Genomic DNA, 288,358 nt, shown 5'->3' on the forward strand with positions numbered 1-288,358 from the left:
GCATAGTTGGTTGAAAGTGGCATCACAGGCAGACAGGGTGGTGAAAAAGGCGTTTAGCATGCTGGCCTTCATCAGTCAGGTCATTGAGTATAGGAGTTGGGACATTATATTGTAGTTGTATAGTCGTTGGTGAGGCCGCACTTGGAGCACGGTGCACAGTTTTGGTCACCCTATTATAGGAAAGATGTGGTTAAACTGGAAAGGTGTAGAAAAGATGTACAAGGATGTTGCCAGGACTAGAGGGCCTGAGTTATAGGGAGAGGTTGTTCAGACTAGGTTGTTTATTCCTTGGAATGTAGGAGAATGAGGGGTGACCTTACAGAAATGTTTAAAATTATGAGAAGCATAGATAAGGTGGTCTTTTCCCCAGGGTAGGGGAGTCCAAAACTAGGGGGCATAGGGTTTAAGGTGAGAGAGGAAAGATTTAAAAGGGACCTGAGGGGCGACTTTTCCATGCAGAGGGTGGTGAGTATATGGAACGAGCTGCCAGAGGAAGTGGGTGAGGCAGGTACAACAGTATCATTTAAGAAGCACCTGGATAAGTACATGGAGGGGCGGGGCTTAGAAGGATGTGGGCCGAACTCAGAAAAATGGCACTTGCTGGGTGGGCACCGTGCACTGTGGTCAACATGAAATAGTTGGGCCGAAGGGCCTGTATCTGTGCTATATTGCTCTATGACTATGACTCTATGAGAGGCACAAACAGGGTAGACAGACAGAGTCTTTTTCCCTGGATAGAAATGTCAAGTACAAGAGGACATGCATTTAAAGTGAGGGGGGTAAGTTTAAAGGAGATGTACAAAACAGGTTTTTTACAGAGAGAGAGATAGATTCCTGGAGTGGGTTGCCGGGGGGAGTAGTGGAAGCAGATACAATGGTGTTTAGAGGCTTTCAGACAGATATGTGAATATGAAAAGAGGATACGAGAAGGATCTTGCAGGCAAGGCGAGGCAAAATCCCAAGAGTTTCTGTATTAAGAGGTGGCTAGGGAGAGAATAGATCCCCTTAAAGATCAGCATGGCCGTCTGTGTGTGGAACCAAAGGAAATCAGGAGATCTTTAATGAATATTCTTCTTCAGTTTTTACTGTGGAGAAATCGATGGAAGCTAAGGAAATGGGGGAAATGAGTGGTGATGTCTTGGAACACATATGAATTAGCAGGGAGGAGGTATTGAAGGCCTTAAAGTGCATTAAGGTGGATAAATCCCAGGGTCTGACCTGGTGCATTCTCAGAACTTGTGGGAAGCTGGAGAAGAAATCATGGAGGCCCTTGCAGAGATTTTTGCTTCTTCTCTGGTCATGTGAGGTTCTGGAGGACTGGAGAGTGGCTAATGTGGTGCCATTGTTTAAAAAGTGTAGCAAAAACAAGCCAGGAAACTACAGGCCAGTGAGTCTGATACCAGTAGTGGGTAAATTGCTGGAGGGGATTCTGAGAGACAGGATCTACCAACATATGGAGAGATGGGGTCTGATTCAGGACAGTCAGCACAGCTTTGTGCATGGGAAGTTGTGTCTGACAAATCTCTTGGAGTGGGCAGCATTCAGAGCAGGCAGCTGAGGGAAAGGGAGCAGAGTGGTTGGGCTTTGGCTCAAGGGGCTTCAGCGCTAAAGGGGCGAGGTGGGTGAGTACCTGGTAGGTAAAGGTAAGGTTTACCTGTTATCTGTTATTGTTATAAATTTTTAAGTAGGATAAAACTAGGTAGGGTAAGAATTAGTTCAGATGGAGGACATGGTGGTGTGCTGCAGCTGCATGATGTGGGAGCTAGTGGACCCTGCTGGGGTGCACGGTGACCACTTCTGCAGTATGTGCTGGAGGCTGATGGAACTTCAGCTCAGAGTCAATGAGCTGGAGTCATAGCTTCAAACATTGCGAAGCATCAGGGAGGGAGAGAGTTATGTAGATACTGTGCATCGGGAGACAGTCACCCCCCCCGCCCTTAGAGCAGGTACTCCTAGGGTCCAGGAAGTAGATAGAAGGGTGACTGTCAGGGGAGAGAAAAAGAAAAAGAAAGAGAACAGGCAGATAGAGCAGAGGACCCCGGAGGCTGTTCCCCTCAATAACAGGTTTTCCGCTTTGGAAGCTGTTGAGGGGGATGACCTGCAGGGATCAAGCAGCAGTAGCCAGGTCTCTGGCACTGGGACTGGTCCTGCTGCTCAGAAGGGAAGGGAGAAGAGGAAGGCAGTAGTGATAGGGAAATCGATAGTCAGGGAAACAGTGACTCACTTCTGTGGAAGTGAGCATGAATCCCGGATGGTATGTTGCCTCCCAGGTGCCAGGATGTCTCTGATCGGGTCCATGGTCCACAGGGAACACAGCCAGAAGTCATGGTTCATGTTGGTACCAACGACATGGGTAGGAAGAAGGATAAGATCCTGAAAAGTGAGTTTAGGGAGCTAGGTGGAAGGCTGAAGAGCAGGACCTCAAGGGTAGCAATCTCAGGATTGCTGCCAGTGCTACGTGATAGTGAAGGTAGGAATAGGAGGAGATGGCAGATGAATGCGTGGCTGAGGAGTTGGTGCAGGAGGGAAGGTTTTAGATTTGTGGATCATTGGGATCTCTTCTGGGGAAGGTGGGACCTGTACAGAGAGGACAGGTTACACCTGAACCCAAGGGGGCCAATATCCTTGCAGGCAGGTTTGCTAGGGTGGTTCGGGAGAGTTTAAACTAGTTTGCAAGGAGGATGGGAACCAGAAGGGTAGGTCAGAGGAAGAAGTGGATGGAGAAAAGTCAGATCTAACATGTAGAGAGGATTTGAGGAAGGAGAAGCAGAGTACAGAGTATAAAAGTAGAAAGGTGGATGGGCTAAAGTGCATTTACTTAAATGCAAGAAGTATCAGGAATAAGGGTGATGAACTGAGAGCTTGGTTAAGTACATGGGACTATGATATTGTGGCTCTTGCAGAGACTTGGCTATCACCAGGTCAGGAATGGGTATTGAATATTCCTGGATTTCAGTGTTTTAAAAGGGATGGCGGGGGGGGGGGGGGAAGAAGAGGAGGAGGGGTGGCGATACTGGTCAGGGACACTATTACAGCTGCAGAAAGGGTGGATAATACAGAAGGATCCTCTCTAGAGTCAGTATGGGTGGAAGTTAGGAACAAGAAAGGAGCAGTTACTATACTGGGAGCATTCTATAGGCCCCCCGGTAGCAGTAGGAATATTGAGGAGCAGATTGGGAGACAGATTTTGGAAAGGTGCAAGAATAACAGGATGGTTATCATGGGAGACTTCAACTTCCCAAATATTGATTGGCACCTGCTTAGTGCTAAAGGTTTAGATGGGGCAGAGTTTGTTAAGTGTGTCCAGGACTGATTCCTGTCACAGTATGTTGACAGGCCGATTAGAGGGAATGCCATATTAGATCTAGTATTAGGTAATGAACAGGGTCAGGTGACAGATCTCTCAGTGGGTGAGCATTTGGGGGACAGTGACCACTGCTCCATAACCTTTAGCATTGTCATGGGCAAGGATAGAAGCAGAGAGGATGGGAAGATATCTAATTGGGGAAAGGTGAATTATGAGGCTATAAGGCTAGAACTTGGGAGTGTAAATTGGGATGACATTTTTGAAGGGAAATGCACTATGGAGATGTGGTCGATGTTCAGGGATCTCTTGCAGGATGTTAGGGATAAAGTTGTCCTGGTGAGGCAGAGAAGGAATGGCAGGGTGAAGGAACCGTGGGTGACAAGAGAGGTGGAACAACTAGTTAGGAGGAAGAAGGCAGCATACATAAGGTGTAGGCAGCAAGGATCAGATAGGGCTCATGAGGAATATAGAGTAGCAAGGAAGGAACTTAAGAAGGGGCTGAGGAGAGCAAGAAGGGGACATGAAAAGGCCTTGGCGAGTAGGGTTAAGGAAAACCCCAAGGCATTTTTCACTTATGTGAAGAGCAGAAGGATGACGAGAGTAAAGGTAGGACCGATTAGGGATAAAGATGGGAGGATGTGCCTGGAAGCTGTGGGTGGGTGAGGTCCTCAATGAATACTTCTCTTTAGTATTCACCAAGGAGAGGGGCCTTGATGACGCTGAGGACAGTGTTGGTAAGGTTAATGTTCTAGAGTATGTAGATATCAAGAGGGAGGATGTGTTGGAGCTGTTAGAAAATATTAGGACAGATAAGTCCCCGGGGCCTGACGGAATATTCCCCAGGCTGCTCCACGAGGTGAGGGAGGAGATTGCTGAGCCATTGGCTAGGATCTTTGAGTCCTCGTTGTCCACGGGAATGGTACCGGAGGATTGGAGGGTGGCAAATGTTGTCCCCTTATTCAAAAAAGGTCGTAGAGATAGTCCAGGAAATTACAGACCTGTGAGCCTTACGTCTGTGGTGGGCAAGCTGTTGGAAAGGATTCTAAGAGATAGGACCTATGATCATTTAGAGAATCATGTACTGATTAGGGACAGCCAGCATGGCTTTGCGAAGGGAAGGTCATGTCTCACAAGCCTGATAAGGTTCTTTGAGGGGGTGACCAGGAAGATTGATGACGGTAGTGCAGTAGATGTGGTCTACATGGATTTTATTAAGGCGTTTGACAAGGTTCCGCATGGTAGGCTTCTTCAGAAGGTCAGAGGGGATGGGATCCAGGGAAGCTTGGCCATGTGGATTCAAAATTGGCTTGCCTGTAGAAAGCAGAGGGTTGTGGTGGAGGGAGTGCATTCAGATTGGAGGGCTGTGACTAGCGGTGTCCCACAAGGATCGGTTCTGGAACCTCTACTTTTCATGATATTTATTAATGACTTGGACGAGGGGGTAGAAGGGTGGGTTGGCAAGTTTGCAGATGACACAAAAGTTGGTGGTGTTGTGGATAGTGTGGAGGACTGTCGAAGCTTGCAGCGGGATATTGACTGGATGCAGAGCTAGGCTGAGAAGTGGCAGATGGAGTTCAATCCGGAGAAATGTGAGGTGGTACACCTTGGAAGGACAAACTCCAAAGCGGAGTATGAGGTTAATGGCAGGATACTGGGTAGTGTGGAGGAGCAGAGGGATCTGGGGGTTCATATCCACAGATCCTTGAAAGTTGCCTCACAGGTGGATAGGGTAGTTAAGAAAGCTTATGGAATGTTAGCTTTCATAAGTCGTGGGATCGAGTTTAAGAGCCGCGAGGTAATGATGCAGCTCTACAAAACTCTGGTTAGACTGCACTTAGATTACTGTGTCCAATTCTGGTCACCTCATTACGGGAAGGATGTGGAGGCGTTGGAAAGGGTGCAGAGGAGATTTACCAGGATGCTGCCTGGATTGGAGAGCTAGGGCTTTACTCTTTGGAGAGAAGGAGGATCAGAGGAGACTTGATAGTGGTATACAAAATATTAAGAGGAATAGATAGACAGCCAGCACCACTTTCCCAGGGCACCAATGCTCAATACAAGAGGGCATGGCTTTAAAGTAATGGGTGGGAAGTTCAAGGGAGATGTCAGAGGAAGGTTTTTCACCCAGAGAGTGGTTGGCGCATGGAATGTGTTGCCTGGGGTGGTGGTGGAGGCTGATACGTTGGTCAAGTTCAACAGATTGTTAGATAAGCATATGGAGGAATTTAAAATAGAGGGATATGTGGGAGGAAGGGGTGAGATAGTCAGGTGTGGTTTAAAGGTCGGCACAACATGGTGGGCCGAAGGGCCTGTATTGTGCTGTATTGTTGTATGGTTCTATGGTTCTTTGAGAAGGAAAACAAGGGGGTAGATGAGGGCAGGGTAGTGGATGTTATCTACATGGACTTTAGCAAGGCCTTTGACATGGTCCCTCATGGTAGGCGATTCTGGAAGGTTAGATCGCATGGGATCCAGGGGGAGATGGTGGATTGGATTCATAATTGGCTCAGTGGTAGGAAGCAGTGGGTGGTGGTCTGGAGTGTTTCTCAGACTGGAGGCCTGTGTCTAGTGGTGTGCCACAGTGGTCGGTGCTGGGAACTTTGTTGTTTGTATTTATATAAACAATTTATATAAATTGCAAACAACAAGTTGCAAACAATTTGGATGTAAATGTACAAGGCACGATTAGTAAGTTTGTGGATCACACTGAATAGCTGGTGGTGTTGTAGATAGTGTAGAAGATTCTGAAAAATTACTGAGAGATCTTTATCAGCTGGGTCTGTGGGCTGAGGATTGATAAATGGTTTTCAATCCAGATAAGTATGAGGTGTTGCATTTTGGTAGATCAAATCAGCGTAGGACTCATACAGTGAAAGGTAGGGTCTTGGGGAGTCTTATGGAACAGAGATCTAGGAGTACAAGTGCATAGTTCACTGAAAGTGGTGTCACAGGTAGACAGGGTGGTGAAGAAGGTGTTTGGCACGCTGGCCTTCATCAGTCAGGGCACTGAGTACAGGAGTTGTGACATATTTGCAGTTATATAAGGCATTGGTGAGGCTGCACTTGGAGTATTGGTATTGGTATTGGTTTATTATTGTCATTTGTACCGAGGTACAGTGAAAAGCTTGTCTTGCATACCGATTGTACAGGTCAATTCATTACACAGTACAGTTACATTGAGTGCATTGAGGTAGTGTCACAGTTACAGAGAAAGTGCAGTGCAATAAGGTGCAAGGTCACAACAAGGTAGATCGTGAAGTCCATCTCATTGTATAAGGGAACCGTTCAATAGTCTTATCACAGTGGGGTAGAAGCTGTCCTTGAGCCTGATGGTACGTGCCCTCCGGCTCCTGTATCTTCTACCCAATGGAAGACGAGAGAAGAGAGAATGTCCTGGGTAGGTGGGGTCTTTGATTATGCTGGCTGCTACACCAAGACAACGAGAGGTAAAGACAGAGTCCAAGGAGGGGAGGCTGGTTTCCGTGATGTGCTCGGCTATGTCCACAGCTCTCTGCAGTTTCTTGCGGTCCTGGGCAGAACAGTTGTTATACCAAGCCGTGATGCATCCAGATAGGATGTTTTCCATGCTGCATTGATAAAAGTTGGTGATAGTCAAAGCGGATATACCGAATTTCTTTAGCCTCCTGAGGAAGTAGAGGTGCTGGTGAGCTTTCTTGGCCGTGGCATCTACGATTTGACCAGGACAGGCTGTTGGTGATTTTCACTCCCAGGAACTTGGAGCTCTCAACCCTCTTGACCTCAGCACCATTGACGTAGACAGGTGCATGTACACTGCCCCCTTTCCTGAAGTCAATGACCAGCTCTTTTCTTTTGCTGACATTGAGGGAAAGGTTATTGTCATGACACCATGCCACTAAGCTCTCTATCTCCTTCCTATACTCCGACTCATCGCTGTTTGAGTAAGGCCTACAACGGTGGTATCATCTGCAAACTTGTAGATGGAGTTAGAGCAGAATCTGGCCACACAGTCGTGAGTGCATAGGGATTAGAGTAGAGAGCTGAGGACACAGCCTTGTAGGGCACCGGTCTTGAGAGAGGGAGGTGTTGAGTCCTAGGAGTTTGGTGACAAGTTTGCTTGGGATTATAGTATTGAAAACAGAGCTGTAGTCAATAAACAATAGTCTAACATAGGTGTCTATGAAATGGACAATTGACGTTTCGGGTCATGACCATTGATCAGGACCAAGAGGATTGGTGAGGGTAGGACAGTGGACGTTGTCCATATGGACCTTAGCAAGGTCTTTGACAAGGTCCCGCACGGCATGCTAGCCTGGAAGGTTCGATCATATGGTGTCCAGGGAGATAGCAGATTGGATTCATGGTACATAGAACACTACAGCACAGTAAAGGCCCTTTGGTCCACAATGTTGTGCCTATATTTTATCCTGCTCTAAGATCTATCTAACCCTTCCCTCCTACATAGCCCCACATTTCTCTATCATTCATGTGCCTATCTAAGAGTCTCCTAAATGTCCATAATGTATCTGCCCCCATAACCTCTGCAGGCAGTGCATTCCACGCATCCACCACTCTCTGTGTAAAAAAATTACCCCTGACATCCCCCTTATACCTTCCTCCAATCACCTTAAAATTATGTCTCCTCGTGTTAGCCATTGTCGCACTGGGAAAAAGTCTCTGACTATCCACTCGATCTATGCCTCTTTTCATCTTGTACACCTCTATCAAATCAGCTCTCCTCCTCCTACTCTCCAAAGAGAAAAGCCCTAGCTCACTCAACCGATCTTCATAAGACATGCTCTCCAATCCAGGCAATATCCTGGTAAATCTTCTCTGCACCCTCTCTAAAGCTTCCACATCCTTCCTCTAAAGAGGTGACCAGAACTGAACACAATACTCCAAGTGTGGTCTGACCAGAGTTCTATAGAGCTGCAACATCACCTCGCGGCTCTTGAACTCAATAACCTGACTAATGAAGGCCAACACTCCATACACCTTCTTAACAACCCTATCGACCTGTGCGACAACCTTGAGGGATCTATGGATGTGGACCCCAAGATCCCTCTCTTACTGCTGAGTCCTGCCATTAACCTTGTATTCTGCCTTCAGATTCAATCTCCCGAAGTGTATCACTTCACACTTATCCGGGTTGAACTCCATCTGCCACTTCTCAGCCCAGATCTGCATTCTATCAATATCCTGTTGTAATCTTCAGTAACCTTCTATACTATCCACAACACCACCAACCTTTGTATCATCAGCAAACTTACTAACCCACCCTTCCACATCCTCTTCACAAACTGCAGGGGTCCCAGAATAGATCTCTGCAGAACACCACTGGTCACCAACCTCCAGGCAGAATACCCTCCATCTACCACCACCCTCTGTCTGCTATGGGTGAGCCAATTCTGAATCCACACAGCCAAGTTTCCCTGGATCCCATGTCTCCTGACTTTCTGAATAAGCCTTCCATGAGGAACCTTATCAAATGCCTTACTAAAATCCACGTACACCACATCCACTGCTCTATCTTCATCAATGTGCTTTGTCACATCCTCAAAGAATTCAATCAGGCTCGTCAGGCACAACCTGCCCCTCACAAAGCCATGCTGACTGTCCCTAATCAGCCTATGCTTCTCCAAATGCTCATAAATCCTGTCTCTAAGAATCTTCTCCAGTAATTTGCCCACCACCAAAGTAAGACTCACTGGTCTGTAATTCCCAGGATTATCCCGACTCCCTTTCTTAAACAAAGGAACAACATTTGCCACCCTGCTATCATCTGGCACTGCTCCTGTGGCCAGTGAGGATACAAAGATCGTCGCCAAAGGTGCAGCAATCTCTTCACTTGCTTCCCATAATAACCTTGGATATATCCCATCCAGCCCTGGTGACTTATGTATCCTAATGTTTTTCAGAAGTTCCAGTACATTCCCTTTCCTCACGTCGACATGCCCTAGCCTGTTGTACACCATCCTCACAAATGTCAAGGTCTGTCTCTGTTGAATACTGAAGCAAAATATTCATTAAGGACCTCCCCTACCTCTTCCGACTCCAGGCACATGTTTCCTCTTTTATCCCTGATTGGTCCTACCCTCACGCTAGTCATCCTTCTATTCTTCACATACGTATAGAATGCCTTGGAGTTTTTATTGATCCTACTCACCAAGGACTTCTCCTGCCCCATTCTAGCTCTCCTAAGCCCATTCTTAAGCTCCCTCCTGGCTACCTTGTAACTCTCCAGAGCCCTGTCTAAATCCCAGGTAAGCTTCTTTCTTCCTCTTGACAAGATATTCTACATCTCGGGTCAACCATGGTTCCTTAACTCTACCATCCTTAACCTGCGTCTGTGGGACAAACCTATCTAGAGCCCCATGCAAGTATTCCTTAAACAACTTCCACATTTCCGCTGTGCACTTCCCCAAGAACATCTGTTCCCAATTTACGCTCCCAAGTTCCTGCCTAATAGCATCGTAATTCCCCCTCCCCCAGTTAAATACTTTCCCATACTGTCTGCTCCTATCCCTCTCCAAGGCTATGGTAAAGGTCAAGGAGTTATGGTCACTATCTCCAAAATGCTCTCCTATCGAGAGATCTGAAACCTGATCAGGCTCATTGCCCAGTACCAGGTCCAGAATGGTCTCTCCTCTCATCGGCCTGTCCACATACTGTGTCAGGAATCCTTCCTGTACACAGCTAACAAACTCCGCCCCATCTATCCCCTTTACACTGAGGTGCCAATCAATATTAGGGAAGTTGAAATCACCCATGACAATAAACCTGCTATTTTTCCACCTCTCCAAAACCTGCTTCCCGGTCTGCTCCTCAGCGTCTCTGCTGCTATTGGGGGCAGGGGTGGGGTGAGGGGGTTCGGTAGAATACTCCCAATAGAGTGATCGCTCCTTTCCTGTTTCTGGCTTCCACCCACACTGACTCAGCAGACAGTTCCTCCAGGACACCCTCCCTCTCTACAGCTGTGACACTGTCCCTGATCAGCAAAGCTGCTCCCCCACCTCTTACCTCCATCCCTGTCCCTTTTGAAACATCTAAACCCTGGAATATCCAGCAGCCATTCCTGCCCTTGTGACAGCCAAGTCTCTGCAATGGCCACAACATCGTAGTTCCACATACTGACCCACGCTCTAAGTTCATCACCCTTCCTCCTGATGCTTCTCGCATCGAAGCAGACACACTTCAGCCCATCCAACTAATTGCAATCTTGCCCTTTTAACTGCCATCCTTCCTCACAGTCTTTCTACAGTGTGCATCTATTTGTACAGTAAATGAACCAAGCTCTGACCTATCACTTGGGTGGCCATTCCCCTGTCAAACTAGTTTAAACTCCCCCTAACAGTTCTAGAAAACTGCAAGAATATTGGTCCTCCTCCAGCTCAGGTGTAAGCTGTCCCTTTTGTACAGGTCGTACCTTCCCCAGAAGAGATCCCAATGATCCACAAATCTGAAACCCTGCCCCCTGCACCAATTTCTCAGCCACGCATTCATCTGCCAAATCATCCTGTTCTTACCCTCACTGGCGCATGGCACAGGCAGCAATCCAGAGATTACTATCCTTGAGGTCCTGCTTTTCAGCTTCCTACCTAACTCCCTATATTCCCTCTTCAGGACCTCACCTCTTCCTACCTATGTCATTGGTACCAATATGTACCACAAGCTCTGGCTGTTCACCCTCTCCCTTCAGAATGCTGTGGAGCTGATCCGAGACATCTCTGACCCTGGCACCTGGGAGGCAACATACCATCCAGGAATCTCTTTCACGTCCGCAGAATCTCCTGTCTGGCCCCCTTACTGTGGAATCCCCTATCACTACTGCCCTCCTCTCCTCCCCCCTTCCCTTCTGCTCCACACAACCAGGCTCAGTGCCAGAGACCTGGTCACTGCAGCTTTCCCCTGGTAGGTCATCCCCCCAACAGTATCCAAAGCTGTATACCTGTTATTGAGGGGAACGGCCACAGGGGTACTCTGCATTACCTGCCTATTCTCCATCCTTCTCCTGATAGTCACCCAGCTACCTGCTTCCTGCAGCTTCGGAATGACTGCCTCCCTGTAGCTCATAGATGTGTTCCTCATTATCCTGTCGGAGCTGAAGGTCATCCAGCTGCAGCTCCAGTTCCCTAACAGTCTGTAAGGAGTTGCAACTGGATGCACCTTGTAGGAAGCAGAGTAGGTAGGAAGCAGAGAGTATGGTTGAAGGTTGTTTCTTGGATTGGAGACCTCTGTCTAGTGGTGTGCAACAGGGGTCGGTGTTGGGACCTTTGTTGTTCGTTACTTAGAGAAACGATTTGGATGTGAACATACAAAGCATGGAAAGTAAGTTTGTGGATGATACTAAAATAGATGGTATCATAGACAGTGAAGAAAGTTATCAAAAATTACAGGGAGATCTTGATCAGCTTGGTAAGTGGGCCAAAGACTAACAAGTAGATTTCAATTTGGGTAAGTGCGAGGTGTTGTATTTTGGGAAGTTAAACCAGGTTAGAACTTTCACAGTGAATGGTCAGGCCGTGGGGAATGTTGTGGAACAGAGGGACCTTGAAGTACAGGTACATAGTCCCTCCCAGAGTGGACCAGAATGGTCCATGAACCTATGAACACTACCTCATTGTTCCTTCTTTTTCCACTATTATTTTTGTAACTTATAGCAATATTATGTTTTTGCATGGTACTGCTGTTGCAAAACAACAAATCTCATGTCATTTAAGTCAGTGATAATAAGTCTGATTCTGATGGATTCTGATTCTGAGTGGCCAAACATGCCTTGTGCAGAGCCTCCACTGATGGAATGCTGCCAATAGTGTCTTTACAATTTCTGCCACCAGCAAAGAGATTCCACCAGCAGACACACCTTCTCCTCTCCTTCCCTTTCAGCATTTTGCAGGGACATTCCCTTCGCAACTCCCTGGTCCACTCTTCCATTCTCACCAACCACACCTCTTACTGCACTCCCTTGCAACTGGAGGTGATGCAACACCTGTCCTTTCACCTCTTCCTCCACACCAGTCAGGACCTAAACAGTCCTTTCAGGTGAAGCAGCAATTCACTTGCACCTCTTCCAATCGAGTGAACCACATTCAGTGATCACAATGTGGTCTCCTCCGCACTGAAGAAACCAAACACAGACTGGCTGACCACTTTGCAGAGCACTAGTGTTCAGCCTGCAGGGGTCACCCTGAGCTTCCTGCTACCTGCCACTTTAATTCTCTGACCCGATACCTATGTCAGGAATAAGAGGATAATGTGGGAAAGGGTAGGACCACTTAAGGATAAAGAAGGGAATCTATGTTTGGATGCAGAGGATGTGGGTGAGGTTCTGAATGAATATTTCTCTTCAGTATTTACCCAGGAAAGGGACATGCGGGATGCAGAAATTGAAAACATGTTCGGGCATTTAGAGGTGAAGGAGGAGGTAGTGTTAGGTCTCCTAAACAGTATTAAGGTGGATAAGTCCCTGGGACCCGATGGGATATACCCCAGGTTACTGAGGGAGGCGAGAGAGGAACTTGCTGGGGCCTTGACCAGTATCTTTGTGTCTGCTTTGACCTCGGATGAGGTCCCGGAGGACTGGCGAGTGGCTAATGTTGTTCCTCTATTTAAGAAAGGAACAAGGAAAATCTGGGGATCTATAGACTGGTGAGTCTCACCTCAGTTGCAGGGAAATTGCTGGAAAAAATTCATAGAGATAGGATATACGAGTATCTGAAATCCAATGGCTTGATTAGGGAAAGCCAGCATGGCTTTGTGTGGGGCAAGTCGTGTCTTACTAACCTGGCTGAGTTTTTGACAGGGTGATGAGAGAGATTGATGAAGGCAGAGCTGTGGATGTCATCTATATGGACTTCAGTAAGGCATTTGACAAGGTCCCACATCATCGGCTAATCAAGAAGGTTCGGATGCATGGGGTCAGTGGAGAATTGGCTGTGTGGATCCAGAACCGGCTTGCCTGTAGAAGACAAAGGGTGGTGGTTGAAGGGACTTATTCAGGCTGGAGGCCTGTGAGTAGTGGTGTTCTGCAGGGATCTGTGCTGGGACTTCTGCTGTTTGTGACGTACATAAATGACCTGGATGAGTATGTTGATGGGTGGGTTAGTAAGTTTGCAGACAGTACTAAGATTGGTGGAGTAGTGAATAGTGTGGAAGACTGGTGACAGATACAGTGTGATGTAGATCAGCTGCAGATGTGGGCAGAGAAATGGCAGATGGAGTTTAACCTGGATAAATGTGAGGTGCTACACCTTGGTAGGACTAATATCAAGAGGCCATACACTCTTAAGGTCAAGGCCCTTAACAGTGTTGAAGAGCAGAGAGACCTTGGGGTGTAAGTCCATGGCTCACTGAAAGTGGCTACACAGGTAGACAGGGTGGTTAAGAATGCTTATGGAATGCTTGCATTTATTAATCGAGGTATTGAGTTTCGGAGTCAAGAGGTTATGATGCATCTCTATAGAACTCTGGTTAGGCCGCATTTAGAGTATTGCATGCAATTCTGGTCACCTCACTACAGGAAGGATGTAGAGGCTTTAGAGAGGGTGCAGAGGAGGTTTACTAGGATGCTGCCTGGATTAGAGGGCATGTGCTATCAGGAGAGGCTGCACAAACTTGGGCTCTTTTCTCTGGAGCAGCGGGGGCTGAGGGGTGATCTGTTGGAGGTGTATAAAATTATGAGGGGCATAGATAGGGTCAACAAACAATATCCTTTTCCCGTTATTGAGTGATCCAATACCAGGGGGCATGCATTTAAGGTGAGAGGGCGTCGGTTCGGAACAGACGTGAGGGGTACATTTTTTACCGAGAGTGGTGGATGCCTGGAATGCATTACCTGATAGGGTGGTGGAGGCAATCTCATTGGGGGCTTTCAAGAACGGCTTGGATGGGCACATGAATGAGAGGAAAATGGAGGGATATGGGCATTCTGTAGGTAGGAGGGAATAGCTATGTTGGCACAACATTGTGGGCCGAAGGGCCTGTTCTGTGCTGTACTGTTCTATGTTCTATGTTCTATTGGTCTATGGCTCTGCACTGAGGCCAAATACAAGCTTGAGGAACAGTACCTCATCTTCCTTCTGTGCATGGTGCAGGCTTCTGGTTTACTATTAAATTCTAGGATTCCATATAACTTGATTTCTCTGCAGGTACCAGTTGTCCATCTATGATATTGGCTCAGTTTGTATGTTTTTTAGCCCTTTTTTTACATTTTTTCCCCCTTTGGGACTGCAGGACATGCACAGTTCTGCACTTCACAACTCCTACCTTCTATTGTCTATGTCGTTTGTCAGTGTTCTCACTCTCTGACTGTTCCCATTCACTCAATTACCAGATAACTTTGTTTACAGCTTATCCCCATGGTCACCCTGGTATTATGAAGACACAAGAGACTGCAGATGCTGAAATCTGGAACAACACACAAGGTGCTGGAGGAACTCAATGCGTCAGGCAGCATCTGTGGGGGGAAATTGGCCGTCGATGTTTCGGGTACAGACACTTCACCAGGACTGGAAAGGTGGGTGAGGGGGGTGATAGGCAGACGAGGGAAGGAGGAGAGTGGGAATGATGTAGGAAGCTGAGAGGTGATGGGTGAACACAGAACATAGAACACTACAGCACAGGACAGGCCCTTCGGTCCACAATGTTGTGCCAACATTTTATCCTGCTCTAAGACCTATCTAACCCTTCCCTCCCACATAGCCCTCCAATTCTCTATCATTCATGGGTCTATCTAAGAGTGTCTCAATTGTCCCTAATGTATCTGCCCCCACAACCTCTGCTGGCTGTGCGTTCCACACACCCACCACTCTCTGTGAAAAACTTACCCCTGACATCCCGCTTGTACCTTCCTCCAATCACATTAAAGTTATATCCCCTTGTGTGAGCCATTGTCGCCCTGGGAAAAAGTCTCTGACTGTCCACTCGATCTATGCCTCATATCATCTTGTGCACCTCTATCAAGTCACCTCTCATCCTCCTTTGCTCCAAAGAGAAAAGCCCCAGCTCACTCAACCTATCCTCATAAGGTGACAAAGGGCTGAAGATGAGAGGAAGGTGGAGCCTGGAAGAAAGGGAGGAAGATGGGGTGGGGAACCAGAGGAAGGAGTGTGTGGGTGATGGACAGATGGAGAGGCTGGGAGAGGGGAAAGAGACAGGGTGATGGGGGCTGGTGGGATCAGGAAAAAAAAGAGGAACAGCACCTCATGTTCTGCCCTGGTCGTCTCCAACCTGATGGCATGAACATCAACTTCTCCAACTTCCAGTAACTACAGCCCTCTGTCCCCTTCATTTTTCGTGATCCCACTCTCCACCTCCCTCACCTCCTATGACCTTCCTCACCTGGATCCACCTATCACCCGCCAGTTCTTGCTCCAGCCCTTCCCCCCACCACTTTATATTGGCTATCTCATCCTTTCTTTCCAGTCCTCATGAAGGGTCTCGACCTGAAACATTGACTGTCCATTTCCTTCCATAGATGCTGCCTGACCCATAGAGTTCCTCCAGCATCTTGTGCGTTGCTGTAGCTTAACAAGGTTTTTATTTTCTCTCCTTCCCTGTTCTTTAGGGTCTTTGACCTGAAATGTTAACTCTGGTTCTCTTCCCACAGATGTGGCCTGACCTGCTGTGTATTTCCAACATCTTTTGATTTTATTTTGTCCTATTCGTGCCTGTCTGTTGAACAATGTATTCACAGGTTTAGTATTTCAAAGGTAGTTAGAAGAAGATGTGAATTTTTGTGGGATGACCTCCAGCCAAGCTCTCCACTATCTGTACTTAAGGTTAAGATCACAGTGATTCTCATCTTCCTGACCAGGAAGGCACCAGAGACTTATTCGTTACTGTATTTCTCTAATTGTCATGAGCCAAGGCTCTCGACTCATGAAGCAAACAATGTGATATAATGAAGTCTCTGCATTTTCTGGCTATATACTGCATCCTACTTCAGACTAATGCAAGCAACCAAATCTCACCTTGAGGAGACCAATGGAGTTCTCCCCTACAACCCTGTCACTCGGTGGCTCTGGTTGTTTTCCCACTCAGCTGGAGATCTTGGCGTGTGATTTCATTGAAGAGAAAGTGGTATATCAGTCACTAAATTTTGAAAGATTTGCTGGATTTCCATGAGCATAGGAAGCTATTGACTGCTCTCATGCCCAAAGAGGTTCCAATTAATAGCATGGATCATTACTTCAAGAGAAAGCGATTCCTTTCCCTAAGAAGTGTCAGCTGGTCTTGGCTTATAAGAAGTTTGTTTTCTGGCAGTTCACTTAGCTTTTTCATCCCAAAGGAACCCACATTATGGGATATTTTAATGGACAGTACAGCCTTCCTGATAGAAAGGTCTGCTGGAACCTGAAGCAACACACAAAAAGTGCTGGAAGAACTCAGCAGGTCAGGCAGCATCCAGGGAGGAAAATAAACAGTTGCCATTTCAGGCTGAGACCCTTCATCAGGTGATGCTGCCTGACCTGCTGAGTTCCTCCAGCACTTTTTGTGTATACCTACCTCTACATCCATGATGCCTCACACCTGCTCACAATCCAATCACACTAACTGAATGTGATACAACAAAAACCATGGAAGTACCAGGAACAAGGACACTCAGCATGGCTTTGTGAGGGGCAGGTCATGCCTCACGAGCCTGATTGAATTCTTTGAGGATGTTACAAAGCACATTGATGAAGGTAGAGCAGTGGATGTGGTGCACATGGATTTTAGTAAGGCGTTTGATAAAGTTCCTCATGGAAGGCTCAACCAGAAGGTTAGGAGGCATGGGATCCAGGGAAACTTTACTGTGTGAATTCAGAATTGGCTCGCCCATAGAAGACAGAGAGTGGTGGTAGATGCAGCCTATTCTGCCTGGAGGTCGGTGACCAGTGATGTTCCACAAGGATCTGTTCTGGGACCCCTGCCCTTTGTGATTTTTATAAATGACTTGGATGAGGATGCAGAAGGGTGGGTTAGTAAGTTTGCTGATGATACAAAGGTTGGTGGTGTTGTGGATAGTATAGAAGGTTGCTGTAGATTACAACAGGACACTGATAGAATGTAGAGCTGGGCTGAGAAATGGCAGATGGAGTTCAATCCGGATAAGTGTGAAGTGATACACTTCGGGAGATTGAATTTGAAGGCAGAATACAAGGTTAATGGCAGGACTCTTAGCAGTGTGGAGGAACAGAGGGATCTTGGGGTCCACGTCCACAGATCCCTCAAGGTTGTCGTGTAGGTCGATAGGGTTGTTAAGAAGGCGTATGGTGTGTTGGCCTTCATTAGTCGGGGTATTGAGTTCAAGGGTCATGAGGTGATGTTGCAGCTGTATAGAACTCTGGTTAGACCACACTTGGAGTATTGTGTTCAGTTCTGGTCGCCTCATTATAGGAAGCTTTGGAGAGGGTGCAGAGGAGGTTTACCAGGATGCTGCCTGGATTGGAGCGCATGTCTCATGAGGATTGGTTGAGTGAGCTAGGGCTTTTCTCTTTGGTGAGAAGGAGGATGAGAGGTGACTTAATAGAGGCGTACTAGATGATAAGGGGCATAGATTGAGTAGACAGTCAGAGACTTTTTCCCAGGGTGAAAGTGGCTACCATGAGGGGGCATAATTTTAAGGTGATTGGAGGAAGATATAAGGGGGATGTCAGGAGTAAGTTTTTACATAGAGAGTGGTGGGTGTGTGGAACGCTTTGCCGGCAGAGGTGGTGGGGGCAGATACATTAGGAACATTTAAGAGACTCTTAGATAGACACATGAATGATAGAGAAATGGGGGGCTGTGTGGGAGGGAAAGGTTAGATGGATCTTAGAGCAGGATAAAATGTCGGCACAGCATTGTGGGCCAAAGGGCCTGTACTGTGCTGTAATGTTCTATGTTCAATGTTCTACCAGGATAGTAGTGGGAGCACCATTGGTCTCCACAAGTTGAGATTCCATTGTTTACATCAATCTGGGGCAGCAAGAGACCTGGCCGTGAGGCAACAAAGTAGCAGGAGCAGTGACAATGAAGGCTACCAGGGGAATGTGCCAGTCCAACATCTTCAGCCTCATCCGCCAGCTAAACAGAGGATGCAGGCATGGTCCACTTGGAATATAAGGAACTCTCTGATAGAGAGACACTTCCCAGCCTGAAAAGTCATGGACCTATTGCTGATGAAGTGACCCTTTCAACACTCCAATAATTACTGCTTGCAGAGTATTAGAATAGTCATGCTGGACAGCCATGCCGAAGACACATAATATTCCTTCATTTTCTTCTTTGCAGGCCCATCTGCTATGACTTTAACGCGCCAATGAATGAATCTCTGATCAAAATACTGAAATAGTGCAGAGACACAAGAGACTACAGATGTTGGAATCTGGAGCAAAGACCAGGCAAGAGGTCTTAACCTGAAATGTCAACTGTCCATTTCCCTCTACAGATGCTGTCTGACCTGCTGAGTTCTTCCAGCAGCTCATTTTTGCTGAAGTAGTGCAACAAAACATCTCTAGATTTCCTGATGAGTTGCACCTCATTTAAGGAGCTTTTATCTCTGAACAAAATACACCTTTTTCAGAGGATTTCCAATTTGCAGATGTAAGCAGTGGTTGAGAACTCAAATGCTTTGGATTGCTCTTCAACATTAGTAGTCACTCTGTGTAAGAGAGCTCCCTCCTGAGTTCTACAATTGAGCTTGCTTCCATAACTACCCCGACAGTATAGTCCAGACCCTAATCACTTGGTGTGTAAAAAAAGTTTACCTTTTGTCACTTTTTACATTCACCTTTAATGTTTTATTAAGGTTCATTGTGATTTCCCTTTTTATGCCTCAATTTATAAATCCCAGGATTTTGTATGTTTTTGTAACCACTTTCTCAACCTGCCTGCCGCTTTCAATGAACTCATAGTTATCGAGCCATACAGCTCAGAAACAGGCCCTTCAGCTCACCATGTCCATGCTGATATCAAATACCCATCTGTTCTAATCCCATTTACCAGCACTTGCACTGCAGGCTTCTTTGCCTTTGGAATTCACTAGATACTTTTTAAATGCCACTACCACCTTCTCAGGGAGTGTTCCACAATGGAACAACCCTCGGGGTGAAATATTTTTCATTCAGACTCCCTCGAAAACTCTTACTCACCTTAAATCTATATCCTCTGGTTTGAGACATATTTACTTTGAGGAAAATGTATTTTTGTATACCCTACCTATTCCCCTCGTAATTTTCTTCACTTCTGTCAGCTGTCCCTCAGCCTCTTCCACTCCAATGAAAACAAACCCAGCTTATCCAGTCTCTCCTCATGACTGGGACACTCCATTCAGGCCACATCCTGGTGAATCTGCTCTGCACCCTCTCCAGAAAAATCATGCCCTTTCTATAGGGAGGCAACCAAAAGTACACACAATATTCCAGATGTGACCTCACCAATGTTTTATAAAGCTGTACCATAACTTCCTGGCTCTTATTTTCTCTGTTCTGGCTTATGAAGGTCAGTGTCCCAGAGGTTTTCTTTACCACCTTATCTATCTGTGCTGCCACCTTCAGGGATCTTTGGACAGGTACACCAAGATCAACAAATGTACAAAACACACCCTGGGACCTGACTCTTCATTATGTCTGTCCAACTTCTATCTGATCTCCCATAATGCATTGTTTTGCACTTATCAAGTTTAATTCCAACTTACCAGCTGATCAATATCTTTCTGTAGCCTAAGACTACCCTCACTATCAACAAGGGAGGACATAGTGCTTGCACACTGTGGTGTAGCAGTTAGCATAACGGTATTACAGCGCCAGCGACCTGGGTTCAATTCTGGCCACTGTAAGGAGTTTGTACGTTCTCCCTGTGTCTGCGTGGGTTTCCTCCGGGTGTTCCGGTCTCCTCCCACATTCCAAAGACGTACGGGTTAGGAAGTTGTGGGCATGCTACGTTGGCGCCGGTAGCGTGGTGACACTTGCGGGCTGCCCCCAGAACACTCTATGCAAAAGGTGCATTTCACTGTGTGTTTCCATGTACATGTGACTAATAAAGATATCTTATCTTAAAGTCTTGCTGTATCTACATAGTAACTTTCAATGATTCATGTACAAAGACATCCAGATCCCTCTGAACATCAATTCACCACCATTTAAAAAAAATTCTGCTTTTTCTACATTTGCAACCAAAGTGGATGATCTCACATTTTTTTCCACATTATATTCCATCTGCCTGTTTTCACTAATTTACTGTCTATATCCCTCAAAGGCTCTCTGTGTCATTCTTACAACACACCCTGCCCCTTGGTTTTGTATCATTACTTAACTCGGATATATTGCACTGCTTCCCTCATTCATATCATTGATATAGATTCAGAACAGCTAAAGCCCTGGCACTGATCTCTGTGCCCCCCCCCCCCCACTACTCTCAACCTGAAAATGACATATTTTTGCTATTCTCTGTTTTCTGTCTGCAAATCACTCAGGTTCATCTATGCCAGAATATTACCCCATTCTCATGTGCTGCTAATTTTGTTTAATAATCTCATGTGACACCTTATCAAAGGCCTTCTAAAAGTTCAAATATGCCACATCCACCAGTTCACCATTATCCTGCTCCAAACAGCCTCAAGGTAGATTTGTTGAACAGGATTTTGTTTTTGAAAATCAAAAAATAAATCAAAACAACTGCAGATGCTGGAAATCTGGAATAAAATGGAAAATAATAGAAACACTCAGTAGGTGAGGCCATATCTGTGGAATGAGAAACTCAGTTAACAGGTTCTGATGAAGGGTCTCTGACCTGAAGCATCAACTGTTTCTCTTTTCACAGATTCTCCCTGACATGCCCAGTATTTCCAGTATTTTCTGATTTTATTTATGATGTTGTATTCTTAAACCATTGTGGCTCTGGCCAATACTACCATTGTTTTCTAAGTGCCCTGTTAGCACTTCCCTAATGATCGATTCCAGCATTCTCCCTACCACTGATGTCGTTAACTGATCAAAAGTTCTCTGTTTTCTCCCTCACTCTTTCTTAAGTAGCATAGTTACACACTACCTCTCTACCTGCAAGCACCATTTGAGAATCTACAGAATGTGGGACAATGACAATCAATGTGTTTACTTCCTCCATAACCACCACTTCCAAACCACTGGGATGTAGTTCTGGGAATGTATCAGCTTTCAGCCCCATTAATTCTTCCAGTATTATTTATTTTAACTAATGCTAACTTCATTCACTCTCAACCTGTTGTTCTCTGATGTTTTCAGGCTTTTTATTTCTTCCTCCTTGAAGTGCCACAAAATATTTGTTTACTTATTCAGTCCTTGTGGGATCTTACTGTTTCATAATTTGAAAAGATACTTCTGAATTATTAAGAATTTAGCTTCAAAAATTGCAGGATTTGAATCTTAATCCAGAAAGTCTGAAAGACTGAGTAAACAATTTAACTAGATATTAGATATTTATTTATTAGTCACATGTACATTGAAACACACAATGATATGTGTCTTATTGCATTACTGAGAATGTGCTGGGGGCAGCCCACAAGTGTCACCACTCTTCCAGCGACAACATAGCATGCCAACAGCTCCTAACCTGTATGTTTTGTTTTCAAGAGTTTTGAAAATTATTCCATGTCTTCTGGAACCATCTCACACTAGCTGATAATGAAACTAAGTTAACTGCTTTGGGATCAGTGATGGATTCTTTAGTAACCAAAGCACTTCAGGCTAAAGATGGGCCACCATTTAATCCCATCCATAGTTGCCTTTGAGGTGTACATATGTTCATTCCTTCTTATCAGTCTTATGTGTTTTTGATGCCATTGGTTACAACACTGTGGTGGTGTGGTCACCATATCAAGTGATCTTTGTGTACTTTCTGACTTATGGACTTAAGGACATCTCTAAAAATGGAACCTGTCTGATACCTGAGGATGCCTGTAAATCAAGTGCTCCAATCCAGGAAACATTCCTATGAATCAGTTCTGCACTGTCTCTAGCTAATCACATCCTTCCTATAGTGTGGTGACCAGAACACAATGCTCCAACCTCAGTAGACTGGTTGGAGCATTGTGTTCAAAGATTTATCTGCCAGCCTAGATGAGTATGTTACCACCGTCATGGACTTTATCAGCAAGTGTGTTGAGGACTGCGCACCAAAGAGGACAATATGAATGCTCCCAAACCAGAAACCATGGATGAACCAGGAGATCCACTCCCTACTGAAATCTAGGACTGAAGCATTCAAATCAGGTGACCCTGACCTTTACAAGAAATCAAGATACGGCCTCTGTAAAGCTATCAGGAATGCCAAGAGGCAATACCAGTCCAAAATCAAGTCCCAGACCAGCCATCAGTTGTGGCAAGGTTTACACGCTATAACAGGCTACAAAACGAAGTCAGGCAGCATCGTCAACAACAGCGCATCCCTTTCCGATGAGCTTAACACATTCTACGCACGTTTTGAACAGAAGGGGATTGGTTTGTCACCACCCACCCCGACAACCTCCAATGCACCTGAACCCACGGTCACCGTTGAGGATGTAAGATCAGTCTTCCGGTGAGTGAACCCATGGAAAGCATCTGACCCAGATGGTGTACCTGACCATGTCCTCAGATCTTTTGCAGATCAGCTGGCGGGGGTATTTGCAGACATTTTTAACCTCTCCCTGCTTCAATCTGAGGTTCCCACCTGTCCATTTCCCACAGTCCAAACATAAATTACCACATTGATCCTTAAAGGGACCTACTATCTCCCTAGTTACCCTTTTGCCCTTAATATACTTATAGAATCTTTTCGGATTCTACTTCACCTTATCTGCCATGATATCTCATGGCCCTTTCTTGCCCTCCTAATATCCTTCTTAAGTGTATTCCTACATCCCTTATTCTCTGCAAGGAATTCATTTGATCCCAGCTGCCTATACCTGACATATGCCTCCTTCTTTTTCCTGACCAGACTCTCAATATTTCTCATCAACTAAGGTTCCTCACTCCTGCCAGCCTTGCCCTTCACTCCATCAGGAACATGTTGGCCCTAAACTCTTCCTATCTCACTTTTTAAAGCCTCTCACTTGCCAGACGTCCTTTTACCTACAAACAGCCTCTCCCAATCAACTTTTGACATATCCTGTCTGATGCCATTGAAATTAGCCTTACATCAAGGTTGGACTTTAACTTGAGGACCATTCCTATCTTTTTCCATACCGTCTTGAAAATATTAGAATTATGGTCTCTGGTCCCATAGTGTTCCCCCACTGATATATTCACCACTTGCCCAGCCTTATTTCCTGAGAGGAGATCGAGTATACCCCCTTCTCTAATAGATCCATCTACATATTGCTTCAGAAAACTTCCATCTTCCACCTCACTATCCTCCGAATTCAATGGATCATCCTTTGCAATTTCTGCCACCTTCAACAAGATTCCACCACCAGTGACATCTTACCCTCCCCTCCATTTTCAGCATTTCAAAGGGACCATTGTCTTCATAACTTACTGGTCTGATCTTTGGTCTTCACCAACTACTCCCCTTCTGATGGCACTTTCACATGCAACCAGAGGAGATTTAACACCTATCCTTTCACCTCTTCCCTTCCAATCATCCAGGAAACCAGATTGTCTTTGCAGGTGAAGCAGCAATTCAATTGCACTTCTTTTGGTGTTCACAATGTGTCTTCTCTGTACCAGAGAAACTAAAAACAGATTGGGTGACCACTTTGCAGAGCACCTACTTTCAGTTTACAGGGGCAGCTTGAGTTTCCTATTGCCTGATACCTAAATTCTCCATACCACTCCCATTTTCAAAGTCAAAGTCAAAGATGAGTTTATTGTCATATGCACCAGTACATACATGCACAGGTGCAATGAAAAACTTAGTTGCAGCACCATCACAGACACATAGCATTATATAAACAGCATTCACAAGAAAACATATATTAGATATAAATTATATACAATTTTTACAAGAGAGAACACAATTAGAACAAAAAAAAACACGGTCCATTTTAGGGCAAAGTGATCAAAGTTTTTTTTTCTTCTTTCTTCTTCTTCCTCCCCCCCCATTTCTCATTTTTTCCCTTTCCTTGGAGCAGACTCAATGGGCCAAATGGCCTGATTCTGCTCCCTTGTCTTGTGATCTTGTGGTCATTGTGTTGTAAAGATTAGGGTTGTGCCGGTTGGTTCAAGAACTGAATGGATGAAGGGAAGTAGCTGTTCTTGAATCTGGTGGTGTGGGACTTCAGGCTTCTGTACCTCCTACCCGATGGTAGCTGCGAGAAGATGGCATGGGCCGGATGTTGGGGATCTTTGATGATGGATGTTGCCTTCTTGATTCAGTGCTTTCTGTAGATAATACCATTGGTGGGGAGGGATGTGCCCGTGATGTATCGGGCAGAGTACACTAGCCTCTGCATCTTCTTACGTTCCTGTGCATTCGAATTGTCATACCAGACCATGATGCAACCAGTCAGGATACTTTCAACAGTACATCTGTAGAAGTTTGTTAAGAGTGTTTGGTGACATGCTGAACCTCCTTAACCTCCTAAGAAAGTAAAGACGCTGGTGCCCCTTCCTTGTGATCTTGATCTATCTGTGTTCTTCTGCACTGTTATAATGAGACGCAACTTAAACTTGAGGAACAGCAGCTCACCTTCTGCCCGGGCATGTTTCAGCCTTCTGGACTCAATATTGAATTCTACCATGGTGTCACAAGAGACTGCAGATGCTTATAATAGAAAAATGAATAGAAGCATGTAATTCCAGCCTGAAAGTCCCACAAACACACAATAAATACTCAGTTTTACTTATTCTGTTATTTCAACATGCAGTGCTTTTAATTATATGCCCTCTTACAGCTGTTCCAATAAACATGGTTTGATTGTAACGTAAAGGAAATAGGATAAAGCAAGATTTGGGTTTAAAGTCAGATTTAATAGGTGAAAATGTCAAATAATTTAAATTTGGTTCAATGACTTGTGAAGAACATCGGACGACCTAGTAATACTTTGCTTACATGGTATTTGTCGAAACAAACGTAAATATTAACTGATTGTTGGCTTGGCTATATATACTCGATATCAATTTTTAAGTGGGCTCAGTATATTTAATTTTTTAATACAATGCTTTACACGCACAAATGTTATTTGCCGATAAAGTTCCTTCAATAATAATTTCCGAGCACTGTATTCCGTTTTATTGGATTTGCAACACAGTTAATTAAGAAGAAACTCATACATCCCATTCCGCCGATAAAACGTAGTATGTTGCTTTAGTCTGTTTTGATATGTCCAGTTTTAACAATTTCTTATTTATATAAGATATATTTATGGATCTAATTATTATTTTCCCGGAAAACTTTGCTCATTACTCTTATTGCAATAATTGCTAAGATACAGTATTACTGAGCCAACATTGATAAAATTTATAAACTTATTTCGTAGAAAGGAAGTTTAAAATTACTCCTCTTTTCAAATGTCATTCCACTTTTCCAATAGACCTCTAATATTTAACCCTAACGAATCATCACAATATAAAGCTGGTAGTTTATCACGAGCTCAGGCATTTTTGTCGTCCAGAGGCAGCATGCTTCGAACGGCTCGCAGCGCCCATTGAGGATGGGACAAGAATAATCTGCAAAGGGGTATTTAAGAATTAAATTGTACGAAGCGTTAAGGCTGTAACACAGTTACTTAAAATTTCTTGTCGCCACGTGCCCAATTTCGGACACTTGCATCTCAGTTCTTGTTTGTTCAGAGCCGTATGGATGGGTTTTATGTTTGGAGAACAGAGAGAGTAAATGATATTGGCGATTGTAGTGTTGACCAACCCCCGGTTCCTGGACAATCTGTCAGCGCCCTTAATGTCCTCAAGTTTCAGAAGTTACTGCTTGAACAGTTCTCCAAATTGCATCAAGTGAAGACGTTCAGAAATAGGTTTCTGGCCCTTTGGGGATATTTTTCTTAAACTTGCTGGTTTGGTTTTTTAATTTCAAAACGAAACCTTATTCATAACAATGTTTTTCTTAAAAAATCACGGGTCAAAACTTTTACATGCATCGTGTGATTTGGTCAATACACTCGGCGGTGTTGGTTTAACGCTGCGGGCTGAGCCAACAATGGGATGCTGCTGTGTATTATGCTAATGAGGGGGCGGGCGCTCCGGGAACCCGCCCCCGCGTCGTCACGTGGGCTGCTCTTCGCGCCACTTTCGGAAAGCCGGCCAGCGCAGTGTGTGTCGAGGGGCGCTGGGTGCGGGGCTGCTCTCCGCCGGCACACTGCTGGCGCCCACTCCGCTCCCGCCGGACCGAGGAAGGTAAGCGCCCGCCGGGGACAGCGATCGCTGCCGCCCGCCCGCCCTGGGCGGAGGGGAGGGGAGCGCCGGGTGGGCAGGGCGCCGGGCCGCCGTGGGCTCAGGCTCGGGCCCGACTCCGTCTCCCGCCCAGCCCGCGTTGTACCAATGCGAAGCGTTCGTGAGGAGAAGGCCACCGCCGCGGCGACGGGGCGGCGCGGACGGCAGGGCGGTACCGCGGCCCAACGCCCCGTCCTGGAGCCCGGCCCGACACCCCAGCCTGTGCCCGGTCTGTCGGCGGAGCGAAGCACATGGCGCGGGCGGAAGGAGCGCTCGCTCCGGGCCTGTGGGGGTAGTGAGGCGCGCGGGCTGGTGCGCATGCGCAGGGCAGCGTGGGTCGCCGGGAGTTGTAGTTCCTGCCGCTGAAGGGTGAGCGGCGGCGGGGCCCGGAGCACGCGGCCGCCCCTCCCCCCGGGCCCGACCCGCGCCTTTTGTCTCGGCATCCGAGCCGTCGGCTGCTGGCGCCTTGCAAAGGGCCACATCGCCTCATAACTTGGCGGCACTCTGAAAGTGCAGCCGTAATGTAAAGGTGAAAGCGCCCTTAGTGAGTTGCCCGAAGTGGCTGATGGCGAGAGGGCGGGATTGTACTTTGTGTGGGGAGTCGGTACCGGGGCCGGACCGTCGGCGGCCGCTTCGGGCTCCAGGCAACGCCTGATACCGCAATAAACAAACGCACCTTACTCGCCTCCTGTAACTTGCTCTGCACCAGATGTGTGGTTTGTAACTCCTGCTCACAATGGTCCCGAGCGGCATTTTGTATTTACACCATTGCATTTCACAATAACTCGTCCAGTTTAAACTCTTGTTTAAGTTGTCAAAATATCTGTTTTAAAAAAACTTTTCTTTCCGGGACCCACATTTCCTGCTCCTTCCCCGATTTCGCGCTCTTTCTTCTGGTTCCTAAGGTAGTAAACTACAGGTCCCAGGGTACTTCCCCTCCCCCTCCGAGCTGTAAGGTGGGGGATGGGAGGAACGCGTGCTCCGCCGCTTTCGAATTCCGAACGGGATCACGCGTCTGCAGAATCTTTCTCTCAAATATCTGCCTGGAGTAAATGCGCCAGTTTTTGGAAATGTCTGTTACCTTGTTACCAAGTTTGGTTTGACCGGTTAGTGGTCTATAGGCTCAATCTCTAATGTAGATCTTCAGATATCGGCATTTCACACAAAAGGGGTATAGAAGATGCGTTAACTGAAAGTAGAGCATTTGGAAACACTGCAATATTGTAGCTGCGGATATTGATGAAGGGTCCTATCAAATAATGCTACCCCATAAAAATCGATGGATCATGTAAACTGCTGTGTCCAGAGTTTAAGGGAGGTAATCCCACTTTAAAGTTAGGAATTACTTAAAAGTTGATGTTTTAGACTGGTGTTGGGTTTTTCTTCAAATAATTTAAGTGTCTTTCATTGAAGTTCAGTGCAAACCTCATCACTAGTGGTTCTGTGATCAGATGGGTATGCTGTTGCTTCAATTGGTGTTTGAAATTTGAAATATTAGTTCTAATTTGGTTAGCTGGGAGAATAAGTCTTTAATTGAATTTGTAATTCCTGGTTTTCACAACCATGCTGAAGCAGGACCTAAAATCTTAATTTAGGTACTGTTGCCAGGTCAAAACCAAAGGAATGGCTAATTATTAAAAGATTTCTGGGCTTTATTTGTTCATTCTTGAAATATCAAGCTGGCATTCATTGTCTGCCCCTGGCTAATATGGCAACTAACTGGTTGATGGGCCACTTAATGCATCTGGAGTCACTTAAGCAGGCCAGTTAAGGGCAACACTCTTCCTTTCAAGAAGCATTTTATTGTTGGTATTATTATCAACTGGTTTGATTTTGGCCATTACTGAAAAGGCTTTTTATTTATAATTAAATTTCATGAACTCCACCTATCTGAAGTATTATTTGAGATTGCTTACTAGTCCAAAAACATTCGCAATAGTCTATACATATCTTTGCCTTGAATTAAGTGTCACTTGAACCCACTTGAGTAGGAAAAGTAAATAGTTGGACATTCAAACTGGATGGGGAAGCAGATGATGTATCATCTACAACTTAGTCAAATCAGAGATGAAGCAATGCAGTTAGGACCAGATCCTTTTAAAATCTCAGGTAATGGCCTGTTGCCTGTAAAGATTGTCATCTCTGATTTAGTATTTAAAGATTTAATTACCAAAACCTATTTGCATCTAATTGTCCTGCAAATTGAATGCTCTTAATATCATTGTATCTATTTTAACATTAATTGGGACTTAATTCTTTTTTATTCATTTCAGCAGGTGTGAATGTATAAGGAGGCCATCAGTTTGAAGATGAGGTGAATAAGCATCATATGCGACGATTAGAACCATGCACTGGATTTAGTCAGAGTTGTGCAAAAGTGCTTACAGTGCAGGTAGCAGGCTACATCTACTGCAGTGCAAGCACTTCTTGCATCACTTTGGCAGTTGTTTGACTGCAGCTAGCCCAGTCCTCCTAACCTCATCCTAATATCACATTGCTGTTACTTGCTTTGCGAGCCATGCATGCATAATGCTAACGTACCCCTTGTGTTAAGGTGCATCTAGTGCAGTTAGTGAAGTAGTTTAGAATCTACTGCCCTAAGTGCTCCTTCTGGCACAAGATTTTACACAGTCAGCTTGGTGATCAGACTTAGCATGTCTTAAAGGATGTAACACTAAACTTTCACTTGACTTCTTCAGAGCACTCTTCTAATTATGTTAATACTGCTTGAATCCTGCATTGCAAGTTATTTGGCAACTGTTAATTTGGTGGATTTAAAATTGAAAGGAACTGAATTTGTTGCTTTGATTCTGCAGTTTGAGCATGTAGTGAGTTTCTATTTTGTATTTGTACGCAATCTGTAAGTTGAAAATGTGCTTGTAATGGTCTGTTATTGCATGATCTTGCTTGTAAAACTATATAGTAGTATTTTTATTCATGGAATTCCAGTGTAATGCTAGCATTATTACTTGGGTGTCTTGCATCCCATAGTATGAATGTTGATGATATTTAGCCTGTGAGGCAACAGAACTTGCACGATTCTGTTGTCAGGGAGTCTGAGTTGGTTTGGTAAAGATCAATGTTTAGACCGCTTTCTAAGATAATTGGATTTTGTTAGAAGGTAGCTGTATATAAAACACTGTTATATTTAAATTTGTAGAAATTGGACAAATTTAAATGATTGAAACATGCTCACATTCTAAGGTTAAAGTCTAAAAACCTCTGTCACGGTGACTACATTTAAAGATGCCAATTTATTTTTTTAAGGTAACGTGCCTTCTACCAAATTTGACAGTTTCCCTCACTGTGCTCTACTTGTTTCAATGATACTCATGCAACTCTCTGCCAGTTTTGCAGTTTTGTACTACAGGAAGAAGTGACCTGTGCAAATCTATGCAAAACTAGTAGGGAATTGCACTGCTGCTTGCTGTTACATTTGGCTGCTGTCTTTCTCTTTATATGCTTGATGGGCAGCCTTGGGTGTTTTCATTAGCACATCTTTTGCCATTTACAGGAATGTGAACTGTCCATGCAGTACCAAAGTGCTCATAGTGCAGGTAGTAGTGTAAGAAATCTACTGTAATATGAGCACTTACAGTCATGCTAGACAAAAACACAAATTGTCTTTTAGAGCAATGGAAATTTTTGATTACTGTTTACAGTTAGTTTTGCAGGTTTGCATCCAGCTGTCAAAATACCAGGTGCTGTGCAAATCCATGCAAAACTGACTGTAGCAGTGATTTCTGGAGAGCTGAATAGTTTTTAACCCAACCAGAAATAACACAGCATATGTCTGAACAATGCAGGCTGGTTTCTGCATGGGTGGGGATTTGTTGCATTACTGGGTATTGTGTCAACAGTATTGCACTTGTCCCGGCCTGTGGAGGAAAAAAGGACTTGACGGCAAATGGACTAATTGATGTCAAATTCACTATCTCTTCAGGAGTCTTGTCTCCTGTCGTCTTGCTGTTGTCGGGTGGATCACGATGCAATTTTGACTTCTTTGCTTTTGTAAAATTGCACGGTATCCATCTGTAATCCGCAAGACATTTGCTTAAGGGGTTAATGTTTAATGAAGATTGTACATGTGACTTTCCAAATAAAAGTTCACTAATTTTTATTAAAGGTGGTGATTAAAGCCATGCAACTATGATGTGCAAAACATTTTACTTGTGAGATTTTAATGTATGGGATTGGCACAACAATTGAAATGGAGTAAACTATTTATTGCAAGTAACAGTGAATTTAAAGATCTAATAATTTGAGCTTCTGCCAGGGATAAGACTTGAGAGGAACAGCAGCCCAGCCTGGACTTCTAGAAGATGGTTCTTTTCTGAAATTGTAGATCACTTAGGATTGTAAATGAAGCTCATTTTCAAATTTTACTAAATAGCTCATTTTGCTCTTGCCAGCATTGCTCGGTCCCAGCTATTTACATGTATGTTAAGTTGATTTCTTGGTTGGGGGGGTGGAAGAAAATATCAAGAAGTTCATTGAGTCCCTGCAGAGCAATATGTTCAGTCATATTTTCTGACTTTTTCCAGGTAACATTGTAAGTTATCCTAAAATTTGAATTGAGTGTGATTTCACCATTTATAGGCACATCACAGCAATTTGTTTCTTAAAAGTCCCCTGCCTCTTCCCACCATTTTCCTCCATTATCCCCATACCACTTGTTTCCCTTAATACCCAAAAAAATCTATCCATCTATTTTTGAATGAACACTGAGCTTTCATTGCCTATCTGAGAGAATTTCAAATACTCACCAAACTTTGTGTGAAGAAACTTTTAAGTCTTAAATTTTTAAATTGTTAACCCCTTATTCTGAGGCTTTGACCTGGTTCTAGACCATTCAATTCAGGAAGTAACCTTTCTGCATCCAGCCTGTGGAGTACTGATAATTGTTTTACTTGAGACCTCATTCTGAATTCCAGAGACTACAGGCCAAGTATATTTGAACTCATTTAGCAAACCTGCCATCCCACAGCTGAATGAATATTCACCTGCACAGTCTATGGCAAATGTATGCTTTCTTGGATAAGGTGATTAAAACTGCACAATTTTCCAGCTGTGGTGTCACCAAGGCCCTATATAATTGCAGTACAACACTTTTAACATGTACTTGCATTGTCATAAGATGCCAATATAACACTTGTATTTCAAATCATTGTTTGTAATGACTTGCATAGAATGATACCCTAGTATGTTTGACCAGCAGCATGACCTAATTTCTGAAGCAACATCAAAAATGCTGGAGGAACTCAGCAGGTCAGGCAGCATCTGCGGAGGGAAGGTGTGACTGGTGGTGGGATATAGATCAATTGGGTAGAGCATTGGCAGATGGAATTTAATCACACAATTATGAGGTGATGCATTTTGGGAAGTCACATAGGGGTAGAACATCTACAGTAAGTGGTACACACTAAGAAGTGTTGCTGAACAAAGGGGCCTTGGGGTACAACTGCATAGTTCCCTTAAAGTGGAAACACAGGTAGATTGGGTGGTGAAGAAGGCATATGGCATGCTTGTCTTCATAGATTGAGACATAGAATATAAGAGTTTGAATGTTATGTTGTAATTTTATTAAACAGGTTAGGCTCTACTGAGTACTGTGTGCAGTTCTGGTAGGCACACTAGGAAGGATGTTGCACTATAGAGAGTGCAGAGGAGATTCACCAGCATGTTGCCTGGATTGCAGGACATTAGTTATGGAGAGGAATTGGATAGGCTGGGCTTGTTTTCCTTGGAGGGAAGGGAGGTTGAGGGGTGACCTGATAAGTATATAAGATTATGGGAGGCATAGATGGGGTAGAATTTTTTTCTCATGGGGTATCGAAAACAAGAGGGCACAGTTTAAAAGGGATTTGAGGGACGTTTTGTTTTAACAGACAAAATAGCTTTTGCTCTGGGGGCAACCCGCAAGTGTCGCCACTCTTCTGGTTGAAATCTGGAGTGAACTGCTAGAGGAAGTGGTGGAGGAATGGGATACAATCACCATGTTTAAGAGACACTGACAGATTATTTAAACCAGCAAGGCATAGAGGGATACAGAACTAATGCAGGCAAATGGGATTAGATGGGTAAGGATGTGGGTCAAAAGGCTCATTTCTGTGCTGTACAAGTATATGCCTGACACTCAGCGGTTTTCTCACCAGAATCAGTGACAACAATGCGTTTCCAGCCCTTTCCCTACAACCTGAGAACCTTATTCCTGGGCTCACTGCAGTAAATGGCCCTTGAGGGCCCTCACATCCTTCATAATTCAAAGACCAAAATACTTGGGTTGTAGCAGATCAGGTGTTAAGGTTCATTATAACTTCCACTTGTGTGTTTCATACCTCCTATTTATGAAACCTGCCTGTATACTATATATAAAAAAACACTTGCTGTCCTGCCACTCTAAAAGATTAATGCACAGATCTGTTCCTGCATTTCTTCTGCAATACTGTAATTCTGCAATTTTATGGATTTGGTAAATTTAAATTTTTAAACTTTTAAAGTTTTATTTACAGTGTGGTAACAGGCCCTTCCCACCCAACGAGTCCATGCTGCCCATTTTAAACCCATATTAACCTACCCGTACGTCTTTGGAATGTGGGAGGAAACTGGAGCACCTGGAGGAGACCCACGCAGACACGGGAGAACGTACAAACTCCTTACAGTGACGGGAATCGAACCCCGATCGCTGGCGCTGTAATAGCATCGCGCTAACCACTACACTACCGTGCCGCTAAATATACCATTGACTTTGGGTATGTGCCTGAGTATCAAGTTGTTCTTATGCACCAAATAGCATACTGCTCTCCATGTGGCGGAGTCTGGTGTAGCAAGATGTGTATAATGCTTTTCTCTTGGGCTTGGAACAGTTCAGCACAGGAAAAGGTCTTCAGCCCACCATGTCTGCACTGACTGTATGCCAATCTAAACTAATCCCATCTGCCTGCTCAAGGCCATTTCATAGAACAGCACAGGAACAGGCCCTTTGGCCCACAATGTTGTGCCAAACTAAGTAAACTGGTAATTAATATCCCTCTGTTCCTTGCCTGTTAATATGTCTGTCTAAATGCCTCTTAAATGACACTATTGATTGAGATTAGCAAAGAGGGGACTTGATTAAACGACATAGGAAGGGGGATGAGGTCCTGAAGAGTGAGTTCAGGGAGCTAGGCAGAAAATTGAGGAACAGGACCTCAAGGATAGCAATCTCGGGATTGCTGCCAGTGCCACGTGATAGTGAAGGCAGGAATAGGAGGAGATGGTGGATAAATGCGTGGCTGAGAAGCTGGTGCAGGAGGGAGGGTTTTAGATTTCTGGATCATTGGGATCTCTTCTCGGGAAGGTGGGACCTGTACAGAGAGGACGGGTTACACCCGAACCAGAAGGGGGCCAATATCCTTGCGGTGAGATTTGCTAGGATGGTTCGGGAGGGTTTAAACTAGATTGTGAGGGGGAAGGGAACCGGAGGAGTAGGTCAGAGGAAGAAGGGGATGGGGAAAAGTTAGATCAAACACGTAGAGAGGCTTTGGGGAAGGAGAAGCAGAATACAGGCTATAAAAGTAGTAAGGTAGATGGACTGAAGTGTGTTTACTTAAATGCAAGAAGTGTCAGGAATAAAGGGGATGAACTGAGGGCTTGGATAAGTATGGGGGACGATGATATTGTGGCTATTACTGAGACGTGGCTGACGTCAGGAGAGGAGTGGATATTGAATATTCCTGGTTTTCGGTGTTTTAAGAGGGATAGGGAAGGGGGGAGAAGAGGAGGAGCGGTGGCGATACTGGTCAGGGACACTGTTATGGCTGTGGAAAGGATGGATATTGTAGAAGGATCATCTCTAGAGTCCGTATGGGTGGAATTAAGGAACAGGAAGGGAGCAGTTACTCTACTAGGAGTATTCTATAGGCCCCCCAGTAGCAGTAGAGATATAGAGGAGCAGATTGGCAGGCAGTGTTTGGAGAGAAGCAAAAATAACAGGGTTGTTATAATGGGAGACTTCAACTTCCCAAATATAGACTGGAATCTGCTTAGTGCCAAAGGTTTAGATGGGACGGAATTTGTTAAATGTGTCCAGGAGGGATTCCTGACGCAGTATGTTGACAGGCCGACTCGAGGGAATGCCATGTTAGATCTAGTTTTAGGAAATGAACCGGGACAGGTGAAGGATCTATTGGTGGGTGAGCATTTGGGGGACAGTGACCATTACTCCATAACCTTTAAAATTGTCATGGACAGGGACAGGTGCAGAGAGGACAAGAGGATTTTTAATTGGGGAAGGGCGAACTATGAGGCTATAAGGAGAGAACTTGGGAGTGTAAATTGGGATGTCCTTTTTGAAGGGAAATGTACTATGGAGATGTGGTCGATGTTCAGGGATCTTATGCAGGATGTTAGGGATAAATATGTCCCGGTGAGGCAGAGAAGGAATGGCAGGGTGAAGGAACCGTGGGTGATGAGAGAGGTGGAACGACTAGTTAGGGAGAAGAAGGTAGCATACATAAGGTATAAGCAGTAAGGTTCAGACAGGGCCCGTGAGGAATATAGAGCAGCGAGGAAGGAGCATAAGAAAGGGCGGAGGAGAGCTAGAAGGGGACATGAAAAGGCGTTGGCTAGTAGGGTTAAGGAAAATCCCAAGGCCTTTTTCAAGTACGTGAAGGGTAGGAGGATGGCTAGGGTAAAGGTAGGTCCGATTAAAGACAAAGGTGGGAGAATGTGCCTGGAGGCGGCGGAAGTGGGAGAAGTTCTCAATGAGTACTTCTCTTCGGTATACACCAGGGAGAGGGGTCTTGATTACGCAGAAGGGAGTGCTGGTAAGGGTAATGTTCTCGAGGTTGCAGATATCAAGAGAGAGGATGTGTTGAAATTGTTAAATAATATTAAGACAGATAAATCTCTGGGGCCTGACGGGATTTTCCCCAGGCTGCTTCGAGAGGCTAGGGAGGAGATTGTTGAACCGCTGGTAAGGATCTTTGAGTCCTCGTTGTCCACGGGGATGATGCCGGAGGATTGGAGAGTTGCGAATGTTGTCCCCTTGTTCAAAAAAGGTAATAAGGATAGGCCAGGGAATTATAGACCGGTGAGTCTCAGGTCTGTGGAGGGTAAGCTGTTAGAAAGGATTCTAAGGGATAGGATTTATGAACACCTAGAGAATCATGGACTGATTAGGGACAGCCAGCATGGCTTTGTGAAGGGAAGATCTTGCCTCACAAGCCTGATAGAGTTCTTTGAGGAGGTGACCAGGAAGATTGATGAGGGCAGTGTGGTGGATGTGGTTTACATGGATTTTAGTAAGGCGTTTGATAAGGTTCCTCATGGTAGGCTTCTTCAGAAGGTCAGAGGCCAAGGGATCCAAGGAAGCTTGGCTGTGTGGATCAGGAATTGGCTTGCATGTAGAAAGCAGAGGGTTGTGGTAGAGGGAGTGCCCTCGGATTGGAGGGCAGTGACTAGTGGTGTCCCGCAGGGATCGGTTCTGGGACCTCTACTTTTTGTGATATTTATAGATGACTTAGATGAGGGGGTGGAGGGCTGGGTTAGTAAGTTTGCGGATGACACTAAGATAGGCGGTGTTGTGGATAGTGTGGAGGGCTGTCAGAGCTTTCAGAGGGATATTGATAGGATGCAGAGCTGGGCTGACAAGTGGCAGATGGAGTTCAATCTGGAGAAGTGTGAGGTGGTACACTTTGGAAGGACAAACTCCAGGGCAGAGTACTGGGTAAATGGCAAGGTACTTGGCAGTGTGGAGGAGTAGAGGGATCTGGGGGTTCATATTCACAGTTCATTGAAAGTTGCCTCACAGGTGGAAAGAGCAGTTAAGAAGGCCAATGGGATGTTGGCTTTCATAAATCGCGGGATTGAGTTTAAGAGCCACGCGGTGATGATGCAGCTTTACAAAACTCTAGTTAGGCCACACTTGGAGTACTGTGTTCAGTTCTGGTTGCCTCATTATAGGAAGGATGTGGAGGCGTTGGAGAGGGTGCAGAGGAGATTTACCAGGATGCTGCCTGGATTAGAGAGTATTGAATATGAGGAGAGGCTCAAGGTGCTCGGGCTTTATTCACTGGAAAGGAGGAGGATGAGAGGGGACATGATAGAGGTATGTAAAATACTGAGAGGAATAGATAGAGTAGACAGTCAGCACCTCCTTCCCAGGGCACCAATGCTCAAGATGAGAGGGCATGGCTTTAAGGTTATGGATGGGAGGTTCAGGGGAGATGTCAGGGGGAGGTTTTTTACCCAGAGAGTGGTTAGTGTGTGGAATGCACTGCCTGGGGTGGTGGTGGAGGCAGATACATTGGACAGGTTCAAGAGCTTGTTTGATAGGCATATGGAGGAATGTGAGATGGAGGGATATGCGGGAGGAAGGGGTTAGGTAGTGTGAGGGTGGTTTGATGGATGGCACAACATGGTGGGCCAAAGGGCCTGTTTTGTGCTGTATGGTTCATGTAGATTGATGAACCAGCAGAGCCTTGGCTGCCATTCCAAATCCACAGACTGACTATTTTTCATGCCACTGTATTTAGGAACAACTTACATTGAATATTTTCATGAAAGCAGAAAATAAGGAGTGTGAGTAGGCCATTTAGTCCTTCGAGCCTGCTCTGTCATTGGGTATGATCATAGAGTCATAGAGCTATGCAGCATGGAAATAGGCCCTTTGGCCCAACTCGTCCATGCTGACCAAGTGCTTAACCAAGTCCCATTTGCCTGTGTTTGACCCATATCCCTCTAAAACTTTCCTATCCATGTACCTGTCTGAATGTCTTAATTGTACCTGCCTCTACCATTTATTGTGTAAGCCCTGCCCTAGTTTGTCTTACCAAAATGTAACACCTTGCATTTATCTGTATTAAACTCTCTGGCATTCCTCGGCCCACTGGCCTAGTTGATCAAGATCCTGTTATAATATTAGATATCCTTTATCACTATCCACTATACCATCAATTTTAGTGCATCCACAAACTTACTAACCATGCCATTGACATTCTTGTCCAAATTGTGAACATGAATGAGGAACAATAGTAGACCCAGAACCAATCCCTGAGGCAAACTGCTCATCACAGCAGCCTTTTGTCACCTCCACTATCACTTTCCAGCCTCGGTCACAATTTCCACTCTCCCTTCCTTTGTCTGCCTATCACCCCTCCTCACCTATCACTTGCTCCACCCTTTCGCTTCACCTTTTAATACTGGCTATCCCCCCTCTATCCTTCAGCCCAGAAGAATGGTCTCAACCGAAACTTTGACTGTCCATTTCCCTCCACAGATGCTGCCTGACCCGCTGAGTTCATCCAACATCTTGTTTTTTGCTCCATTTCCCTGCACATGGTCTATATCCCTCCATTCCCTGCCTGTTCTTGTGTCTGTCTAAATACCTTTTAAATGTTACTATTATGTCTGCTTCTACCACTTCCTTTCGCAGTGTTTCAAGTACCCACCACTTGCCTAGCATGTCTCTTTTAAATTTTAATCTCTCACCTGAACCTTGGGTCCTCTATTATTTGATATTTCCACGCTGGGAAAAAGACTAGTGGTATTGGTTTATCATTGTCACTTGTACCGAGGTATAATGAAAAGCTTGTCTTACAAACTGATCGTACAGGTCAATTCATTACACAGTGCAATTACATTGAGTTAGTACAGAGTGCATTTATGTAGTACGGGTAAAAACAATAACAGTTCAGAGTAAAGTGTCACAGCTACAGAGAAAGTGCAGTGCAATAAGGTGCAAGGTCACAACAAGGTAGATCGTGAGGTCATAGTCCATCTCATTGTATAAGGGAACCGTTCAATAGTCTTATCACAGTGGGGTAGAAGCTGTCCTTAAGTCTGGTGGTATGTGCCCTCAGGCTCCTGTATCCTCTACCCGATGGAAGAAGAGAGAATGTCCCGGGTGGGGTCTTTAATTATGCTTGGCTGCTACACCAAGACAGCAAGAGGTAAAGACAGTCCAAGGAGGGGAGGCTGGTGTCTGTGATGCGCTGGGCTATGTCCACAACTCTCTGCGGCTTCTTGCGGTCTTGGGCAGAGCAGTTGCCATACTAAGCAGTGATACATCCAGATAGGATGCTTTCTATAGTGCATCGGTAAAAGTTGGTGAGAGTCAAAGGGGACAAACCGAATTTCTTTAGCCTCCTGAGGAAGTAGAGGCACTAGTGAGCTTTCTTGGCCGTGGCATCTACGTGATTTGACCAGGACAGGCTGTTGGTGATGTTCACTCCCAGGAACTTGAAGCTGTTATCCCTCTTGACCTCAGCACCATTGATGTAGACAGGTGCATGTACACCGCCCCCTTTCCTGAAGTCAATGACCAGCTCTTTAGTTTTGTTGACATTGAGGGAAAGGTTTCCACTAAGCTCTCTATCTCCTTCCTGTACTCCAACTCATCGCTGTTTGAGATATGGCCTACAACAGTGGTATCATCTGCAAACTCGTAGGTGGAGTTAGAGCAGAATCTGGCCACACAGTCGTGAGTGTACAGGGAGTAGAGTGGAGGGCTGAGGATGCAGGCTTGTGGGGCACCAGTATTGAGAATAATCGCGCAGGAGGTATTACTGCCTATCCTCACTGATTGTGGTCTGTTTGTTAGAAAGTCAAGGATCCAGTTACAGAGGGAGGTGTTGAGTCCTAGGTCTTCATCAATCTATTCCACTATCAATTTCATATATTTCTATCAGGTCACTGATGGTTCCAGAGAAAACATTCCAAGTTTGTCCAACTCTCCTTATAACTAATACACTCCAATCCAGGCAACATTGCCAGTGAATCTCTTCTGCACCCTCTTAAAAGCCTCCACATCCTTCCTATAGTGTGCCGACCAGAACTCCAAATGTGGCCTAATGAAAGATTTTTACAGTTGCAACATGTCTTCCCAACTTTTAAACCTAATGTCCCAACTGATGGAGGCAAGCATGCCATACGCCTTCTTTATCACCCAATCCATTTGTGTTGAATTTTCACGGAGCTATGGACATCAATGTTCCCGGGCATTAAATACTCTATATTTTCCTATTGCATTTGACCTCTCAAAATGCAACACCTCACTCTTGTCCAGGTTAAGCACCAACTGCCATTTCTCCACCCAAATTTTCAGCTAATTTATATCCTACTGTATCTTTTGACAGCCTTCCGCACAATCCACAAATCTACCATTTTTGTGTCACCTGCAAACTTAATAATCAGCCACATACACTTTCATCCAAATCATTGATATACAACAAACAACAAAGGTCCCAGCTCTGATCCTTGCGGAACACCACTGGCCATGGACCTCTTGTCAGAAAAACACCCTCTACTAGTGCCTGTCTTCAAAGTCAAAGTTGAATTTATTGTCATATGCACAAGTACATGTATGCACAGGTGTCATGAAAAACTTACTTGCAGCAGCATCACAGGCACATAGCATTAAAGGCACAACATTCACAAGAAAAACATAAATTATACAAGAAAACAGAGAATAAAGAAACAGAAGTCTATAGGGCAAAGTGGTCTTAGTATTGTTAAACTGAGGTAGTGATTAGGATTGTGCAGGTTGGTTCAAGAACCAAATAATTGAAGGGAAGTAGCTGTTCTTGAATCTGGTGGTGTGGGACATTAGACTTCTGTACCTCCTGCCTGATGGTAGCTGCGAGAAGATGGCATAGCCTGGATGGTGGGGATCTTTAATGATAAATATTCCTCCTTGAGGTACCTGCAGTACCAATGGTGGGGAGGGATATGCCCACGATGTATTGGGTTGAGTCTACTACTCTCTGCAGCTTAAGTTCCTGCACATTCGAATTGCCATACCAGACGATGATGCAACCATCTGTAGAAGTTTGTTAGAGTGTTCGGTGACAAACCGAACCTCCTTAAGCTTCTAAGAAAGTAAAGACGCTGGCGTGCCTTCCTTGTGATTGCATCTATGTGCTGGGCCCAGCATGGGTCATCTGATATGTTAACACACAGGAAGTTAAAGCTGCTGACCCTCTCCAGCTGGCGCATGTTCACCCTCTTTCATCTTCCTGAAATCAGCAATCAGTTCTTTAGTTTTACTGACGCTGAGCGAGAGGTTATTGTTGCAGCAGCACTCAACCAGGTGTCCTCCCTCCTGTATGCTGACTCATCACCACCTGTGAGTAAATCCTGTCTCTAAGAACCCTCAATAATTTCCCTACATTGAGTTCAAACTCACCGGCCTATAATTTCCTGTTTGTCCTTGTTGCCCTTCTTAAACAAAGTATTAATCCTACCTCTTGTCCTAACCTTGGTTTCCAGCACTGTAAGCAAGGATGCTTTTATTCAGACCATGTAACCTGTATAAGCAAAGCCAGCCTCAGTACAACAACTCTCATTAAATTAAACTCCATCTGTTATCCTAATTCGTTCCACTTTTACTCACCACTTACTATTTCAGTGTATATAGAACAATAGAATTTTCTTAATTTTTTAACTGGAAAATCTCTGCTGATAACAGATTTCTATGAAGCAGAGTTTATATGTTCATATGACTTTAAAATGTGCACACAGACAACTTGCTCATCCCCTTTGTTTCTGAAGTGTGCTAATCAGGGACAGGATGGTGAAAAAAAAGTAAAAATAGAAATTATGAAGAAAAACTGTTTGCAAAGAAATGAATATTGAACAAGAGCAGACATGGTAGTGTAGTGGTTAGTGTAACGCTATTACAGTGCCAGCAACCCGGGTTCAGTTCTGGCCGCTGTCTATAAGGAGTTTGTACGTTCTCCCTGTGTCTACTTGGGTTTTCTCTGGGTGCTCTGGTTTCCTCCCACATTCCAAAGAGGTACGGGTTAGGAAGTTGTGGGCATGCTATGTTGGTGCCAGGAGCATGGCAACACTTGCGGGCTGCCCCCAGAATACGCTACGCAAAAGATGCATCTCACTGTGTGTTTTGTTGTACACGTGACCAATAAAGATATCTTAAAATCATGTTTGTAATGTACTATGCTGTTGCTACGAAAAGCTAATTTTCATGGCATTTGGACCCTGTGTATGTATGCCTATGACAATAAACTTGAACTAATAAAGGGAAAGCCTAGAATCGGTAGCATAGTGGTTAGCGCGATGCTATTACAGCGCCAGCGATCAGGGTTCGATTCCTGTCACTGTCTGTAAGGAGTTTGTACATTCTCCCATGTCTGCATGGGTTTCCTCTGGGTGCTCTGGTTTCCACCCACATTACAAAGATGTATGGGTAGGTTAATTTGGGTTTAAAATGGGCGGCACGGACTTGTTGGGCTGGAAGGGCCTGTTACCATGCTGTAAATAAAACATAAAAAAAATACTGCAAATGACATTTTTGTGGTTTTTGACTAAATTACTTTCTGGATTTCAGAGCACATTACCAGTTCATCATGTATTAAATTAAAAGTTTCAGCTTCTGATTGACCCTCTGTATCGCGAACAGAACCTGTATCTGAAATGAAAAGATCATTAGAAGAAGATGACTCCTTAATTTATTTTTAGGGGAAGGCTGTAATCAGGGACCATGCTGAAACAAATACATGAACTCCACTGTGAGGTGTTTGGGCTCTGGCAGCACACTCTGTGACATAAACTGAAAATAAAAAAAAAAGGAGAGGTTCTGGAAATATGAAAACAGAAAATGCTGGGAACACCAGGTTAGTCAGTGTGTGGATAGAGAAACTGAGTTAATATTTTGGGTCCAAGTCCCTTCATCAGAACTGGGACAGTGTCACACAAATGCCAAGCCATGACCATCTCCAGTAAGATAGCATCTGGCCATCAACCCTTCATATTCAATGGCATTACCATCACTGAGTCCTCCACTATTAGCATACTGACCAATAACTGTAGCTACAACAGGAGAGACAGGGATCTTGCAGGAAGTTACGTGCTTCCTGACACCATCTTTCCATCATCTATAAGGTACAAATTGCGACCACGATGAAATATTCTCCATTGCCTGAAAAGAACAGCTCCATCAGTCAAGAAGCTGGACAGCATTGCAGAAATAAGCAGTCTGCTTGATTCACACCCAGTCCACTACCCTGAATGTTCGTTCCATCCATCACAATCATATTGTGGCTGTAGTGTGTACTGTCTTTAAAATGCAATCCAGTAACTTGCCGAGACTACTCTGACTGCACCTCTTAAACCTGTGATGTCCACCAGCAAGGATAAGGGCATCAGCTATGTGGGAACAGCAGCACTTTCAGGTTCCCCTCCAAGTTGCACACCACCCAGACTTGAAATATATTGTTCCTTCATTTTTGTAGGTCCAAATCCTGGAACTTCTTTCACAAGGTGGACTGCAGCAGTGTAAGAAAGTAGCTCAGTACCACCTTCTCAAGGGCAATTATGAGTGGGCAGTGAATGCTGGTCTTGCCAGAAATGCTCACGTCTTGTGAAAGAATCTTAAAAATTACTTATCGAAAAGGTGTGTCATGATTTCCTACAATTGAATTTCTGATCTGAAACATTGTTCCCACACTCTTTATATATTCTACGTTTTAGTTCTTTGCCCACTCACATAACTTGTCAACATATCTTCGAGGTTTCTGTAGCAACACACAGAAAATGCTGGAGGAACTCAGCAGGTCAGGCAGCATCTATGGAGGGAAATAAACAGTCGATGTTTCGGGTGGAGATCCTTTGTTTATTTCCCTCCATAGATGGTGAATTGATGTAGTAAGTTTGCGGATGACACTAAGATTGGAGGTGTAGTGGACAGCGGGGAAGGCTTTCAAAGCTTGCAGAGGGATCTGGACCAAATGGAAAAATGGTCCAGAAAATGGCAGATGGAATTTAATGCAGACAAGTGTGAGGTGTTGCATTTTGGAAGGACAAACCAGGGGAGGACATACACAGTAAATGGTAGGGCACTGAGGAATGCGGAGGAACAAAGGGATCTGGGAGTTCAGATACATAATTCCCTGAAAGTAGAGTCACAGGTAGACAGGGTTGTAAAAAAGGCTTTTGGCATCCTGGCATTTATAAATCAAGGTATTGAGTATAGGAGTTGGAATGTTTTGGTGAGGTTGTATAAGTCATTGGTGAGACCAAATTTGGAATATTGTGTGCAGCTCTGGTCACCGAACTACAGGAAGGCCATCGGTAGGATTGAAAGAGTGCAGAGGAGATTTACTAGAATGTTGCCGGGTCTTCAGGAGTTGAGTTACAGGGAAAGATTGAGCATGTTAGGACTTTGTTCCTTGGAGCGGAGAAGAATGAGGGGAGATATGATAGAGGTTTACAAAATGATGAGGGGCATAGACAGAGTTAATGGAAGTAGGCTTTTTCCACCTAGATTAGGAGAGATAAGTACGAGAGGACATGGCTTTAGGGTGAAAGGGGAAAGGTTTAGGGGGAACATTAGAGGGAACTTCTTCACTCAAAGAGTGGTGGGAGTGTGGAACGGGCTGCCATCTGATGTGGTAAATGCGGGCTCGCTCAACTTTTAAGAGTAAATTGGATAGATACATGGATGAGAGAGGTCTGGAGGGGTATGGGCTGGGGGTAGGTAAATGGGACTAGCAGAATAATGTTTTGGCACAGACTAGAAGGGCCAAATGGCCTGTTTTCTGTGCTGTAGTTTTCTATGGTTCTAAAGATAGAGCTGACAAGCAATATCTTTTTCCCATTATTGAGAGATCCAATACCAAGAGGGCATGCATTTAAGGTGAGAGGGGGTAGGTTCAGAACAGACGTGAGGGGTACATTTTTTACTGAGAGAGTGGTGGATGCCTGGAATGCTTTGCCTGATAGGGTGGTGGAGGCAAAATCACTGGGGGCTTTTAAGAGGACCTTGGATGAGCACATGAATGAGAGGAAAATAGAGGGATATGGGCATTCTGTAGGTAGGAGGGAATAGCTGTGTTGGCACAACATTGTGGGCCGAAGGGCCTGTTATGTGCTGTACTGTTCTATGTTCTACATATCTGTGTATCATGTGAAAACTTGATGTCTTTATGGCATTAGTATAAATTGTAAATAGCTGAGGTCCTTGCACTAATCTGCGGTACCCAATTTATTCTTGGCTTGACAACCTGACAATAACCCATTGTTCCGTATTAATTTCTGTCAGTTAATCAATCCTTTATCTGTGCTAATATATTATCCTCAATTTCTATCATAAGCCCTTAACTTGCAGAGTAACCTTTTATGTGACACTTGATGAATGCCTTTTGTGGTATTGATTTTTTTTTGAAAAGTAGTGGACAAATTGGTGAGACCGAAAACCAGCAATTTGTAAGGACCTGACATCCAGAGTCTTGAAATGGGTGGTTATAGAGATAGTGGATACATAGTTATCTTTTAAAATTCTACAGATTCTGGTCTAGTTGCTGGAGATGGGAGAGTAGGTAATGTGACCACAGTATTTAAGAAAGGGGGGAAGAGGAGGGACCATAAACCGAAAATTACCAACCTGAGAGCCTAATGTTGGTACGAGGGTAAATGCTGGAATCTCTAACAAGGATGTAATAAAAGAACATCTAGAAAAAGTGCAACCTCTATTTGTAAAATGGATGATGGGGGAGCAACCTTTACACTCATCATCAACCAAGGTTATGTGAAATTAATATTTGCCTGATTTGGAGCCATTATTTTCATATATACTGCAGTGTAGACACATACACAGTTTGAACAAATTCCCCTAATATCCACCCAGTCTTTCCTCACAATCATCATTGTTGTAATCCACAGACAAAGGACATCTCTGCAGGAACTCCTTAGGGTAGTGTCCTAGTCCCAACAATCTTCAGCTGCTTCATCAATGACCTTCCTTCAGTTGCATTTCAGAAGTAGGGAAGGTCACTGATGATTGCACAATGTTCAGCACCAATTGCAACTCCTCAGATAATGAAGCAGCCCACAACCAAGTGCATCAAGAATTAGACAATATCCAGGTCTGTGTTGATAAGTGGCAAGTAACATTCACACCACACAAGTGCCAGGCAATGACGATATCCAACAAGAGAAAATCCTGCTGACCATCAATCCCCTGACATTCAATGGCATTACCATCACTGAATCCCTGACTGTCTACATCCTGGTGTCTACTGTTGACCAGAAACTGAACTGGAGTAGCCTTTAACACAATATGGCTACAAGAGCAGGTTAGAGGCAAGGAATACTGTAGAGTAACTCACTTCCTAACTTCCCAAAGCCTGTCCACCATTTACAAGGCTCAAGAAAGGAGTGTGATAGAACACTCTCCACTTGCCTGGATGAGTGCAGCTTCAACAACACTCAAGAAGCTGGACATAGCAGCCAGCTTGATAGGCATCCATCCGCAATCATTCACTCACTCCACCACTGATGCATAGTCACAGCAGTTTGTACCATCTACAGGATGCACTGCAGCAGCTCACCAAGACTCCTTCAAGAGCACCTTCCAAATGTATAACCTGTACCAGCTAGAAGGACAAGGTCAGCAAAAGCAGGGGGAACACCACGATCTGGTTGTCCTCCAGCTATCGCTGTTCCTTCAATGTCACTGGGTCAAAATCCTGGAACTCTCTCCCCAACAGCATTGTGGATATACCCACATCTCAAGGACTGTAGTGGTTCAAGAAGGTGAAGAGGAGGTAACATAGTTGATCGATGAGGGTAGGGCAGTGGATGTTGTCTACATGGATTTTAGTGATACATTTCACAAGGTCCCTCATGGTAGGTTGATCCAGCTGATTAAGATACATGGATCCATGGTGACTTGGTAGTTTGGATTCAGAATTGGCGTACGGCAGAAGGGTGTTATTCTGGCTGGAGGTCTGTGACCAGCAGTGTTTCACAAGGCTGAGTGCTGGGTCCTCTGTTGCTTGTGATATATATAAGTTACCTGGACAAAAATGTAGATGTAGTTGACACAAAGGTTGTTGGTGTTGTGGACAGTGTAGAGGGCTATCAAAGGGTACAGCAGGGTATAGATCAGTTGCAGATATCGGCACAGAAATAGCAGATGGAGTTTAATCTGAGCAAGTGTGAGATGTTGCACTTTGGGAGGTCAAATATAAGGGGAAAGCATAGATAAGATATCTTTATTAGTCACATGTACATCGAAACACACAGGGAAATGCATCTTTTGCATAGAGTGTTCTGAGGGCAGCCCACAAGTGTCGCCACGCTTCCGGCACCAACATAGCATGCCCAGAACTTCCTAACCCATATGGAAGATGGGAGGGCACCAGAGCACCCAAAGGAAACCCACGCAGACATGGGGAGAATGTACAAACTCCTTGCAGACAGTGGCCGGAATTACATAGAAACATAGAAAACCTACAGCACAATACAGACCCTTCAGCCCACAAAGTTGTGCCGAACATGTCCCTACCTTAGAAATTATTAGGCTTACCCATAGCCCTCTATTCTTCTAAGCTCCATGTACTTATCAAAAAGTCTCTTAAAAGACCCTATCATATCCACCACCATTGCCGGCAGCCCATTCCACGCACTCACCACTCTCTGAATAAAAAACTTACCCCTGACATCTGATCTGTACCAACTCCCCAGCACCTTAAACCTGCATCCTCTTGTGGCAACCATTTCAGCCCTGGGAAAAAGCCTCTGACTATCCACATGATAAATGTCTCTTATCATCTTATACACCTCTATCAGGTCACTTCTCATCCTCCGTCGCTCCAAGGAGAAAAGGCCAAGTTCACTCAACCTGTTTTCATAAGGCATGCGCCCCAATCCAGGCAACATCCTTGTAAATCTCTTCTGCACCCTTTCTATGGCTTCCACATCCTTTCTGTAGTGAGGTGACCAGAACTGAGCACAGTACTCCAAATGCTCCAATTGAACTGAGGTTGCTGGTGCTGTAATAGTGTTACGCTAACCGCTATACTACTGTGCATATAGTTAATGGCAGGACCCTTAGCAGGATTTTGAACCGTGATGGTGAAGAAATGGCAATATATTTCTCAATCAGGATAGTATGTGCAGAGGGATCTGGGGGTCCAAGTTCATAGCTCCCTGACAGTGGTCATGCAAGAAGATAGGGTGGTTAAGAAGGAATATGTCATACTTGCCTTCATTGATCGAGGCATAGAGTGTAAGAGTAAGGAAGTCATGTTGCAGCTTTATAAAACTTTGGTTAGGCTGCGCTTGGAGTTTTGTGTGCAATTCTGGTTGCCCCATTACAGGAAAGATGTCAAGGCTCTGAAGAGGGTGCCGAAGAGGTTTGGGATGCTGCTTGGATTAGAGGGTATTTGCCATAAGGAGAGGCTGGATAAACCAGTGTTGTTTTCTCTGGAGTATTGGAGGCTGAGGGGAGACCTGATAGAAGTTTATAAAATTATGAGAGGCATGAATGGAGTAGACAGTCAGGATTATTTTCCCAGGGTAGGGTCATACAGCAAGGAAGAAGGTCCTTTGGGTCAGCTGGTCCATGCCGACCAAGATGCCGAGCTAAACTAGTCCCATTCACCTGCATTTGGCCCATATCCCTCTAAATATCTCCTATCCATGTACCTATCCAAGTGCCATTTGAATGTTGGAAATATACCTGCCTCACCACAGCTGAAAGTGGGAAAGTTTAAAGGAGATGTGTGGGGCAAGTTTTTTGACACAAAGATTTTTTGCACAGAGAGTAGTAGGTGTCTGGAAAGGGCTGCCAAGGGTGGTGTTGGAAGCAGATATAATAACAGTGTTTAAGAAGCTTTTAGACAGACACATGAATATGAAGGAAATGGAGGAATATGGATCATGTATAGGCAGAAGAGTTAATTCAATTTGGCATTGTGTTCAGTACAGACATTGTGGTCTGAAGGGCCTGTTCCTGTGCTATACTGTTCTATGTTCTAAGGCAGCTCACCACCACCTTCTCAAGGACATCTCAGGCTTGGCAATTAAATGCTGACTCAGCCTGCAAAGCCCACATTCCTGGTATTGGTTTATTATTGTCATTTGTACCAAGGTACAGTGAAAAACTTGTCTTGCATGCCGATCGTACTGGTCAATTCATTACACAGTGCAGTTACATTGAGTTAGTACAGAGTGCCTTGAGGTAGTACAGGTAAAACAATAACAGTACAGAGTAAAATATCTCAGCTACAGAGGAAGTGCAGTGCAGGTAGACAATAAGGTGCAAGGTCTCAACAAAGTAGATTGTGAGGTCGGAGTCCATCTCATCATATAAGGGAACCGTTCAACAGTGGGATAGGAGCTGTCCTTGAGCCTGGTGGTATGTGCCCTCAGGGTCCTGTATCTTCTGCCTGATGGGAGAATGGAGAGAAGAGAGAATGACCCAGGTGGGTGGGGTCTTTGATTATGCTGGCTGCTTCACCAAGGCAGCGAGAGGTAAAGAGTCCAAAGAGGGGAAGCTGGTTTCCATGACGCACTGGGCTGTGTCCACAACTCTCTGCAGTTTCATGCGGTCCTGGGCAGAGCAGTTGCCATACCAAGCTGTGATGCATCTATCTGGATGCTTACTTTGGTGCATCGATAAAAGTTGGTGAGTGTCAAAGAGGACATACCGAATTTCCTTAGCCTCCTGAGGAAGTAGAGGCACTGGTGAGCTTTCTTGGCTGTGGCTGTGATTTGACCAGGACAGGCTATTGGTGATGTTCACTCCTAGGAACTTGAAGCTCTCAACCCTCAACCTCAGCACCATTGATGTAGACAGGTGCGAGTACACCACCCCCTTTCCCGAAGTCAATGACCAGCTTTTTTGTTTTGTTGACATTGAGAGAAAGGTTGTTGTCATGACACAATGCTACTAAGCTCTCTATCTCCTTCCTGTACCCCGACTCATTGTTATTTGAGATACGGCCCACTACGGTGGTATCATCTGCAAACTTGTAGATGGAGTTAGAGCAGAATCTGGGCACACAGTCATGAGTGTATAGGGAGCAGGGTAGAGGGCTGAGGGGACAGTCTTGTGGGGCACCAGTGTTGAGATTAATCGTGCTGGAGGTGTTGCTGCCTATCCTCACTGATTGCGGTCTGTTGGTCAGAAAGTCAAGGATCCAGTTGCAGAGGGAGTTGTTGAGTCCCAGGTCTCGGAGTTTGGCAATGAGCTTGCTTGGAATTATAGTGTTGAAGGCGGAGCTGCAGTCAAAAAACAATAGTATAATGTTGGTGTCTTTACTGTCCAGATGCTCCAGAGCTGAGTGTAGGGCCAGGGAGATGGTGTCCACTGTAGACCTGTTTTGGCGATGGAGAATTGCAGTGGGTCAAGGTTGTCTGGGAGGCTGGAGTTGATGTATGCCATGACCAGCCTCTCAAATACTTCATGCTGGTGGATGTCAGAGCCACCGGTCGGTAGTCATTGAGGCATGTTACCTTGTTTTTATTAGCTACTGGGATGATAGTGGTCTTCTTAAAACAGGTGGGAACCTGAGATTGAAGCAGGGAGAGGTTAAATATGTCTGCAAGTACCCCCGCCAGCTGATCAGCACAATATCTGAGCACACGGCCAGGGACACCATCTGGGCCAGATGCTTTCTATGGGTTCACTCTCTGGAAGACTGATCTTACATCCTCGATGGTGACCACGGGTTAAGTTGCATTGGAAACTGTCAGGGTGGGTGGTGACAAACCAATCCCCTTCTGTTCAAAATGTGCATAGAATGCGTTAAGCTCATCAGGAAGGGATACGCTGCTGTTGACAATGCTGCCCGATTTAGTTTTGTAGCCCATTATAGCATGTAAGCCCTGCTGGATTGGAGAGCATGTCTTATGAGGATAGGTTGAGTGAGCTGGGGCTTTTCTCTTTGGGGAGAAGGAGGATGAGAGGTGATTTGGTAGAGATGTACAAGATTATGAGAGGCATAGATATAGAGTGGACAGCCAGCACCTTTTCTCCAGGGCGGCAATGACCAATACCAGAGGACATCCATTTAAGGTGAATGAAAGAAAGTTGTGGGGAGATGTGTCATGTACCAGCAACAAAAGAAACACACCGAGTCATGTATAAGTGTTAAAAACTATTCTATTAATAACTACTTGATAAGAAAAAATAAAGGTAAAAATGTTAGAATGTTAAAAGTAAAAATGTTAGATCTTAAACATTAACCCCAAAAACTAAACTCGAAATGTGTGTGTGTGGCAAATTCCCAAACTCCAAGTCCAGGAATAGTTCTCAAAGTTCAGTTCAGCAGCCGTAAGGTGAAACGTGAACAAAGGCTTCTGCAAAACCACTGTTGACTGAAGAGTAAATGTAGAGAGAAAATAGAGAGTAATTACTAAATCCAAATGTTCCACGATGGAACCCGTACGACACCTCAATCACTGATGATCTCCATTCCTTTGTTCCGAAGTATCTGCCACCCCGAAAGGCATCCGAGACGTGGCCATCCACACAATACCTGTTTCCTCCTACAGGTTAACGACAAAGTGGACTCCACTTGACTATTCCAAAAATCCATACGTGGATTGTAGTGACAGACACAGTTATTGTTTTTCATCCATCGATACAGAGACCAGCAGGCAGGTGTCTCTCTTTCTCTCTCTCTCTCTCTTTGACTAACTACTCCGAAAACGTCATCATGTCCTTATCTCCTGTTGTCATAATCACGCCCCACACACACACACACACACACACACACACACACACACACACACACACTACTGTGCTATGTCTTAAAGGGACATTCACCAATAGTAACCTAATCCGTAACAGATGTCAGAGGTAGGTTTTTTTACACGGAGAGTGGTGGGTGCCTGGAACGCACTGCTGGAGGGTGGCGGTAGAGTCTAATACAATAGAGACTTTTAAATAGCTCTTAGATAGGCACATGGATATAAGAAAAATGGAGGGTTATGGCTGTGTAGGAGGGTAGCATTAGATTGATTGTGGAGTAGGTTTATATAGGTCAGCACAACATCGTGGTCCAAAGGGCCCACACTGTACTGAACTGTTCGATGTTCTAACTGGTTGCCCCTCAGCCTCTGATGTTCCAGAGAAAACAATCCAAGTTTGTCCATCTCTCTTTATGGCTAGTACTCTCCAATCCAGGCAACATCCTGGTGAATCTCTTCTGCAAGCTCTCCAAAGCCTCCACATCCTTCCTATAAGGTGGAGAACTGCACATGGAGTATTGTGTGGTCTAATCAAAGTTTTATACAACTGCAAGATGAACATACAACAGTACCGCACAGGAACAGACAGCAGTGGGATAGAAGTTGTCCTTGAGCCTGCTGGTATGTGCTTTCAAGCTTTTATATCTTCTGCCCAATGGGAGGGGGGAGAAGAGAGAACGTCTGGAGTGGATGAGATCTTTGATGATGTTGGCTACTTTACTGAGGCAGTGTTATGAGAAAGGTTCTTCTGGTATCTTAAAGATAAAGGTATCTGGACACAGTCTTTGTACTTTAAAAGGAGGATTTTATTCACAAAGACCGACACGGGAACAGAATGTGAAGGAACAAATGCACCCTTGCACACTCGCACTAGGGTGATCGCGAAACGTTGGGGGGAGTCGCAACAGGGGTGAAGTGCACACACACACACACTCACACACACACAATGACCTAGTACAAACGATCAGGGAACGAACAAATACGTTGTCTGGACCCCCTGAATCGGGACAAACAACGGCTCTACGCTACTGGGAATCTACTCAGGACGCTTCTAGACCCCTGTGGAAGTGCACCCTCTCACCTGTGGTCTCGACCCCAGCAGCAATCAGAAAAGAGGAAGAGAGCCCACGTGTGCCATCTTTTATAGGGCTGTAGCGGGGTGGAGCCGCTCAGGTGAAACAAGCCAATGATTCAGGGTCGAGAACAAAGGTGGGTTACGAGCCAATCCTCAGGTGTGCTCTTTAATGGGTGGGGCGGAGCCGGACCCTTGATTGACAGTGGTGCAGCTTCCGACCTGATAGGCAATGCTGTCATCTGACCATGGGGGTCAGTAGTGTTGTCACTGTCATCTGACCCCTGGCCTTTCATACTACATTCCACCCCTCAGAAGCTATACCACATGTCAATCATGGGGATAGCTACAACTAAGCTAACAGAAATACACGTCAGTGTGCGGTTCCTAATGGAAGGCAGAAGTGGTTCTAGTAAGTTGGCAGCACAGCACAAAATGCAGACCACTATTACAACTAAAACAAGGGCGGTGGCCCAGTGGATGATAGTTGCCCACCATCCCCCCAGAGACCCAAATGGTCACCAGTTTCCCCATGAGGTGTCATGCTGGAGGAGCTGGTCCCTTGCTTTTTGAATTTTAGTTACTGAGTCCCCAATGTGAGCAGCCAGGTCGGTGATGTTGCTGGATGCATCTGGGATAAAGGTGCAGCCCTCCTTCCCAGACACTGCACAGGTTCCACATTCTGCAGTGAGTAAGTGTCCAGGGCCACCCTATTCTGAAGGGCCATCAGCCTGACGGCAGCCAGCTCTGCTGTCGTCTGGGTCAGGGCATACCTGGTACGCTGCAGTGACATGTTGGTTTTGTCAGCCACTGTCTGGAGTATGCTGGTTATCCGTATGACTTCTCGGGACAGTCGAGCTGTGCCGTACATGGGAAAGGCAATCATCCAGAACATTTCAGCCGCTGTGATGGCTCTTCTGTGCCGGTGGCCGCTGTATGCTGGGTGCTCCCCAAGGTTGTCGAGTGCTTGGATATAGGGCACCACAGACACTGGGAAGCAGCAACCGTACCAGCTCATGGGTAGGCACGGTGCCCGCAGACCCAGTGGGTGCCGTTCAAGGTCCAGGGAGCTCCCAGCTTAGCGGCGCTGCTGACAGTAGTCACTGTGGCCCCTGGGTACCAGTTGGTCTCGCAGTCACTGTAGCGGACTGGAAAGGTGGAAGTGTGGTCGTTTTGGAGTCTGCACCAACATCCTCTCGGCCGATTGGATGGCTGCGGGGTGACTCTGAGGGTAGGGACTCGGGGTGAGGTCAAATTGTAAGAAGGGAAATACCAGCTCCTGAAGCACCCACCCCATCAGGAATCACTGGAAGAAATATTCTGTATTGGAGAGGGGAGTGGTGGGGGACTACTGCCCGGCCCCCCCCCAAACCGATAGACCGAACCCGACAGGTGCAACAAGTCTGTGTAGGCAGTTCATTTGGAGATCATCAAAGGGTATCGCTGTAAGCGGGAGAGCTTCACCGGCGTTTGCTGGGGCTCGGAGGCAGATCCAGCAGTCTGATTGATTGGAAGTGTTGGCGGTCGTACACGACGCGGAGGAAGGTGTTCGTAGGCTCCCCGATGCCGATCATCGCAGTGAGGAGGAGGAGTAGCGCCATCGTCCTGTGGGGGGGGGGAGGGACAAACTCATTCTCAGCGGGTCAGGTTTTGTGTACGAAGGCAGGAGAGGTTAGTTTGACCCGACCCAATGTGTGTCCCCGGGACCGCGCGCAGTGACTTCCCCCTTCTGAGGGGGACCTTGTGGCTGTTGGACCCAGAACCCCCTGGAGTCTTGGGAGGTTCGGGGTCTTGCAAGTCGGATGGTTGTGAGTGGGCCAGATGGCGGGATAATGGGGACCCCCCCTTGGCCAGTGGGCCGTGTGTTGAGCTGATCGACGGCCTGCTGCAGCACGCCCGACCACCCCTGCAGTATGCGGGAGGGTGTCAGTGTACATTTGGTTTCTTTCAGCAGGCCGTTCATTCTTTCTATCAGGCCCGATGCCTGGGGATGGTAGGGGATATGAAACAGCCACAAGATCCCCACCTCCACTGCCCAGTTTTGTACCTTAGCCCCCGCGAAGTGTGAGCCCTGATCGGATTGCACCGCCACCAGGACCCCCGAGTATGTGTCCACCATCGTCAGGGCGTATTGCTTTTTATTGTGATGTGGGAGCGGTCTGATATAGTCTATTTGCCACACGCGACCCGCTGCCGTGGCGAATGTGACCCGGTGGCCCCGCTGGCCAGCCTCATGGTTTTACCTGCTGGCAGGTGGAGCAATTTGCAACAGCGGTTTTGCACTGATCCACCGTAAGTGCAACCCCAAACTGTTCTGCCCAGCGCCGTGTACCATCAGCCCCTAGGTGACCGCTCTTGCGGTGCGCCCATGCAGCTAGGGCACTGAGGTCAGGTTCCTCTGGGGAGAGACAGTAGCGCAGCATCCCTGGGCAGCCTGGTCCACAGCGGCATTATATGTGGCCTGAGTACTCTTGTGGGTATGGGCATCCACGTGGTGGACTGATATCTGTCTCTGGGCGGCTTGGTCCCGGATGTAGCGCCAGTGTTCCTGTCCCCAGAGGGGGTGCCTGTGAATTTCCCACCCTGTCTCGTGCCACCGTGCCATCCACACTGCCATACCGTTGGCCACTGCCCAGGAGTCGGTATCGATGTGGAGTGGCCCGGTGGTGTCCCGTAAAGTGAGTGCTACCGCCGCTAGCTCAGCCAATTGACTGGACCCTCCCGCTCCCGCTTTTGTTAATGTTTTCCCCGTGGCGGGATGAAGTGCCACCGCTTTCCAATGTTATTTCCCATTTTTCCAGTGGCTGGAGCCATCTGAACCAGGTGTGCAGTTTCTGTTCGGGGTCGAGGGAGTTGAAGGGTTGGCCCCAGGATACGGGGGAGGGCCTGATCTCGGGTATGTCCGGGGGTGGGTCCTGGGATTGGGGGGAGGACATAACCTGTTAGTGGAGGCGGCTGACCCCTTCTGGACCGGGTTCTGCCCGGTCCGCGATGTACCACTTCCACTTCACTATCGAGGACCTCTGGGCTCTGCCCTCTTTGTGTGTGGAGTCAGGGGACTTGACCCAACGCATTATGGGCAGGTGGGGGCAAAGGACCACGGGGTCAGTACCGGTTTGGTTCTCGGTTGCGAGGAGCGCCAGGTAGCAGGCCAGCAGCTGGCGCTTGAAGGGGCTGTAGCGGGTGGCGGCCTCAGGCAGTGATTTGGTCCAGAATCCGAGCGGGACTCTGTGCCCCTGGACCTTCTGCCAGAGGCTCCACTCGGCCATCGACTCGCTAGCGGAGACCTGTAACTCGAAGGGGACCCCTTCCTGTCGCAGGGAAAGGGGCAGGGTTTGCTCCACCGCCTGTTTGGCTGCTTCAAAGGCCGCCTGCTGTTCAGGCCCCCACGAGAAAGTGACTTTCTTGCGGGAGATCTTATAAAACGGTCTCAGGAGTATGGTCAGGTGAGGGATGTGTTGCTGCCAGTAGCCAAGGAGGCCCACGAAACTCTGGGTGTCCGTCTTGTTGGTGGGGACAGCAAAATTTAAAATTTTGTTCTTCGTAGTGTCAGGAATTTCTCTTCTCGCTGCGTGCCACTGTATGCCCAGGAACAATACATTCTGGGCTGGACCTTGTACCTTTTCCGTATTAATGGTCCAGCCCCGTTCTCTGAGGGAGGGTATTAACATATCAAGAGCCTCTGAGACAATAGCCTCCGAGGGCCCCTGTAACAATACGTCATCTATGTAATGAGTGACTGACACCCCTGGGGGAAGGTGAATGGCTTGCAGATCTCGGGCTATTAAGCCATGACAGATTGTTGGGCTATGGATGTACCCTTGTGGCAGACGTTTGAATGTATATTGTCTCCCGTCCCAGGTGAGTGCAAATTGGTCCTGGGAGGTGTGGTGGAGGGGGATGGAGAAGGATGCGTTGGCCAAATCCACAACGGCATACCATGGTTTGTCTGGGCGCCCTGCAATATCTTCCACTAAAGTGACAATGTCGGGTACTGCGGACGCGGGGGGGTGGGGGTGGGGGGCAGCCTTGTTTAAGTGTCGGTAGTCTACCGTCATGCGCCACGTCCCGTTATTTTTGCAGACGGGGCTATTAAAAGGGGATGCTGCGGGTCTAATGACTCCCTCCACAGCAGGGCTTGGATGGCCTCTGTGATGTCTCGGTGTTCCCCTGGCACCCTATATTGTCTACTGCAAATGACCTTGGAGCGAGGGAGAACGATGACTGGCTCCCACTTGGCCGCCCCGACTACCACCGTAGCACAGGTGATACCAAAAGCGAACTTGCCCCAGTTGGTGTGCAGGGACTGTCCCTCTAAGATGCTGATACCCAGTATACATTCCGTGGAGTCTGCGATTAAAACAGTCACAGTTCGGGGAGGCTGGTTCCCGATGGTCATACGGACCCTGACTTCCTTGGCGGGCAGAAGGGAACCCCCCAACCCCTCTATCTGCATTTGGGCCCCCTTCCACGCAGCGGGGTTCCCCGGGATGACAGTGTGCTGGGCACCCGTGTAGACGTGCCATCCACCTCTGCACATTCCCCTTTCCCCAGTGTACCACTATGGGTATGTGTGGCCTCAGGTCCCCCGGGCATGGAAGGGTGACGGAACAGACACACTGGGGACCCTGGCCTTCATCCTATGGGAGCGGGGTAGGGGGCTGCCACCCTGTGGGTGAGGATTCCTGCTGGCGGAAGTGGGACATTTCCTGTCACAGCAGGTCTCGGAGCTGAGCCTGGAGGGCAGGGAAAGCTGCTTCGGGTGGGGCAGGTGCGGAGGCAGTACCGGTGTCTGTGGAGGCAGCCCTCGTGGTCTGGCAGTTGGGGGCTCCCCCAGTGTCGGGCTTGGCCCCAGGGTGGTCACAGGGTGTCCCCCGTCCAGGCTTTCCCCCACAGAGCTCTTTCCATCGTGCATAGAGAGCGGGGGTTGGGATCCCATCTATGGTAGCGCGGTCCACCCCTGCGCGCAACAGGTCCAGGTACAGCTGCTTGTGCGACAGGCGAGGGGTGGTGTCCCCAGCCTTCGTCTCTGCCCTGCGGACCTGTGTGACCACCCCTCCCACTGCATGTATCCTACCCCCTCCAGGAGGGTAATGGCTTCCCATACTGTCCTCCCGCTGGCTGGTCCCATGAGGGGCAGGACCACTGGCCTCAGATCGGGGCACACGGTGGCGACCAAGTACCCCACTAGTGCACTGGTCATGATGGTATCTTCTAACAGCCCGAGGTCACCCGTCCCTACGTATATGCCGGTCACTAGTGCCCACTCCCGGATGACCCTGGTGCCCTCACTGACTGTGCCCCACTGTGGTTGCGCATATAAATCCCACTCGAGGAAGGTAGGGTATCGGATTCTCATGGTGGCCACTACCCGATCCCACAGAGTAGCGGTGTCCCCGATCCCTCCCAGTGGCGCCCGCAGACCGTTATTAATGCTCTGTTGGTCCGACAAGCTCCCCAGGGCACTCACCTCCTGGTGGGAGAGGTTCACGTTGGGGGCCCCCTTGTCCCACACGTGGAGCAGCCACACGGCCAGCGATTCGCCCGACCGCTGGCGGTACCAATCCACCAGTTGGGTGAGCTCTTTAACGGAGAAGTCCCGGGTCTCCGTGGTCTCGGAGGGGCTGCGGGCACCTTCCCCTGGGGAGGTCCCATCCTGACTCCCTTCCCTTCTATGGCGGACCTGGGACCGTGTGGTGACGGGTTGAGCCTGGAGGGGCTCAGGCGCATAGGGCGGGGGGGCGGGTATAATGGGGCTCGGGTACTCCCTCCTCATCGGCATCCATCCAAATGTCCCCATCCCCCAGCCATGCGTCCAGCTTGTCACCGCGGTCTGAACGGCGTCCTGCAGCGTGCAACATCGCTGCCGAAGTGTTTCTATCTCCTTTTCCCTCTGTAGACAGGTATCCCGCCACTGGTCAGTAATCTCAACCTGGCGCCTCAAGAGGTATGCCAGGAGCCAGGAAGCACCCCTTTGACTCCCTTTGGCTCTGGGGAACCCCAACTTCTGGAGCAGGGCCACCACGTGGTTCCCCAGTTTCTTACCACGTGGATCTAACTGTTCAGCCCAGTCCACTGGCTTCCCATGGTCTGCCAGCAGACTGGCCAAGCTCCCAAATCCCTCTCTCTCGTCGGTCCAACCTGGGATCCTCTCCTCAGTGCCTACACTTTCTTTCTTCTCCTTGTTCCAGAACATCCTACCCGCGTCTGTGTCCAGTCGATACCCTTAAGACCCTGCTCGCAGCGCCAATTGTTATGAGAAAGGTTCTTTTGGTATCTTTGTAGCCGTACGCGGCGTGTGGCAGAAAAGAAAACTCAGAAACGCGGAGGCTGGACTGGAGCACACTTTACTGACTCAAACAAAGCGCGCGTACTCGCTAAAATAACCGAGAGCCTCTCCAGCGGACGTGATGTGTCGTCCCCGTCGGAAGGCCCGCCCTGCAGTTAGTCTGCGTTGCAGTCCCGCGCATGTGCCCATGGCCGCCAATGGCGGTTCGAGTCCTGCGGGTCCGGGCCACTACGCCACCCCCCCAGAATCGTCCATCGGGGGCATGGGATCCCCAGTCTGTGTGTCCCTCTTGGGTGGCCTGCCCCGCCGGTGTGGTGAGGGCACCTTCATGGGCTGTCTGATGTCCAAATACTCTGGTTTGAGGCGGTCCACTGTGAAGGTCTCCTCGCGGCCACCCACCTCCACAACACACGTAGATCCATTGTGCCGGATCACCTTGAAGGGTCCTTCATATGGCCTCTGCAGAGGGGACTTGTGCATGCCCTTGTGAATGAAAACGTACTCACAGTCCCTGAGATCCCTAGGAACAAAAGTCGGTGTAGTGCCATGTCTGGAGGTTGGAACCGGTGCCAGGCTCCCCACCTTGTCCCGCAGCTTCGTCAGCACTTCCGCCGGCGTCCCTGCTGGACCTTGGGCCTCCGGCACGAACTCGACCAGGACCATCGGGGGGGTGCCGTAAACCAACTCCACCGAGGAGTTGCCCAGGTCCTCCTTGGGGGCCATGTGGATGCCCAGTAGAACCCAGGGAAGTTCATCTGCCCAGCCGGGCCCTCTGAGGCGTGCCATCAGGGCTGACTTGAGGTGCCTGTGGAACCGCTCGACCAAACCGTTGGCCTGTGGGTGGTACGCCGTGGTGTGGTGTAACCGGGTGCCCAGGACCTGTGCCAGTGCTGTCCACAACCCTGACATGAACTGTGCCCCTCTGTCGGAGGTGATGTCCGCTGGGAGTCCGAACCTGGTGATCCAGTTTGCGATGAGCGTCCTGGCGCAGGACTCCATGGATGTGTCCGCTAGCGGCATGGCCTCTGGCCATCTGGTGAACCTGTCGACCACGGTGAAGATATACCTGGTGCCCCGGGAGACGGGCAGGGGGCCGATGATGTCCACGTGGATGTGCTGAAACCTGCCAAGCGTCGGTTGGAACTGTTGGAGGGTAGCCTTCATGTGCCGCTGGACTTTGGCGGTCTGGCAGTGTACGCAGGTCCTGGCCCAGTGTCCGACCTGTTTGCGCAGACCGTGCCAGACGAATTTGTCTGAGACCAATTTGGTGGACGCCTGGATGGACGGGTGGGCCAGGCCATGTAGCGTGTCGAACACCCGCCTCCTCCATGCTGTTGGTACCACGGGCTGAGGTCTGCCAGTCGACGTGTCGCCCAGGAGCCGAACTGCTGTCGGGCCAACGGGGACGTCCTCCAGCCGGAGTCCCGAAACGGCGGTGCGATAGGCTGGGTTCTCGGTGTCCGCTTCTTGTGCCTGTGCCAGTGCCGTGTAGTCGACCCCTGGGGCTGAGGTGGTCACTGAGTGGATGTGGGGACAAGACAGCGTGTCGGTGAGCACGTTGTTCTTCCCCGCGATGTGGCCGATGTCGGTGGTAAACTCAGAGATAAACGAGAGGTGCCTCTGCTGCTGAGCCGACCATTGGTCTGAACCCTTGTCTTTGTCCCCCGTGGGTATCGGCGGTTTTGGTTGTGGGGTCTTGGCCTTAGGCTGCGCGGTCGTGGTTAGGCAGATGGAAGCCGCTCCCCGCTGCTTACTCTGCTACAAAATGTCCGCCCCGGCTGCAAGGCTGCGCGGGTCGCTGAAATCTTCACCTGCGAGGCGGAGGCGAATGTCCTCTGGCAGTTGCTCGAGGAACAGCTGCTCGGAAGCAGGGTTTATGGCCATCCATGAGCGCCAGTATGTTGTCCATCAGCTCAGATGGCTTGCGGTCGCCCAGGCCATCCATGCGCAGGAGCCGCGCGGCTCGTTTGCGGCGGGAGAGTCCGAAAGTGCGAAGGAGGAGTGCCTTGATTTTAATGTACCTGTCCTCTGTAGGTGGATGGTGCAGGAAGTCGATGATCCGGCCTGCCGTGTCCTGGTCGAGCATGCTGACCACGTAGTAGTACTGTGTGGCGTCGGCTGTAATGCCTCTGATGCTGAACTGGGCCTCAGCCTGCTCAAACCAAACATGGGGCTGAGCAGCCCAGAAAGTCGGGAGCTTGAGCGAGACTGCGTTGTGCGAGTTGTTGGGATTCATGTCGCGGGTTCCAGATGCCGTCTGGGAGTGTCGGGGTCACTAAATGTAGCCGTACGCGGCGCGTGGTAGGAAAGAAAACACAGAAACACGGAGGCTGGACTGGAGCACACTTTACTGACTCAAACAAAGTGTACAGGCTCACTAAAGTAACCGAGAGCCTCTCCAGCGGACGTGACGTGCAGTCCCCACCGGAAGGTCTGCCCTGCGGTTAGTCTGCGTTGTGCTCCCGCATGTGCACCTGCAGCCACCGATGGCAGTTCGAGTCCTGCGGGTCCAGGCCGCTACATCTTAAAGATAAAGGTATCTGGACACACAGTCTTTGTACTTTAAAAGGAGGATTTTATTCACAAAGACCGACGCGGGAACAGAATGTGAAGGAACAAATGCACCCTTGCACACTCGCACTAGGGTGATCGCGAAACGTGGGGGGAGTCGCAACAGGGGTGAAGTGCACACATGCTCACTCACACACACACAATGAACTAGTACAAATGATCAAGGAACGAACAAATACGTTGTCTGGACCCCCTGAATTGGGACAACCAACGGCTCTATGCTACTGGGAATCTACTCAGGACGCTCCTCGACCCCTGTGGAAGTGCACCCTCTCACCTGTGGTCTCGACCCCAGCAGCAATCGGAAGAGAGGAAGAGATCCCACGTGTACCATTTGTTATTGGGCTGTAGCAGGGTGGAGCCGCTCAGGTGAAGCAAGCCAATGATTCAGGGTCAAGAACAAAGATAGGTTACGAGCCAATCCTCAGGTCTGCTCTTTAATGGGTGGAGTGAAGCCGGACCCTTGATTGACAGTGGTGCCGCTCCCGACCTGATAGGCAATGCCATCATCCAACCATGGGGGTCAGTAGTGTTGTCACTGTCATCTGACCCCTGGCCTTTCATACTACAGGCAGTGAGGCAGATTGTGCCCCAATTGATGAAAGCGAGTTTGCTGTACGTCTTCTTTACCACCCTATCTACTGGTGTTACCACCTTCAGGGAGCTATGGACTTGTACCACCAGATTCCTCTGTACATCAATGCTCATAAGGGTCCTGCCGTTTACAGTATATTTTCCTCTTGCATTTAAGCTCCCGAAGTGCAACACATTTGTTTGGATTAAACTCCAACTGCCATTTTTCTGCCCAAATTTCCACCCAACTCCCCAATTTTTGTGTCATCTGCAAACTTACAGATCAGATAAGCTTTATTTCATCCAAACCATTAATATATATTACAAACAGAGATCCCAGCACTTATCCTTGCCGTACACCACCAGTCAGAGAAGCACCCTCTACCACTACCTCTTGTCTTCTATGACCAAGCCAATTTTGGATCCAATTTAGAAACTCACTGTGGATTCCATGTAACTTCATTTTATGAACCAGTTTACCATGAGCAGCATTGTCAAATGATGTATTAAAGTCCATGTAGACAACATCAACTGCCCTACCCTCATCAATCCTCTCTGTCACTTCCTCAAAAAACAATCAAATTTCTGAAACAAGACCTCACCCGCACAAAAACATGCTAACTATCCCTAATAAATCTATGCCTTTCCAGATTGAATAAATTCTGTCCATAAGAATCTTCTCCCTAGCACTGATGTAATGCTCACCGGCCTATAATTTCCTGGTTTGTCCCTGCTGCCCTTCTTAAAAATGTAGAACATAGAACAGTACAGCACAGGAGCAGGCCCTTCGATCCACGATGTTGTGCCGAACCAATTAAGCTAATAACACCTAATCCCTTCTGTCTGCACATAGTCCATATCCCTCCATGCTCTGCATATTCATGTGCTTACCTAAGAGCCTCTTAAATGTTTCTATCGTATCTGCCTCCATCACCCACCACCTCTGGCAGTGCATTCCAGGCACCCACCATTTTCTGTGTAAAAAGCTTGCCCCATACATCTCTTTTGAACTTTCTCCCTCTCACCTCAAATGCATGCTCTCTGGTATTAGACATTTTGACCCCAGTAAAACAATTGCAGCTGCCTACTCTATCTATGCCTCTCATAATTTTATAAACTTCGATGAGGTCTCCCCTCATCCTTTGCTGCTCCAGAGAAAACAACCCAAGTTTGTCCAACCTCTCCTCATAGCGGATGCCCTGTAATCCAGGCAGCATCCTGGTAAATCTCTTTTGCACCCTCTCCAAAGCCTTCACATCCTTCCTACAATGGGGCGACCAGATTTGAATGTAATACTCTAGATGTGGCTGAACCAGAGTTTTACAAAGCTGCAACATAACTTCCTGAACTCAGTGCCTTGACTAACAAAGGCAAGCATGCCATGCACCTTCTTTACCACCCTATCAACTTGTGCTGCCACTTTCAGGGAGCTATGGGCTTGGACCCCAAGATGCCTGTATACATCAACACTGCTAAGGGTCCTGCCATAAACTGCATACTTTCCCTCTACATTTGATCTCCCAAAGTGCAACACCTCATTGCCCAGATTAAACTCCATCTGCCATTTTTCTGCCTATGTCTGCAACTGATCTATGCCCCATTGTATCCTTTGGCAATCTTCTACACTATTCACAACACCACCAATCTTTGTGTCATCTGCAAACTTACTAACCCATCCATCCACTTTTTTATCCCAAGTCATTTCTATATATATCACAAGCAGCAGAGGTCCCAGTATGGATCCCTGTGGAATATCACTGGTCAAGGACCTCCAACCAGAGTAAGACCCATTGACCACTACCCTCTGTCTTCCATGTGCAAGCCAATTCTGAATCCAAGTTACTGTGGATCCCATGCATCTTAATTTTCTGGATGAGCCTCCCATGATGCACTTGTCGAATGCGTTACTAAAATCCACACAGACAACATGCACTGCCTTACTCTCGTCAATCATCTTCATCACCTCCTCAAAAGACTTAATCAAGTTGGTAAGACATGACCTGCTGTTGTGCCAAAGTTAAGCAGGATAGTTCGCAGATCTGATAGAAATAAGCCTTGCATACACAATGCTGCACACAACACCCTTTATTGCTAAGTTACAACAAGTGGTACTTATCTCAGAAGTGTGCCTGAGCCTGTTTAACTGCAGCGCCCCGTTCCAATTGGTCCACGGTGTCAGTCGCGACTGAACCTGTGGTGAGCCCAAATCCAAAAGACCTCACCACCGGTGTGCTCACCCTTTTATACCCTGGTCATTTCTCTCCACCCCTACCAGGGTGGATCTTTTGTCCAGGTCGACCCATCACATGACCATTGCCTCGGGCCCTGCAGGCTCATATCTGCAGAGATGATACCTTGGTTACCTAGCACCTAGGTCACCCCTCCCCTGCATGCACACACATTTGATCCCAGCAATTGTTCCTTGTGCTCTCTGGCCGACATTTCAGGATTCTTACTACATTCCACCCCTCGGCCAGAGAGTGCTCACAATCTAAGACATCCCTGTGCATCCCCACATTATACATTATATTACTACAGAAGTCAGTACAACCCCTCAGTTTACTCGTTAACATACATATACAGCGGAGTAATACAAAAGCCAATATTATTACCCCCATTGTCAGACCCCAATGCACCATAGTGGACCACCAATGCCCTATTGTTCCAAAGTATTGTTCCCCAACCTTGTGCATCTTTTCCACTGTCCTTTGAATGTGGCTAGCCAGGTTTGTGATGTAATCAGAGCTGTCAGGAATATAGGTACAGCACTCTTGGCCAGTTAATGCGCATGTACCCCTTTCTCGGCCAGGGTGAAGTCTATGGCCATCCATACTGCAGGGCTACAGTCTGGACAGCCACTAATGTTGCCAACAGCTCAAGGAGGGCTTCCTTAACTTCATTAAAGGCAGTGGACGTCCTGTTTGCAAGAGCTTCTGTGGCTGAGGCCACATTAATCAGCTCTCTGACTGCTGTTGCCACTCCATAGGCAGAGAAGGCTGTCATCCAAAACCTTTCAGCCTTGGTGATAGTCCTTTCAGCTCAGGTCAGGTGGGGGTGCTCCCTCAGGTCCTTCGGTGCTGCATGTGGGGTACTACATCTGCCAGGTAACAGCACCTCTCCAGGGTTTAGGATCTGGCCATGAGGCCCACAGGTCACCTGACATTCCGGGAAGCTAGGGGTATGCCTTCCCTTTGCATACCTTGTAGGTACCAGTGACTGGGGCAGGGGGGTCTGCAGCGGTGCAATGAATACACGAGCTATTACCAATGAAGGTCCCTTTCCCTTCATTATTACTGTAGCAGGTGGCCTCTACTTACTGCTCTCTGTGTACTGCCAGGACCATTTTATTTAAATCCCACGTGGCATTGGAGTGCAGGGGCGATGGGTGGTAGCACCCCTCAAAACAGTGACACCCACAGTCAGTGCGATGGGCACAGGCCCTGGCTGCACTTCTCCCAGTCTTATTGGTGAAGGCTCATATAGACAACTGTTCACTCTCATTCAGGGGTATGGCCCAGAGTGGAATCCCTCATTCGCCATAGTGAGGCACCAATGGACAGATCCAACAGGCGGATGAGTTAAGGAGGCCGGTGTATTCATAACAGACGGAAAGGAAGGAGTTTTGGATCGGAGCCTCGTTGATGTAGGCAGAGGCATCTGAACGGTTGACCACCGTCAGGACTAGAAATACCAGCTTCGTCTCCCCTGTGGATCAATCACATACACTCACTCTATTTTTGTCATACTAGGGAGAAGGTGCTAGGAAAACTAAATGGACTAAAGACTGATAAGTCTCCCGGACCGGATGAGGTGCATCCCTGGGTTCTGAAGGAGGTCGCTTTAGAGATAGCGGAGGCATTGGCGATAATTTTTCAGAAATCGATAGATTCCAGTGTGGTTCCGGAGGACTGGAGGGTCCCAAATGTAGTTCTGTTGTATAAGAAAGGTGGGAGGCAGCATAAAGGAAATTACAGACCTATTAGTCTGACGTCAGTGGTGGGAAAGTTATTGGAATCTATCCTCAAAGATGGGGTTACGGAATACCTAGAGGGGCAAGGCAAGATAGGTCCTAGCCAACATGGTTTTGTGAAGGGAAGATTCTGCCTGACCAAACTATTGGAGTTTTTTGAAGAAATCACAGGTAAGGTGGATAAGGGAGAGGCGGTAGATGTTGTGTATTTAGACTTTCAAAAGGCCTTTGATAAGGTGCCTCACAAGAGACTGATTAATAAGATAAGAGGTCATGGAATTACAGGTAGGATAACAGAATGGGTGGAGCATTGGCTGGTTGACAGGAAGCAAAGAGTGGAAATAAAAGGATCTTGTTCTGGTTGGTTACCGGTTACTAGTGGTGTGTCTCAGGGGTCGGTGTTGGGACCGCTCCTTTTTACCTTGTACATTAACGATTTGGATGATGGAATAAATGGTTTCGTGGCTAAGTTTGCGGATGACACCAAGATAGGGGGAGGAGTAGGGAGTATTGAAGAGATAGGAAGGTTGCAGAGGGACCTAGACAGTTTAGGAGAATGGGCAAGGAAATGGCAGATGAGATTCAATGTAGAGAAATGTGCAGTTGTACACTTTGGAAGCAGAAATAAGCAGGCAGATTATTATCTAGGAGGAGAGAAAATCCAAAGCACGGAAGTACAAAGGGACTTGGGGGTACTCGTGCAGGATACCTTAAAGGTTAACCACCAGGTCAGATTGGTGGTAAAGAAAGCGAATGCTATGTTGGCATTCATTTCGAGAGGTATAGTGTATAAAAGTAAGGAAGTGTCGATGAGGCTCTACGGGGCACTAGTGAGGCCTCATTTGGAATATTGTGCGCAGTTTTGGGCCCCACATCTTAGGAAGGATGTGCTGATGATGGAGAGGGTTCAGAAGAGATTTACGAGGATGATTCCAGGAATGAAAGGGCTTATGTATGAGGAGCGTTTGTCGGCTCTTGGACTGTACTCGCTGGAGTACAGAAGAATGAGAGGGGACCTCATAGCGACATTTAAAATGTTGATAGGAAAGGACAGAGTAGATGTGGCTAGGCTGTTTCCCTTGGTGGGTGAGTCCAGGACCAGAGGGCACAATCTTAGAATTAGAGGGTACAGTTTCAAAACAGAGATGAGGAAAAATTTCTTTAGTCAGAGGGTGGTGAATTTGTGGAACTCCTTGCCACGTACAGCAGTGGAGGCCAGATCAGTGGGGGCGTTCAAGGAGGAGATAGATAGATATCTAAATAGTCAGGATATCAAGGGATATGGGGATAAGGCCGGAAATTGGGATTAGAATAGTTTTTTTTCTTCTTCTTCCCCCATTCCCCATTTCTCATTTCTCATTTCTATTTCCCTTTCCTTGGAGCAGACTCGATGGGCCGAATGGTCGGCTTCTGCTCCCTTATCTTGTGATCTTGTGATCTCTGGGTGTTCAAGCACATTAGCCCCAGTTCCCCCTCTACCGCTACCCATTGTGTGTTACTGGGTCCACAGGCCACCATCTATCCTTTCCCTAGCCCTTTCTGGGCGAAACTAACCTGTACCTTCCCTGAGTCCTCCCCTGGAAAAGTTATCTCATCCCCCTTTGGGTTGTCGGTGATGGCCAGGTGTGGTGACATAGGTGTGCCTCCGTACTTAGAGGGTTGGGCATTTAAATTGTCCACAGCTTGCTGCAACACTCCTAACCACCCCTGCAATATGTAGGTCAGCGTCAGTAGTCCGTCCTTCCTTCCTTCCTTCCTTCCTTCCTCCCTTCCTCCCTCCCACCCACCCACAAGAGGACACAGGTTTAAGGTGCTGGGGAGTAGGTATAGAGGAGATGTCAGGGGTAAGTTTATTTTACTCAGTGGTGAGTGCGTGGAATGGGCTGCCGGCAACCGTGGGGGAGGCGGATACGATAGGGCCTTTCAAGATCCTTTTGGATAGGTACACGGAGCTGAGAAAAATAGAGGGCTATGGGTAAAGCTAGTAATTTCTAAGGTAGGGACATGTTTGGCACAGGTTTGTGGGCCGAAGGGCCTGAATTGTGCTGTAGGTTTTCTGTTTCCTTACAGACTGTGTTAGGGAACTGGAGCTGCAGCTGGACGACCTTCAGCTCCTTCGGGAGAACCAGGAGTTCATAGATAAGAGCTACAGGGAGGCATTCACTCCTAAGCTGCAGGAGGCAGGTAGCTGGGTGACTGTCAGGAGAAGGACGAAGAATAGGCAGGTAGTGCAGAGTTACCCCTGTGGCCATTCCCCTCAATAACACGTAGACCGCTTTGGATACTGTTGGGGGGGTGGGGGTGGAGACCTACCAGGGGAAAGCCACAGTGACCAGGTCTCTGGCACTGAGCCTGGTCACGTGGTGCAGAATGGAAGGGGGGGAGAAGAGGAGAGCGGTAGTGATAGGGGATTCCATAGTGGAACATCGAACACTACAGAACAGTACAGGCCTTCAGCCCACAATGTTGTGCCAACATTTTATCCTGCTCTAAGATCTATCTAACCCTTCCCTTCCACATAGCCCCTTATTTTTCTATCATTCATGTGTCTATCTAAGAGTCTCTTAAATGTTCCAAATGTATGTGCCCCCACAACCTCTGCTGGCAGTGTGTTCCACGCACCCACCACTCTGTGTATATTAAAAAAAAACAAAAAAATTACCCTGACATCCCACTTATACCTTCCTCCAATCACTTTAAAATGATGTCCCCTCATGTTAGCTATTGTCACACTGGGAACAATTCTCTGACTGTCCACTTGATCTATGCCTCTTATCTTGTACACCTCTATAAAGTAACCTCTGATCCTCCTCTCCAAACAGAAAAGTCCCAGCTCACTCAACCTATCCTCATAAGACATGCTCTGCAATCCAGGCAAATCTCCCCTGCACCCTCTCTAAAGCTACCACATCCTTCCTATAAAGAGGTGACCAGAACGGAACACAATGCTCCAAGTGTGGTCTAAGCAGGGTTTTATAGAGCTGCAGCATCACCCTGTGTCTCTTGAACTCAATACCCCAACTAATGAAGGTCAACACTCCAAATGTCTGCTTAACAACCCTATTGATCCGCATGGCAACCTTGAGGGATCTATGGAAGTAGACCCCAAGATCCCTCTGTTCCTCCACACTGCTAAGACCCCTGGCATTAACCTTGTATTAAATCCCTCACTATCATAATGCTATTGACCCTACAACTTCCTGTGATTTGCTCACATACCTCTCCCTCTAATTCCTGCTGACCATTAACGGGCTTGTAGTATAACCCCAATAAAGGGATTGTCCCTCTATTATGCCTAAATTCTACCTCATGGCCTCAATGAACAACCCCTCCAGGCTCTCCTCTCTAAGTACTCCCATTATATTTTCCCTTCATTCATTAATTCCCAAATTCAAGAGATTACTTAGATAGGCATATGGAGGAACTTAAAATAGAGGGATATGTGGGAGGAAGGGGTTACGTTCCCCTTCTTTCACTTCTGTATATTAAGCTGCCGGTCCTGCCCTTCCCTCAACCACATTTGCAATAACATCATTATTCCAAGTGCTGATCCATGCTCTAAATTCTCATGACTTTTCTGTGAGGCTCCTTGCATTAAGGTAAGTGTACTTGAATCTGCCAGTCCTCCTCTGCTCCCGAATCCATCTCTATTTATTCTACTGAATCTGTTTGATTTATCCTCTACATTTTTCTCCCCATGTGCTGCACTGCTATTGTACTTCCCATTAAAATAGTTTAAACTGTCTCGAGTATTGTGAGCAAACCTCCCCGCAAGGATATCGGTCTCCCTCCAGTTTAGATGAAACCTGTCCTTTATGCTCAGGTTTCACCCACCCTACAAGGGCTTCAAGTGCTTAGATCCTGTACTTATCTAAGATCTAAGATCGAAGTACTTGAAGACCTCCCCCCTGCACTAGCTCTTTAGCCATGAGTTAATGTGTCCTATCCTCCTATTGCTAGTATGTGGAAAACAGAGTAATCCTGAGGTTACTCCCATAGAAGTTCTGCTTTTTTTTTCTTTGCTTAAATTTGAGGAAGTTGGGAGTCCATTTATTCAATATTTTCACATGATATAGATTCCCTTATAATAACCTTTCAATTTAGAGGAACAGTGTTGACGGCATAATATTGCTCTGTTTCTATTGAGAAATTTTAGTCCAGTTTTTTTTATTTTTCTGTTTTTTTTAAAAAAAAATTTTCTTTAGCTTAGTTTGGTTTGATATATGGTTTATAATTTTTCTTATTGTTTTGCGGATTTCTTTTCTTTCTTTTATATTTTATAATAAATCTTTTCCTTTCATATTATATTCATTTACAGATCGTTGGATGTACAGATTTTTTTATACTTTATTGTTCTTTATGATTATCCATGTCATGATTGTTCTCCTGATCTCTTTGTATTACATGTATAAACATTAATATATTAATCTGTATTAATTTGAAACTAATAAAAAGATTGAAAAAGAAAAGGAAAGAAGTTCTGCTTTTCAACCTTCTGCCTGACTCCACAAACTCACTTTGCAGAACATTAATGTACAAGTCCATAGTTCCCTTAAGGTGGCAGCACAAATGGTGATTAAGGCATATGGGACGCTGGCCTTCATTAACCAGGGCATTGAATATAGGATCCTGGAGGTCACTGTATAACTTAATGAAACTTTGGTTAGGCCACAGCTGGATTATTGTGTGCAATTCTACTTGCCACACTGCAGGAAGGATGTGATTGCACTGGAGAGGGTGCAGAGGAGATTTAGCAGCATGTTATCTAGGGTAGAACATTCCAGTTATGAGAAGAATCTAGACAGGCTAGGTTTATATTCCTTGGAATAGGGAAGGCTGAGGGGGCACCTGATAGAGGTATACAACATCATGAGGGACCATAGATAAGGTGGATAGTAAGAAACCTTTTTCCAAAGGAAGACACACAAAACCAGAGGATGTACATTTGAGGTGAGGAGTAAGAGGGTCAGAGGGAACCTAAGGAAAAAAATTTTTACCCTGAGGGTGGTTGGAACTTGGAACACACTGACTGAGAAGGTGGTGGAGGCAGGTATTCACAACATTTAAAAAGTATTTGATTGAGAAAAAGAAGTCCAATGGACTAAGTGCTGATAAATGATCATCATGGACGTAGTGGGACGAAGGGCCTGTTGCTGTGCTGTGTGACTCTTTACCACATCAGCTACATTTCTTTCATCAACCCTTTTGATACTTCATCAATTGATGGTTTTGCACAGCAAATCTCATAAGTGCAACAGTGTCAGACTGTGGGGTTTTGTAATTCAGGGGCTTCAGTGAGGAGAGTGATTTATGAGTGGCAATAAGTGGATATTTGTACCCTGCATTAAAACTTCCATTCACTGAAGTAAAAATACAGGTATGCATGGCAGTGGAGGCAGGTGACTGGTGAATATCAATCTGGTGGGTTTTTTCCAACTTCTGACCTCTTTCACATACTTTGGTTGTAGTAACCTATGGAAGGTCCCTCATATAACTAGTACTCTAATTTAAAGTGGGATTCATAAGTGCTGAGTCCAAAGATATAGCAGGAGGACTTGGACCATGGAATGTTGACTTTGCAATATGTGCGAAATCACGGAGACTTCCAGTGTCCCTGTTACTGTGTATAGAAGTGTGTCCAATAACAGCTCCTAACTGACCACATTGTGCAGCTGGAGCTGGGGATGGACTCACGATGGAGCACCAGCTGTGCTGACAACATCGTGGATAGCATATTAGTGAGTAATGGCTGATCAGGCAGAAAGCTGGTTGGCAGCAGGGATAAGCCAAGTAAATGTAGCAGGGAAATACAGTTTATGTGGAATTCACTTAGCCATTTAACAAAGCCCCACACGGAAGACTGGTCCAAAAGTTTAGAACCCATGGGGTCCAAGGCATGTTGGTCAACTGGATCCAAAATTGGCTTATTAATAGGAGACAGAGGATAATGGTGTTGGGTTGGAACAAAGGGTCCTTGGTGAAGGCAGCAGCACAAATAGATAGGGTGGTGAAGAAGCCATATGGGATGCTTGCCTTCATTATTACTTTGCTTCAGTATTCACCAGAGAGAGAAACCTTGAATTTGTGAGGATGGCATACAACAGGCTGATATGCTAGGGCATGTTGACGTGAGGAAGGAGGATATGTTGGAACTTTTGAAAAACATTAGGCTAGATAAGTCACCGGGGCCAGATGGGATATATCCAAGGTTGTTACGGGAAGCTAGGGAAGAGATTGCTGCGCCTTTGGTGACGATCTTTGTGTCCTCACTGGCCACAGGAGTAGTGCCAGATGATTGGAGAGTGGCAAATGTTGCTCTTTTGTTTAAGAAAGGGAGTAGGGATAATCCTGGGAATTACAGACCAGCGAATCTTACTTCAGTGGTGAGCAAATTACTGGAGAAGATTCTCAGAGACAGGATTTATGGGTATTTAGAGAAGCACAGGTTGATTAGGGACTGTCAGCATGGCTTTGTGAGGGGCAAGTCATGCCTCACGAGCCTGATTGAATTCTTTGAGGATGTGACAAAGCACATTGATGAAGGTAGAGCAGTGGATGTGGTGTACATGGATTTTGGTTAGGCATTTGATAAGGTTCCTCATGGAAGGCTTATTCAGAAAGTGTGGAGGCATGGGATCCAGGGAAACTTGGCTGTGTGGATTCAGAATTGGCTTGCCCATAGAGGGTGGTGGTAGATGGAGCGTATTCTGCCTGGAGGTCGGTAACCAGTGGTGTTCCACAGGGATCTATTCTGGGACCCCTGCTCTTTCTGATTTTTATAAATGACTTGGATGAGGATGTGGAAGAGTGGGTTAGTAAGTTTGTTGATGATATAAAGATTGGTGGTGTTGTGGATAGTGTAAAAGGTTGCTGTAGATTACAACAGGATATTGTGTGAAGTGATATACATTGGGAGATTGAATTTGAAGGCAGAATACAAGGTTAATGGCAGGACTCTTAGCAGTGTGGAGGAACAGAGGGATCTTGGGGTCCATGTCCATAGATCGCTCAAGGTTGCCACACAGGTCAATAGGGTTGTTAAGAAGGTGTATGGAGTGTTGGCCTTCATTAGTCAGGGTATTGAGTTCAAGAGCCGTGAGGTGATGTTGCACCTTTATAGGACTCTGGTTAGACCACACTTAGAATATTGTGTTCAGTTCTGGTCACTTCATTATAGGAAGGATAGGAACATAGAAACAGAGAAAAACTACAGCACAATTCAGGCCCTTCAGCCCATAAAGCTGTTCCGAACATGTCCCTACCCTAGAAATTACTAGGCTTACCCATAGCCCTCTATTTTTCTAAGCTCCATGGACCTACCCAAAAGTCTCTTAAAAGACCCTATCGTATCCACCTCCACCACCGTTGCCAGCAGCCCATTTCACGCACTCACCAATCTCTGAGTAAAAAACTTACCCCTGACATCTCCTCTATACCTACTCCCCAGCACCTTAAACCTATGTCCTCTTGTGGGCACCATTTCAGCCCTGGGGAAAAGCCTCTGACTATCTACCCGATCAATACCTCTCATCATCTTACATACCTCATCCTCCAGCGCTCCAAGTGGAAAAGGCCAAGTTCCCTCAACCTGCTTTCATAAGGCATGCTCCGTATTCCAGGCAGCATCCTTGTAAATCTCCTCTGCACACTTTCTATGGCGTCCACATCCTTCCTGTAGTGAGGTGACCAGAACTGAGCACAGTACTCCAAGTGGGGTCTGACCAGGGACCTATATAGCTGTAGCATTACCTCTCGGCTCCTAAATTCAATTCCCCAATTGATGAAGGACACTACACCATAAGCCTTCTTAACCACAGAGTCAACCTGTGCAAGATCCCTCTGATCCACAACACTGCCTAGAGTACTACCATTAATACTATATTTTGCCATTATATTTGACCTACCAAAATGAACCACTTCACACTTATCTGGGTTGAACTGCATCTGCCACTTCTCAGCCCAACTTTGCAACCTATCAATGTCCCGCTATAACCTCTGACAGCCCTCCACAGGATCACAAGACAAGAGAGCAGAAGTAGGCCATTCGGCCCATCGAGTCTGCTCCAAGGAAAAGGGAAAAAAGAAATGAGAAATTGGGGGGGGGGGAGCAGGCGCAAAAAAACCACTCTATTCTAACCCCAATTTCTGGCCTTATCCCCATATCCCTTGATACCCCGACTATTTAGATATCTGTCTATCTCTTCCTTAAACGCCTCCAATGATCTGGCCTCCACTGCTGTACCTGGCAAGGAATTCCACAAATTCACCACCCTCTGGCTAAAGAAATTTCTCCTCATCTCTGTTTTAAACCTGTACCCTCTAATTCTGAGATTGTGCCCTCTGGTCCTGAACTCACCCACCAAGGGAAGCCGCCTAGTCACATCTACTCTGTCCAGTCCTTTCAACATTTTAAATGTCTCTATGAGGTCCCCTCTCATTCTTCTGTACTCCAGTGAGTACAGTCCAAGAGCCGACAAACGCACATCATACGTAAACCCTTTCCTTCCGGGAATCATCATCGTTAATCTCCTCTGAACCCCCTCCAACATCAGCACATCCTTCCTAAGATATGGGGCCCAAAACTGTGCACGGTATTCCAAATGAGGCCTCACTAGTGCCCCATAGAGCCTCATCAACACTTCCTTACTTTTATACACTATACCTCTCGAAATGAATGCCAACATAGCATTCGCTTTCTTTACCACCAATCTGACCTGGTGGTTAACTTTTAAGGTATCCTGCATGAGTACCCCCAAGTCCCTCTGTACTTCTGTACTTTGAATTTTCTCTCCTTCTAGATAATAATCTGCCCAGTTATTTCTGTTTCCAAAGTGTACAACTGCACATTTCTCAACATTGAATCTCATTTGCCATTTCCTTGCCCATTCTCCTAAACTGTCTAGGTCTCTCTGCAACCTTCCTGTCTGCTCAATACTCCCTACTCCTCCACCTATCTTGGTGTCATCCGCAAACTTAGCCACAAAACCATTCACTCCATCATCCAAATTGTTAATGTACAAGATAAAAAGAAGCGGCCCCAACACTGAACCCTGCGGAACACCACCAGTAACCGGTAGCCAACCAGAACAAGATCCTTTTATTCCCACCCTTTGCTTCCTGCCAACCAGCCAATGCTCCACCCATTCTGTTATCCTACCTGTAATTCCATGACCTCTCATCTTATTAATCAGTCTCTTATGCGACACCTTGTCAAAGGCCTTTTGAAAGTCTAAATACACAACATCTACCGCCTCTCCCTTATCCATCCTACCTGAGATTTCCTCAAAAACTCCAATAGTTTGGTCAGGCAGGATCTTCCCTTCACAAAACCATGTTGGCTAGGACCTACCTTGCCTTGCACCTCTAGGTATTCCATAACCCCATCCTTGAGGATCAATTCCAATAACTTTCCCACCACTGACGTCAGACTAATAGGTCTGTAATTTCCTTTATGCTGCCTCCCACCTTTCTTATACAACGGAACTACATTTGCGACCCTCCGGAACCATGCTGGAGTCTATCGATTCCTGGAAAATTATCACCAATGCCTCCGCTATCTCTAAAGCCACCTCCTTCAGAACCCTGGGATGCACCTCATCCGGTCCGGGAGACTTATCAGTCTTTAGCCCATTTAGTTTTCCTCGCACCTTCTCTCTAGTAATCTTAACTGAACTCAGTTCCATTCCGTGAGACCCCTGACTAACCGGTATATTGCTGATGTCCTCCACAGTGAAGACCAATGCAAAATATTCATTTAGTTCTTCTGCCATCTCTTTATCATCCATTATAATCTCTGCCGCACCGTAATCAATTGGTCCTATATCAACCAGTATCTGCCTTTTACTCCTTATATATTTAGAAAAACTTAGTATCCTTTCGAATGTTATCTGCCAACTTCCTTTCATAATTCATCTTTTCTTTCCTAACGACCTTCTTAGTTTCTTTCTGCAGGTTTTTAAAAGTTTCCCAGTCTTCTGTTTTCCCACTAACTTTTGCTTCCTTGTATGCCCTCCCTTTTGCTTTTATTTTAGCCTTCACCTCTCTCGTTATCCACATTTGTGCCTTTTTTCCATTCAAAACCTTTTTTCTTGGAATATATCTATCCTGCATTTTCCTTATTTCTTGTCGAAATTCCTTCCATTTCTGCTCCGCCATCCCTCCAGCTAGTTTACTCTTCCAATCAACTTGGGCCAACTCCTCTCTCATACCACTGTAATTTCCTTTGTTCCACTGAAGTATCGATACACCAGTTATCAGCTTCTCCTTCTCAAACTTGAAACTGAACTCAATCATATTGTGATCACTGGTTCCCAATAGTTCCTTTACCTTTAGTTCCCTAATCACCTCCGGTTCGTTACACAGCACCCAACCCAAAACAGCCGATCCCCTGGTGGGTTCATCAACAAGTTGCTCCAAAAAACCATCCCGTAGACATTCCACAAACTCACTCTCCTGAGTTCTACTGCTTTGCCGGATTTCCCAATCCACCTTCATGTTAAAATCCCCCATAATTATCTTCACATTGTCACTCTGGCATGCTTTTTCTATTTCAAACTGCAACTTATCATCCACTTCCTGACTGCTATTAGGGGGCCTATATATAACTGCTACTATTGTCCTTTTACCCTTGCTATTTCTCAGCTCCACCCATAAGGATTCCACTTCTTCTGACCCAATGTCCTTCCTTTCTATTGATTTTATATCATTACTAACCATCATGGCCACCACCCCCTCTGCCTACCCGCCTATCCTTCCTATACACTGTGTACCCCTGGACATTCATTTCCCAATCACATCCGTCATAAAGCCATGACTCGGTGATTGCCACAATGTCGTATTTATTAATCTGTAGTTGTGCCACTAGGTCATCCACTTTATTCCTAATGCTACGTGCATTTAAATATAGTACATTTAGTCCAGTATCTGCTATTGATTTTGTTGTACCTCAATTGTTCAGCAAATTATCCTGACTTTTCACCTGCCTGTCCTTCTTGCCATCCTCCCTGCACACTATCTTGGACTTGTTTCTATAAACTCCCTCCCTTAACCTAACATCTTGTATCCTAACATCCTGGTTTCCATCCCCCAGCCAGATTAGTTTAAACCCTCCCCAACAGCTGAATTAAACATTCCCGCCAGGATATTGGACCCTTTGGAGTTTAGGTGCAAACCATCCTTAGCGAATAGGTCATGCCTCCCCCAAAAAAGGTCCCAATGATCCAGAAGTCTGAAGCCCTGCCCCTTGCACCAGTCACTCAGCCACACGTTCATCTGCCAGAGCTTTCTATTCTTTCTACCATTGGCACGTGGCACAGGTAGTAATCCTGAAATTACCACCCTTGAGGTCCTACTTCTCAACTTTCTCCCTAACTCCTTGTATTCCTCCTTCAGGACCTCTTCTCTTTTTCTACCTATGTCATTGGTCCGTACATGTACCAAGACTTCTGGCTGCTCACCCTCTCCCCTCAGAATATTCTGGACCCGGTCCATGACATCCTGTACCCTGGCACCAGGGAGGCAACACACCATCCGAGATTCATTGTCGGTTTCACAGAATCTGTTATCCACAACAGCAAAAACTATCCACAACACCCCCAACCTTTGTGTCGTCCGCAAACTTACTAACCCACCCCTCTACTTCCTCATCCAGGTTGTTTATAAAAATCACAAAGAGCAAGGGTCCCAGTACAGATCCCTGAGGTACACCACTGGTCACTGACCTCCACGCAGAATACGACCCTTCAACAACCACTCTTTGCCTTCTGTGGGCCAGCCAGTTCTGGATCCACACTGCAAATGTCCCCTTGGATCCCATGCCTCCTTACTTTCTCAATAAGCCTTGCATGGGGTACCTTATCAAATGCTTTGCTGAAATCCATATACACAATATCTACTACTCTTCCTTCATCGATGTGTTTAGTCACATCCTCAAAAAATTCAATCAGGCTTGTAAGGCAGGACTTGCCCTTGACAAAGCCATGCTGACTATTCCTAATCATATTATACCTCTCCAAATGTTCATAAATCCTGCCTCTCAGGATCTTCTCCATCAGCTTACCAACCACTGAAGTAAGACTTACTGGTCTATAATTCCCTGGGTTATCCCTACTCCCATCCTTGAATAAGGGAACAACATCCGCAACACTCCAATCTTCCGGTACCTCTCCCGTCTCCATCAACGATGCAAAGATCATCATCAGAGGCTCTGCAATCTCCTCCTTCGCCTCCCACAGCAGCCTGGGGTACATCTCATCCGGTCCCGGCGACTTATTGAACTTGATGCTTTCCAAAAGTTTCAGCACCTCCTCTTTCCTAATAACTACCTGCTCAAGCTTTTCAGCCCACTGTAAGTCCCCACTACAATCCCCCAAATCTTTTTCTGTAGTGAATACTGACATAAAGTATTCATTAAGTACCTCGGCTATTTCTTCCGGATCCATACACACTTTCCCACTGCTGCACTTGATAGGCCCTATTCTTTCGCATCTTATCCTCTTGCTCTTCACATACTTGTAGAATGCTGTGGGGTTTTCCTTAATCCTGCCCGCCAAGGCCTTCTCATGGCCACTTCTGGCTCTCCTAATCTCCTTCTTAAGCTCCTTCCTATTAGTCTTATACTCTTCCAGATCTCTAACATTACCTAGCTCTCTGAATTTTTTGTAAGCTTTTCTTTACCTTTTGACTAGATTTATTATGGCCTTTGTACACCACGGTTCCTGTATCCTCTCGTGACTCCCCTGTCTCATTGGAAGATACCTATGCAGAACTCCACGCAAACATCCCCTGAATATTTGCCACATTTCTTCCATACTTTTCCCTGATAACATCTGTTCCCAATTTAATCTTCCAGTTTCCTGCCTGAGAGCCTCATAAATCCCTTTACTCCAAGTAAACGCCTTTCTAGCCTGTCTGTTCCTATCCCTCTCTAGTGCTAACATAAAGGAGATAGAATTATGTTCACCCACTGAGATCTGACACCTGCCCAGGTTCATTTCCCAATACCAAATCAAGCACAGCCTCTCCTCTTGTAGGCCTATCTACATATTGTGTCAAGAATCCTTCCTGAACACACTTAACAAATTCCACCCCATCTAAACCCCTCACTGTCTGGAGATGCCAGTGAATGTTTGGGAAATTAAAATCCCCCATCACAACAACTCTGTTATTCTCCCACCTTTCTAGGATCTGCTTCCCTATCTGCTCCTCAATATCCTTGTTACTATTGGGTGGCCTATAAAAAACACCCAGTAAATTTATTGACCCCTTCCTGTTCCTAACCTCCACCCACAGAGACTCCGTAGACAGTCCCTCCATAACGTCCACCTTTTCCGCAACCGTGACACTATCTCTGATCAACAGTGCCACTCCCCCACCTGTTTTGCCTCCCTCCCTGTCCTTCCTGAAACATCTAAAACCCGGCACTTGAAGCAACCATTCCAATCCCTGAGCCATCTAAGTCTCTGTAATGGCCACCACATCATAGCTCCAAGTATCGATCCAAGCTCTAAGCTCATCTGCCTTGTTCACAATACTCCTTGCATTAAAATAGACACATCTCAAGCCTGTCTGAGCACGTCCCTTCTCTGTCACCTGCCTATCATACCTACTACTAACTTTCTCTATTTGAGAGCTAAGTACCTCTTCCAGAGTCTCTCCAGTTCGGATCCAGCCCCCCAACAATTCTAGTTTAAATTCTCCCCAGTAGCCTTAGCAAACCTCCCCGCCAGGATATTGGTCCCCCTGGGATTCAAATGCAACCCGTCCTCTTTGAACAGGTCATACCTGCCCCAAAAGAAGCTCCAATGATCCAGAAATCTGAATCCCTGCTCCTTACTCCAATCCCTCAGCCACACATTTAACCTCCTCCTCATTCTGTTCCTATACCCACTGTCACTTAGCACAGGCAGTAATCCGGAAATTACTACCTTTGAGGTCCTGCTTCTCAACTTCCTTCTTAATTCTCTATAGTCTTTCTTCAGGACCTCATTCCTTTCCCTACCTATGTCGTTGGTACCAATATGTACCACGACCTCTGGCTGTTCTCCCTCCTCCTTCAGGATATCTTGGACGTGATCTGAAACATCCCGGACCCTGGCACCTGGGAGGCAAACTACCTTCCAAGTTTCTTTCCTGCATCCACAGAATCGCTTGTCTGCCCACCTAACTATAGAGTCCCCTATCACTAGTGCCTCCTCTCTCCTTCCCTACCCTTCTGAGCCACAGGGCCGGACTCATGTGCCAGAGACACTGCCACTGTTGCTTCCCCCAGGTAGGCTGTCTCCCCCAACAGTACTCAAGCAGGAGTACTTATATGGAAGCTTTAGAGAGGGTGCAGAGGAGATTTACCAGGATGTTGCCTGGATTGGAGAGCATGTCTTATGAGGATAGGTTGAGCGAGCTCGGCCTTTTCTCTTTGGAGAGAAGGAGGATGAGAGGTGACTTGATAGAGGTGGACAAGATGATAAGAATCATAGATCGAGTGGACAGTCAGAGACTTTTGGCCAGGGCAACAATGGCTAACACGAGGGGACATCATTTTAAGGTGATTGGAGGAAGGTATGGGAGGATATCAGGGGTAAATTTTTTACATAGAGAGTGGCTGGTGCATTGAACACTCCGCTGGCAGAGGTTGTGGGGGCAGATACATTAGGGACATTTAAGAGACTCTTGGATAGACACATGAATGATAGAAAAATAGGGGGCTTTGTGGGAGGGAAGGGTTAGATAGATCTTAGAGCAGGATAAAATGTTGGCACAACATTGTGGGCCGAAGGGCCTGTACTGTGCTGTAGTGTTCTATGTCTATTAACTGGGGCATAGAATATAACTGCAGGGGCATCTTGCTACAACCTTGTAAAACATTGGTTGGGCCACAGCTGTAATATTGTGTACAGTTCTGGTTACCACACTATTGCAGGGATTGGAGATAGTGGAGCAGAGACTCACCAGGATGTTGCCTGGGATGGAACATTTCAGTTAATAGGATAGATTGGATAGGCTGGGTTTGTCTTCCTTGGAGCAGAGGAGGCTGATTTGAGACCTGATTGAGGTATAGAAAATTATGAGAGGCATGGATAGGCTTCATCAATGGCTGAGGTGTCTGAAACCAGAGGGCATAGGCTTAAGGTGAGGACTGTTTACAGGGTATCTGAGAAAGAATTTTTCACTCAGAGGGTGGATGCAATCTGGAACATGCTGCTTGAGAGGTGGTGGAGGAATGTATTCTCACAACATTTAAGAAGATTCTGAGAGAGCATTTGAATCACGAAGGCACAGTAGGTTATGAACCAAGTGCTAGTAACTGGGATTTGTATAGATGGTTAGCATTGATGTGGTGGGCAGAAGGGCCAGTTTCTGTGCTGTATGACTCTGTGACTCTAATAAACAATATCAAGTTAGTTGGACATGATTTGCCTTTCATAAATCCATGGTAGCTTTCTCTGTTCAAGCCATAGTTGCACAAGTGATTGCTAATCCTGTCTCTAATTATGGTTTACAGAATTTTCCTCACCACTGAGGTTAAGTTGACTGGTTTGTATTAACAGGATATCACAATAACACCAGAAAATACTGAATAACAAGGATATCATCAAATAACAAGGGTCCCAACACTGACCCCTGTGGCACACCAATGGTCACCGGCCTCCTTTCTGAGAAACAGCCTTCAACCACCACCCTCTGCTTCCTATCTCCAAGCCAATTTTGAATCCACCTAACTAGCTCTCCCTGGATTCCTAGGGACCTAACCTTCCAGATCAGCCTACCATGCGGGACCTTGTACAAGGCCTTACTAAAGTCCAAGTAGACAACATCCAGTGCCCTACCCTTATTTACCTTCTTGGTTACCTCTTCAAAAAAACTCTAGAAGGTTTGTCAAGCACGACTTTCCATGTACAAAGCCATGCTGACTCCTCCTAATCAGACTCTATGTTTATCCAAATGTTGGTAGATCCTGTCTCTCAGAATTCCCTCCATAACCCCCATTACTGATGGCAGACTGACCAGCCTGTAGTTCCCTAGCTTGTCCTTGCTACCTTTCTTAAACAACAGAAGAACATTAGCCACCTTCCAGTCTTCCTGAACTTCACCAGTGGCTAATGATGAAGTAAAAATCTCTGCAAGGGCCTTTTCAAATTCTCCTCTAGCCTTCCTCCAAGTCCTTGGATGCACTTAGTCAGGCCCTGGGGATTTATCCACCTTAATGTACTGTAAGGCTGCAAATACCATCTCCCTTGTAGTATGAATGTTCTCCAAAACATCTCCACTTGTTTCCCTTATCTCTTGAGCCACCATGATTTTCTCCTCAGTAAACAACGAGGAGAAATATTTATTAAAAATCCCACCCATCTCCTGTGGCTTGAGACATAGGCGGCCCTGCTAATCTCTAAGGGGACCTATTCTCTCCCCAGCCACCCTTTTACTCTTAATATAGCTCTAGGACCTCTTCTGATTTTCCTTAATGTTACTTGCCAGATCCATCTCATACCTCTCTTTGCCCTCCTGATTTCCCTCTTGTGTATTTTAATCTTTTAGAGTCATCAAGGAATTCACTTGTCCCCGACCTCCGAAACCCAATGTGTGCTTCCTTCTTTTTCTTGACCAGAGCCTCAATATCTCATCAGCCAGGGTTCCCTAAACTTGCCAGGTTTACCCTTCACCCTAACAGGAACATGTACCCGAGACTCTTGATATGACACACAAAGGTCGGTGGTGTTGTGGATAGTGTGGAGGACTGTCGAAGATTGCAGAGGGATATTGATAGGATGCAGAGCTGGGCTGAGAAGTGGCAGATGGAGTTCAATCAAGAGAAGTATGAGGTGGTACGTTTTGGAAGGACAAACTCCAAGGTGGAGTACAAGGTTAATGGCAGGATTCTGGGTAGTGTAGAGGAGCAGAGGGTTCTGGGGGTTCATATCCACAGATCACTGAAAGTTGCCTCGCAGGTGGATAGGGTAGTTAAGAAAGTTTATGGGATGTTAGCTTTCATAAATCGTGGGATTGAGTTTAAGAGCCGCGAGGTAATGATGCAGCTTTACAAACCTCTGGTTAGACCACACTTAGAGTACTGTGTCCAGTTCTGGCCTCTTCATTATAGGAAGGATGTGGAAGCATTGGAAAGGGTGAAGAGGAGATTTACCAGGATGCTGCCTGGTTTGGAGAGTATGGATTATGAGGAGAGACTAAGGGAGCTAGAGAAGGAGGATAAGGGGAGACATGATAGAGGTCTACAAAATATTAAGAGGAATAGAGAGACAGCCAGCACCTCTTTCCCAAGGCACCAATGCTTAATACAAGAGGGCATGGCTTTAAAGTAATGGGTGGGAAGTTTAAGGGAAATGTCAGAGGGAGGTTTTACACCCAGAGAGTGGTTGGGGCATGGAATGCGCTGCCTGGGGTGGTGGTGGAGGTAGGTACGTTGGTCAAATTCAAGAGATTGTTAGATAAGCATATCGAGGAATTTAAAATAGAGGGATATGTGGGAGGAAGGGGTTAGATAGTCTTAGGTGTGGTTTAAAGTTTGGCACAACATGGTGGGCTGAAGGGCCTATATTGTGCTGTACTGTTCTATGGTTTGCCATTCATTCCTTTTCCTTCAAACAGGCTCATCCAAACCTGCTTTGTTCCCCCAAAATTAGCCCTGCTCCAGTTTAGGACCCTAACCTGTGGACCTGTCCTATCCTTTTCCATCAATGTCTTAAAACTAATAGAATTATGGTCACTAGAGCCAAATTGCTCCACTACCTGCCACTTCAGTTACTTGACCTGCCTCGTTCACTAAGAGGAGGTCCAGTATTGCACACTCCTAAGTAGCGTCCTCTGTTTATTGATTCCATAGGTCGTCTAATCGCAAGTGTGTGTCGGCGCTTGGGATGGAGGGGCGATGGCGAGAAGGTGGGACCGAGTCCTGGTGTGTTTATTGGCGGCAACGGTGAGGCCGGCGCGGGTCCCTCCCTGTGAATGGGCCAGTTTATGGGAAGTGCCATTCATTATACAAACTTGCAAGCCCGCCTCCACGGCATCCCTCGACCAATGAACTCCCACGGACCCCCTGATCGACGTCCAGCTTCGACCAATGGCCGTGCGATAAAGTTTGTTCGGGACCGGAACCGTCGCAGAAACTTTTCTGTGTTCGGGCCACACATTCTGCCGCCCTTCGGCACCGCATTGACCGCCCGGCGCCCGCCCCTCCGTTGGCCCGCGGATGCGCTCCCGGCTTCGGCGTAGCGCTCGGAGTTAGTCGCCCTTCAGCCGGCGGGGCTGGTGATGGGCGCGGGTTCAGCGAGCTGAGCTTCGGCCGCGTTCCGCGTGTTCCCGCCGCCCTTTGTGCCCGCGCCCCGCCGTCCGCCCGACCTGCCGTAACCGGCCCGGAGGGAGCGGTCGCCCCTCCTGCCCCGGCCCGAGACCCCCGCCCTCCGCTCCGGCCCCTGCCCGACCCCCCCCCCTCTCCGCCCCCGCCCCGGCCCGACCCCCCCCCCCCCGCTCCGGCCCCCTGGCCCGACCCCCCCCCCCCCCCTGCTCCGGCCCCGGCCCGACCCCCCCCCCCCCCTCTCCGCCCCGGCCCGACCCCCCCCCCCCCCTCCGCTCCGGACCCGGCCCGACCCCCCCCCACCCCCCTCCGCTCCGGACCCGGCCCGACCCCCCCCCCCTCCGCCTCCGGACCCGGCCCGACCCCCCCCCCCCTCCGCTCCGGCCCCGGACCCGGCCCGACCCCCCCCCCCCCCCCCTCCGCTCCGGCCCCGACCCCCCCCCCCCCCCTCCGCTCCGGCCCGGACCCGGCCCGACCCCCCCCCCCCCCCCTCCGCTCCGGCCCCGGCCCGACCCCCCCCCCCCTCCGCTCCGGCCCCGGCCCGACCCCCCCCCCCCCCTCCGCTCCGGCCCCGGCCCGACCCCCCCCCCCCTCCGCTCCGGCCCCGGCCCGACCCCCCCCCCCCCCTCCCTCCGCTCCGGCCCCGGCCCGACCCCCCCCCCCCCCCCCTCCGCTCCGGCCCCGGCCCGACCCCCCCCCCACCCCCTCCGCTCCGGCCCCGGCCCGACCCCCCCCCCCTCCGCTCCGGCCCCGGCCCGAGACCCCCGCTCCGGCCCCGGTATTAGCCCTTGCAGCCCGGCGTCACCATGCTCCCGTTCCCGCTGTTCGCCGTGGCCCTCGCTCTGCTCTGCCACCCCGCTCGGCCTGAGCTCCAGGCTCCGGGCTGCTCCGAGGAGGTGACGGGTAAGTGAGCGGGTAATGGGGGTCGAGGCCGCGTGGGTGCCGAGGGGGCTCAGTAGGATGGGGGGGGGGGGGGGGAAGAGTTGGTTGTGGGCTGGAAGGTTTGGAAGGGGGGAATGGTCGGGGCTGGATTGGAGGGGAGGCCAGGGGTCCCTGGAGAGTGGGGGTGGGATTGGAGGCAATCTGCTGGGAGATGCCACTGTTGCAAGTTGAGTGATTGTTTAACTGTCTGCTTGATCTTTGAGTATATTACGAGGATGTCCCAGGTCGTTCCCCCCACACCCCGCCCCCGCACGGTGTGACCGACAGCTTCCACATTCACCCCACCCTTGCTGGGTATTCCAGCTACAGCTTGATTAATGTTTTCATTTTTCGTTCTGATGGGTGTTTCCCATGTTGGGTGACTAATTGACTGTTGAAGATCTCTTGGTCATTGCACTGGAGCACAGGATTCTTGATTTTTTTTTAGAATACTTGCTGTATTTAATCAACGTTGAAGTTGACTTTACAATTAATGGGAACGTGGAGGTAGTTTGTAATGGATTCAAAGGAACTAAGCTGTGAGAAGTGCGCGTGTGGAGTAAGTTCTGTCTGCTTGATCTTTGAGTATGTACAGTATGTGTGTGCCTTAATCTACATGTGCTTGTATATATCTGTGATTAGAACATAAGAAAGAGAAGTATGATCCAGATATTCAGTCACTCCTTCCTGCTTCAGTTTTGGCACCAAGTTATTACATTAACTCCCATAACACACTATTTCCTTAAAATTGAAAGATAGCGTTACAAAGCATGGAAAGAGGTCCTTTGGCCGAACTCATCCATGCTGACCCAACCTGAGCTGGTCACATTTTCTTGCATTTGGTCCATACCCCTCTAGACGTTCCTATTTGTCTTTTAAAGGTTGTAATTGTACCTGCCTTACCCACTTCCTCTGGCAGCTTGTTACAAATACCCTTTAATCTTTCCTCTCTCACCTTAAACCCATTCCTTTTTGTTTTTGACTCCCCTGCTCTGGGGGAAAAAACTGATCACCCGCCTTATCTGTGCCCCTCATGATTTCATATATCTGTACAAGGCCACTCCTCCGCCCCCCCCCCCCCTTACCTTCTGGCTTATCCACTTTCTTCTATAACTCGAGCATTCCAGTCCCAGTCACATCCCTGTGAATCTTTCCAGTTTAATGTCATCCTTCCTATGCCTAGTGACCACAACTGCACACAATACTCTCTCCAACGTCTTGTACAATTGTAACATGACGTCTCAACTCTTGTAAGCAGTGCCCTGACAGAAGAAGGAAAGCATAGCAAACACTGCCTTCACACCACCCTGCCCACCTGTACTATGTACTTGTACTCCTTGTTCTCTTCTACAACTCTCTCCAGGGCACTGCCATTTGCTGTGCAAGTCCTGCTCTGGTTTTAACTTCACAAAATACAACACTTTGCATTTGTCTGAGTTAAATTCCCTCTGCTCTTCCTTAGCCCACTTTCCCAGTTGGTCTAGATCCTGGTATAATCTTAGACAACCTTCACTGTCCATTATACTACCAATTTTAGTGTCACCTGCAAACTTACGAACTGTGCTATCTACTTTTTCAATCATTAACGTAGATGGCAAACAAGTGGACCCATCACTGGTCCCTGCGGTGTACCACCGGTCACTAGCCTCCAATGTGATCTGTTGGTCTGTGTCTTGATGGTGACTGAGCTTCTGCTTCATTCTAGGGTGGGTAGTGAATTCCAAAGATTCATTAGCCTTCGGATGAAGAAATTTCATCAGATAATTTGACGTAGACTCAACAGGTGGGGAACCCAGTACTGATTCCTGTGGTACTTCATGAGTCAGAAATTCTATTCTCTTTACTTTGCTGTAACTTTTAGTTCTAGACACTCAGGCAAAAAAAAATCTTCCCCAGCATCTGTCCTGTTAAAAGCTATAAGAGTTCAATGACATCTTTCATTCTTTGAACTGAGAGTATACGCTGAATCTATTTCAGCTTTCTGTATGACAAACCTGACATCCTGACAATCAATCTGGTGAACCTTTGCAAAGGACTGGCCAGTCAACCATGTCCATGCTCACCATCAAGTACATACCAATACTAATCTCATTAACCAGCACATAGTCCATAGAGTTCTGTCTTGGCAATTCAAATGCTCATGTAGCTATTAAATGTTGAGAGTGCCTGCTTCTACCATTCACTCGGGCAGATTCCAGCCACCCTCTGGGTGAAAAAGTTCATTCTCTGGTCCCCTCTAATCCTTTTACCCTTTACCTAAAGATGGTTTTGTCCTATCTGTCCTACCTGTGCCCTTCATAATTTTGTGTGTCTCTATTGGGTCCCCCTCAGCCTCCTCTGTTCTGAAGAAAACAAGCTCAGCCTGTCTGGTCCTTTGCCTGGGATAGAACATTTCAGATACAACAATGTGCTGCTGAGTCTCCTCTGCAGCCTCTCCAGTACAATTATATCCTTCCTAAAAATGTACAGTTCTATTTGCCACATATTACTCGAGCTGTATCCTAACCAATGTTTTATAAAGTTGTACTGTGACCTCCCTGCTTTTGTATACCATGTCACAGCTAATGAAGGCAAGCATCCAGTATGCAGCCTTCACCACTTTCTCCTTGTGCCACCAACTTGAAGGATTCTTGGACTTGCATAATAAGGTCCCTCTGTTCCTCAATACTTCAAGGCTTTGACATTCATCGTTTATGTCCTAATCTTATTAGCCACTCCAAAGTGCATCACCTTACACCGATCAAGATTAAATTCTACCTGCTATTTCTCTTCCCATCTTACCAAATGATCAATGTTATCCTGTAACCTATGACCATCTGCAAATCAAAAACACTACCAATTTTTATGTGCTCTACAAACTTGCTACTCATCATACCCTCTACATTCATATCTAAATTGTTAAATGTCTACAACAGACAGTAAGGGTACCTGTTGTACACCAGCCAGGTGGTGTACTGACTCCTATCACCAAGCCAATTTTCAATTCAATTTGCCAATTTTCACTAAATCCCAGGGGCTCTAAACCATTGGACCAGTCACTTTGATGGCATCTTGTCAATGGCCTTATTGAAGTGCATGTAGGCTGCATCAGCTATACTGCCTCATCTATACATTTTTGTTACCTCTTTGAAAAATTCAATCAAATTGGTCTGCCAGGATCTCCCTCTAACAAAACCACACTGATTATCTTTGATTCATTCCTGCCTTTGCAAGTGCAGATTAGTCCTAGCCCTCAGAATTTTCTTTTACAGTACCATCTCTACTACATTAGACTCAGGTCTGTAATTATCTAGCTTATCCTTGCTGCTCTTTTTCAATAAGGGTACCATGGTCATCTAATACCTCATCTGCAGCAAGTGAAAATTTAAAAATCTATAAGGCCTGCAGCAATCTTTGCTAACTGCTGTTGATGGGGGAAATTCTGAGGTTCACCACATATTGGTGAAGAAATTTTTCCTCCTCTCAGTCCTGAATGGTCCTCCCCGTATCCTTAAGCTATGACCCCCCCCCCCCCCCCCCCCATTCTAGACTTCCCCACCACTGGAAACATCCTTCCTGGATATATTTTGGCAAGTCTTGTCAGGATTTTGTTTCACTGAGTCCCCTCCCGTTCTTCTTAAAAACTGGAGAACATAAACCCAGTTGTCTTAATCTCTGCATACGTCAGTGCTGCCATCTTGGGAATTGGTAGTGTTGGATTTGCTACCTTCCAATCTCGAAACTGTTCTTGGAATTTATGAAAGTTTGGAAGATGGAAAAGAATGCTTAGCCATCACCTTCAAATTCTAAAAATGTGTATCATCAGGTTATGGGAGTTTATCGCCTTAATCTTTTTAAAGCTAATTTTCTTCAATGACAATTTCTTTGAGACCCTTATTCACTCTACGCCTCTGTTTCTGGGAAGTTTACTGTGTTGACTTCTATGAAGACACACACAAAATATGTTTAACTTCGCTGCTATTTCTTATTCCCCAATATATTTTTCCTATCTGCAGTATGTAAAGGATGCAAATCAACTTTTGCTAATGTTTCCTTTTTGGAGTCTGTAGAAGCATTTGAAATGTCATTGTTTCTTGCAGGATTTCTTTTGTATTCTACTTTTACCTTTGCTATCTTCCATTCAAACCAATTATTAATTTATAAATCTAGTACATCTTAAAGTAATTAGGTGGGCATTGAACAGTGCGTCTTTGGGGAATTTACCTGTCCTTTGGTGAATTAGATGACCATTAATTGTCCACAGTTTTTCCTACTTCACACGTGGAATGGTGTATGTGAATCTAGCCTATGGAAAGTTGTACATGGGATTTTTTTCAAATTCTGAGAACATTCAGCTAAGAAAATGAAAACCTTCACTTGTAGTCATTACAAATGCTGTAGGTTTGTTTTGAAAACTGAATTGCATTTCTTTTTGGTATTTACCTAGGTAATATTCATGGGCAAATCTGCTTTGCAGTTTCATAAATGCCCGATGAGTTCAAACATGTTTAATCAGCACGTTGTATCTTAACATTCACCAAGAGGACCTTAAGCAAGAAATTGTTTATCTGTTGCTGGCTAAATGAAATGCTGGCAAATGTAATTAGACCCAAGCTATTTTCTCCTTTCTGTTTCATCTTTTTCTGTTGCCTCTTTCTAGGCCTGTTGCTTTTATTTCTTGTTTGAAAGGCTAAATGGGTTACTTTCTCCTCATGAACAAAGAACCTGGCTATTTTGCTTGAGTTCTTGAGGGACCACCAAGGTCTTCATCTTCTGCAGTGTAATTCCACAGTGCTTTCAACAATAACAAAAATGCATGACTGAATAGCAGAAAAATGCAGAATGTTGAGAGCATTGAACTGTCTCTCAACTGCTGTCACAACACAGACCAGCTCTGCTACAGTCTGTACTGAGGCATCCCCACAATATTATAGGGTGGGGGCTCTGGATTGTCTTTTATTTTAGGCGGTCAGCACCTTTTCAGTGCAAGACTAATCTTAGTAATATTTTTCTCGCACTTTCTTTGCTGTTGTGCATTTCCTCTGCTGTTGTATTCTGCTCTTGGTTGGGGAATAGGTGGCCATAACTTGAACATTCAAGTTAATTCTGCCTCCTAATGCTAATTTTGATTGTGTCATCCTATTTGACTTTAAGTGCAGACTGAACTGAAAAACTTAGTTGTGTTTGGCAAATGACTTTCGGTGAAGTTGGTCCACTTTCCCCACCAGATTCTTGTACTCACCACTTCCTGTTGATGACTCTGGTATGGAGATTTCATGTGCTTCTATAAGATCCATGGTGCCCACAAAGTATTGCCTCTGAGTTTTGGACGTGTATCTTTTTGGATAAAAAGTTGCGAGGTGTTACAAAAGTTGCTTTCTGTGCTAAGTGTTACACCTGCCTCTACACCACCTCCCTTGCCACCATCCAGGGCACTAAACAGTCCTTTCAGGTGAGGCAGTCCTTCACGTGTGATTCCATTGGTGTTATTCATTGCATCTGGTGGTCCCAGTGCAGCCTGCTCATCGGTGAGACCCAATGCAGATTGAGGGACTGTTTCGTTGAGCACCTTGGCTCTGTCTGCCGTACCAACTGGGATCTCCTAATGGCCAGCCATCTTAATTCAACTTCCCATTGCCACACTAACATGTCTGTCCATGACCACTTCCGCTGCTGAGTTGAGGCCAGATGCAGATTAGAGGAATAGCACCTTGTATTCTGCTTTAGTCTCCAACCTGACAGCATGAACATTGAATTCTTAAACTAATAGTAGGCGAGGTTTAAAGGTCGGCACAACATGGTGGGCTGAAGGGCCTGTATTGTGCTGTACTGTTCTATGGTAACCATACCCTTTTTTTCTTGCTCCTCCCCACCCCACCCCTTTCTTTGTCTCTCCTGATCCCACTGGCCCCCATCATCTTGCCTCTTTCCTCTCCCTCACCCTCTACAGCTGCCCATCACCTACACCTCCCTCTGGTTCTTATACACCTCCGTCAAATTGCCTCTCACCCTGCATCGCTCCAAAGAGAGAAGCCCTAGCTCACTCAACCTTTCCTCATAAGACATGTTTTCTAATCCAGGCAGAATTCTGGTAAATCTTCTCTGCACCCTCAAAAGCTTCCATATCCTTCCTAGAATGAGGTGACCAGAAATGAACACACTATTCTTAGTGTGGTCTAATCAGAGTTTTATAGAGCTGCAATATTAACTCGCGGCTCTTGAACTCAATTCCCTGACTAATGAAGGCCAGCATACCATACGCTTTAACCACCCTATCAGCTTGCTTGACAACTTTGAAGGATTGATGGATTTGGATCCCAAGATCCCTCTGTTCCTGCACACTGCTCAGAATCCTGCCATTAACCTCATATTTTGCCTTCGTGTTTGTTCTTCCAAAGTGTATCACTTCACCACGTTGAACTCCATCTGCCACTTCTCTGCCCAACTCTGCATCCTGTCTATGTCCTGTTGTAACCTACGACAACCTTCTACACTATCCACAACCTTCGTGTTATCTGTGAACTTACTAACCCTCCACTTCCTCATCCAAGTCACTTAAAAATCACAAAGAGCAGGGCTCCCAGAACAGATCCATGCAGAACACCACTAGTCACCAACCTCCAGGCAGAATATTCTCCATCTACGACCACCCTCTGCCTTCTATGGGCAAGCCAACACTGAATCCATGCAGCCAAGTCTCCGTGGATCCCATGCCTCATGACTTTCTGGATGAGCCTACCATGGGGAACCTTGTCAAAATACATCACATCCACCACTCCACCTTCATGTATTTGTTTTGTCATCTCCTCGAAAAACTCATTAGGTTCATGAGGCATGACTTGTCCCTCACAAAGCCATACTAACTATCCTTAATAAGACTATGCTTCTCCAAATGCTTGTAAATTCTGTCCCTAAGAATCCTCTTCAATAGATGGCCCACCACTGACATAAGACTCACTGGTCTGTAATTCCCAGGCTTGTCCCTGTTGCCTTGTTCAAGAAAGGTAATAACATTAACCATCCTCCAATCCTCTGGTACCACTCCTGTGGTCAGGGAGGATGCAAATAGGTATGGTAGTAGAAATTTGTTGTTAACCAGTAGTGCTTTTTGTTCCAATTTCATATTCTAACATCACAAAGGAGGTGAAGTTACAAATTGCTTCATTTGCTTAGAACTTACATTTTGTTCTCTTATCAAATTGGAGTTGAATCTTTTTATCTGCCTCCAGTTTGCTAGAATAAATAGTGTTTTGCAAGGTTTTGGTGTTTCTTGTGGCACCTCACTGTTGCTAGTTTGTGACACTGTTCTTGAGCCTGCTATAATACACACAAAATGGTATTTCTGGTTAATTGATATCTTCCCTTTGAAGCATTTTGTTTTCCTGAAGAATTTTTGGTTGAATGTTTTCATTGCCTTTTTGATGCGTATGTTGGAGACAGGAAAAATATTCCAACCTGAGAGCCTCAAGCTAAAACCATTGCCTATTTGTTTACCAGCTTCTACAAGCTACTTACTGCTTGCACTCTGCATTTAAAAATGTTGCTAATACTTTGGTTGATTTAGTATTGGATGTGTCACTGGAATGCTAATGGCAATTGAATATGAATCCCAGAAATACATATTCAATTGTGTACAAAACATCTGCATAGTCCTAATAATTTTATTGTTTCAGGTCCAAAGTTTGTTGTGGGTCCACATCCTATATCATTCTGTGTCATCTTGTTTTAGATTTCAGTCCATTTTGGTTGACTGGTTTCTATTACAGTTTACTGAATTTGCTGCACCTTTTGTTGGGGGTGGGTGGAATTTAAGGTATCTAACTTTTAAATTTAGGGATTTATCAGAGAAAATCTTAAGGAATAGCATTTTTTGTCCCTTTTGTAAGCTTTTCTAAGACTAAACACATCGGTGAAGGGAGAGCAGTAGATGCAGTATATATGGATTTCAGCAAGGCATTTGATAAGGTACCCCATGCAAGGCTTATTGAGAAAGTAAGGAGGCATGGGATCCAAGGGGACATTGCAATGTGGATCCAGAACTGGCTGGCCCACAGAAGGCAAAGATAAGATAATATCTCTTTATTAGTCACATGTACATCGAAACACACAGTGAAATAATCTTTTTGTGTAGAGTGTTCTGGGGGCAGCCCGCAACTGTCACCATGCTTCCGGCGCCAACATAGCATGCCCACAACTCGCTAACCCGTACGTCTTTGGAATGTGGAAGGAAACTGGAGGAAACCCACACAGACACGGGGAGAATGTACAAACTCATTAGACATTGGCTGGATTTGAACCCGGGTTGCTGGCACTGTAAAGCATAATGCTAACCACTATGCTACCGTACCTGCCTTAGTTGTTGAAGGGTCGTATTCTGCATGGAGTTAGTGACCAGTGGTGTACCTCAGTGATCTGTTCTGGGACCCTTACTCTTTGTGATTTTTATAAACGACCTGGATGAGGAAGTGGAGGGGTGGGTTAGTAAGTTTGCGGATGACACAAAGGTTGTGTTGTGGATAGTTTGGAGGGCTGTCAGAGGTTATAGCGAGACATAGATAGGATGCAAAGTTGGGTTGAGAGTTGGCAGATGCAGTTCAACCCAGATAAGTGTGAAATGGTTCATTTTGGTAGGTCAAATATGATGGCAGAATGTAGTATTAATGGTAGGACTCTTGGCAGTGTGGAGGATCAGAGGGATCTTGTGGTCCGAGTCCATAGGACGCTCAAAGCGGCGGCGCAGGTTCACTCTGTGGTTAAGAAGGCAAATGGTGTATTGTCCTTCATCAATCGGGGAATTGAAGTTAGGAGCCGGGAGGTATTGTTGCAGCTATACAGGACCCTGGTCAGACCCCACTTGGAGTATTGTGCTCAGTTCTGGTCACCTCACTACAGGAAGGATGTGGAAGCCATAGAAAGGGTGCAGAGGAGATTGGTATTGGTTTATTTTTGTCACTTGTACCGAGGTACGGTGAAAAGCTTGTCTTACAAACTGTACAGGTCAATTCATTACACAGTGCAGTTACATTGAGTTAGTACAGAGTGCATTGAAGTAGTATAGGTAAAAACAACAGTACAGAGTAAAGTGTCACAGCTACAGAGAAAGTGCAGTGCAATAAGGTGCAGGGTCACAACAAGGTAGATCGTGAGGTCATAGTCCATCTTATTGTATAAGGGAACTGTTCAATAGTCTTATCACAGTGGGGTAGAAGCTGTCAAGTCCAGTGGTACATGCCCTCAGGCACCTGTATCTTCTACCCGATGAGGAGAGAAGAGAGAATGTTTTGGGTGGGAGGGGTCTTTGATTATGCTGGCTGCTTCACCAAGACAGCAAGAGGTAAAGACAGTCCAAGGAGGGGAGGCTGGTGTCCGTGATGCGCTGGGCTGTGTCCACAACTCTCTGCGGCTTCTTGCGGTCCTGGGCGGAGCAGTTGCTGTACCAAGCCATGATACATCTAGATAGGATGCTTTCTATGGTGCATTGGTAAAAGTTGGTGAGAGTCAAAGGGGACAAACCAAATTTCCTTAGCCTCCTGAGGAAGTAGAGGTGCTGGTGAGCCGCCTTGGCCGTGGCATCTGGAATGCGGAGCATGCCTTATGAAAGCAGGTTGAGGGAACTCGGCCTTTTCTCCTTGGAGCGACGGAAGATGAGGGGGGACCTGATAGAGGTGAATAACCATAGAACCATACAGCACAAAACAGGCCCTTCGGCCCACCATGTTGTGCCATCCATCAAACCACCCTCACACTATCTAACCCTTTCCTCCCTCACATTCCTCCATGTGCCTATCCAACAAACTCTTGAACCTGTCCAATGTATCTGCCTCCACCACCACCCCAGGCAGTGCATTCCATGTGCCAACCACTCTCTGGGTGAAAAATCTCCCCCTGACATCTCCCTGAACCTTCCACCCACAACCTTAAAGCCATGCCCTCTCGTCTTGAGCATTGGTGCCCTGGGAAGGAGGTGCTGATTGTCTACTCTATCTCTCCCTCTCAATATTTTATATACCTCTATCATGTCTCCTCTCATCCTCCTCCTTTCCAGTGAATAAAGCCCTAGCACCTTAAGCCTCTCCTCATATTCCATATGCTCTAATCCAGGCAGCATCCTGGTAAGTCTCCTCTGCACCCTCTCCAACGCCTCCACATCCTTCCTGTAATGAGGTGACCAGAACTGGACACAGTACTCCAAGTGTGGTCTAACCAGAGTTTTGTAAAGCTGCATCATCACTTCGCGGCTCTTAAACTCAATCCCACGATTTATGAAAGCTAACATAGGCCTCCTTAACTGCTCTATCCACCTATGAGGCAACTTTCAGTGAACTGTGAATATGAACCCCCAGATCCCTCTGCTCCTCTACACTGCCAAGTACCTTGCCATTTACCTTGTACTCTGCCCTGGAGTTTGTCGTTCCAAAGTGTACCACCTCACACTTCTCTGGATTGAACTCCATCTGCCACTTGTCAGCCCAGCTCTGCATCCTATCAATATCCCTCTGTAAGCTCCAACAACCCTCCACACTATCCACAACACCGCCGATCTTAGTGTCGTCTGCAAACTTACTAACCCAGCCCTCCACCCCCTCATCTAAGTCATCTATAAATATCACAAAAAGTAGAGGTCCCAGAACCGATCCCTGTGGGACACCACTAGTCACTGCCCTCTGATCCGAGGGCACTCCCTCCACCACAACCCTCTGCTTTTTACAGGCAAGCCAATTCCTAATCCACACAGCCAAGCTTCCTTCTGACCTTCTGAAGAAGCCTACCATGAGGAACCTTATCAAACTCCTTACTAAAATCCATATAGACCACATCCATCGCACTGCCCTCATCAATCTTCCTGGTCACCTCCTCAAAGAACTCTATCAGGCTTGTGAGACAAGATCTTCCCTTCACAAAGCCATGCTGGTTGTCCCTAATCAGTCCATGATTCTCCAGGTGTTCATTGATCCTATCCCTTAGAATCCTTTCTAACAGCTTACCCACCACAGACGTGAGACTCACTGGTCTGTAATTCCCTGGACTATCCCTACTACCTTTTTTGAACAAGGGGACAACATTTGCCACCCTTCAATCCTCTGGCACCATCCCCGTGGACAACGAGGACTTAAAGATCTTCACCAGCGGTTCAACAATCTCCTCCCTCGCCTCTCGAAGCAGCCTGGGGAATATCCCTTCAGGCCCTGGAGATTTATCTGTCTTGATATTATTTAACAACTTCAACATATCCTCTCTTGATATCTACAACCTCGAGAACATTACCCTTACCAGCACTCCCTTCCATGTCATCAAGACCCCTCTCCTTGGTGAATACTGAAGAGAAGTATTCATTGAGAACTTCTCCCACTTCCGCCGCCTCCAGGCACAATCTCCCACCTTTGTCTTTAATCGGACCTACCTTTTACCCTAGCCATCCTCCTATCCTTCACGTACGTGAAAAAGGCCTTAGTATTTTCCTTAACCCTACTAGCCAACGCCTTTTCATGCCCCCTTCTAGCTCTCCTCAGCCCTTTCTTAAGTTCCTTCCTCACTACTCTACATTCCTCACGGGCCCTGTCTGAACCTTGCTGCTTATACCTTATGTACACTACCTTCTTCTCCCTAACTAGTCGTTCCACCTCTCTCATCACCCACGGTTCCTTCACTCTGCCATTCCTTCTCTGCCTCACTGGGACATATTTGTCCCTAAGATGATGAGAGGTATTGATAGGGTAGATAGAGGCTTTTCCCCAGGGCTGAAATGGTGGCCACAAGAGGACATAGGTTTAAGGTGCTGGGGAGTAGGTATAGAGGAGATGTCAGGGGTAAGTTTTTTCCGCTCAGTGGTAAGTGTGTGGAATGGGCTGCCGGCAACGGTGGTGGAGGTGGATACGATAGGGTTTTTTAAGAGACTTTTGGATAGGTACATGGAGCTGAGAAAAATAGCAGGCTATGGGTAAGCCTAGTAATTTCTAAGGTAGGGACATGTTCGGCACAGCTTTGTGTGTCGAAAGGCCTGAATTGTGCTGTAGGTTTTCTGTTTCTAATAGGATTTGTGTACATTCGGAAAGGTGGGGGATGATGAGGGATAGTTAGCATGGCTTTTTGCAGGGTAAGTCCTGGTCTCACTAATTTGAGTTTTTTGAAGAACTAATTAAGCAGATTGAAGCAAGGGCAGTAAACATTGTCCATAATGGACTTCAGTATAGAAGTTCAGGTGCATGGGATCGAAGGTGAGCTGACTAATTGGATCCAAAATGGGCATGGTAATAGGAAACAAGATGGTGGTGTAAAGATGCTTTACTGATTGCAAGTCTGTGACCAGTGTAACATTGATTTTTGCCTCTAAATTAGTGATCTACCATGGAGGTAAGAACAGTACAGTTGTGAATTCTTTATGTAACTGAAAGCTTTTGCAGTCCTGTATATTTAATAGTACAAGTTTAGTTTGCTGGACTATTCCTTTGTACAATTTTGAAAGCAATATAAGATTGGAATTCAGTGCTTTTTTTTCAATGATTTGTGTTGTGTTAAATCACTTGCTGCAGCTATAAATCTTCAGATTGTTTGTAGGTAGTGCCTTGGTGATAAGATAAGAAGATAAGATATCTTTATTAGTCACATGTACATCGAAACACAGTGAAATGCATCTTTTGCCAAGAATGTTCTGGTGGCAGCCCACAAGTGTCGCCACACTTCCGGCGCCAACGTAGCATGCCCACAACTTCCTAAACTGTATGTCTTTGGAATGTGGGAGGAAACCCACGCAGACACGGGGAGAACGTACAAACTCCTTACAGAGGCCGGAATTGAACCTGGGGGTCTGGCACAAGACTACTGTGGCTTTCTAAATTCACAATGGCCAGTTGGGTTTGAGAACTTCAATTCTATTTATTGGGGAAGTGACCAGTTGGGTTAGAGAAAAAGAATATAAATTTAATGTGGATGACTAGCAGGTGTTTAGTGTTGTCTTTCATGGTTTTTAAGTAGCCAGGGATGTGTAAAAAGACACTACAGTGGCAGAGATCAAAAATATTTTGATGGGCAGGGTTCAGGTAACTGGATAATCTTTGTATTGGAGAGCTGCTGCTTTTAGTTCCATGTGGTGAAGGCGGTCAAAGTAAGGAATTCCTAGATTTTAACATAATAGATAAGATATCTTTATGTCACATGTACATCGAAACACACAGTGAAATACATCTTTTTGCGTAGAGTGTTCTGAGGGCAGCCCGCAAGTGTCGTCACACTTCTGGCACCAACATAGCATGCCCACAACTTCCTAACCCGTACATCTTTGGAATGTGGGAGGAAACCAGAGCACCCAGAGGAAACCCACGCAGACACGGGGAGAACGTACAAACTCCTTACAGACAGCAGCGGGAATTGAACCCAGGTCACTGGTGCTGTAATAGCGTTATGCTAACTGCTACACTACTGAAGAATTAGCAACATATTTCCAAGTGAGGATTTGCTTGACTTTGAAGTAGAGTTTCAGGTTGTACTTCTGTGCATTTGCTGTCCCTGCCTTCTAGGTACTGGAGATTGAAGATCCTTAGTGAGTTGAGGCAGTGCAGTTTTAGTTGGTGTATTTTGCAACCATCAAGTAATGGCAGTAAAGGAAGTGAACGTTAATATGGTCAAAAAGAAATTTAGTGAGGTCAAGGAAGTCTGAGAAGCTTGGGGAGCAAAGTACTAATGATGGTGGTTGACCTGCTTAGTATTACTAGCACCTTTGAAGAGAAAGTGTTAAAATTTCAGGTTGAGGTTGTTGGAATTGGGTGGCACTTGATCATCGATGATATTGAATGTCAGGGGAGGTTAGCTGGGCTATATGGTCTTCCGTCTCTTATGTTCTTGGGATGGTGGATGGGATGCCAGGACAAGAATGTTTTTATCCTGCATGGCTTTTTTCTTGGCTGTAGAAGGAATTGCTTTCACCCTGGCAAGCGAAGGTAAATCTCGGGGACTTCCCACCGACCCTGCCAGAGGTGCAACACCTGCCCCTACACCACCTCCATCCAGGGACCCAAACAGTCCTTTCAGGTGAGACAGAGATTTACCTGCACCTCCCTTAATATCATCTACTGCATTCGGTGCTCCAAGTGTGGCCTCCTCTACATTGGCGAGACCAAACGCAGACTAGGTGACTGTTTTGCAGAACACCTGCACTCTGTCCGTAACTGCGATCTGCATCTCCCCATTGCCAGTCACTTTAATCCCCCTCATGTTGCAGATATGTCGGACCTTGACCACCTCCACTGCCAGGAGAATTCCAAGCGCAAACTGGAGGAATAACACCTAATTTTCTGTCTTAGAACCTTACAGCCTAATGGCACGAACATTGAATTCTCCCATTTTAAGTAGTCCCCTCAACCACCGCCCCCCCCCCCCCCCCAACCATGCCTCTTCTTTCCTTCTCTTTCCTAGCCTTTCTCATTCTACCCTTTTTTCCTCCTTGCCCTTGACCCACCCCCGGTGGATCTGCTGTCCCCTCCTCTCCGCACTTGCCTCTCACTATCTCTTACCTGCATCTACCTATCACCACCTTGTGCCCACCCCGCCTCCCCTCTTTTGTCCACTGCTCTGTTTTTCCCTCCTATATATTGGGCTTCCCCTTTCCTATCTTCAGTCCTGAAGAAGGGTCCTGACCTGAAATGTTGACCGCCTGCTTTTCTCCACGGATGCTGCCTGGCCTGCTGAGTTCCTCTAGCATCATTGTGTTTTTCATCTAGATGTTCCAGCATCTGCAGTCCTTTGTTTCTCAAGCACAAAGACTCACCTCTTGAAAACTCCTGCCTCTCAATTTCAAGTCCTGACTCCCACTCACTGAAAATGAGCACCATCAAATGAACACCGTTGCCTATCACCTCAGAACAAAAATTCTTGCTGTATTTCTAGTCACTGAATTAATTTTTGATCCATGCACTTGACTGTGTAAGTGGTAGGGCAGATCGAAACAAAGTGAACCTGCAAATAATTAAAGACAAATGGGATGTTGGTAATACAAGGGATTCTGCAGATGCTGGAATGCTGGTGAAGGGTCTTGACCCAAAACATTGACTGTTTATTTCCCTCCATAGATGCTGCCTGACCTGTTGAACTCCTCTAGCATTTTGTTGGGATGTTGGTAATTGCAGGAAGGATGGAGTAAAAAGCTTGGGATGTTTTGCTGGTAATTTGCTGGACTTTGATACCATACCTCGTACAGTTTTTGTCTCCAATTTGGGAAGTATATACTTGGATAGAAAGCAGTGAAAGCTCAATGGATTGATTTCTGGGGAATAGCTTTTTGTTGGGAGGAAAATTGCGTAAAGTCGTAAAGAGTTGTACAGCATGGAGGCTGGTCCTTCAGCCTGATATGCCATGCTGACCAAGATGCCTATCTAAGCTAATTTCATTTTCCTGCATTAAGCTGATATCCCTCTATTCCTTTCCCATCCATGTACCTGTTCAAATGCTTTGTAAATTCAGTGATTGTACAGGCCTGGAGGTACAAGGAGGTAGGTCTCGGGACTTGTAGTGTCTTGAGCAGAACCCAAAAAGCGGTACACTTGCCGATTGTTAGTTAAGAATTGGCTAATTGGCAGTAGCCAATAAAAAATCAGGGTCAAGGAGAGTGGCCATTTTGGAGCAGCCATTGTGTGAAGTGGCTCAGAGTGGGACCTTGAGGCGTGAGGAGGCGGAGTAAGTGAGTGGAGGCTAAGGTGGCGTTCTAGTAAGGTCTATTTCTTTCTTCGTTATTGCTCACCTAGAGTGGTGGGAATGGCAGTCAGGGCAGTGGTATGCTCCTCTTACAGGATGTGGGGAGTCCAATGTACCTGATGACTACACCTGCAAGGTGCATCTGGCTGCACCTACAGACCACGTTAGGGAGCTGGAGCTGGTTAAACTCTGGATCATTCAGAAACGGAGCAGATGATAGGTAGGAGTTAGCAGAAGGCAGTCACACCTAGGTTATCAGATGCAGGTAGCTGGGTGGCCGTCAGGATTAGGAAAGGGCATAGGCAGTCAGGGCAGGGTACCCCTGTGGCTGTTCCCCTCAATAACAGGTATATCATATTGGAAACTGTTGGGGGTGGGGGGGAGCAACCTACCAGGGGAAAGCCTCAGTGGCCAGGTCTCTGGCATTGAGTGTGGCTCAGAAGGGAAGGGGAAGAAGAGGAGTGTGGTAGTGATAGGGGATTCATTGGTTAGGGGAACATGAGATTCCCGGATGGTATGTTGCCTCCCGGGGCCAGAGACTTCTCGAATTGAGTCCACAGCATTCTTAAGGGGGAGGGTGAGCAGCCAAAAGTTGTGGTACACATTGGTACCAATGACGTAGATGGGAAAAGGGATAAGGTCCTGAAGAGGGAGTATAGGGAGTTAAGAAGGAAGCCAAAAAGCAGGACCTCAAGGGTGGTAATCTCTGGATTGCTGTCTGTGCCATGTGCCAGTGAGGGTAAGAATAGGAAGATATGGGAGATGAATGTGTGGCTGAAGAGTTGGTGCAGGGGGCAGGGTTTCAGATTTGTGGATCACTGGGATCTCTTCTGGGGAGGGTATGACCTGCCCAAAAGGGATGGGTTACACCTGAATTTGAAGGACCCACGTCCTTGCAGGCAGGTTTGCTAGAGCTGTTGGGGAGGGTTTAAACTAGGTTGGCAGGGGGATGGGAACCAGAGCGTTGGGTCAGATGATGGAGCAGTTGGCGTAAAGGTAGATGCAATGTGCACAGAGACAGTGAAGGATAGGCAGTGGATAGGCATAAATGCAGTCAATTGGATGAGTTGAAATGTGTTTACTTTAATGCAAGAAGTATTAAGAATAAAGGTGATGAACTTAGCATGGATCAGCACGTGGCATTACGATGTTGTGGCCATTACAGAGACTTAACTGTCACAATCCATGGGATTGGCTGCTTGATGTCCTGGGATTTAGATGTTTCAAAACTGATAGGGAGGGGATGGGGTGGCATTGCTAATCAAGGATAGTATCACAGCTGCAGAAAGGGAGGATGTCCTGGAGGGATCATCTACAGAGTCAGTATGGGTGGAAGTCAGAAACGGGAAGGGAGCAAATCGCTATATCTGGAATATTCTATAGAGCTCCCCAATAGCAACTGGGACACTGAGGTCGGCACAACACTGTGGGCTGCAGGGTCTGTACTGTGCTATACAGTTCTATGCCTCTACTAGCTCCTCTGTTTCCTCATTCCATGTACCCATGCCCTCTGTGTGGAAAAATCTGGCCCTCAGATCTCCTTTAAATATTTCCCTTACCTTAAACCTATGTCATCTAGTTTTAGACACTCCTACTCTTGGAAAAAGACCTGACAATCTATGCCCCTCAATTTTATAAACCTCTACGTGGTCACCCTTCACTCTCCGGTGGTCCAGTAAGAACAAACCCAGCCTATCCAATCTCTCCTAACTAAAGGCCTCCATTGCAGGCAACATCCTGGTGAACCTTTTCTGCACTCTTTCTAGTGCTGGCACTTCCTTTCTACAGTGTGGTGACCAGAACTCGCAGAATATTCCAAATGTGGCCTGACCTATGTCTTGTACAGCTGCAACATTACCCAACTCTTGTACTCTATACCTCTATATGAACGCAAGGAAGCTAAATACCTCCTTCACTATCCAATCCACCTGTGTTGTCATTTTCAGGGAGCTATGTCCAAGGTCCCTCTGTCAACACTTCTAAGGTCCCTGCTGTTTACTGCCTGTGCCTGGCTACTATTGGACAACCCAAAACGCATAACCCCTCATTTTTCTGGATTAAATTACGTCTGCCTCTGCTCCACCCAACTTTTCAGCTGATCTTTGTCTCTCTGTATCCTTGGGCAACAAGCCTTTCTATTTACAATTCCACCAATTTTCATGTCAGCAAATTTATCAGACTAGATATTCTCATCCAAGTCATTTATATATGGTAATTAGTTTATTATTGTCACGTGTACTGAGATAGTGGAAAAACTTGTTTTGCATGCCATTCATACAAAGCATTTCAAAACATCAGTACATTGAGGTGGTACAAGGGAAAAACTGTTAGAAGCTGTACTTGAGCCTGGTTGTGTGTGTTTAAGGTTTTGTATCTTCTGTGCGATGGAAAGGGAGAAGAGAGAATGAGGGGTGGGAAGGGTTGTTGATTACGTTGGCTGCCTTCCTGAGGCATTGGGAAGTGTAGACAGTCCATGGAGTGGAGGCTGGTTTTTGTGATGAACTGTATTCATAACTCTCTGCAGTTTCTTGCAGTCTTGTAGAATAGTTGCCATACTAAGCTGTGATGCTTTCTATGGTACATTTATAAAAATCGGTGAGGGTCAATGGGGACATGCTGAATTTCCTTAGCTTTCTGTGGAAATAGAGGTGCTGGTGTGTTTTCTTGACCATAACATCAGTGGTTGGAACAGGACAAGCTGTTGGTGATGTTTACACCTAGGAACTTGAAGCTCTTAACCAGGTGCATTAAAAAGTTTTTTAAAACAGTAACGCACAAATGTCAGAGGAACTCAGCAGGTCAGGCAGCACCTATGGAGGGAAATAAACAGTTGACATTTCAGGTTGAGACCCTTCATCAGGACTGGAAAGGAAGAGGGCAGAAGCCAGAATAAAAAGGTAGGAGGAGGAGCACACGCAGGCAGGTGATGGGTGACTGCAGGTGAGAGGGGGGTAGGTGGGTGGGTAGGGGAGGGAGAATGAAAGGGAATGACATAAAAAGCTGAGAGGTGGTAGGTAGAAGAGGCAAAGAGCTGGTGGAGGAGGAATCTGGGAGGAGAGGACGGTAGTCCATTGTGTGTGTTGCTCGAGATACAAGCATCTGCAGAATCTCTTGTCGTAAAATATGTGGATAGTCCTACTAGACGAGCGTCTGTACTGGATCTTGCATTGGAAGACGATAGCTGTTCCCCCAGTGAAAGGTCAGTCAGGAAAAGGTGATCACAACTCCTCAAGTTCTAAGATTGCAATGAATGAGTATGGACCTGTCAGGAAAGTATTAAATTGGGAGAGGGCAAATTATGAGAGTATTGGGCAGGAGCTAGGGAGAGTTAATTGGGAGCAGCTGTTTTTGGGCAAGCGTGCATCTGACATGGCAGTAGTTTAAAGATCAACTGCACAGAATACAGGACAGCTATCTTCTGGTAGGAAGAAAGGACAAGGATGGCAAGGTAAGGGAACCTTGGATGACAAGAGAGGTCAGAAGAGGCAGAATCCTTATGGGTGGAGCTAAGAAATAGCAGGGGTAAAAGGACAATAGTAGCAGTTATATATAGGCCCCCTAATAGCAGTCAGGAAGTGGATGATAAGTTGCAGTTTGAAATAGAAAAAGCATGCCAGAATGACAATGTGAAGATAATTATGGGGGATTTTAACATGAAGGTGGATTGGGAAATCCGGCAAAGCAGTAGAACTCAGGAGAGTGAGTTTGTGGAATGTCTACGGGATGGTTTTTTGGAGCAACTTGTTGATGAACCCACCAGGGGATCGGCTGTTTTGGGTTGGGTGCTGTGTAACGAACCGGAGGTGATTAGGGAACTAAAGGTAAAGGAGCCTTTGGGAACTAGTGATCACAATATGATTGAGTTCAGTTTCAAATTTGAGAAGGAGAAGCTGATAACTGGTGTATCGATATTTCAGTGGAACAAAGGAAATTACAGTGGCATGAGAGAGGAGTTGGCCCAAGTTGATTGGAAGAGTAAGCTGGCTGGAGGGACAGCGGAGCAGAAATGGAAGGAATTTCGACAAGAAATAAGGCAAATGCAGGATAGATATATTCCAAGAGAAAAAGTTTTGAATAGAAAAAAGGCACAAATGTGGATAACGAGAGAGGTGAAGGCTAACATAAAAGCAAAAGGGAGGGCATACAAGGAAGCAAAAATTAGTGGGAAAACAGAAGACTGGGAAACTTTTTAAAAACCTGCAGAAAGAAACTAAGAAAGTCGTTAGGAAAGAAAAGATGAATTATGAAAGGAAGTTGGCAGATAACATTAGAAAGGATACTAAGTTTTTCTAAATATATAAGGAGTAAAAGACAGACACTGGTTGATATAGGACCAATTGATAACAGTGCGGGAGAGATTATAATGGATGATAGAGATGGCAGAAGAACTAAATGAATATTTTGCATCGGTCTTCACTGTGGAGGACATCAGCAATATACCGGTTAGTCAGGGGTCTCACAGAATGGAACTGAGTTCAGTTAAGATTACTAGAGAGAAGGTGCAAGGAAAACTAAATGGGCTAAAGACTGATAAGTCTCCTGGACCGGATGAGGTGCATCTCCGGGTTCTGAAGGAGGTGGCTTTAGAGATAGCGGAGGCATTGGTGATAATTTTCCAGGAATCGATAGACTCCAGCATGGTTCCGGAGGGTCGCAAATGTAGTTCCGCTGTATAAGAAAGGTGGGAGGCAGCATAAAGGAAATTACAGACCTATTAGTCTGACGTCAGTGGTGGGAAAGTTATTGGAATGGACCCTCAAGGATGGGGTTATGGAATACCTAGAGGTGCAAGGCAAGGTAGGTCCTAGCCAACATGGTTTTGTGAAGGGAAGATCCTGCCTGACCAACCTATTGGAGTTTTTTGAAGAAATCACAGGTAGGTGGATAAGGGAGAGGCAGTAGATGTTGTGTATTTAGACTTTCAAAAGACCTTTGACAAGGTGTGGCATAAGAGACTGATTAATAAGATGAGAGGTCATGGAATTACAGGTAGGATAACAGAATGGGTGGAGCATTGGCTGGTTGGCAGGAAGCAAAGGGTGGGAATAAAAGGATCTTGTTCTGGTTGGCTACCGGTTACTAGTGGTGTTCCGCAGGGTTCAGTGTTGGGGCCGCTTCTTTTTACCTTGTATATTAACGATTTGGATGATGGAGTAAATGGTTTTGTGGCTAAGTTTGTGGATGACACCAAGATAGGTGGAGGAGTAGGGAGTATTGAGGAGACAGGAAGGTTGCAGAGAGACCTGGATAGTTTAGGAGAATGGGCAAGGAAATGGCAGATAAGAATCAATGTTGAGAAATATGCTGTTGTACACTTTGGAAACAGAAATAACTGGGCAGATTATTATCTAGAAGGAGAGAAAATTCAAAGTACAGAAGTACAGAGGGACTTGGGGGTACTCGTGCAGGATACCTTAAAGGTTAACCACCAGGTCGGATCGGTGGTAAAGAAAGCGAATGCTATGTTGGCATTCATTTCAAGAGATATAGTGTATAAAAGTAAGGAAGTGTTGATGAGGCTCTATGGGGCACTAGTGAGGCCTCATTTGGAATACCGTGCACAGTTTTGGGCCCCATATCTTAGGAAAGATGTGCTGATGTTGGAGGGGGTTCAGAGGAGATTAATGAGGATGATTCGCGGAATGAAAGGGCTTACGTATGATGAGCATTTGTCTGCTCTTGGACTGTACTCACTGGAGTACAGAAGAATGAGAGGGGACCTCATAGCGACATTTAAAATGTTGAAAGGACTGGACATAGTAGATGTGGCCAAGCTGTTTCCCTTGGTGGGTGAGTCCAGGACCAGAGGGCACAATCTCAGAATTAGAGGGTACAGGTTTAAAACAGATGAGGAGAAATTTCTTTAGCCAGAGGGTGGTGAATTTGTGGAATTTCTTGCCAGGTACAGCAGTGGAGGCCAGATCATTGGAGGCGTTTAAGGAAGAGATAGACAGATATCTAAATAGTCGGGGTATCAAGGGATGTGGGGATGAGTCCGGAAATTGGGGTTAGAATAGTGTTTTTTTTTGCTGGACCCCCCGATTTCTCATTTTTTTTTCTCTTTTCCTTTTTCCTTGGAGCAGACTCAATGGGCCAAATGGCCGACTTCTGCTCCCTTGTCTTGTGATCTTGTGATTTAGTCAAGGAGAAAAAGGAAGCACAGGCAAGGTTTGGAGCCTCTTAAACGCCTCTAATCTGTTAATCTGCTTCTGTCTCCCCCACCTCCCCTGACAGTGCGTTCCAGGCAGCCATGACTGGGGAGGGGGAGGTGGGGTGGATCTTGCCCTGCCCATCAAAAGATATAGCAGGATGTAGATCAGTTGCAGAAATGGCAAATGGAGTTTAATCTGAGAAAGTGTGAGGTGTTACACTTTGGAAGATCTAATATAAAAGGACAGTGCACAGTTAATGGCAGGACCCTTAACAGTGTTGATGAACAGAGGGATATTGAGGTCCAAGTCTATAGCTCCCTGAAAGTGGCTCCACAAGTTGATATGGTGGTAAAGAAGGCATATGGTGTGCTAGCCTTTTGTTAGTTAAGGCATTGAGTTCGAGTCAGGAAGTTGTATTGCAGCTTTATAAAACTCTGGTGAGGCCACATCTGGAGTATTGCATTCCATTTTGGTTGTCCCATTCTAGGAAGGATGTGGAGCCTTTGGAATGGGTACATAAGAGGTTTACCAGGATGCTGCCTGGATTAGATGGCATATGCTATGAGGAGAGGTTGGATAAACTTGGGTGGTTTTCTCTGGAGTAGTAAAGGTTAAGGGGAGACCTGACAGAAGTCTAAGTTTATGAGAGGCATAGATAGAGTAGTTAGGTGGTATCTTTTTCCCAGGGTTGAAATGTCTAGTATTAGAGGGCATGTATTTCAGGTGAGGGGGGGTAATTTTAAAGGAGATGTGTGAGACAAGTTTTTAAAGTGTAGTAGGTGCCTGGAATTCACTGCCAGGGATGGTGGTGGAGGCAAATGTGATAGAGGCATTTAAGAGGCTCTTTGGCACATGAATGTGTGGAGAATGGAGGGATATGGGCCTTGTAGGCGGAAGGGACAAGTTTGGTTAGGCGTTTAATTAGTTTGGCACAACATTGTGGGCTGGAGGGCTTGTTCCTGTGATGTACTCTTTGATGTTCTATAACCTTTGAACTTCCCCCTCTCATCTTTTGAATACAGTACTCCAGATGTGACCTAACCAGAGTTTTATAAAGCTACAATATAACTTCCTGACTCTTGAACCCAATGCCTCGACTAATGGCAAGCATACCATATGCCGCCTTTACCACCCTATTGACGTGTGGCCACTTTCAAGCAGCTATGGACTTGGTCCCAAGATCCCACTTTACATCAATGCTGTTAAGTGTCTTGCCATTAACTGTGTACTTTCCCTTTACGTTTGATCTCCTAAAGTGCAACACCTTTTACTTGCTAAATTCCATCTGCCATTTCTCTGCTCATTTCTGCAACTGATCTCTATCCCACTGTATTCCTGGCAATCTTCTACACTATCCACAATGGGACCAATCTTTGTCATTTGCAAACTTACTAACCCACCTATCCACGTTTTCCTTCAAGTCGTATCCAAACAGCAGAAGTCCCGGTATGGATCCCTGCAGGACACCACTCGTCACAGACCTCCAGCCAGAATAAGACCCATTGACCACAATGGATCCAATACTTCTTAATCATCTAGATGAGCCAACCATGTGGGCCTTCATCACCTCCTCAAAACACTATCAAGTCAGCAAGACATGACCTGCCTGCACAGAGCTATGGCTTTCCAAATGTCTACCCTAAGAATCCTCTCCAATAGCTTCTCTACCACTGACGTGAGACTAGCCGGTCTATAGTATCCAGGATTATCCCCATTTCTCCTCTTGAACAAAGAATATTAGCTACTCGCCAGTCTGGGACATCACCTGTGGCTAGAGAGGATGTAGATCTTGGTCAAGGCCCTAGCAATCTCATTTTAGAATCAGGTTCATTATCACTGACATATGTCGTAAAATTTGTTGTCTTGTGTAATTTTGTTACCAAAAATTAAATAGTGCCAAAGAGGAATCCTGAGATAGTGTTCATGGGTCTGATGGCGGGGGGAAGAAGCTGTTCCTAAGATGTTGTGTGGGTCATCAGGTTCCTGTACCTCCTCCCCAATGGTAGTAATGAGAAGAGGGCATGTCCCAGATGGTGAGGGTCCTTAGTGATGGATGCTGCCACCTTGAGGCAGCGCCTCTTGAAGATGTCCTCAGTGGTGGGGAGGGTGGTGGAGCTGGCTGAGTCTACAGCCTTCTGCAGCCTCAAGATCCTGTGCATTGGAGCCTCCATATCAGGCTGTGATGCAACTGGTCAGAATGCTCTCCACTGTACACTTGTAGAAATTTGCAAGAGTCTTTGGTGACACATCAAATCTCCTCAAACTGCTAATGAAGTAGAGCAGCTGGCATTCTGCCTTAATGATTGCATCAATGTGTTGGGCCCAGGATAGATCCTCTGAGATGTTGATGCCCAGGAGTTTGAAGCTGCTCACCCTTTCCAACACTGACCACTCAATGAGGACTGGTGTGTGTTCTTCCAGCTTCTCCTTCCTGAAGTCCACAATTAGTTCCTTGGTCTTGCTGACATTGAGTGCAAGGTTGTTGTTGCGACACCACTCAACCAGCCGATCTGTCTCACTTCTGTAAGCTACCTCGTTGCTATCAGCGATTCTGCCAACGACAGTGGTGTCATCAGCGAATTGATGCTCTTGCCTCGCTCAATAACCTGGGGTATATCCCATCAGGCCCTGGGGATTTATCCACCTTAATGTTATTCAAGAGACCCAATGCTGCCACTTTCTTCATCTCAAAATCCCCTGGCGTATTAATCCTCCACGTTCTCCTTCTTGGTGAATACTGATGCAAAGTACTCATTTCTGAGCCTCGTCTTTGAAACTGCTTTTAAACCTTGTGGTTTGTGGTTTGTTCACAGAGGTCATCTGAGGAAGTTATTTCTTTTTGTGTTTTGTGCAGCTTTGAAATATTTTCTGCACCCAGTTGTAAATCAGGATGATATTTCAATCACTTCAACCTCAAAAAAAAAACAGCAACAACTTGGATTTAGCAGCAAGTGTTCCAGGAATATCATCGAGCAAAAACGGGCATTGAATTAAAGACTAGTGTGTTAGGACAGGAACTAAAAGGTTAGTGAGAGGCAAATTTTTAAGAAGTCTTGAAGGAGGAGATGGGTTTGGGTGGGAATTTCAGAGGTTTGCACATGGACTGGTACAATGAGATTGATTTCAAATCAACAGGCAAAAAGCTTGAAGTTAGCACTGGATTTGAAATGTACAAAATGCTTTTTTGACTTTGACTCCAATTTTGTATTTTTCTAATGTCAGTAAATTTATGATAAAATACCTGCAGTGATTTTGTTTACATTGTGTACATTACAGTAAATGCCTACTCTGTTTTAAAGTGCCAGAAAGGACTGTCCTTGGGTACAAGAATGTACCCAAGAATAGCTTTATACTTGGCTTTTGAATTCCTGTTAAGCAGTAACTTGCTGCATTGCAATAAACTACTTAACAAACCTGCATCAGCAGCACCCAACTCCTCAGCCATTAATCAGCAATGAAATATATTACTTTGACGCAGTATTTTCCTTACGGTCTTAAAGGTAAGTGATATCTGTGCTGTCAGAGTGATGGCGACCTCAAAGCAGTAAACATGCTAGGTGCTTCCAGAGCTTAAGGGCTAATTGTTTCTACTGCCAATTGGACTGCATCAATATTCTGAGAAGCTTCTGCTGTGTTGGTCTCAACTGACCGTGACATAACCGAGCTGGACTTCTGATATAATTTTGTCCTTGAATTTGAAACGTTTCTTGTTCTGTTGCATAAAATCTATTATATATACATAAAATCCACTTTCTTTCTTTGGGCAACTGATTAGAAATCTTAAATTGGTGTGAGAAGAAGAACTGGGGAAAAAGTGGGTTGTTAGTGCTTTGGCAATGGGAGTGATTGAGGTAGAGATTTGAATATTAATGGTATTGGAGAAAGAGGCATTGAGGGCTTTGTCAAAGAATGACACAAAGGCAGTAAGGTGACTGGCTGCTTCTGGTGTTTTTTCAAAAATGACTGTTGTGATCGGCTACCGGAGCAGGAAGCAATTTGGAGAGCAAGTCTCAGGCTAATTGGGCAGCAGAAGCCAATGAAAAGATGAGCTCAAGCGGAGCGATCATTGTGTGAGTGTCAGTGAGAGAGTGGGATGTTGAGGCTTTGGCGTGAAGAGGTGGAGTAGGAGAGCGGAGGCTAAGGTAAGGTTCAGGTAAGGTCTCTTACCTCGCACAGTAGTGTAGCGGTTAGCCTAATGCTATTACAGTGCCAGAGACTTGGGTTCAATTCTGACTGCTGTCTGTAAGGAGTTTGTATGTTCTCCCCATGCCTGTGTGGGTTTCCTCTGGGTGTTCCGGTTTCCTCCCACATTCCAAAGACATATGGCTTAGGAAGCCGTGGGCATGCTCTGTTGGCGCTGGAAGCATGGTGACACTTCTGGGCTGCCCCCAGAACACTCCATGCAAAAGATGCATTTCAATGTACATGTAACAAATAAAGAAATCTTATCTATTTTATTGCACCATGTAGAGCACTGGGAATGTCAGGCAGGGCAGTAGTTTGCTCCTCTTGCAGGATGTTGGAAATCAGGGAGACCTCCGGTGTCCCTGATGACTACACCTGCAAGAAGTGCATCCGGCCACAGCTCCTTAACAGACCCAGTTAGGGAACTGAAGTTGGATCATTCGGTAGACTGAGGAGATTATAGACAGGAGTTACACCTTGGCTGCAGGATGCAGGTAGCTGGGTGACTGTCAGGGGAGTGAAAAGGAATAGGCCGTCATTGCAGGGTATTCCTGTGGCTGTTCCCCTCAATAACAAGTATATAATTTTGCATATTGCTTTGAGGGGGGAGAGTGCAGCAGAAGGACCTACCAGGGGAAAGCCACAGAGGCCAGGTCTCTGGCACTGAGTTTGACTGTGGCTCAGAAGGCACGGGGAGAAGAGCAGTGTGGTAGTGATGGGGGATTCATTGGCGAGGGGAACAGGAAATTCTGTGGACAAGAACAGTAGGTCAGAGGTTGGTGCATTTAGTGTACAAGTAGATGCAGAGTGTAGAAAGATTGTGAGGAAGGGATAGGCATTTTAAAAGGCAAAGTTGCAATCACTTGGATGGGCTAAAGTGTGTCTATAATGAGAGAAGTATCAGGAACAAGGCTGATGAATTTAGAGCGTGGGTAAGTAGGTGGAACTATGACGTAGTGGCCATTACAGAGACTTGGCATGCGCAAGGGCAGGAATGGCTGCTGGATATTCGGAGTTTAGATGTTTCAAGAGGGACAGGGATGGAGGTAAGAGGTGGGGTAGTGGCTTTGCTGATCAGGGACAGTGTCACAGCTGTAGAGAGGGAGGATGTCCTGGAGGAACTGTCTGCTGAGTCAGTGTGGGTGGAAGTCAGAAATGGGAAGGGAGCGATCACTCTATTGGGAGTATTCTACAGACCACCCCGCCGCCACCCCCCCCCCCCCTCCAATAGCAGCAGAGATGCTGAGGAGCAGATCAGGAGGCAGATTTTGGAGAGGTGCAAAAATAACAGGGTGGTTGTCATGGATGATTTCAACTTCCTGAATATTGATTGGCACCTCCTTAGTGCAAAGGGGATAGATGGGACGGAGTTTGTTAGGTGTATCCAGGAAGGATTCCTGACACAGTATGTGGACAGGCTGACTAGAGGAGAGGCCATACTGGACCTGGTACTGGGCAATGAGCCTGATCAGGTTTCAGATCTCTCAGTGGGAGAGCATTTTGGAGATAGCGACCATAACTCCTTGACCTTTACCATAGCCTTGGAGAGGGATAGGTGCAGATGATATGGTAAAGTATATAACTGGGGGGGGATGGAGGTGGGAATTATGATGCTATTAGGCAGGAACTTGGGAGCAGATGTTCTCGAGGAAGTTGTTCAAGGAATATTTGCATGGGGTTCTGGATAGGTTTGTCCCATTAAGGCAAGTTAAGGAGGGTAGAGTAATGGAACCATGGTTGATGAGATGTAGAATATCTTGTCAAGAGGAAGAAAGCTTACCTGAGGTTTGGAAAGCATGGATCAGACAGGGCTCCGGAGAGTTGCAAGGTAGCCTGGAGGGAGCTTAAGAATGGACTTGGGAGAGCTAGAAGGGAGCATGAGAAGTCCTTGGTGAGTAGGATCAAGGAAAACCCCAAGGCGTTCTACACGTATGTGAAGAATAGGAGGATGACTAGAGTGAGGGTAGGACCGATCAGGGATAAGAGGAAACGTACCTGGAGTTCAAAGAGGAAGGGGAGGTCCTCAATGAATACTTTGCTTCAGTATTCACCAGAGAGAGAGACCTTGACGTTTGTGAGGATGGTGTATGACAGGCTGGTCACGCTGGGGCATGTTGATGTGAGGAAAGAGGATGTGCTGGAACGTTTGGAAAAACATTAGGATAGATAAGTCACCGGGGCCGAACGGGAGATATCCAAGGTTATTACGGGGAGCAAGGGAAGAGATTGCTGCACGTTTGGTGATCATCTTTGTGTCCTCACTGGCCACAGGAGTAGTGCCAGATGATTGGAGGGTGGCAAATGTTTTTCCTTTGTTTAAGAAAGGGAGTAGGGATAACCCTGGGAATTATAGACCAGTGAGTCTTACTTCAGTGGTGGGCAAATTACTGAAGATTCTTAGAGACAGGATTTATGGGCATTTAGAGAAGCATAGGCTGATTAGGGACAGTCAGCATGCCTTTGTGAGGGGCAGGTTGTGTCTCACAAGCCTGATTGAATTGTTTGAGGTTGTGACAAAGCACATTGATGAAGGTAGAGCAGTGGATGTTGTGTACATGGATTTTAGTAAGGTGATTGATAAGGTTCCTCATGGAAGGCTTATTCACAAAGTCAGGAGGCATGGTATCCAGGGAAACATGGCTGCATGGATTCAGAATTGGCTCGCCCATAGAAGACAGGGTTGTGGTAGATGGAGAGTATTCTGCTTGGAGGTTGGTGACCAGTGATGTTCTGCAGGGATCTGTTCTGGGACCCCTGCTCTTTCTGAATTTTATAAATGACTTGGATGAGGATGTGAAAGGGTGGGTTAGTAAGTTTGCTGATGATACAAAGGTTGGTGGTGTTGTGGATAGTGTTGAAGGTTGCTGTAGATTACAACAGGATATTGATAGAATGCATACCTGGGCTGAGAAGTGGCAGATGGCGTTCAACCCAGATAAGTGAGAAATGATATACTGGGCGATGAAATTTGAAGGCAGAATACAAGGTTAGTGGCAGGACTCTCAGCAATGTGGAGGAACGGGGATCTTGGGGTCCACGTCCGTAGATCCCTCAAGGTTGCCGTGCAGGTCAATAGGGCTGTTAAGAAGGTGTATGGTGAGTTGGCCTTCATTAGTTGGGGTATTGAGTTCTCGAGCTACGAGGTGGTGATGCAGCTCTATAGAACTCTGGTTAGATCACAGTTGGAGTGTTTTGTTCAGTTCTGGTCACTTCATTAGAGGAAGGATGTGGAAGCTTTAGAGAGGGTGCAGAGGAGATTTACCAGGATGCTGCCTGGATTGGAGAGCATGCCTTATGAGGATAGGTTGAGTGAACTAGGGCTTTTCTCTTTGGAGAGAAGGAGGATGAGAGGTGACTTGATAGAGGTGTACAAGATAAGAGGCATAGATCGAGTGGTCAGTCAGAGACTTTTCCCAGGGTGACATTGGCTAACACTAGCAGACATAATTTTAGGGTGATTGGAGGAAGGTGTAAGGGGGATCTCAGAGGTAAGTTTTTTTTACATTGGTGGGTGGTGGAACGCACTGCCAGCAGAGGTTGTGGGGGCAGATACATTAGGGACATTTGAGAGACACATGAATGACAGGGAAAATAGGGGGCTATGTGGGAGGAAAGGGTTAGATAAATCTTAGAGCAGGATAAAATGTTGGCACAACATTGTGGGCCGAAGGGCCTGAACTGTGCTGTAACGTTCTATGTTCACTCAACCTATCCTCATAAGACATGCTCTCCAATCCAGGCAGCATCCTGGTAAATCTCCTCTGCACCCTCTCTAAAGCTTCCACATCCTTTAAAGAGCCGACCAGAACTTCAATCTTCCAAAGTGTATCACTTCACACATCCGGGTTGAACTCCATCTGCCACTTCTCAGCCCAGGTCCGCATCCTAACATAGAACAATACAGCACAGAACAGGCCCTTCAGTCTACAATGTTGTGTCGACATAGCTTTAGTCGTGTTGTGCCAACATGTCCTGTTGTAATCTACAGCAACCTTCTACACTATCCACAACACCACCACACTTTGTGTCATCTGCAAACTTACCAACCCACCCTTCTATATCCTCATCCAAGTCGTTTTTATAAATCGCAAAGAGCACGGGTCCCAGAACAGATCGCTGTGGAACACCACTGGTCACTGACCTCCAGGCAGAATACACTCCATCTACCACCAGAACTGGGTGAGCCAATTCTGCATCCACACAGCCAAGCTTTCATGGATCCCATGCCTCCTGACTTTCTGAATGAGCCTTCCATGAGGAATGTTATCAAACTCTGACGAATGTGAGGTCAGCATAGAACAGGCTAATGTACTGGAACCTTTTGAGGTTACGAGGTTGTGATGGAGCTTCTGAAAAACATCAGGATAGGTAAGTCCCCAGGACTGGACAAGATATGCCCCAGGTTACTATGGGAAGAGATTGCTGGAGTGTTGCAATGATATTTGCATTCTCCCTGGCCACAGGAGTGGTACCAGAGGATTGGAGGATGGCTACAGTTGTTCCCTTGTTCAAGAAAGGTAATAAGGATAATCCAGGGAATTATGGACCAGTGAGTCTTTCGCTGGTGATGGGCAAGTTATTGGAGTGGATTCTTAGGGACAGGATTTACAAGCATTTGGAGAAGCATAGTCTTATTAGGGATAGTCAGCATAGCTTTTTGAAGGGCAGGTTGTGTCTCAGGACCCTAATTGAGTTTTTCAAGGAAGTGACAAAACAAATAGAAGAAGTCAGAGCGGTGGATGTGATGTATATGGACTTTAGTATAGTGTTTAACAAGGTTCCCCTTGGTAGGCTAATCCAGAAAGTCATGAGGCATGGGATCCATGGAGACTTGGCTGTGTGGATTTGGAATTGGCTTTCCCTTAGAAGGCAGGGTAGTAGATGGAAAATATTCTTCCTGGAGGTCAGTGAATAGCGGTGTTCTGCGGGGATCTATTCTGGGACCGCTACTCGTTGTGATTTTTATAAATGACTTGGATGAGGAAGTGGAGGGATGGGTTAGTAAGTTTGTGGATGACATGAAGGTTGGAGGTGTTGTGGATAGTGTAGAAGATTGTCGTAGGTTACAACAGGATGTAGACAAGATATAGAGTTGGGTGGAGAAGTGGCAAATGGAGTTCAGTCCGGAAAAGTGTGAAGTGATACCCTTTCGAAGAATGAACATGAAGGTGGAGTACAAGGTTAATGGCAGGATTCTGAGCAGTATGCAGGAACGGGGATCTTGTGGTCCACGTCCATAGATCCCTCAAAGTTGCCGGTCAAGTTGATAGGTGATTAAGAAGGCGTATGGTGTGCTGCCCTTTATTTGTCGGGGGATTGGGTTCAAGAGCGGCAAGGTAATGTTGCAGCCCTATAAAACTGGTTAGACCACACTTAGAATATTGTGTTCAGGTCTGGTCACCTCAATATAGGAAGGATGTGGAAGCTTGAGAGAGGATTCAGAGGAGATTTACCGGGATGCTGCCTAGATTAGAGAACATGCCTTATGAAGAAAGGTTGGCGAACTAGGGCTTGTCTCTTTGGAGTGACGCAGAATGAGAGGTGAGTAGATAGAGGTGTATAAGATTGAAGGGCATAGATAGAGTGGACAGCCAGTACCTTTTCTCCAGGGCAATAATGGCAAATACAACAGGACATGTTTCAGGTCAGGGGAGATGTCAAAGGTAGGTTCTTTACACAGAGTGCTGGGTTGCTGGAGTGCACTGCTGGGGGTGGTTGTAGAGGCTGATAAAATAGGGACATTTAAAAGGCTCTTAAGCACATGGACGTAAAGAAAATGGAGGGTTATGGGCTGTGCAGGAGGGAAGGGTTAGATTGATCATGGAGGAGGTGTTCATATAGTTCGGCACAACATGGTGGGCTGAAGAGCCTGTACTGTGCTGCACTGTTCCATGTTCTAATTGAATGACATTTGGTATGGTCCTACATACAGGATGATCCTGTTGTTAAACAACTCAGAAGATTTGGAAGTACATTTGTCTTCGGTCTAAATTGTATCTGTGGGCTTGCATTACAAGTTTAAAATCTGACACCAGTGTACCAACTTGAATATACCAGCATTCTATTTTGTTTGCCAGTTTGTTCCTAGAAACTGAAAACTAAGTGTGTGTATGTGTTTTTTAATGGTGATTATCCTTGCTTTTTATAAGGAGGCTGGCACAGAAAAGGATAGCTGAGCACTATGTGCACCTGTAGAATTTTACTGGTTTGTCCACATTTGTTTGGAAAGATTAAGCAACTCGTTGCCTGATGCAGCTTGGATTTCTAATACAATTAAGTGTCCACATGGGAATTTCTACAATAATTTGGTCTTGTACTCCAGTCTGTGTATGAAAGCTTTGGTGTCAAATCTCAAGAATTCTACTGGTGGTAGGAACAAAATAGGCTCAAAGTTGGTTAACTTTTTGAAAGCATGAGAATTACCTTTGTGTAAAATGCTTGAAGAAAACCAAGTTCTATAGACAGTTGAGACTAGAATTTCAGGCTGATGCTCACAAAGAGCTCTATTCCAGATTCTATGGTTGCTACCCAAAGCTCCCCAAAATGGAGACAGTAACAGCTTTGAAATGCCACACAAGAAGGAAAGGATGCTGCAGTTTTTTCTGTACATATGGACACTGTTTTGCAATGCAGAATCTCTAAACACACTGTACACACCTTTTTGCCACTTTTTCTGTGTCTATAAAACAGCCTGAACGTGCTCTTTGGCACAAGAATACCCTGTTGGCTTAACATATTTTGGCTTTTGAATTCAACCTAGGGTGTGACCTGTTTTCACTGATTTGCACAGTTCTTGTAATAAGAGTAAGCACCTTGTTTGAAGGATAGAAACTGTAGTTAGTTTTGCAACATATTCTACTACCTAGCAATAAAATACAATTGTGTAAGTGTCTTAAAACCAGCTTTTTGTGTACCTTTTATGCCTTTACATTTTTTGATTGAGTCTTTTGGGGGGGGGGGGGGCTTGCTGACAGTAGTCATCCCTTTTTCTTAATTTCTGTTTCTGCCTGCTTGAGGGCTTCTAAAATGTCCTCCTCCTTCCCAAAACATGGCTTCCCCTTTGTCGTAGTTGATGGAGGCCTTGCACCCATTTCCTCCATTTCCTGCACTTCTGCTCTCATTGCCTCCCCCTCCACTTCCTATGCACAACAGCAATAGAATTGTCTTGATCCTCATTTTTCACCCCACCAGCCTCCACATCCAACATATCACTTTCACCATTTCCACCAGCTCCAGCATGATCCTACCGCCACTGACATCTTCCTCCTCCCCCTCCCTTCTGCATTCTGCAGAGATCACTCTTCATGACTCCTTAATTCCCTCATCCCTGTCCATCTACCCATATCTGTCCCCTGGCAACTTCACCTACAGCTGTTGGAAGTGTAGCACCTGTCCCTTCACCACTTCCCTCATCATCATCCAGGACCTTAACAGCCCTTCCAGTGAGGTAGAGGCTCACATACATCTCTTCCAACCTGGTCGACTGCATTTGGTGTTCACGATGTGGCCTCTACATTAGAAAAACTGAGCATTGACTGTGTGACTATTTTACAGAGCATCTGTGCTCTGTCTGCAATGATCATCTTAAGGTTTGGGTTCCACACCATTTTTACTCTCCTGACTCCCACACCAACCTGTCTGTGCTGTCTTCATTGCTACGGAGAGGTCAGATGTAAATTGGAATAACAACATCTCGATATCCTGGTGGGTAGATTTTCTGATACCAGGGAGGGTTTAAACTAGATCCAAAGCAGCAGAGAGGAAGATAGGAGGCTGAAAGTTGATTCAGTGACACTCAGTAAACAAGACGCATGGCAGGGAGCAAGGAAAGACAGTTGATTAAATTGCATTTATTTCAATGCAAGAGGCCTGGCAGGTAAGGTGATGAACACGGGGCATACAGTAGATAGCTACATGGGACTGGGATGATATAGCTATTACAGAAGCATGGCTAAGGGAGGGACAGGACTGGGAGTTTAATGTTCCAGGGTACAGGTGCTGGAAAGAGGAGGATGAGTTGCATTTCTGATTAAGGAGAACAGCATGGTAGTGCAGCGGTTAGCGTAACGCTATTACAGCACCAGCGATTGAGGTTCAATTCCTGCTGTCTGTAAGGGGTTTTTATGTTCTCCATGTGACTGTGTGGGTTTCCTCTCGCATTCCAAAGTCATACGGGTTGGAAGGTTAACATGGGTATAATTGGGCAGTGTGGGCTCGTTGGGCCGGAAGGGCCTGTTGTGCTGTATAAATTTCAAAGTTTATAAAGTTTAGTCAGAGATGGAGTTACTGAGAGATCCTCCAGTGAAGCTTTATGGGTGGGCCTGAGAAATAATAAAGGGATAATCACCTTGTTTGGGTTGTACCATAGACCCCCAAATATTCAATGGGAATTAGAAGAACAAATATGCAGAGCAATTGCAGAAAGTTTCAGGAATAGTAGGGTTGTCATAGTATGGGATTTTACCTTTCCTAATATAAACTGGGTCTGCTGTAGTGTTAAGGGCTGAAATGGGGTGGAATTTAAGTGTGTTCAGGAAAGTTTCCTCAGCCAATAAATAGAAGGCCCTACTAGGGCAAAGCTTCACCCATTCTTGGGAAATGGGGCAGGACAAGTGACTGAGGCGACAGTGGGAGAGCACTTTGGGACCAGTGACCACATTTCTATTGGTTTTAAATTAGTTATAAAAAGGGGCAAGTCTGGTCCACAAGTTAAAGTTCTAAATTGGAGCAAGGCAAATTTTGACGGTATCAGACAGGAGCTTGCAAAAGTTGATTGGAGTAGCTGGTTTGCAGGCAAAGGGATCTCCAGCAAGTGGGAGGCTTTTAAAAGTGAGATAACGAAAGTTCAAGGTCTGCATGTTCCTGCTGGAGTGAAAGGCAAGGCTGGCAGGGATGATGAGGGATATTGAGGCCCAGGGCAGAAAAAAGGAGGCATGAGTCAGGTACAGGCAGCTGGGATCGAGTGAATCACAAGAGGACTGTAGGGGATGCAGGAGTATCCTCAAGGACATCAGGAGGGCAAACAGAGGGCGTGAGATAGCTTTGGCAGAGAAGATTGAGACTCCAAAATGATTTTATGTATTAAGGGAAAAGTAAGAGAATAAGGCCCCTCAGAGCAAATTGAACATATTTGTGTGGAGCCGCAGGAGATGGGTGAATATTTCTCCTGATTTTACCATGGGGAAAGACATGAAGACTTCAAATATTGAGATAATTAATGGGGATGTCTTGGAGATAGTCTGCATTTCAGCAGAGGTGGTACTGGATGTCTTAAAGCATATGAAGATAGATAAATCTTGGGCCTGATCAAGTACATTCAAGATCACTGGGAAGTTAGAGAACAAATTGCGGGAGCCCTGGCTGAGAGATGTGCGTCATCATTAATGATGCGTGAAGTGCTGGAACTGGCTATTGTTGTGCCTTTATTTAAGCAGGGTTGCAAAGAAAAACCTGGGAACTATAGACCAGTAAGCCTAACATCTGTGGTAAGTAAATTACAATAGGAGATTCTGAGGGATAAGATATACATGCATTTAGCCAACACAGATTTCTGCATGAAACATGTCTGTCAAATTTTTTTTTGAAGAAGTAACCAACAAGGTCAATGGGGCAAGGTGGAAGACCTAGTCAAAATGGATTTCAGTGAGGTCTTCAAGGTTTTGCATGGTAGGCAGCTATGGGAAGTTGGATTGCATGGGATCCAGGGAGAGCTGGCCAATTGGATACACAATTAGCTTGATGGTAGGAAGCAGATGGTAATGGTGGAAGGTTTTTCGGACTAGAGGCCCGCGACTATTGGTGTTCCTCAGGGCTCGGTGCTGGGCCCATTGCTATTTAATTATATCAATGATTCGGATGAGAATGTACAAGTCATGGTTAGTAAGCTTGCAGCTGGCACTAAAATAATCAGTGTCATAGACAGTGAAGATGGTTATTTGGAATTTCAGAGGGATTGTGATCAGCTGGGGAAGTGGGCCAAGGAATGGCAAATGGAGTTTAATTAGAATGTGTAAGGTGTTGTTTTTTTCGGAAATCAAACCAGGGTAGAACCTTCAAAATGAATGGTAGGGCCCTGGGGAGCGTTGTTGAACAGAAGGACGTAGGAGTACAAGTACATAGTGGTGTCACAGGTAGACAGAGCAGTGAAGAAAACCTTTGTGTTGGCCTTCAGTCAGGGCATTGAGTATAGAAGTTGGGATGCTATACTGGAGTTGTAGGAGACATTGGTAAGGCCACATTTGAAATATTGTGTTTAACATAGAACAGTACAGCACAATACAGGCCCTTCGGCCCATAATGTGCTGACCTTTAAACCTCACCTAAGACTATCTCACCCCTTCCTCCCACATATCCCTCTTTTAAATTCCTCCATATGCTTATACCATAGAAACCATACAGCACAAAACAGGCCCTTCGGCCCACCATGTTGTGCTGTCCATCAAACCACCCTCACACTACTTAACCCTTTCCTCTCGCATATCCCTCTATCTCACATACCTCCATATGCCTATCCAACAAGCTCTTGAATCTGTCCAATGTATCTGCCTCCACCACCACCCCAGGCAGTGCATTCCATGCACCAACCACTCTCTGGGTGAAAAATCTCCCCCTGACATCTCCCCTGAACCTCCCACCCATAACCTTAAAGCCATGCCCTCTTGTCTTGAGCATTGGTGCCCTGGGAAGGAGGTGCTGACTGTCTACTCTATCTATTCCTCTCAATATTTTATATACCTCTATCATGTCCCCTCTCATCCTCCTCCTTTTCAGTAAATAAAGCCCTAGCACCTTAAGCCTCTCCTCGTATTCCATACGCTCTAATCCAGGCAGCATCCTGGTAAATCTCCTCTGCACCCTCTCCAACGCCTCCACATCCTTCCTATAATGAGGCAACCAGAAATAAACACAGTACTCTAAGTGTGGCCTAACTAGAGTTTTGTAAAGCTGCATCATCACTTCGCGGCTCTTAAAATCAATCCTGTGATTTACGAAAGCCAATATCCCATTGGCCGCCTTAACTGCTCTTTCCACCTGTGAGGCAACTTTCAATAAACTGTGAATATGAACCCCCAGATCCCTCTGCTCCTCCACACTGCCAAATACCTTGCCGTTTACCCAGTACTCTGCCCTGGAGTTTGTCCTTCCAAAGTGTACCACCTCACACTTCTCTGGATTGAACTCCATCTGCCACTTGTCAGCCCAGCTCTGCATCCTATCAATATCCCTCTGTAAGCTCCGACAGCCCTCCACACTATCCACAACACCACCGATCTTAGTGTTGTCTGCAAACTTACTAACCCAGCCTTCCACCCCCTCATCTAAGTCATCTATAAATATCACAAAAAGTAGAGGTCCCAGAACCGATCCCTGTGGGACACCACTAGTCACTGCCCTCCAATCCGAGGGCACTCCTTCCACCACAACCCTCTGCTTTCCACATGCAAGCCAATTCCTGATCCACACAGCCAAGCTTCCCTGGATCCCTTGGCCTCTGACCTTCTGAAGAAGCCTACCATGAGGAACCTTATCAAACACCTTACTAAAATCCACGTAGACCACATCCACCGCACTACCCTCATCAATCTTCCTAGTCACCACCTCAAAGAACTCTATCAGGCTTGTGAGGCAAGATCTTCCCTTCACAAAGCCATGCTGGCTGTCCCTAATCAGTCCATGATTCTCTAGGTGTTCATAAATCCTATCCCTTAGAATCCTTCCTAACAGCTTACCCACCACAGACGTGAGACTCACCGGTCTATAATTCCCTGGACTATCCCTATTACCTTTTTTGAACAAGGGGACAACATTCGCAATCCTCCAATCCTCTGGCACCATCCCCGTGGACGACGAGGACTCAAAGATCCTTACCAGCGGTTCAACAATCTCCTCCCTAGCCCCTCGAAGCAGCCTGGGGAAAATCCCGTCAGGCCCCAGAGATTTATCTGTCTTAATATTATTTAACAACTTCAACACATCCTCTCTCTTGATATCTACAACCTCGAGAACATTACCCCTACCAGCACTCCCTTCCGCGTCATCAAGACCCCTCTCCTCAGTGAATACCGAAGAGAAGTACTCATTGAGAACTTCTCCCACTTCCGCCGCCTCCAGGCAAATTCTCCCACCTTTGTCCTTAATCGGACCTACCTTTACCCTAGCCATCCTCCTACTCTTCACGTACTTGAAAAAGGCCTTGGGATTTTCCTTAACCCTACTAGCCAATACCTTTTCATGGCCCCTTCTAGCTCTCCTCAGCCCTTTCTTAAGTTCCTTCCTCGCTACCCTATATTCCTCACGGGCCCTGTCTGAACCTTGCTGCTTAAACCTCACGTATGCTACCTTCTTCTCCCTAACAAGTCGTTCCACCTCTCTTGTCACCCACGGTTCCTTCACCCTGCCATTCCTTCTCTGCCTCACCGGGACATATTTATCCCTAACATCCTGCATAAGATTCCTGAACATCGACCACATCTCCATAGTACATTTCCCTTCAAAAAGGACATCCCAACTTACACTCCCAAGTTCTCTCCTTATAGCCTCATAGTTCGCCCTTCCCCAATTAAAAATCCTCTTGTCCTCTCTGCACCTGTCCCTGTCCATGACAATTTTAAAGGTTATGGAGTAATGGTCACTGTCCCCCAAATGCTCACCCACCAATAGATCCTTCACCTGTCCCGGTTCATTTCCTAAAACTAGATCTAACATGGCATTCCCTCGAGTCGGCCTGTCAACATACTGCATCAGGAATCCCTCCTGGACACATTTAACAAATTCCGTCCCATCTAAACCTTTGGCACTAAGGAGGTTCCAGTCTATATTTGGGAAGTTGAAGTCTCCCATTATAACAACCCTGTTATTTTTGCTTTTCTCCAAACACTGCCTGCCAATCTGCTCCTCTATATCTCTACTGCTACTGGGGGGCCTATAGAATACTCCTAGTAGAGTAACTGCTCCCTTCCTGTTCCTTAATTCCACCCATACGGACTCTAGAGATGATCCTTCTACAATATCCATCTTTTCCACAGCCATAACAGTGTCCCTGACCAGTATCGCCACCCCTCCTCCTCTTCTTCCCCCTTCCCTATCCCTCTTAAAACACCGAAAACCAGGAATATTCAATATCCACTCCTGCCCTGACGTCAGCCACGTCTCAGTAATAGCCACGATATCATAGTCCCCCATACTTATCCAAGCCCTTAGTTCATCTCCCTTATTCCTGACACTTCTTGCATTTAAGTAAACACACTTCAGTCCATCTACCTTACTACTTTTATAGCCTGTATTCTGCTTCTCCTTCCACAAAGCCTCTCTACGTGTTTGATCTAACTTTTCCCCATCCCCTTCTTCCTCTGACCTACTCCTCTGGTTCCCTTCCCCCTCACAAACTAGTTTAAACCCTGTCGAACCAAGAGATTATCTAGTAATCTTTTGAAATTGACCAATTTACCTGTCTCCACCACAGCCCCTGGCAGCGCATTCCATGCCCCAACCACTCTCTGGGTAAAAAAAAACCTTCCTCTGATACCTCCCTTGAACTTCACACCCATTACTTTAAAGCCATACCCTCTTGTATTGAGCTTTGGTGCCCTGGGAAAGAGGTGCTGGCTGTCCACTCCATCTATTCCTCTTAATATTTTGTACACCTTTATCATGTCTTCTCTTATCGTCTTTCTCTCCAAAGAGTAAAGCCCTAGCTCCCTTCGTCTCTCCTCAATGCATACTCTCTAAACCAGGCAGAATCCTGGTAGATCTCCTCTGCACCCTTTCCAATGCTTCCACACCCTTCCTATAATGAGGCGACCAGAACTGGATACAGTACTCTAAGTGTGGTCCAACCAGAGTTTTACAGAACTGCATCATTACCTTGCAGCTCTTAAACTCGATCCCTTGACTTATGAAAGCTAACGTCCCATAAGCTTTCTTAACTACCCTATCCACCTGTGAGGCAACTTTCAGGGATCTGTGGATATGGACTCTCAGATTCCTCTGCTCCTCCACACTGCCAAGAATCCTGCCATTAACTTCATACTCTGCCATGGAGTTTGTCCTTCCAAAGTGTACGACCTCATACTTCTCCAGATTGAACTCCATCTGCTACTTTTCAGCCCAGCTCTGCATCCCATCAATGTCCCTCTGCAATCTTCGACAATCCTCTACACTATCCACAACACCACCAACCTTTGTTGTCTGCAAACTTGCCAACCCACCCTTCTACCCTCTCATCCAAGTCATTAATAAAATTCACAAAAAGCAGAGGTCCCAGAACCGATCCTTGTGGGACACCATGAATCACAGCCCTCCAATCTGAATGCACTCCCTCCACCACAACCCTCTGCTTTCTACAGGTAAGCAAATTCTGAATCCACACGGCCAAGTGACCCTGGATCCCATGCCCTCTGACCTTCTGAAGAAGCCTACCATGTGGAACCTTGTCAAATGCCTTACTAAAATCCATATAGACCACATCTACTGCACTACCCTCATCAATCTGTCTGGTCATCTCTTCAAAGAATGCCATCAGGCTTGTGAGACATGACCATGATTCTCCAAATGCCCATAATCCTATCTCTAAGAATCCTTTCCAAAAGCTTGCCCACCACAGACGTAAAGCTCACTGGTCTATAATTTCCTGAACAATCCCTACTACCTTTTTTGAATAAGGGGACAACATTTGCCACTCTCCAATCCTCTGGTATCATTCCTGTGGACAACGAGGACTCAAAGATCCTAGCCCAAGGCTCAGCAACCTCTTCCCTCGCCTTGCAGAGCAGCCTGGGGAATATTCCGTCAGGCCCTGGGGACTTATGTGTCCTATTATTTTCTAACAGCTCCAACACATCCTCTCTCTTGATATCAACATGGTCTAGAACATTACCCTTACCAACACTGTCCTCAGCATCATCAAGGCCCCTCTCAGTGAATACTGAAGAGAAGTATTCATTGAGGACCTCCCCTACTTCCACAACTTCCAGGCATATCTTCCCACCTTTGTCTCTAATTGGTCTTACCTTTACTTGCATCATCCTCCTGCTCTTCACATAATTGATAAATGCCTTGTGGTTTTCTTTAACCCTGCTCGCCAAGGCCTTTTCATGCCCCCTTCTTGCTCTGCTCAGCCCCTTCTTTCCTTCCTTGCTACCCAATATTCCTCAAGACCTATCTGCTCCTAGCTGCCTAAACCTTACATGTGCTGCTGCCTTCCTCCTAACTAGATGTTCCACCTCTCTTGTCACCATGGTTCCTTCACCCTGCCATTCTTTCTCTGCCTCACCAGTACAAATTTATCCCTACTGCCGCTTGATCCCTGTGGGTCACCCCCTCAACAGCATCCAAAGCAGAATACCTGTTACTGAGGGGAACAGCCTCCGGGGTCCTCTGCACTGTCTGCCTGTTCCCTTTCTTTTTCTCCCCTGACAGCCACCCATCTGTCTGCCTCCTGGACCTTAGAAGCACCTGCTCTAAGGGGGTGACTGTCTCCCAATGTACACTATCTACATAACTCTCTCCCTCCCTGATGCTTTGCGGTGTTTGAAGCTGCGACTCCAGCTCATCAATTCTGAGCCAAAGTTCCTCCAGCCTCAAGCACTTACTGCAGATGTGGTCACCATGCACCACAGCAGGGTCCACTAGCTCCCACATCAAGCAGCTGCAGCACATCGCCTTGCCCTCTATCTGAACTACTTTTTTCTTACCTAGCTGTAGTCTACTTAAAAGTTATACCAACAACAGTAAGCCTTACCTTTACCTACCAGCTACTCACCAGTGTTGCAGATGGCCTCCGCCTCTTGATGCCGAAGCCTGTTGTGCCAAAGCCACTCACTCTGACTGTCCACTCTGACAATGGCTGCTCCAAAATGGCCGCTCCGCTTGACATGACCTGCTGTTTTTGGGCCCTTCTTAATTCTGCAAGAACAAAAAGCCCACGAAAATAGACGAAACACATGAGCTTTTTAAATAGCCCGTACCTATGAGGGACCTGCTGCTCCAATGTCTCTCTGGGCCGATTCTGTAAGAAATAGCTTTTGTCACCTTGCTTATAGGAAGGATGCCATTAAGTTGGAAAGACTCCAGAGGAGATTTAAGAGGATGTTGCCGGGACTCAGGGGACTGATTTATGCAGAGAGTTTGAGCAGGTTGGGACTTTATTCATTGGAGTGTTGGGTGATCTTAGGAGAGAGATTTAATAGGAACTGAGGGGCAACCTTCTTTACACTGAGCGTGGTTAGTATATGGAATGAGCTGCCAGAGGAAGTGGTTGAGGCAGGAATATTAACAACATTTAAGGCACTTGGACAGGTACATAGATAGGAAAGGTTTAGAGGGATATTTGACCGAATGTGGACACATGGGAGTAGCTTAGATGGGAATTTTGGTCTACATGGACCAGTTGGGCTGAAGGGATTGTTTCCATGCTGTGTAACCCTATCTCATATTCAAGCTTGCAACCCAATGGTATGAAAATTGAATTTTCCAATTTCAGGTAACCCCACACCCTGTTCTTCTCCACACACTCACCTATCCACCTAGTTTTCTTCTTCCTTTGTTCATCACCCAGTCCAATTTTGCCCATGATCTCCCCATTTGGTTCCATCAAACAGCCTCAGTTCCCCCCCCCCCCCCCTTTCATACTGCTATATAAGCATTCTTTCCTCTTCCTTCTCGGTCCTGATGTCTTGCACTGCTTTCCCTGGAGCAACAGATGCTGTGGGCTCACCTGATGATATTGACATATACCTTGGAATAATATACCATGGAAACAGGCCCTTTGGCCCAACTGGTCCATGCTGACTGCAGCATTCTGCCTGTTAGTCCCAGTTGCCTGCGTTCAGCCCATAACCCTCCAAGTTCCACTCCCCTCCTCCCCCCCCCCCCCCCATGTACCTAATCAAATGCCTCTTAAATGTTGCAATTGTATCCACCTCAACCACTTCCTCTGGCAGCTCATTCCAGGTACTTGCTACCCTCTGTGTAAAGAAGCTACCTCTCAGGTCTCTTTTTTAAATCTACCCTCTTACCTTGTATCTGTGCCCTCTAGCTTTGGACTCCCCAGCTTTGGGGAAAAGACGATGACCGTCCACCTTATCCATACCCCTCATGATTTTATAAACTTCTATGGAGTCGCCCCTCATTCTCCTACGCTCCAAGGAATAAAGATCCAGCGTGGCCAACCTCTCCCTATAACTCAGGCCCTCTAGTCCAGGTAGCATCCTCGTGATTCTCTTCTGCACCCTCTCCAGCTAGACAATGTTGTTCCTAAAACAGAGTGACCAAAACTGTACACAATACTCCAAGTGTGGCCTTACCAATGACTTGTATAACTGCAACATGATGTCCCTTCTCCTAAACCCAATACCCTGACTGATGAAGGCCAGCATGCTTTTACCGATGCACCATAGAAAGCATTTGGATGTATCATGGCTTGGTATGACAACTGCTCTGCCCAGGACCGCAAGAAGCTGCAGAGAGTTGTGGACAGCCCAGCGCATCAGGGACACCAGCCTCCCCTCCTTGGACTCTTGTCTTTACTTCTTCTTGTCTTGGTGTAGCAGCCAGCATAATCAAAGACCCCACCCACCCGGGACATTCTCTCTTCTCTCCTCTTCCATCAGGTAGAAGATACAGGAGCCTGAGGGCATGTACCACCAGACTTGAGGACAGCTTCTACCCCATTGTGATAAGACTATTGAACGGTTCCCTTATACAATGAGAGTGGATTATGTGACCTTGCACCTTATTACACTGCACTTTCTCTGTAGCTGTGACACTTTACTCTGTACTGTTACTGTTATTAACTGTACTACATCAATGCACTTTGTACTAACTCAATGTAACTGAACTGTGTAATGAATTGACCTGTACGATCAGTTTGTAAGACAAGCTTTTCACTGTACCTCGGTACAAGTGACAATAATAAACCAATACCACCTTCACCACCCTGTTTACTTATGTGGCTGTTTTCAGCAAACTATACACTTGTACTCCCAGGTCCCTCTGTTCCACAACACTTCGTCAGTGCCCTGCCATTCATTGTACAAGTTCTCCCCTGATTTGACTGTCCAAAATACATTACCTCGCACTTATCTACATTGAAATCCATTTGCCATTCCTCAGCCCATCTCCCTAACTGATCAAGATCCCTTTGCAATTCATTGTAACCTGCTTCAATATCAACAAGACCCCAGAATTTAGTATCATCAGCAAACTTGCTAATCGTGTCATGTATATTCACATCCAAATCATTTACATACATAATGAATAATAGAGGTCCCAACACTGACCCCTGAGGCACCCCACTAGTCACAGGCCTCCAGTAGAAAAATCGACCTTCCTCCCTCTTCCTGACCAGAGCCTCTATCTCTCATCAGCCAGGGTTTCCTGAACTTGATATATCTACCCTTCACCCTAACAGGAGCATGCTGCCTCTGGACTCTTGATATGACCTTTTTAAAAGCCTCCCACTTGTCAACTGTTTCTTTGTCTCTATTTAGAGTCCCTCAGCTAGATCCTGCCTAATGCCCTCAAAGTTGACCCTGCTCCAGTTCAGGACTTGAACCTGTGGACCGATTCTACCTTTTTCCATAACAATTTTAAAACCAATAGAATTGTAATCACTGGACCCAAAGTGCTCCCCAACTGCCACTTCGGTCACTTGGCCCACCTCATTCCCTTAAGAGGAGTTCCAATATTGCTCCTTCCTGAGTAGGTTCCTCTATATATTGTGTGAGGAAACAGACACACCACACAAATTCTGGCCCATCCAGGCCCTTTGCACCCTAGGTGGCCCAGTTGATACCAAGAAAATTGAAATCTCCTACTAGCACTACCCTGCTATTCTCACAGCTATGTGCAATTTCTTGACACGTCTGCTCCTCAAGTTCCTGCTGACTATTGGGGCATCTATAATATAGCCCTGCCAAGGTGACCATCCCTTATTTCTAAGTTCTATACAAATGGCTTCATTAGATGCTACTAACTGTGTACTTTCCCCTTGTGTTTAACCTCCCAAATTGCAACACTTCACACTTGCTCGGATTAAACTCCATTTGCTGTTTCTCTGTCCATGTCTGTAACTTATCTATGTCCTGTTGTATCCTTTGATGGCCCCCTACACTGTCCACAACTCCACTGATCTTTGTGTCCTCTGCAAATGTAGTAACCCAACAATCTGCATTTTAACCCAGGTCATTTATATACATCACAAACGACAAAGGCCCCAACACTGATCCCTTTGAAACAAACCACTGGTCACAGACCACCAGCAGGAACAACACCCTTCCGCCACTACCCTCTGTCTTCTACAGGCAAGCCAACTCTGAATCCAAACTGCCAAGTCACCATGGATCCCATGGATCTTAATATTCTGAATCAACCATGAGGGACCTTGTCAACTGCCTTTCCAAAGTCCATGTATACTACATTCACTGCCCTATTCTCATCAATCACCTTGGTCATCTCAGGAAAAACTCAGTCAAGTTTGTCAGATGTGACCTGCCCTGTACAAAGCCATGCTGATTGTCCATAATTAGGCCATGCTTTTCCAAATGCATGTAAATCCTAACCCTAAGAATCCTCGCCAATAGCTTTCCTACCACTGATGTGAGGCTCAATGGCCGATAATTTCCTGGACAACATTGGCTACTCTCCAGTCCTTCAGGACCTCACCTGTTGCTAGTGATGATAAAAGATTTTTGTCAAAGCCCTAGCAATCTCCTCTCTTGCCTTATTCAGTAACCTGGAATATATCCCATCAGTCATGGGAATCTATCCATCTTGATGCTCTTCAGAAGACCCAGCACCACCACTTCTCTCCTCTTCCATCAGGTAGTAGATACAAGAGCATGAGGGCACATACCAACTGACAAGGACAGCTTCTACCCCACTGTGATAAGACTATTGAACAGTTCCCTATACGACGGGATGGACTATGACCTCACGATCTACCTTGTTGCACTGCACTTTCTCTGTAGCTGGGACACTTTACTGTTATTGTTTTTACCTGTACTACATCAATGCACTCTGTAATGAATTGACCTGTACGATTCCAGACAAGTTTTTCACTGTACCTCAGTACAAGTGACAATAATAAACCAATACCAATTCCAAATGCCCTGACGCATTAGCAGGCCCCACACTAATGTGCCCTTCTCGGTGAATATCGACACAAATTACTCATTACCTCACCCACATCTTCTGCCTCCAAGCATAAATTCCCTCCGTTATCCTTGAGTGGTTCCTAGTTATTCTCTTGTTTTTAATGAGAGTATAAAATGCTTTGGGATTCTCTTTGATCCTACCTGCCAAGGACATTTCTTAGCCCCTTTTGTACATCCTAATCCCCTGTTTGAACTCTCTTCCTGCTATATTTGTATTCCTCAAGGGCCCTATCTGATTTTTTAGCTTCCTAAACTTGCATATAAGAAGGAGATAGGAAACTCAATAATGTGGTGTCATGATAACAATCTTTCCCTCAATGTCAAAAAACAAAAGAGCTGGTCATTGACTTTTTTGGGGGGGGGGGGGGGGGGGGGGTGGTGCGGGAGGCAGTACACAAGCTTCTGTCTCTGTCAGTGTTGTTCAGGTTGAGAGCTCCTTGTTTCTAGGAGTGAACATTACCAGTAACCTGACCTGGTCCAACCATGTAGATACACCGTAGAAAGCATCCTATCTGGATGCATCATGGTTTGGCACGGACACTGCTCTGCCCATGACTGCAAGAAACTGCAGAGTTGTGCATGCAGCTCAGCACAATCAATGACCCCACCCACCCTGGCCATTCTCTTTTCTCCTCCTTCCCATCTGGCAGAAGATACAAAACCCTGAAAACACCTACCACCAGGCTCAAGAACAGCTGCTGCCCTGCTGTTATAAGACTATTGAACAGTTTCCTAGTATGATGGACTCTTGGTAGGTCAAATATGTTGGCGGAATATAGTCTTAATCGTAGGACTCCTGGCAGTGTGGAGGATCAGAGGGATCTTGGGGTCCGAGTCCAAAGGACGCTCAAAGCGGCTGCACAGGTTGACTCTGTGGCTAAGGAGGCATATGGTGTATTGTCCTTCATCAATCGGGGAATTGAATTTAGGAGCCGTGAGGTATTGTTGCAGGTATATAGGTCCCTGGTCAGATCCCACTTGGAGTACTGTGCTCAGTTCTGGTCGCCTCACTACAGGAAGGATGTGGAAGCCATAGAGAGGGTGCAGAGGAGATTTACAAGGATGCTGCCTGGAATGCGGAGCATGCCTTATGAAAGCAGGTTGAGGGAACTTGGCCTTTTCTCCTTGGAGAGATGGAGGATGAGGGGGGACCTGATTGAGGTGTATAAGATGATGAGAGGTATTGATAGGGTAGATAGTCAGAAGCTTTTCCCCAGGGCTGAATTGGTGGCCACAAGAGGACATAGGTTTAAGGTGCTGGAGAGTAGGTATAGAGGAGATGTCAGGGGTGAGTGCGTGGAATGGGCTGCCGGAAACGGTGGTGGAGGCTGATACGATAGGGTCTTTCAAGAGACTGTTAGATCGGTACGTGGAGCTGAGTGAAACAGAGGGCTATGGGTAAGCCTAGTAATTTCTAGGGTAGGGACATGTTCGGCACAGCTTTGTGGGCCAAAAGGCCTGAATTGTGCTGTAATTGTTCTATGTTGACTTCACAATCTACTTTGTTATGATCTTTGCTCTGCACTGCACTTTCTCTGTAACTTGTTGCACTTTACTCTGCATTCTGTTACTGTTTTACCTTGTACTACCTCAATGCACTGTAATGAATTGATCTGTATGAACGGTATGCAAAACAAGTTTTTTTAACTGTACTTCTGTACATGTGAAAATAATAAAAATAGTTCCAATAAACCAATTCCAAGACGCTTCCTTTTTGACTAAATTCATAACCTCTTGCCGTCCAAGGTTCCCTTTACCATCCTTGTCCTTACTGGAGTGTGCTGGTTGTGAGCTCTGATCAGCTGCTCTTTAAATAATTCCCACATGCCAGATGTGAACTTGCTCAATAACAGCTGATCCCAATTAATTCCCCCAGTTCCTGTCTGATGTCATAATTTGCCCTCCCCTAATTTAGTACTTAGCTGCAAGGACCAGACTTGTTCATAACTATCTTAAAACTTAAGGAGTTGTGATCACTATTCCCAAAATGCTCTCCAGCTAAAAGGCCAATTACCTGGCTGGGCTCATTTCCTAAAACAAGGTACAGTATGGTCCCTCCTCTTGGACGATCCATGTATTGTTTGAAGAAACTCTCTTCAATGTACTGAAGAAATTCTGCCTAAGCCTCTTGCACTAGGGAAGTCTCAGTCAGTATTGGGGAAGTTAAAGTCACTCATTACGACAACCCTGTTGCTTTTGCATCTTTCCATAATCTGTCTACATATCTATTCCTCCATCTCCTGGTAGCTGGTGGGAGACTGACAGTATAATCCCATCAGAGTGATTGCACCTTTTCTTATTTTTGTGCTCTACCCATATTGTCTCAATGGATGAGCCCTCCAGTATGTCCTCTGAGTGCAGCTATGACACTCTCTGTGATTTGTAATGTGACTCCTCTACCTCTTTTACCTCCCTCTCTATCTTGTCTAAATCATCAAAACCCTGGAACATTGAGCTGCCAGTCCTGTCCCTCTCAAACAAGTCTCTGTAATGGCCACAACATCATAGTTCCAAACACAGATCCAGGCTCTAAGTTCATCTGCCTTACCCATTATACTCCTTGGATTGAAATAAAGATATTTGAGCCCATCAGTCCCACCACGTTCATTTACCTGGCCCTGCCTGTCCTTCCTTTCAGACTTGCTTGTCATAACATCTAGCTTCTCAAACTGTCTACTTGCTGCCCTGCTGTTCTGGTTCTGCCCCCCCACCACTCCTCGATCCAAATTTGGCTTGATGATGTGACACAGTGATGGTAGATCATTGTTTTTGGGATCGGATGCCTGTGATAAGTGGTGTTCCACAGGGATTGGTGCTGGGACTCTTGTTGATTTAGATGTGGATGTAGGAGGCATGATTAGTAAGTTAGCAGATGATACAGAGAGACATCTGGACAGGTACTTGAATAAGCAAGGAAAAGAGGGATATTGAATTAATGCAGGCATGGGATTAGTGCAGATAGGCATGACGGTCAGCATAGACACAGTGGGCCAAAAGGCCTGTCTCTGTGCTGTCCAACTCTGACAAAGATTGGTGGAATTGTTGATATTGTGGAAGGTGGTCTTGGGCTACAGGGTTATCTCAATGTGTTGGTGAAATAGGCAGAGAGAAGGAAAATGGACTTTAATCCAGATAAATGTGAACTGATGCAGTTTGGAAGCACTAATGAGGCTTGGTCATACATCATGAATGGTAGGGGCCTAGGAAGTATTGAGGAACAGAGGGACCAAAGTGTACAAGGCCAACGATCCCATGAAGGTGGCAGTGCAGGTAGATAATATGCTTAAGAAGACACATGAGACACTGCCTTCGTTGGTCATGGTATTGACTAGATTGGCATAGTAGTAGTGGAGGGTTATTTCTCAGATTGGAGGCCTGTAACCAGCAGCGTGCTACAGGGATTGGTGCTGGGTTACTGTTGGTTACTATATTAATGATTCGGATGAGAGTGTAGTTGGCATGATTAGTAAATTTGCAGATAACACCAAAATTAGTGAAGAAGATTATTTAACATTACAACAGGATCTAATGGACCAGTAGGACAAGGAATAGCAAATGGAATTTAATTCTGACAAGTGTAAAGTGTTGCATTTTGGGGAGTTAAACCAGGGCAGGGATCTCACAGTAAATGGCAGGGCTTTGGAGAATGTTAAGAACAGAGACACTTGAGGGTACAAGTACATAGTTCCCTGAAAGTGGCAACACAGGGTTACGAGGAAGGTATTTGGAACATTTACCTTCAGTGGTCAGGGCATTTGAAAACAAGAGATGGGACCTCATGTTACAGGTTTACAAGACATTGGTGAGATGACGCATGGAGTGTTGTGTGCAGTTCTGGTGGCCGCACTACAGGAAAGGCGTGATTAAGCTAGAGAGAGTGTACAGAAAAGATCTACAAGGATGGTACCTGGAATGGAGGGCTTGATAAGGAAAGACTAGATAGGCTGGGGCTTTCTCTTCTGGAGTGCAGAGGCGAGAAGTGACCTTGGAGAAGTTTATAAAACTATTAGATAGGGTCAAACATTACAGTCTTTTTCCTGGGATTGGGAAGTCCAAAACTAGATGGCATAGGTTAAAGGTGAGAGAGGAAAAATTTTAAGGGGACGTGACATGCAACTTTTTCCACGTGGTGGTGGCCGTGTGGAATGAGCTGACAGAGGAGTTGGGGGAGGTTGGTACAATTACAACACTTAAGGCTTTCAGACAAGTACAGGGATAGGAAATGTTCTCAGGGATATAAGATATCTTTATTAGTCGCATATACATCGAAAAGGCCTGTTTCTGTATAACTCTATGAATACAAGATCAGGGAGGTAATGCTCCAAGTCTATATTACATTGGCCAGACTTGGTAGTGCTGGAGAGGGTGCAGAGGAGATCCATCAAGTTGGAGCCTTTCAATACTACGCAGAGACTGGATGCTGGGTCTGTTTTCCCTGGAGCAGAGACGCGAAGTAATGATGCAGCTTTACAAAACTCTGATGAGACCACACTTAGAGTACTGTGTCCATTTCTGGTCGCCTCATTACAGGAAGGATGTGGAAGTGTTGGAAAGGGTGCAGGGGAGATTTACCAGGCTGCTGCCTGGATTAGAGAGTATGGATTATGAGGAGAGACTAAAGGAGCTGGGGCTGTTCTCATTGGCGAGGAGGAGGATGAGGGGAGACATGATAGAGGTAAACAAAATATTAAGAGGAAGAGATAGAGTGGACAGACAGCGCTTCTTTTCCAGGGCACCAATGCTCAATACAAGAGGGCATGGCTTTAAGGTAATGGGTGGGAAGTTGAAGGGAGATGTCAGATGGAGGTTTTTCACCCAGAGAGTGGTTGGTGCATGGAATGCGCTGCCTGGGGTGGCGGTGGAGGGTGATACGTTGGGCAAGTTCAAGAGATTGTTAGAAAAGCATATGGAGGAATTTAAAATAGAGGGATATGTGGGAGGAAGGGGTTAGATAGTCTTAGGTGTGGTTAGAGGGTCGGCACAACATGGTGGGCCGAAGGGCCTGTATTGTGCCGTATTGTTCTATGGTTCGATGAAACGCAGTGAAATGCATCATTTGTGTGGAATGTTCTGGGGCAGCCACAAGTGTCGCCACACTTCTGGCTCCAACGAAGCACGTCCACAACTTCCTAACCCGTACGTCTTTGCGTGGATTTCCTTCCACATTCCAGTTACGGGGAGAATGTACAAACTCCTTATAGACAGCGGCCAGAATTGAACCCAGGTCATCGAACCATAGAACAATACGGCACAATACAGGCCCTTCGGCCCACCATGTTGTGCCGACCCTCTAACCACACCTAAGACTATCTAACCCCTTCCTCCCACATATCCCTCTAACTTAAATTCCTCCATATGCTTATCTAACAATCTCCTGAACTTGTCCAATGTCTCAGCCTCCACGACCACCACAGGCAGCGCATTCCATGCACCAACCACTCTCTGGGTGAAAAACCTCCCTCTGACATCTCCCTTGAACTTCCCACCCATTACCTTAAAGCCATGTCCTCTTGTATTGAGCATTGGTGCCCTGGGAAAGAGGCGCTGGCTGTCCACTCTATCTATTCCTCTCAATATCTTGTATACCTCTATCATGTCCCCCCTCACCCTCCTTCTCTCCGATGAGAACAGCCCTAGCTCCTTTAGTCTCTCCTCATAATCCATACTCTCTAATCCAGGCAGCATTCTGGTAAATCTCCTCTGCACCCTTTCCAACGCCTCCACATCCTTCCTATAATGAGGCGACCAGAACTGAACACAGTACTCTAAAGTATGGCCTAACCAGAGTTTTGTAAAGCTGCATCATCATTTCGTGGCTCTTAAGCTCGATCCTCCGACTTATGATAGCTAACATCCCATAAGCTTTCTTAACTACCCTATCCACCTGCGAGGCAACTTTCAGTGATCTGTGGATATGAACCTCCAGATCCCTCTGCTCCTCTACACTGTCCAGAATCCTGCCATGAACTTTGTATTGCGCCTTGGAGTTTGTCCTTCCAAAGTGTACTACCTCACTTCTCTGGATTGAACCCCATCTGCCACTTGTCAGCCCAGCTCTGCATCCTATCAATATCCCTCTGCAAGCTTCTACAGCCCTCCACACTATCCACAACACCACTGATTTTTGTGTCATCTGCAATCTTGCTAACCCAGCCTTCCACCCCCTCATCTAAGTCATTAATAAATATTACAAAAAGTAGAGGTCCCAGAACCGATCCCTGCAGAACACCACTAGTCACAGCCCTCCAATCCGAATGCACGCCCTCCACCACAACCCTCTGCTTTCTACAGTCAAGCCAATTTTGAATCCACACAGCCAAGCTTCCCCGGATCCCTTGGCCTCTGACCTTCTGAAGAAGCCTACCATGTGGAACCTTGTCAAACGCCTTACTAAAGTCCATGTAGACCACATCCACTGCACTACCCTCATCAATCTTCCTCGTCACCTCAAAGAACCCTATCAGGCTTGTGAGGCAAGATCTTCCCTTCACAAAGCCATGCTGGCTGTCCCTAATCAGTCCATGTTTCTCCAAATGCTCATAGATCCTATCTCTTAGAATCCTTTCCAACAGCTTACCCACCACAGACGTAAGGCTCACTGGTCTGTAATTCCCTGGACTATCCCTACTACCTTTTTTGAATAAGGGGACAGCATTCGCCACCCTCCAATCCTCTGGTACCATCCCTGTTGACAATGAGGACTCAAAGATCCTAACCAACGGTTCAGCAATCTCCTCCCTTGCCTCACGAAGCAGCCTGGGGAATATTCCATCAGGCCCCGGGGACTTATCTGTCGTAATATTTTTTAATAACTCCAACACATCCTCTCTCTTGATATCTACATACTCTAGAACATTACCCTCACCTACACTGTCCTCAGCATCATCAAGACCCCTCTCCTTGGTGAATACTGAAGAAAAGTATTCATTGAGAACCTCACCCACTTCCACAGCTTCCAGGCACATCCTCCCACCTTTGTCTTTAATCAGACCTACCTTTACCCTAGCCATCCTTCTGCTCTTTACGTACGAGAAAAAAGCCTTGGGATTCTCCTTAACCCTACTTGCCAAAGCCTTTTCATGTCCCCTTCTCGCTCTCCTCAGCCCTTTCTTAAGCTCCTTCCTTGCTACTCTGTATTCCTCACGAGCCCTGTCCGATCCTTGCTGCTTACACCTTATGTACGCTGCCCTCTTCTTCCTAACTAGTTGTTCCATCTCTCTCATCACCCACAGTTCCTTCACCCTACCATTCCTTCTCTGCCTCACCGGGACAAATTTATCCCTAACATCCTGCAAAAGATCCCTGAACATCGACCACATCTCCATAGTACATTTCCCTTCAAAAATGTCACCCCAATTTACCCTCCCAAGTTCTCGCTTTATAGCCTCATAATTCGCCTTCCCCCAATTAAATATCTTCCCGTCCTCTTTGCTCCTATCCCTGTCCATGACAATTCTAAAGGTTATGGAGCAGTGGTCACTGTCCCCCAAATGCTCACCCACCGAGAGATCTGTCACCTGAGCCGGTTCATTACCTAAAACTAGATCTCATATGGCATCCCCTCTAGTCGGTCTGTCAACATTCTGCGTCAGGAATCCGCCCTGGACACACTTAACAAACTGCGCCCCGTCTAAACCTTGGGTACTAAGTAGGTGCCAATCAATATTTGGATAGTTGAAGTCTCTCATTTTCGCTGGCACTGTAAGAGTGTTATGCTAACCGCTGCAGGCAATTGGGTCTAGCTCATGCCGTCAACTTGGTTGGCATGGACAAGTTGGGACAAAAGGCCTGTTTCTGAATAACTCTATGAATACAAGAGCAGGGAGATAATGCTCCAACTCTATAAAACATTGGCCAGACTTGGTAGTGCTGGAGAGGGTGCAGAGGAGATCCATTGGGATGGAGCCTTTCAATATTACGCAGAGACTGGATGCTGGGTCTGTTTCCCTGGAGCGGAGAAGTTTAAGATGGGATGAGGGATATAAAATTGAAGGAAACGGTAGACTGTAGTAAATCTTTCCAGGCAAATACCTGGAATACACTGCCTGAGAAAGCACTGGAAGCAAAGTCACTGACAGCATTTAAGACCAGGTACTGCGGACAGGCAGGGGATTGAGGGAGATGTATCATTTGCAGTAAGATTGGTTTAAGTTGGCATCATGGTTGGCACAGACATCGTGGGCTGAAGGGCCTGTTCCTGTGTTGTACTGTTCTATTGGATTAATATGGATGGGTGCCCACTGTTGGCATGGACATTTTTGGCTGAATGGTCTGTTTCTATGCTGTCTGACTCTTCTCAGTATCTGTGGAAATTGGGTACAGTGCAAGACCTCTGCTTGTACTGCCATTGACAGGTTGTCAAGAGAGATGAAAATACATGTGTTTGGATGGATTAGTTGATCTTTTGTTTGTGTTAAAAAGCAGGGCTGTTAGTAGACCATTTTGGATGGCGAGTGTCTGCAGCTGCATTGTCCTAACCCTAAAGCATATAGTGATTATCTGCAAGTGTTTCAGTCTCACAGACCAGCTGATGGTCTCTCATTGCAGATATTCTTCAATGTTCAATGATTGACTGTGTTATTGCTCCTGAAAGAGCAAATGAAAGTGATACTCGTAATTTAAATTTTTTTAAGTGATCTATATATTGTGTAAGATTCATCAGATGGCTGATGAATGGTGGGCTGAAAGAAACCAGTTTGTTTTGCATTGAGTTGCTTTCCCAGATGGTGTCAATGTTGATTTTTCCAGTTGAAATCTAACTTGCAATTTGCATCAATTTAGTTTTTTTGTGCTCCGGTATGTTACGGCTCCTTTAACAAAGCCCAGGAAATGCCAACGTTTTCCAGATCATGAACAATTTTGTAATTGCTTGTAATTAAATAATTTGAATGTACAAGGCATGGCTAATAAGTTTGCAGATGATACTAAAATAGGTTGTGATGTAGATAGTGTAGAAAGTTGTGAAAAATTACAAGGGGATCTTGATCAGCTAGGTATGTGGGCTGAGGATTAGCAAATGGCTTTCAATCCAGATAAATGTGAGGTATTGCATTTTGGGAGATCAAAGCAGAGTAGGGCTCATACGGTAAATGGTAGGGCCCTGGGGAGTGTTGTGGAACAGAAACCTAGGAGTGTAAGTGCATAGTTTGTTGAAAGCAGCGTATCAGGCAGATGAGGGTGGTGAAGAACGTGTTTGGCACACTGGCCTTCAGTCAGTATAGGAGTTGGGAAGTTATGTTGCAGTTATTTAAAGGTATTGGTGAGGCCACATTTGGAGCACTGTGTACAGTTTTGGTCACCTTGTAATGGGAAATATTAAACTGGAAAGAGTGGAAAAAGTTTACCAGGATGTTACCTGGACTGGGGGCCTGAGTTAAAAGGAGTGGTTGCGTAGACTAGGACTTTATTCCCTTGTGCATAGGAGATTGAGGGGTGACCTGATAGAGGTGTATAAGATCATGAGGGGCATCGACAGGGTGAAAGCACACAGTCTTTTTCCCAGGGAGGGGGTGCTTAAAAACAAAAGGGCATTGGCTTAAGATCAGAGGTGAGAGATTTAAAAGGGACATCAGGGGCAGCTTCTTCACACAAAGGGTGGTGCATATTTGGAATGAGCTGCCAGAAATAGTGGTTGAAGTGGGCACATTAGCAACATTTAAAAGCCATCCAGATAAGTACATGGATAGGAGAGGTTTAGAGGGCTGTGGGCCAAACATGGGCAGATGGGACTAGCTCGCTGGACAACACAGATGGCATGGACCAGTTGGGCCAAAGGGCCTGTTTCCCTGCTCTATGACTCTGACACCATGACGTGAATTAAATAGCAAAAGATTTGCTAAAGAAAGATAGCATTACAGTGTTGCAACTGGACAAGTAATCCAGACTTCTGTAGAGCCAGTCTGAAGAATACAAATTTCGTCTGGGTGCTATGGGAATTAAATTGTTTCTTAACTATTTATTCCAGATTATTTAATCGTGACCCCAAATGAGTCAAAGGTTTTCTTCCCATAGTTTTCCATTTGCTTCTAGCGTTTCATACATCTGTGCTTGCCAATGTAAATGGAATTTAACATCAATAAAATCAAAAGTATAATAATGTGTGTTGGGACTGGTCAGAAAAGCAGCTTCTGAATTTATAAAGTGCTCTAACATGGAACCTGAACAAATAGCAAACAGAACTGTTGTGTTGCAGATGGGCACATGTTTCTGTGGACAGCTGGAAGAGGGAGAGGTGGAGTGATCTGTTGGAGTACCATAGAAGCAACTGGAGGTCATTTAACTACCTATCAGTTAAATTATGGCTAATTTTATCTTAATTCCATCTTTCATCAATTACATGACCCAAAATATCTTGCCCAACCATTTTTAATAAAACTTTGAAACTTAGGATTTCTGGACTTTTTGAGAGGGTTGTGGATTACCACAATTCTGCAGGAAGAAGTGCTGTTGGTCTTCTCTTCCAGAATGGGCAAGCTTTTGCCTTAAGATTATGCATCCTTGTTCAAGAATCTTAAGTCAAAGGAAATAGTTGATCTACCTTATAAAATTGTTGAGTCGGAAGAGGTAGGGGAGGTCCTTAATACTTTGCTTGTATTCACCAGAGAGACAGACTTTGACGTGTGTGAGGATGGTGTACGACAGGCTGATACGCTAGGGCATGTCGACATGAGGGAAGGGGATGTGCTGGAACTATTGAAAAACATTAGGATAGATAAGTCACTGAGGCAGGATGGGATATATCCAAGGTTATCATGGGAAACTAGAGAAGAGATTGCTGCACCTTTGGCGATGATCTTTGTGTCCTCATTGGCCACAGGAGTGGTGCCAGATGATTGGAGGGTGGCAGATGTTGTTCCTTTGTTTAAGAAAGGAAGTAGGGATAATCCTGGGAATTACAGACCAGTGAGTCTGGCTTCAGTGGTGGGCAAATTACTGGAGAAAATTCTTAGAGACAAGATTTATGGGCATTTAGAGAAGCATAGGCTGATTAGGGACAGTCAGCATGGCTTTGTGAGGGGCAGGTCATGCCTCATGAGCCTGATTGAATTCTTTGAGGATGTGACAAAGCACATTGATGAAGGTAGAGCAGTGGATGTGGTGTACATGGATTTTAGTAAGGCGTTTGATAAGATTCCTCATGGAAGGTTCATTCAGAAGTCAGGAGGCATGGGATCCAAGGAAACTTGGCTGTGGATTCAGAATTTGCTCGCCCATAAAAGACAGAGGGGGTGGTAGATGGAGCATGTTCTGCCTGGAGGTCGGTGACCAGTGGTGTTCCACAGGGATCTGTTCTGGGACCCCTGCTCTTTGTGATTTTTATAAATGACTTGGATGAGGATGTGGAAGGGTGGGTTAGTAAGTTTGCTGATGATACAAAGGTTGGTGGTGTTGTGGATCATGTAAGAAGGTTGCTGTAGATTATAACAGAATATTGATAGAATACAGAGCTGGGCTGAGAAGTGGCAGATGGAGCTCAACCCGGATAAGTGTGAAGTGATACACTTCGGGAGATTGAATTTGAAGGCAGAATACAAGGTTAATGGCAGGACTCAGTAGTGTGGAGGAACAGAGGGATCTTGGGGTCTACCTCCATAGATCCCTCAAGGTTGCCGCGCAGGTTGATAGGGTTGTTAAGAAGGCATATGGAGTGTTGACCTTTATTAGTAGGGGTATTGAGTTCAAGAGCCACGAGGTGATGTTGCAGCTCTATAGAACTCTGGTCAGACCACACTTGGAGTATTGTGTTCAGTTCTGGTCACCTCATTATAGGAAGGACATAGAAGCTTTTGAGAGGGTGCAGAGGAGATTTACCAGGATGTTGCCTGGATTGGAGAGCACGTCTTATAGGTTGAGTGAACTAGGGCTTTTCTCTTTGGAGAGGAGGAGGAGGAGAGCTGACTTGATAGAGGTGTACAAGATGATAAGAGGCATAGATCGAGCGAATGGTCAGAGACTTTTTCCCAGGGCGACGATGGCTTACTTGAGGGGACACAATTTTAAGGTGATTGGAGGAAGGTGTAAAGGGGATGTTAGGGGTAATTTTTTTTACACAGAGAGTGGTGGGTGCTTGGAACACACTGCCGACAGAGGTTGTGGGGGCAGATACATTAGGGACATTTAAGAGATTCTTAGATAGACGCATGAATGATAGAAAAATAGGGCGCTATGTGGAAGGGAAAGGTTAGATACTTAGAGCAGGATAAAATATTGGCACAACATTGCAGGCCGAAGGCCTGTACTGTGCTGTAATGTTCTATGAATCATAATCATCCCTATTGGACGACAGATGTCCTTGTATCCCTTATAAGCTCCAATGTCACTTTGGTCCTTCTGTTCTTCTGCTCTGAACTTAGTGTCTCCTCCTTGAGTTACAGTACTCAGGACTTTGAGCAGTTCTGTAGCTGGGGTTCTGATGGAGGTAATATCTCATGTCTTGAAGTGAAACCAGTGTTCCATTGGCCTTATTTTTTATAGTATTCACTCACTTTGTGATTTCTGTACATTGACCCATATCTCATCATTCAACCATAGTTCATAATTTTGAAAATATTCTGGAATAATCTTTGGTTCAAAATGAATGATCTTGTACTTCACGATCCATCAGCTTTCTGCTGCCAGTTATGTTACTGTGCCACCTAGGTTATTGGCAGTAAACTTGGATACAGCTTTCTTCCTTCATTGATTTTAAGATGCAGTTTGAGTAGTAGACTATGTGGCCATACAAGCCTGCTCCAACATTCAGTTAGATCATGGCTAGTGCTGTTTCTTATCCACTTTCCCAGCCAATCCTCGTAGTGCTCTTTTAAGTATCCATTATCTCTCTCTCCCCCTGTCACTTACCTCCTAACCAGATCCTTATCCAAGCTAATTTGTTGCTTCCCAATTCCATGTGTTTCCTTTTTTTTAAGAAGCTTCTTAGGATTGTTGTTAGCTCAGATTAAGATGTGTGCCATACCCTTCACAGATCAATAACAATTCTGTCTGATGTAAATATCAAAGTGTAGCGACTCACCGTCCGAGCAAGCGAACCAGCTTGGTGGTCGGGTCGTGCGTTGTCGGAGCGGCGAGGCCCAAGATGGCGTTGGGCCTTCGTCTTCCCCGAGCGACAGGGAGAACCCACGCATGGGAAAAGTTTGATGACGTAGCGCATATGTCATTTCTGTTTCCGGTGGGCGGGAACCGTTCCTCTTAAAAGGCCCACGCAAGGCGGGAAAATAAATCAGTTTTTGTTCTGCAGCCCACCGACTAGTGTCTTGCTTTCACATCGTGGTAGCAGCCGCTACAAAAGTATAAATGTATCCAATCTCTTTTCACTTGTTCCCAGGAGATCACCTGAAGGTGTGTTCCCAACTCTACACATGCTGTACCTCTGAAATGGAGGAGAAGCTCAGCCAACAAAGCCAACAAGAGTTCAGCAAAACGGTGTTGGAGACCTGCAATACCCTGCACTCAACTTTTGCTTCTAGATACAAGAAATTTGATGGTACGTCCAGGGCAAAATGTAATTTAATGAAAATACAGGCAGTCCCCGGTTATGACAGGGTTCCTTCCTGAGAACTGTTGATAAGTCGGGAAAGAACAAATCAGTGTGTGGGAGAGGATCTGTGACAGGAGAGTGAGCAGGCGCAGAAGGAGCAGCCACCAGCCCGCCTCACTGACTTGGTGAGTCTGCTCAGCCCTCCCAGCTCTGTTGGATTCGACCGAGCCCTGGATTGTCATGGCTTGGTGGGGGAGGGGGGCGGTGGGAAATGTGGGGAGAGAAGGCAAATTGAAGTGCCCCTTTCCCACTCAGCAGAGGATTCCTGCAATCCTACAACAGCCGGCAAATCCATCCAACCAGTCTCTCAGATGCTCAATCGTGTGTACGGGACGGTCCATGAGCTAGGTGTTCGTAATCTGGGGAGGGGCTGCAAAGTAATTGCTAGTGTTGGTAATGTAAATTTTGGAGGGATTAATGTATCTGTAATTTTCCACATTAATATTTATCTTGGTTTTGCCAATAGTCTTGTAGCAAGCTCTAAGTGACAAAACAATATTTGTTCACACTTCTGCATCATGTATGTAAATTGTTCTCATCTTTGAAACAAATGCATACAGTTTGATAGCTGTTACCGAGACATGGTTGCAAGGTCACCAAGGTGGGGAATGAAGAGTCATGGGTATTTGACATTTCAGAAGGTTTAGGTAAAAGGCAAAAGGATATGGGATGGCTCTAGAAATAAAGAATGAGATCATGGCAGTGCTGAAGAATGATGTGGGCTCAGTAGCTCAAGAAATAGAATCCGTTTGGGTGGAGATAGAAAATAGTAAGAATAAGAAGTCACTAGTGGGCATTGTATATAGGGTCCATAATAGTGGTTAGACTGAAAGTCTGAGAATAAATCCAGAAATAATAAGGGCTTATAAAAGGGCACTGCAACATTCATTTTGATTGGGTTTATTAAGTCATCTTACGACCATAAGACAAGCAGAATTAGACTATTCGGCCCATCGAGTCTGCTCTGCCATTTGATCATGGCTGATTTATTTTTCCCCCTCAACCCCATTTTCCTGCCTTCTCCCTGTAACCTTTCACACCCTCACTAAACAAGAACCTATTTATCTCTGCTTTATCCATTCCCGTGGAAAATGAGGACTCAAAGATCCTAGCCAATGGGAGGAGATTGCTGAACCGTTGGCTAGGATCTTTGAGTCCTCGTTGTCCACGGGAATGTTACTGGAGGATTGGAGGGTAGCGAATGTTGTCCCCTTATTCAAAAAAGGAAGTAGGGATAGTCCAGGGAATTACAGACCAGTGAGCCTTACGTCTGTGGTGGGTAAGCTGTTAGAAAGGATTCTAAGAGATAGGATCTATGAGCATTTAGAGAATCATAGATTGATTAGGGACAGCTAGCATTGCTTTGTGAAGGGAAGATGTTGCCTCACAAGCCTGATAGGGTTCTTTGAGGAGGTGACCAGGAAGATTGATGAGAGTAGTGAAGTAGATGCGGTCTACATGGATTTTAGTAAGGCGTTTGACAAGGTTCCACATGGTAGGCTTCAGAAGGTCAGAGGCCAAGGGATCCAGGGAAGCTTGGCCGTGTGTATTCAGAATTGGCTTGCCTGTAGAAAGCAGAGGGTTGTGGTGGAGGGAGTGCATTCGGATTGGAGGGCTGTGACTAGTGGTGTCCCACGGGGATCGGTTCTGGGACCTCTACTTTTTGTGGTATTTATTAATGACTTAGATGAGGGGGTGGAAGGGTGGGTTCGCAAGTTTGCAGATGACACAAAAATTGGTGGTGTTGTGGATAGTGTGGAGGGCTATAGAAGCTTACAGAGGGATATTGATAGGATGCAGAGCTGGGCTGAGAAGTGGCTGATAAAGTTCAATCCAGAGAAGTGTGAGGTGGTACACTTTGGAAGGACAAACTGCAAGGTGGAGTACAAGGTTAATGGCAGGATTCTGGGCAGTGTGGAGGAGCAGAGGGATCTGGGGGTTCATATCCACAGATCACTGAAAGTTGCCACACAGGTGGATAGGGTAGTTAAGGAAGCTTATGGGACGTGTCACGAACCAGCAACAAAAGAAACACACTGAGCATGATTCAGTGTTAAAAACTATTTTATTAATCACTACTTATGGTAATACGTAAAATAAAAGTAAAAAAAAATGTTAGTATGTTAGAATTCAAGAATGTTAAACCTCGAACGTTAACCCCAAAACTAAACTCTTCGTGTGTGTGTGTGTGACAAAGTCCAAAACTCCCAGTTCCTGAATGGTTCTTAAAGTTCAGTTCCGCAAGCCATAAGGTGAAACATGAGCAAGGGCTTCTTCAACAACCACCGTTGTCTGAAGATAAGATGTAGATGTAGAAAAACATAGAGAGAGTACATACGAAATCCAAATGTTCCATGATGGAACCCAAACGACACTTCAGTGTTTACTCGGTAGTGACTTCCTCACCCCGAAAAGCATCCGAACCGTGGTCGTCCACACACAAATACCTGTTTCCTTCTACAGGTCAGCAACAAAGTGAACTCCACCGGATTACTTCCAACTTCCATACATGGATTTCAGTGGCAAACACAGTTATTGTTTCTCATCCATCGATAGAGAAAACAAGCAGGCTGGTGTCTCTCTCCCTTCTCTCTCTCTCCTTCTTCTTCTTACTTCTTCAACAACGTCATTACGTCCTTTATCTTCTATTGACGTAAGCACGCCCCACACACACATACACACACACTCTCTATCTTAAAGGGACTTTCACTGAGTCCATAACAGACGTTAGCTTTCATAAGTCGTGGGATCGAGTCTAAGAGCCACGAAGTAATGATGCAGCTTTACAAAACTCTGGTTAGACCAGCTCTGGTCGCCTCATTATCAGAAGGATGTGGCGGCGTTGGAGAGGGTGCAGAGGAGATTTACCAGAATGCTGCCTGGATTAGAGAGTATGGATTATGAGGAGAGACTAAAGGAGCTAGGGCTTTACTCATTGGAGAGGAGGAGGTTGAGGGGAGACGTGATAGAGGTATACAAAATATTAAGAGGAATAGATAGAGTGGACAGCCAGCACCTCTTTCCCAAGGCACCAATGCTCAATACCAGAGGGCATGGCTTTAAGGTAATGGGTGGGAAGTTCAAGGGAGATGTCAGAGGGAGGTTTTTCACCCAGAGAGTGGTTGGGGCATGGAATGCGCTGCCTGGGGTGGGAGTGGAGGCTGATACGCTGGTCAAGTTCAAGAGATTGTTAGATAAGCATATGGAGGAATTTAAGATCGAGGGACATGTGGAAGGAAGGGGTTAGATCATCTTTGGAGTGGTTTGAAGGTTGGCACAACATGGTGGGCCGAAGGGCCTGTATTGTTCTAAATCTAAATCTTAAACACACCAAATGACTTGGCCTCCACAGCCATCTGTGGCAAAAAAATCCCTCATCTCTGTTCTAAAGGGATGTCCTTTTATTGTGAGGCTGTGCCCTCTGGTCCTAGACTCTCCCACTACTGGGAAAAATCCTCTCCACATCCACTCTATCCAGGCCTTTCAATATTTGGTAGGTTTCAATGAGATCCACCCTCATCCTTCTAAACTCCAGCAGGTATATGGCCAGAGCCATCAAATGCTCCTCATACGTTAACCCTTTCAGCCCAGGATTATTCTCGTAAGCCACTAGACCCTCTCTAACACCAGCACATCCTTCCTAGGATACAGTGGCATGCAAAAGTTTGGGCACCCCTGGTCAAAATTTCTGTTACTGTGAATAGGTGAGTAGAAGATGATCTGATATCCAAAAGTCATAAAGTTAAAGATGAAACATTCTTTTCAACATTTTAAGCAAGATTAGTGTATTATTTTTGTTTTTTAGAATTTTAGAGTGAAAAAAGGAAAGGAGCACCATGCAAAAGTTTGGGCACCCCAAGAGATTTGAGCTCTCAGATAACTTTTACCAAGGTCTCAGACCTTCATTAGCTTGTTAGGGCTATGGCTTGTTCACAGCCATTGTTAGGAAAGGCCAGGTGATGCAAATTTCAAAGCTTTATAAATACCCGAACTCCTCAAACCTTGTCCCAAAAATCAGCAGCCATGGGCTCCTCTAAGCAGCTGCCTAGCACTCTGAAAATTAAAATAAATGATGCCCACAAAGCAGGAGAAGGCTATAAGAAGATAGCAAAGTGTTTTCAGGTAGCCGTTTCCTCAGTTCGTAATGTAATTAAGAAATGGCAGTTAACAGGAACGGTGGAGGTCAAGTTGAGGTCTGGAAGACCAAGAAAACTTTCCGAGAGAACTGCTCGTAGGATTGCAAAAAAGGCAAATCAAAACCCCCATTTGACTGCAAAAGACCTTCAGGAAGACTTAGCAGACTCTGGAGTGGGGGTGCACTGTTCTACTGTGCAGCAAAACCTGCACAAATATGACCTTCATGGAAGAGTCATCAGAAGAAAACCTTTCCTGTGTCCTCACCACAAAATTCAGCGTTGGAAGTTTGCAAAGGAACATCTAAACAAGCCTGATGCACTTTGGAAACAAGTCCTGTGGTCTGATGAAGTTAAAATAGAACTTTCTGGCCACAATGAACAAAGGTATGTTTGGAGAAAAAAGGGTGCAGAATTTCATGAAAAGAACTCCTCTCCAACTGTTAAGCATGGGGGTGGATTGATCATGTTTTGGGCTTGTGTTGCAGCCAGAGGCACGGAGAACATTTCACTGGTAGAGGGAAGAATGAATTCAGTTAAATACTAGGAAATTCTGGAAGCAAACATCATACTATCTGTAAAAAAAAAGCTGAAGATGAAAAGAGGATGGCTTCTGCAATAGGATAACGATCCTAAACACATCTCAAAATCCACAATGCACAACCTCAAGAGGCACACGCTGAAGGTTTTGCCATGGCCCTCACAGTCCCCTGACCTAAACATCATCGAAAATCTGTGGATAGACCTCAAAAGAGCAGTGCATGCAAGACGGCCCTAGAATCTTGTAGAACTAGAAGCCTTTTGCAAGGAAGAGTGGGCGAAAATCCCCCAAACAAGAATTGAAAGACTCTTAGCTGGCTACAGAAAGCATTTATGATACTTGCCAAAGGGGGTGTTACTAAGCACTGACCATGCAGGGTGCCCAAACTTTTGCTTCGGGCTATTTTTCCTTTTTTATTATTTTGAAACTGTAAAAGATGGAAATAAAAAAGTAATCTTGCTTGAAATATTAAAGAAATGTGTCATCTTTAAGTTTATGCCTTTTGGAAATCAGGTCATCTTTTACTTGCTTAGCTATTCAGAGTAACAAATTTTGACCAGGGGTGCCCAAACTTTTGCATGCCACTGTATGGAGCCCAAAACTGCTTGTAATACTCCAAATGTGGTCTGATCAATGCCTTATAAAGCCTCAGCATTACATCCTTGCTTTTACATTCTAGTCCTCTCGAACTGCCTTCCTTACTACCAACTCGACCTGCAAATTAACCTTTAAGGAATCCTGCACGAGGACTCCCAAGTCCCTTTGCACCTCCAATTTCTGAATTCTCTCCCCATTTAGAAAATAGTCTAAGCCTTTATTCCTATTACCAAAGTGCATGACCATACTCTTCCCTACACTGTGTTCCATCTGCCACTTCTTTGCCCATTCTCCCAACCTGTCCAAGTCCTTCTGCAGACTCCTTGCTCCCTCAACACTACCTGCCCCTCCACCTATCTTTGTATCATTCACAAACTTGGCCACAAAGCAATGCATTCCGTCATCCAGATCATTAATAGATAACGTGAAAAGTAGCAGACTGAACAGTGACCACTGAGGAACATTGTTATTTACCATAGCCAACCAGAAAAGGCCCCCTTTATTCCCATTCTTTGCCTTCTGCCAGTCAGCCAATCTTCGATCCATGCTGGTAACTTTCCTATAATACCGTGGTCTCTTGTTTAGCAGCCTCCTGTGTGGCACCTTGTCAAAGGCCTTCTGAAAATCCAAGTAAACAATATCCACTGACTCTCCTTTGTCTATCCTGCCTGTTACTTCCTCAAAGAATTCCAACAGATTTGTCAGGCAAGATCTCCCCCAAAGGAAACCAGCCTATTTTGTCATCCAAGTACCCTGGAACCTCATCCTTAATAATGGACTCTCAAATCTTACCAACCACTGAAGTCAGGCTAACTGGCCTATAATATCCTATCTTTTGCCTCCCTCCCTTCTTAAAGAGTGGAGTGACATTTGCGATTTTTCAGTCCTCTGGAACCATTCCTGATGTGATTCTTGAAAGATTGCTACTGATGCCTCCACAATCTCTTCAGCTACCTCTTTGAGAACCCTGGGGTGTAGTCCATCCGGTCCAGGTGACTTATCTGCCTTCGGCTTCCCAAGCACCATCTCCTTAGTAATAGCGACTACACTCACTTCTGCCCCCTGATTCTCTTGAATTTCTGGCATATTGCTGGTGCCTTCCATAGCGAAGGCTGATACAAAATTTATTTTCTTTGTTCCCCATTACTACCTCTCCAGCATCATTTTCCTGTGGTCCAATGACTACTTTTGACTGTCTTTTACTCTTTATATATCTGAAGAAAACTTTTGGTATCCTCTTTTATATTATTGGTTAGCTTACCTTCATGTTTCATCTTTTCTCCTGTTTATTGCGTGTTTAGTTGCCTTCTGTTGGTTTTCAAAAGCTTCGCAATCCTCTAGCTTTCCAGTAATTATTGCAATATTGTATGCCCTCTCTTTTGCTTTTATGCTGTCTTTGACCTCCCTTGTCAACTATAGTTGGCTCATCCCCCCCCCCTTTGGAATGCTCTTTCTTCTTTGGGGTGAAATGATCCTGCATCTTCTGAATTACTCCCAAAAACTCCTGCTGCTTGGGCTCCCTTCCAATCAACTTTGGGCAGTTCCTCTCTCATGCCTCTGTTGTTACCTTTACTCAACTGTAATGCCGATACATTTGATTTTAGTTTCTCTCTCTCACCCTTCTATTATGTTATGATCACTGCCTCTTAAGGGTTCCTTTACCTTAAGTTCCTGAATCAAATTTGGTTCATTGCAAAACACCAAATCCAGAATTGCCTTTTGCCTAGTAGGCTTGACCACAAGCTGCTCTAAAAAGCCATCTTTTAAGTATTCTTCAAATTCCTTCCCTTGGGATCCAGTGCCAACCTGATTTTTTTTTCCAGTCTACCAGCATATTGAAATCCACCATGACCACCATAACATTTCCCTTTTTGCATGCCTTTTCTATCTCCTGTTTATAATTTGTACCCCACATCCTGGCTACTATGGAAGGATGACGGGGTTGAGAGCTTCAAGTTCCTGGGAGTGAACATCACCAACAGCCTGTCCTGGTCAAATCACATAGATGCCACGGCCAAGAAAGCTCACCAGCGCCTCTACTTCCTCAGGAGGCTAAAGAAATTTGGTTTGTCCCCTTTGACTCTCACCAACTTTTACTGATGCACCATAGAAAGCATCCTTTCTGGATGTATCATGGCTTGGTACGGCAACTGCTCTGCCCAGGACTGCAAGAAGCTGCAGAGAGTTGTGGACACAGCTCTGTGCATCACGGACACCAGCCTCCCCTCCTTGGACTCTCGTTGTCTTGGTGCAGCAGCCAGCATAATCAAAGACCCCACCCACCTAGGACATTCTCTCTTCTCTCCTCTTCCATCGGGTAGAAGATACAGGTGCCTGAGGCCACGTACTACCAGACTTAAGGACAGCTTCTACCCCACTATGATAAGACTATTGAACAGTTCCCTTATATAATGAGATGGACTATGACCTCACGATCTACTTTGTTGTGACCTTGCACGTTAGTGCACTGCACTTTCTCTGTCGCTGTGACACTTTACTCTGTACTGTTATTGTTTTTACCTGTACTACATCAATGCACTCTGTACTAACTCAATGTAACTGAACTGTGTAATGAATTGACCTGTACGATCCGTTTGTAAGACAAGTTTTTCACTGCACCTCGGTACAAGTGACAATGATAAACCAATACCAATTCTATTCGGAGGCCTGAAAATAACTCCCATCAGGATATTTTTACCCTTTCAGTTTCTTAACTCTACCCACAAGGATTCTATATCTTCTGATCCTATGTCACTTCGTGCTTGGAATTTGATTTCATTTTTTACCAACAGGGCCACCCCACCCCTCTGCCCACCTGCCCGTCTTTTCGATAGGATGTATATCCCTGGATGCTTAGCTCCCAGCTGTGATCTTCTTTCAGCCACGACTGTGATACCCAGAACGTTATACTTACCAATTTCTAACTGCGCTATAAGCTCTTCTACCTTGTTTTGTACACTGTGTGCATTCAAATATAACACTATCAGTCCTGTATTCACCACCCCTCCTCTCAAATTTGTCTTCATGTTGCCTGAAGTTAAATTCTTATTGACATTAAATTGGCAAGGGCAGCATTGAGGAAGACTTTATGGATTGTAATTGGGAGATTTCTTGGAGCGATACATTGAGAAAATTAACGGAGTAGGCTGTTTTAGATCTGGTATTGTATAATGCAACATGATTAATTAATTACACAGTAAAGGATCCCTCAGGAAAGAGTATCTGTAGCATGGTAGAATTTCAAATTCAGTTTGAGGGTGAGAAACTTGGCTCTGAAACTAGTGTCCTGAACCTCAATAATGGTATGAAGATAAAATTGGCTAAATTGGACTGGAAAAAAGAGTAAATGATAGATCAGTAGTGGCAGGCATTTAAGGAGAACTCAGTGGGTCAAGCAGCATTTATGGAGGCAAAGGGATGGTTGACATTTTAGGTCAAGACCCTGCATCAGGATTGAGAGTGTAGATGGAAGATAGCGAGTATATAGAAATGAGAAGGAAGGGTGAGGTGGAGGCTGTGGAATGTAAGAGGTGGAAAAATAAAAGCAGATGGAACTAGGTGGGGGAGGGTAGAGATGAAGGCTAACCGATCACCTCCCAGCCTCTCTCAACACTCCTCTTTCCCCCGCCCTCAAATCTCCTCCTCAGATAGGCAGAGGAGGAGTATGAGAAAAGGCTAGCAGTAGATATAAAAGGGAATCTATAAACATTTGTCAGAGGTATGTGAATAGGAAAAGTTTTGTAAGAGGATTGGGGCCAAATAGAAACCAAAAAGGAATTCTAATGAGGCAGAGTGCCATGCCTGCAGTGGCAGTTGAATACCTTAGATCTCGATGAAGGGTCTTCAACGTGAAACATTAAAACTGGTTCTCTTTCTTTGTGCCATCTGACCTACTGAGTGCTTTCAGCATTTAGTGTTTTTATTTTAGAAACTAAGATCTGTGGTTAATTTTCATTTATTTTCCATTGGTCTTTATCCATCAAGAAAACTCTGCTGGAATGTCAGCACAGGAAGATGTAATTGAGATTCTGGATGGGCTAAAATATTTAGTAAGGCTTAAAGTGGATAAATCACTTGGTTCAGGTGGGATGCATTTTGTGTTATCCTTGGAGGTGATACAAAAATTTGTGGTGTAGATAGTCAGGAGGATTCTCACTCCCTAGGCAATTTTGATGAACAGAGAGACCTTGGAGATCAAATCCATAGATCCCTGAAGGTGGCAGCACAGGGTGAAGATGCCATGTGGAATACTTGCCTTTTTAAGTTGGGGCATAGAAGATGAAAACAGGGACATCCTGGTACAATTTTATAAGACATCTGGATGTGGTGTGCAGTTATGGTCACCACACTATAAGAAGGATGTGAGGGTGCAGAGGAGATTCATCAGGATGGTGCCTGGGACTGGACCATTCCATTGGAGAGGCGGGTTTGATTTTCCTGAAGTGGAGGAAGCTGAGGGGTGACCTGATAGAGGTAAACAAAATTTTGAGGGAATAAATCAGGTAATGAGTAAGAATTTTTTATCTTTTGATGGGGTGCCTAAAGCAAGACATGGGTACAAAGGGAGACGCAGGAGGTTTAGGGGAGATCTGAGGGGGAGTTTTTTTCCACACACTATTTGGAATCTGGCATGTACTGCCTGAGGGAGTGGGGGAGGCTGATACACTCCACATTTAAGAGGTATCTTGACAAACATTTAAATCATCAAGGCATAGAAGTCCATGGACCAAATATGGGTAAATGAAACTATTATAGATGGGTACAATGGTCATCAGGTCAAGGCACATCTCAACTTCAGTCTCCCAGACAACTTCGACCCACTGCAATTTGCCAAATGCCAAAACAGGTCCACAGCAGGCACCATCTCCCTGGCCTTGCAGTCATCTCTCGAACATCTGGATAACAAAGGCGCCTATGTCAGATTCCTATTTATTGTATACACCTCTACCTTCAATGCCATAAAACTCATCTCCAAACTCCTAGACCTCAGACTCTGCACCCTACTCTGCAACTGGATTCTTGACTTCCTGACCAACAGACCACAGTCAGTAAGGATAGACAGCAACACCTCCGCCACAATTATCCTCAACACTGGTGCCACACAAGGCTGCAACCTCAGCTCCTTATTTATTCCCGAAATACTAACAACTCTGGTCAAATTCTGCACTGTCCATTAACAAGTTTGCAGGTGACACCACTGTAGTGGACTGGATCTCAAAGAACAAGACAGGGTATAGGAAGAAGATAGACGAGTGGCATAGTGTTAAGACAACAATCTCTCCCTCAATATCAGCAAAACAAAAGAGCTGGTCATTGTCTTCAGGAAGTGGGGTGGAGTACATGCCCATGTCTGTATCAATGGTGCTGAGGTGGAGATGGTTGAGAGCTGAAAGTTCCTCGGTGTAAATATCACCAATGATTTGTTCTGGTCCAGCCACGTAGACACTATGGCCAGGGCTTCTACTTGCTCAGAAAACTAAGGAAATTTGACATGTCCCCAATGAGCTTTCCAATTTTTATTGAAGCACCATAGATAGCAACCTATCAGGATGCATCACAGCTTGGAATGGCAGTTTTTCTGCCCAAGACTGCAAGAAATTTCAGAGAATTGTGAACATAGCCCAGTCCATTGCAAAACCCAGCTTTCCCTCCATTGGCTCTGTCCACATTTCGCACTGCCTTGGGAAAGTAGCAACATAATCGAGCCCCTCCCATCCTGGTCATCCCTCCTTCCTCCTTCCTTTGGGTAGAAGATACAAAAGCTTGAGAACATTTACCACCAGACTAAAGGACAGCTTCTGTCCCGCTCTTATAAGACTATCAAACAGTTCCATAGTACGATAAGATGGACTCTTGATCTCCCAATCGACCTTGTTGTGGCCTTTGCATTTTACTTGTCTACCTGCACTGTATTTTCTCTGCAACTGTAACACTATATTCTGCATTCTGTATTTTTCTTTTTGTTCTACTCTGATGTACTTGTGTATGGAATAATCTGCCTGGGTGGCATGCAAGCACAAGCTTTTCACTGCATCTCTCTATATGTGACAATAATAAACAAATTACATGGTGGGTTGTAGGTTCTGTTTCTGTGCTGTACAATTCTGACTCTGAGGTTGCTGAGGAAATTGCAGAAGCCCTGGCCATAATCTTCCAAAACATCAGAGATTCAAGGTTGGATTTGTGGACTGGAAAATTGCAAATCTTACGTTCTGGACAAGGTAATTTAACCTCATGTGGAATGTCTGAAATAAAAATGATAGAATTAGTAGTCATTTGGACATGAAGGTTTATTAGAGATGCCTGCATGGATTTGTTAAAGGATAGCTTTTTGATGAAGTGACTCTCCCTCTTTGAGAGGGTGGATGAGGGAAATGCAGTTATGTAGTTTCAAAAGGTGTAGAATAAAGTGCCACATAACAAAGATTATTATCAAGGTTGAAGATCCTGCAACAGCCTGGATGGAAAATTCTCCTAGAGTTATAATGAAAGGAGAGAAATGGACAGTCAACTTCCACAGATGCTGCCTGACCCACTGAATTGCTCTAGATTTCAGCATCTGCAGTCTTTTTTCTGTGTCTAAGATATATCAGAGAAAATCGGAAGCCAGTGGTCGGTATAGAGTATTGAAAACTGTGTGGAGGCCCTTAAGGAGTATGGAGCATATAGAGAGGTGCATTAAAATAAAAATTAGGGAAGCTAAATTTGCTGGGAGGTCTGTTTCTAATTTATTAATGATTTGGGTGAAAATGTAGGTGGTCTGATGAGTAAGTTTTCAGATGACTAACCTTAACATCCACCATCATGAAGTGCTTTGCAAGGCTGGCCATGGCATGCATTAACTCCAGCCTCCCAGAAAATCTCGACTCACTGCAATTTGCCTACCATCGAAATAGGTCTGAGCTGGATGCCATCTCCCTGGCCCTACACTCATCTCTGGAGCATCCAGATAGTAAAGGCACCTATGTTAGACTATTGTTTATTGACTACAGCTCCGCCTTCAAGACTATAATTCCAGGAAAACCCATCACCAAACTCAGAGACCTGGGACTTAACACCTCCCTCTAGAACATAGAATACGACAGCACAGTACAGGCCCTTCAGCCAACAATGGTGTGCTGACATTTTATCCTGCTCTAAGATCTACCTAATCCTTTCCTCCTACATAGCCCCCTATTTTTCTGTCATTCATGTGTCTCTCTAAGAGTCTCTTAAATGTCCCTAATGTATCTGTCCCCACAACCTCTGCCAGCAGTGCGTTTCACATATCCACCACTCTCTGTGTAAAAAAAAAACTTACCTCTGACATCCCCCTTATACCTTCCTCCAATCACCTTAAAATTGTGTCCCCTCGTGTTAGCCATTGTCACCCTGGGAAAAAGTCTCTGAATGTCCACTCGATCTATGCCTCTTATCATCTTGTACACCTCTATCAAGTCACCTCTCATCCTCCTTCTCTCCAAAGAGAAAAGCCCTAGCTCGTTCAACCTATCCTCATAAGCCATGCTCTCCAATCCAGGCAACATCCTGGTAGATCTCCTCTGCACCCTTTCTAAAGCTTCCACATCCTTTCTATAATGAGGTGACCAGAACCGAACACAATTTTCTAAGTGTGGTCTGACCAGGGTTCTATCAAGCTGCAACATCACCTTGCGGCTCTTGAACTCAATACCCCAACTAATGAAGGCCAGCACTCCATATGCCTTCTTAACAACCCTATCGACCTGTGTGGCAACCTTGAGGGATCCATGGATGTGGACCCCAAGATCCCTCTGTTCCTCCACATAGCCAGGAGTTCTGCCATTAACCTTGTATTCTGCCTTCAAATTCGATCTCCCGAAGCATATCACTTCACATATCTGCCACTTCTCAGCCCAGGTCTGCATTCTATCAATATCCTGTTGTAATCTACAGCAACCTTCTACACTGTCCACAACACCACAAACCTTTGTATCATCGGCAAACTTAATAACCCACCCTTCCACATCCTCATCCAAGTCATTTATAAAAATCACAAAGAGCAGGGGTCCCAGAACAGATCCCTGCGGAACACCACTGGTCACCGACCTCCAGGCAGAACATGCTCCATCTATCACCACCCTCTGTCTTCTGTGGGCAAGCCAATACTGAATCCATACAGCCAAGTTTCCCTGGATCCCATGCCTCCTGACTTTCTGAATGAGCCTTCCATGAGGAACCTTATCAAACGCCTAACTAAAATCCATGTACACCACATGCACTGCTCTTCCTTCATCAATGTGCTTTGTCACATCCTCAAAGAATTCGATCAGGCTCGTGAGGCACGACTTGCCCCTCACAAAGCCATGCTGACTGTCCCTAATCAGCCTATGCTTTTCTAAATGCCCATAAATCATGTCTCTAAGAATCTTCTTCAGTAATTTGCCCACCGCTGAAGTAAAACTCACTGGTTTGTAATTCCCAGGGTTATCCCTATCTTAAACAAAGGAACAACATTTGCCACCCTCTAATCATCTGGCACTACTCCTGTGGCCAGTGAGGACACAAAGATCATCGCCAAAGGCGCAGCAATCTCTTCTCTAGCTTCCCACAATAACCTTGGATATATCCCATCTGGACCCGGTGACTTATCTATCCTAATGTTTTTCAATAGTTCCAGCACATCCTCTTTCCTCACGTCGACATTCCCTAGTATATCAGCCTGTCGTACGCCATCCTCAAATGTCAAGGTCTCTCTCTCTGGTGAATACTGAAGCAAAGTATTCATTAAGGATCTCCCCTACCTCTTCCAACTCCAGGCACACATTTCCTCTTTTATCCCTGATTGGTCCTCCCCTCACTCTAGTCATCCGTCTTATCCTTCACATGTAGGATGCCTTGGTGTTTCCCTTGATCCTACTCGCCAAGGACTTCTCATGCCTCTTTCTCGCTCTCCTGTCCATTCTTAAGCTCCCTCCTGACTACGTAACTCACCAGAGCCCTGTCTGATCCATGCTTTCTAAACTTTGGGTAAGCTTCTTTCTTCCTCTTGATAAGATATTCTACATCTCATGTCAACCACGGTTCCTTCACTCTACCTTCCTTACCCTGCCTCAATGGGACAAACTTATCCAGAGCCCCTTGGAAATATTCCTCAAACAACCTCCACATTTCTGCTGGGCACTTCCCCAAGAACATCTGTTCCCAATTTACGCTCCCAAGTTCCTGCCTAATAGCATCATCATTCTCCCTCCCCCACTTAAATACTTTCCCATGTTAGAATAGAATAGAACAATACAGCACACTACAGGCCCTTTGGTCCACAATGTTGTGTCGACCTTTAAACCTCGCCTCACACTATCCAACCCCTTCCTCCCACATATCCCTCTATTTTAAATTCCTCCATATGCTTATCTGGCAATCTCATGAATTTGATCAATGTACCTGCCTCCACCACCACCCCAGGCAGCGCATTCCATGCCCCAAAACCTCTCTGGGTAAAAAACCTCCCTCTGATATCTCCCTTGAACTTTGCCCTCTTGTATTAAGCATTGGTGCCCTGGGAAAGAGGTGCTGGCTGTCTACTCTATCTACTTCTCTTAACATTTTGTATACCTCTATCATGTCTCCTCTCGTCCTCCTTCTCTCCAAAGGGTAAAGCCCTAGCTCCCGTAGCATCTGCTCATAATGCATAATGCAGAGGAGATTTACCAGGATGTAAAAGCAGCATCCTGGTAAATCTCCTCTGCACCCCTTCCAACACTTCCACAGCCTTCCTATAATGAGGCGACCAGAACTGGATACAGTACTCTAAGTGTGGTCTAACCAGAGTTTTGTAGAGCTGCATCATTACTTCACAGCTCTTAAACTCAATCCCATGACTTATGAAAGCTAACATCCCATAAGCTTTCTTAACTACCCTATCCACCTATGAGGCAACTTTCAGGGATCTGTGGATATGAACCCCCAGATCCCTCTGCTCCTCCACACTATCCAGAATCCTGCCATTAACCTTGTACTCCGCCTCGGAGTTTGTCCTTCCAAAGTGTACTACCTCACACTTCTCTGGATTGAACTCCATCTGCCACTTCTCAGCCCAGCTCTGCATCCTATCAATGTCCCTCTGTAATCTTCGACAGTCCTCCACACTATCCACACCACCAACCTTTGTGTCATCTGCAAACTTGCCAACCCACCCTTCTACCCCCTCATCCAAGTCATTAAAAAAATCACGAAAAGTAAAGGTCCCAGAACTGATCCTTGTGGGGCACTGCTAGTCACAGCCCTCCAATCTGAATGCACTCCCTCCACCACAACCCTCTGCTTTCTACAGGCAAGCCAGTTCTGAATCCACGTGGCCAAGCTTCCCTGGATCCCATGCCCTCTGACCTTCTGAAGAAGCCTACCATGTGGAACCTTGTTAAGTGCCTTACTAATATCCATGTAGACCACACCTACTGCACTACGCTCATCAATCTTCCTGGTCACCTCCTCAAAGAATCCTATCAGGCTTGTGAGACGTGATCTGCCCTTCACAAAGCCATGCTGGCTGTCCCTGATCAGACCATGTTTCTCTAAATGCTCATAGATTCTATCTCTAAGAATCTTTTCCAACAGCCTGCCCACCACAGACGTAAGGCTCACTGGTCTGTAATTCCCTACTTCCTTTTTTGAATAAGGGGACAACATTTGCCACCCTCCAATCCTCTGGTACCATTCCTGTGGACAACGAGGACTCAAAGATCCTAGCCAACGGTTCAGCAATCTCCTCCCTCGCCTCGCGGAGTAGCCTGGGGAATATTCCATCAGGCCCTGGGAACTTACCTGTCCTAATATTTTCTAACAGCTCCAACACATCCTCTCTCTTGATATCTACATGCTCCAGAACATTAACCTTACCAACACTGTCCTCAGCGTCATCAAGGCCCCTCTCCTTGGTGAATACTGAAGAGAAGTATTCATTGAGGACCTCACCCACTTCCACAGCTTCCAGGCACATCTTCCCACCTTTGTCTCTAATCGGTCCTACCTTTACTCGCGTCATCCTTCTGCTCTTCACATGAGTGAAAAAAGCCTTGGGATTTTCCTTAACCCTACTCCCCAAGGCCTTTTCATGTTCCCTTCGTGCTCTCCTCAGCCCCTTCTTAAGTTCCTTCCTTGCTACCCTATCTGATCCTTGCTGCCTACACCTTATGTATGCTGCCTTCTTCCTCCAAACTAGTTGTTCCACCTCTCTCATCACCCATGTCTGCTCCTATCCCTCTCCAAGGCTATGGTAAAGGTCAAGGAGTCCAAATGCTCTCCCACCTAGAGATCTGAAACCTGATCAGGCTCATTGCCTAGTACCAGGTCCAGAATGGCCTCTCCTCTAGTCAGCCTGTACATATACTGTGTCAGGAATCCTTCCTGTACACATCTAACAAACTGAACCCCATCTATCTCCTTTACACTAAGGGGGTGCCAATCAATATTAGGGAAGTTGAAATCACCCATGACAACAACTGTTATTTTTGCACCTCTCCAAAATCTGCCTCCTGATCTGCTTCTCAGCATCTCTGCTGCTAATGGGTGGTCTGTAGAATACTCCCAGTAGAGTGATTGCTCCCTTTCTGTTTCTGACTTCAACCCACACTGACTCAGTGGACGATTCCTCCAGGACATCCTCCCTTTCTACAGCTGTGACACTGTCCCTGATCAGCAAAGCCACTCCCCCACCTCTTTTACCTCCGCCCCTGTCCCTTTTGAACATTGAAACCCCGGAATATCCAGCAGCCATTCCTGCCCTTGTGACAGCCAAGTCTCTGTAATGGCCACTACGTCATAGTTCCACATACTTACCCACGCTCTAAATTCAGCCGCGTTCCTGATACTTCTCGCATTAAAGTAGACACACTTCAGCCCAATCAACTGACTGCAATTTTGCCCTTTCAACTGCCTGTCCTTCCTCACAGTCTTTCTACACTCTGCATCTACTTGCACACTAAATGCACCAACCTCTAACCTATCACTCTGGTTCCCATCCCCCTGCCAAACTAGTTTAAACCCTCCCCAACAGTTCTTGCAAACTTGCCCGCAAGAATACTGGTCCCCCTCCAATTCAGGTGTAACCATCCCTTTCATTTAGGTCATACCTTCCCCAGAAGAGATCCCAATGATCCACTGATCTGAAACCCTGCCCCCTGCACCAATTTCTCAGCCACGTGTTCATCTGCCATATCATCCTATTCTTACCCTCACTGGCACGTGGCACAGGCAGCAATCCAGAGATTCCTACCCTTGAGGTCCTGCTTTTCAGCTTCCTACCTAACTCCCTATATTCCCTCTTCAGGACCTCATCTCTTTTCCTACCAATGTCATTGGTACCAATATGTACCACGACCTCTGGCTGTTCACCCTCCCCCTTCAGAATGCTGTGGACCCGATCCGAGACGTCCCTGACCCTGGCATCAGGGAGGCAACATACCATCCGGGAGTCTCTTTCACGTCCATAGAATCTCCTGTCTGCCCCCCTTACTATGGAATCCTCTATCACTGCCGCTCTCCTCTTCTCCCTCCTTTCCTTCTGCACCACACGACCAGGCTCAGCGCCAGAGACCTAGTCACCGCGGCTTTCCTCTGGTAGGCTGTCCCCCCCCAACATGATCCAAGCAATGTACCTGTTATTGAGGGGAACAGCCACAGGGGTACCCTGCACTATCTGCCTATTTTCCAACCTTCTCCTGACAGTCACCCAGCTACCTGCCTCCCGGATTCTTGCCTTCCGCCCACTTTCCCAATTGAGTAATACTGTTGTACACTACTGTTGTAAACAACCTTCTACACTGTTCGCTATCCCACCAGTTTTGGTGTCATCAGTAAATTTACTAATCACGCTGATCTGATGAGAAATCAGGGGATAATACTGTAGCCAATGAGAGCAAATTTAGTCATCAGGATGACAGGAGCAGAGTAAAGGGAGAGGATAGATCATTGGCTAAAATTGCATTTATTTCAATGCAAGGTGCTTGATGGGTAAGGCTGATGAACTCGGGGCATGGATTGGCTCTGAGATCTGGGAACTTTCAGCCATAACAGAAACAACGGCTGAGGGAAGGGCAATGTTCCAGGATACAGACGCTTCAGGCGTGACAGAGGTGTAGGTAAGAGAAGAAGTGAGTTGCCTTCTTGATGAAGGAGAACATAACAATTGTAATTCAAGAGGATATTCTTAGGGGATCATCCAGTGAGGCCATATGGATAGAACCTAGAAACAAGAAGGGGATGGTCACTCTGATGGGTTTGTATTATAGGACCCATCCCCCCCCCCCCCCCAATAGTCACTGATAATTGGAGGAGTAGATATGTAGAGAAATTGCAGCTAGTTGTAAACATAATAAGGTTGTATTAGAAGGAGATCTTAACTTCCCTGTTATTGACTGGGACAACCATAGTGTAAGAGGCTTAGATGGAGTGGAATTTGTGAAATGTGTCCAAGAAAGCTTCCTTTATCAAAATATAGAGGGAACTAATAGAGGGGGTGCAACACTGGCCCTGACACAGTTTTGATGGGCAGATTTCCCAGGGTAACTGCATGGGAATTGCGAGAAGAATTTGCTCAGTTTGCTGGACAGCATGAGGAATTCAGTGTTAGAATGCAGTTTCAGAATTGCTGGCATTGCTCAAGTTGCAAGTTTAGGTCTTCAAATAAAAAGTTGTAGCGGCCCGTGCTCACGGAAATCGAACTGCCATCGGTGGCCGCGGGCAGACGCGTGGGAGCACGTCGTAGACTAACTGCGGGGCGGGCCTTCCGGCGGGAACCTTACGTCACATCCGCCGGAGAGGCTCTCGGGTACTTTTGAGTGTGCGTGCGTTTTGCTGGTCTCAGAAAAGTGTGCTCCGGTTCAGCCTCCACGTCTCTGAGTTTTCCTTTCAGCAACTCGCCGTGTTCGGCTACAAAGTCATCAATCTGAGTGTTAGTTCATCTCTCAAAGTATTTGCAGCTTTTTCTGTTTGTAGTTCAGGTCTTTTGTATTTGCGTAGGATACCTTCCTGGCACCTAACGGTAAAGTTAGAGTTTATTGTCATATGCCCAAGAATGTGCTTGCGTAGGAGCAATGAAAACGTAGTTGCAGCAGCATCATATAAGCAGCATCCTCACAATCTACCTCGTTTTGACCTTGCACCTTATTGTCTGCCTGCACTGCACTTTCTGTAACTGTAACACTTTATTCTGCATTCTGTTATTGTTTTACCCTGCACTACCTCAATGCATTGTTATAGAACCAGAGAACGATACAGCACAATACAGGCCCTTCGGCCCACCGTGTTGTGCCGCCCTTCAAACCACTCCTAAGACTATCTAACCCCTTCCTCCCACATATCCCTCTATCTTAAATTCCTCCATATGCTTATCTAACAATCTCTTGAACTTGACCAACGTATCAGCCTCCACCACCACCCCAGGCAGCGCATTCCGTGCACCAACCACTCTCTGGGTGAAAAACCTCCCTCTGACGTCTCCCTTGAACTCCCACCCCCGTGGCTTACCTTAAACCCATGCCCTCTTGTATTGAGCATTGGTGCCCTGGGAAAGAGGCGCTGGCTGTCCACTCTATCTATTCCTCTCAATATCTCGTGCATCACTATCACGTCTCCCCTCATCCTCCTCCTCTCCACTGAGTAAAGCCCTAGCTCCTTTAGTCTCTCCTCATAATCCATACTCTCTAATCCAGGCAGCATCCTGGTAAATCTCCTCTGCACCCTTTCCAACGCCCCTACATCCTTCCTGTAATGAGGTGACCAGAACTGGACACAGTACTCTAAGTGTGGTCTAACCAGAGTTTTGTAAAGCTGCATCATTACTTCGCGGCTCTTAAACTCGATCCCACGACTTATGAAAGTTAACATCCCATAAGCTTTCTTAACTACCCTATCCACCTGCGAGGCAACTTTCAGTGATCTGTGGATATAAACCCCCAGATCCCTCTGCTCCTCTACACTGCCCAGAGCCCTGCCATTTACCTTGTATTCCGCCTTGGAGTTTGTCCTTCCAAAGTGTACCACCTCACACTTCTCTGGATTGAACTCCATCTGCCACTTGTCAGCCCAGTTCTGCATCCTGTCAATATCCCTCTGTAAGCTTCGACAGCCCTCCACACTGTCCACAACACCACCGATCTTTGTGTCATCTGCAAACTTGCGAACCCACCCTTCCACCCCCTCATCTAAGTCATTAATAACTATCGCAAAAAGTAGAGGTCCCAGAACCGATCCTTGTGGGACACAACTAGTCACAGCCCTCCAATCTGAATGCCCTCCCTCCACCACAACCCTCTTCTTTTACAGGCAAGCCAACTCTGAATCCACATGTCCAAGCCTCTCTGGATCCCATGCCCTCTGACCTTCTGAAGAAGCCTACCATGCGGAACCTTGTCAAACGCCTTACTAAAGTCCATGTAGACAGCATCTACTGCACTACCCTCGTCAATCTTCCTGGTCACCTCCTCAAAGAACCCTATCAGGCTTGTGAGGCAAGATCTTCCCTTCACAAATCCATGCTGGCTGTCCCTAATCTGTCCATGATTCTCTAAATGATCATAGATCCTATCTCTTAGAATCCTTTCTAGCAGCTTACCCACCACAGATGTAAGGCTCAGTGGTCTCTAATTCCCTGGACTATCCCTACTTCCTCTTTTGAATAAGGGGACAACATTCGCCACCCTCCAATCCTCTGGTACCATCCCCGTGGACGCCGAGGACTCAAAGATCCTAGCCAACGGTTCAGCAATCTCCTCTCTCGCCTCATGAAGCAGCCTGGGGAATATTCCGTCAGGCCCAGGGGAATTATCTGTCCTAATATTTTCTAACAGCTCCAACACATCCTCTCTCTTGATATCTACGTGCTCTAGAACATTACCCTTACCAACACTGTCCTCAGCGTCATCAAGACCCCTCTCCTTGGTGAATACTGAAGAGAAGTATTCATTGATAACCTCACCCACTTCCACAGCTTCCAGGCACATCTTCCCACCTTTGTCTTTAATCGGACCTACCTTTACTCTAGCCATTCTTCTGCTCTTTACGTACGAGTAAAAAGCCTTGGGATTCTCCTTAGCCCTACTCGCCAAAGCCTTTTCAAGTCCCCTTCTCGCTCTCCTCTGCCCCTTCTTAAGTTCACTCCTTGCTACTCTATATTCCTCACGAGCCCTGTCTGATCCTTGCTGCTTACACCTCATGTATGCTGCCTTCTTCTTCCTTACTAGTTTTTCCACCTCTCTTGTCACCCATGGTTCCTTCACCCTGCCATTCCTTCTCTGCCTCACCGGGGCAAATTTATCCCTAACATCCTGCAAGAGATCCCTGAACATCAACCACATCTCTGTAGTACCTTTCCCTTCAAAAATGTCATCCCAATTTACACTCTCAAGTTCTCGCCTTATAGCCTCATAATTCGCCTTTCCCCAATTAAATACCTTCCCATCCTCTTTGCTCCTATCCCTGTCCATGACAATTCTAAAGGTTATGGAGCAGTGGTCACTGTCCCCCAAATGCTCACCCACCAATAGATCTGTCACCTGACCCGGTTCATTACCTAAAACTGGATCTAATGTGGCATTCCCTCTAGTCGGCCTGTCAACGTACTGTGTCAGGAATCTGTCCTGGACACACTTAACAAACTCCACGCCATCTAAACCTTTGGCACTAAGCAGGTGCCAATCAATATTTGGGAAGTCAAAGTCTCCCACGATAACAACCCTGTTATTTTTGCATCTTTCCAAAATCTGCCTCCCGATCTGCTTCTCAGTATCCCTACTGCTACCGGGGGTGGGGGGGGGCCTATAGAATACTCCCAGTAGAGTAACTGCTCCTTTCTTGTTCCTAACTTCCACCCACATTGACTCTAGAGAGGATCCTTCTACATTATCCACCCTTTCTGCAGCTGTAATAGTGTCCCTGACCAGTATCGCCGCCCCTCCTCCTCTTCTGTCCCCCTCCCTATCCCTTTTAAAACACTGAAAACCAGGAATATTCAATATCCCTTCCTGCCCTGATGTCAGCCATGTCTCTGTAATAGCCACAATACCGTAGTCCCATGTACTTATCCAAGCTCTCAGTTCATCTCCCTTATTCCTGATGCTTCTTGCATTTAAGTAAGTGCACTTTAGCCCATCCACCTTTCTACTTTTATACCCTGTACTCTGCTTCTCCTTCCTCAAAGCCTCTCTACCTGTCAGATCTGACTTTTCCGCATCCCCTTCTTCCTCTGACCTACTCCTCCGGTTCCCATAATGAATTGATCTGTATGAACGGTATGCAAGACAAGTTTTTCACTGTACCTCGGTATATGTGACAATAATAAACCAAGTTACCAATAAATTAAACAATTTTTACAAGAAAGAACACAAATAGAACAAAGAGTCCATTTTAGTGCAAAATGGTCTTAATGTTGCTAAACTCTAGGGATTTGTTGTGCTGGTTGGTTCAAGAACCACATGGTTGAAAGGAAGTAGCTGTTTTTGAACCTGGTGGTGTGGGACGTAAGGTGTCTACCTCTTGCCTGATGGTAGCTGCGAGAAGCTGGCATGGCCTGGGTGGTGGGGATCTTTGATAGATGTTGCCTTCAGCAATAAATACCTGTAGTTTAGCGTGGAACTGCCAGTATTTCCAACCAAATTCCAGTCCATTAAGTGTCATAATGTAGGCAGCTTAAAGGAGGTAATCATCAGAGATGCATTAGAGTATTTTGAGGGAAATACAGTAGGAAATCACTTGGGCATTGACCATAATCTTCCAATGCTCTGGATAATGGGGTCGTGCTGGAGAATAGCAAATATTACTCAATGTTCGTAAAAAGATAGTGGGAGGCTGATCCTATGTGCAGGGGTTGAGGAATAGTGCTGCCAGGTACAAAATAAAAGGAAAGAGAATTCAAAGTGACAAGGAAATCTTTTTTTGCATAGCATCTTGGAATGTTGAATGTTTTGCTGGCAGATGAGCTGAAGGTGGACTCCTTTGTGACTTTCAAGAAGGTAAAATACATGCTGGGGAAAAATTTGCAATGCTCTGGAGATGGGGCTGGAATTGGAGAGTTGACACAGGGATGATGACAAAGTGGACTCCTGTGTTGTGACTATTCAGTGTTTCTGTGATATTGACCTGTAAAGGGAAAGGAGGAGGGAGCAAGTGTGTGATTGTTTGCAAATTTTGACATCATTGCAATGACCTTCTTAACTGTTTAATCTGCCAGTTATGTCTTATTATAATGGATCTGAATGTCAACGCTCGAAATCTGTTCACTTTAATCAGTAATCATCTAATAATAGATGCTAATAAAACTAATTAATTCATTTCCACAGAATTTTTCAAGGAGTTGTTGGATAATGCTGAGAAATCCTTGAATGAAATGTTTGTACATACTTACGGCCAGGTTTATAAGAAAAACTCTGACGTGTTCCAGGACCTATTTAAGGAGTTGAAGATGTACTATGTGGCTGGAAATCTAAGCCTGGAAGACATGTTGAATGACTTCTGGGCTCGTCTCCTAGAGCGGATGTTTCGATTGATGAATCCTCAGTACCATTTCACGGAAGAGTACCTGGATTGCATTAGTAAATATACAGAGCAGCTGAAGCCATTTGGAGATGTGCCACGCAAACTGAAGCTTCAAGTGACCAGGGCATTTATTGCTGCTCGAACATTTGCACAAGGCCTTAGAGTTGCAAGAGATGTAGTGAGCAAAGTATCCACAGTAAGTGAATTGTTCCTTTCATTATTCCAAAAGCTGTTATGAAATAAAAATCAAATCCAGGCTTTGATATTTATCACTTGACAAACAAATTGTGTTATGGCTTTTTTTCCCAGGGACACACGAATTTTCCACAAAACTCTCTGCAATTTTCAACTTGTTTCAAAATATAATAATTTGACAGTTCAGTAATTCATGCAATCCTTTTTTGCATTGCCTCCCTTCAATTACAATTACTACATCGAGTGGCTGTTCTACAGGTCAGATTTTTTTTCAATATTAGGTATGAAATTTATGGTATTAACACAGGAGCGTGACATTAGTCGGACATAGTACAGTTGTGACTAAAGTAGCTTTATTTTTGGCAGATTGCAACCTTTGTTTGGGGACCTTTGGAGAAATAAGTTATAACACAAATAGTCAATTTCATCTATTGTGCCTGCCCCCTTGATTTATTAGAGAAATCCAAAATTAACAAATCATCCTCAGCTTTGAATATTTATGCACATTTTACTGGAGAATATGCACATTTTAATGGAGAATATTCTACCTGGAGGTCGGTGACCAGTGGTGTTCCACAGGGATCTATTCTGGGACCCCTGCTCTTTGTGATTTTTATAAATGACTTGGATGAGGATGTGGAGGGGTGGATCAGGAACTTTGCTGATGACATGAAGGTTGGTGGTGTTGTGGATAATGTAGAAGGTTGCTGTAGGTTACAACAGAACATTGATAGGATACAGAGCTGGGCCGAGGAGTGGCAGATGGAGCTCAACCTGGAAAAGTGTAAAGCCATAAACTTTGGAAGATCGAATTTAAAGGCAGGATACAAAGTTAATGGCAAGACACTTAGCAGTGTGGAAGAACATAGGGATCTTGGGGTCCATGTCCATAGATCCCTCAGGGTTGCCGCGCAGGTCGATAGGGTTATTAAGAAGGCATACGGTGTGTTGGCCTTCATTAGTCAGGGTATTGAGTTCAAGAGCTGCGAGGTAATGTTGCAGCTCTATAGAACTCTGGTTAGACCACACTTAGAATATTGTGTTCAGTTCTGGTTGCCTCATTATAGAAAGGATGTGTAGCTTTAGAAAGGGTGCAGAGGAGATTTACTAGGATTCTGCCTGGATTGGAGAGCGTGCCTTATGAGGATAGGTTGAGTGAGTTAGGGCTTTTCTCTTTGGAGAGGAGGAGGATGAGTGGTGACTTGATAGAGGTATACAAGATGATAAGAGGCATAGATTGAGTGGACAGTCAGGGACTTTTTCCCAGGGTGAAACTAGCTAACACAAGGGAGCATAATTTCAAGGTTATTGGAGGAAGGTATAAGGGAGATGTCAGAAGCAAGTTTTTTTTACACAGAGTGGTGGGTGCATGGAACGCACTGCTGGCAGAGATTGTGGGGGCAGATACATTAAGGACATTTAAGAGACTGTTCGATCACCACATGAATGATAAAAAAAATGGAGGCCTATATGGGAGAGAAGAATTAGATAGATCTTAGAGTAGGATAAAATGTCGGCACAACATTGTGGGACGAAGGGCCTGTACTGTGCTGTAATGTTCTATAAGTATGTAGACAGATTATAGAAATGTGTAAAAGTGCAAGTGGCTTAGACGGAGCAGAATTTGTCAGGTGCATTCAAGAGGGTTTCTTGAATGATCTAACTGGTGGAGCGGTTACGTTAGGACAAAGCCTGCCAGGTGATTGTGGTTTCAGTGGGAGAACATTTTGGGAACAGTGATCACAACTCGCGTTTTAAGGTACATATGCATAAAGATGTTTGGATCTCTGAGTTGGGGTGGGTAGTGCTAAATTGGAGGAAGACGAATTACAAAATTATTAGGCAGGAACTAAAGAGAGTAGATTGGGAGAGCTGTTATCGACTAGGTCCACATCTGGCATGTGGGAGTCATTTAAAGACAGGCTGTTCAGAATTCAGGACCGCATGTTCCAGTCAGGAGGAAAGACGAGGATGGCAAGTTTTGGGAACCTTTGTAACAAGAGATGTTGTAAATTTAGTTGAAAAGAAAAAGGAAACATGCAAGGTTTAGGAAGCTGAAATCAGATAGAGCACTTAAGGAATATAAAGAAAGTAGGAAAGAACTTCAGCCAGGAATTGGGAAAGCCAAAAGAGGCCATGAAATGTCCTTGGTGAATAGGATTAAGAAAAATCTAAAGGCATTTTATACATTCGATGAAAACAAGAGGGTAGCTTGAGAGAGAGAGAGAGAGAGAGAGAGAGTAGAACCAATCAAAGATAAAGGAGGGAATTTACGCCTGGACCAGAGGATGTAGGTGAGATACTAAGTGAGTACTTCGCATTGGTATTCACCAAGGAGAAGGACATGGAGGATAGTGAGATCACTGTGGGGCACGCTAATAATCCACGGCATGCTGAGGTCGAGAAGCAGGAGGTGGTGTTGGGTCTTTTGTAGAACATTAAGGTGGGTAAGTACTCGGGGCCTGATGAGATTTATCTCAGTTTATTGAGAGTCAAGAAGATGATATTGCTGTGGCTTTGACAGAGTTCTTTGGATGCTTTTTTGCCACAGGCAAGGTCCCAGAGGACTGTTGTTCCTTTGTTTAAGAAGGGCAGTAGGCATAATCGAGGAAACTATTGACTGGTGAGCCTCGCATCAGTGGTAGGGAGGCTATTGGAGAGGGTTCTTAGGGGTAAGATTTACTTACATTTGGAAAAGCATAGACTTATTAGGAATAGTCAGCATGGCTTTGTGCAGGACAGGTCATGTCTTACAAACTTGATTGAGTTCTATGAGGAGTTGATGAAGATGATTCATGAGGCTAGTGCAGTGAATGTTACCTACATGGACTTTAGTAAGGCATTTAGCAAGGTTTCACATAGTAGGTTGATCCAGAAGATTAAGATGCATGGGATCCATGGTGACTTGGTGTTGTGAGACAGATTCGAAAGGTCTCGAAAGTAAAGGACTCCGAACACAGTCTGGCAAGGAAAGATTTATTTACAGCCCAGGTAGTTCAAACAAGCCAATGGCTCAGGGCCAGGTACAAAGGTGTTTACAGAGGCCAATGGTCAAGTGTGCCCTGAAGGGCAGGGGTGGAGCCAAACCTTGATTGACAGTGGTGTGTTTTCCGACTAGATGGGGTCAGTGTTGTCACGTGACAGCCACGACCCTCCACAATACACTTGGTGGATTGATACAAAAGTGGCTTGGCCATAGAAGACAGAGGGTAGTGGTGGAGGGGTGTTATTCTGGCTGGTGGTCTGTGAGCCATGATGTTCAGCAGGAATCACTGCCTGGACCTCTGTTGTTTGTGACATCGAGTCATACAGCATGGAAACGGTCCCTTTGGCACAACTCTTCAAATGATAAGTGCAATGATGCATTTTAGGAAGTTAAACCAGGGCAGGACTTCCACAGTAATTGATAGGGCCCTGGGAAATTTGGTAGAACAGAGAGATGTAGAAATACATAGTTCCCTGAAAGTGGTGACGCAGGTAGATACGGTGGTGAAGAAGGCATTTGACATGCTTGCCTTCATGGGACAGGGCAATGAGTCTAAGAGCTGGGATGTCATATTACATCTGTATTGGAAGTCGGTGAGACAGCATCTGGAACATTATGTGCATTTATGCTTGCCTTACTGTAGGTAAGATGTGACTAAGCTAGAGAGGGTGCAAAAAAAATTCACACGGATGTTAATGGTACTAGAGGGCTTGAGTTATGAGAAGAGACTGGATTAGCCGGGACTCTCTGGAGCGGAGGAGGCCGAGAGGTGACCTTAGAGGTGCATAAAATCATGATGGGGCATAGATAGATAGTTGTTTTCCCCAGAGTAGGAAAGTCTAAAACTAAGTGAAGGTTTGTGAGAGGGGAAAAATTTAAAGTGGACCCAAGGGTCAAGTTTTTTGCACAGAGAGTGGTGGGTATATGGAACGAGCTGCGGAGGAAGTAGTTTAGCAGGTATAAGATGCTGTATAACTCTGACTCTGAACTTTGAGGATGGTTGTGAAATATTGCATTAGATAAATATAGTAAAAGTGAAAGTATTATAGGGTTTAACAACACCAGGCCCAGGTAAATTATGTATCCCTCATGAGTTTGAAAGCAATGCAGCAGAGGTTTTGTGAGTTTAAATGGATGGTGGGGAAATAACAATTCTGTGGATATAAAGAAAGTCTGGAGATTAGAGGATAACTGAATGAAGAGTGCAGGCTACGGGGGATGTGTGGAGGCAGCAGATGTCAAAATTCTTAATGGAATCAGGAAATGCTGGAAGCATGTGTCAATCAGGCAGCATCTGGAAAGAGAAACAGAGTTAACATTTAAGGTCTAACACCGTTGGTCTCAGACCTGAAATATTAATTCTGTTCTCTTCCACAGATGCTGCCTGATTTGTTGAGTGTTTCCAGCATTTTCTATTCTTTCTTCAAATTTCCACCAGCTGCAGTTTTTGTTTAGATTTTCAGTGAATGTTTTGCAAAAGAGGGGAGGTGCTGATGTTGTGGGTAAGGAGGAAGTGTGTGGAATATTAGAATGGTAAGCATATTGAAAGAACTTTAAGAAGTTAACATCCTTGAAAGTGGAATAATTGCCAGGCTGGGATGAAATGTATCCCAGGTTGTTAAAAGAAGCAAGAGAGGAAATTGCTCTGACCATCAATTTTCAGTTATTGCCTGCTACAGAAGTAGTGGCAGAGGATTGAAGTACAGCTAAACTTTGTTCAAAAAGGTTAGTAAGGAAGTAATAAACTGTTTATTTACAGCTGTTAGTTTAAAGTTGCTATTGGTAAAATTATTGAATCTATTCACAGGTACTGTATAAATCTATGACTAGTGGTGTTCTACCATGTTCAGCATCTGGTCCCTTGTTTTTCATTGTTTACATTAATGAATGATAAGGAATTTGCAGATAATTTAAAAGCTGACTGTGTGGTTACCAGGAGGAAAAACTGAGGTGGTTTGAACTACTTGTAGAGGCTGGTGAATCTCTGGTATTCTCTATTGCTGAGGGCAGTGATGGCTAGATCATTGGAAGTATTTAAGCAGGAGATAATTTTTTTAAAAGGTTGAGCGCTGTGAAGAACCATAGAACCATACAGCACAAAACAGGCCCTTCAGCCCACCATGTTGTGCCGTCCATCAAACCACCCTCACACTACCTAACCCCTTCCTCCCGCATATCCCCCCATCCCACACTCCTCCATATGCCTATCCAACAAGCTCTTGAACCTGTTCAATGTATCTGCCTCCACCACCACCCCAGGCAGTGCATTCCATGCACCAACCACTCTCTGGGTGAAAAACCTCCCCCTGACATCTCCCCTGAACCTCCCACCCATAACCTTAAAGCCATTCCCTCTCGTCTTGAGCATTGGTGCCCTGGGAAGGAGGCGCTGACTGTATCTATTCCTCTCAATATTTTATATACCTCTATCATGTCTCCTCTCATCCTCCTCCTTTCCAGTGAATAAAGCCCTAGCACCTTAAGCCTCTCCTCATATTCAATACTCTCTAATCCAGGCAGCATCCTGGTAAATCTCCTCTGCACCCTCTCCAATGCCTCCACATCCTTCCTATAATGAGGCGACCAGAACTGAACACAGTACTCTAAGTGTGGCCTAACTAGAGTTTTGTAAAGCTGCATCATCACCTTGCGGCTCTTAAACTCAATCCCACGATTTATGAAAGCCAACATCCCATTGGCCTTCTTAACTGCTGTTTCCACCTGTGAGGCAACTTTCAATGAACTGTGAATATGAACCCCTAGATCCCTCTGCTCCTCCACACTGCCAAGTACCTTGCCATTCACCCAGTACTCTGCCCTGGAGTTTGTCCTTCCAAAGTGTACCACCTCACACTTCTCCGGATTGAACTCCATCTGCCACTTGTCAGCCCAGCTCTGCATCCTATCAATATCCCTCTGTAAGCTCCGACAGCCGTCCACACTATCCACAACACCGCCTATCTTAGTGTCGTCTGCAAACTTACTAACCCAGCCCTCCACCCCCTCATCTAAGTCATCTATAAATATCACAAAAAGTAGAGGTCCCAGAACCGATCCCTGCGGGGCACCACTAGTCACTGCCCTCCAATCCGAGGGCACTCCTTCCACCACAACCCTCTGCTTTCTACAGGCAAGCCAATTCCTAATCCACACAGCCAAGCTTCCTTGGATCCCTTGGCCTCTGACCTTCTGAAGAAGCCTACCATGAGGAACCTTATCAAACGCCTTACTAAAATCCATGTAAACCACGTCCACCGCACTGCCCTCATCAATCTTCCTGGTCACCTTCTCAAAGAATTCTTATCAGGCTTGTGAGGCAAGATCTTCCCTTCACAAAGCCATGCTGGCTGTCCCTAATCAGTCCATGATTCTCTAGGTGTTCATAAATCCTATCCCTTAGAATCCTTTCTAACAGCTTACCCACCACAGACGTGAGACTCACCGGTCTATAATTCCCTGGCCTATCCCTATTACCTTTTTTGAACAAGGGGACAACATTCGCAACCCTCCAATCCTCTGGCACCATCCCCGTGGACAATGAGGACTCAAAGATCCTTACCAGCGGTTCAACAATCTCCTCCCTAGCCTCTCGAAGCAGCCTGGGGAAAATTCCGTCAGGCCCTGGAGATTTATCCGTCTTGATATTACTTAACAACTTCAACACATCCTCTCTCTTGATATCTACAACCTTGAGAACATTACCCTTACCAGCACTCCCTTCCGCGTCATCAAGACCCCTCTCCTCGGTGAATACAGAAGAGAAGTATTCATTGAAAACTTCTCCCACTTCCGCCGCCTCCAGGCACATTCTCCCACCTTTGTCTTTAATCGGACCTACCTTTACCCTAGCCATCCTCCTACCCTTCATGTACGTGAAAAGGGTTTTGGGATTTTCCTTAACCCTACTAGCCAACGCCTTTTCATGTCCCCTTCTAGCCCTCCTCAGCCCTTTCTTAAGTTCCTTCCTCGCTACTCTATATTCCTCATGGGCCCTGTCTGAACCTTGCTGCTTATACCTTATGTATGCTACCTTCTTCTCCCTAACTAGTCGTTCCACCTCTCTCGTCACCCACGGTTCCTTCACCCTGCCATTCCTTCTCTGCCTCACCGGGACATATTTATCCCTAACATCCTGCATAAGATCCCTGAACATCGACCACATCTCCATGGTACATTTCCCTTCAAAAAGGACATCCTACTTTACACTCCCAAGTTCTCTCCTTATAGCCTCATAGTTCGCCCTTCCCCAATTGAAAAACCTCTTGTCCTCTCTGCACCTGTCCCTGTCCATGACAATTTTAAAGGTTATGGAGTAATGGTCACTGTCCCCCAAATGCTCACCCACCAATAGATCCTTCACCTGTCCCGGTTCATTTCCTAAAACTAGATCTAACATGGCATTCCCTCTAGTCGGCCTGTCAACATAGTGCGTCAGTAATCCCTCCTGGACACATTTAACAAATTCCGTCCCATCTAAACCTTTGGCACTAAGCAGGTTCCAGTCTATATTTGGGGAGTTGAAGTCTCCCATTATAACAACCCTGTTATTTTTGCTTCTCTCCAAACACTGCCTGCCAATCTGCTCCTCTATATCTCTACTGCTACCGGGGGGCCTATAGAATACTTCTAGTAGAGTAACTGCTCCTTTCTTGTTCCTTAATTCCACCCATATGGACTCTAGAGATGATCCTTCTACAACATCCATCCTTTGCACAGCCATAACAGTGTCCCTGACCAGTATCGCCACCCCTCCTCCTCTTCTCCCCCCTTCCCTATCCCTCTTAAAACACCGAAAACCAGGAATATTCAATATCCACTCCTGCCCTGACGTCAGCCACGTCTCAGTGATAGCCACGATATCATAGTCCCCCATACTTATCCAAGCCCTTAGTTCATCCCCCTTATTCCTGACACTTCTTGCATTTAAGTAAACACACTTCTGTCCATCTACCTTACTACTTTTATAGCCTGTATTCTGCTTCTCCTTCCCCAAATCCTCTCTACGTGTTTGATCTAACATTTCCCCATTCCCTTCTTCCTCTGACCTACTCCTCTGGTTCCCTTCCCCCTCACAAACTAGTTTAAACCCTCCCGAACCACCCTAGCAAATTTCACCGCAAGGATATTGGCCCCCTTCTAGTTCGGGTGTAACCCGTCCTCTCTGTACAGGTCCCAGCTTCCTGAGAAGAGATCCAAATGATCCAGAAATCTAAAACCCTCCCTCCTGCACCAGCTTCTCAGCCACGCATTTATCTGCCACCTCCTCCAATTCCTGCCTTCACTATCATGTGGCACTGGCAGCAATCCGGAGATTGCTACCCTTGAGGTCCTGTTCCTCAATTTTCTGCCTAGCTCCCTGAACTCACTCTTCAGGACCTCATCCCCCTTCCTACCTATGTCGTTGGTGCCAATATGGATCAGCATAGATCCACCATGATCATATTGAAATGTATAGCGGGCTTGAAGGGGCTAGGTGACCGACACCTGCTCCTATTTTCTTGAGTTCTGATGGAAACTTTTGGCATCAGATAAAAGAGATCATCTTGGTAATTAGCATAGAACAGTACAGCACAGTAAAGGGCCCTTTGGCCCACAGTGTCTGTGCTGACTATGCCAATCTAACTGATCCCATCTGCCTGCACAAGGTCTATATCCCTCTATTCCCTGCCTGTTGATGTGCCTGTCCAAGTGCATCATAAACGTTACTATCGTACCAGTTCCCACCACCTTCCCTGGCAGTGTTCCAGGCACTTCCCACACTCTGTGTGTAAAACAAAAGCTTACCTTGTAAATCTCCTTTAAACTTTCTCTCTCTTGCTTTAATCCTATGCCCTCTAGTATTTGATATTTCCACCCTGAGGAAAAGACTCTACCTACCTCAGCTATGCCTCTCATAATTTTATATTCTATCAGGTTACCCCACAGCCTCCAACGCAGTGAAGAAAACAATCCAAGTTTGTCCAACCTCTCCTTATAGCTCATACCCACTAATCCAGGCAACATCCTGGTGAACCTCTTCTGCACCCTCTCCAAAGCCTTCACATCTTTCCTTTAATGTGGTGACCAGAGCTGCACGCAATACTCCAAATGTTACCTAACCAAAATTTTATATATCTACAAGATTACTTAGCAACTTTTACACTCAGCATCCTGACTGATGAAGACAAGTATGCCATACACCTTCTTTACTTCCCTATCAACTTGTGTTGCCATTTTCAGGGAGCTACGGACTTGCACCTCAAGATTCCTCTGTACATCAATGCTCTCAGGTCCTGCCGTTTACTCTTACATTTAATCTACCAAAGTGCAATATCTCACATTTGTCTGTATTGAACTCCATCTGCCATTTCTCTGCCCACATTTTCAACTGGTCTATAGCCCACTGAATATTTGGACAACCTTCCTTGCTATCAACAACTCTACCAATTATTGTGTCGTCTCCATGGATCTCATGTGCTTTAATCTTCTGGATTAGCCTGCCCTGAGGGACCTTGTCGAAAGCTTTACTAAAAGTCCATAGTGTTCAGAGAGGGTGAAGAGGAGCTTCACCTGGACGTTGTCTGGATTGGAACATGATAGTTATTAGGGGAGACTGGACAAGCTGGGTTTGTTTTTTCCTGGAGCAAAGGACCTGAAAGAGGTATGTAAAATTATGAGGGAGTCTATTGGTGGTGCTGCATGGAGTGAGACATATATTGGCTCTGCTCCATCTAACTTTTATGTAATACCCTTTAATAAGACTTTTATAATACTGTTACAAGATTAATTTTTGATTTTTAATGGTCAAAATAAATACCAGATCCAAAGCTGTAGCAAATGGCAAGAATAATGGAGATCCTCAACCTACTTTGGAAGCTATTTCTAAACTGGATAAAAAGCTTGATCGAAGATTTTCTGATTTGGAATCACTTTTAAAGGATATGGAAGACAGACAAAATACACTCATTCAGGAACACACTAAACAGCAGCAATTAATTGATGAGCTGGATCAAGCTGGTAAAAAGAGAGATTCCAGACTGAACTCACTTGATTACGACCACACAAAGGCTGGAACAGCAAAAACAGGATTATTGATTTGGAGAGTCGCAGTCAGAGACAGAATGCAAGAACCATCGGACTTTCTGAAAATGCTGAAACTGGCAACCCTATTGAATTCTTTTCTAAACTTCTGGTCGATGTGTTTGACTCTGAAATGTTTTTTGCTCAGCCTATTCTGGATCGTGCTCATTGAGCAATAAGACAAAAGCCTTCGCCAGAGCAAAAACCACAGCCAGTAATACTGAGATTGCACTACATAAGTATGGAAGAACATTTGATACGAATTGCTTGTCGTTGTGGAATGATTCAATACAAACAGTGGAAGTTTCGTTTGGTTGAAGATTATACCCCAGAAGTTATGAAAGATAGACTGAGTTACAAACCAGTTATGTCGCGTCTCTATCAGAGGAATTACCATCCAGCGTTATTATTTCCAGCACGGCTGAGAGTTACATTACCCAATAAATCTCGTAAATGGTTTGACTCTGACAAGGATGCCGAAGATTTTCTCATGGACTAGCCTTCAATTTTAGAGGGTTAAGAAATGCATTTTCCTTTGATTTAATACTTATTTGATCTATTAAGTAATAATTAACTTTCAGATTTGACTCTTCCTAATTTTGGAGATATTTTTCTCTCTTTCGTTAACGTTCTCCTGCTTGGTTCTGGAACATGGACACCTATTATACTTAATGATTCTTTTCCTTTTTCTATTATTTCTTTTAGTTTAATAATTTTTTTAATAATAATCAAGAACTACAGAAAGTGATTGATTGCTTTTATTCTTTGAAATAATTATAAAACTATATTTTTTTAAATGTTGACTGTTAGTATCCTTTGCTTTTGTTTAAATTTTCCAACAAGTTTGCTTATAGTTCGGTAACTTTGTTTTGGGTTTTTTCGATTCTTTGTTTTGACTACAAAAGGTGATTTACATTCTTTTCAGTTTTGGAGATCTGCCACCAATGGAGTTGGGGGTATTCAAATTAGTAGATAGCTTTCTGGCTGCCTATTGGCCAGTTTTCGGGCTTTTGAGTGTGGAGGGTGGGGTTGCTTTTAGGTTAGTTTTTTTCCTCTGGACTGATGAACTACAAATATGTCTGAATTCTCGTCATATCCGGCTCCACTTTGAACTCTTTTTCCACTTCCTGTTAATGAGCCTCCTGTACAGTAAGGTTAACCCTTTACATACCATATGTTTTTAGTCTATTAAAATGGATAAGATGATTAATTTTGTTTCCTGGAATATAAACAGTGTAAATAATCCAATTAAGCACAATAAAGTCTGTAAAGTTTTTCATAGACTGAATGCTCAGATTATTTTTGTCCAGGAGACTCATGTGAGGAGGGAGGATAATCAACACTTTTTTAGATTTTGGAGGGGTCAACAGTTCCATTCTAATTCACAAGCAAAGGTGAAAGGAGTCTCTATTTTTATAGACTCCTCAGTTTCATTTGTTCATCATGAGATAATTTCAGATCTGAATGGTAGATTTTTATTAAGTACTGGCTTACTTCATAATAAAAAAGTTGTTATGGTTAATGTCTATGCACCTAATGTTGATCATCCTGAATTTTTTAAACATTTATTTGCATCTTTTCCTAATTTAAACAAATATACTTTGATTATGGGTGGATATTTCAACTGCTGTTTAAACCCTCCGATGGATAGATCTGTGTCGAATCCTGCACTTCCAAACAAATCTGCTGTCTTTATTAATTCCTTTTTAGTCGATTCCGGAATTTTAGATGTTTGGAGATTTCTACACCCATATGATAAAGAATTTTCATTTTTTTCACATGTTTATCATAATTACTCAAGGATTGATTATTTTTTTACCGATGCGAGATTAGCTCCATTTATTATTGACTGTAAATATGATGCAATTGCCATTTCTGATCATGCGCCATTGAAATTATCAATTAAATTAGCAGATGTGCCCTCTGGTGTCAGACAATGGCAATTCAATCCTTCTCTATTGCAAGATTTAGACTTTCTTCAATTTATCAAAGAACAGATTTCATTTTTCTTTTTAACTAATTTTACTGAAGAAATCTCCAGTGGGATAATATGGGATACTTTTAAAGCATATCCGCGGTCAAATTATTTCATATTCTGTGGGATTGATAAAACGAACTAATAATGAAATACGTACATTGGCTGATAAGATTAAAGAAATCGATAAAAAATATTCTGATGCTCCTAATTTGGAGCTTTATAAAAAGAGAACAGAACTTCAATTACAACATAGTTTACTATTAACATCTCCAATCGAAAATCAATTACTTAAAACCAGAAGTCAGTTTTATATACATGGTGACAAATCTGGTAGATTGCTTGCCAATCAATTGAAACCACACCCAATCACTGCAATTGTTAAGTAAGAAATATTTACAAAAATTAAAAAGGGATGGTGGCATGGCTTTGCCTAACCTTAGATTATATTACTGAGCAATTAATATCAGATATTTAATTTTTTGGGCACAAGATTTAGATGTAATTCAATGTCCCAAATGGGTATACCTTGAGTATGAATCAGTGCAAGGATTTTCATTAGTTTCTATTTTAGGAGCCTCACTCCCTTTTGCACTTACTAAATTAAGTAAACACATGACTAACCCAATAGTTAAACATACAATACGAATATGGTTTCAATTCTGTAAATTCTTTGGATTGAATAAATTTAACTTATCAAGCCCCATTCAATCTAACTTTTTCTTTCAACCATCCAGAATTGATTTAGCTTTTTCTTTATGGAAAATGAAGGGAATAACAAGTTTTCGTGATCTATTCATTGATAACTTTTTTTATCTTTTGAATAGTTGTCTAATAAATACAATTTGCCTAAATCACACTTTTTTTCGATATTTACAGATTAGAAATTTTTTAAAAGTTATGATGTCTTCTTTTCCGACTCCATATAAAACCGAAATTACAGAAAAAATTTTAGGCTTCAATCCCTATCAGAAGGGCTTGATAGCAATAATTTCTGATTTAATTATGAAAATATGTCCAGAGACACTTGATAAAATTAAGAATGAATGGGAAAGAGAACTCCAGATACTTTTACCCACAGAGACATGGAAGAAAATTCTTCAGTTAGTTAATACACCTCCAACGTGTGCCAGACACTCTTTGATACAATTTAAGGTGGTTCACAGGACCCATATGTCGAAGGACAAGTTAGCCCGTTTTTATTACCATATAAATCCTATATGTGACAGATGTAATTCGGAGGGTGGCTTCCCTGACATGTATGTTTTGGTCCTGTCCTCTTTTGGAAAAATATTGGAAAGACATTTTTAACATTATTTCAACTGTATTGAATATCGATTTACAACCTCACCCAATCACTGCAATTTTTGGGTCACCAATGATGGAATCTGGCCACCATTCTGCTGCTGCTTGTCGTATGATCGCCTTTGTTACATTAATGGCCAAGCAATCCATTTTGTTTAAATGGAAGGATCCAATACCCCCTACTACTTTTCAATGGTTCTCTCAAACTATATCATGTTTAAACTTAGAAAAAATTAGGAGTGGCACTGTTGATTCTTCGCTTAAATTTGAGGAAGTTTGGAGTCCATTTATTCAATATTTTCATATGATATAGATCCCTTTTCAATAATCTTTGAATTGAGAGGAGCGGAGCTGACGACATAATAATGCTCTTTGTTCATTGGGAAATATCAGTCCAGTTTTATTTTCTTTTGAAATTTTTTATTTTAGTTTTATTACTTACAATTTTTTTTTATTTTGTTTTTTTTATATAATAAATCTTTTTCTTTCTCCTTTTGACTTTTTTTTCATAATATATTCATTTACCAAGAAACTGTGGGGCCTAGAATATATTTTTTATTCTTTATGACTATATATGTCATGATTGTCCTCCCGATCTCTTTGTATTACGTGTATAATTTCCGATGTTATATGTATTAATCTGTATTAATTTGAAAATTAATACAAAGATTGAAAAAGAAAAAGAATATTATGAGGGGGGAGAGATAGAGAATATAGTAAAAATTCTTTTCCTCATGGTGGAGTGCTGAAGGCAAAAGGGCATAGGTTTCAGGTTAGAAGTAGGAAGTTTAGAGGAGATGTTTAGGGGATTTTTTTCAACACAGAGTAATTGGAATCTGGAATGTGCTGCCTGAGAAGTTAGTAGAGGCAGATACTCTCACAACATATAGTAAGACTCCAGATGAGGACTTGAATCACCAAGGCAAAGAAGCCTACAGATCTAACATCGGTAAATGCGATCAGTATAGGTCGGTACAACAGGCAGTATGGACATGGTGTCCGAAGGACTTGTTTCTATGCTGTGAGACTTCAATTCCATTGATTTGCAACCAGCAATTGTTTGTCATGCCATTTATAATTCACCCATATTTGCATCTTTAACAAGTTTAATATCCTGTTCCATTTACTGAATGCTAAAGCTTCTATTTGTCAACCAATGTGCTGTCCAGACTGGTAAAAGTCATTGAACAGAAATGTTAACACCATTGCTCTTTTCCATTGTTTCCAAATCATTTCTATCATTTCTGACAGTGTGGCTAAATTACTTTCTGTATCCTTGAATTAATACTTGACTGTGGCTAGCCCTTTTTGATTGTGATCTATTTTCCAAGTAAGAAGATGAAAAACACAGTTGCAGTGGTATTTGTACTTGAGGTTTTGCCATCTTCATTGTTAATGTTGTGGCAACTCGTATCCTTCACTCGTTTCCACCTGTATTCAGTAAACATTAGTCATTATATTCCAAGAGAGAAAACATCATCAAGCTGTACCAGTCTATTAGTCATGTACAGTAGGAAGCTGTAAGTAATTATCAGTCATGTTTTGCGGTTCTGTTTCATTCACTGGGTCTAAATCTAGGAACTTTCAGGCCAGCAGTATAATGAGGAGGTGCTTTCAGTAGACAGTGGTTCAAGGAGGCAGTACACACCATCCTCTCGATGAGTACCCACGTGTTGACAATTAATTTTTGGAAAGTATTTAAAGCAAAACTGAGCATTAAAGCTGTAAACTGGCATTACATTGAAATTAGCTGTATCATTGTATTTTATAATATGTACATTTTTTATAAAAATAGGTCAATCCAACAACAGAGTGTGCTGATGCATTGCTGAAGATGACATATTGTCCACACTGCCGTGGGTTATCTGCAGTTAAACCATGTAACAACTACTGCCTCAATGTCATGAAAGGTTGCTTGGCCAATCAGGCAGATCTGGACATAGAGTGGAACAATTTTATTGGTGAGTTTTTTTTTCCACAGTCAACAAATAATGTTATAAATGGTTGTTAGAGTCATAGAGTTATACAGCACGGAAACAAGCCATTCAGCCCAACCCAACCACACCAACCAAGATGCCTACCTGAGCTAGTCCCATTTCCTGCATTTGGCCCGTGTCGCTCCAAACCTTTCCTATTCATGTACCTGCCCAAATACCTTTTTAAATGTTGTAATTGTGCCTGTCTCTGCAGATTCCTCTGGTAGCTCTTTCTAAAAACCCACCGTCCTCTGTGTGGAAAAACTTGCCCTGCAGGTCCCTTTTAAATCTTTCCCCTCTCACCTGTTTTAGAATCCCCTAGCCCAGGGAAAAAGGCTGTGGCAGTCTATCTTCACAAGATCGCAAGACAAGGGAGCAGAAGTAGGCCATTCGGCCCATCAAGTCTGCTCCAAAGAAAAGAAAGGGAAAAAGAGAAATGTGAAATGGGGGAATGTCCATGAGAAGAAAAACAAAGAAAAAAAGTTTTTGATTTTATAAACCTCTGTAAGGTCATCCCTCAGCGCTTCAGGGAAAACAGTCCCAGCCTATCCAGTCTCTTGTAACTGAAGCCCTTCAGACCCAGCAACATCCTTGTGAATCTTTTCTGCACCCTCTCGTTTACTCACATCCTTCCTTTAGTAAGGCAATGAGAACTGCACACATTGTTCCCGATGCTGTCTCACTAATGTCCTACACAGCTGTAAGATGACATCCCAAGCCCTTGTACTCAATGCCCATCCGATGAGGCAAGCACGGCAAACACCTTCTTCACCACCTTGTCTACCTGTGTTGTTACTTTCAAGGAACTATGTACATGTACGCCTCGGTCCTTCTGTTCTACAACGCTCCCCAGGGCCCTGCTATTCACTGTGTGTGTTCTCAGTTGATCTAGATCCTGTTGTAACCTTTGACAACCTTCTTCACTGTCCTCTAGACCACCAATTTTGGTGTCATCTGCAAACTTATTAATCATGCTAAGTACATTCCCATTCAAACCATTAATATGTATGACAAAGGACAGTGGACCCAGCACTGATGCCTGTGGCACACCACTGGTCACAGGCCTCCAATCTGGAAAATAATCCCTCCACTACCTTCCACCAAGCCAGTTTTGTATCCAGTTGGCTCACCTTGGATCCCATGTGATCTAACCTTCCAGACCAGTATGGGACTTGGTCAAAAACTTGCAAAAGTCCATGTAGACAACATTTACTACCCTGCCCTTGTCGATCCTCTTGGTTACCTCTTCAAAAAATCAATCAAATTTGTGAGATACAATTTCCCACACACAAAGCCATGCTGACTGTCCCTAATCAGTCCTTGCCTTTCCAAATGCTGGTAGATCCTATCAGAATCCCGCCAGTAACTTTCCCAGCATTGATGTTAGACTCACCGGCCTTTAGTTCCCCAGCATGTCCTTGCAGCTCTTCTTAATAAAGGCATAACATTAGCCACCTTCAGTCCTCCAGTACCTCGCCTGTAGCCAAGGATGATATGAACATCTCTGCCAAGGGCCCTTACAGTTTCTTCCCATAATGTCCAAGGTTACACTTGGTCAGGCCCCTAGGATTTATCCACCATATTGTTATTTAGCCTGAAGCTGAATTTTGTTAATCTTCTATTTGTAGGTTTCATTGGAACTGGTGTTTTTTTTTGCACTTTTATTTCCCATTTGCAAGCAATACATGTAAGGTTATATGTGATACAAAGCTAATCATTGCAATGTAGAAATCTGGAGGAGCTTGTGCTGATAGTTGGGAGGAGAAAGGGGCCCATTGATAAGGAGTTCTAGTTCGTGCATAGAATCAATTAAATTTATGGCACTGAAGGAGTCCGTTTAGCCCCTCATATCCACTAAAAGCTACTGAGATTAGTAATACTGTTTTTCCTTTAGCTCTTGGTTCACGAACTTGTAAGCTATGTCATTGCCAGTGTTTAAAAGTAAGGCTGTCAATTAATCTGTGCTCAGTATGCACAACTCAAGGAAACTTAATGCATTTATTTATGAATATGTCAATCAACTGTATTGGGGCAAAACAAGTTTCAAAAAGGCAAATGCACGGTGAATCTAGAGAGGATATTTCTTATCGTGGAGTATTCTCGAACTCGAGGTCACTGTTTTAAAAGTATGTTCACCCTTTTAAGACAGATGAGGTGAAATTCTTTTCACTTAGAGCTGTGAGTCTTTGAAACTGTTCCTCGAAGGGTGGTGGAAGTAGTCTTTGAATGTTTTTAAAGCAGAAGTAGATAGATACTTGATAAGCAAAGTGATGAAAAGTTACTTGAGGGAAATGGGACGGAAGAGTTGTGGTTACAATCAGATGAGCCATGATCTTACTGAATTATGGAGCAGACGAGAAGCTGAGTGGCCACTTACTCCTAAATTGTATGTTCATATCTAGAGGGTGCAGAGGCTACTTAAGGCTCTTCCACACCCCATAAAACTAGGGGAATTGTGTGGACCACGGTAGAAACTTCAAGGAGGATGAGCAAACTGTCCACGTGGGACAGGAGACCATTCAAGAAGGGGAAGTGAAAAGGAATGGAGTAATAAAGTACAGCATAGTTAGGGTTATAGATGACTGTCCTTTGCAGCTGTAAACATGAAGGCCATGTTGTATCCCCAGTGCAAGGATTAAGGATATCTCCTTGGGGTTAGAGAGGAACTTGAATGGGGAATGAAAGATCCTGTTGTTGTCAACATGGGAACCGACTACATAGATAGGACTGCAGGACTATGAACAGCTAAAGTCCAAATTATAAAGCAGAACTATGATAGTCTTTGGATTGCTAACTGTGCCATGTGGAAATTGGCATAAGGCTGAAAAAATGGAATGTTATATGCCTGGCATAAACATTGGCATGGGAGAAAACAATTTCAATTCATGGGGGCACTGGTATCAGTATTAGTGAAAGAGGGAGCTGTACTACAGGGACGGTCTTCACTTGAAATGGTCTGGGACCAAATGGATAACTAGGGCTGTAGTGAAGGGTTTAAAATTAGTAATTGGGATGGTTCTGGAAAATTGATTTATTATTGTCACATGTACTGAGGTACAGTGAAAAACTTGTCTTGCATACTGTCCATACAGATCATTTAATTACAACAGTGCATTGAGATAGTACAAGGTAAAACAATAACAGATTGTAGAACAAAGTGTAACAGTTACAGAATAAGTGCATTGCAGGTAGACAGTAAGAACCATAGAACCATACAGCACAAAACAGGCCCTTCGGCCCACCATGTTGTGCCGTCCATTAAACCACCCTCACACTAACCCTTTCCTCCCGCATATCCCTCCATCTCACATTCCTCCATGTGCCTATCCAACAAACTCTTGAACCTGTCCAATGTATCTGCCTCCACCACCACCCCAGGCAGTGCATTCCATGCACCAACCACTCTCTGGGTGAAAAACCTCCCCCTGACATCTCCCCTGAACCTCCCACCCATAACCTTAAAGCCATGCCCTCTCGTCTTCAGCATTGGTGCCCTGGGAAGGAGGCACTGGCTGTCTACTCTATCTATTCCTCTCAATATTTTATATACCTCTATCATGTCTCCTCTCATCCTCCTCCTTTCCGGTGAATAAAGCCCTAGCACCTTAAGCCTGTGCTCATCCTGGTAAATTTCCTCTGCACCCTCTCCAACGCCTCCACATCCTTCCTATAATGCGGCAACCAAAACTGAACACAGTACTCTAAGTGTGGTCTAACTAGAGTTTTGTAAAGCTGCATCATCACCTCGCAGCTCTTAACCTCAATCCCACGATTTAAGAAAGCTAACATCCCATAGGCCTTCTTAACTGCTGTTTCCACCTGTGAGGCAACTTTCAGTGAACTGTGAATATGAACCCCCAGATCCCTCTGCTCCTCTACACTGCCAAGTACCTTGCCATTTACCTTGTACTCTGCCCTGGAGTTTGTCCTTCCAAAGTGTACCACCTCACACTTCTCTGGATTGAACTCTATCTGCCACTTGTCAGCCCAGCTCTGCATCCTATCAATATCCCTCTGTAAGTTCTGACAGCCCTCCACACTATCCACAACACCGCCTATCTTAGTGTTGTTCGCAAACTTACTAACCCAGCCTTCCACCCCCTCATCTAAGTCATCTACAAATATCACAAAAAGTAGAGGTCCCAGAACCGATCCCTGTGGGACACCACTAGTCACTGCCCTCCAATCCGAGGGCACTCCTTCCACCACAACCCTCTGCTTTCTACATGCAAGCCAATTCCTAATCCACACAGCCAAGCTTCCCTGGATCCCTTGGCCTCTGACCTTCTGAAGAAGCCTACCATGAGGAACCTTATCAAAGGCCTTACTAAAATCCATGAAGACCACATCCACCGCACTACCCTCATCAATCTTCCTCGTCACCTCCTCAAAGAACTCTATCAGGCTTGTGAGGCAAGATCTTCCCTTCACAAAGCAGTGCTGGCTGTCCCTAATCAGTCCATGATGTGTTCATAGATCCTATCCCTTAGAATCCTTTCTAACAGCTTACCCACCACAGACGTAAGGCTCACCGGTCTGTAATTCCCTGGACTATCCCTATTACCTTTTTTGAACAAGGGGACAACATTCGCCACGCTCCAATCCTCCGGCACCATCCCCGTGACAACGAGGACTCAAAGATCCTTACCAGCGGTTCAACAATCTCCTCCCTCGCCTCTCGAAGCAGCCTGGGGAAAATTCCGTCAGGCCCTGGAGATTTATCCGTCTTGATATTACTTAACAACTTCAACCCATCCTCTCTCTTGATATCTGCAACCTTGAGAACATTACCCTTACCAGCACTCCCTTCCGCGTCATCAAGACCCCTCTCCTCGGTGAATACAGAAGAGAAGTATTCATTGAAAACTTCTCCCACTTCCGCCGCCTCCAGGCACATTCTCCCACCTTTGTCTTTAATCGGACCTACCTTTACCCTAGCCATCCTCCTACCCTTCACGTACATGAAAAAGGTTTTGGGATTTTCCTTAACCCTACTAGCCAACGCCTTTTCATGTCCCCTTCTAGCCCTCCTCAGCCCTTTCTTAAGTTCCTTCCTCGCTACTCTATATTCCTCACGGGCCCTGTCTGAACCTTGCTGCTTATACCTTATGTATGCTACCTTCTTCTCCCTAACTAGTCGTTCCACCTCTTTCGTCACCCACGGTTCCTTCACCCTGCCATTCCTTCTCTGCCTCACCGGGACATATTTATCCCTAACATCCTGCATAAGATCCCTGAACATCGACCACATCTCCATGGTACATTTCCCTTCAAAAAGGACATTCTACTTTACACTCCCAAGTTCTCTCCTTCTAGCCTCATAGTTTGCCCTTCCCCAATTAAATGTCCTCTCTGCACCTGTCCCTGTCCATGACAATTTTAAAGGTTATGGAGCAATGGTCACTGTCCCCCAAATGCTCACCCACCAATAGATCCTTCACCTGTCCCAGTTCATTTCCTAAAACTAGACCTAACATGGCATTCCCTCTAGTCAGCTTGTCGACATACTGCGTCAAGAATCCCTCCTGGACACATTTAACAAATTCCGTCCCATCTAAACCTTTGGCACTAAGCAGATTCCAGTCTATATTTGGGAAGTTGAAGTCTCCCATTATAACAACCCTGTTATTTTTGCTTCTCTCCAAACACTGCCTGCCAATCTGCTCCTCTATACCTCTACTGCTACCGGGGGGCCTATAGAATACTCCTAGTAGAGTAACTGTTCCTTTCTTGTTCCTTAACTCCACCCATACGGACTCTAGAGATGATCCTTCTACAACATCCATCCTTTGCACAGCCGTAACAGTGTCCCTGACCAGTATCGCCACCCCTCCTCTTCTCCCCCCTTCCCTATCCCTCTTAAAACACCGAAAACCAGGAATATTCAATATCCACTCCTGCCCTGATGTCAGCCACGTCTCAGTAATAGCCACAATATCACAGTCCCCCATACTTATCCAAGCCCTCAGTTCATCTCCCTTATTCCTGACACTTCTTGCATTTAAGTAAACACACTTCAGTCCATCTACCTTACTACTTTTATAGCCTGTATTCTGCTTCTCCTTCCCCAAAGCCTCTCTAGATTGAGGTCAAGGGTCCATTTTATCATAGCAGAAGATCACCAGACTGTAAGCAGATTTAAAAGAACATTATTAGTAATTCTTAGAGACAGAATTTAGATTTAAAAGAGTAGAACAATTATAATACAAGTAATGAGTGGATCTGCAAAGAGCAGCTTGCAACGAATCGCCATGCTCCGGCGCCATCTTGCAGTAGTTCTGGTGAAGGAAAATTCAGAAGGATAAAGAGAAAAAGCAAAGTGATTGTGCTGAATAGCAAAATGGGTAATGATAACCAGAGTCAGTCAGGAAGGACAGTGCACACAAGCATAGAATATACTTCCAATTAGAGTCAGAGCAGAGGAAAATGGTAAAAAGACAAAATTAAATGCTCCTTATTTGAATGCACACAGCTATTGGTGTTGGTTTGTTGTCACGTGTATTGAGATACAGTGAAAAGCTTTTGTTTTGTGTGCCATCCAAACAGATCGTGCCATACATAATTACAATAAAAAGAAAACAGAATGCAGAATATAGTATCGCAGTTACAGAGAAAGTGCAATGTAAGGAGTCAAATAAAGTGCAAGGACCACAACGTGGTAGATTGAGAAATTGAGAGTTCATCCTTTAGTGTCTGAGAGGTCTGTTCAAGAGTGTGATAGAGTGTCCTAGAGAATTGGAAAATCGCAAATGTGATGGACCTGTTTAAGAAGGGAGGGAGGCAGAAGTCAGGAAATTATAGGCCGGTTAGCCTGATCTTGGTGGTTGCTAATATTTTTAAGGATGAAATTTCGGAGTACTTGAACATGAGGGACAACTTTTTCCTGCAGAGGGCCGTAAGTATATGGAACGAGCTGCCAGAGGAAGTGGTTGAGGCAGGTACAATAGTATCATTGAAGAAGCACTTGGATAGGTACATAGAGGGGCGGGACTAGGAGGGATATGGTCCGAAAGCAGGACATTGGGACTGGACGGGTGGGCACCATGGTTGGCATGGACTCATTGGGCCGAAGGGCCTGTATCCATGCTGTATTGCTCTATGACTCTAATACAAAGATAGGTGAAGGGACAGGTAGTGCTGCGGAAGCAGGGAATCTGCAGAAGGACTTGGACAAGTTGGGAGAGTGGGCAAGGAAGTGGCAGATGGAATACAGTGAAGGGAAATGTAGAGTTATGCACTTTGTTAAGAAGAATAAAGGTGTATAGACTATTTTCTAAATGGGGAGAGAATTCAGAAATCAGAAGTGCAAAGGGACTTGGGAGCCCTAGTTCAGGATTCCCTTAAGGTTAACTTGCAGGTTGATTCGGTAATAAAGAAGGCAAATGCTGTGTTGGCATTCATTTCAGGATGACTATGTATACCGAGAGGTAAAGCTGCAGCTCTATAAGACTCTGGTTAGACCGCACTTGGAATATTGTGTTCAGTTCTGGTCACCGCATTATAGGAAGGACATGGAAGCTTTGGAGAGGGTGCAGAGGAGATTTACAAGTATGCTACCAGGGTTGAAGAGCCTGTCTCATGAGGAGAGGTTGAGTGAGTTAGGGCTTTTCTCCTTGGAGCGACAGAGGATGAGAGAAGGCTTGATAGAGCAATATAAGATTATGAGAGGCATAGACAGAGTGGACAGCCAGCATTTTTTCCCCAGGGGGAGCATTGGCCAAAACTAGAGGTCACCTGTTCAAGGTGCGTGAAGGAAAGTTCAGGGGAGATGTCAGAGATAGGTTTTTTGCACAGAGTGGTGGGTGCCCGGAATGCACTGCCAGGAAGGGGTGGTAGGGGGCCGATACAATAGGGTCATTTAAGAGACGATTAGATAGGCACATGGACGAAAGAAAAGTAGAGGGTTATGGGAGGTGAAGTAAAGGGGGATAGATTGAATAAGGTTTATGCTTATATAGGTTGGCACAACATCGTGGGCTGAAGGGCCTGTACTGTGCTGTACTTTTCTGTGCTCCAGAATATAACTGCAAAGATGTACTGCTGGAGACTTAAGGAACTGCAGATGCTGGAATCTGGAGCAGCACACAAAAATGCTGGAGAAATTCAGTGGGTCAGCATGTACTACTGAGGCTTTATAAGGTGTTAGATTGCACTTGGAATATTGTAAGCAATTTCGGGCCCAGTATATAAGGAAGAATGTGCTGGCTCGGGAGAGGGTCCAGAGGAGGTTCACAAGAATAATCCCGGGGATGAAAGGGTTAACATATGAGGAGTGTTTGATGGCTCTGGACCTGTACTCACTGGAGTTTAGAAGGATGGGGGGGATCTCATTGAAACCTACTGGATACTGAAAGACCTGGATAGAGTGGAGAGGATATTTCCATTAGTAGGAGGATCTAGGATCCGATGGCACAGCCTCAGAATAAAGGGACGTCTCTTTAAAACTGAGATGAGGAGGAATTTCTTTGGCCAGAGGGTGGTTAATCTGTGGAATTCGTTGCCACAGAGAGCAGTGGAGTCCAAGTTTTTTGGATTGACACAGAAACCTGCATCTACCTATCACCACCTTGTGCTCACCTTGCCTCCCCTCTTTTGTCCACCTATCACTGCTCTGTTTCTCCCCCCCTATATATTAGGCTTCCCCCTTTTCCTGAGCCAAAATGTTGACCGTCTGTTTTTCCCCATGGATGCTGCCTGGCCTGCTGATTTCCTCCAGCATCTTGTTGTTTTTTCATCCAGGTTCCAGCATCTGCAGTCCTTTGTTTCTCCAGTTCCTTTCCTCCCACTGATGCTGTTTGACACGCTGAGTTCTTCCAGCAGATTGTTTGTTGCTCCATAATTTCCACTGATGTCATTCCTTTATTTTATTTAATTTGTTTTGGGGAGATTTCTGAAAATGCTGCTTCCATTTAGCAGTTGGAAAGTTGATTGCTCTCATCTCAGCATGTTGCTGATGTAGAATATAGAACATGAATATTACAGCACAGGAACAGGCCCCTTGGCCCATGATGCCTACACTAACCATGATGCCAGTCTGAACTAATCCCATCTGCCTGTACAATGTCCATAATCTCCCTATTCCTTGCATGTTCATATGTCTTTCTAAATGCTTCTTAAATGATGCTATCGTTTCTGCTTCTACTGTTTCCCATCGCAGCACTCTAGGCATCTCTCACCCTCTTGCCTTGTAAATCTTCTTTAGTTTCCCCTTTTCACCTTAAACCTATACTCCCTAGTATTTGACATTTTCACCCTGGGGAAAAAGCCTCTGACTATCTTCCCTATCTATGTCTCTCATAACTTTATATACTTCTATTATCGAAGGTTGACCTTCGAGAACCTCTTCTGCACCCGCTCCAAAACTTCCACATCCTTCCTGTAATGCAGCAACCAGAACTGCACACAGTACTCCAAGTGTGGCCCAACTAAAGTTTTATACAGCTGCAACATGACCTTCTGACTTTAATACTCAACGCCCTGACTGATGAAGGCAAGCATGCTGTACACCTTCTTTAGAAGTCTTTCCACTTATGTTGCCACTTTCAGGCAGCTATGGACTTGCATCCCTCTGTATATCAATGCTTCTAAATGTATATTTTCCTCTTGTATTTGACCTCCCAAAATGCACTACCTCATACTTGTCTGGATTAAACTCCATCCACTATAATGAAGAAGGTTGTCTAAGGATACAGAGGGACATAGATCAGCTGGAAAATTGGGCAGAGCGGTGGCAGATGGAATTTAGTCCAGACAATTGTGAGGTAAGGGTTAGGGTTAACCCTAAGGCACTTTGGGAGGTCCCAATCTGGTAGGAAATAGAGAGTTAATGACTGGGACCTTAGGAGTGTTGATGTACAGAGAAACCTTGGGGTGCAAGTCCATAGCTCCCTAAAAGTGGTGACACAGGTCAATAGGTGAGTGAAAAAAACATTTGGTACACTGGCTTTTGTAGTCTGAGGCATTGAATTGGGACGTCATGTTGTAGTTGTACAAAACATTGGTTAAACCACACTGAGAGTATTGTGTACATTTTGGTTGCCATGCTACAGGAAGGACATGGGCCTGTATGTTCTCTGTGATAGCAAGAGAGAGAATGCAGAAAAGATGTTGCCTGGAATGGATGACTGTAGTTATAACACTTTTAATGATTTGGAAGAGGGTATCGAATATAGCGGATCTAAGTTTGCTGATGACACTAAATTACTTTCCCCGTGTGTCTGTGTGGGTTTCCTCCGGGTGCTCCAGTTTCCTCCCACATTCCAAAAATGTATAGGTTAGGAGCTGTGGGCATGCTATGTTGGTGCTGAAACAGTGGTGACACTTGCGGGCTGCCCCCAGCACATTCTCAGTAACACAAGGATGCGTTTCACTGTGTGTTTCAATGTATATGTGACTAATAAATAAATAGTTTAAATTATGCAGAGGATTGGAGAGTCTGCAGAAAGATATAGATAGGTTAACTGAGTGGGCAAGGATCTGGTAGATGGAGTACAACGTTGGTAAATGCGAGGTCATCCACTTTGGAAGGAAAGATAGAAGATCAGATTATTATTTAAATGGTGAAAGATTGCAGCATGCTGTTGTGCAGAGGGACTTAGGAGTGCTTGTGCGTGAATCGCAAAAGGTTGGTTTGCAGGTACAACAGGTTATCAAGAAGGCAAATGGAATGTTGGCCTTCATTGCTGGAGGGATTGAATTTAAGAACAGCAAGGTTATGCTGCAACAGTACAGGGTACTGGTGAAGCTGCACTTGGAGTACTGTGTGCTATTCTGGTCTCCTCACTTGAGGGAGGATATACGGGCTTTGGAGCGGTGCAGGGGAGGTTCATCAGGATGATTCTGGAGATGAGGGGGTTAGCCTATGAGGAGAGATTGAGTCACCTGGAACTATACTCGCTGGAATTCAGAGAATGAGTGTGGATCTTATAAAATTATGAAAGGGATAAATAAGATAGAGGCAGGAAAGCTGTTTCCACTGGTAGGTGAGACTAGAACGAGGGGCCATAGCCTCAAGATTCAGGGAAATAGATTTAGGACAGAGATGAGGAGAAACTGCTTTTCCCAGAGAGTGGTGAATCTGGAATTCTCTGCCCAGGGAAGCAGTAGAGGCTACCTCATTAAATATATTTAAGACACAGATACATTTTTGTAGAGCAGGGGAATTATGGGTTATGTGAATCTAAGTCCATGGCCAGATCAGCCATGATCTTATTGAATGTCGGAGCAGGCTCACTGGGCCAGATGGTCTACTCCTGCTCCTATTTCTTATGTTCTTCTAAGGGGATATTGGATAGGCTGGGTTAATTCTCACTGGAATGTAGGAGGCTGGGGCAAATGGGATTCGTGTACAGGGGCATCACAAATGCTGGGGACAGGATGAGTCGGAAGGACTGCGGTTGGGGAATCAAGAACTAGAGGGCATAGGTTTAAGGTGAGAAGGGAGAGATTTAATAGGAATTTGAGGAGCAATTTTTTACACAGACGATTGAATGAAGTAAACTTATAAGCCCAGAGTGATATGGTTGGAGGGGAATAGAACTGACTGGGTTGCTTGACAGAGAGCCTGCATGGACTCAAGTGTCTGAATAACCTCCTGTGCTACAATTCAATGACCCAGTATGAAAACTTTCTGTACATCTCTATTCTTTTAACAGATGCAATGCTGATGGTTGCAGAGAGATTGGAGGGACCGTTCAACATTGAATCAGTCATGGACCCCATTGATGTTAAGATTTCTGATGCAATCATGAACATGCAGGAGAACAGTATGCAGATCTCCCAAAAGGTATGAATGTGCTTTGCTGCTTCTCACTGCTCTGACCCTGATCTACAGTCAAGTAGATATTTCCAGCACTCTTTTATGAAATCACATTATAGATCGAAACTCTCTTGTCCGGCATTCTGTGTCCACCAACTCCTGTGGTCTGACAGGTTTTGAATCTGTAATACAGATCTGTACTAATTAATTCTAACTAAGATCTCAAATTAAGACCTGTACTAATTTGTAGCTAATTAACTGACCAGTGCAACTTTTGTGATCTCAGCCAACAGCATTTCTGAGTTACGGAAATTTTAGTTTACAGACAGTTCTCAGAACCCTTGTGTGACCCAGGAAGTGTCAGTACTTAAAACAGTTCTCCTGCTTGGATAAGTGCGAGGTGTTGCAATTTTGGAAATTGGGTGGGACTTTCACAGTGAATGGTAGGGCCCTGGGGAGTGTTGTAAGACAGAGACACTGAGGAGTACAAGTACGTGATTCACTGAAAGTGGTGTCACAGGTAGACAGGGTGGTGAAGAAGGCTTCTGGCACACTGGCCTTCATCAGTCAGGGCACTGAATATAGAAGATGGGATGTTATGTTGCAGTTTTACAAGACGTTGGTGGGGCTGCACCTGAAGTATTGTGTTCAGTTTTAGTCACCTTGCTATAGGAAGGCTCATTCAGAAAGCCAGGAGGCATGGGATCCAGGGAAACTCAGCTGTGTGGATTCAGAATTAGTTCACTCATAGAAGACAGAGGGTGGTAGTAGATGGACCGTATTCTGCCTGGAGGTCGGTGACCAGTGGTGTCCCACAGGGATCTGTTCTGGGACCCCTGCTCTTCGTGATTTTTATAAATGCCTTGGATGAGGATGTGGAAGGGTGGGTTACAAAACCTGATGATACAAAGTTTGGTGGTGTTGTGGATAGTGTAGAAGGTTTCTGTAGCTTACGACAGGATATTGATAGAATGCAGATCTGGGCTGAGAAGTGGCAGATTGAGTTCAACCCAGAAAAGTGTGAAGTGATACACTTCGAGAGATCGAATTTGAAGACATAATACAAGGTTAATAGCAGGACTCTTAGCAGCGTGGAAGAACAGGGTGATCTCAGGGTCCACGTCCATAGATCCCTCAAGGTTGCCACGTGGGTGAATAGTATAGTTAAGAAGGTGTATGGTGTGTTGGCTTTCATTAATCGGGGTATTGAGCTCAAGAGCCGTGAGGTAATGCTGCAGCTCTATAGAACTCTGGTCAGACCACACTTGGAGTATTGTGTTTAGTTCTGGTCACCTCATCATAGGAAGGATGTGGAAGCTTCAGAGAGGATGCAGAGGAGATTTACCAGGACGCTGCCTGGATTGGAGAGCATGTCTTATGAGGATAGGTTGAGTGAGCTCGGGCTTTTCTCTTTGGAGAGGAGGAGGATGAGAGGTGATTTGATAAAGGTATACAAGATGATAAGACGCATAGATCAAGTGGACAGTCAGAGACTTTTACCCAGGGCAAAAATGGCTAAGATGAGGGGGCATAATTTTAAGGTGATTGGAGGAAGATAAGAGGGGGATGTCAGAGGTAAGTTTTTTAAACAGAGAATGGTGGGTGCATGGAACCGGCAGAGGTTGTGGGGTCAGATACATTAGGGACATTTAAGAGACTTTTAGATTGACACGTGAATGATAAAGAAATGGAGGGCTATGTGGGAGGGAAGGGTCAGATAGATCTTAGGGAAGGAGAAGATGTTGACACAACATCATGGGCCAAAGGGCCTGAGCTGTACTGTGCTGTTATGTTCTATGAAAGATGCCATTACACTGGAAAGAGTGCAGAGAAGATTTAAGAGGATGTTGCTGGGTCTTGAAGGACTGAGTTATGGAGAGAGGCTTAACAGGTTGGGACATTTTTCATCAGAGTGTAGGAGAATGAGGGGTGATCTTTGAGAGGTGTATAAAATCATGAGGGCATAGATAGGATGAATGCATACAGTCTTTTTCCTAGATATGGGGAATCAAGGACTAGATGGCAAAGGTTTAAGGTGAAAGGGGGAGAAATTTAATAGGAACCTGAGGGGTGACTTTTTCTCCCAGAGGGTGGTCAGTATATAAAATGATCTGCCAGAGGAAGTGATTGTGGCAGGTACATTAACAACATTTAAAAGGTACTTGGACAGGTACATGGACAGGAAAGGTTCAGAGGGATATGGGCCAAACGTAGGCAAATCGGACTAGCTTAGATGGGAATCTTGGTTGGTATAGACCAGTTGGGCCAAAGGGCCTATTTCCATCATGAATAACTCGGACTCCTTCGAACTGCACGTCACCTGGTATCCCTTTGTGTTTCTGCCGGCTGCCCTGCGACAGGCATGGCTGTCCCCTTCCCCAGCCGCTTCTCCCAGTGGCGGTGGCAACCTCCCACGGTGATCCCAGACGGTGGGCAGCCACCAGAGTGGCTATTGTTGTTCCTCTATTTAAGAAAGGGACAAGGGAAAATCCAGGGAACCATAGACTGGTGAGTCTCATGTCAGTTGTAGGGAAATTGCTGGAGAAAATACCTAGAGAAAGGATATACGAGCATCTGGAATCCAATGGCTTGATTAGGGAAAGCCAGCATGGCTTTGTGCAGGGCAAGTCGTGTCTTACTAACCTGGTTGAGTTTTTTGACAAGGTGATGAGAGAGATTGATGAAGGTAGAGCTGTGGATGTCATCTATATGGACTTCAGTAAGGCATTTGACAAGGTCCCACAACATCATTTAATCAAGTAAGTTCGGATGCATGGGGTCAGTGGACAATTGGCTGTGTGGATCCAGAACTGGCTTGCCCATAGAAGACAGTGTGGTGGTTGAAGGGACTTATTCGGGCTGGAGGCCTGTGAGCAGTGGTGTTCCACAGGGATCTGTACTGGGACCTCTGCTGCTTGTGATGTACATAAATGACCTGGATGACTATGTTGGTGGGTGGGTTAGTAAGTTTGCAGACAATACTAAGATTGGTGGAGTTGTGAATAGTGTAGAAGACTAGCGACGAATACAGCGTGATATAGATCAGTTGCAGATGTGGGCAGAGAAATGGCAGATGGAGTTTAACCCAGATAAATGTGAGGTGTTGCACCTTGGTGGGACTAATGTCAAGAGGCAGTACACTCTTAAGGGCAAGACCCTTAACAGTGATAAAGAGCAGAGAGACCTTGAGGTGCAAATCCATGGTTCACTGAAAGTGGCTACACAGGTAGATAGGGTGGTAAAGAAAGTTTACGGAATGCTTGCTTTCATTAATCGATGTATTGAGTATAGAGTCAAGGAGTTATGATGCATCTCTATAGAACTCTGGTTAGGCCGCATTTAGAGTATTGCATACAATTCTGGTCACCTCACTACAGCAAGGACCCTTTAGAGAGGGTACGGAGGAGGTTTACTCGGATGCTGCCTGGATTAGAGGGCATGTGCTATTAGGAGAGGCTGGACAAACTTAGGCTCTTTTTTCTGGAGTGGCAGAGGATAAGGGGTGATCAGTTGGAGGTGTTTTAAGATTATTAGGTGCATAGATAAGGTGGACAAGCAATATCTTTTTCCCTTTATTGAGTGATCCAATACCAGAGGGCATGCATTTAAGGTGAGGGGGGTAGGTTCAGAACAGATGTGAGGTGTACATTTTTTACTCGGAGTGATGAATGTCTGGAATGCATTGGGGCTTCATTGTTGGGGGCTTTTAAAAGGTGCTTGGATGGGCACATGAATGAGAGGAAAATGGAGGGATATGGGCATTCTTTAGGTAGGAGGGAATGGCTATGTTGGCACAACATTTGTGGGCTGAAGGGCCTATTCTGTGCTGTACTGTTCTATGTTCTATGACTCAGAGGAAGGTGATTGGGAGCAATTTCAAGATCCAAGGTTGAATCTCTCTAGTCCCAAGAGTACTGGACTGGTAACCTGTGCAGTTTAATAGAACTTGTGTTAATTCTTCCCAATACTGTGGTGACCAGAACTGCACACGGCCCTGCAGCTCCAAGGGTTCTACCCACTCCAACAAGATCCCACCAGCAGTTTTCATTCCCCTTCCCTGCCTTTTCAGTATTTCAAAGGGATTGCTCCTCTCCTGACTCCCTGGTCCTCTCTTCCATCCAGAGCAACCATTTCCTGTCTTTCCAGGAACCACAGGGAGATCCTGTCCTTTCAATTCTTCCCTTCACCATTCAGAGACACAAATAGTTTTTCCAGGTGCAGCAGTGATTCACTTGCACTTATTCTAATCTACTGTACGGCATTTAAGAACATAGAACAGTATAGCACAGGGGCAGGCCTTTTGGCCCACGATATCTCGATACCAAATGAAACTAATCCCATCTGCCTACATGTGATCCATACCTCTCTCATCCCTGTATGTTCATACAGTCTAGCCATCTCATACTATAAATATAAAGAGCTGGCCTAAGCTGCACTTATAAAGCATCTGCATCTTTTTATTGTTTGCACAGTTTCTAAAGCCAACTGAAGTTGAAACCACACCTTTTATGGTGCAATTCCCTGAGTATCACTAACCTACTTCAGTGGAATTCTTAATAGTGTTTAATTTTACAACATGCTGTCTATGTGTCATAAAGTTCAGACTGCCTTGATCAGTAAAAAGCTTGATTTGGCCTTGAGATTGAAGAAGTTTATTTCAGCTTTTTTTTAAATTAACTCTTCCATTTTACTGTTTATTATCTAGACATTGGTCAAGTCCAAGTTCCAGTTTTTTGCCATGGGCATACTTACCCAGGGTATAAATGCCATGAAAATTAGCTTTTTGCAGCAGCAGCACAGTACATTATAAACATGACAAACAAATTACATAAATTTAAATTAACATAAATTAAGCATACACAAACAATAAATAAAAATAAAATAACAACATTAGTGTTGTTGAGGGAAATATAGTCCAAGGTAGAATTAGTGTTTCTCAGGTCGGTTCAAGAACCTGTTGCCAGTGGGACGAAGCTGTTCTTGAACCTTGAGGCGTGGGTCTTCAGGCTCCTGTATCTCCTACCTGATTGCAGCAACGAGAAGAGGGCATGGCCCAGATGGTGGATGACCTTAATGATAGATGTCACCTTCTTGAGACGTCACCTCTTGTAGATATGCTCAATGGTGGGGAGAGCTGTACCCGTGATGGAACTGGCTGTCCACCGCTCTGTGTAGCTTCTTACATTCCTGCGCATTAGAGTTCCCATACCAGGCCATAATGCAACCAGTCAGAATGCCTTCCACTGAATATCTGTAGAAGTTTGTGGGTCTTTGATAGCATACCAAATCTCCTTAAACTTCAAAGAATGTAGAAACACTGCTGCGCCGCCTTCATGGTTGCATCAATGTGTTGAGCTCAGGATAGATCCTCCAAGATGCTGACACCCAGGAACTTAAAGCTGCTCACCCTTTCCACCGCACACCCTTCAATGAGGACTGGTGCAAGTTTGCTTGACATCCCCCTTCCTCAAGTTCACAATCAGTTCCTTGGTCTTGCTGAGGTTGAGAGTGATGTTGTTGTTATGACACCACTCAACCAGCTGACCTACCTCACTCCTGTACACCACCTCGTCACCATCTGTGGTTCTGTCAACAACAGAGGTGTCATTGGTGAATTTGTAGATGGCATTGGAGCTGTGCTTAGCTATACATTCGTAGCTATAGAGAGAGTAGAGCAGGGGACTAAGCACATAGTTCTGAGGTGCGTCTGTGTTGGTCAGTGAGGACGAGATGAGGTTTCTGATCCATACTGATTGTGGTTTCCCAGTCTCACTAAAGCAGCCAATGTAATCAAAGACCCCACCCACCCTGGACATTCTTTCTTCTCCACCCACACCCCCCCCCCCCCCCCCCCCCACTGGGCAGAAGATACAAAAGCCTGAAAGCACGTACCACCAGGCTCAAGGACAGCTTCTATCCCGCTATTATAAGACTATCAAACAGTTTCCTTGTTCAATAAGGGACTCAAAATCTACCTCGTTGTGGCTTTGCACCTTATTGTCTGCCTGCACTGCACTTTCTCTGGAATTCCATTCTGCATTCTGTTATTGTTTTCCCTTGTACTACTTCAATGCACTGATGTGATGAAATGATCTGCATGAATTGCATGCAAAACAAAGTTTTTCATTGTATCTTGGTTATGTGGCAATAATAAACCAATTTTCTGTCAGGTTTGTCGAGTGTTCCCAAGATCGCTAATGTATTTAAATGGCTCAAAATATCGTTTGTTACTCCAGCCACTATGGCTGCAGATTTCAGCTTTAAAACATAGGAATGTGAATATTTTATTGTTCCCTTGCGAGCCAGCTACAAAATGTTGCCACTCTCCAGCGCCATCACGTGATGTTTAGTCAGGCGTTTAATTACTAGTTTAATTAGTTCAGCACAACATCTTGGGCCGAAGGGCCTGTTCCTGTGCTGTACTGTTCTGTGTTCTATGACGAAATAGTCCCATTCTTAATGCAGTGGATGAACTTTTTAATCATGAAATCCAGTTCAAAGACAGGAATACCAAACTGATATGACATTATGGTATACATAATAGATTACTAATTTTATTCACTCCAGGCATTTCAGGGTTGTGGAAAACCCAAGTCTCTACCCGTGAGCCGTTTGACTCGGTCTATATCAGATGGGTTTAATCCAAGGTTTAGACCCTATAGTCCTGAAGAGCGTCCTACAACAGCAGCTGGCACAAGCCTCGACAGACTGGTAAGTGCTTAAATGTTGATTGGATGCCATTGTACTTGCACTCAACAAGTGATCCTTTGTCTAATGAATAAGCCACTGGGTTCAGTTCTTCATGGTGGAGTGAAAAATTGTGACAAATCCAAGTCAGCCATTCAACTCCTCTGACTGCTTCCACCATTTAACAATCAGATCAGCCATGATCTTATTAAATGAAATCAAGTTTGAGGGACCAAATGGTCTATTCCTGCTCCTAATTCATATGTTCATATAGTTGATCTGTCACCTAACTCCATATGCTCATCTTTGCCACATATTCATGAGTACCTTTTAGTAAACGAAAATCTGAAGCAATGAAAGAAAAAAGAATATTCTTGTGAATCTCCTCTGCACCCTTTCCAGCTTAATGAAATGCTTCCTTTCATATGGCAACCAGAACTGCACACAATATTATAGGTATAGTGCCATCAATGCCTTGTACGGCTGTAATAGGCCGTCCCAACTCTCCTCAATGCCCTGATCGATGAAGGCAAGTGTTCCGTATGCCTTTTTCACCACCCTGTCCAACTGTGTGCAACGCAGGGAAGTATGCACTTGTATCACTCGGTCTCTCTGTTCTACAACACCCCCCAGGGCCCTGCCATTCACTCCATTTACTGTGTAAGTCCTGCCCTGGTTTAACTTCCCAAAATGAATCACTTTGCACTTGTGAGAGTTAAATTCCATTCTGTAATTCCTTTGACCAATTCCCCAGTTGATCTGTTGGAAGCTCAGAAAACTTTATTCACTGTCCATTACACCAACAATTTTGGTGTTATCCACAAACTTACTAATCATACCATCTACAGTCTCCTCTAAATTTTTAATATATATGACAAACAACAGGCAACTCAGCACTGATCCCTGTGACACACCACTAGTAACAGGCCTCCAATCTGTCAAACAACCCTTGATGAAGGGTCTCAACCGAAACATCGACTGTTCTTTTCTCTCCATAGATGCTGCCCGACCTGCTGAATTCCTCCAGCATTTTGTGTGTTCCTCCACTACCACCCTCTGCCTCCTGACAGCAAGCCATACAACATAGAACAATACAGCACAGGAGCAAGTCCTTTGGCCTACGATATTATGCAAACTAATTAAGCTAATGACACCTAAGTAAAGGCAAAACATTAGCTATCCTCCAATCTTCCGGTACCTCACCCATAGGTAACAAAGATATGGAAATTTCTGCCAGGACCCAATAATTTCTTTCTTTACTTCTCACAACATCCTAGGATGTATCTGGTCAGATTCCCTCATAGGCACTTCTGAAATGTCCTTTTCCTTAAAAGAGGCTTTCCTAGAATAAGTTGACAGAGACCTCGAGCACATAAAGAGGGATTTATCCATGACTGCCAACACCTCCTCTTTTGTAATGTCCATATGCTTCAGGACATTACTGTTCTCTTCCCTGAACTCACCAGCTTTCATGTCCTTCTCCATGGTAAATACAAATGAGAAGTATTCATTTAATACCTCACCCATCCCCCTTGGCTCCACACATGGACAACCACACTGAACCTTAAGGGGACCCATTCTCTCCCTAGTTACCCTTTTGCTCTTAATATATGTACAGAATCTTTTGGGATTCTCCTTTACCTTATCTCTCATGTCCTCCTTTTTCCCTTCTAATTTCTTTCTTCAGTGTACTCCTATATCCCTTGGACTCTTCAAGGGATTGGCTTGATCCCAGGTACATGTATCTGACACAGGCCTCCTTTTTCCAGACTAGATCCTCGCTGTCCCTCATCAACCAGTGTTCTGTAATCATGCCAGCCTTGCCCTTCATTCCAACAGAACATGCTGGCCCAGAAATCTATCTCTCTCTTTTAAAAGCCTCCCACTTGCCGAATATCCCTTGTATCAAGGCCTATTAACTGCCCAACTTTGACCTATTCATTCGAACTATCTTTCACTGCAACATCATATTCCCACATGGCTCTTTGAGCATTCTAAACATTCTTTACCTTTCTTATAGTCTCTCTTGCGTGCCTCCACCCAAAACTGTACCACTATGTACCATTTCAAAGACGTACAGCAGCATGCAAAAGTTTGGGCACCCCTGGTCAAAATTTGTTACTGTGAATAGCTAAGCGAGTAAAAGATGACCTGATTTCCAAAAGGCATAAACTTAAAGATGACACATTACCTTAATATTTCAATCAAGATTACTTTTTTATTTCCATCTTTTACAGTTTCAAAATAACAAAAAAGGAAAAGGGCCTGAAGCAAAAGTTTGGGCACCCTGCATGGTCAGTACTTAGTAACACCCCCTTTGGCAAGTATCACAGCTTGTAAACACTTTCTGTAGCCAGCTAAGAGTCTTTCAATTCTTGTTTGGGGGATTTTCACCCATTCTTCCTTGCAAAAGGCCTCTAGTTCTGTGAGATTCTTGGGCCATCTTGCATGCACTGCTCTTTTGAGGTCTATCCACAGATTTTCGATGATGTTTAGGTCGGGGGACTGTGAGGACCATGGCAAAACCTTCAGCTTGTGCCTCTTGGGGTAGTCCATTGTGGATTTTGAGGTGTGTTTAGGAATGTTATCCTGTTGTAGAAGCCATCCTCTTTTCATCTTCAGCTTTTTTACAGATGGTGTGGTGTTTGCTTCCAGAATTTGCTGGTATTTAATTGAATTCATTCTTCCCTCTACCAGTGAAATGTTCCCTGTGCCACTGGCTGCAACACAAGCCCAAAGCATGATTGATCCACCCCCGTGCTTAACAGTTGGAGAGGTGTCCTTTTCATGAAATTCTGTACCCTTTTTCTCTCCAAGCATACCTCTGCTCATTGCGGCCAGAAAGTTCTATTTTAACTTCATCAGACCACAGGACCTGTTTCCAAAATGCATCACGCTTGTTTAGATGTTCCTTTGCAAACTTCCGACGCTGAATTTTGTGGTGAGGACACAGGAAAGGTTTTCTTCTGATGACTCTTCCATGAAGGTCGTATTTGTGCAGGTTTTGCTGCACTGTAGAACAGTGCACCCCCACTCCAGAGTCTGCTAAATCTTCCTGAAGGTCTTTTGCAGTCAAACGGGGGTTTTGATTTGCCTTTCTTGCAATCCTACGAGCAGTTCTCTCGGAAAGTTTTCTTGGTCTTGCGGACCTCAACTTGACCTCCACTGTTCCTGTTAACTGCCATTTCTTAATTACATTACGAACTGAGGAAACGGCTACCTGAAAACGGCTTTGCTATCTTCTTATAGCCTTCTCCTGCTTTGTGGGCATCATTTATTTTAATTTTCAGAGGGCTAGGCAGCTGCTTAGAGGAGCCCATGGCTGCTGATTGTTGGGACAAGGTTTGAGGAGTCAGGGTATTTATAAAGCTTTGAAATTTGCATCAGCTGGCCATTCCTAACGATTACTGTGAACAAGCCATAGCCGTAACAAGCTAATGAAGGTCTGAGACCTTGGTAAAAGTTATCTGAGAGCTCAAATCTCTTGGGGTGCCCAAACTTTTGCATGGTGCTCCTTTCCTTTTTTCACTCTAAAATTGTACAAAACAAAAATAATACACTAATCTTGCTGAAAATGTTGAAAAGAATGTTTCATCTTTAACTTTATGACTTTTGGAGATCAGTTCATCTTCCACTCACTTAACTATTCACAGTAACAGAAATTTTGACCAGGGGTGCCCAAACTTTTGCATGCCACTGTACATGTAGGTTAACATGAGTTTAAATGGGTGGCGTGGACTCATTGAGCTAGAAGGGCCTGTTAACGTGCTGTATAAATGAAGTTTTAAAGTTTTTACCTATTCTAGTGTGAGAGCCAGACTATATTCAAACATGAAATTCAAGAACTGCAGATGCTGGAAATCTGAAGTGAAAACAGGACATGCTGGAAACAGAAAAGTATTTGACCTGATATGTTCTCACTGTTTCCCTTTTGATGATGCTTCATGACCTGATGAATGTTTCTAGCATTTTCTGTTTTTCAACATTCAGGCATGGGCTGATGTAGGAAGTAACATTTGCACCATGAAAGTGCATGGTGATAGCCCACTCCAGGAGTCCATCCACCGACCCTGGAGATTCCCTTTACTTAACCCCTGATCAATATGGAGTCTTTGACCTGAAACTCAATTGGACCAGCCATGCAAATGCTATGACTGCAAGAGCAAGTCAGAAACTAGGTACTTTTTCCAAAATCTTTCAGGAATGTGAAGGAATTCTCTTCACTTTCTTTGATAAATGAAGCTTCTATAATTCTCAAGAAACTTTGTATTCCATCCATTAGCCTAAACATTCACCATCTGCAGCTTCCTTTCCAAGTTGCGGAGCAGTCTGACCTGGAAATACTTTGTTATTCCTTCATCCCTGGATTTAAATTCTGGAATCCCCGACCAGCAATGATTCACTAGGACAGCAACAATTCAACATCTTTGCACTTGAGAACATAGAACAGTACAGCACAGGAACAGGCCCTTCAGCCCATGATGTCTGCGTCAAACATGATGCCAAATTAAATCTCTTCTGCCGGCACATGGTCTGTATCCCTCCATTCCCAAAGATTTCCACCTTCTCAAGATCAATTACGGATAGATAATTAATGGTGGCCTTGCCAGCAATACTCACATCCAGCAAATGAATTTAAAAAAGCAAGTTTCCAGGTCCTTGTACTCTCAAAACAGAACTTCTTCTGTCCCAACATGTACTACAGAACTTGCATCCTCCCTCAATGATTTCCTTTTCAAGCTGATTTGAAATGTGCCTCGCTAAGGCAACAGGTGTTAATGTATCAGGAGGAACTCTAAACTGTCTCCAAAAGGGATGCTAACTGTCAGACCAATTGAATACTCTACAATTACGATGCTACATTACTGACTTGCACTTGTGTAAAAGCCATGATTAAGAGATTTAAAGAAGACACCAAAATTGGCAGTGTAATTGACAATGAAGAAGAAAATTGTAGGCTGCAGAAAGACATCAGTGGAATGATTAGGCAGGCAGAAAAATGATAAATGGAATTCAGTCTGGAGAAGTACAAGGTGAGCATTTGAGGAGGTCAAATAGGGAAAGATAATGCACAATAAAAAAATAAGATAAAAGTTTAGAATAACACAGGAATCTTGGAGTGCATGTTCAAAAGTCCCTCTGAAGATAACAGAACAAATAGATAGTGTTCAGAAGGCATGTAGGATACTTGCATTTATTGGTAGAGACATTGAATGGAAGAGCAGATAGATCATACCAGAACCGTACAAAATATTAGTTCAGGTCACAGCTCGGGTACTGTGTACAGCTGGGTCACTACATGACAAGATGGATGTGATTGCACAAGAGAGAGGGCACAGAGGAGATTCCCAGGATTGAGGAAGAGAAGAGACTGCATGAGGAGAGACTGAACGGACTGGGGCTGTTTTCTTCGGCTCAGAGGAGAATAAGGGTAGAGTGGTTAAAATTGAGAGGATCAGACCAGATGTACAGAGAGGATCTATATTCCTTAACAGAGTGATAATTAACTTAAGGGCATGGATTGTTAATTGGTGGAAAGATTAGCAGGGAGTTGAGAGAGGAGCCACTGATTAAATGACCACTGCCTGAAAATGGTAGAGGCTGAAACCCTCTTGATATTATGACATTTGATTGGTAGCTGGTGAAATGCTTGAATAACTGTAAGTAGAGGATTATTTGCCATGACCTAAGTTGTAGGGTTCACTTAAAGTCAATTTTTGGTGTACAGGGACACAATGGGCCAAACAACAACAACTGTGCCATGAATGTCTGTTATTCACGTGTTAAGGCTATGAAGGATCTGCTCCTATGAAGCTTACTCATTTCATTGAACAGGTTTATAAAAAATGGAGTTCTAAGTAATTAATTTTATCTTTTAATGTGGGAAATTCTATATATTTCAGGTAACAGATGTAAAAGAAAAACTTAAGAATGCAAAGAAGTTCTGGTCAACCCTTCCATACAATATGTGCAGTAACAACAGCTCAGCAAGTGTGGTTGAGCAGGATGAATGTTGGAATGGAAGTAACAGTAGCAGGTGAGAATTACAGTTGCCAAAGCCCTAAGCTCTGGAATTCTCTCCCTAGGCTTCCCCACTTCTGTTTGATACAATAAGACATTTCCTCAAATCTACATGGTTGGCCAAGCTTTTGATCGTTGGCCTTAAAAACTCTTCATGTGGCTTGATGTCAAATTTTGTTTCACAACAGTCCTACCTTGTAGGACTTTGCAATGTGAAAGGTTCTATATAGATATGCATTTTGAGTGCATGCTCCTGCAAGATACAGGATCTGAGAGCTGATTCTCCAGGGTAACTTCTAGGGAATGTCAACAAGTTGTCGTTCCACCACTGTATTCCAAGTGGAGACCAGCAGCAAAGCCCAGTTGGAAAATTGTCAGTCAAGTTTAATTCGTACTCAGGATATTTCAAGATTCCTAACAAAATCTGGGCTTATATGTTGTGGTTGATGATTCTGTGTATGTTCATTTGGTTTATATGTTACAAATTAAAATAAATCACTGCTGAACACAGTTATCAGTCTCAAATCATAGGGAATTAAAACTAGTTTTAAGGATCACCGAGGCAAGAAAACTGCTAAGTGGCATATAAGGCCATGCATGATTGTCAACTGTTGACCTTTTGTGTTAATTTTTCAACAAGGTCTGGTTCTTCTCTCGCCCCTCCTTCAAGAATTTAATCATGAAGTATAAATTTCAGTAGGTGATCCTTCAATAAATGCTTAAGCACTTTTGAGTTGCACTGCTCTGAGTAAACACACTGACGTCTGACTAAAATATTCTTACACCACTTAAGCATCTAAATGTCTACTTCCTGTTGCCAGTTTGCATATGTTCCTACTTTTGTTGACAGTGTCTTATGAGAAACCTTACTGACTGTCTTCTGGTAGTTCGTATAAATAATGTAAGTAAACATGCTCTTATCTATCAGATAATGTTGATGATGTCTACCTGGATTTTAGTAAGGTGTTAGCCAAGGTCCCTCATGGTAGGCTGAACCAGAAGATTAAGATACTTGGGATCCATGGTAACTTGGCTGCTTGGATTCAGAATTAGTTTGCCTATGGAAGAGAGAGGGTAATGGTCAATGGGACTTACTCTGGTGTTCCACAGGGATCTGTACTGGGACCTCTACAGTTTGTGATGTATATAAATGACTTGGATGAAAATGTGGATGGGTGGGTTAGTAAGTTTGCAGACAGTACAAAGATTGGTGGTGTTGCCGATAGTGTAGAAGATTGCTGAAGGATACGACGGGATATAATCAGTTGCAGATATGGGCGGAGAAATGGCAGATGGAGTTTAGTCTGGCCAAGTGTGAGGTGTTGCACTTTGAGAAATCAAACGTAAAGGGACAGTACACTGTTAACGACAGTGTCTATGTACAGAGGGATCTTTGGGTCCAAGTCCACAGCTCCCTGAAAATGGCTGCACAGGTTGATAGGGTGTTTGGCACACTTGCTTTTATTAGTTGAAACATTGAGTTCAAGAGTCAGAAAGTTATGTTGCTGCTTTATAAAACTCTTGTTTGGCTGCATCTGGAGTATTGCATTCATTGCTGGTCACGTAATTATAGGAAGAATATCGAGGCTTTGGAGAGGGGGCAGAAGAGGTTATACCAGGGGGCTAGCTGGATTAGAGGATATGTGCTATGAGGAGAGGTTGGACAAACTTGGGTTGTTTTCTCTGGAGAGGCGGAGGCTGAGGGGAGACCTGATAGTAATTTATAAGATTATAAGAGGTATGTATTACTAGGGTCAAAATGTCTAATCAAAGAGGTCATGCATTTAAAGTGAAAGGGGGTAATTTCAAAGGTGATGTGCAGGGCATGTTTTTTTTTACACAGTGGTGGGTGCCTCGAATGCACTGCCAGGGGTGGTAGTGGAGGCAAATACAGTCGAACACAGAACATTACACCACAGTACAGGCCTTTCGGCCAACAATGTTGTGCTGACGTTTTATCCTGCTCTAATATCTATCTAACCCTTCCCCACATAGCCCCCCATTTCTCTATCATTCATGTGTCTATCTTAAGTCTCTTAAATGTTCCTACTGTATCTGCCCCCACAACCTCTGCAGGCAGAGCGTTCCACGCACCCACCTCTCTCTGTGAAAAAAAACTTACGTCCCCCTGATACCTTCCTCCAATCACCTTAAAATTATGTCCACTCGTGTTAGCCATTTTCGCCATGGGAAAAAGTCTCTGTCCACTCGATCTATGCCTTGTACATCTTGTACATCTCTATCAAGTCACCTCTCATCCTCCTTCTCTCCAAAGAGAAAAGTCCAAGCTCACTCAACTTATCCTCCGAAGACATGTTCTCCAATCCGGGCAACATCCTGGTAAATCTCCTCTGCACCCTCTCTAAAGCTTCCACATCCTTCCTCTAAAGAGGTGACCAGAACTGAACACAATACTCCCAAGTGTGGTCTGACCAGAGTTCTATAGAGCTGCAACATCACCTCGCAGCTCTTGAACTCAATACCCTGACTAATGAAGGCCAATGCACCATACACCTTCTTAACAACCCTATCGACCTGCGCGGCAACCTTGAGGGGTCTATGGACGTGGACCCGAAGATCCCTCTCTTCCTCCACACTGCTGAGTCCTGCCATTAACCTTGTATTCTGCCTTCAAATTCGATCTCCTGAAGTGTATCACTTCACACTTATCTGGATTGAACTCCATCTGCCACTTTTCAGCTCAGGTCTGCATTGTATCAATATCCTGTTGTAATCTACAGCAACCTTCTATGCTGTAACAAGGATAGGAGCAGAGAGGACAGGATGATATTTAATTGGGGAAGGGCAAATAATGAGGCTGTAAGCTAGGACTTGAGGGTGTAAATTGGGATGACATTTTTGAAGGGAAATGTACTATGGATATGTGGTCGTTGTTCATAGATCTCTTGCAGGATGTTAGGTTGTAATCTACAGCAACCTTCTTACATGATCCACAACACCACCAACCTTTGTATCATCAGCAAACTTACTAACCCACCCCTCCACATCCTCATCCAAGTCATTTATAAAAATCACAAAGAGCAGGGGTCCCAGAACAGATCCCTGTGGGACACCACTGGTCACCGACCTCCAGGCAGAATACAGTCCATCTGCCACCACCCTCTTGTCTTCTATGGGCGAGCCAATTCTGAATCCACACAGCCAAGTTTCACTGGATCCCATGCCTCCTGACTTTCTGAATAAGCCTTCCATGAGGAACCTTATCAAACGCCTTACCAAAATCCATGTACACTACATCCACTGCTCTACCTTCATCAATGTGCTTTGTCACATCCTCAAAGAATTCAATCAGGCTCGTGAGGCACGACCTGCCCCTCACAAAGGCATGCTGACTGTCCATAATCGACCTATGCTTCTCTAAATGCCCATAAATCCTTTCTCTAAGAATCTTCTCCAGTAATGTGCGCACCACTGAAGTAAGACTCACTGGCCTGTAATTCCCAGCGTTATCTCTACTCCCTTTCTTAAACAAAGGAACAACATTTGCCACCCTCCAATCATCTGGCACTACTCCTGTGGCCAGTGAGGACACAAAGATGGTCACCAAAGGCGCAGCAATCTCTTCCCTCGCTTTGGGGGACAGTGACCACTGCTCCCTAACCTTTAGCATTGTCATGGACAAGGATAGGAGCAGAGAGGACAGGATGATATTTAATTGGGGAAGGGCAAATAATGAGGCTGTAAACTAGGACTTGAGAGTGTAAATTGGGATGACATTTTTGAAGGGAAATGTACTATGGAGATGTGGTCGTTGTTCACGGATCTCTTGCAGGATGTTAAGGATAAATGTGTCCCAGTGAGGCAGAGAAAGAATGGCAGGGTGAAGGAACCATGGGTGACAAGAGAGGTGGAACAACTAGTTAGGAGGAAGAAGGCAGCATACATAAAGTGTAGGCAGCAAGGATCAGATAGGGCTCATGAGGAATACAGGGTAGCAAGGAAGAAACTTAAGAAGGGGCTGAGGAGAGCAAGAAGGGGGCATGAAAAGGCCTTGGTGAGTAGGGTTAAGGAGAATCCCAAGGCTTTTTTCACGTACGTGAAGAGCAGAAGGATGATGAGAGTAAAGGTAGGACCGATTAGAGACAAAGGTGGGAAGATGTGCCTGGAAGCTGTGGAAGTGGGTGAGGTTCTCAATGAATACTTCTCTTCAGTATTCACCAAAGAGAGGGGCCTTGATGATGCTGAGGACAGTGATGGTAAAGATAATGTTCTAGAGCATGTAGATATCAAGAGAGAGGATGTGTTGGAGCTGTGTGAAAATATTAGGACAGATAAGTCCCCGGGGCCTGACGGAATATTCCCCAGGCTGCTCCGCGAGGTGAGGGCGGAGATTGCTGAACCGTTTGCTAGGATCTTTGAGTCCTCATTGTCCAAGGGAATGGTACCGGAGGACTGGAGGGTGGCAGATGTTGTCCCCTTATTCAAAAAAGGAAGTAGGGATAGTCCAGGGAATTACAGACCAGTGAGCCTTACGTCTGTGGTGGGCAAGCTGTGGAAAAGGATTCTTAGGATCTATGAGAATTTAGAGAATCATGGACTGATTAGGGACAGCCAGCATGGCTTTGTGAAGGGAAGATCATGTCTCACAAGCCTGATAGTGTTCTTTGAGGAAGTGACCTGGAAGATTGATGAGGGTAGTGCAGTGGATGTGGTCTACATGGATATCAGTAAGGCGTTTGACAAGGTTCCACATGGAAGACTTTTTCAGAACGTCAGAGGGCATAGGATCCAGGAAGGCTTGGCCGTGTGGATTCAGAATTGGCTTGCCTGTAGAAAGCAGAGGGTTGTGGTGGAGGGAGTGCATTCAGATTGGAGGGCTGTGACTATTGGTGTCCCACAAGGATCGGTTTTGGGACCTCTACTTTTCATGATATTTATTAATGACTTGGATGAGGGGGTAGAAGGGTGGGTTAGCAAGTTTGCAGATGACACAAAGGTTGGTAGTGTTGTGGATAGGATTGTCGAAGATTGCAGAGGGACATTGATAGGATGCAGAGCTGGGCTGACAAGTGGCAGATGGAGTTCAATCCAGAGAAGTGTGAGGTGGTACACTTTGGAAGGACAAACTCCAAGGCAGAGTACAAGGTTAATGGCAGGATTCTGGGTAGTGTGGAGGAGCAGAGGGATCTGGGGCTTCATATCCACAGATCCCTGAAAGTTGCCTCGCAGGTGGATAGGGTAGTTAAGAAAGCTTATGGGATGTTAGCTTTCATAAGTTGTGGGATCGAGTTTAAGAGCCGCGAGGTAATGATGCAACTTTACAAAACTTTGGTTAGACTAGACTTAGAGTACTGTGTCCAGTTCTGGTCGCCTCATTACAGGAAGGATGTGGAAGCGTTGGAAAGGGTGCAGAGGAGATTTACCAGGCTGCTGCCTGGATTGGAGAGTATGGATTATGAGGAGAGACGAAAGGAGCTCGGGCTGTTCTCATTGGAGAGGAGGAGGACGAGGGGAGACATGATAGAGGTAAACAAAACATTAAGAGGAATAGATAGAGTAGACAGCCAGCGCTTCTTTCCCAGGGCACCAATGCTCAATACAAGAGGGCATGGCTTTAAAGTAATGGGTGGGAAGTTCAAGGGAGATATCAGAGGGAGGTTTTACACTCGGAGAGTGGTTGGTGCATGGAATGCGTTGCCTGGGGTGGTGGTGGAGGCTGATAAGTTGGTCGAGTTCAAGAGATTGTTAGATAAGCATATGGAGGAATTTAAAATAGAGGGATATGTGGGAGGAAAGGGTTAGATAGTCTTAGGCGTGGTTTAAAGGTTGGCACAACATGGTGGGCCGTAGGGCCTGTATTGTGCTGTATTGTTCTATGGTTCCTGTTATAACCTTGGATATACCCCATCTGGCCCCAGTGACTGATCTATCCTAATGTTTTTCAAAAGTTCCAGCACATCCTCTTTCCTCACGCTGACATGCCCTAGTGTATCAGCCTGTTGTACGCCATCCTCACAAACATCAAGGTCCCTCTCTCTGGTGAATACCGAAGCAAAGTATTCATTAAGGACCTCCCCTACCTCTTCCGACTCCAGGCACGTGTCCTCTTTTATCCCTGATCAGTCCTATTCTCACTCTAGCCATCCTCTTATTCTTCACATATGTGTAGAACACCTTGGGGTTTTCCTTGATTCTACTCGCCAAGGACTTCTCATGCCCCCTTCTTGCTCTCCTAAGTCCATTCTTAAGCTCCCTCCTAGCTACCTTGCAACTCTTCAGAGCCCTGTCTGATCCATGCTTTATAGACCTCAGGTAAGCTTCTTTCTTCCACTTGACAAGACATTCTACATCTCGTGTCAACCACGGTTCCTTCACTCTACCATCCTTACCCTGCCTCAGTGGGACAAACCTATCCAGAGCCCCATGCAAATATTCCTTAAACAACCTCCACATTTGCACTGTGCACTTCCCCACGAACATCTGTTCCCAATTTATGCTCCCAAGTTCCAAGTAGAACCTCATAGAAACATTTAAAATGTTGAAAGGACTGGACAGAGTAGATGTGGCCAAGCTGTTACCCTTAGTGGGTGAGTCCAGAACCAGAGGGCGCAATCTTAGAATTAGAGGGTACAAGTTTAAAACAGAGATGAGGAGAAATCTTTTTAGCCAGAGGGTGGTGAATTTGTGGAATTCCTTGCCACGTACAGCAGTGGAGGCCAGATCATTGGAGGCATCTAAGGAAGAGATAGATAGATATCTAATTAGTCGGGGTATCAAGAGATATGGGGATAAGGCCAGAATTTGGGGTTGGAATAGTTTTTTTTGCTTCCCCCCTCCCACCAATTTCTCATTTCTTTTTCTTTTTTCCCTTTTCTTTGGAGCAGATTCGATGCTCGATGGGCCAAATGGCCTGCTTCTGCTCCCTTGTCTTGTGATGCCGACCTAATCTTCTGCCCAGTCCCATCTATCTGCACCCGGATCATATCCCTCCAATCCACGTACATATCGAAACCTCTCTCAAATGTTACAATTGAACCCGCACCCACCACTTCCGCTGGCAACTCGTTCCACACTCGCACCACCCTCTGAGTGTGAAGAATGTCCCCCTCAGGTTCCCCTTAAATATTTCATCTTTCACCACAACCTACGTCCTCTAGTTCTAGTCTCACCCAACCTTTGGAGAGAAAGCCTGTATGCATTCACCCTATCTATACCCCTCTTAATTTTGTATATAAGATCTCCCCTCATTCTCTTGCCCTCCAGGGACATGGGTAACTGGTTAAAAGTACATTCTGGCTCTCCCTGAAAAATTGATATTTTTCTGTGTGACTGGTTACTCTTGTATGGTAGATTCCATTAGCTTCCCTGAAACAGACTGGAACCTAATGGACCTATAATTTACATTAGTGCGTAGAGAATTTTCAGACCAGCTTATATGCTGTACATGAGTCTGCTGTGTTGCACCTCTTTATTTAATCCAGTCAGTGAACTCTTATTTTCTCCACCATGCTTGTGCAGCTTTTCCCTAAATACTCGGGTAATCCATTCCACATTCTCCTGTTTTCCCATGATGTTTTATTTATTATTCCCAAATCTGATTTTGTCTTTAGGTAGATTTAGCCTGCTGAATCCCTTCTAACTTCTATCAAATTGTCTTTCAGCAGTCTCTTTATTGGAGTCATAGAGCAATACGGCATAGATATAGGCCCTTCATCCCAACGAATCCATGATGCCTACCCATCTAGTCCCAATTTTCTCATTCAGCCCATATCCCTCCAGGCCCCTCCCCTCCATGTACCTATCTAAGTCCCTCTTATATTATTGTACCTGTCTCAACCACTTTCTCTGGCAGCTCGTTCCATATACTCACCATCCTCTCCGTGAAAAAGTTGCCCCTCAGGTTCCTATTAAATCTCTCCCCTCTCACCTTAAACCTATGTCCCCCTAGTTTTGGACTCCTCTACCCTGGGGAAAAGACTGTTACCATCCACCTTATCTATGCCTCTCATAATTTTAAACACTTCTATAAGGTTGCCCCTCATTCTCCTATGTTCCAAGGAATAAAGACCCAGCCCGGCCAACCTCTCCCTTTAATTCAGGCCCCTTAGTCCTGGCAACATCCTCCTAGATCTTTTCTGCACTCTTTCCAGCTTAACCTCATCGTTTCTATAACAGGGTAACCAAAGCTGTACACAGTACTCCAAGTGTGGCCTCACCAACGACATGTATGATACCAACTCCACTATTCATCAGTGCCCTGACTGATGAAGGCCAGCGTGCTAAGTGCCTTTTTCACCACCCCATCTACTTATGTTGCTGCTTTCAATGAGCTATGCACTTGTATTCCTGGGTCCCTCTGTTCCATTACACTCTCTAGTGCCCTACCATTCATAATGTAGGTCGTACAGTGGTTTAACTTCCCAAAATGCATTACCTCACACTTATCTGTATTGAAATCCATTTACCACTCCTCATACCACTTTCCTAACTGATTCCCCTGTAATCTACGATAAACTTCTTCACTATCAACACCTATCAAGCAGGCATGGTAGTGTAGCGGTTAGCGTAACTCTTTACAATGCCAGCGACCCGGGTTCAATTCCAGCCACTCTCTGTAAGGAGTTTGTACGTTCTCCCCATGTCTGCGTGGGTTTCCTCTGAGTGCTCCGGTTTCCTCCCACATTCCAAAGACGCATGGGTTAGGAAGTTATGGGCATGCTATGTTGGTGCCGGAAATGTGGCGACACTTACGGGCTGCCCCCAGAACGCTCCATGCAAAAGATGCATTTCACTGTGTTTCGATGTACATGTGACTAATAAAGATCTGATCTGATCTTAATTTCATGTTATTCACCCAGAAGGTGGTCAGTATATAAAATGAGCTGCCAGAGGAAGTGGTGGAGGCAGGAACATTAGCAACATTTAAAAGGTACTTGGACAGATACATAGACAGGAAAGGCTCAGAGGGATATGGGTCAAATGTAGGCAAATGCGACTAGCATTCACAAACGTACTGATCAAGCCTTAAGCATTCGCATCCAAATCATTTATATAAATAACAAAGGTCCCAACCTCGACCCTTGCGACACACCACTAGTCACCAGCCTCCATTCTGAGAGACAACCTTCAACCACCACCCTCTGATTCCTACCTCCGAGCCAATTTTGAACCCACCTAACTAGCTCTCCCTGGAACTGACCTTCCAGACCAGCTTCCCATGCAGGACCTTGTCAAAGGCCTTGCTGAAGTCCAAATAGACAATCCACTGCCCGACCTTCATCTACCTTTTTGGTTACCTCTTCAAAAATCTCTAAAAGCCTTTCTCCCAGGGCGACAGAGGCTAACAAGAGGGGGCATAATTTTAAGGTGATTGGAGGAAGGTATAAGGGGGATGTCAGGGGTAAGTTGTTTTCTTTTTACACAGAGTAGTGGGTGCATGGAATGCACTGCCGGCAGAGGTTGTGGGGGCAGATACATTAGGGACATTTAAGAGACTCTTAGATAGCCACATGATTGATAGAGCAATTGGGGGGCTATATGGGAGGGAAGGGTTAGATGGATCTTAGAGCAGGATAAAATGTCAGCACAACATTGTGGGCTGAAGGGCCTGTACTGTGCTGTAATGTTCCATTTTCTATGATTCGTCAAGCATGACTTTCCACACATAAAGCCATGCTGACTCCTCCTAATCAGACTCTGTCTATCCAAATGCAAGTAGATCGTGTCCCTCAGAAACGGGGAATGCAGAGAAAGGAGCACTTCTCCATCCCACAATTATTTTTTTTTGGATTATCCACCTACCCTTAACTAATGAATTAATGCTTTCTACCCCAGCGCAGAATTCTGAATTGGGAATTTTAGGCAATCGTAATTGGAGCAATTTTTTTTCTGTCACATGCGTCTATGGGAACTTTTGTGTGGAAATCATTAAGTTCTGCAGTTTTATATACACTTATTATTTGGATGATTTTGTTTTAAAGCTACAATGATGATGTCAGTTATTTGTCCTGTGGTTTGGGATTGGGACCACTGCTTTTGTCTTGATAGTTAATAGCGTGTAATCTGGAATTACAAGAAAAAAATTCTAGTCTCAATTACAACCACCATGAAACTACCGGATTGTTGTAAAATCTTGTCTGGTCTACTGATATCCTTCAAGAAAAAAAAATTGCCATTCTTAACTGGTCTGGCATATATATGATTCCAGACTTGCCATTCTGGTTGATTCTTAACTGCTGCCTCATTTTGTGGGGACATAAATGTTGACATGGCCGGTGATGCCCATGTCATGTGAACATTTTTTTTGAAAAGCACAGGCATAGGACATAATTTCAAAGTTTGCAGATGACACATAGCTTAGACATGTAGTTAACAAATAGGCAGCGATATTTGACTCAAGGGCTGTGATATTTGACAGTTGAGCTATTAAAGAAATAGGCAGAAATGCAAACCTAACAGGAGAGGGCAGTATTGAACAGTATTATCAAATGAACCTGGACGTGAACTGAGGGATTGTGGGAGAGTATTTTCAAGCCAGTCATCATTCAGTTAGATCGAGCATTGTTACTGGAAATAACAAGTAAACCAGGAGTAAAACCTTTAAATTGAGGCTAGGACAATTTTACCAGATTGCAATATGATTTACAGAAAGTGGACAGGACTTAAAGATAATAAAACAAGAACATTTTGAAACACTCAGCACATCAGGAATCTGCAGAAAGAAACAGAATTAACATTTCAGGTCAAAGAGCCTTCATCAGAACTGGAAATGTGAGAAACCACCTTGGATACCCTCTGCCAGTGTCAGAGTTGACAAATTTTACATTTGACCTCCAAAAGTGCAACACCTCATACTTGTCTGGATAAAACTCCATCTGCCATTTCTCTGGCCTCATTTCCAACTGGTCTTTATCCTGCTTAATTCTTTAACAACCTTCCTTATTATCCACAACTCCACCGATTTTTGTGTTATCTGCAAACTCAGTAAGATAAGATATCTTTATTCATCACATGTACATCGAAAACACAGTGAAGTGCATCTTTTGCATAGTTCTGGGGACAGCCCGCAAGTGTCGCCACGCTTCCAGCGCCAACATAGCATGCCCACAACTTCCTGACCCGTACGTCTTTAGAATGTGTGAGGAAACCAGAGCATCCGGAGGAAACCCACGCAGACACGGGGAGAACATACAAATTCCTTACAGACAGTGGCTGGATTGGAACCCGGGTTGCTGGTGCTGTAAAGCGTTACGCTAACCGTTACGCTACCGTGCCTGCCCGTGATCATGTCACCAACAATGGAAGTCCCAACACTGATTCCTGAGGAACACCACTGATCACAGACATCCAGTCAGAATAACATCACTCCACCACTACCTTATGTCTTCTATGGCCAAGGCAATTTTGGATCCAATTTACAAACTCCACCATGATTATCCTCAATGCTGGTGCCCCACAATGCTGCTTCCATATCCCCCATGCCCTCTAGGTGAGGGGTAGAATCTGAGGTGAGGCGAGTTGGGAGTTGACCGGAAATGGGAGGGAAGAGTTGAAAGAGTGACAGAGGGTTGGAGGTGATGGGTAAAGGCAACAAGGAGCAGCAGATGATGGAAGAGAAAGGAAGATGAAGCATGGAGTTAGGGAAGTGGGGAGGGCAGACGGGAACAGTGGGTGAGGGGACCTAGTGGAAGGAGTGTGTAGGTGATGGGCAGACGGAGTGGGGGGAGGAAGGGTGATGGATGACGTGCAAAACAAAGTTTTTCACTGTTACCTCGGTACATGTGACAATAATAAATCAATTTAATGCACAATGAATAACTGGCATTGCCAATGTAGCCTATATCATGTAAATGGATAATCAAAAGAAAATAAGTTACACTGTTTTAGAGAGGTGCAGAAATAGATATTTAGGGTTTTGCATATACAAATATTTAAAAGTGACAGGACAAGCTGCAAAAGAGGTTCTTTTTCAAAAAAAAATGGGATCCTGTTTGGAATCATAGAATGCAAAAATAATAATGTGCAAAAAGCACTGGGAATTCTGTCTAATTCTGCAAGGAAAGACCTTTGATGAAGTGTAGGCAAGGTTTAACATTATCATATGTGGAGAGAGTTGGAGAAGCTGTAGATGGTTAAGGCAGAATTTGATAAATCTAATTCTGATAAAGGTGTTCAAGAATCATAAAGGGTTTTGGTCAAATAAATGAGCACAAGCAAGGATCGATCAGAGGACAAGGCTTTAAAGTGATTGGCAAAAATACTGTGCTGTTGATTTTCGTTTTGTGCAGCATGATAGGATTGGAATACTCCACTGAGGAAGGTGGAAGAAGCAGATCCAGTGTTTTATTAATGAATTTCTTTTTTAATAATTAATGGGAAAAATAATTTCAAGACATTGAAGAAGATCTTTACCGTGGATATGTCCAATGGCCTGAATGGTCTCCCTCTGGTGTGTCTGATTTTGGTGCAGAATGCAAGTCATCGTATAGAACCTAAACATGTTTCCCATCTCAGTGCAATTTTCAAGCTCTGACAGATCTCCATAAAATATAAAGTGATTAATCATTGTTTTTCCCAGGTACAATTTTCCAGTGATGGGTAATGGCCTTGCTAACCAGCTCAACAACCCAGCCGTTAAAGTGGATATTACCAAACCAGACATGGTGATTCGCAGGCAGATAATGGTGCTGCGAATAATGACCAATAAAATAAAGAATGCTTATCACGGAAATGATGCAACATTCCATGATGCAAGTAAGTAATTTTTCCCTTGAAAATTGTCAGCTTGCCTTAATGTTTTTAAATCGTCAGACGTTATTAGATTTTTTAGAGCATAGAACATTACAGTACAGTACAGACCTCTTAACCTATGATGTTGTGCCAAGCTTTTAACCTACTCTAAGATCCATTTAACCCTTCCCTCCCACATACCACTCCGTTTTTCTATCATCCATGTGCCTATCTAAGAGTCTCTTAAATGTCCCTGATGTATCTGCCTCTACCAGCACCTCTGGCAGCACGTTCCACACACCTACCACTCTCTGTGTTAAAAAAAATTTACGTCTGATATACCCCCCCCCCCCCCCCGTACTTTCCTCCAATCACCTTAAAATTATGCCCCCTCACGTTATCCATTTCCACCCTGGGAAAAAGGTCTCTGGCTGTCCACTCGATCTATGTCTTTTATCATCTCATACACCTCTATCAGGTCATATCTTATCTTCCTTTGCTCCAAAGAGAAAAGCCCGAGCTCACTCAACCTATTCCCGTAAGACATGCTCTCCAATTCAGGTAGCATCCTGGTAAATCTCATCCTTTCACTTCCTCATGCAAGTAATTAATAAAAATCACAGAGCAGGGATCCCAGAACAGATCCCTGCGGAACACCACTGGTTACCAACCTCTGGGCAGAATACAGTCCATTTACAACCATCCTCTGCCTTCTATGGGCAAGCCAATTCCAAATCCGCACAGCCAGGTTTCCCTGGATCCCATGCCTCATGACCTTCTGAATGAGGTACTTGCCCTCATCAACTTTTGGCTCCTCCCACTTTCTCCAAACCAAAGGTGTAGCCATGGGCACTCAAATGGGCCCCAGCTATACTTGCCTTTACGTCAGCTACTTGGAACAGTCCATGTTCCAAACCTACCCCAGTAACAGTCCCCAACACTTTCTCCGCTACATTGATGACTTCATTGGAGCTGCTTCCTGCACCCATGCTGAGCTCATTAATTTCATTAACTTTGCCTCCAACTTCCACCCTGCCCTCAAGTTTACTTAGTCCATCTCTGACACCTCTCTCCCCCTTTCTTGCTGTCTCTGTCTCCATCTCCAGAGACAGATTATCCACATCTTTTACAAACCCACTGGCTCCCACAGTGACCTTGACTACACCTCTTCCCACCCTGTCACTTGAACGTCTCAGTTCCTCCGCTTCTGCCACATACCACAAAGAATATAGAACAGTACAGGCTCTGAGGCCCATGATATTGTGCTGACCTTATAAACACCTACTCTATCATCAATCTAACTCTTGCCTACTACACAGCCTGTAAGAGTCTTTCAGATGTCCCTATTGTATCAGCCTCTACCATCACCCCCGTCGGTATGTTCCAGGCACCCACCAGATTCTGTGTGTAAAAACAAAACCTACATCTGACATCTCCCTTAAACTTACTTCCTCTGAACTTACACTGATGTCCCCTGGTATTGGCCATTGCTACCCTGCGAGAAAGTGCTGGCTGTCCACTCTATCTATGCTCCTCATAATCTTATACACCTCGATCAAGTTGCCTCTCATCCTGCGTTGCTCCAAAAAGAAAAGCCCTCACTTGCTCAACCTTTCCTCATAAGACATGTTCTCTAATCCAAGTAGCATCCTGGTAAATCTCTATACCCTTCCTCAATCTTCCACAATCTTCCTTTAATGAGGTGACCAGAACTGAACGCAATACTCCAAGTGTGGTCTAACCAGAGTTTTATAGAACTGCAACATTACCTCACAGCTCTTGAACTCAATCCCCCGACTAATGAAGGTCAGCACACCATACGCCATCTTACCCACCCTAAAAATTTGCGTGGCAACTTTGAGGGCTCTATGGACTTGGACCCCAAGATCCCTCTGCTCCTCCACACTGTTAAGAATCCTGCCATTAACCTTGTATTCCGCCTTCGTTCGTCCTTCCAAAGTGTATAACTTCACACTTTTTCAGATTGAGAATTCAGAATTGGCTCGCCCATAGAAGACAGAGGGTGGTGGTAGATGGAGCGTATTCTGCTGGAGGTCGCTGACCAGTGGTTTTCCGCAGGGACCTGTTTTGAGACCCCTGTTCTTTGTGATTTTTATAAATGACTTGAATGAGGATGTGGAAGGATGGGTCAGTAAGTTTGCTGATGTTACAGAGGATGGTGGTGTGGTGGATAGTGTAGATTAGAACAGGATATTGATAGAATGCACGTCTGGGCTGAAGTGGCAGATGGAGTTCAACCGGGATAAGTGTGAAGTGATACACTTCTGGAGATCGAATTTGAAGGCAGAATACAAGCTTAATGGCAGGACTCTTAGCAGTGTGGAGGAACAGGGGGATCTTGGGGTCCACGTCCATAGATCCTTCAAGGTTGCCGCGCAGGTCAACAGGGTTGTTAAGAAGGCGTATGGAGTGTTGGCTTTCATTAGTCGGGGTATTCAGTTCAAGAGCCATGAGGTGATGCTGCAGCTCACGTCAGCTCAGTGTCGTATTCAGAGTGGAGGTCGGTGACCAGTGGTGTACCTCAGGGATCTGTACTGGGACCCTTACTATTTGTGATTTTTATAAATGACCTGGATGAGGAAGTGGAGGGGTGGGTTAGTAAGTTTGCGGATGACACGAAGGTTGGGGGTTTTGTGGATAGTTTGGAGGGCTGTCAGAGGTTATAGAGGGACATAGATTGGATGCAGACTTGGGCTGAGAAGTGGCAGATGCAGTTCAACCCAGATAAGTGTGAAGTGGTTCATTTTGGTAGGTCAAATATGATGGCGGAATATAGTCTTAATGGTAGGACTCTTGGCAGTGTGGAGGATCAGAGGGATCTTGGGGTCCGAGTCCATAGGACGCTCAAAGTGGCGGTGCAGGTTGACTCTGTGGTTAAGGCGGCATATGGTGTATTGTCCTTCATCAACTGGGGAATTGAATTTAGGAGCCAAGAGGTATTGTTGCAGCTATATGTGTCCCTGGTCAGACCCCACTTGGAGTACTGTGCTCAGTTCTGGTCGCCTCACTACAGGAAAGATGTGGAAGCCATAGAGAGGGTGCAGAGGAGATTTACAAGGATGCTGCCTGGAATGCGGAGCATGCCTTATGAAAGCAGGTTGAGGGAACTTGGCCTTTTCTCCTTGGAGAGACGAAGGATGAGGGGGGACCTGATAGAGGTGTATAAGATGATGAGAGGCATTGATCGGGTAGATAGTCAGAGGCTTTTCCCCAGGGCTGAATTGATGGCCACAAGAGGACATAGGTTTAAGGTACTGGGGAGTAGATAAGGAGGAGATGTCAGGGGTAAGTTTTTTACACAGGTGTTGGTGGGTGCATGGAACGCACTGCCAGCAGAGGTTGTGGGGGCAGATACATTTAGGGACGTTTGAGAGACTCTTGGATAGACACATGAATGATAGAGAAACGGGGGGCTATGTGGGAGGGAAGGGTAAGATGGATCTTACAGCAGGATAAAATGTTAGCACAACATTATGGGCCGAAGGGCCTATACTGTGCTGTAATGTTCTATGAACTCCATCTGCCAGTTCTCCACCCAACTCTGCATCCTGTCTATATCCTGCTGTAACCTACAACAACCTTGTATACTATCCACAACACCTCCAACCTTCGTGTCATCTGCAAACCTACTAACCCATCTCTCCACTTGCTCATCCCAGTCATTTATAAAAATTACAAAGAGTAGGGGTCCCAGAACAGAACCTTGCAGAACACCACTAGTCACCGACCTCCAGGCAGAATACTCTCAATCTACTACCACCCTCTGCCTTCTGTGGACAACCCAATTCCAAATCCATGCAACCAAGTCTCCATGGATCCCATGCATCATGACTTTCTCGATGAGCCTACCATGGGGAACCTTGTCTAACAGCTTACCAAAGTCCATATAAACCACATGCACCACTCTACCTTCATCTATTTATTTTATCACCGCCTCGAAAAACTCAATTAGGCTCGTGAGCATGACCTGCCCCTCACAAAGCCGTGCTGATCGTCCCTGATAAGACTATGCTTCTCCAAATGCTCGTAAGTCCTGTCCTTAAGAATCCTCTCCAATAGCTTGCCCACAGCAGACGTAAGACTCACTGGTCTATAATTCCCAGGATTATTCTTATGACCTTTCTTGAACAACATTTGCCATCCTTCAATCCTCTGGTAAAACTCCTGCGGCCAGGGACGACACAAATATCATTGTCAACACCCCAGCAATCTCTTCCCTTGCTTCCAGTAGTAACCTGGGGTATATCTCATCCAGTCCCGGTGACTTATCTATCTTAATGCTTTTCAGCAACTCCAACACTAACACTTTCTTAACCTCAACATGCTGCAGCACAGTAGCCTGTTCTACGCTGACCTCACATTTGTCAAAATCCCTCTCCCTGGTGAACACTGAAGCAAAGTATTCATTAAGGACCTCCCCTACCTCGCCTGCCTCGAAGTACATTTTGACCTTTATCCCTGAGCGGTCCTACACTCACTCTAGTCATCCTCCTGTTCTTCACGTATGTGTAGAACGTCTTGGAGTTTTCCTTAATTCTACTTGCCAAGGCCTTCTCGTGTCCCCTTCTCACTCTCCTGAGTCACTTCTTAAACTCCTTCCTGGCTACCTTATAATTCTCAAGAGCCCTGCCTGATTTTTGCTTCATAAACCTCAAGTTTGCTTCCTTCTTCCTCTTCACTAAATGTTTCACCTCTCTTGTCAACCATGGTTCCTTTACCCTGCCATCCTCTCCCTGTCTGTGGGACAAACCTCTCCAGAACCCCATGCAAGTGTTCCCGAAACAGCCTCCACATTTCTGCTGTGCATTTCCCTGAGAGCATCTGTTCCCAATTTACGCTCCCAAGTTCCTGCCTCATACCGTCATAATTAGCCCTCCCCCAATGAAAAACCTTCCCATATCATCTCCTATCCTTGTCCATGGTTATGGTGACGGTTGGTGAGTTGTGGTCACTATCTCCAAAATGCTCACCCACCGAGAGGTCTGTCATCTGACCAAGTTCATTGCCTAGTACTAGATCCAGTATGGCCACTCCTCTAGTCAGCCTGTTCACTGGTCAGTTGCAGGGTGGAGGAACAACACCTCATATTTTGTTTTGGTAGTCTCCAATCTGACGGCATCAACAAAGATTTCTCCAACTTCCAGTAACCCCTCCCCTCTGTTTTCCCCTCTCCCCACTTTGTTTTTCCTCATTCCCGTGGCCCCTCATCCATTCTGTTTCTCCTTCCCCACCCTCACAACCTGCCCATCACCTCCCTCTACTTCCTCACCTCCACCTTTTTATTCCATGGTCTACTGTCCACTCCTACCGGATTCCTTCTTCTCTACCCCTTTGCCTCTTCAACCTATCACCTCCTAGCTTCTCACATCACTCCCTTTCATCCCCCCTCCCCCACCCACCTATCTTTTCCCTCTCACCTGGACTCACCTATCACCTGCCAGCTTGTGCTCCTCCCCCTACCTTTTTAGTTTGGCTTCTGCCCTCTTCACCTTCAGTCCTGATGAACAGACTCAACTGTTCATTTCTGTCCATTGATGCTGCCGAAGTTTCTCCAGCATTTTTTGTGTGTGTGTTACTCACAGACTATGAAGATGGTGTCAGGAGGGAGGAGATTGCTGAACTGTTGGTTCGGATCTTTGAGTCCTCATTGGCCACAGGGATGGTACCGGAGGATTGGAGGGTGGCAAATGTTGTCCCCTTATTCAAAAAAAGGTAGTAGGGATAATCCAGGGAATTACAGACCAGTGAGCCTTACGTCTGTGGTGGGTAAGCTGTTAGAAAGGATTCTAAGAGATAGGATCTGTGAGCATTTAGAGAATCATGGACTAATTAGGGACAGCCAGCTTGGCTTTGTGTAGGGAAGATCTTGCCTCACAAGCCTGATAGGGTTCTTTGAGGAGGTGACAAGGAAGATTGATGACAGTAGTGCAGTAGATGTGGTCTACATGGATTTTAGTAAGGCGTTTGATAAGGTTCCGTATGGTAGGCTTCTTCAGAAGGTCAGAGCCCAAGGGATCCAGGAAGGCTTGGCAGCGTGGATTCAGAATTGGCTTGCCTGTAGAAAGCAGAGGGTTGTGGTGGAGGGAGTGCATTTGGATTGGAGGGCTGTGACTAGTGGTGCCCCACAGGGATTGGTTATGGGACCTCTACTTTTTGTGATATTTATTAATGACTTGGATGAGGGGGTGGAAGGGTGGGTTCGCAAGTTTGCAGATGACACAAAGATCGGTGGTGTTGTGGATAGTGTGGAGGGCTGTCGAAGCTTGAAGAGGGATATTGATAGGATGCAGAGCTGGGCTGACAAGTGGCAGATGGAGTTCAATCCACAGAAGTGTGAGGTGGTACACTTTGGAAGGACAAACTCCAAGGCGGAGTACAAGGTAAATGGCAGGATTCTGGGCAGTGTAGAGGAGCAGAGGGATCTGGGGGTTCATATCCACAGATCACTGAAAGTCGCCTCACAGGTAGATAGGGTAGTTAAGAAAGCTTATGGGATGTTAGCTTTCATAAATCGTGGGATCGAGTTTAAGAGCCGCAAAGTAATGATGCAGCTTTACAAAACTCCGGTTAGACCACACTTAGAGTACTGTGTCCAGTTCTGGTTGCCTCATTATAGGAAAGATGTGGAGGCGTTGGAAAGGGTGCAGAGGAGATTTACCAGGATGCTGCCTGGATTAGAGAGTATGGATTATGAGGAGAGACTAAAGGAGCTAGGGCTGTTCTCATTGGAGAGAAGGAGGATGAGGGAAGACATGATAGAGGTGTACAAGATATTGAGAGGAATAGATAGTGAGTGGACAGCCAGCGCCTCTTTCCCAGGGCACCAATGCTCAAAACAAGAGGACATGGCTTTAAAGCAATGGGTGGGAAGTTCAAGGGAGATGTCAGAGGGAGGTTTTTCACCCAGAGAGTGGTTGGTGCATGGATTGTGCTGCCTGGTGTGGTGGTGGAGGCTGGTACATTGGTCAAGTTCAAGAGGTTGTTAGATCAGCATATGGAGGAATTTAAGATAGAGGGATATATGGGAGGAAGGGGTTAGATAGTCTTAGGTGTGGTTTGAAGGGCGGCACAACATGGTGGGCCAAAGGGCCTGTATTGTGCTGTATTGTTCTATGATTCTATGGAATTACAGAGGGATCTTGATCAGCTGGGAATGGCAAATGGAGTTTTTGCCAGATCCACTCTTCTTGAAATCAGGCCCCTTGAGGGTAAACTTTATCCATTTCTATAATTACATTGAAACTTGCAGAATTATGGTCACTGTTCCCCCACTGACACTCCCTGTATGTCAAGTACAGCCTTTTCCTAGTAGGAGTATCTATACATTGTCTCAGAAAATTTGGATGCACGTAACAAATTCCACCCCATCATAATTCAAGGTGCAAGGTGTTGCATTTTGGGATGGCAAATGAAGGTAGGACTTTCACAGTGAACGGTAGAGCCCTGGTGAATGTTGTAGAACAGACGGACCTAGGAGTACAAATATGTTTCCCTGAAAGTGGTGTAACAGGTAGACAGGATGTGAAGGCTGCTTTTGGCACGCTGGTCTTCATCAGTCAGGGCATTGAGTATAAAAGTCGGGATGTTGCACAAGACATTGGTGAGGCCACATTTGGAGTACTTGTTCAGTTCTGTTCGTCCTGCTATAAGAAAGAGTGCAGAGGAGGTTTACGAGGATGATGCCAGGAATCAAGTGACTGTTATGGCATGAAGTTGATCAGGCTGGGATTTTTTTTTCCTTGTGCAGGAGAATGAGGGGTGATCTTATAGAGATGCATAAAATCATGAGGGGCATAGATGGGGCGAATAGACATAGTCTTTTTTTTCCCCTCCAGAGTTGGGGAATCAAGAACTAGAGGACACAGGTTTAGGGCAAGAGGAGGGAGATTTAATAGGAACCTGAGGGGCAACAGTTTTCACCAAGAGGGTGGTCCATAAATGGAATAAGCTGCCAGAGGAAGTGGTTGAGACAAATACATTAACAACAACATTTAAAAGATGTTTGGACAGGTACATGGATAGGAAAGGTTTAGAGGGATATGGGCCAAACATCGGCAAATGGGACTGGCTTAGATAGGAATCTTCGTCAGCATGGACTAGTTGGGCTGAAGGGCCTGTTTCTGTGCTGTTTAAGTCTATGACTCTTTAAAAGGCTACGTACCAATTGCTGGTAAATGGGATTAGTAGATGAGTACTTGATGGTGAGTATGGACATGTAGGTCTAAGTTTATGCTAAATAGCTCTAACACCCACTGGTTTTTGACAATTCAATAGATATATGGTCACTTCATTGATAAAGGCATGTTATTGATGCATTCCTTGTACAACGACATGCTTTAAGACTCAATCGCTGAAATTACTTGGTTCTCAAGTCAAACAAGAGATGCAATGTATGCTGGGTTGAAAGGCAAAAAACTCTCACTGGATGACTTTCACCCTTCCATTCCTCAAAGATTGGTGGTGTTGTGGATAGTGTAGAAGGTTGTCAAGGGTTACAACGAGACATTGATAGGATGCAAAGAAGTGGCAGATGGAGTTCAACCCAGAAAAGTGTGAAGTGATTCAGTTTGGAAGGTCGAATTTGAAGGCAGAATACAGGGTTAATGGCAGGATTCTTAGCAGTGTGGAGGGGCATAGGGATCTTAGGGTCCGTCCATAGATCCCTCAAAGTTGCCACGCAAGTTGATAGGGTTGTTAAGAAGGCGTATGGTGTGTTGGCCTTCATTAATTGGGGAATTGAGTTCAAGAGCCGCAAGGTAATGTTTGCAGCTCTATAAAACCCTGGTGAGACCACACTTAGAATATTGTGTTCAATTCTGGTCACCTCAGTATAGGAAGGAGGTGGAAGCTTTAGAAAGGGTGCAGAGGAGATAGAGTCATAGAGCACTATAGCACAAAAACGGGCCCTTCAGCCCATCTAGTCCATGCCGGCCTGGTTTTCTACCAAGTCCCACCTACCTGCACCCAGACCGATAGCCCTCCATACCTTTCTCATGTACCTATCCAAACTTTTCTTAAATGTTACAATTGAATCCGCATCCACCACTTCCACTGGCTGCTCGTTCCACACTCGCACCACCCTCTGAGTGAAGTTGTTCCCCTTCAGATTCCCCTTAAATATTTCACCTTTCACCCTAAACCTATGACCTCTGGTTCTAGTCTCACTCAAATCGAGGGGAAAAATACTGCATGCGTTCACCCTATCTAAACCCCTCATACTTTTGTATACCTCTACATGATATCCCCTTATTCTTCTGTGCTCCAGGGAATAAAGTCCTAACCTATTCAACCTATCCCTGTAACTCAGGTCCTCAAGTCCCGGGCACATCAGTGTAAATTTTCTCTGTACTCTTTCAAGCTTATTGATATCTTTTCTGTAGGTAGGTGACCAGAACTTGCACATAATACTCTAAATTTGGCCTCGCCATCATCTTGTACAACTTCAACATAACATCCCAACTCCTGTAATCAATGCCCTGATTTATGAAAGCCAATGTGCCTAAAGCTCTCTTTATGATCCTATCTACCTGCGATGCCACTTTCAAGGAATTATGGATCTGTATTCCCAGGTCCCTTTGTTCTGCCGCAACCTCAGAGCCCTACCATTCACTGTGCAAGTCTTACCCTGGTTTGTCCTCCCAAAGTGCGTCACCTCACACTTTTCTGCATTAAATTCCATCTGCCATTTTTCAGCCTATTTTCCCAGCTGGTCCAGATCACACTGCAAACTTTGATAGTCTTCCTCACTGACCACTATGCCCCCAATCTTGGTGTCGTCTGCAAATTTGCTGATCCAGTTTACCACATCATCTAGATCATTAATATAGATGATAAACAACAATGGACCCAGCACCGATCCCTGCGGCACACCACTAGTCGCATGCCTCCAGTCAGAGAGACAACCATCTACTACCACTCTCTGGCTTCTCCCGCTAGGCCAGTGTTGAATCCAGTTGACTACTTCATCCTGAATGCCAAGCAACCTAACCTTCTGGAGCAGCCTCCCATGTGGGACTTTGTCTACATGTACTTTAGCAAGGACTTTGACAATGTCCACAGCCTTCCCGGTTGACGTCCCATTGGCAGTTGGAGATGAAAAGATTCAGAATGGGAAGAAGGCCACAATGGGGTGTCCAGCTGGAGGGCTTAAGGCAGGAGAAGGGGTCATCAGTGGGGTGTGGAGAATCTATGCCAAAGAAGTAGTCCTATAGATGGAGGCAATGGAAGAAGAGCTTGGCGTCATGGCACAGAACTTGTTGAGGTATGGGCATGGTGACGAAGGTAAGGCCCTTGTGAAGGACAGAATATTCCATCTCAGAGAGGGGAAGGTTGGAGGGGATAGTGCCAATGGGACATCAACCGTCTCAACTTCACCGCTCCACTTACCAATTCCAACCTCACCCCCTCTGAATGCACTGCCCTCCACTCTCTCCGTACTAATACTAACCTGACCATCAAACCTGCAGGCAAGGACTGTGCTGTTGTTGTCTGACGGACTGACCTTTACCTTGCCGAGGCTAGACGTCAGCTCTCAGACACCTCCTCTTACTTACCCTCAACCAGGATCCCACCAAGGAGCAGGGGTTGGAGCTGGGGTCAGGGTAGTGTTGAGGGTTGGTGGTCAGAGGAGGGTTGAGAGTTACCATTCAGGGCCCTAGTTGGTTCTTCCAGGTGAGGCAGCGCTTCAGCTGTGAATCCGAAGGGGTCATTTATTGCATCCGGTGCTCCCAGTGCGGCCTCCTCTACATCAGAGAGACCCGACGCAGATTGGGTGACCACTTCATCAAGCACCTTCATTCCATCCACTGCAAGAGCCAGGATCTCCCGATGGCCAGCCACTTTAATTTCACTTCCCATTCCCATACTGACATGTCTATCCACGGCCTCCTCTACTGCCACATTGAGGCCATATGCAGGGTGGAGGAGCAACACCTCATACTCTGTTTTGGGAGTCTCCAACATGACAGTCTCAACATCGATTTCTCTAACTTCCGGTAACTCCTTTCCCCCCTCCTTTGGTTTTCCCTCATTCCTGTGGCCCCCTCACCCCTTCTCTTTCCCCTCGCCCGCCCTCATGACCTGCCCATCACCTCCCTCTGGTTCCCCACCTCTATTCCATGGTCTACTGTCCTATTGGATTTCTTCTTCTCTATCCCTTTCTCTCCCACCTTTCACCTCCTAGCTTCTCACATCATTCCCTTTCATCCCCCCTCCCCCACCCACACCCCTCTCACCTGAACTGGCCTATCACCCCCGTACCTTTTTATTCTGGCTTCTGCCCTCTTCCTCTCCAGTCCCGAAACATCGACTGTTTGTTTCCCTCCCTGGATGCTGCCGGACTTGCTGAGTTCTTCCAGCACTTTGTGTGTTGCTCCAGATTCCAGCATTTGTAGAATCTCTTGTGTTCACCATCTATGACAACACTTATTTTAGTGTTATTTGCAATCTTACTAACCATGCCTTGTATATTCTCATCCAAATCATGGATATAGATGACATATGGCAATGGGCCTATCATTTTTATGCCTTGGTGATTCAAGTGTTCACCTTGAGACTTAAATGTTATGCGAGTACCTCAATCCATCACTACCTTAGGCAGTGTTTTCCAGTTTGTAACCACCCTCTGGATGAAAAAAAATCCTTCAGGTCCCTTCTAATTCTCTCAGTCATCACTTTAAACCTATGCCCTCTGGTTTTAGATGTCTCTGTTATCAGGAAATATTTCTCACTATCTAACCCATCTATATCCTTACTAACTTTACATACCTTAATCAGGTCCCCTCTCTGCTCCAAGAAAAACAAACAAAGCTATCCAATCTCTCCTCAAGCTGAAACACCATCTCAGGCAACATCCTGGTGAATCTCCTCTGCACCCTCTCCAGTGCAATCATATCCTTCCTATAGAAAAACAGAGAAACAAAGGACTGCAGATGCTGGAATCTAGATGAATAAACAAGAAGATGCTGGAGGAACTCAGCAGGCCAGGCAACACCATGGAGAAAAGCAGACAGTCAACGTTTCAGGTCAGGAAGGGTCCTGACCCAAATCATTGACCATCTGCTTTTCTCTACGGATGCTGTCTGGCCTGCTGAGTTCCTACAGCATCTTGTTGTCTTTTTCATATCCTTCCTGTAGTGTGGTGACCAGAGCTACACATGGTACTCCAGCTCTGGACAAATTAATGTATTAATATTTTGTCATGAAAGCCCATTGAGTTTATGCCAATTCTCAGAACAATCCCATTAATCCTATTCCCCAGTAACCTATTCTCTCACTCATGTCTATAAACTCCAGTCTATTCTCCTAGCGCTGACTTGCATGATGGATCATTTTTAAAGTGGCCAATTAACTTGCCAACTAGCATATTTTTGGATGTGGGACGTAACCAGAGCACCTGGGGAAATCACATGCAGTTCACAGGAAGAATGTAAAAGCTACATAAAGATAACACCAAAGATCAGGATTGAACCCAGGTTGCTGGATTGTGAAGTTGTACATTTGCTGTGGTTATACCTCCGTGCCTTTGTATTCTATGCCCTGGCTACTGAAGGCAAGTATCCCAGATAATTTCTTGAGATTGAGATGGAAAGATCGAGAAAGGTGAAAGAGGTGTCAGAGATAGTCCAAGTCAAAAGCTCTGTGAGCATTTAGGAGCAAGGCCTTAGCAGTGTGCCACCCAAGACCTTTCCACGGCACGGTCCCTCTGGATGCTTCCTATGTCTAGAGGATCAATTCAGCCTTTCACACCTGGCCAGGAAAGTAAAGCTGAGCAGCAGAGACCACGAGCAGCGAGTCCAAGCAAAGGCCAAATCTTGGTCAATTCAGCCCATTAAATTAGTTTCTCTCTCTGTAGATGCTAACCTGACCTGCCAGGTATTTTCTGTTATTTTGTAATATGACCCTGGCTTCAGATTTTAACTAGTGCAGAACCTTCATAGGAACAACTGTGAGTACAATAGTAAATTATTCACATTGAAATTCAGTTTTAACATAAAGGGGTAAATAGAAGCTTTAGAAAAAGTGAAATCCCGTGCAATATATCTAAAATGTACTCTTCATGCTGAAAGTTTACATGTCACAGAGGTGCTACTGATTTAGTTCATAGCCAAGGATATAATGTTGTCATTTGGCAAAACCTGTAGTGAATAATTTGTGGTAATATATGGCTTTCTGAATTCTGTAATAAACTGTATGAAAGGTTTAGTGGCCTAGCTTAATGACCAGACGGAAAAGTTGCGAATTCAAATACCACCACAGAAAACTGAAATTGAATTCAAGGCAATGAAATCACAGTATAGGGGAAAGAAATTGCCATTCCTACTACAATTATCTTCTGTGACTCTGGAGATGATTAATAAATGCAGTCCTCCCATGTTTATTAACATTGCAAAAACAAATCTGAAAATGACCACTTTGGTGAAGACTGATTATTTTTCCTTTGCATTGCATTGACAAATTTTAACTATTACCGGCTATATGAATCAGCTGGTGTTCGAAATTATACAATTGATAGGACACAGAAGATGACAAATTTTACTCACTGAATCCCTGTTAGCTCCCTGCAGAACAATCAAATCCGCTACTCCTTCCCCATAACCGGAAAAGTTATTTTCTCTCAAAGCTGAAGCATTTGCAATCATGTTTAGTCAAATGCGGTGAGTGAATGATCCATCTCTGCTTCCTTCTAAGACCTCCACCATCACAGAAGCCTGTATTTAGCCATTTCAATTCACTCCATGTGATTTGAAGGAATGGCTGAGAGCACTAGATACAGCAAATTATATGGACCAGACAGCATCCTGCCTGTAGAAATGAAGACCTGCTCTCCAGAACCAGCAGCATCTCTAGCTAAAGAATAGCCCTGGCATTTACCTAGGTATGTCCTGTTCACAAAAAGCAGGACAATTCCAATCCCACTATTTACTGTCCAGTTACTTTCAATCACCAGCAATGTGTTGGAAGTTGTCGTCAGTAGTGTTGTCACAGTGGCATTTACTCACCCACAACTTTCTCATCAATCCCCAATTTGTGTTTGGCCAGGACCACTGTGCTCCAGACTTGGTCTAAACATGGATCATAGAACTGAAGTGAGGTGAGAGTAACAGCTCTTGATGTAGAGGCACATTTGACTGACAATGGCATCAAGGAGCTTTGGTAAAACCAAAGTCTGGGGGCATCAAGAGGAAAGCAGTCCGGTGATTAGCATCATACCTCAGCCAAAGGAAGATGGTTGCAGTTGTTGGAGGGAACTTATTCCACCCCCAGAAAATCACTGCAGGAGTTCTCAGATCTGCATCCTTGGCCCAACCGTCTTCAGTAGTTTCCTTCTTTCTATCATAAGGTCAGAATAGGGATGTTTACTGACAGTTACATAATGTTGACTTTTTTGTACCACTCCTTAGTAAGTGAATCAGTCCATGCTTGCATGCAGCATCAGGACCCAGACAACATTCAGGCTGATGTGTGGTGGAACATTCAGACCACAAAAGTGCCTGGCAAAGTTTATATCCAACAAAAATCTAAACACACCTTCTCACCACTCATTGGCATTACCATCACTGAATTCCCCACCATCAGCATTGAGGGGAGGATCACTGTTGACCAAACACTCAACTGAATGAGCAGATAGAGTTGTACAGCATGGAAACAGGCCCTTTGGTCCAACTCATCCATGCCAATTAACAACAAGATGCTGGAGGAACTCAGCAGGATGGGCAGCATCCGTGGAGAAAAACAGACGGTCAACGTTTTGGGTTAGGACCCTTCTTCAGGACTGAAGATAGGAAAAGGGGATGCCCAATATATAGGGGAGAAAAACAGAGCAGTGATAAGTGGACAAAAGTCCATCCCCTGGTGGATCTGCTCCCCCCTCCACTCCCACATCTGCCTATCACTATCCCTTAACTGCATCCACCTATCACCACCCTGTGCCCACCCCGCCTCCCCTCTTTTGTCCACCTATTACTGCTCTGTTCTTCTCTTCTGCACACCTCAGAGCCCTACCATTCACTGTGTAAGTCCTACCCTGGTTTGTCCTCCCAAAGTGCAACACCTCAGACTTGTCTGCATTAAATTCCATCAGCCACTTTTCAGCCCATTTTCCTGGTTGGTCAAGACCATGCTGCAAGCTTTGATAGCCTTCCTCGCTGTTCACTATGCCCCCAGTCTTGGTGTCATCCACAAAATTGCTGATCCAGTCAACCACATTAACATCTAAGTCATTAATATCGATGATAAACAACAATGGACCCAACACCGATCCCTGCGGCACACCACTAGTCACAGGCGTCCAATCAGAGAGACACCCATCTACTACCACTCCCTGGCTTCTCCCACTAAGCCAATGTTGAATCCAATTGGCTACTTCATCCTGAATGCCAAGTGACTTAACCTTCTGGAGCAGCCTCCCATGCCAGACTTTGTCAAAGGCCTTGCTAAAGTCCATGCAGACAATGTCCACCACCTTTCTCTCATTGACCTTCTCAGTAACCTCCTTGAAAAACTCTATAAGATTGGTTAGATGTGACCTGCCACGCACAAAGCCATGTGGACTATCCCTAAACAGGTGCTGTCTATCCAAAAAACTTGTATCCTGTTCCTTAGAATACCTTCCAATAATTTACCCACAACCAAAGTCAGGCTCATCGGCCTCTATAGTTTCCCAGCTTATTCTTAGAGCCTTTCTTGAACAACGGAACAACATTAGCTCTCCGCCGATCCTCCCACACCTAATCTGTGGCTAAGGTTGTTTTAAATATCTCTGCCAGGGTCCCTGTAATTTCTGCACTAGTCTCCCACAAGGTCCGAGGGGCCTTTGCTTGCATTTGGCCCATATCTCTCTAAACCTTTCTTTTCTATGTACTTGTCCAAATATCTTTTTAAGGTTGTAAAAAGATAGGAGAGCAGCTCAGAGGCTGGATATCCTGCCTCCAATGCCCAAAAGACATTCTACTGTTTATAATGTTGAACGTGATGACATGCTCCTCACTTCCCTGGATCAATGTGGCTCCAACAACTCTCTTGACACCGTCCAGGACAAAGCAGCCCATTTAATTAATACCCCATCCACTACCTAAACATTTATTCCCTCATTCATTGGTTTTATTCACCTAGATTACACCGATAGTATCTCCCAAACCTGCAACCTCTGCCACCAAGTGGAACAAGCTCTGCAGGTGCATGGGGACATTAGCAACTTCTTCTCCGTTTGCTGATTATCCATCTTGAAAATGTATCTCCATTCCATCATCATTGGTATTTCTAAAATCTGGAAAAATTAATTCTGGAAAATTCTGATTGACCCCACGGCCTATTTGAGTCCTCTTGGGGTCTTTTACTATCCTCTTCACTGTTTACAACACCTGCAAGCTTCATTATCTTTGCAGATCTATCCATATCCAAGTCATTAACATAAATCAAAAAGTCCAGTGCTGAGCCCTGGAGAAGATAACTGCATACCATCCTCTACTCATATAGTACAAAGATAGGTGGAGGGGCAGGTAGTACTGAGGAAGCAGGGAGTCTACAGAAGAACTTGGACAGTTTGGGAGAATGGGCAAAGAAGTGGCAGATGGAATACAGTGTAGGGAAGTATATGGTCATGCACTTTGGTGGAAGGAATAAGGGTGAGAAACAATCCTATCTGGATGCATTATGGCTTGATGTGGCAAATGCTCTGCCCGAGACCGCCAGAAACTGCAGAGAATTGTGGACAGCTCAGCACCTCACGGAAACCAGCCTCCCCACTGTGGACTCTTGTCTATGCTTCTTGCTGCCTTAGTAAAGCAGCCAGCATAATCAAAGACCCCACCTCCCTGAGACATTCTCTCTTCCCCCCTCACCCATCAGGCAGAAGATACAAAAGCCTGAAAGCACATACCATCAGGCTCAAGGAAAAGCTTCTATCCCACTGTTATAAGACTATTGAACAGGTCCCTATTACAATAAGATGGACTCTTGACTTCACAATCTACCTCATTGTGACCTTGCACCTTACTGTCTACCTGCACTGTAGTTCCTCTGTAGCTATGACACTTTACTCTGAATTCTGTATTGTTTACCTTGTACTACCTCAATGCACTGTGTAATGAACTGATCTGTATGAACGCTTGGCAAGACAAGTTTTTCACTGTACCTCGGTACAAGTCACAATAAACCAATTTCAATTTCAACTATTTTCTAAATGAGGAGAGAATTCAGAAATCGGAGGTACAGAGGGACTTGGGAGTCCTGGTGCAGGGGCCCCTGCTCTTTGTGTGGGACCTCTGCTCTTTGTGATTTTTATAAATAACTTGGATGAGGATGTGGAAGGGTGGGTTAGTAAGTTTGCTGATGATACAAAGGTTGGTGGTGTTGTGGATAGTGCAGAAAGTTGCTGTAGATTACAACAGGATATTGATAAAATGCAGACCTGGGCTGAGAAGTGGCAGATGGCGTTCAACCCGAAAAAGTGTGAAGTGATACACTTCGGGAGATTGAATTTGAAGGCAGAATAAAAGGTTAATGGCAGAACTCCTAGCTATGTGGAGGAACAGAGGGATCTTGGGGTCCACGTCCATAGATCCCTTAAGGTTGCCGTGCAGGTCAAAAGGGTTGTTAAAAAGGCGTATGGTGTCTTGGCCTTCATTTGTTGGGGTGTTGAGTTCAAGAGATGGGAGGTAATGTTGCAGCTGTATAGAACTCTGGTTAGACCACACTTGGGGTATTGAGTTCAGTTCTGGTCGCTTCATTATAGGAAGGATGTGGAAGCTTTAGAGAGGGTGCAGAGGAGATTTATCAGGATGCTGCCTGGATTGGAGAGCATGTCCAGGATAGGTTGAGTGAGCTAGAGCTTTAATCTCTGGAGGGGAGGAGGATGAGAGATGACTTAATAAGGGGTGTACAAGATGATAAGAGGCATAGATCGAGTGGACAGTCAGAGACCTTTTCCCAAGGCGAACCAGAAGGGGGCCAATATCCTTGCGGCTAGGTTTGCTAGGGTGGTTCGGGAGGGTTTAAACTAGTTTGTGAGGGGGAAGGGAACCAGAGGAGTAGGTCAGAGGAAGAAGGGGATGGGGGAAAGTTAGATCAAACAGGTAGAGAAGCTTTGGGGAAGGAGAAGCAGAATACAGGCTATAAAAGTAGTAAGGTAGATGGACTGAAGTGTGTTTACTTAAATGCAAGAAGTGTCAGGAATAAGGGAGATGAACTGAGGGCTTGGATAAGTATGGGGGACTATGATATTGTGGCTATTACTGAGACGTGGCTGACGTCAGGGCAGGAGTGGATATTGAATATTCCTGGTTTTCGGTGTTTTAAGAGGGATAGGGAAGGGGGGAGAAGAGGAGGAGGGGTGGCAATACTGGTCAGGGACACTGTTACGGCTGCAGAAAGGATGGATGTTGTAGAAGGATCATCTCTAGAGTCTGTATGGGTGAAAGTAAGGAACAAGAAAGGAGCAGTTACTCTACTAGGAGTATTCTATAGGCCCCCCGGTAGCAGTAGAGATATAGAGGAGCAGATTGGCAGGCAGTGTTTGGAGAGAAGCAAAAATAACAGGGTTGTTATAATGGGAGACTTCAACTTCCTAAATATAGACTGGAACCTGCTTAGTGCCAAAGGTTTAGATAGGACGGAATTTGTTAAATGTGTGTAGGAGGGATTCCTGACGCAGTATGTCGACAGGCCGACTAGAGGGACTGCCATGTTAGGTCTAGTTTTAGGAAATGAACTGGGACAGGTGAAGGATCTATTGGTGGGTGAGCATTTGGGGGACAGTGACCATTACTCCATAACCTTTAAAATTGTCATGGACAGGGTCAGGTGCAGAGAGGACAAGAAGATATTTAATTGGGGAAGGGCGAACTATGAGGCTATAAGGAGAGAACTTGGGAGTGTAAAGTAGGATGTCCTTTTTGAAGGGAAATGTACCATGGAGATGTGATCGATGTTCAGGGATCTTATGCAGGATGTTAGGGATAAATATGTCCCGGTGAGGCTGAGAAGGAATGGCAGGGTGAAGGAACCGTGGGTGACGAGAGAGGTGGAACGACTAGTTAGGGAGAAGAAGGTAGCATACATAAGGTATAAGCAGCAAAGTTCAGACAGGGCCCGTGAGGAATATAGAGTAGCGAGGAAGGAACTTAAGAAAGGGCTGAGGAGAGCTAGAAGGGGACATGAAAAGGCGTTGGCTAGTAGGGTTAAGGAAAATCCCAAGGCCTTTTTCACGTACGTGAAGGGTAGGAGGATGGCTAGGGTAAAGGTAGGTCCGATTAAAGACAAAGGTGGGAGAATGTGCCTGGAGGCGGCGGAAGTGGGAGAAGTTCTCAATGAATACTTCTCTTCGGTATTCACCGAGGAGGGGGGGTCTTGATGACGCGGAAGGGAGTGCTGGTAAGGGTAATGTTCTCAAGGTTGTAGATATCAAGAGAGAGGATGTGTTGAAGTTGTTAAATAATATCAAGACAGATAAATCTCCAGGGCCTGATGGGATTTTCCCCAGGCTGCTTCGAGAGGCGAGGGAGGAGAGGGTGAGTTAGATCTTAGAGCAGGATAAAATGTCAGCATAACATTGTGGGCTGAAGGGCCTGTACTGTGCTGTAACATTCTATGATTCCTGAAAGTTAACGTGCAGGTTGAGTCAGTAGTAAGCAAGGCAAATACAATATTAGCTTTCATTTCGAGAAGACTAGAATATAAAATCAAGTATTGTAATGCTAAGGCTTTATAAGATGTTGGCCAGACCACATTTGGAGTATCGTGAGCAGTTTTGGGCTTCATATCTAAGGAAGGATGTGCTGGATGAGAGGGTCCAGAGGAGGTTTACAAGAATGATTCCAGGGATGAAGGGGTTAACATACAAGGAGCGTTTGATGGCTCTGAGCCTGTACTCGCTGGAGTTTAGAAGGATGGGGGGGATCTCATTGAACCAACTGAATATTGAAAGGCCTGGATGGAGAGGATGTTTCCAGTAGTGGGAGAGCCTAGGGACAGCCTCAGAATAGAAAGACGCCCCTTTAGAATAGAGATGAGGAGGAATTTCTTTATCTAGAAGGTGGTGAATCTGTGGATTCATTGCCACAGATAGCCTTGGAGGCCAAGTCATTAGGTATATTTAAAGCAAAAGGTTGATAGGTTCTTGATTAGTAAGGGCATCAAAGGTTACGGGGAGAAGGCAGGAGAATAGGGTTGAGAGGAAAAATAAATCAGCCAAGATCGAATGTGGAGCAGACTCGATGGGCCAAATGGCCTAAATCTGCTCCTATGTCTTATGGTCTATTCTGAAAAACAGTAATTTACCACAACTCTTTGCTTTCTGTCCTTCTGTTCATTTCATCCATTTTGCCACTGACTCCTAATTCCATACATGAACGTTTTTAATTTTCACTGCATTTATTAGGGAATGCCAAAGAAATTAATTCTCCTTTGTTTTGTCTTTTAGGTGATGAAGGCAGCGGTGAAGAAAGTGGCAGTGGCTGCTTTGGGCTTGATTGCCACCTGGAGTTTGAGTTCACCAGCACTGATGCTCCTCTGCTCTTTGCCCCCATAGAACCTAGGAAAATTGTTCCCAATAACTCTGCTTGCAGCAGTGAACCCTCTCAGCTGATTCTACTTGTTAGCTGCTTGATTGTAATCTTACACCTGAGGTTAAGATAATCACACAAGGTACAAGAAAGAATCTTCACAAATGGCTTTTTTGAATTAAAAACTGTTCGTATTTAAGCCAGCTGATGACTTTACTTTAAATTGCAAACTTCTCTTAAAATTTCATCAATGATATTTGGTTGTGGCTTCAAGTGTATTGAGATTGTTATCGCCACCACTGTATCTATGTGATTATGTTTAATCGCACAATCAGCTTGAGAAAAAACACAAGGGTACAATATGTGGACCCCAAGGTAAATGTATTACTTAGTAAGTCTTTAAGGCATTTTTAAAAATTTTCTTTTTACCTATTTAAAGAAACAGGTTGTGTGCAAGAAAATACATGCCAACTTTCATTAAATAATGTGATGGTGAATATCTGTACAGAAGCAAACATTTATCTTGAAATCACTTGGGATAATGATGCACCTATTGATGCACAAATGTATCTGTAATGTAGTCAAGCTAATATCTGCTAGAGGCCTGGTATAATTTTAGATAGGTAGTTATATACAGTTGCACAGTAATTAGAGCTGTGATTATTGAGCCTTTTCGTAAAGCAACATGTTGCATGGCTCTGGAATTTTTTTAAACAAGTGTTGGAAGGGGCTACAGCACAGGCATCAGAACTGAATCCAGTTTTAACAATGATTGATGTTACAGTTAATGGACTTTGTTTTGAGAGAGACCAATCTGGAAACTAAATTTTGAAATTGCTGATGTGCTAAATCTGTCCATGAGTTGAGTTTTGCTACCAGCCTGAGCAGCTTCCTGCAGTTTGACAGTCACTAGCATCATCCTGCTGGGATTTGTTTTTTAATAATAGTCTGAATGCAATATTTGATCTGTATGCATTTCAGTTTTCATTGTAATGTTAATTATATTTTTATATCAAAATTTTAACTATTTGTAATTGCTAGCTCAGGGTCAGTACACTATTTTAGAAAATTCTGTTATTTTCAATTAGCAGAAAACTGAATGATATACATTTTCTGTTTATAAATCATCAGGGCTCCTGCTTATCTACAGCTTACCAGTTAAAGTAGTGATTTTTCTGTGATAGCAGACTCTATGAAGCTGAGCCACTGTTGAGCTGGCTGAAGGTGTTGTAAGGTTTGCTGTTCCTTAGGTCATGTAGAAATTAGTTTTGGCTTTCTGTAAGGGAAAGAATTGTCTGAAATATCCACTCATTAGCTGAAATTCAGCTGGAACACCAGCAAAGTAACGACGTGGTTCTGCAAGACAGATAACTGCAACCACCCTTTGTTTCATGACAAACTTGTAAATTTTGCTTTCAGTCATCTTGTAAAACCTTATTGTAATCCCAAGAATTATATTTTGAAATACACATTGCTGTACGGATAGTCATTTTTTTTCCATTTTGGTTTCAAATGCAAAATACAAAATGCTTGATGTAAGTTGAAAAGTATTTACAAAGATTGCTGCTTTATTCATGGTCCAGAACCTGTACAGTGGGAAATATCATAATGGAATGCAGCTGATTCTAAAGTAAATGTGTGAATACCAAATTTGAGTATTTGAGTTATTGTACTGAAACTACAGAATATGGAATATGCATATGGAAGGAAGGTGTCACGAACCAGCAACAAAAGAAACAAACTGAGTCATGATTCAGTGTTAAAAACTATTTTATTAATCACTACTTATGATAATAAGAAAAATAAAAGTAAAAATGTTAGTATGTTAGAAGTAAAAATGTTAAACCTTGAACATTAACCCCAAAAACTAAACTCTTCGTGTGTGTGTGTGGCAAAGTCCCAAACTCCAAGTCCGGGAATGGTTCTTAAAGTTCAGTTCAGCAAGCCATAAGGTGAAACATGAGCAAAGGCTTCTTCAACAACCACCGTTGTCTGAAGATAAAACGTAGATGAGAGAACATGCAGAGAGTAATTACGAAATCCAATTACGATGGAACCCAAACGACACTTCAGTGTTTACTCAGTAGTGACTTCCTCACCCCGAAAAGCATCCAAATCGTGATCGTCCACACAAATACCTGTTTCCTTCTACAGGTCAGCAACAAAGTGAACTCCACTGGATTACTTCCAATTTCCATACATGGATTTCAGTGGCAGACACAGTTATTGTTTCTCATCCATCGATAGAGAAACTAGCAGGCTAGTGTCTCCCTTTTTCTCTCTCTCTCTTCGACTGACTGACTTCTTCAACAATATCATTACGTCCGTTATCTTCTGTTGACGTAAGCATGCCACACACACACACACACACACACACACACAACTAACTCTATCTTAAAGGGACATTCACTGAGTCCGTAACACCTCCCACCTAAAAAGAATTTTTCCCAAGAAAAATTTTAACCACACATACTGTTAGTAATGTTAATAATTATCATGCTACACAATTACAGAATATCAGATTAGTAAAGATATATGTTTCCCATTTAACATCGGGAAAGACAATCGGCCATCACGTTATCTTTGCCTTTAATGTGAGTTATCATGAGACCAAACTCTTGCAAAATTAAACTCCAGTTTAACAGCCTTCTGTTCTTGTTTTTGACTCGGCTCAGAAACACCAATGGGTTATGATCTGTATACACAGTCAATGGTTTCTGAGCGGTGCAAACATATACACTGAAATGTTGCAAGGCTAAAACAAGCGACAGTAATTCTTTCTCTATGGTGGAATAATTCTTTTGATGCTCATTAAATTTCTTTGAAAAGTAAGCTACAGGATGGTCAATATCATCAAGGTCACCCTTCTGCAACAACACAGCTCCTGCAGCTTCATCACTGGCATCTACTGCTAATGAAAATGGCTTTTCAACGTCAGGTGATTTGAGCACAGGATAGTAGCATAATATGGCTTTCAGTTTCTCAAATGCTCCTTGACAAGAATCTATCCAAACAAACTTTACTCCCTTCTTCAGAAGATTAGTTAGGGGAAGAGCAACATCAGCAAAATTTTTACAAAATTTTCGATAATATCCAACCATTCCCAAAAATCTTCTAACAGTCCTCGTACCTGTAGGAACAGGGAACTCAGATATTACTTGAACCTTTGCCTGAACAGGAGCTAACTTACCTTGACCTACAACATAACCAAGATACGTAACAGTGGCATGGCCAAATTCACATTTAGCCAAGTTAACTGTAAGGTTAGTTTCAGAAAGTCTTTCAAACAACCTTTCTAACGCAGAGATGTGATCCTCCCATGTATCATTCCCAGTCACTAAGTCATCAATGTAGGCATCTGTATGTTTTAACCCATGAATCACCGAATTAATCATTCGTTGAAATGTTGCCGGAGCACTTTTCATTCCAAATGGCAAAACATTATATTCATACAATCCAGAAGGGGTTACAAAGGCAGAAATCTCCCTTCCTCTGTTAATGGAACACACCAGTACCCTTTTAATAGGTCAATCTTTGTAAGAAATTTTGCCTTTCTCACTCTGTCTATGCAATCATCCACCCTAGGAATAGGGTAAGCATCTGACTTTGTTACAGCATTCACTTTCCTGTAATCTGTGCGAAATCTAACAGTTCCATCAGGTTTAGGCACAATAACACAGGGCGAACTCCAGTTTGAAGTAGAATGTCTAATAATATCATTTTCCAACATGTATTTTATTTCCTGATCAACAAGTTTACTTGTTCCACATTCATTCGATATGGGTGTTGTTTGATTGGTTTTGCATCCCCAACATCAACATCATGGGTAATTATCGACATTCTGTTTGGCACATCTGGGAACAGATTTTTAAATTTTAAAATTAATTCTCTCATCTGTTGTTTTTGCGAAACTTGTAAATGGTCCAACTTCGTTTCAAGGTTCTCCAGGATATTTTGGTTTTTTAGTTTCGATGGAACAATATTTGGTCTAAATTGGCCTTCCAAAATATCAACATCAGGCATTCTAGAAACAACCTTCATATTATCCACCATGGCCACAGCTGAATCTCTCTCATAATAAGGCTTCAGCATGTTTACATGACAGAGTTGTGTTTTCTTGCGTCTATCTGGTGTTTTGATTATATATGTCAAATCAGTTACTAGGGATTCAATAACATGGTCCAGAAAAACAAGATTGTAATGGATTATTTTGGCTAGGGAAAAATACTAACACCTTTTGTCCCAGTGCAAATGCCCTAGGCCGAGCACGTCTGTCAAAACAGGTCTTCATTCTTATCTGGCTGGTTTTCAAATTCTCTCTCACTAGCTGGCGGACTCTCTCTGAGTTTTAAATTTTTGGACGTAGGCCAACAGACTCAAGTGCACTTCCTCATTAACCCATTGTTCTCTTAACAATTCTAAAGGTCCTCTCACCCGATGTCCAAATACAAGCTCAAACGGACTAAATCCTAATAACTCCTGGATTGATTCTCTAATGGCAAACAAAAGTAAATGAACACCCTCGTCCCAATCCTTTGTGTTTTCAAAGCAATAAGTCTTCAGCATATTTTTGAGAGTAGAATGAAATCTCTCCAGAGCTCCCCGAGACTCTGGGTGATATGCAGATGATACAATCTGCTTTGCTCCCAGCTCATAGACTAGTTGCTGAAACAAATTAGACATAAAATTACTGCCTTGATCAGATTGGATTTCTTTTGGCAAACCAACCAAAGTAAAAAATTTTAAAAGAGCCTTTGACACGGTCTTGGCCTTAATATTTCTAAGGGGTATTACCTCTGGAAATCTAGAAGTTGCACACATGATGGTTAACAAATACTGATTTCCAGCTTTAGACTTTGGTAATGGGCCAACACAGTCCACAATCACCTTCGAAAAGGGTTCACCAAAAGCAGGAATTGGCTTCAACGGAGCCACAGGGGGTTTTTGATTTGGTTTACCTACCATCTGACATGTGTGACAGGTTCAACAAAACATCACCACATCTTTTCTCAAACCAGGCCAATAGAATTGTTTCAAGATCTTCCCTACAGTTTTATTCACACCAAAATGAACACCCAAAGGCATACTATGGGCCAGATTTAAAATCTCATTCCTATAAACTTTTGGAACCACAACCTGATGAATAACTTCCCATTCCCCATTAACAGGGACATGAGGAGGTCTCCATTTCCTCATTAACACTCCATTTTTGACATAATATCCAATTGGCACTTTTTCAATCTCCTCACGAGAATGCTTTTTCTCTCAATTCTGTAAGCTCAGGGTCCTTTGTCCGTTCCACCATAAATTCCTTCCTCGACAAAGACAAATCTTTAAATTCAGGCTCACTACAAGGATTTTGATCCTCTGGTGAAGACAGAAAAGTGTCAGACAAGTCATCATAATTTTCTTCCTGTTTAGGACTGTCACAGGGAGCAACTTCAGGCTGCACAGGACTATCGACCTTGGCTAATTCTTTAGCTCTAGCTTGAGTCACCGCGCACGATGGGTAAACATCTGGATCATTCTCAGACTCATCAATCCTTGGTTTGGTCGTTAACCGTACCACAGGGACAAATTCTCCATCTGCAAGGTCATTCCCCAATAACAAAGAAACTCCTTCCACTGGCAAACTAGGTCTTATCCCTATCTTGACAGGTCCTTTACAAACTTTGACTTTAAAATCACCTTGTGTAAAGGGACAGACATGGTGTCACCTGTAACACCTCGCACTAGATTTACCTCACCAGTGTCAGTTTCTTCACCAAAATTTAAAACACTGTCCAGCAAGAGAGATTGACAAGCCCCAGTATCTCTAAGGATTTTCACTGGCACCTGGGGGTGACCCATCATTCAGTGAAACAAAACCCTCTGATACATAAGAACGGAATTCCTTTCTCACCTCCTCCAACTTTTCAGCCTTTACCTCTTGCAAGGACTGATCTTTAACAGCATCTCCTAAACCTTTTTGATTTTTAATTACCTGAAAGCAAGCATTGGGCACAGCTTCCTTCCTTTTCTTCAAAAGGGCACAATTAGCTATTACATGAACAGGTTTCTTACAGTAATAACAAGTACGCTCAACAGGTTTCTCCAGCACTGGCTTCTTTTCATCCTTCCCTTTTTGATTTCCTGCCAATTTAATCTCCGGTTTACCTGGATTGTCCCTATAACTGTTTTGAAAGGTTTTAGGTTGTCCCCATTTGGATTTATGGGTTAAAACATAATCATCTGCCAACCTAGCAGTTTCTTGTAAAGTTTCCACCTCCTTTTCATTTAAATATGTTGTTAACTCAGCTGGAACACATCTTTTAAAGTCTTCCACTAACATCAATTCTTTCAATTTATCAAAATCCCCATCTACATTTTTAGCCATGTACCATCGTTCAAAACATATTCTCTTTCCATTGGCAAATTCCATATAAGTTTGATATGCAGATTTCTTCAAGTCTCTAAATTTTTGTCGATAAGCTTCAGGTACCAATTCATAGGCCTCCAACACAGCTTCTTTTACCTTTGTATAATCAGCTGCATCCTCAACAGACAAAGCAGAATAAGCTTTTTGAGCTTCACCTTTAATTACACTCTGTAACATAAGAGCCCATCCTTCCTTTGGCCAGTTTGAACTCACAGCAACCTTTTCAAAATGTTGGAAATACTGATCAACCTGATCTTCCTCAAAAGGAGGGACTAATCGAACCTCCCTGCTGGCTAAAAACCCATCATCAGAATCAGATTCCAAACTTTCGCTTTTTAATTCATGCTGCCGCTGTTTTTCCTTCTCCTCCCTATCCAGCTCCATCCTCCTCAATTCCATCTGGGCCTTCCTTTCCTCTGCCTCAGCCTCAAACTTCAACCGAGTTAGTTCCCATTCCCGTTCAGCCTCTAACTTCAATCGAGTTAGCTCTCGTTCTGCCTCTAGTTTCTTTTGTCCCAACTCGAACTTCATTCGTGTTTGTTCTAACTCCATCTTTACTATCTGCACCTGGCTATCAGGAATCTCTGACTCACTCCCAGGAAACTGTTCTAACTGTTCTGACTCTTCCTCCTCCAAATCCTCCAACTCCACTAGTTGAGAAGTCACATCCAAAATCACTGGTTTAATCTCAGGAAACTTGACTACCTCACTCAACTCAAACACTTGCTTCTCCAAATAATAGTCAACTATCATTCTATGAATAACTGCTTTTTTCATAGACTGCGTTACTGCTGTAAGGTTTAGCCTTGTAGCAATCTTTACCAAATCATCCCTTTTTGCCACCTCCAATCCTTTTAGGGTTGGTGACTCCAAAAATGCCTCAATATCCATTGCTGCTGGTTTCCACACACACAAGCCAATTAAAAAAAATTTATCAGACCGACCACAATTAGTCGTCCACTAAGACCCCAATTTGTTCAAACTCAGACCTCCCTCGTCAATCTTTGGATTGAATCCCAAACGAATCTTGTCAATCTGGGGAACAATCCCAGGCGACACTCGTTAATCTTTGAGTTGGATCCCGGACGAGCCCCCAATTTTGTCACAAACCAGCAACAAAAGAAACACACTGAGTCATGATTCAGTGTTAAAAACTATTTTATTAATCACTACTTATGATAATAAGAAAAATAAAAGTAAAAATGTTAGTATGTTAGAAGTAAAAATGTTAAACCTCGAACATTAACCCCAAAAACTAAACTCGTCGTGTGTGTGTGGCAAAGTCCCAAACTCCAAGTCCAGGAATGGTTCTTAAAGTTCAGTTCCGCAAGCCATAAGGTGAAACATGAGCAAAGGCTTCTTCAACAACCACCGTTGTCTGAAGATAAAACATAGATGAGAGAACATAGAGAGAGAAATTACGAAATCTGATTACGATGGAACCCAAACGACACTTCAGTGTTTACTCAGTAGTGACTTCCTCACCCCGAAAAGCATCCGAATCATGGTCGTCCACACAAATACCTGTTTCCTTCTACAGGTCAGCAACAAAGTGAACTCCACTGGATTACTTTCAATTTCCATACATGGATTTCAGTGGCAGACACAGTTATTGTTTCTCATCCATCGATAGAGAAACTAGCAGGCTGGTGTCTTTCTCCCTTTTTCTCTCTCTCTCTTCTTCAACTGACTTCTTCAACAACATCATTACGTCTGTTATCTTCTGTTGACGTAAGCACGCCACACACACACACACACACACACACACACACACACACACACACACACACACACACACACACACACACACACACACACACAACTAACTCTATCTTAAAGGGACATTCACTGAGTCCGTAACAAAGGGAAACAAGCAGTAGTGTCATAGAACATGTAGAGATTAAAGAGGAGGAGGTGCTTGCTGTCTAATAGGGTTAAGGAAAATCCCAAGGCCTTTTTCAAGTACGTGAAGGGTAGGAGGATGGCTAGGGTGAAGGTAGGTCCGATTAAGGACAAAGGTGGGAGAATTTGCCTGGAGGCGGCAGAAGTGGGAGAAGTTCTCAATGAGTACTTCTCTTCGATATTCACCAGGGAGAGGGGTCTTGATGATGTGGAAGGGAGTGCTGGTAGGGGTAATGTTGTCGAGGTTGTTGATATCAAGAGAGAGGATGTGTTGAAGTTGTTAAATAATATTAAGACAGATAAATCTCCGGGGCCTGACGGGATTTTCCCCAGGCTGCTTCGAGAGGCTAGGGAGGAGATTGCTGAACCGCTGGTAAGGATCTTTGAGTCCTCGTTGTCTACGGGGGTGGTGCCGGAGGATTGGAGGGTTGCGAATGTGGTCCCCTTGTTCAAAAAAGGTAATAGGGATAGGCCAGGGAATTATAGACCGGTGAGTCTCACGTCTGTGGTGGGTAAGCTGTTAGAAAGGATTCTAAGGGATAGGATTTATGAACACCTTGAGAATCATGGACTGATTAGGGACAGCCAGCATGGCTTTGTGAAGGGCAGATCTTGCCTCACAAGCCTGATAGGGTTCTTTGAGGAGGTGACCAGGAAGATTGATGAGGGCAGTCTGGTGGATGTGGTTTACATGGATTTTAGTAAGGCGTTTGATAAGGTTCCTCATGGTAGGCTTTTTCAGAAGGTCAGAGGCCAAGGGATCCAAGGAAGCTTGGCTGTGTGGATTAGGAATTGGCTTGCCTGTAGAAAGCAGAGGGTTGTGGTGGAAGGAGTGCCCTCGGATTGGAGGGCAGTGACTAGTGGTGTCCTGCAGGGATCGGTTCTGGGACCTCTACTTTTTGTGATATTTATAGATGACTTAGATGAGGGGGTGGAGGGCTGGGTTAGTAAGTTTGCGGACGACACTAAGATAGGCGGTGTTGTGGATAGTGTGGAGGGCTGTCGGAGCTTACAGAGGGATATTGATAGGATGCAGAGCTGGGCTGACAAGTGGCAGATGGAGTTCAATCCGGAGAAGTGTGAGGTGATACACTTTGGAAGGACAAACTCCAGGGCAGAGTACAGGGTAAACGGCAAGGTACTTGGCAGTGTGGAGGAGCAGAGGGATCTGGGGGTTCATATTCACAGTTCATTGAAAGTTGCCTCACAGGTGGAAAGAGCAGTTAAGAAGGCCAATGGGATGTTGGCTTTCATAAGTCGCGGGATTGAGTTTAAGAGCCGCGAGGTTATGTTGCAGCTTTACAAAACTCTAGTTAGGCCACACTTAGAGTACTGTGTTCAGTTCTGGTCGCCTCATTATAGGAAGGATGTGGAGGCATTGGAGAGGGTGCAGAGGAGATTTACCAGGATGCTGCCTGGATTGGAGAGTATTGAATATGAGGAGAGGCTTAAGGTGCTAGGGCTTTATTCACTGGAAAGGAGGAGGATGAGAGGAGACATGATAGAGGTATATAAAATATTGAGAGGAATAGATAGAGTAGACAGTCAGCGCCTCCTTCCCAGGGCACCAATGCTCAAGACGAGAGGTCATGGCTTTAAGGTTATGGGTGGGAGGTTCAGGGGAGATGTCAGAGGGAGGTTTTTCACTCAGAGAGTGGTTGGTGCGTGGAATGCACTGCCTGGGGTGGTGGTGGAGGCAGATACATTGAACAGGTTCAAGAGCTTGTTGGATAGGCATATGGAGGAACGTGAGATAGAGGGATATGCGGGAGAAAGAGGTTAGGTAGTGTGAGGGTGGTCTGATGGACGGCACGACACGGTGGGCCGAAGGGCCTGTTTTGTGCTGTATGGTTCTATGGTTCTATGGTTCTATGGGAATAAAGATGGATAAATCCCCCGGGCCTGACAGGATATTTCCTCGGACCTTGAGAGAGACTAGTGTAGAGATTGCAGGGGCCCTGGCAGATATATTTAAAATGTCCTTAGGCATGGGTGTGCTGCTGGAGGACTGGAGGGTAGTTCATGTTGTTCCGTTGTTTAAAAAAGGATCTAAAAGTAAACCAAGTAATTATAGGCCGGTGAGCCTGATATCAGTAGTAGGTAAATTATTGGAAGGTATTCTGAGAGATCGGATATACAAGTATTTGGACAACCAAGGGCTGATTAGGGATAGTCATCATGGCTTTGTGTGTGGTAGATCGTGTTTAACGAATCTTGTAGAGTTTTTCGAGGTGGTTGCCAAGAAAGTAGATGAAGAAAAGGCTGTGGATGTTGTCTACATGGACTTTAGTAAGGCCTTTGACAAGGTCCCACATGGGAGGTTACTTCAGAAGGTTCAGACACTAGGTATCCATTGGCTGTATTGGAGAAGACAGAGAGTGGTAGTGGATGATTGTTTCTCAGACTGGAGGCCTGTGACTAGTGGTGTGCCTCAGGGATCTGTGCTGGGACCATTGTTGTTTGTTGTCTATATCAGCGGTCTAGATGATAATGTGGTAAATTGGATCAGCAAGTTTGCTGATGTCACTAAGATTGGAGGTGTTGTGGACAGCAAGGAAGGCTTTCAAAGCTTGCAGAGGGATCTGGATCAACTGGGAAAATGGGCCAGAAAATGGCAGATGGAATTTAATGCAGACAAGTTTGAGGTGTTGCATTTTGGAAGGTCAAATCAAGGTAGGACGTACAAAGTTAATGGTAGGGCACTGAGGAGTGCGGAGGAACAAAGGGATTTGGGAGTTCAGATACATGATTCTGAAAGTGGTTTCACAGGTAGACAAGGTTGTAAAGAAGGCTTTTGGCATCCTGGCATTCATAAATCAAAGTATTGAGTACAGGAGTTGGGATGTTATGGTTGTATAAGACATTGGTGAGGCCAAATTTGGAATATTGTGTGCAGTTCTGGTCACCTGACTATAGGAAGGATATCAATAAGACTGAAAGAGTGCAGAGGAGATTTACTAGAATGTTGTCTGGTCTTCAGGAGTTGAGATACAGGGAACGATTGAACAGGTTAGGACTTTATTCCTTGGAGCATAGAAGAATGAGGGAAGATTTGATAGAGGTTTACAAAATTATGAGGGGTATAGACAGAGTAAATGCAAGTAGGCTCTTTCCACCTGGATTAGGAGAGATAAGTATGAGAGGACATGGCTTTAGGGTGAAAGGAGAAAGGTTTAGGAGGAACTTCTTCACTCAGAGAGTGGTGGGAGTGTGGAACGGGCTGCCATCGGACGTGGTAAATGTGGGGTCACTCTTAAGTTTTAAGAATAAATTGGATAGATACATGGATGGGAGAGGTCTGGAGGGTTATGGACTGGGTGCAGGTCAATGGGACTAGCGGAATAAAGTTTCAGCACAGACTAGAAGGGCCAAATGGCCTGTTTTCAGTGCTGTAGTGTTCTGTAGTTCTACAGAACTTCTTGAGGATAGAAGGTTGTAATCTACATTCCTGTCTGGATATTTATTCACTGAGAATTCGATTAACATTTAAAACATAAAAACTGGTTTTATTTGTGTGACCATCTGCCCTCCACTTTATATCTATAGCAACCCCCCAGCATGACACTGAAGTAACGACATTTAGCATAATAGGCAATTTTTTATTACTCTTTAACAATAACAGAGTTCCATTTTATTTTAATTGAGAAATTCAGTAAATCTGTTTTTGGTGAACAAGTAGATTAATTACATGAAGCTTCCAATTATGCCCAGTGGGGCACTAACAAGGAGCGAAGATTTAATATTTTGTTATGTGCAGACAAAAGATTTCCTGGACTAAAGGGCATTATGAGCAAGATGAAATTTTAATCACCATCTGGTATACAATCACTGGTGCTGACGGTGATCTTTTTATTCCAGTTATTCTAACTAAATGAATTTGAGTTCTACCACTGCTGAAAGGAGTTTGAACTCTTGTCAGCAGAATTAGATTGGGTTTCTTCATTAATACTCCAGTGACATAAGTATGCAGCTCACTCCTGTTATATCAGTTTTGCCCAAATGTTAGAACTCTCACACCCTGGAACAAACCACTTGATCTAACAATGCCATGTTGATGTTGACTGCTTGTGCAAGCAAATCATATTTATCTTTTATTCCCATAATTCTTCAACCTCTTATTTAATGTGAGTTAGAAGATTTTGAGTTCAAGTTATATTGTGGGTTAGAGCACATAATCTAGAATGCTAGGTTTAAGGCTTTGACATAAACTGTACCTTTCACAACTGAGATGTTAGACCAAGGCTCCATTTCATTCTTTATAAAGAACATGTACTGTAGGAATGGTTCAAGTTATTTTAAAATAGAAGAAAGTGGCTGCTGAGTTAGGTGCCAAATAGTTAGATTTTGAGAAGTTTTAGGAATTTGAGGAAGGGAATTCCAAAGATTGTGATGAAAGTAGCTGAAAACTCAGAACTGATACTGGAGCAAAGGGTTGAGAAATGCACAGAAATATGGTACTTGGGATGGGACTCAAGGTAGAAGATAGCTAACGACTGCAGGCCAAGGCAAACTTGCAATAAACAAAAGGATTTCCTTTCATGCATCTTTCAGCTACTCTGAAATTGTCCAAGTACTGATTCAGCTGACATTGTTTTCCTGCTCAAAGCATAAGGCATGTATTGCCAATGCTGTCTATGCAAAATCTTCTAAATGCAGTGTCAGTATAAATGAACTAAGATCAGCAACTGCTCCCAGCATCTCCAACACTGAGGCTGAGATTAGCCGCATTGTTTTCAGGTGATGCAGTGTCACAGCTTGTAGAGCTGATGCCTCACAGCTCCAGAAATCAGAGCTGAATCCTGACTTCCCAGTTCTGCCTGAGTTTGTACATTCTCACTGTAATCGTGTAGGTTCCTCTCCAGGTGCTCTGGTTTCCTCTCATATTGGTAAAGACAAGGGTTGCTAGGTTAATTGGCCACTATAAATTGCCCTTAATTTAGGTGAGAATGGAATGTACTGAGAATAGGTTACAAGGAAACCTATTGAGGAATGGGATAATTCCATGAGCTGGCACTGACCATGAACCAAATGGCCTCCTTACATCATATGGAAATGCCTGATGGTAGACGCCCACACCAAGCATCCCTTCTGAGCTGCAGTGTGGCAAGAGCTTATTAGGGCAATAGAAGAAATATTTCAAGGATGTTCTCAGTGCATGCTTGAAGATATGTAACATTAATTCATGGGAGTCCCTGCCCATGATCATGCACAGATGGCAAGCAAAAATGAAATGTATCACCATCCATGCTACCCATGCTACCAAGCACCTCCTGCCCCGCCTGTAGCAGAGTGCAGTTCCCATGTTGATCTGATCAGCCAACTCAGAACCCACACAGGTAAAGCAGAAGTAAGTCAGCTTTGAACCATTGTCTGCCTGAGAATTAAGTGACCAGTTATTCATGACAAACTTATAAACTGCTGAGTGCTACTGGCAGCATATATTCAGTATTTCAATAACTAGTATTTTCTTTTACACAATTAAAGTTACATTCTAAATGCATAAGCTAAGATTAAACTTTCAGAATTGAGTAAACTCTACTTAATTAGTCTACAGATTTCCAGTTATCATGAGAGATATCTTATCTCTCATCTATTTTCTTATAGCCAATGCCTAGTATTCTAGATGCCCATGTGCTCTATCATTCTTAGAGTTACTTTCCAGACGTCGTTACCAAAGTGGACCACCCTGAGCATTGTATCTTGGGAGGTGCCTGGTGGTTGTAATTGGTGTTTGTGAAAATTCTATTTTTAATCATCTCTAATGGAACAGCCAGACAAGCATCCCTTCCTGTGGGAAGTCGCATGATCATTCACTACCTTTAACGCATCTCTTCAATCATCTCTGAAAAGACCATCGGAGAGTTCTAACAACATCATGACATTCCCTTAAAGACATTGTTTGCATTTGATGCCAGCATAAAGGGCCCCTAATATTCAACTCTAGTTTCATCAATTGCTAAGTTTTTTCAATAATAATCAAAAAGATTTTCTTGGCTCTGCAAAGGATACCTGGGACCTAAGCTCATTTACCATCACCATGAACACTGAAGACCACAAAGGTAAGGCAAGATATCTCCATCACTGCAAAAAAGAATTTTAAGTAATAGTGATGAAGTGTTGTTCATTGCATTGAACTTCTCACACAGGAGACAGTCATATTCAAGCTTTAAAGATTAATTATTTCTGGGAAACATATCTTTAGGAAAGAATGTTGAATTGTGAGTATCATTAAATCAGAACATTACCATAAGTGCACAAGAAATAGTAGAGGTGATTTGTCCCCTTGTGCTTTCTCTGGCAAGATTGCTTACCAATGTGGTCAAATTGCAAACCACTTACTTACTGGTATGCTGCACCAGCTTTCTTTCTCCAACTCTGAATTCTAGAGAGAGTAGGCCATGTTCAACAAATGCCCATCCCAGAAATCAATGTGGTGAATTTTGGGTACACATCCTCCATTGCAAGTACAGACATCCTGAGGTAGGAAGACAAGACCTGTGCACAGCACTTCAGGTGCAGTCTCACCAGGACCCTGTATAGTTCCAGTAAGATATCCTTATTCTTGTACTCAAATCTTCTTGCAATAAAAGCCAATGTACCCTTTGTTTTTTAAAATGTTTACTGTACCTGCACACAAGCTTTCAGTAAGTCATGTGTACTGAACACAACATTGTTCAATCTTTCACCATTTAAAAAGTACTCCAGATTACAGATGACCTTGCATTTTTTTTAAATTATAGGTCTTACATGTCCTTGCCCAGTCACTTAACCTGTACACATCCCTCTCTGCAGCCTCCTCACAGCACACACAACCTAACTTTTTATCATTATCAAACTCTATTGGATAGATTTCATTCATCCAAATCATTCATATAGATTGTGAGCAGCCTGAAATCCTAGCAGCAACCTGCTAATTTCCACATTCAGTCATAAATACCTAATGTGACTTGGCTGAGTAAGACCTAGGTCTCCAAAGTATTAATGCTTGAGCAAGAGAAAAGTGCCTAGACTTTTTACACCTGGAGGCGGTCACACATCTTAGAATAGAAACAGAAGAGGGTGACTGCAAATGAGGCAAGCACATTGATTCACATAGTATTACCGGAGCCTCAATCCCCGAACTTGTTCCATAGATGTTAAGTAATTGTAACCGTTGTGGACATGTTAGGAGGAAGCTGGTCATTGGCCCCATGGGATATGCAGCTATTTGAGTGGGCAAGAGTGAAAAGTAACGTAGACACACAAGGGGGATAGACACACTTTTCTCCTACCACCAGGAACATGTGACCTGAAGGGTCTGTTGCCTGTCAAGTGCAAGAAATGAACATGGAGTGAAAGTGGGAGGATCCAGTTGTCATGGTCCATGAAGGTATAAGGACACAGGTAGGACCAAGAAAAAGTCTTCTGCTGGGTGAGCTTGAGCAGCTGAGACTAAAAGAACCTCAAAGGTAAAAAAAATCTCTGGATTATTACCCAAGCCACAGGCAAATTGACACAGAGTTCATGGGGTCAGGGAGATGAATGCATGGATCAAAGATTGGCTTGGGAAACATGAACATAGAACAGTACAGCTCAGGAACAGGCCCTTTGGCCCACAATATCTGTGCCAAACACGATCTAAATTAAACTAAAGAAAGAGAAACCTGCACTTGTCCTATAGATATGAAGTATTTCTGTAAATAATTTGCCCTACAAATCCTATTTAAACTTTCCACCCCTCACCTTAAATGCGTGTCCTCTAGTATTTCATATTTCCTCTGGGAAAACGATTATGTCTTCCTTCTCATAATCTTATAAACTTCTAGGTCTCCCCTCAGCCTCCGAAGCTCCAGAGAAAACAATCAAAATTTGTCCAACCTCTCTCTATAGCTCATACCCTCTAATCCAGGCAGAATCCTGGTAAACCTCTTCTCCACCTTTTACAAAGCTTCCACATCCTTCCTGTAACTGGGGCATCCAGAATTGCACACAATACTGCAAGTGCAGCCTAATTAAAGTTTTATATAGCTGAAACAGACTTTCTTACTCTTCTATTCAATTCCCTGACCAATGAAGGCAACCATGCCTATCTACCTGCTTGGCCACTTTCAGGGAGCTATGGACTTGGACCCCAAGATCCTTCTGTACATCAATGCTGTTAAGGGTCCTGCCATCAACTGTGTACTTTCCATTACATTTGACTTCCCAAAGTACAACACCTCACACGCCTGGATTAAACTCCATCTGCCATTTTTGCACCCATATCTGTAACTGATCTATATCCTCTGTATCCTTTGACCAACTTCTTCATTGTCCATGACTCCACCAATCTTTGTGTTGTCTGCAAACTTACCAACCCATCTACGTTTTCATCCAAGTCATTTACAATATATCTATCACAAACAACAGAAAACACAGCAATGATCCCTGTGGAACACCACTGGTCATAGACCTCCAGCCAGAATAGCACCTCTCCACCACAACCCTCTATCTTTTATGGGCAAGCCAATTCTGAATCCAAACTGGCAAGTCACCATGGAATCCATGCATCTTAATCTTCTGCATCAGCCTATCATGAGGGACCTTGTTTAATGCTTTTCTAAAGTCCACGTAGACAATATCCACTGCCCTACTCTCATCAATTATGAATTTTAATTTGTGGGTCTCTGACATCTGGTGAGAGGGCTTTTCATTTGGGAAAGGCTACATCTGAACCATGTTGGGAACAGAGTTCTCGAGAATTGCTAGGGACGTAGATGGGGCTTTCAACTAAATAAATAGGGGAGAGAGTCCTGGTGGTGAGAAATCATGAATACTTGAGAGAGGAAAAAAAAACAAAGAAGCAATACAGGAAGGTTATTGTACGAAGAATAAATAAATTATCAGGATGGACAGAGCTCCAAACAAAAGGATGCACTGACAAATAGGCTTAGTTAAGAAGAAAAAGGATTAACACAAATAGAACCATTGCAGAAAAAGAATGCTAACCTGTCCAAAAGTATTAAACAGGCGGCACAGTAGCATAGTGGTTAGCGCGATGCTATTACAGCACCAGCGATCAGGGTTCGATTCCCGTTACTGTCTGTAAGGAGTTTGTACGTTCTCCCGTGTCTGTGTGGGTTTCCTCTGGGTGCTCCAGTTTCCTCCTACATTCCAAAGACGTACGGGTAGGTTAATTTGGGTTTAAAATGGGCGGCGCAGACTCGTTGGGCCAGAAGGGCCTGTTACCACGCTGTAAATAAAGTTTAAGTTTAAAAAAAAGACCAATCTAAATGTGCTGTATTGGAACATAATCTGAACAGGGGCATTTAGACAGACACTTAAAGAGGCAAAGTGCAGAAGGATATGGTCCCAATGTGGGCAAAAAGGTCAGTGTACACTTGGTGGGCTGAAGGGCCTTTTTCTGTGCTATGCAACTCTTTATGGTTCTGTGGACTTAGATTTTTCAGGCAATTGGATACTACTTCAATTAACACACTTTTATTTCATTTTTCTTACGTTATGGAGGGAAAGGGTAGATATATCTCAGAGCAGGATAAAATATTGGCACAACATCGTGGGCCAAAGGGCCTGTGCTGTGCTGTAGTGTTCTATGTTCCACATGTTCCAGTGTTCCAGTGCGCAGGCGCGGGAGGCAGCAGCAGCGGGAAGAGGGCGGAGAGTCACCCAAACTGGTGAGTTTTTTGTTTCTCTTCCCCTTTTCTTGGAGTTTTTTAATCCCCCAGCAGAAGCAAATGCACAGGCTTCTCTCTCCTTGCTTGGGGTCTTTAATCATAAAAGACAGGTAGGGTCTAGCGGAGCAGCCATCATTGGAGCGGCTATTGTTGAAGTGGGCTAGGGTCAGAGAAGGAGATTAGAGGCTTTCACTCAAGAGGCTTCGACGAGAAGAGGCCGAGGCAAATGAACAGGTAAGAAGAGTGAGTTTGTCCTTTTATTCATAGAATCATAGAATCACAGAACAGTGCAGCACAATAGAGGCCCTTCGGCCCACAATGTTGTGCCAACCTTTAAACCTTGCCCAAGACTATCTAACCCCTTCCTCCTACATATCCCTCTATTTTAAATTCCTCCATATGCTTATCTAGCAATCTCTTGAATTTGGCCAATGTACCTGCCTCCACCACCATCCCAGGCAGCACATTCCATGCCCCAACCACTCTCTGGGTAAAAAACCTTCCTCTGATATCTCCCTTGAACTTCCCACTCATTACTTTAAAGCAATGCCCTCTTGTATTGAGCATTGGTGCTCTGGGAAAGAGGTGCTGGCTGTCCACTCTATCTATTCTTAATATTTTGTACAACTCTATCATGTCTCCTCTCATCCTCCTCCTCTCCAATGAGTAAAGCCCTAGCTCCTTTAGTCTCTCCTCATAATGCATACTCTCTAAACATGGCAGCATCCTGGTAAATCTCCTCTGCACCCTTTCCAACACTTACATATCTTACGGTAGTGTAGCGGTTAGCATAACGCTTTGACAGAGCTGGCGGCCTGGGTTCAATTCTCGCTGCTATCTGTAAGGAGTTTGTATGTTCTCCCTGTGTCTGCGTGGGTTTCCTCCGGGTGCTCCAGTTTCCTCCCACATTCCAAAGATGTATGGGTTAGGAAGTTGTGGACATGCTATGTTGGCACTGGAACCATGGCGACACTTGCGGGCTGCCCCCAGAACACTCTACGCAAAAGATGCATTTCACTGTGTGTGTTCCAATGTATATGTGACTAATAAAGATACCTTACCTTACATTATAATGAGGTGACCAGAACTGGATACAGTACTCCAAGTGTGGTCTAACCAGAGTGTTATAGAACTGCATCATTACCTTGCGCACTTAAACTCGATCCCTCGACTTATGAAAGCTAATATCCCATAAGCTTTCTGAACTACCCTATCCACCTGTGAGCCAACTTTCAGGGATCTGTGGATATGGACCCCCAGATCCCTCTGCTCCTCCACACTACCCAGAATCCTGCCATCAACTTTGTACTCTGCCTTGGAGTTTGTCCTTCCAAAGTGTACCACCTCACACTTCTCCAGATTGAACTCCATCTGCCACTTCTCAGCCCAGCTCTGCATCCTATCAATGTCCCTCTGCAATCTTCGACAATCCTATCCACAACACTATCCACAACACCACAAACCTTTGTGTTGTCTGCAAACTTGCCAACCCACCCTTCTACCCCCTTAACAAGTCATTAATAAATGTCACAAAAAGCAGAGGTCCCAGAAGCGATCCTTGTGGGACACTGCTAGTCATGACCTTCCAACCTGAATACATTCCCTCCACCACAACCCTCTGCTTTCTACAGGCAAGCCAATCCTGAATCCACACGGCCAAGCTTCCCTGGATCCCATGCCCTCTGACCTCCTGAAGAAGCCTACCATGTGGAACCTTGTCAAATGCCTTACTAAAATCCATGTAGACCACATCTACTGCACTACCCTCATCAATCTGTCTGGTCACCTCCTCAAAGAACACAATCAAGCTTGTGAGACATGATCTGCCCTTCACAAAGCCATGGTGGCTGTCCCTGATCAGACCATGATTCTCCAAATGCCCATAGATCCTATCTCTAAGAATTCTTTCCAACAGCTTGCCCACCACAGACGTAGTCGGCCTGTCAACATACTTTAAGATACTCTTAGACTCTTGCAGCCTTTCTTAAATATTAGCCACCCTCCACACTTCCGATACCTTACCAGTGTTGAAAGATAACACAAATATCTCTCCAGGGCCACAATTTCTTCCTTTGCTTCCTACAATAATCAAGGATACATTTGGTCCGGCGCGAGGGTGTTATCCAGCTTTATACACTTTAAGACCACCAGCACCTCCTTTCTGTGCAGTATCTGATGTAACAGGCAAATAACAAAGCAGAACCCTTATCCCAACTCACGTAGACCTCCAGCTCTTGATCAGTAAGTCACACAAGATCAACTCCTCTATCCCAGAGTCCAATCAATAACAGGGCGAACATATGGCAGTCTACATTGGGGGATTAGCGGTGGAGAGGGTCAGCAGCTTTAAACTTCTGGGTCTTAACATATCGGATGACCTGTCCTGGGCCCAGCACATGGATGCAATCACAAGGAAGGCTGGCCACCATCTGTACTTTCTCAGAAGGTTGAGGTTCGGCTTGTCAACGAACACGAACAAACTTCGACAGATGAATTATTGAAAGTATCCTGACTTGTTCCATCATTGTGTGCTGTGGCAATTCGAATGTGCAGGTAAGCAAGAAGCTACAGAGAGTAGTGAACTTTGCCCAGTTCAACACGGGCATATCCATCCGCACCATCAGTAGTATCTACAGGAAGTGCTGCCTCAAGGCAACAACATCCAATATTCCCCACCATCAGGGTTATGCCATCTTCTTGCAGCTATGGTGGGCAGGAGGAGCAGAAGCCTGAAGGTTAGGGTTATTTTTGTTTATTTTGTGTTGTGAGTTGTGTATAGTTTATGTAAATTTAAGTCAATATAATTTATCTTTGTCATGTTTTGTAATGTACGGTGCTTCTGCTGAAAAAAAATTATTTCCATAGGATTTACACCCTGTGTATGCCTGCCCCATGACAATAAACTCAAACTTAGACTTGACAATAGGAAGTACAAGCTCGCAGTTTGTACAAACAGAATGAGTCAACAGAAGGATAATTATTTTCCCCCAGAAAATTATTGTGCCCAGCTGGAAATTGTATGTTATACCCCGCTTGTTAAAACTTCTGTTCAACAGACATTGCAGAAACCTCTGGTATGGCAAGGGTTGATGTAAGGACGAGCAGGATTCGTTGTTTTAGTCACGTGACATGGATTAGTTGGCTCATGAGGTATAAAAGGGGGAGATGTTGTAGTGTCTCAGTTCAGTTGTTATTGGCTGTGACAGTGGCTGGTATTCAGTGTTGGCCCAGGGAATTCTCTCTTGTGTTTGCTGGTGTCCTGTATTTTCAAGGCAGAAGGTATGTGAAATTGCTGCTTATTTTCTATTTTAAGGTGTTTGTTTCTTTGATTGTGACTTTGAACTGTGATTGTTTGTGTTAATAAGGGTTACTGAAAACTAAATTTTTTTAAAGATTTTATTTACAGCATGGTAACAGGCCCTTCTGGCCTAATGAGTCTGTCCTGCCCATTTTAAACCCCAAATTAACCTACCTCTACATCTTTGGAATGTGGGAGGAAACCAGAGGACCTGGATGAAACCCATGCAGACACGGGAGAACATAAAAACTCATTACAGACAGCAATGGGAATTGAACCCAACAGCAGAAAATCAGTGTTTAAATTAACAACAAGAATTTTGGTTTATTGTTACTATTTGTAAAATTATTTTCAAGAGAATCAGTACTGAATTGTGCTGAAACAAATCATGACCTTGTTGTATTTCTAGATATGGTTGGCAGGACCGAGGTAGTATGTGCATGAGGAAGGTAAATTACTTTTAACCATAGAACAATACGGCACTAAAAAGGCCCTTTGGCCCACCATGTTGTGCTGCCCTTCAAACCACACCTAAGACTATCTAACCCCTTCCTCCCACATACCCCTCTATCTTAAATTCCTCTATATACTTATCTAACAATCTCTTGAACTTGTCCAACGTATCAGCCTCCACCACCACCCCAGGCGGTGCAGTCCATGCACCAACCACTCTCTGGGTGAAAAACCTCCCTCTGACATCTCCCTTGAACTTCCCACCCAACACCTTAAAGCCATGTCCTCTTGTTTTGAGCATTGGTGCTCTGGGAAAGAGGTGCTAGCCATCCACTCTATCTATTCCCCTCAATATCTTGTACATCTCTATCACATCTCCCCTCATCATCCTCCTCTCCAATGAGAACAGCCCTAGCTCCTTTAGTCTCTCCTCATCATCCATACTCTAATCCAGGTAAATCTCCTCTGCACCCTTTCCCATGCCTCCACATCCTTCCTATAATGAGGTGACCAGAACTGGACGCAGTACCCTAAGTGTAGCCTAACCAGAGTTTTGTAAAGCTGCATCATTACTTCACGGCTCTTAAACTCAATCCCACGATTTATGAAAGCTAACATCCCTTAAGTTTTCTTAACTACCCTATCTACCTGTGAGGTGACTTTCAGTGATCTGTGGATATGAATCCCCAGATCCCTCTGCTCCTCCACACTGCCCAGAATCCTACCATTTACCTTGTACTCTGCCTTGGAGTTGGTCCTTCCAAAGTGTACTACCTCACACTTCTCTGGATTGAACTCCATCTGCCACTTGTCAGCCCAGTTTTGCATCCTATCAATATCCCTCTGCAAGCTTCTATAGCCCTCCACACTATCCACAACACCACCAATCTTTGTGTCATCTGCAAACTTGCTAACCCAGCCTTTCACCCCCTCATCTACGTCATTAATAAATATCACAAAAAGTAGAGGTCCCAGAACCGATCCCTGCAGGACACCACTAGTCACGGCCCTCCAATCCGAGGGCACTCCCTCTGCCACAACCCTCTGCTTTCTACAAGCAAGCCAATTTTGAATCCACACAGCCAAGCTTCCTTGGATCCCTTGGCCTCTGACCTTCTGAAGAGGCCTACCATGTGGAACCTTGTCAAGTGCCTTACTAAAATCCATGTAGACCACATCCACTGCACTACCCTCATCAATCTTCCTCGTCACCTCCTCAAAGAACCCTATCAGGCTTGTGAGGCAAGATCTTCCCTTCACAAAACCATGCTGGCTGTCCCTAATCAGTCTGTTTCTCCAAATGCTCATAGATCCTATCTCTTAGGATCCTTTCCAACAGCTTACCCACCACAGATGTAAGGCTCACTGGTCTGTAATTCCCTGGACTATCCCTACTACCTTTTTTGAATAAGGGGACAACATTCGCCACCCTCCAATCCTCCGGTACCATCCCTGTTGACAACGAGGACTCAACGATCCTAGCCAACTGGTTCAGCAATCTCCTCCCTTGCCTCGCGGAGCAGCCTGGGGAATATTCCGTCAGGCCCCAGGGACTTATCTGTCCTAATATTTTCTAACAACTCCAACACATCCTCTCTTAATATCTACATACTCCAGAACATTACCCTCACCTACCCTGTTCTCAGCATCATCAAGACCCCTCTCCTTGGTGAATACTGAAGAGAAGTATTCATTGAGAACCTCACCCACTTCCACAGCTTCCAGGCACATCCTCCCACCTTTGTCTTTAATTGGACCTACCTTTACCCTTGCCGTCCTTCTGCTCTTTACGTATGAGAAAAAAGCCTTGGGATTCTCCTTAACCCTACTCACCAAAGCCGTTTCATGTCCCCTTCTCGGTCTCCTCAGCCCTTAAGCTCCCTCCTCGCTGCTCTATTCCTCATGAGCCCTGTCCGATCCTTGCTGCTGATACCTTATGTATGCTGCCCTCTTCTTAACTAGTTGTTCCACCTCTCTCGTCTTAGAAGCAGCAACTGGAGCAGTTGTATGTTACTTGAGCATAGTCTTGCTACTAAATTATTTCTAAAAATAGTGTCTATGAATTGCAGTAAGGACATAAAATGCCTCAGTGACTTGAGGTGGGTACTACTTCAGTCAAGGTTTGCTCAGTTATTAATAAAACTAATTTTCCTTGGAACAAGTACACAAAACACCATTAAGTGACTCGCCTATCTTTGTCCAGACTGTGGTGTTCATGGATCCCCTGGTTAGAGGGGAAGATCCCATTGCAGTTACTGTTGGCCCTGCTGGGAGCTGAACCTGTGTTGAACTGTCAGTTTCTTCCCTCTGCGGCGGGGGGGGGGGGGGGGGGGGGGGGGAGAAGGAACCTGGCTCTGTCTGATTTTTTTTCCATGGCCTGGAAGCCCGGCTTTGTGCTTATTGGAGGATTGGTGAATTGGGAATAGCTGACTCCAATCAGTGAAAGCAGCTGCTGTGGCAGAGGGAAAACTACAGCCTCTCCCCACCCCCTCAGTCCCCACCATGACTGGGGGTAGGGAGAGGCTGTAGTTTTCCCTCTACTGTGATGGTGGGAGGTTTACTTCTGAAACATTTTTGTACAGAAAGGTTGGTGTCCATGTGGTAGAAGACAAGAGGTTAGAAAATGACTTGGGTGGGTTTGCAAACGTACAGAAGCAAGGACTGTAAGTTAACACAACTGAACTCCCACCTCAGCCCAAATCCGTGGCCCAGGTCAGCTCGGGCTGTCTGGGTGAAGTAAGTTTTGCTTATCTTCTGACTTGGGGTCATAAAGTAACACAGGATGAAAATAAGCCCGTCAGCCTAACTCACCCCTGATGAATAAACTAGTCCCATTTGACTCGTATCCCTAAATACTTCCTTTCCATGTACTTATCCAAATGTCTTCAATGTTATGTGTGCCTCAACCACCTTCTCCATCTCATTCCATCTACACACCACCCTCTGCATGAAGTTATAGTTATAGACCATTACAGCAAAGATACAGGCCCTTCAGTCCAGAGAATCCATGCTGACCACAGTGCCCACCCAGCTAGTCCTAATTTCCTGCATTAAGCCATGCCCCTCAATGTACTTAACCAAGTGCTCCTTAAATGATATTACTGTACCTGCCTCAACCACTTCCTCTGGTAACTCGTTCCATATATTCACCATCCTCTGCGTGAAGTTGCCTCTCAGATCACTAAGTCTTTTGCCTCCTTAAACATATGCCTTTGAGTTAGGTCCATTCCCCAGGACCTATCCATGCTCCTGAGATTTTGTACTCTTCATTAATGTCACCCATTTTTCTCATCTTAAAGTCCTAGCCTCGCCAACCTCTCCCTGTGACTCAGGCCCTTGTGTCTTGGTAGCATCCTCTTAAATCATTCCTACACTTTCCAGTTTAAAGTCATTTACAGGGTGACTGAAACTGAACACAGCACTTCAAGTGCAGCCTTACCAATGTCCATAGAACCATAGAACAATACAGGCCCTTTGGCCCACCAATGTTGTGCCACCCTTCAAACCACACCTATGACTATCTAACCCCTTCCCCCCACATATCCCTCTAACTTAAATTCCTCCATATGCTTATCTAACAATCTCTTGAACTTGTCCAATGTATCAGCCTCCACCACCACCCCAGGCAGCGCATTCCATGCACCAACCACTCTCTGGGTGAAAAATCTCCCTTGAACTTACCACTCATTACCTTAAAGCCATGTCCTCTTGTTTTGAGCATTGGCACCCTGGGAAAGAGGTGCTGGATGTCCACTCTGTCTATTTCTCTTAATATCTTGTATACCTCTATCATGTCCCCCCTCATCCTCCTTCTCTCCAATGAGAACAGCCCTAGCTCCTTTAATCTCTCCCCATAATCCATACTCCCCAATCCAGGCAGCATCCTGGTAAATCTCCTCTGCACCCTTTCCAACACCTCCACATCCTTCCAAGAATGAGGCAACCAGAACTGGACACAGTACTCCAAGTGTGGCCTAACCAGAGTTTTGTAAAGCTGCATCATCACTTCGCGGCTCTTAAACTCGATCCCTCGACTTATGAAAGCTAACATCCCAAAAGCTTTCTTAACTACCCTATCCACCTGTGAGGCAACTTTCAGTTATCTGTGGATATGAACCCCCAGATCCCTCTGCTCCTCTACACTGTCCAGAATCCTACCATTTACCTTGTACTCTGCCTTGGAGTTTGTCCTTCCAAAGTGTACCACCTCCTACTTCTCTGGATTGAACTCCATTTGCCACTTGTCAGCTCAGCTCTGCATCCTATCAATATCCCTCTGCAAGCTTCTACAGCCCTCCACACTATCCACAACACCACTGACCTTCATGTCATCTGCAAACTTGCTAACCCACCCTTCTACCCCCTCATCTAAGTTGTTAATAAATATCACAAAAAGCAGAGGTCCCAGAACCGATCCTTGCGGGACACCACTAGTTAGGCAGTTTGTATGAATTACTTTTCTTTTCTCCCTATTTTTAAACTGCCCAATCTGAATGTACTCCCTCCACCACAACCCTCTGCTTTCTACAGGCTAGCCAATTTTGAATCCACATGACCAAGCTTCCCCAGATCCCTTGGCCTCTGACCTTCTGAAGAGGCCTAACATGTGGAACCTTGTCAAGCACCTTACTAAAATCCATGTAGACCACATCCACTGCATTACCCTCATCAATCTTCCTGGTCACCACCTCAAAGAACCCTATCAGGCTTGAGGCAAGATCTTCCCTTCACAAAACCATGCTGGCTGTCCCTGATCAGTCCATGTTTCTCCAAATGCTCATAGATCCTATCTCTTAGGATCCTTTCCAACAGCTTACCCACCACAGACATAAGGCTCACTGGTCTAATTCCCTGGACTATCCCTACTACATTTTTTGAATAAGGGGACAACATTCGCCATCCTCCGGTACCATCCCTGTTGACAACAAGGACTCAAAGATCCTAGCCAATGGTTCAGCAATCTCCTCCCTCGCCCCACAAAGCAGCCTGGGGAATATTCTGTCGGGCCCCGGGGACTTATCTGTCATAATATTTTCTAACAACTCCATCACATTCTCTATCTTAATATCTACATACTCCAGAACATTACCCTCACCTACACTGTTCTCAGCATCATCAAGACCCCTCTCCTTGGTGAATACTGAAGAGAAGTGTTCACTGAGAACCTCACCCACTTCCACAGCTTCCAGGCACATCCTCCCACCTTTCTTTAATTGGACCTACCTTTACCCTAGCCATCCTTCTCTTTACGTACGAGAAAAAAGCCTTGGGATTCCCCTAACCCTGCTTGCCAATGCCTTTTCATGTCCCCTTCTCACTCTCCTCAGCCCTTTCTTAAGTTCCTTCCTTGCTACTCTATATTCCTCATGAGCCCTGTCAGATCCTTGCTGCTTACACCTTATGTATGCTGCTCTCTTCTTCCTAACTAGTTGTTCCACCTCTCGTCACCCACGGTTCCTTCACCCTACCATTCCTTCTCTGCCTCACCGGGACAAATTTATCCCTAACATCCTGCAAAAGATCCCTGAACATCATCCACATCTCCATAGTACATTTCTTTTCAAAAATGTCACCCCAATTGACCCTCCCAAGTTCTCGCCTTAGCCTCATAATTTGCCTTCCCCCAATTAAATATCTTCCCATCCTCTTTGCTCCTACCCCTGTCCATGACAATTCTAAAGGTTATGGAACAATGGTCACAGCCCCCCAAATGCTCACCCACTAATAGATCTGTCACCTGACCCAGTTCATTACCTAAAACTAGATCTAATATGGCATTCCCTCTAGTCGGCCTGTCAACGTACTGCGTCAGGAATCCATCCTGGACACACTCAACAAACTGCACCCCATCTAAACCCTTGGCACTAAGTAGGTGCCAATCAATATTTGGATAGTTGAAGTCTCTCATTATAATAACCCTGTTATTTTCACATCTCTCCTCAAACTGACTCCCAATCTGCTCCTCAGTATCCCTATTGCTACCGGGGGGCCTATAGAATAGTCGCAGGAGGGTAACTGCCCCTTTCTTATTCCTAACTTCCACCCATATTGACTCTGGAGAGGATCCTTCTACACTATCTACCCTTTCTGCAGCTGTAGCTGTAGCTGTCCCGGACCAGTATCGCCACCCCTCCTCCTCTTTCCACCCCCCCCCCACCCCATCCCTTTTAAAACACTGAAAACCAGGAATATTCAATATCCATTCCTGCCCTGATGTCAGCCATGTCTCTGTAATAGCCACAATATCATAGTCCCATGTATTTATCCAAGCTCTCAGTTCATCTCCCTTATTCCTGATGCTTCTCGCACTCAAGTACATGCACTTCAGCCCATCCACCTTCCTACTTTTATAGCCTGTACTCTGCCTCTCCATCCTCAAAGCCTCTACCTGTAAGATATGACTTTTCTCCATCCCCTTCTTCCTCTGACCTACTCCCCTGGTTCCCTTCCCCCTCACAATCTAGTTTAAACCCTCCTGAACCACCCTAGCAAACCTGGCCGCAAGGATATTGGCCCCCCCTCAAGTTTGGGTGTAATCTGTCCTTTCTATAGAGGTCCCACCTTCCCCAGAAGAGATCCCAATGATCCAGATATCTAAAACCCTCCCTCCTGCACCAACTTCTCAGCCACGCATTTATCTGCCATCTCCTATTCCTGCCTTCACTATCGCGTGGCACTGGCAGCAATCCTGAGATCGCTACCCTCGAGGTCCTGTTCTTCAGCCTTCTGCCTAGCTTGCTAAACTCCCTTTTCAGGACCTCATCCCCCTTCCCACCTATGTCAATGGTACCAACATGTACCACAACTTCTGGTTGTTCTCCCTCCTACTCTAGAATCCTGTGGACCCAATCAGTGACATCCCGGACCCTGGCACCTGGGAGGCAACAAACCATCCGGGATTCATGCTCACTGCCACAGAACCTCCTATCTGTTTCCCTGACTATCGAGTCCCCTATCACTACTGCCTTCCTCTTCTCCCTTCCCTTCTGAGCAGCAGGACCGGTCCCAGTGCTGCAGAGCTGGCTACTGCTGCGAGGCCCTGCCAGGTCATCTCCCTCAACAGCCTCCAAAGCAGAAAACCTGTTATTGAGGGGAACAGCCTCCAGGGTCCTCTGCTCTATCTGCCTGTTCGTTTTCTTTTTCCTTTTCCCTCCCCTGACAGTCACCATTCTATCTACTTCCTGGACTCCAGAACTACCTGCTCTAAGGGGGGTGACCGTCTCCTGGTGAACAGAACCTACAAAACTCTCCCCCTCCCTGATGCTGCACAGTGTTTGAAGCTGTAACTCCAGCTCATCGATTTTGAGCCGAAGTTCGTCCAGCCTCAAGCACTTACTGCAGATGTGGCCATCGTGGACTGCAGCAAGGTCCACGAGTTCCCACATCAAGCAGCTGCAGCACACCACCATGTCCTCCATCTGAACTAATACCTTGTTTTTCCCTAGTTTTTCTACTTAAATATTTATAACAGATAACCTTACCTTTGCCTACCTACCAGCTACTCACCTGCCTTACCCCTTTACGCCGAAGCCCCTTAAGCCAAAGCCTGACCACTCTGCTCCCACTCACTCTGCTGCCCGCTCCGACACTGCCTGCTGTATAGGCGGTTTGCTTTTTAAACTGCCCGCGCTGTGCCTGTGCAGTCCAGCCCCCACTCGACCATTGAAAACTTTTAAAACACCTGTAAAAATACTAACCCTAGTAAATTATAACCCTATTAAAAACAGCCTTATACTTTAAGTCCTCCGAAGCGAAGCCCACGAAGCCTGTTTTTTTAACTTTTTTCTCCCCTTTTTAAACTGCCCGCTAGTTTAAAAAAACTTGTATGAACCCAGCCTATCATCCCACTCCTAAACTCAATGCACTGACTGACGAAGGCCAGTTTGCCAAAAGCTTCCCTCACTATGTTGACAACCTGTGACTCCACTTTAGGGTAACCATCCACTTGTACCCCAAGGTTCCTGTGTTTGCAATGTGCCCCAGGGTCCAACTGTGAAAGTCCTACCCTTGTTTGTCTTCACAAAATGCAACACCTCAGTTATCAGAATTAAACTCCATCTGCCATCCCCCATCCTACTTATTAATCAGATCAACATCTCTCAATCCTGAGAACCATCTTCACTGTCCGATACCACCCATTTTGGTGTCATCTGCAAATAACTTGTACATTCTCATCCAAGTCATTGATATAGGTGACAAATAGCTATGGGCCTAGCACTGATCCCTGGGGAATACCACTAGTCACAGGCCTCCAATCTGAGAAACAACCTCCCACCATCACCCTTTGCTGCTTACCATTATGTCAATGTGTATGCAATTTGCTGTCTCTCTCTGGATCACATGTGATCTAACCCTTCAGATCAGCCCAGAATGTGGAACCTCATCAAAGGTCTCAATTCCACATAGACCATGTCTGCTGCGCTGCCGTCATTGATCTTCCCAGTTACATAATAAACAATCACATTTGTGATGCATGATCATGAACAAATCTATGCTGATCGTTCCTAATCAAACCGTCTTTCCAGATGCATGTGTATTTTAGACTTTAGAATCCCTTACAGTAACTTGCCTACCACAGATATTCGACTTACTGTCCTACAGTTGCCAGGTTTTTCTTTGCTGCCCTTCTTAACTAAAGGGATGATGTGGACTGCCTTCCAGACTACTGGTAGCTCATTTGTGGCTAGCTTGGCCACGTGGATTCAGAATTGCCACCTGCTTAGTACCAAAGGTTTAGACAGGGCAGTTTGTTAAGCGTGTCCAGGACGGATTCCTGTCACAGTATGTTGACAGGCCGACTAGAGGGAATGCCATATTAGATCTAGTATTAGGTAATGAACTGGGTCAGGTGACAGATCTCAGTGGGTGAGCATTTGGGGGACAGTGACCACTGCTCCCTAACCTTTGGCATTGTCATGGACAAGGATAGGAGCAAAGAGGACAGGAAAATATTCAGGCTATAAGGTTAGAACTTGCGAGTGTGAATTGAGATGATATTTTTGAAGGGAAATGTACTATGGAGATGTGGTTGTTGTTCAGGGATCTGTTGCAGGATGTTAGGGATAAATTTGTCCCAGTGAGACAAAGAATGGCAGGGTGAAGGAACCATGGGTGACAAGAGAGGTGGAACATCTAGTTAGGAGGAAGAAGTCAGCATACATATGGTTTAGGCAGCAAGGATCAGATGGGTCTCTTCAGGAATATAGGGTAGTAAGAAAGGAACTTAAGAAGGGGCTGAGGAGAGCAAGAAGGGGACATGAAAAGGCCTTGGCGAGTAGGGTTAAGGAGAACCCCAAGGCATTTTTCACGTGTGAAGAGCAGAAGGATGACATGAGTAAAGGTAGGACCGATTAAGGATAAAGGTGGGAAGATGTGCCTGGAAGCTGTAGAAGTGGGTGAGGTCCTCAATGTACACCTCTTCAGTAGTCAGCAAGGAGAGGGGCCTTGATGAGCCTTCAGAGCTCTACAAAACTCTGGTTAGACGACGCTTGGAGGACTGTCCAGTTCTGGTCGCCTCATTATAGGAAGGATGTGGAAACGATGCAGAGATTTACCAGGATGCTGCCTGGATTAGAGAGTATGGATTATGAGGAGAGACTAAGGGAGCTAAGGCTTTACTCTTTGGAGAGGAGGAGGAGGATGGAGGAGACATGAGAGAGGTGTACAAGATATTAAGAGGAATATATAGAGTAGACAGCCAATGCCTCTTCCAAGGGCACCAATGCTCAATACAAGAGGGCATGGCTTTAAAGTAATGGGTGGGAAGTTCAAGGGAGCTATCAGGAGGTTTTTTTTACTCGGAGTGTGGTTGGTGCATGGAATGTGCTGTCTGGGGTAGTGGTGGAGGCAGGTACTTTGGTCAAGTTCAAGAGATTGTTAGGGAAGCATATTGGAGGAATTTAAAATAGGGGGATATGTGGGAGGAAAGGGTTAGATAGTCTAGGTGTGGTTTAAAGTTTGGCACAACATGGTGGGCTGAAGGGCCTGTATTGTGCTGTATTATTCTACTTAAACATCCCTAATGTGTGTACCCCCACAACCTCTGCTGGCAGTATGTTCCATGAATCCACCACTCTGTAATAAAAACTTACCCCTGACATCCCCCTTATACCTTCCTCCAATCACCTTAAAATTATGTCCCCTTGTGTTAGCCATTGTCACACTGGGAAAAAGTCTGACTGTCCACTTGATCTCTGCCTCTTAACATCTTGTACACCTCTATCAAGTCACCTCTCACCCTCCTCTCTAAAAGCCCTAGGTCGCTCAACCTGTCCTCATAAAACATGCTCTCCAATCCAGGTAACATCCTGGTAAATCTCCTCTGCACCCTCTAAAGCTTCCATATTCTTCCTATACTGAAGTGACCCAGAACTGAACACAATATTCCAAGTGTGGTCTGACCAGAGTTCTATAGAGCTGCAACATCACCTTGCAGCTCTTGAACTCAATACCCTGACTAATGCTGCCTTAACAACCCTATTGACCTGCATGGCAACCTTGAGGGATCTATGGATGTGGACCCCAAGATCCCTCTGTTCCTCCATACTGCTAAGATTCCTGCCACTAACCTTATATTCTGCCTTCGAATTCGATCTCCTGAAGTGTATCACTTCACACTTATCCGGGTTGAACTCCATCTGCCACTTCTCAGCCCAGGTCTGCATCCTATCAATATCCTGTGGTAACCTACAGCAACCTTCTACACTATCGACAACACCACCAGCCTTTGTATCATCAGCAAACTTACTAACCCACCCTTCCACATCCTCATCCAAGTCATTTATAAAAATCACAAACAGCAGGGGTCTCAACAGATCCCTGTGGAACACCACTGGTCACCAGCCTCCAGGTAGAATATACCCCATCTACTACCATCCTCTGTCTTCTATGTGCGAGCCAATTCTGAATCCACATAGCCAGGTTTCCCTGGATCCCATGCCTCCTGACTTTCTGAATAAGCCTTCCATGAGGAACCTTATCAAACACTTTACTAAAATCCATGTACACTACATCTACTGCTCTACCTTCAATGTGCTTTGTCACATCCTCAAATAATTTAATCAGGCTTGTGAGGCACAACCTGCCCTTCACAAAGCCATGCTGTGTCCTCCTTAGTGCAAGAGGTTTAGACAAGGCAGATTTTTGTTAGCTGCATCCAAGAGGATTTCTTAATATGTAGCTAGTCCATCGAGAAGAGGGGCTGTACTGGACCTTGTGTTGGGTAATGAGCCTGGCCAGGTGACAGACTTTTCAGTGGGAGAACAGTGAGGGAACAGTGACCACAACTCCTTAAGTTTTAAAATAACAATAGACAAGGATAAGCATGGAGTTTGCAGGAGAGTTTTAAATTGGAACAGGGAAAATTACAAGAGTATTAGGCAGGAAATGGGGAGAGTTAATTGGGATTTGGCCACATCTGAAATATTGCATTCCATTCTGGTTGCTCCATTACAGGAAGGATGAAAATGCTTTACAGGGTGCAGAGAGGTTTACAAGGTAACCCTAACCCTAAACCAGCAGATAAGGGAAGCAGTATAGTCATCATAGGCAGCAACACCTACTAGAGGCACACACAGTTAAACAACACAGAACACTACATTAAACTGACAGAGCCCATGTACTTGGAAACACATCAAGAAATTAGAGACATTCTAGAAGAGCTCAGAAGATGTAGGCATATCAACCAGAAACAATTTGAATACCTAACAGGGACACAAGCCCATGTGAGAAAGTTTTACATTCTCCCCAAAATACACAAGCAGCCGGACACTTGGACCGTACCCGGAGAAGTCCCTCCGGGAAGACCCATCGTGTCTGACTGCGGCAGTGAGTCCTACATGATAGCAGAATACATTGACTCCTTCCTGAATCCACTGTCACAAACACCCCAGTTACATCAAAGACACGTACCACTTTGTCCAAATAGTCAATTCCCTCTCAGTGCCCCCCGACACCATACTTTTCACCATGGACATCGAAAGCCTGTACACAAATATAGAGATGGACAGGGGCATCGAGGCAGTCAGAGAGATCCTGCAGAAATACCCAGACCCGGAGAGGGCAGACAAGGCTTTAATCAAACTCCTGCGGCTGAGCCTGACAAAGAATGACTTTGAATTCAATGATGAATCTACCTACAGGTCAAAGGCACGGCAATGGGAAAGAAATTTGCCCTGGCCTATGCCAACATATACATGGCAAAGTGGGAGGAGACAGTCTTCAGGAAATGTCCCAGAAAAAAACCATGTGCCTCTACAGATATCTAGATGACATCTGGGGTGTCTGGACACATTCTGAGAGAGTTAGAAGAATTCATCCATATCCTGAACACACATCACCCCTCTATCAAAGTAAAGGCTATCACAAGTAGAGACAAACTTGATTTCCTAGACACTGTTTTCAAACTAGCAGCAGAAAATGGTAGGCAGAAACTAGTGACTAAAGTCTTTTCCAAGCCAACAGACACCCACACCCTCCTGCACACAGTGAGCCATCACCCCAAATGCACCTTCAGGGGCATCGTCAAATCACAACTGAGCCGCTTCCACCACATTTGCATCAGGGAGGAGGATTTAAACCAGGCCACTGCTATCCTCCACACTGCACTTAGAGGGGTTACAGTAAATGCAGACTCAGACACATCAAATCAGATTTCTTGAGGCTTGACAGACCCCAGAGTGCAGAATAGGGCAACAGCCAAGCTACCACTGATAACAGAGTACAGTGGAATGGCCATCAATATCCACACACTAAGACCCACTTCCAACAACTGAAGGGGCAGATGAGTGCACTGAGAGAATACACAATAGTGTCAGCTTTTAAAAGGGCTAAGAATCTAAGAGACCTATTAGTAAGTACCAAACTGTACACAGCTCCAAATTGTGGTGGGAGACACTGTAGAGCATGTAGACATTTAAAAATAGCAAAAAGCATATGCAACAGAGTGACAGGAAAATGGGCATGGATAGAGCAGAGGATAACCTGTGGCCAGCAGAGTCAAATGCAGTGGATTCTAGTCTATGCAATTCAGTGCAGAGAATGCCACATCTTTTATACATAGGAGAAACAGGTAACAGCCTAAGGGTAAGACTCACAGGGCACCTCAGTATGATTGCAGGGCTAGACCAGAGCAGACCTGTCAGCAGGCATTTCCAGCAGCACAGGATCCAGTCTTTAGAGATCCTAGGCCTGGAAACTAACCTGAACTGGTCAACCTTGCAGAGAAGAAATGGATTATTACAAACCCACTCACCAAACGGTCTAAACCAAGTCTTAAAAAAAAAACTAATTAAAAACAAAAAAACACAATTGGGCCTAGTAAATTAGGCTTAGAAAGATTAGGGTCACATACTTGGTGAGCCTGACATCAGTAGTAAGTAAATTATTGGAAGGTGTTCTGAGATCGGATATACAAGTATTTGGACAGCCAAGGGCTGATTGAGGATAGTCAGCATGGCTTTGTGTGTGGTGGATCATGTTTAATGGATCTTGCAGAGTTTTTCGAGGAGGTTACCAAGAAAGTAGATGAAGGAAAGGCTGTGGATGTTGTCTACATGGATGTTAGTAAGGCCATTGACAAGGTCCCACATGGGAGGTTAGTTCAGAAGGTTCAGACACTAGGTTATCCATGGAGAGGTTGTGAACTGGTTTCAAAACTGGATGTGTGGGAGAAGACTGTGGTAGTGGATGATTGTTTCTCAGACTGGAGGCCTGTAACTAGTGATCTGCCTCGGATCTGTGCTGGGACCATTGTTGTTTGTTGTCTCTATCAATGATTGAGATGATAATGTGGTAAATTGGATCAGCAAGTTTGCTGATGATACTAAGATTGGAGGTGTTGTGGACAGCAAGGAAGACTTTCAAAGCTTGCAGAGGGATCTGAACCAACTGGAAAAATGGGCCAGAAAATGGCAGATGGAATTTAATGCAGACAAGTGTGACGTGTTGCATTTTGGAAGGACAAATCAAGGTAGGACATACACAGTAAATGGTAGGGCACTGAGGAGTGCAGAGGAACAAAGGGATCTTGGAGTTCAGATACATAATTCCCTGAAAGTGGCATTACAGGTAGACAGGGTTGTAAAGAAGACTTTTAGCATCTTGGCATTCATAAATCAAAGTATTGAGAATAGGAGTTGGGATGTTATGGTGAGGTTGTATAAGACATTGGTGAGGCCAAATTTGGAGTATTGTGTGCAGTTCTGTAAGATTGAAATAGGTTTAGGGGAAGGGGCTAGGGGTGATGGTGGTGAAATTGGGACATGGGTGTAAGTGTTTGGGGGGGGAAAAGTACATGAGAGTATATGGGATCAGGAGGGGTGCCTGTTGTCTGGCCTGTGTAAGGAAGCTGTCTGTGATACCAGTATATGCATAGAGGGATGTATGTAGGATGGCAGGAGGTGGAAAGTTTAAGGTGCTGTGTTGGGAGAGCAGGCTGAGACCCGGGTGTAAGTGCTTGGGGGGAATGTACGGGACTGTATGTGTGGTCAGAAGGGGTGTGCATTGCCTGGTCTGTGTTGGGGGAAAAAGGTTGTCTTGGACCCTAACCTAAATGTATGGGGCTATATGTGGGATTCGGGGGTGGTACATGTGAGCTAGTGAGGGGGGGCGGTGGAGGAGGTGGGGTGGGCTCTATCTGGGTCAGGGTGTGAGTATGTGGGAGTGTATGTCAGGTGAAGGGCAAGATCGTTTTTGGGATTGGGTTCCCCAATCGGGGTCAACTTCACCAGGAATATAGAACCATAGAACATTACAGCACAGAAAACAGGCCATTCGGTCCTTCTAGTCTGTGCCAAACCTTTATTCCACTAGTCCCAGTAACCTGCACCCAGTCCATAACCCTCCAGATGTCTCCCATCCATGTATCTATCTGATTTATTCTTAAAACTTGAGTGAGCCCACATTTACCACATCAGATGGCAGCTCGTTCCACACTCCCACCACTCTGAGTGAAGAAGCTCCCCTTAATGTTCCCCCTAAATCTTTCCCCTTTCACCCTAAAGCCATGTCCTCTTGAACTTCTCTCCTAATCTAGGTGGAAAGACCCTACTCACATTTACTGTCTATACCCCACATAATTTTGCAAACCTCTATCATATCTCCCCTCATTCTTCTGCACTCCAAGGAATAAAGTCCCAACCTGTTCAATCTATCCCTGTAACTCAACTCTTGAAGACCTGGAAACATCTTGTAAATCTGCTCTGCACTCTTTCAATCTTACTGACATCCTTTTCAATCACTTACACCTGGGTCTCAGCCTGCTCTCCCGACACAGCACCTTAAACTTTCCACCTCCTGCCATCCTACATACATCCCTCTATACATATACTGGTATCACAGACAGCTTCCTTACACAGGCCAGACAACAGGCACCCCTCCTGATCCCATATACTCTCATGTACTTTTCCCCCAAACACTTACACCCGTGTCCCAATTTCACCACCACCACCCCTAGCCCCTTCCCCTAAACCTAACATCACACTACCCTAGCCAACTTCTCGACAAACCCTTGCCAACACCCCCACAAGTACCAGAATTCACCACCATCCCGAGCCCTATACCTAATTCTAACATCCCACAACCCCATCAAACTCCCTGACAACCCCTGCCAACACCCCACATGCCAAAAGCCTCCACAAACACAGATTAACCCCCTGCTCCCACCTCACATGCACAACTACAATACCTGGGACCCCTATCCCACCCTATTAAGATGTGGAATCTGGAATAAAGCACAATCACAATAAAGGCAAGTGGAGTGGGACCAGGATAATGAAGGTGTGGGCCAAATCCAAGTGGCAGGGTCCAATGAGGCTGAATCTCCAGTAATGAGATCAATGAACACAAGAGGGATAATTGTACCACTGCCCACTAACTCACAACCTAACCCTAACTCCCTGACTAACCCTTACCAACTCTTCGACTAACCCTTGCCAACACCAACCCAACTACCCGACTAACCCTTGCCAACACCCCCACATGACAAAAACCCTCCATAAACACAATTTCCCACCCTATTAAGATGTGGAATCTGGAATAAGGCACTGATCACAATAAAAGCAAGTGGAGCAGGACCAGGAAAATGAAGGTGTGGGCCAAATCAAAGTGGCAGCATCTAGTGAGACTGAATCTCCAGTAATGAGATCAATGAACACTAGAGGGATAATTTTCCCAAATGCCCACCAACTCACAACCTAACAACCCTAAAGGACTCTGCCTGGATTAGAGGGCATGGGCTAAAAGGAGCAGTTAGTCAAACTTGTCTTGTTTTCTCTTGAGCAGCGGAGGCTGAGAGAAGATCTGATAAGGGGCTCTTAGATAGGCACATGAATATGCAGAGAATGGAGGATTATGGACATTGTATAGGTGGGAGGGATTAATTTTATTAACCATTTAATTACTTGTGTAATTAGTTCATGACAACACTGGACCGAAGGACCCGTACTGTTTTTGTTCTGTTTTCTGCTACTCCAAGTGCAGCCTAACTAAATCTTATAATGCCTTAGCCAATGAAGGCAAGCATTCTGTATACGCTCTTCACTATCCTGTCTACCTGTGTTCTTTAAGAGAACTGTGCTTTTACCCATGGTCTCTGTTCTATGACAATTTCCCACAATTCACCATGTATTTCCTGCCCTGGTTTAAGTTTCCATTTCACACTTTTCTGAGTTAATTATCTATTCCATTTCCCACTTTCCCAGTGGATAAATATCCTGTTTTGACCTTGGACAATCTTCCTCACTGCCCACTATACCAATAATTTTGGTGTTAGCTGCAAACGTATTAATTGTGCCACATCAATTCCTATCCAAATCGTTGATATACATGACAGACAACATGGACCCAGAACCGATCCCTTCGGTCCACCACTAGTCAGGCATCCAATGTGAAAAATAACCTTCCACTTAAACCCTCTTCCACCAAGCGAATTTTGTATCCAGCTGGCTAACTAACACTGGATCCCATATATTCTCACTTCCTGAACCGGGCTACCATGCAGGATGCTTTGCTAAAGTCCATGCAGACAATATCCACTGCACTCCTCTCATCAATCATCTTTGTCACCTCCTCAAATTTGTTAGACGGGACCACCCCCACAAAGCCATGCTGACCATCCCTATTCTCCGTGCCTTTCCAAGTGCAAGTAAGTCCTGTTACTATCCAAATACTGATGCAAGGCTCATTGGCCTAAATTGATGTTTTCCTGGGATATCAGGACATTGGGACTGTTTTGGGGAAGATAGGATTTGTGCAGGCCTGATGGTTTGCAGTTCAACAGGCCAGGACACTGTTCCTCTGGAAAGATATGCTGGTGCTGAAGGAGTTGAGTTGTGGGTTGAGGTGGGAACAGGGCAGGATGAGAAGTTTATCATATATTCAAAAGAGTGAATAAGAGCAATGAATGTAAGGCAAAATATTAGAGTTTGGTGAGGCTGAACATGGAAAAAATGGAGTCAAGTCTGCAATCAAGTCTGATTAAACTTGATGATCTGTACCTGAATGTGGGAAAATGTATTGAATAAGGCAGGTGGGCTGAAGATGGGTTTGACTTGGTAAGAGATCTTAGCTGATGTTGAAGCACTTTAAAGAGTGGAGTCATGGCAGCCTCGGCTTCTGGGATACAGAGGGATAACAAAGATAGGGTGCTGATAATAGTTAATAAAACAGCTGCAAGAAGGAATACAATGTTAGAATCATTAAATGAGGCAAAATAGGTTAAACAAAAGAGGCAATCATATGTACAAAAGCTCTTAAGAGTACGGGCATTAGAAATGCAAATCTGTCTGTAAATATCTGACAAACGACTACAATGCTCATCACTTGACATCCATTGGAATACCATCAATATGACAAGGTCTGATTACTCCAGAGTTTAGAAAAACAGGGGATATTATTGAAACTTTGAACATTCTTGCAGGGTTTGACAGGTGGGTGTGGAAAGGATGGTCTCCCAAATACAATTATGACATTTAAACAGCCATTTAAATAGCAAGCCGCAGAAGGATTAGTGCAGGAGTGTTGGCCTTTATTAGTCTGGGTATTGAGTTCAAGAGCCGCGAGGTCATGTTGCAGCTCTAAGGAACTCCGGTCATACTACACTTAGAGTATTGTGTTCAGTTCTGGTCACCTCATTATAGGAAGGATGCAGAAACTTTGGAGAGGGTGCAGAGCAGATTTACCAGGATGTTGCTCAGATTGGAAAGCATGTCTGATGAGGATAGGCTGAGTGAGCTAGGGCTTTTCTCTTTGGAGAGAAGGAAGATGAGAGGTGACTTGACAGAGGTGTACAAGATGATAAGAGGCATAGATCGAGTGGGCAGTCAGAGAATTTTTCCCAGGGTGACAATGGCTAACACAAGGGGACATAATTTTAAGGTGACTGGAGGAAGGTATAAAGGGGATGTCAGGGATAAGTTTTTTTTTAAACAAATAGTAATGGGTGTGTGGAACGCACTGCCTGCAGAGGTTGTGGGGGCAGATAAATTAGGGACATTTAAGAAACTATTAGATAGACACACGAATGATAGAAAAATAGGTGGGTATGTGGGAGGGAAGAGTTTGTTAGATCTTAGAGCAGGATAAAATGTTGACACAACATTGTGGGCCGAAGGGCCTCTACTGTGCTGTGGTGTCCTACGTTCTATGTAGATGGGGGAAAGGTCATAAGGATATAGTAGGCTGAACAGCCTGTATCTGTGCTGTTAAACTGTGACTCTATGATTCTATGGGTGAGGACTTTGGAACAAGTGGTCACAGTTTGAGAGTAAGTGGTTGGCCATCTAGGACTGAGATCGAAAAGACCTTTTTCAGTCGGAGTAGGAAGTCTCTAACTCAAGTATATGGAGATTCAGTCATTGTAGTTAATCAAAACATTGATTATTTTCCAGTTTTAAGGGAATTAATGTGGTGATAGTGCAGGAACTGGAGCTCAGCAGATAAGACATGCATTTTATGAACAACCCAGCAGACCAGCCGGCCCCTCCAGCTCATTCTTCTGTTCTCAAAATTGTTGAATGAATACTTGAAGGGGTTTAACCAGAATGGGCCAGGACCCAAATATTAAGGAATGAGATTTGGCTAGGTAACTTTTTCAGCCAACACCGGAAAACGCAGCTAAATGTTTCCTTCTCTGTCATTAACTTTCTGTGATTCTAAGTCTGGTCACCGCAGAATCTGAGGGTAAGTGGATGGGACTGTGTGCAAATATATCAGAGGGAATATTATTGGAGGATTGAGATCAAGTCTAAGCTGACTTTGAGCGCAATGGTCTGAAATGGCCTCCTATGCTCGATGGAAATATTCAGGTCTAAAGCAATATAGAAAATTCATTTTTGCTGCATTTTAGGGGTGACACAGCAGCACAGCTGGGAGAGCTGCTGCCCCAAAGCCCCAGCGAACCAGATTCAATCCAGATCTTAGGTGTGCTGTGCAGTGTTTGCATGTTCTCCCTGTCGTCATGTGATGGGAATATGGGGAGAATAAAATATGGGGATGGATGCTTGATGGTCAGTGTGGACTCAGCTAAAGGGACTAATTTTGCGTTGTATTATTCCATGACTTTTGGATGGTCCTTGGAAGAGAACCGTGGACATTGACTGGAATGTTTCCAGGGCTGAGGACTTTCAGCAAAAACGGGGTTGTTCTTGGGGGAGAACGGTTGAAAAGATATGGTAGACATTTGCAAAATTATGTTGGATGTAGATGGAGTGAAGAGAAGCTGTTCCAATTTGTGGATGGTTCATGGACCAGGGAACACAAATTCCAAATGATGGGCAACAGTCAAAAAGGACGTGAGGCAAAACATTTTGTGGAAAGTGGTTGTGATCTGGAACTCGCTGTTTTAAGGGTGTGGGAAACAGTTGATTAAGGCTCTTGAATGAGAATTGGAAAGAAAAAATTGCAAGGCAACAAAAAAGCTCAGAATGGAATTGAATAAATCGTTCTGCAATGAGTCGACCTGAGAATTTTCTATGCTATCATGATTTTGTGATTGTGCCTTTTATGGTAAATAGATCATAATACCTAGCAGTGTAGAAATGAATGTAAATAGTTGTACAGTCGGTATACTTAGAATGCACACAATGTTTCCTAATAAAATTAAACTATTGTAAATTTACAGCAGTAATGAAACTTTAAGGCATGTAATTACCATGGGACATCACAATTTGAACTTCTCAATATGATTGACATGGATCATGAAATGCAGTCTGCACTTCCGTGTGTATATGTGGGAACTCGAATTGTTGTCTGAGATTGATGACCTGCATGGAGGCATCTCACGACGTAGCCGTGGTTTCAATTCGTATCAGCTGCGTTTAACATTGCTGCTGCCGGATTGGAGAATGCTAAGTGGGTCTTGATTGGAAAGCAGGAGTAGCAGTTGGATGAAGCAGTGATCAGTCACTTGATAAAGGGCGCCGCTCCTCTGAGCTGTTATTGTTGGCGGCTTCCCCAGAGGAAGATGGAGCTTCTGTTAATGACGGTAAGACGCCAAATGTTTCGGGTAAGGCTTCCTTTTCGGAAAGCGAACCTAGTGCGCGGGAAGCAACCACCTACCCCGCACTTGGGTGAATATCTCCCATGGCATGACTTCCTATTTCCAATCGGTGACTTGGGTCCTTTCTGGAGCTTCTCTACTTGAACCAATGATTCCCAGTAAGAACCTTGACTTGAGGAGCCCCTGTTGAAGGAGATCACACCTTCAAGTGCTCCTTACACAACTTTTCAACTTGTACAAATTCTACCCCTGAAGTTACTGACAGCTGCAGTGACAAGGCCAGGACTCATGGTGGATTGCACATTATCAGTCTTCAATGGGCTTGTGTATGGCTTCAGCACATGTTTTGATCATTATATTTTTCTGGGGCTAATATTCTGACATTTTGAAGTTTAAAGCCTGCCCCTAGGAAGTGTGCTGAAATTGTGGGTGGAAGGAAATAACTTGGAGGCAGCAAACCTCTAAAGGTTGTCCCATTGGATGCCAGCAGAACATATTTCCTGAAAATTTACTTTGCTGTGTAAATGGCTGAAAAGTGGGAGGTTGTCACTCCCATGCAATTGGATGCATATTGTATTCCACTTTCAAAATTCCATTCCATTGTGTGTCGATGGGATTCCTCTCATGATTCCTATGTCAGAACATTGTGCCTGGTGTTTATTACAGCTCTTGTGTTGATAAAATTGTTTGAGTTAATGTGTGCAGGAACTTGCCAGTCAGGTCAGTGGATTATAATGAGGAAATAGGAATTGTTCCTCTGTCTGGCAGAACAAAGGAGGGTGCTTTTCAGAATATAGAAAAGCACAGTACAGGAACAGGCCCTTTGGCCCATGTCTGTGCTGCCCATGATGTCAATCCAAACTAATACCATCTGCCTGCACACAGTCCATGCCTGCACATAGTCCATATCCCTCCATTCCACGTCAGATCATGTGCCTGTCTAAATGCCTCTTGTGTTCTTCCCAAATTTGGAGGTCCAATATTAGAGGGCCGAGCTTTAAGGTGAGAGGGGGGAAAATTAAAGGAGATTTGAGGCATGTTTTTCTAGTAGGTGCCAGGGAGGCAATGGAAGCAGATTCAGCAGTGAGAGGCATTTAGACATGAGCAGGCAGGGAATGCTGGTGGAAAGAGTTGGTCCTTAGTTTCCTCTTTACCTTAAATCTATGCCCTCCAGCTTTTAATTCCCTTTTCCATAGAACAATACAGGCCCTTTGGCCCACCATGTTGTGCTGACCAAATTTTCCCTGGTAAAAGACTGTGCACATTCACCCTAACTATGCCCATCATGCTTTCTTATACTGTTGTAAGGTCACCCCTATTTTCCAAGAAATAAACTCCTAGCCTGCCCAATCTTTCCCTCTAAATTGGGGCCCTTGGGTTCTGAGAACATTCTTGTAAATCTCCTCTGCACTGTTTCCAGCTTAATGACGTCTTTGCCATGAGAGGGTGACCCAAACTGTACACAAACTTACATCGTTATCCCACTGGGAGTTGGGTTTGCACTTTGCTGCATGGTAACCACAACACAGTGCAAAAAGCACTTTGCATGGAAGTGAGGGGAAAAAACCAAGAGCAATATAGAACAATAGTTTTCCCTGACTCCTAACACATGAACTTCCCTGATCAATGTTACTGCTGCAAGTTTCCCCCTAAGCACTGAGTTGCAGTTGGTCAAAGGCAAGTGATTGCTGCATTGGAGCCAGACTTGATTTTAAAGTTGTGGTCAATGAAGTGGGCACCAGGAAAACTTGCCTGACATGCTGCCCATTGAAACGTGAGGATGGGAAATGCTCTGTGCAGCTTATGAGACAGTGAAAACCTTCAACTGGTATCATTACTGAATTCTACAGAATTTGCTCCTTTTGTTGAAATAAGTTATAAGTTTCTCCAAGCTCCCAATTCTGCTGCCAGTGGAGGAAATGTGCACTGCACATCTTGTGATATGTTTAGCTGCATAACTGGTGTTGCACCAATTGTAAACACATCCACAAGAACCTGATCCAGCTTCTGGGGAAAGTCACTTCATGCACAATCTTGCATTTGTATAAAATGAAATGGGTCAATTCCAGGTAAAATCCGAAGAGTGGCCGATAAGTTTATCTTCAGCTGAACATTTGACATTATTATTGAACCAACCATAATGAGTTGGAGGGTCTCCCCATGGGAGCAACTCTGTTTAGGAACTATGACGTGTTCTATTAGAAAGTTGCGGATGGTTGATGCTGACAAATTGGAGGTTGTCAGGACCTACTGGGGTGCCATTGAAACTGATTTATCTAAAGCTGACCTGAAGTATTGAAGTTTTGGTCTAGCATTGTTCTGGGAGGAGGGGGGTTTAGGCTAGAGCTGCAGGGAGGGACCAGAGTGGCAAGGCAGCAAGTGGACTGGATGTGAGGGGAAATAGATCTTAAACTTAAAAGTAAAGAGAAATTGACTGGTTGAGCATGGTGGGGCTAATGTTCTGAAATGTATCTATTTCAATGCAAAGAGTATTTGTAGGTAAGGCAGGTGAACTTAGATCATGGACCAGCACGTGCAATGATGATATTGTAGCCATCCATAAGACTTGGTTTCAGGAGGGGCAGCTCAATGTTCTGCTGTTCTGATATCTTGGACATGGAGAGGGAGATATTAGAGCAGGGTGGCATTACTCATCCAGGAATATGTCACGGTGTGCTCAGAGGACATACTGAATGTCTTGTCTAATGAGGCAAAATGGTGGAACTGACGAATAAAACAAAGGCATTACCACGTCAATGGAACTATATTGTAGACCTCCCAATAATCAGTGGGAGCTGTAGGGCTTGCAGAGCTGTAGAGTGTTAGGATTAGGTTGAGTTAGAAGGCAGTGGGAAAATTATCCCTCTTGTGTTCATTGATCTCGTTACTGGAGATTCAGTCTCACTGTACCCTGCCACTTTGATTGGCCCACAGGTTCATGATCTTGGTCTGCTTCCACTCGCCTTCATTGCGATCTGTGCCTTATTCCAGAATCCATCTCTTAATAGGGTGGGAAATTGTGCCGGTGGAGGGTTTTGCCTAGTGGGCGTGTCGGTAAGGGTTAATGGGGCTGGGGCTTCGGTCAGGGTTCATCGGGGTGTTGGCTAGGTTTGTATAATGTTAGGTTTAGGGGAAGGGGCTAGGGGAGGTGGTGGTGAATTTGGGAGGGTAGCGTTATGCTGAGGGGACCTAAGGATTAGGGTTAGGAATGCCTGGGGGGGGTGTTGGAGAGGGTTAATCGGGCTGTTGATTTGGGTTAGTCGGGGTCTTGGCTAGGCTTGTGTAATGTTAGGTTTAGGGCAAGGGGCTAGGGGAGGTAGTGGTGAATTTGGGAGGGTTAGGGGTGTCAGGGTTGTTAGGGTCAAGGGTCAGGGTTGTTAGAGTCAGGTTGTGAGTTAGTGGGCAGTGGGAAAATTATCCCTCTTGTGTTCATTGATCTCGTTACTGGAGATTCAGTCTCACTGTACCCTGCCACTTTGATTGGCCCACGGGTTCATGATCTTGGTCTGCTTCCACTCGCCTTCATTGCGATCTGTGCCTTATTCCAGAATCCATCTCATAATAGGGTGGGAAATTGTGCCGGTGGAGGGTTTTGCCTGGTGGGCGTGTCGGTAAGGGTGAATGGGGCTGGGGCTTCAGTCAGGGTTAATCGGGCTGTTGGCTTGGGTTTGTCGGGGTGTTGGCTAGGCTTGTGTAATGTTAGGTTTAGGGGAAGGGGCTAGGGAAGGTGATGGTGAATTTGGGAGGGTAGCGTTAGGCTTAGGGGGCCTTTGGATTAGGGTTAGGAATGCCTGGGGGGGGGTGTCGGAAAGGGTTAATCGGGCTGTTGATTTGGGTTAGTCGGGGTCTTGGCTAGGCTTGTGTAATGTTAGGTTTAGGGCAAGGGGCTAGGGGAGGTAGTGGTGAATTTGGGAGGGTTAGGGGTGTCAGGGTTGTTAGGGTCAAGGGTCAGGGTTGTTAGAGTCAGGTTGTGAGTTAGTGGGCAGTGGGAAAATTATCCCTCTTGTGTTCATTGATCTCGTTACTGGAGATTCAGTCTCACTGTACCCTGCCACTTTGATTGGCCCACGGGTTCATGATCTTGGTCTGCTTCCACTCGCCTTCATTGCGATCTGTGCCTTATTCCAGAATCCATCTCATAATAGGGTGGGAAATTGTGCCGGTGGAGGGTTTTGCCTGGTGGGCGTGTCGGTAAGGGTGAATGGGGCTGGGGCTTCAGTCAGGGTTAATCGGGCTGTTGGCTTGGGTTTGTCGGGGTGTTGGCTAGGCTTGTGTAATGTTAGGTTTAGGGGAAGGGGCTAGGGAAGGTGATGGTGAATTTGGGAGGGTAGCGTTAGGCTTAGGGGGCCTTTGGATTAGGGTTAGGAATGCCTGGGGGGGGTGTCGGAAAGGGTTAATCGGGCTGTTGATTTGGGTTAGTCGGGGTCTTGGCTAGGCTTGTGTAATGTTAGGTTGAGGGCAAGGGGCTAGGGGAGGTGCTGGTGAATTTGGGAGGGTAGGGTTATGCTAAGGGGACCTTAGGGTTAGGGTTAGGCCTTAGGGTTAGGGTTAGGCCTTAGGGTTAGGCCTTAGGGTTAGGGTTAGAGGGTTAGGGTTAGGGTTAGGGTTAGGGTTAGGGTTAGGGTTAGGGCCTTAGGGTTAGGGTTAGGGTTAGGGTTAGGGTTAGGGTTAGGGTTAGGGTTAGGGTTAGGGTTAGGGTTAGGGTTAGGGTTAGGGTTAGGGTTAGGGTTAGGGTTAG

The 288,358-nt window shown here is 45.0% G+C and overlaps 1 protein-coding gene across 1 annotated transcript; it reads left to right on the forward strand.

The window, feature by feature from the left end:
* The first annotated feature begins 84,604 nt into the window (after positions 1-84,604).
* gpc4 (glypican 4) lies at positions 84,605-243,049 on the forward strand. The gene is made up of 9 exons (XM_052022547.1): positions 84,605-84,757; positions 144,253-144,411; positions 168,030-168,421; positions 183,541-183,706; positions 195,376-195,506; positions 202,047-202,190; positions 208,070-208,203; positions 220,726-220,901; positions 241,318-243,049. Exons 1-9 carry the CDS (start codon positions 84,661-84,663, stop codon positions 241,530-241,532), a joined length of 1,614 nt encoding a protein of 537 aa, XP_051878507.1. The 5' UTR covers positions 84,605-84,660; the 3' UTR covers positions 241,533-243,049.
* The last annotated feature ends 45,309 nt before the right edge of the window (positions 243,050-288,358 follow it).

This window comes from Pristis pectinata, chromosome 8, assembly GCF_009764475.1.
Source record: "Pristis pectinata isolate sPriPec2 chromosome 8, sPriPec2.1.pri, whole genome shotgun sequence".
Taxonomy (NCBI): domain Eukaryota; kingdom Metazoa; phylum Chordata; class Chondrichthyes; order Rhinopristiformes; family Pristidae; genus Pristis; species Pristis pectinata.

Coding starts and splice junctions, on each gene's coding strand:
- gpc4 (XM_052022547.1), top strand. CDS start 84,661: ATGCTCCCGTTCCCGCTGTTCGCCGTGGCCCTCGCTCTGCTCTGCCAC. Junction 144,412..168,029: donor TAGATACAAGAAATTTGATG/GTACGTCCAGGG, acceptor TCATTTCCACAG/AATTTTTCAAGGAGTTGTTG. Junction 168,422..183,540: donor TAGTGAGCAAAGTATCCACA/GTAAGTGAATTG, acceptor TTATAAAAATAG/GTCAATCCAACAACAGAGTG.